Source organism: Phasianus colchicus, chromosome 11, assembly GCF_987193195.1.
Source record: "Phasianus colchicus chromosome 11, bPhaCol1.hap1.1, whole genome shotgun sequence".
In the NCBI taxonomy this organism is placed as follows: Eukaryota; Metazoa; Chordata; class Aves; order Galliformes; family Phasianidae; genus Phasianus; species Phasianus colchicus.
In genome coordinates, this window is record NC_143446.1 from 18101999 (window position 1) to 18371371 (window position 269373).

At 41.0% G+C, this 269373-nt stretch overlaps 1 protein-coding gene and 3 long non-coding RNA genes across 24 annotated transcripts; 2 read left to right on the plus strand and 2 right to left on the minus strand.

Annotated features, from left to right (window-relative positions):
• Positions 1-25179: 25179 nt before the first annotated feature.
• Positions 25180-134254, plus strand: CHL1 (cell adhesion molecule L1 like). 11 transcript variants are annotated; one of them, XM_090148457.1, is made up of 29 exons: positions 25367-25440; positions 48296-48422; positions 53885-53995; positions 85013-85201; positions 86833-86938; positions 87606-87796; positions 94421-94543; positions 95554-95724; positions 97203-97250; positions 99143-99263; positions 101520-101704; positions 106228-106359; positions 106653-106790; positions 107404-107515; positions 108183-108349; positions 109324-109489; positions 110605-110729; positions 113296-113397; positions 113603-113800; positions 114770-114840; positions 116985-117207; positions 118868-118983; positions 119147-119351; positions 119551-119673; positions 120484-120663; positions 125574-125735; positions 126402-126533; positions 127165-127237; positions 129022-134252. In XM_090148457.1, the coding sequence occupies exons 4-29, from the start codon at positions 85108-85110 to the stop codon at positions 129236-129238; spliced, it is 3681 nt and encodes a 1226-aa protein (XP_090004583.1). In that variant the 5' UTR covers positions 25367-25440; positions 48296-48422; positions 53885-53995; positions 85013-85107; the 3' UTR covers positions 129239-134252. The 11 variants fall into 11 exon arrangements, with proteins under 11 accessions (XP_090004586.1, XP_090004582.1, XP_090004585.1 ...); XM_090148455.1 differs by lacking the exon at positions 25367-25440 and adding an exon at positions 47640-47723; XM_090148458.1 differs by lacking the exon at positions 25367-25440 and adding an exon at positions 47640-47723 and having other exon boundaries at positions 85104-85201.
• A 27206-nt stretch (positions 134255-161460) lies between these two features.
• On the plus strand, positions 161461-183043 carry LOC149916466 (uncharacterized). 3 transcript variants are annotated; one of them, XR_016470159.1, is made up of 7 exons: positions 161461-161842; positions 166792-167502; positions 168344-168464; positions 176084-176151; positions 177437-177505; positions 180147-180284; positions 181297-183043. It is a non-coding gene; the product is annotated as an uncharacterized LOC149916466 (long non-coding RNA). The 3 variants fall into 3 exon arrangements; XR_016470160.1 differs by having other exon boundaries at positions 166792-167425; XR_016470161.1 differs by having other exon boundaries at positions 167346-167502.
• LOC149916467 (uncharacterized) lies at positions 167413-171180 on the minus strand. Its single transcript, XR_016470162.1, has 3 exons — positions 169800-171180; positions 167579-167696; positions 167413-167504 (listed from the first exon to the last, which is right to left on the minus strand). It is a non-coding gene; the product is annotated as an uncharacterized LOC149916467 (long non-coding RNA).
• On the minus strand, positions 177389-266731 carry LOC116236852 (uncharacterized). 9 transcript variants are annotated; one of them, XR_016470152.1, is made up of 7 exons: positions 266663-266729; positions 203971-204124; positions 200835-200958; positions 196796-199225; positions 191026-191285; positions 183037-183161; positions 177389-178593 (listed from the first exon to the last, which is right to left on the minus strand). It is a non-coding gene; the product is annotated as an uncharacterized LOC116236852 (long non-coding RNA). The 9 variants fall into 9 exon arrangements; XR_016470154.1 differs by lacking the exons at positions 177389-178593; positions 183037-183161 and adding an exon at positions 188813-188895; XR_016470153.1 differs by lacking the exons at positions 177389-178593; positions 183037-183161 and adding an exon at positions 188906-189078.
• Positions 266732-269373: the final 2642 nt, after the last annotated feature.

Sequence of the window (269373 nt, forward strand, 5' to 3'; positions counted from 1 at the left end):
ACACTAAAAGCAAAACATTCATAGAATTTGACAAAGATAAGGAATCCTCCTTCCCAAGAGTGAAGGGAAGGCAGGAGGGGAGATGCCAGCCTGGGGAGATGCCAATTTATTTCAGGACTTAGCAACTCAAGGACTCAACAAGCAACTCAACTTTAGCACTGCAGCCCAAGGGAGCTTCTCCAGCCATCTCCCCTTCCTGTTCTTTTCATTCCAATTATCCTGTATAGGGAGAGGGCCACGGTGACCGTGCTCTTTCCACCCTCCTGTATTTCTCCTTTGCTTTACCATTTTAATAACTATGTGAGAATTATTATATCATTTTGGGGAAAGGAAAAACCTAACAGGAAAAAAAAAGCTAATCAAGAGAAACTGATATTATAACATAAAGCAAAGTTTTTTGTTTGTTTGTTTTCAAAAGTCTTGTTCAAGCAAATCTCAAAGTAAAATTCAGATCAGTTTCATGTTCAGAGCAGTACACAACTGGGGTGCATTTCAAGAGAACGATGCACAAAATGGTGCCTACTTGTCAATTCTAGTACAACACAGGATGGACATGTGCTGCTTTTTAGTTTTGCCATAAAATAATAGATTCTCAGCTGTGTGGTCTTGAATATTTTGTTGATGTATTTCATTGCCAGGGGAAAAAAAAAAAAAAAAGGTTAAACAGCCTGTTCAATTAAAATCAATGGAAATTTTCCCAGTGACTTCAATGAAAACTAGCATGGGCACGCGATCTCTGAAGATGACTGGAAATGGTCCGTGGAGAATTTCAAGGAAGGCAGCTTTGAACTGGGAGTGAAATAAATGGGAAAGCGTTGTAAGTGCCTGCCAGTGGGGCCGTGATAAGGAAATGTGCAAACATTCCCTCTGATAGCACTGGAATTAGCTGCAATTAAGTACAATTTCAATGAGGAATACATTGCATTTCCAGTTCATCACAGCGAGAAACATTTGTGTAAAATGACAGCTGCAGCTAACTGTTTATGAGTCTCTGCAGGCGCTTCCCGAAGCTGGTGAGCTGCTTTATTTGTGTGCTCAGAGCCAGTGGAAATTTCAAGCTTCCGACAATGGGAAGAAATAGGGGAAGCACTGGAAGTAAGCCCAGGAGACTGCAGCACTGTTTATGGTCAGACAATGCTTTTCTTCCCAGTGCACACGAAGCAGCCCTGAGGTTATGCGGATGTCTATGCTAAAGATTTACAGGAGTTGAAAGTCTCCAAAACTAGGCAAGCTGGAGCTCCGGTGTTTGTATTTGAGCACTGTCAACATGGGACCCACAGGAAAAGGGGCAAAGGTGAGCGTTGGTGGCTTTGACACAGCTCAACACAGCCCAGTGGCTCACATGTCCCCAGCTGACGCTGACCTAATCTAATTTATATGAACCTCTAACAGCCCTCCGGGGGCCCATCCATTGCTGAGAGGCTGCTGAAGCACAGCAATGCTCCCTCCCTCCTTTGCATGCAGTGTTTGGGGTTTCCTCATGCCAGATCTCCTCCATCCCAGCTCGTTTTAATAAAGTTGTGAAGGCTTTAGGAAGCTGGAGAACACTCCCGATATAGAGGCGTTTGATTTCACCGGTTCTATTTTGGTATTTGTCCTTTTTTCCCCACTTAACTATTAGGAAAGCAGAAAATGTCACGTCAGGAGAGCAGTCCCTTTGCTAGAGGTTCAAACTTTTGCAATTTTTTTTCACCAAAATTTTTAATGAGGATAAAGTGAAGAAGCATCAGAAACTCTGTGAGCAAAAGCAAGAAGAAATGTGGAGTGCTGCAGACTGAAACAGGGCCATCTTTTGTCCTGGGTGGATGCTGTTTGTAGGGCCGTTGCTGCCTTTACTGTTGTCTGATTTACTTTACTGTGTCTGAATATGGCTATTTTCAGAATGCCACCATTTCTTTTTGTGGAAAAACCAAGGATTTGGATCAGGTAGGCAGTTGCTGGAGCATTTCTATACACAGCAGTAAAGATGGTACTAAAAGGATATGATTTTCATATTTCCTCTTCTCGTGGCTTTGTTTCTTTTCCTCTTTCATCTTGATTATTACTATTCTTGATTATTATTAATTTGGTGAAGGTAGAATAACATTCTGCCTCACAAATTTTAAACCTTCTCAGTCTTCCAATGTGGTGTTTAACTTGGGGGGTTAGTATGGATCCCTTAAGGAATTCCCTATTAGGCAACCTTAATTAATGCTACCAGCTGTATGGAAATGTACCTGCCCCTGGCAATGTAGGGGAATGATGCTGAATGGTGACAACGCTGTCCTTGTCCTCCTGAGCATAATAACTCTTGATCTTTCCTATTTCAGCACACGGAGGTGCTGAGCCTGTCTCATGATGTGGCCACATCGCAATGCATTTGCTTGCCCACATGAGTTATATCTGTTCCAATCATTTTCTCAGTAATTGTCTCATAGGAAAAGGCAGAAAAAAAAAGTCCATTTGCTGATCAGCACCTCGATGGCTGTCAGAGGTGCCCTGATTTTTAGAAAGCTGCGCAGAAAGTAACCGAGCCGTTACTTTTGTGGTTGGAATTACATAGAAATGAAGGCAGCTGAACTCTGCTGCAGGAGCAGCCCTGCACACCATCAGCAAACACCATCAGCTGGTCACACGTGGCCCTGACAGGATTCGTTTTCCCAAATTGTGTGCCTACATGCAGGCACTGTGCATGTGGTCCAGGATGGGGTAGCCTCACTTCTCTGAGATGCACAATTCCTTCTCACTCAGTGCTTATTTTTCTGTGAGGAAAGGCAATGACTGCCCTACATGGCTTGGAGATGCTTAGCAGAGATTACACCAGCACTGCTGGGATGGGCTCCTGTGCTGCTGTGGCAGGAGGGTTGCACACCCAGCTGGAGGTGGTGCGAGCACAGGGGTTTGGTTGTGTTAGAGCTGGGTCCAGAGAAGACACCTTTTCTGGTCTTTTATTCTGGCCATTCAATGGCTAGATTCCTTCTGCCACCAAAGACACAGCTGGCTCTCTGGTGCCTGCCCTGTCCCTGGAGGTGTTCAAGGCCAGGTTGGATGGGGCCCTGGGCAGCCTGGTCTAGTATTAAATGTGGAGGTTGGTGGCCCTGCATGTGGCAGGAGGGTTGGAGATCCATGACCCTTGAGGTCCCTTCCAACCCTGGCCATTCTGTGATTCTGGGAGTGCCTGCTGTGTGAAATTGCAGCATGATACAAAGTCAGGTTTTACCATTGCAATACTTTTTGATTTTTTTAGCATGAGATTAATATGAAAATCCTTCTGTGGGGGAAGATCAGCTGGTTCACCAAGTCTGAGCAGTTGGCAGTACTGCGATTTTTATTGGTAGCTTCAGGCTATCTATATTTTTTCCTGACAACTTATATGCTCAAGCCAAACGTATGTGATCTAATCTGTTGGTAGACTGAAGGACAGAATAAAAAGTTGGATTCAAACTGCATCTCAGGGCTTTACAGGAGGACACTGGCTCTGGTCTGATGCAATGCTTTTCCTTTATGAGCTGTAAAATACTTACGTGGGACATTTCTTACATTCAATTTTTAGTGTGTTTTATTGTCATTACCAGTGCTATTATTTTATGTGCAAAATTATTCTTTCTTGAGACAGTCGGCAGTCCTAAATACCACTGTCACATCTGAGCATCAGAATGTTAGCATGCAAATTGCTTATCTCTGGCACTGAATATTGTGTGTTTAAAGCAAAATTCTTTGATACTTGAGATAATCAGCACTCTTAGCTCTAAAATCTCCAACTGTTTAAAAGACAGAGTTCATTAAGTTAATTACAATTTCTTGATGGCAAATCGTCTTGTTGGCAAAGTCAATCTCTATAGGAAACCCAAACAGCTGAAATGTAATCAGATGCTGTTATGGAAAGCAACAGAAAGTGGTTGATGATGGCAAAGAGTTTGGGATTAGCTCATTCTAAACTCCCAGCAAAGACAGTGTGTGCCAGTCCTGGATTCTCTGTGTCTTTCCTTTTGTCAAAAAATTGATTTTTCTGTATTGTTTTTAAGTCAGCCAGTACAATAGGTAATTCATCATCACTGTGAGATATAAACTCAAGCAGTCTCCAAAAATAATTGAATTTTGCAGAAATTCTCTAAGGGGGTGAAAAATCCATAACAGCCATTAAATTCTGCTCTTTGTAGAAGGAATTTGAAATATTACAATTATGATCAAGTAGCGAAAAAGTCTTTAATTTTAGTTGCTGAATCTGGCAGGCATAATATGGTGTTTTGTTACTGCTCCAACAGTATTCGTGTGAGAGAGTGTGATAACGTCTCAAAAGACGTCATTTAAAGCAGGAGGGGAAATCTGCTTAAGAATTTTGGCATGAGGAATAGAAGAGAATTTAGTTGTAGTCTGCAAGTATGCCTGTATCTGCACCTGGGTTGGGGAACAGCCTGTTGCTGCATAAATTAGGAGCTTTTCTGGTGCTTTCCCCATTATAGGGTTTCTGGGGATCTGCTGTTTCCAAAGCATCTCCAGGTCTCCTTCACATTTTGGCAGCTGTGATTACTGGATCCTTCACCACACAGTGCTGGGCCACGTGAAGGAGCAACTCTAAGGAAAATCCAACTGCTCTCTGCATCATCCTGCTGTAGGAATGGCACAAGGAACACATGTAGGCTTTAGGCTTAACCTCTTCATCGAGTAGTTATGACAACAGTTGAGAAAGCACAGCAGAAACTTTCCAAAACAAGAGAGGGAATTAGAAAGGTGTCTCCCAGTGATTTTGTTCTCTTCTTGATAGCTGTGGAATCATCAACTTCAAAATGAACCAAGATTCCTTTTAATGCAGAGGTCTACCAGCAAGACTTCAGGTCTGGCATTATATGCTCAACTCTGCTGTGCAGGGGAGATATCACAACCTCCTGTGGTCCATCCTGGTAAGGAGCTCACAAAGATTAAGGAAGGGAAAAGCTTTTTTTGTAGATGGACTTGTGCTGGCATGGGCTAAATCAGTTAGTAGATGCTATGATAATTTATTACAAGCTGTTTGTTTCGTTCCCATATGCATAATAGTGTGTTGTAAAGCAATAGGTCATATCAGATGAAGTCATAACATGACAAGATGGATCATTTAATATATCAAATGATGCTGCTGTGTGTACTGTTGTACCCAAGATATATATTAAAGAAAGTATCTGACAGCATATTTATATTTTATATGCCTACATCTGGCTTAATAAATCTGCTGCATCATTAGCTTCTGCCTGAATTGGGCTTTCAGAATGGTTCATAGTTCTGTAGCCATTTTGCTGGAAATTGTCATTTTATTGGTGTTTTTAGTAAAACAATCATTTGGGAACAAAGGAAAGAATTGGCTATGCTGCTTAACAGGGATCTCTACTCAGATCTAGCAGGAAAGTGGTGTCATTTCAGTTTACAGACAAATACATAATTTTTGCCTTGGTTATTGAGAAGCCTCCCTTGGCTTCGATGGTTGTTTGCTCTGCTGCTTGTAGAAGCATGGAGAAAATTCAAATTATATGGGGCTGGGGATGGTCCCTGACTGCACTCCACACCTGCTGCTCAGTGAGGAAGCATTTCAACAACTGATGAGAGCAGGAGTGCAGCAAGCTGTTTGTATTCAGTTGTTTGGGATAACCTGACGCTGTCCTGTCCGTAACCTCACTTCTCAGGGCAGCATGTGTGGATGGTCCCAGGCTCATGAGAATAAACAGCGTTATCTGAGTGATCCTCTCCTGTCCCTTATTGCAGTTCTCCGGAGATTAATGTGCCCTTCTCTGCAATATGTTCTCCTCCCACGTAGTCCCATGGCAGTAAATGGCAACGTTGAGTCTTTGTAACATATGAAAGTATTTGTCCGTACTTTTTCTTCCCTGGGATGAAAAAGGTAGAGCAAGCAGGTTGCTGTGCAGACAAGGAGCCCTACATTTTCCTCCAGTATCAGAGACAACTGGAGTGTCTGGATTAAAGTTCAAGGACACCTGAGATTTAGCATCTTTACAGAAGTGAAGTAGAAAGCAGCCTGTGATCTGACGTGGAAAGGGAATATCGCTGCATCACTCGAGAGGATTTCTGGATGCTTACAGGGCTCTTGAGAGGCCAGGAAAGGTTTTGTGGGTTTATTTACAGCTGGGCCTGCATATCCCTGGGTCCCTCCTGACCTGCATCTGTGTGTACTGCGCATCAGTGATTCCCACTGTGCCCTGTGCCTTTTGATCCCCAGATATATGCAATGATGTACTCTTCCTCCTGGGGGAGGGATGTAATGGAGTCAGGAGGGAGGCCTGGGGGTGAGGCTGAGCTGACATCAGCTCCTGCTCATCTCAGTGTTGGCCCCTGGTGATGTGCAGCTGAATGCTGCTGCCAGTCCTTGCTCGTATGCTGCAGGTAGCTGAGGGCTGGGCTCCTGTTGCCACCAGGGCTGCAAGCCTGTCTCCCAGCAGGTGGTTGTAGCTGCCATAACGGTTTGCTTTAAACAGCATTTTCTATTGTGAAAACAAGACTGCAGTGTTTTTATTTTTTTATTTTTTTATTTTTTTATTTTTTTATTTTTTTTCTTGGAACCCACTGGCAACTGCGAGTATTAGCTGTCAGAACATGGCATAACATTTAATACAATGTAACTTAAATCCAGATTTATTTAAATGGTGGTACAGACAATATTTCTCTGGGTTCAATATGGGCTTCCTGGTCTGATGATGGCTAGCAGGGCCATTTCAGAGGGACTGTCACACAGCAAAGTTCACCCAGTGGCTCTTGCTGCTGCCCTGCTAGGTGATGGGAAGAGGGAATGCTAATAATGCCATTGGTTTTATGAACTGGAAACATCTTTATTCACAAAGGCTTCTGTGATCATAAATTCTGGGCAGTGTTGTTGATGGGGGTTGAGCTGAGATAGTGTGGGTAGAAAGCACTGCAGGCTTCTGGCTGTCCTATACCCAAGTGAGCTTGTTCTGAAGACAATGCCTCTTTCCTCTTTGTTGAAGTTATGGCATTTTATGAATTTTTTTCCCCTATTTTTTCTCATCCACTGTCTTGTCCTTTATTTTCCTGCTTCTTATGTCTTACAGCATTTCGTATTTCTGAGATGTGTTATGAAGGGCGGGACTGCCTTCCACTAAGAATTATCTACTAGCCAGTGTTGAAAGAAGGATATAGGATTTCATGGGCCAGTGAACTAATACGATGTGAAATCCTATTTTCCTATCTTCCAAGTGTCTACAGAATTCCAAGTTAATGTACTTTATATTATATGGTTGCCACCTGTTTATATTATCAGTAGTTTGAATATTTAAGCATTACACACTCCATTTCCTACCAATTTGTCTGTGTTTCAGGAATGGTTTCTCCTAGTGTTTCCATTCTTCATTATTTTTTTCTCTCCAAAATGAGTACTGGGGCCTAGAATTATTAGATTTAAATTTTCATTAAAAAATTATATAGTTCACAGCACAGATTTAATTGATCACACTCTTACCTGGCATAAATCAACACGGCAACATTAATTCTAACAAGATTTTTTGCCAGCTGAGGATCTTCTTCTATGTATTGTTGCATTTCCCTCAAACCCCAGAAGAGCACATTTTCAAACCCTAGCTTTGAAGCAGGTTCACTTTTAACAGTTGAAAATCCCATTTCGTTTTCCTGTGCACACTGGAGAAACATCATAAATCTCACGTAAACACTCCATAGTTTCAGTGCATATATTTAAATACGTGATGATCCAAGGGCCCACTGCGTGCTGGCGTGCAGACGTGTGGGTGGTGTACACACGTCGGCTCATAAGGGGTCGTTGGATCATTTCTGCATCTGGACTAATAAATGGCAACTGCAGTTAATGGAGAACAATGAATTCTGGAACAAAGGGGAAAAATAGCGCATCTGCTAAAAGGAAAGATGTGTCGAATACTGATTAGGAAAGAGATCTGGGAGTTGTTGCAGAAAATCTCTAAAGCATTCAGCTTAATGTGCGACTGCAGTGAAAAGGGCAAGCAGAATGCTGGCTTGTATTGCTGGAGGAAGGCAATATAAATCAAAGCAGCTGGCTTTGTTACCATCAGACATTGTTTTGACATCACCCAAAGAACTGAACTTTATTTGCTATTGGTCACTACAGCTTCAGAAGAATGTATTTTTTACTGGAGGGGATTTTCTGTAGAGCAAACTAAATTACCATCTTCTGCAGTTTAAGATAACGCAGAGAAAGAAATAGGAAAAAAAATGTGCTCATTAAGAAGTAAAATGTGTGATCTGACTGATGTGATTGTTTGTCGCCAGCAAAGAGCAGTCTACAACTTGACCCAAGTTTCAGTTTCCAAAAAAAAAAAAAAAGACATGAAGAAATATTACTTAAAATACAGTGAATTCAGATTGGAAAATAAATGTTTTGTTAGAAATCATAACAGCTCTAAAATGACCTGTGTTATCAATGCACAGACAGCAAATGATAGAGCAAATGTAACTGCAAGTGAATGAAGGGCGCAGACATAATGAGCTCAATGCACTTTTATCTGCTTATGAGCGTTTGAATTTTGTTGTGTTAATTTTACAAGATTCTCACAAAGAGCTCAGGAAGCGTTGTGCTGAAAAAGGAAGAGATACAAAACTCGTAGCAGAACCCACTGAAGCTTTTGTGGGCTGTAGGCTGTCATCATTTCCATTGTGGTTCCCTGCATACAGAAGGTGACAATTCAGCCATAAATCACTGCTGTTTGAAATCTGGTGTGCAAAACTCCAGCTCGAATCAAGGTACGGTGTCTGGAAAGAGATCCATGAAGGAGGTATTTTGAACAACAAACACTTCTGTCATTCCTGTTATGCTCACAGAGGATGGTTGAACCCAGCAAAATATTTCTATTGGGTTTGAAAAAGGGATTGTTTATCTACTTCTCCTTCTCATATATTCATAACTTGAAATCCCACAGGAATGTTAAAAATGACTCTTCTTCCTCCAAAGCTCTCATCTGAATTCAGAGGAGGAGGACTTCAGGCACGCGAGGTGCAGCCTCACAGCGCACCAGGGCATGTGCTGTGATTGCTTTGGTATCTCAGTGTTCCTTTCCAGGCAGGTCTTGGTGGCCCAGTGGACAGTAGGATAGATTAGATGTAATTGGGTTTTAGCTCCCAGCTCTGCCTTGCTGCATTGCCACTACTGCTTCTCTCATCCATATGCTAACCGTTGCAACTTGGAGCAAAATGTACCCCAGTAAATGTTTGCAAAAGATGGATAATACTTATTTTGCAGCATGCACTAGTGCCTTCAGACAAGGAACACTGTGCAAAAGCCAGGGCTTTGTAGGTTCTGGGCATGCAGCTAGGAACCAGCTTTTCTGGTAAAAGCTGGAGGTAATATTCATTGCAGAACATAGAAGCACACTGTTATGGAAGGTTTCCTGTGCTGCAGAAGTGCACAGCCTGAGCTATGCAGTTCCACTGGGACAGAACACCCATTGCTCTGGTCCTCAGGGCCACGAGCAGGAGCTTATCCATTTCGCAAACCTGATTCCATTCTGTTTTGAAAAAGCATTCAGAAATAGCAGTTTCAAGCTACCTGTCATATCAAGTAATGCGAGGACAGCTGAGAAGGATTCTTTCTTATCTCTTCCCCTAGCTCTGCTCAGTGCAGGATGGGAAATGTTCACCTCTCCTGTTATGTCTGTGAGAAGGTGATAGGAGCTAATAGTCAAGATCCAATCTTGGGAAACAGTTTCAGTCGCTGGAGCCTGGTACAGTGCAGTGGATGCTCATGTTGCCCAACACCAGCTAAAGCCCAGAGCCTCCTGTGCCTCCATTTGAAGATCAGATCTATTATTTTGCAGTTATATTCCTCTTGAAGTCAAACAACAAGAAAAAAACAGAGAGAAGTGTGGTGCAAGAGGAACGGTTTTCCCTTTAATGGTATTTTAATAATCAGGAAAATCAGCCATGTATAGTAATGATGAATTGCTTTGCTACAGGGTAATATAAACTTTAACAACTATAATAAATATTTCTGCTTGACCAAGAGAACTGAAATGGTGGAAACTGTTTAAATATGTTCATCAGAATGAACAAAAACGGAAAAAAATGGGGAATATTTAGAAATATTTTTTGGGTACACAATCTCCAACTATATTGAATCAAGAATTGGGGCACTGCTCTGTTTTTTAAAAGCCACAGGAAAAGGAATATCTCAACAGGAGCAAAAGGCATCGCTGTGAGTAGATGTCACCAGCATTTCTACTTTCTCTGCAAGGGGACAAATGTCATGGAAACAGGTGCAGGGTAATCTTCTGACAACACCATAATCCCCATTGTTGTGGATCATTACAAGCTCAAATTATAACAAAGAATATTCAAAATTTCCAAATCCAGCCCTGGAGAAAGCAGCTTAATTCAGCACATCGTTACTGCAGACAAGCTGGAAACTTGAAGTTGACCTTTTGATCTTCACGCTGTAAGTTTAAAATGAAATTGCTGATTGTCTCCTTCGATCTCGCTTTATATTTCTTTCTGTATTCTCTGATAAATGGTTGTAACCTCTGGAAGTGTGATTCAAACTAGGAAAAGCAGAATTCTGTCTTCTCATCAAATGAAGGGAGGATGCTGTGCTACCGGAGGGTTCCGGATATTGCTCTGCTTTGCTTCACTACACTTGTCCTGAGCTTTCAGTTGTGCTGAAGAATTTCATTCATTTCCGTTTTCTGTAAACACTTGTAAACAAAAATTATTTTTTGAGAGAGAGGAGCTTCCCAATTCCTTTGTTTTTGCTGTGTAGCTTTATAGCAGGCATTTAAAATACAGGCACTCGAGTCTCAGTGGATAAAAATCAAAGCAGGTTTATATGCTGAGGTGAGCAACCTGAGCGAGCTGGCACTGCAGCCCTGAGCTCTGGCTCCCATTAGAATTGTTTTGGGTAGACAGCACACAATATCCTTTGTAATTCACATAGATTTATTCATGTGCGTGAAGGAGCACATGCAGGAGTCTAATTTAAAAGAAAGATTAAATGAAACTGCAACCCACTCTCTCCTTCATTTTGTACTGGTACACGTAGACATGGAGACAGACTGTCTGAGATGATCGAGTTGTACCTCGAGCATCTGCAAAGCTGCCTGTGCCTGCGTGGCCATGGATGGTTTTCCTGCAGTAGCTGGGATCCAACCAGCTCCCAGCCCTCCCCAGGGCTGCATGGAGACAGCTGTAGTTTGGTGCCTGCTCCTGTCCCTGCCTCTCCTCCAAGCACAGAGGCCACCAGCTCTCCCCTGCTGCATGGGATGTGCTTTGTCTGTGCTGAAGGCTAAACCTGGTATCGATCCATAGGAGAAACCACCCATGGTTTAAGAGATTTGTGAGTCTATGGCAGAATAAAGTAGGTTTACCAAGATTGGAGTATTTAGCCGTTTTGTTAGGAAAAGAAAATAATTTTGCAGAACGTGTCAATCTCTTTGTTTTCTCTGGGTGAAGATACTGAATTCATTACTGAGAACGTCGTGGGGGAAGGCAGGCAGGGTGCCACACAGCTCTCCTTAGAAAGATCGGACAGTGCCAGCTTCCCCCAGGAGGTTTGTGGTGGCCACCACCCATGGGAACGATGTTGGGACACCTCAGGTCCCTCCTTCTCTGTTTGCACAGAAGAATTGTGCAGGCAGTGGGGAATAATTAGGATTGATCTCTGCTGTCTGGGTTGCACACATGGATTCTTCTATAATTGAGAGAGATTTCGCTGATGGAATTGAGCTGATTAGCCTGAACAAAGTAATGTTGCATCCACATGCATCCTGCCTTCATGTAATTATAATTGTTGGTCTTCCAAGAGCAGTGGAGATCAGATCGCTGTTCACTGCAGCACTCTGTGGATGTGCAGGAGGAGATAGTTCTTCCTCCAAAGTACCTGCAGTTGAAGTGGAAAATGAGAAGGCAAGAACAGCAAGAGAGAGAGAAGGGGGAGAAGGAGCCTGCTGAGATTGTATGTCAGAACAGTGACTGAACAGGGTGGAACACAAATGTCCAGGATCTCTGATGCTCCACTTTAGCCATTGGATCCCATCCATGGTCTTTTCAAGCCAAGTAGTACAGGCACCTTTTAACATACATATTTTTTTAATATGCACTGTCTTGAAAAGAAACTTGTAAAAGGGATCTGGGAGGATGTAAAATATTAATGTGGATTTAAAATAAGTGCCTTTGTTTTAAAATTAGCAATTTCTCATTGAATATAGAATGGAAATATTCTCACACAAACCCATGTACACAAAAAGTGATATTTATTTTCAATTTTCTGCTTAGGAAAGTACCAGCAAAGCTCCTTGTTTCCCTGAACAGTATTGTCCCCATTAGTCCAGGTGAAATCCCATTGCAACCCTCCTTAAAAAGAATGATTTTTTTGCTCTTCATGATTTATGGAGGTATTTGAAAGGTTTACTGTAAAAGGAGCTCTGCCATCACACATTTACATAAGCTCCTTATGTCAGACAATACCTTTGTTTGTTCCTGCATACACCACATATTTTTCCTGCACCTTTAAATGTGGATTCACATTTGAGGATGATAAAAGGGTTTGAAATTAATCTGCTACTAAGTTAGCTGCAGCACCTTGTTTCAATTAGGCATTCAGGCATTATAATAATCTCTGTTTGGAAGACTATTCCACTATGTTAATGAAAGATTATAAGCAACAATGCCTCAGAACAACACCTCTCCACTCCCCAGTTAACAATTAATTCTCAGGATATTCCATGCAGCACCTTCCCACCTGCCCAGCTCTGGTCCTGCCTTCACGTCACCAACTCTCCCAAATGTTTCCCATTGGCAAAATCAGCTTTTGGACGTTGCCAAAGCAGTTGTTTCTTGGTGAAATGCAAAATACAGTTTTTAACTCCATCAGCACCTGAGACAGAATTCCATACTGCACAGTGTTAGAGCAAGCTATGTAACGAGCTGTTCAAGAAATGCTACATGGTTCCCTGAGGACATCTTTATTTTATCGGTATTTTCTGGAAAGCACTCAAGCTGAGTCTGCTTGAAAAACAAAAGGGTTTTACATGCAGCATCAGTTTGTTTATCTGTTTTGGTTTCAGTCTAATTAATAAAGGCAAATATATATATTTTTTCAGTTGAACATACTCATAATGTAGCCTTGTACAGCCCTGTGGAAGGGAACAATGCCTCGAAGCACCCTGTTTTCCTCTATTGCCAATGCTTTTCTGCATTCAAGCAGCTTTTGCTGGTACTGCTGTAAGCTGGAGCCTGTGTCTGTTGCTTCCACCTGCCCAAATGAGCTCTGCTTTCCCAGACTTTGATACTTTTTCTCAATAACTATTTAGTGTCATCTTTGTTGGCTTTAATTCATTCCACTTCTCCAAAACAGCAGCAGCTGAAGCACCAATTTCTCCAATTAGTGCAGCCTTGCTCCTGCATGATAATCTCTTCTCTGAGCTGCTCTCTGCTCCAAGAAGTGTGTTTTCAAGATAACCTATTCTTCAGTTAGTTCAGGTAACTTTCACTCTGATGGGAAAATACTGGATCTGATCTCTTTGTCAGATCCAACATTCTCTGCACTGAAGTTCAAGGTCTGATGTTAGGTAGTAAGCTATCTATTCATCGTGGGATTTTATTCTGTCATTTGTGCCATACTAAATGCTTTTCGTATGAATTTAGTAGTTATGGTAATGTTCGTAGCTGAGCACACTGAATCTTTGTATCTTCTCAGCAATGAGAACATTATCTGAGGAAAGAAGGTATGTAACTTGGAGGTAAGGAGAGAAGAAGCTGGCAGCATCTATCTGCACTGAAGGTGCAATGCATGTTCATGTATACGTGGAAAATCCCCACAGTGACAACAGCCCAGAGTCTCCTGTCTGTGAGACTCTTTACAGAAGAAGTCTGTTCCACAAGCCTTACAAATGGGAAAGGATTTGGGTTCTACCAGTGCTGGGTAATGCAGAGCATGATGTCAGCCTACCACCAGCGTTGTGCTGCTGGCTCCTTGTTGGATGAGCTCGTGATGCTGTGGCACTGGGGGAACTGACATACAGAGCAACTTTTCTCCTCTGCAGATACTCCTTTGTCCCCAGGTTCAGAGATGCCTCGTGGTCTAACCTGGACAGACTGGGTTTTACCCACAAGAGCTTGCAGTGCCCTGTGTAGGTTAATTATTTTATACATACAGGACTGAGAGGGCAAATATTCATGCACAGCGTGACACTCAGAGCCGGTACGTTGATTAGCAGTTTTAGCAAAGGGCTGAAGATATAATTGGGAGGAAGAGTGAACTGCATGCAATCTCACTTGTATTGCAAAGGTGTGAGGTTCATTAGCGAAACAGCGTTGAAGAATTTATTCCTCTTTCATCCAGTGGAGACTGTGTGAACTGGCTTGTGATGTGCTTCAGTATGGCAAGGCACAGTGTGCCGGCTGTCAGCAGGCTGAGCCTGCCTGGGGAGAGGCAGAGAGGAGATTTCCTTTGCTGATGGCCTGTGGAGAGGGTGGGAGAAAGTGTGAGGAGGCACCACTCATCCCTCTGACCTTATCTGCAATCACTTTTTCCTGGTGCGTTCACCTGAATGCATGCAGCCAACACTTGCCTTCTGCAAGCTGATACTTGATAGTACTCGAGGCTCTTGGCTCACAGGCTGAGTGTCTGACAACACAAAGGACAGCAGGTCCAAAAACCAGTCTGGTTTGCCAAAAAGGGATTGCAGGCAGTGGCTTGGATGATGCACGTTATCCCAGATGAAATAACACACTTGCAATGATTATTTCCAGTCTTAGAGCATTGAGAGCTGTCAAACTGTTTCAGGTGTCAGATCTCCAAATCACCACTGTTATGCTGACATGGTTTGGTCTCTTCAGGACTTTCTTCCTGCAGCTTTGGGTTGGATACAACATAGAAATTAACTGGGGAGACCTAAGGCATCTGGTTGTGGCATTTGCACCACATACAGTTGTCACCAGGTGTAATCAGGTGTGCCTTAGACAAAACCATGGAATTCAGCACTGTGATGTCATACATGCCAATCAGAAATGTGTTGCTCTTTTACTCTCTCTTCTTTTTATTACACATTCCAGCTTGTCTTTGGCCTTTTTGGGTTCCATGATTCCTTTAGGCACAAGTGAGAGCACTTGTATGGTGCAGGCAAGAGGGAGCTGCTAATTAAATCCACATTATTCACTGTCATTCCTACATGAGATAGAGACAACACCGTTAGAACAATTCATCTTATTCACTCTTTGGGTCACAGTCCAAGCAGCAAAACACCCATAAACATTCCTTATCCTCTTCATTGGGGTTTGAGCCATATTTTACTTCCTCTTAGAAGTAAAATTCTCCATTGCCATGCACAATTTGCCACAGTGCTTGCATGCTGTCCAATAGTGATGTCAACCTACAGTGCTAGGGGAGGTCTGTGGCTTCTTGCATTTCCACCCAATAACCTAATCTTTGTTGGTGGACCAAAGCAGCACTTTCAGAAAAACATGTGAGCAGTTTGCCTCAGTACGCAGGGTAAATTCATGCTTGGGATAAAGACTAACAGCTTATCTTGAAGGCTGAATATTTTCCATAAACTGATATCATGGGGAAAATACGTTCCTGCATCTTTACTATTGTCTGCTATTGGTATTTATATTCCTGCCACTTGTAATGAGCTAATGCACATCACAGCATCCTTTAAAGAGACAGCATGTCTATTGAATGTTTTAAACTATATTTGTCAATTAATGTGTCAGTAACCATAATGGGTGCCCATAGGGGCTATCTGGGATACTTCCTCTGTTACAGAGGTATTTAAAGTCAGCCTTGGCAGTGCGGTCATGACTACATCCAGATCAGCTGTGGTTCAAAAGAGCTTTTGTCAACTCAGGGCTCCTCATAGCATTCAGAATGCTGGCTGGAGATCCATAAATACGCTGCAGTGTGCTTAGTAATGTAAGTTCAAATAGCATCTTTTCATGAGAAAGCTCGAGTCCAAACACACAGGAATTCAAGTATTTCTCACTTGCTTTTATTCCAGAGAGGCACAAAGCTGTGCAAGCCATCCACACCTCAGCCATTACTTTGAAGATTTCAGTGAATTTTTTATCTGAAAACATGATATATTTTTTCAAAATATGAAATTCTCTCAGCTGTTTTCAACAAACATATCTTGGTAGCCAATTTTGCATTTAACACAACATTAAAAATACTCAGCGGTGTACAGTAAGTCATAACTGTCAGCTCTTTAAATATATAACCCAATCTCAGATGTGCCTAGCTTCTTAAATGCTGGAGATTTTTAACCAGCACTACAGATATTTAAATTAACAGTCAAGTGATGTTAAAGAGTAAATCACTGTCGTGTGTCTGCATGTAACGTGCACCCTCAGCCCATCACGGCTGCACACAGGGTTGTTCTCATTTCAGGCCATCCCAAACTCTCAGCTAGGTATGGCACAGCAATGCATCCCATCCATCCACATGATGAATTTACTTCTGCCATTCAGGGACTAGAGGAAACTGGCACATAGGACCCCAAATCTTGCGTACCTTTTTTGGGGGGGACGGAGATCTGCCAGGATGTGTTGGTTACAGGCTAAATTAAATTCCACAGCATCCTTTCACCCATCTGGAAACTGCTACTCTGGCTGTTTCCCATTGACCTCACAAGATTAATGGGCAGTTGACAACCTTTATATTCTAATTTTCTACCTAAGGGCCCCATTATACTTTGACTCCTGTGCCTGAAGAAATGCATCTTCATGTAGAATTAAAAATTTTATGAGTGCAAGCACTCAGACCAGAGGAATCCATCCCCATGTTTAAGTCTCCCTTTGTGTTTTGATCCCTGCTTCCCCCCCTTGGATAGACAGTTTGTAGGGATTGCCTTTTTAAATGATTTGCTTAAGGGTGGTTTTTTTTGGCTTTACTTTTGCTTCATTTATATTGTTTAACATCCCTCTCTTTATTTTAAGTCAGTCCAGTCTCTTGGCAATAAGGGTTGAAAGCAGGATTATGTACTGACTGTGGCATGTAGAGAAAATATAGCCTACAAATTGGGGGATGAATTCACCAATTAATCCATCAGATGTCAATATAGGTAAGAATGAGGTGTAATCACATATGGTTTGAAACAAAATGGCAGCGTCTCCTCTCTTCCTGCTCCATCTGCCAAGAAAGCTTGTCGAGCTTCCGATGCATTTCTGTGCATCATGGATTGCACCAAGGAAAGATGCATATTCCTGTAACAGTAAGAGAAATACAAATAGTTGGGGTATTCACGATGTGGACACAGGATTAGATATAGCCTTCCAGAATCAATTCCTTTAGAAAAGCTCCTTTTGTACATTGGTGATTTCTGTTATCACAGCAAAATTATGTCTGACTTGCATTCCTGTCCAGAGTTTGGATGTTGGCATGGGGATTTCTTTCTTCAGTGGTTGTATAAGGGACGTATGCAGCTCTTCAAGAGTGGAATCTACACCAGGCTGTGTTTGCAGGCCTGCTAAGAGCTTGGTTTTGTCAGCAGCGAGCACCTCGCAGAGACATTTATACCCAAGATGTATTGCTTTCTCATGACTTTTTAAAATCATTATGCATTTGTGGTCCAGGTGAATTTAACTCACAAATGAAGCAATACATTTTCCAATGTGCTTTTCTCTGCTGTAGTATATTCTGCAAAGTCACTGCCAAGGAAATGCATATGAGCCAGCTAAAAAGCAGATGGCTGGGGGACTGAGAAAGCAGTTTCACAGAGCTGGAATCTGGGAGCTGTTAGAGATGATAGATATATTTAGAAAAGCATATAGGAGAAGTTTTCAGCTGGTGAAGCTGTCACAGCTGTATTAGCATCTTGGAGATGGAAGTCAGCTCAACTTGAACTTCAAGTGGAACTAGGCTGCATTCTGTATCCTTAAATCAGTACGTAATACAGCACACCCAGGTGAATCTAAATGCAGGTGAATTTCACAGCAGTTTTTTTCTCAGCTGGCATTGTTTGGATTTAACATCTAGCCATTATGTACATTTAAATGACAGCTATGGACTATGCAGATGGGAATAGGAGGATGGCAGTGCAGGATGAGCCTGCACAGCTCAGTGCCACTGGAACCACCTCACAGCCAGGCAGGTCTCAAACACACTGTCTTTGTAGCTGATCACAGGACTCAGATTACTGGATTTCTTTTGAGGTCATCTTCACAGCAGCACATCCTTGGTTTGTTGTAGGGTCTTGTTGACCAAGACCTCATGCTCAGTTGTTTTTTTGTTGATGCTGAGTGATAGCAAGAGCTGCAGAACATCCATCGTGACCACTTCACAGGAACTTCCTACACTGTACATGCCTGTTTCACTCTTCTTTTCTTGAAGTAAAAAGTACTTTTTAAGAAGAAAGTCCGTAGTCTTAGTGTTATAGTAACCCATTGTGAATAATTTACTACAACTAGGAAAATCTTGCCATAGGGTTAATTAAATTCACTCTTTAGGGGAAAAAAGAAAAGCAGAAAAATTCTGACAGTAATTAGATCTTGTTATACTTTGTCAGCTAGACAGAGAAGCCCTCCATTACAAAATGCCTATTCCCTCTGGTACCCACAGACTGGGATCCAATCACTCCTTAGCATGCTACTTGATGAATTCTCATTGCTTCCTATGAGATGCAGTTTCCAACCTTGCAGTTGTTTGCCTGGCTCCTTTCTGAATTCTAACAAGTAGTTAGCCATCTATCCTGGACTGCAGATTGCTGAAGTAGACATTTCAGTTCTAAAATATATACTAACAGAAAATAAAAAAGCAATAGAGACTCTCTGGACGTACTTAATATCCTCTGCTTATACAGCTATGGATTTTGTAGCCCTTCAGATAGGTATGGTTCAGCTGATGCTTCTGAAATCCTTCTCAGACTTCTGTCTCACTCAGAGTATAAGTTCTCCATCAGAATCCCAGGATTGTGACATACATCCCTTTCTCCTTGCTCCACCACATTACATTTGCTGCCTGTTTTCACAAAATGTGCTAGTTGCTTACAACTGGCTAAGCAAATGCTTGAGCTTACCTTGCACTATGGACCTCCTTTTACTATTAGTTTTAATTGGTAAGTGCTAGAAGTATTGATTCTTTTAATCTTTATAGTGAAAAAATATTAAATATGGCCCATGCAGCCTACTCAAACATAAATTGGATATGCCATTGCACCTTACAAGCACCATTGTAATGTATAAAACTGTACAATTGTGATCAGTCTGATAATCCCCAGACTTTATAGGGAACAACTGGTCTCATTCTTGTAAAAATGTAATTTTTGACTCCAACTCCTTGGCCTGGCATCAGTACTTCCAGTATAACTGAGTGATGCTTATTTTTAATACATTTTCCAAGGTTTCCATAGCATCAATTTACAGAAACATTTATATATCTGTTAAGGGTGAATGGTAATCCAGTACACTTGTTTAAATGGAGGGTTTTCCCAATTACTGTCCGTGATATTCACAGAACTAATTTTTTTTCTCCTTGGCTGTCTTGTCTGAAGGACACTGAAGAGGGATAAATCATTTATGCACTTTGATCCATGAGAATTGCCAGTATTTTTTAAAGAAATCTTCTAGTGAACAAGCTACTCCCTCCTTATTTGCATTAATAATTTTATATAACTCCTGGTAGCTTGACTGTGCACAGATATTTTTTTAATAAACAGTTAATTGTATGCTGCTGTTTCCTAAGCCTCCTATTCTTCATATAACTTTGTCTCTCTGGTAGAATTTGAAGGCAGTCTGAAATGTAATTGGAAAATGTGTATCATACCATGTAGTATTTAGAAGCAAATTGTCTGGACTGGAATTGCTGATGCAGGTGACCTATCAAACACCCTGCAACCCACCAGTCAGATTAAATTGGTAAAAGAGTGCAGGGATCACCAAATGGCTCAGCAACAACCCATCTAGTGTTTTGTTTTTCATTTGGACTGTAATGTGGCTTGTTTTAATAAAATCGCTTCGTTGTATGGGGATAAAAAGTGGAAAAATACAAATGACTGCTTTAGCCAAGGCCACTGTTTGCCTCTGTCTTAGGAGATCAATCTCATCTCTTCTTCCCCCATAAAAAACAACCAAAGCCCCTTGTAATCACCTTGTTGGTGTGGCTGCAGAAGCTGGGAGGGGGTAAATTAGCCATTTACCCTCACAACTGTGACTTTGCTCAGTTTCAAGGGTACATATAATAATCCTGTAAATGTCAATTGTTACTACAATACAAATCTGTTGGACTCTCAGTGGAAAAACATGGGCATATCATTTATTTAAAAAACAAATTTTCATTTTCATGTAGGGAAGTAAAGATGATCAGGTTGTGTTATATCAGTGCAGGGTTTTGGCAATAGACATTCTGTGCAAATCATATCTGTTAACCTTGACAGAAAGCAAAAGAAAAGAAAAAAAAAGGAATGTCATTCATTAGTTGGTGAGCAGTGGTTGTCATCTACACCATTGAGCAAGGCTAAGACTGCATTTATGGGTGACCCATGCAAGGCTTTGTTCTCCACAGCCCACCTCCACGCCAAGCCAGAATAGGAACAACTGTGGAGAGCTTGTTGTGATGTTTTGTCCCATGTCTAGCAGTTACTGTTCAGGAAATGGCAAATCTTTATCCCTAGGCCTCTTTAATCTCTTACACAAATGAATGAGATCAATGCCATTGTCCTGACATGAGTCATGATTCCATTTCTCTGAATATCGTGGCTTGCTCTTTCTGGGATTAGTGCCAGTTCTGCTCAGAGACCAAAGATACATTTTCAGATAGCATTTCTTTGTGAGTGTGGTCCTTGCTTTTCTTTATAAGTGAACTTGTCCTATTGTGTGGTGTGTGACTGGGCATGCATGGCTCTGCCATTCAGGCACAGCTGTTCTATTGCAGACTTTTGGTTTCGTAATTCCACCCTACAAACTGGTACACGTCAAGCAGATAATTGGGCAGGCCCTGAAGAAGAATGGGTCTGTGGTGGAGTGCCCAAGTAGGCTGAGATGGCAGAGCCATCCAAGAGCTCACCCTAACCAAGCTGAGGCTCTGTTCTGGGAGCAGAACTTCGTGAGTCCTGAAAATACATGTTTGTCTTCAAAAGCATGTTCTTAGAAACTGGACATTAGAGATGTATGGGCCAGTTTGTGTGGTGAATCGATACTTTATGAATTGGTTGGTTTTTGTCCTAATTTTTTTTATCTGAATCTGACTATGGAGGAACCCACCTGCTTGAATCCAAGATTCATCCTAATATTCTTGCTCCTAAGTTGTGGGGTTTTTGTTGTTCTTTTGGTTTGGATCTGGATTTTACTGCTTGCTTTCAAAAGAAATGTTGGAAACTAAGAACCAAACACTTCAATGAATTTGGTCCTAAATCTGTCAGTGCTTGAAAAGCAGATAGGCATGCAAGCAGCTCAGTGTATCTTGGTGTCGTTATTGCAGATTGGATCAATTGTCTAGCTATGGCAGCAAACACTCCCTTGTAATGCACTTAGTCAGTTGTGAAATCATGTACTCAGTAGTGGGAAAAAAGAAAAACCTCCATAGCCCCTCCAAGCAATCAATTTATGCCCTGAAGCATGAGATTTGATTACCATTGTTATTATCTTAGCTTGCATAGTTACAAATGTTATTAGCAGTCATAAAATTATCCAGCCTTTAAAAGATTGCACACACACATACAAAAGCCAGCATCTCACTCGGGGTTCTTCAAAGCCAACATTCTTGGGATTGCTTCTAACTGTGATAAGCAGTATTCCCTTCTATTTGTTCTAAATTTGTTGTATTTGATCACGTGGATTTTTCCCGTATTCTCATTATGAAGATTAGCATCTTCTGCAACAGAAGTCTGTAGCTTCTCTGCTCTGGTCAAGACCCATCTGGCTTTCAGCATTTCAAAGCTGAGTGTTACTGAAGTATACTCAGGTACATGTTAACAAATCACTAATGGCACGTGCATCACTCTCTCTGTTTTTCCTTCTACAGTTGAAGACTTTCCCTATGAGCTCATACTATCTAATGCAGCTTTGTTCTTCTCTGCTTACATCCCAGCTGGTATAATTTAAACATAAAAATTCCAAAGTTAATGGAAATGCTGTGAAATGCTGCAGCAGTACAAAACAAATTTTGATATGGAAAAAATGCTGGTTGGCATGAAGTCAATTACGTCGGCCATTTAATCTGTCCAGGTCTAGACCTGATTCCCACAAACCTATCCCTTAAAAAAAAAAAAAAAATGCAGATTGCAGCTCTTGATATTCAAGTATGTTCACATTTTTGCATATCTACCTGTTCAAAAAAATTACATCATCTTTATTAACGAGCCGTGGCAGTGGGATGTGTTCTGGCAACTGCTAGCAAAATGAATTTTCTCTAAAGAAAATCTTTTGTCCCAAGTGTTTTGTGTAGCTCCAATGGCATTTAGAGTAAAATTGGAAATCTTCTGAGCCTCCCATCAGATTTTGGAACTGATTTTCACACAGTGGGTGTTTCTTGAAGGGAGTGTGTGCAGTGAATCAGGTAATGAGTTAAAGTAGAGGCAGGCACACCCTCAACTGCTTCTCATTTCTTTAGACAACTCCTGAAGTAAATATTCAGGGTATTTTTTCTTACAGTTGATATGAGAAAACATCATGCATTTAATGTGAATGTTAAATATGTGATCAATGCCAGCCTAGAGAGATTAAATGGATTTTTCCAGTGTCTCTAGCAGTGTTTCTCTAAATCTCACAGCAAGCAATGAGTACGATGAAAAGACTCCTTGACTTTCAGCAGGAAATCCCCAAATATAGAGCAATTCTGTAGAACTATGGACACACCTAAACTGTGTTTCCCTCTCTGTATTTTTGGGCTGTGATGACTTAAGTGCTGTAGCATTTGTCCTGTTTCATTAACCTGGGTAATCTGAAGTACAATGGATTATGCATTTTTACACTCAAAGCAAACCGTAGTCTTGGCAATGGATGTAATCAGTGCCACATCTTGTTATGAACATGAACACGTTTCAGTTTCTAAGTGTGGAGCAGCTTTTGGTAAGATTGAGTGCTTTGACTTTTCCATCAGCTGAAAGAGGACTTTCTGCACGGCTATGTGTCAAAAACTGAAAACCATACAATGGTCTGCATGATGCAGACTGGAAAAGTAGGAAGGTCTTGGTGAGAGATCGTACTGCCAGAGAGGACCTAAAAGCTGGGCCAGCCTCTGAGAAATGAAATCTCTGTAGCCACTGCACTGTGCAGCCCAGCCTGTTTCTGTTTGCCTTCGTGCGTACCTGCGGGTGTTAATGGCAACACGGGTATGGGCAGCGTGGGAAGTTGACTTTGGCAGCAGTCCTGCCTCCAGTAGGCACTGTAAGTAATTAAATTGTTGTTTCTTCATTGCAGCAGAGCCCTGCAAAGATCAACCGAGGGACTGCCAAAACCTCAGCAGATCTTTGGTTGCTTCTGGACTGTGACTCCATATCGAATGGCCATGCTTATGTGGGGGTCAAATGGCTTCTGGATGCGTTGGCAGCCCTGACACAGCCAAGGCAGCCCCTTGCATCCATCTCCTTTTCCATTTACGTGCTGAGGTTTCCGCTGGATGGGAGCACAGGCCTGTTGCTTAGCTGTTGGTTGCTTTGGAAAGCAATGTGCTGTAAATATAGCATTTGACTGTCTTTGGACTAAACAGTAAGTCAATTCAGGATTTGGCTATGAGAGCTGGATTCAAAGGGAAAACTCCCATTTCCTTACATGTGCTTTGGGCTCCATCTCAGCTGCACATAAATCCATGTGCCCGGCACCAGAACTTGCCAAGCAGTCACTGCATGGCTTCCTTACCCAGCAGAAGCTTTTCTCCATACGTTCAGTGAGGAAATGGGCTTTCATATGGGTACACATCAGTAGAAGCATAGTTTAATATAAAGATGTTATCTATGAATTGCCTGACTTTGCATAACTAAAATAGCAAACATAACATTGCTTTAACACTTTTGCATTTGCTTTCTCAGCACAGAATGAATATATTCAATTATTCTACACTTTTTCCTACCAGTTCTCACATTTTCTTTTACTACCACATTCAGTTTATAGTATCTTGCCTTAATTTTGATTACTTACTTCCTATCCAATAAGTGAGCTCAGCCACCTACATCTGCTGGAGATGAACATCACTCGTTTGCCAGAACATCAAACAAGGCTGAGTGCTACTGTAGGAAAAAAAACTTGACCCAAAATGGTAACAATCCCCATGAATGTTAGCTGAGATTCAGTGGGGTGGTTTTACAGTTTTATCACAGCATCATCTCATAGAATCATAGAATTGCCTGAGTTGAAAAGGACCACAATGCTCACCCAGTTCCAACCCCCTGCTATGTGCAGGTCACCAACCAGCAGACCAGGCTGCCCAGAGCCATATCCAGCCTGGCCTTGAATGCCTCCAGGGATGGGGCATCCACAGCCTCCTTGGGCAACCTGTTCCAGTGCCTCACCACAGGTTGGTGAATGTTTCATTGTGATTATTGTTCATCACATTAGACAAAGCTCAGAGAAAGGAAAACCAGTAAAAACCCAAAGATCAGCAGTGAGGCAGAGAATGGTCTGAGAAGTCCAAACCCCAACAGAATGGTTGTGCCTGACCTTCATCACCTGCACACAGCTACTTTGGGCAGATGCTGAGCACAGTGACCGCAGGGTTCTGATCTCAGCCTTTGCTGAGTGCTTACAAATTTTGCCTGTGCAACAAAGGGGTGATGGAAATGAAGCATGCAGGCAAAAGGTCTGGCTTCTCCAATGCACTCTGATTTGCTTTTTTGGTTGTGTGTGGTTTGGATACCTAAAAGATGGGGTGTTGTTACAAGGGAGAGGACAGGGAGGATGGGGACCATCCCCAGCAAAGATTTCCTCATTCACATCCCTTCCTCTGAAAAGAAATGACACTTGTGCACTGCGAGAGAAGGGAAAGCGGTGGTGTGGGGCCGCACTTTGCTCCTATAGGAGCCCTCCACCATGTGCGCACCGCGGGGGGGGTCACCCCAAACCCTCCACATCTCACTCCTCCCGCCACGCACCCGCGAGTGCCCCCCCGCGGGCGTGCAGGGGGCGCCCCGGGGCTGCGCTCTGTCCCTCCCTCCGTCCGTCAGTCCGTCCGTCCGTCCGTTCGTCCCTCCCAGCCTCAGGTGCCGCCGGCGGAGCGCGGCGGGGCGGAGGCTTTGCTGGATCCGGCAGGTGGGGGCCGGGATTGTGGAAAAGGAAGGGACCGGGACCGGCACGGCCCCCCTGGGGGAGGCGGGCGGAGGTTTGGGAAGGTGCAGGGGCTCGTTGCCATGGCTCCCTGCAAGCGCTGCCGGAGGAGATAGTGATGCCAGTCACGGAGGGACCTCTCTTCGTTCTCGTGGGTGTGTAGTGGGGCTGGGTTAGGCTTTTTTTTTTTTTTTTTTTTTTTTTTGGAGGGGTGGAGCGATTAATTTGGAGAGCCGGGACGGGGCTGCGGAGCTGCTGCTGCAGGACCGGCTGCTGCCTCCTCTTCCCGAGGTAACGGCGGGGGCTATGCGTGGGGGTCCAGCTCAGAGCTTCGGGGGTGCTCTGGGAGCGGAGTGCCTCTCTTCGCTTTTTCACCGCAACCTCTGAATTTCACGTTAATCTTTCTTCCTCTCCTTGTAACGTAGCCGCTCCCGAGCGCTCCGCCCTGGGAGGCAACGAGGAACCGCGCCGGGCTCGGCGGTGCGGAGGAGCCGGCAGGTGCCCGCGGCTCCCCAGGGCTGCCTTCCCTGCAGGTCTCTGCTGAGCGGCCGCTGCACCGGGAAAGTTTGCGGCGGGTGCGGGGCGCGGTGCGGAGCCCCGGGGGGAGAGAGGGACGGGGGTGGTGATGGTGGTGGTGATGGTGATGCCGCTCCTCGTGCTGGGTTAGGGGGATTCAAGTTTGCGAGCCCGGATGCTGTTCATTTGTGATAAATAGTTGTTGCTTGGTTTATTGTTATTATGATATATTTTATTTTTCCCTGATGATTTTGGGGAGTATCTGATTGTTATTATTATTATTATTATTATTATTTTCTGCGGTACCAAAAGAATTGCTGATGTCTTCAGGTGTGTGTGGCTCTTTTTTATTTTCCCTTCTCTGGGGGAGTGGTGTGACTGCTGTAGAGCTGCACGATGACCTGATCCTCGGTGTGCTGTACCGGCTGCAGTTACGTACAATGAGCCGTTTCTGGGGGCATCGGGTCTCAGCGAGGTTCGGGTTTTCATCGTGCTGAGAGGTGCTGCCTTCTGCGTGTCCTCCAGCAGTCAGGTGCAGTGAGGGGAAATAGCCATCACTCGCACAACTAACGTTACTCTTCTTATTTTGGGGCTGAAAGGAGTTAGGCTGTGATGTTGGATAACATTCAGTGTTCAACTGTAACTCAATAGATAGAAAGCATTTTTATTCTCAGCTCTAGATGGAAACAGTGTTGCTTGAAGCATGTTTTTAAGAATTTCAGTGTGACTTGACAGGTAGTATTTTTGTGTCTGTCAAGGGTTTATTTGGTGTGTCTGTGTTAAACACATGTTGTGCAGCTCTCACAAATACTAATCCGTACGCAACAAACAGAAAATATTATGATGTGGTTAAAAATCTGGGAAAAGGAGATGAGGGGGGGAGGAGAGGGGAGGGAAGCCTGCACCCGACTGTGAATGTGATTTATTCTTTTATTGCCATACGTGAATGGAAGCAGCATTGCTGTGTTGGAGCTGGGCATGTGGGCCTTCACCCACTGCTCCCATGGGGCTCTTATTGGTGTGAGGAATCCGTGTGTGACTGTTGCTGTGTTAATACTTTGCTGTTGCTTCAAAGTAATGGGTTTCCTTTGTCTTTCAAAACAAACAAACCCTCTCCCAATGTCTGCAAGAAAACGGGGTTCTTGCTAGCCATTTTCCATGGTCCTTAGGCCGTGGCACTGCTGGCAACAGAGTTTGGCTTACAGAAGAGCACAAGACCAATCTGTGTTACATAGAAATGAGATGCAAATGATAATGTACCAGGGTTTGTAGGTTCCTTCGGGAGTGTGGAGTATGGCATAGTGTGCACTAAAGTGTCATTAAATGTCTTTAGTCAAACAGGGTGCAGCAATCCTGGAGTTGCAGAAGTTTTGCCCTAAGTTTTGAAAGCAGTTCCTTCTCTAAAATGGGGCTATTTATTATTGTCTTTATCAAAAGAGGGATAAAATGAATTCTGAATGTGTGGCTGAAATAAAGAGGCTGTTCTTCTCTTATATACGTCTTTATACGTCTTCATTACATTTAACTCATTCTCAGAGTAAATGAATGTAATTACTATGGACGTTTAGTGTGTGTTGCTTCATTAATTAAATGCAGTGAATCAAAGCATAATACTCCATTTCTCTACCCCCAAGAAGTACAGTAGATGAGCCTTCCTTTAAATGAAGGACCATATTATTCACGACATTTACGTTTACCGCGGGTGGCTTGGATTGGAGCCATCTTGTTTGCCAATAAAAATGTACTTTATTGGTTGTTTGGAAGGAAAAAAGGAAAGCAGGTAGATGTGCATTGTGTGAAATGATGTGGTGGACAGTGGCAGCTGAGATGAGAGAGGATCCTCCAGTTTCCCCAGTGGGAGAGACCAGGGACTACTTTAAACACTACTAATTAGTACAGTTTATCTTGCATGCTTTACAATACTGCAGTTAGTTAATTATAGCCTTTCCCATTAGCAGTATGCTGAGAATAATGAATTAACATATCACACAGATCAAAAGAACATCTACAAAGTTTATCTTCCAAGAAAGAAAGTGTCATTGTGAGGCAGGAAGTCCCTGTGGCTTTCCCAAGGCGCACATTTGTTGGAATTCCTTCGCTGGCGCTGCGATGCCTGATGAATGACTTGAATTGATCCCAAACAAGTGACACTGGAGCTGCTGGTTGCTTAGCAACTCGCCAAGATGCCACAATTTCTTTTGGTATATTTGTCCAGCAAAGTAGAAATTCTGTTTTGTTAAAGATTCTTTTTTTTTTTTTTTTTCCTGCCAGCACAAAGCTGACCTTATAACAGCCTCAGATTATGTATAATTAAAAATGATGCATCAGTGCCGAGCCTGGCCAGCAGCATGGGTATGAAAAAAAAGAGCAGAAATCTTACTTGTAAACCATATTCTAGTGTTAATGTGCTCAGTGTTTTATAACAAGTTTCAATTGTCCTTTCTCAGTCAGACTTCTGTTTGGGGGGGGGGGAAAATCCACTAGTGGGAGAAGCAAGTCTAACAAAGATGCTCCTCTACCAAATGCCTTTTGAACCGTTCCTGTCATGCTGTCTTGAGATGTAAGATCCTGCGAGGTCTTGTGGAGTCACACCGTGCTGCATTATGAGGAAATGAAATGCAACATGGCACATGGGGTCTGGTCGTTGTCTGCCTGGTGTTGGGGCAGCCTGGCATGTCCTGCAGCCCCTGTGTCTGGAGATGTCTGCCAGGTTGTCATTGCAGAAGAAATTGGTTGCTTATCTTATTTTGTATGAGGAAATAACAGACTTAGCACTCAAAGGGCAAGAGGAAGGTAGAATTATTGCTGTCATATACACCCAAGATACTAATATTGGCTCTGCCTATCTTCTCTCAACCTTCACGCAGTTCATACATGCTGAATCCTGCTTTTATTTCAGTGTTTATTGGCACCTTTATGTCGTCCCTTGCTACTGGTGGCTTAGCTGTGGAGTGCATCTTGTGATGGGAGCTTTTCAGCTGTTCCTTTGGTTGGCATTACAGGGTGACTGCACAAACCAGATTCCTTTTAGGTGAATCAAACTCAGAGTATCAGTTACTTTGTGCAGGCACGCTACTGATGGGCTTTTCATTTGTGGCCTCCTGAGTACAGCTAGAGCAAAGTCTTTGCACTGTGTGCAGGTGGATTTGGGGTTCTCAGTGTGATTTTGCTATATTTGCCTGCTCCATGGAGCCCTGCTCCTTGCTAATATAGATGTGCTTTTCCATCAAAATGGTAACTAAGAAAAAGTATTCCAGGGCTAGGAGAATTGCGGGCTGTCATGGCATTTATTTTCTCATTGGCATTCTGTAAGATTTCTTCCTCCCTCTTGGTGAGAAAAAAGAATCTAGGGATTTTTCTTTTTTCCTAGATAAAGACGTTGGGTCCTGCATGATTTACTGGCTTGCTGGGCTGGGAGGGGTTGTACAGCATTGCAGTTAGTAACTGCTGCTATGTGTGGACCACAGTGAACCAAAACTCAACTCATCGTTTGCCCCCAATGCTAAGGCTAAGATCGTTGCCACTCATAATCTGCGTACTTGTATGCTGCGTCCTGTGTTCATCTTGCTCCCATGTGTCCCTCTGGATTCCTGGGGAATGAGTCAATCTGAATCCTTTAGAACAAGCTTGCTATTTATTACCTTCCGCAGCAAGAAATAAACATTCCAGTGAGAAATAAACATCACAAAGGCTGGAGATCTGTGGATATGTAAGAATGTTCTTACTTCGCAGGGAACAAATCTATGGCTGTGTTGAAGTAGGTGAGAAAAATATTAGGTTTCTTTGCTGAGTAAGCTGGTGTGTATTTCTGTGTTTCTCTTATTTTTGGTTGTGGAGTAGATGCCATACTCCATGGGTGTCCACGCAATATAGAGGAATACATCCAACTCATCACCAAGGGTCAGTGGTTAACAGATTGTCATCTCCAGGAAGAACAGTGAATGCCAAAAGGAAAGCACTTCTGTATGCTTTATTGAGGAATTAGTACTAGTCCCAGTAACTAGAAGTTTATTACCACAATTTTGGGCATGCTTTTAGCCAGAGAAGATATTTCTATGTATCTGAAGATGTGCTGTATGAGTCTTCCTAATATTTCATGTTCTTACTTGTGGTGTTAGATTTTTGGTTCAGATTTAGGTATGTTGTCCTGTTGTGTGTCAGAATCAATGCCCTAAACTCAAGTTGTTTTTTTTCTTGTGTTTTTTTTTTTTTTTTTTTTCCCCCTTTTCTAGGGGATTAATTCCTTCTCAAGGAATTAATGTCCTTGTATCTGTCTTATACATTGATTTCGATAAGTACATTTGCATATCCAAATGTTGATTAGTGTGCTCTATAAACAGATAAGGGCAGGCAGAGATACTTGGGATGCTTGGTGCCTCTGTTTTATACTGCTGTCAGATCCCAGCACCCTTTATGGAATGCACTGTGCTATTTTCTGAGGTTGCAGCATTCCTCTTAGCAGATGTTTCCTTCTTCCTTCATTACACCTGGATGTACGAAACTCCACAAAGTGCAGATGGAAAACAGTTTATCATAAAAATTAGTATTTGTAATATTGTTACAGCTGAACTACTGCTAGTTGCTGGGAGTGTGAGCTCCAGCACCTGGTCTGTTTAAGAAGGACGAGATTTATGTTACATTCTCCATAAGGCTATTTAAGTATTCATATATTCTTTTGACCATTGCTAGCCCTCTCGTTTTTCCACTTATGGAGAAAATTGCCAATTTTTCTTTTCAAGCAGTTTTTCTCCTTTTGCTGAATCAGCAATCAGATGGGATGAAAGTGGAGGTGCGGTGGGGATGGACTTGGGTTAGGGGTGATGAGGACACTGGGAAGAACAGAGCTTGGTGGGAACAGACCTGTCTGCCTCGGAACAGCCCTGTGCTGCATTCCCAACAGGCAGCCTACACACAGCAGATTTAGCTGTGATGAGAAAACAAAACTCCAAGTAGCATGCCCATCCCGTCCTCTGAGCTTATGGTGAGGAAGGAAGTGTGGAATCCTAGAGTAACTTGAGTTGGAAGGGTCCCAGAAGGATCATTGAGTCCAACTCCTAGCTCCACGCAGCACCACTCAGAACTTAAGCCATATTTCTGAAAGTGTGGTCGAAATGCTTTCTGAACTCTAGCCAGCTTGGTGCTGTGAGGGAGCTGTGCACTGCAGTGAGGTTTATAGATGAGATGAACCTGAGTGAAGGGCATCTGTAATGGCGGGACCTGCCCTACTGAGTAGAAGTTTTAACTATTATCAAATAGTACAATGCACGATTGCACTTTCAAAGAAGCATGTCTAAAGACTTGAGTGTGTCCTCTCGCCCTTCAGTGTAGCCTGGTCAGTAAGATGGCTTCACTGCTTTTAAAAATCTCTTTTTGATTGTCTCTGTTTAATGGGATCCCCCAAAGGTGATGTGGAAGGCTGCTGCTCTCCTTTCAGGCCGGCATCCTGGATGAAATCAATTCTTTAGGCAGTAGCCTTCTGAGAGGAAGAAGGAAAATTGGACAAATCCATCTTTCAGTCTGCATCTTCTTTTCCAGCTTTCTGCATGTGCCATGGCCAAGTTGTGTCAGCCTCGGTGCTTGGCTGGTGGCTGTGGGTGCTGTGCAGGAGAAGAGAGGGCTGCCTTCAAGGGGAGCATCCCTGCAGCTTTATGGTTTATATGAAAGATGCATCAGCCTGTTCTGCCCTCTGTATTAAAACCAACAGAAGACTGCAACAGCATTTGGTAAATAATAGCTGGTGCCTTTGCGCAAGCCCCAGTGTTTGAAATAAAATTAGTCTTGATGAAAGATTGCTCTACTTATAGGAAAAACAAAATTGCTTTTCCAGGGCGGAATTATTTTTTCCTTGGAAAATACCTTAAGAGTGCTTTCAACTAACAGCAGTGATTAACTCGATGGCTTTTATTTATATGCAGGTGTTTTTTTTGTTTGTTTTTAAATTTACTGAAATTAGAGAATCAATAATAAAGGATCATCTGTAGACTATGTAGACTATGGAAATATCTGCAAAATCAGTCTCACACCCATCACAGTCTGACTTTGCTGAGCTATTGGTATTTGTACCTATGGAAGATTTTATTTTATTTTTCATACTCACTACACTGGCGTGACTTTAGGGATTAATATTGCACACAGAAACCAGTGGTGAAGTCACGGCGCCGCTGAAATAGATGGTCAAACTCGCTCTGACCTCTGCAGAGTCAGGTTTTTGTCCCAAGAGTGATGAAAATCTAATTTACAACCTAACCAGTTGGAGAAATAGGCGTAATGGCTCAGATCCGTGACTGATACAAACGGCGGTGGTTGGGCTGGCTGATTGAGTTACGCTGGCTCCCACCATCTGGGCTCCTGCAGGACAGGGTCAGGCTGTGTGCATGGGCAAACAAGCATGTGACAAACTTCTCTGCAGTGTCTCCTATCGAGTGGCATGTTCTTGTCTTTTATTTTGACTGGAAACAAAACAGCATGAGACAGCAGTGAATATTCCTGCTTCCCAAGTCGTGCAAACTACAGATGTGGTGCTGTAAGCTACAGAGCAGTTGTGATTGAAGGGCTGTCCCAGGCATACAAAGCAGAGAAATACCTACTGTGTTCCATGTACAGGGCTACCATTGAAATACACGCTCAGAATCGACTACCTGCATGACAAATGCACCACTCCTTTACTGATGGAATGAGGCTGGACGAGGCTCTCACCTAAATCTGGGATTTTTACTCTCTCTGATTCTTGTGTTGGGTTGCAGCATCCCTGATGGTGCTTTTTGGCAAATTCCTGCTCAAATGGTGCCGACCTGCTGGGAAGCACACTGAGGGAATTGATGAGAACTGAGTTCCACAGAGCCCAGTGCTGTAATGAAGGTAAAGTGCAGTAGCTGTGGTGGCACCAAAAGGAACACAGCCCGCCTGGTTGTGCAGCCCCTGAGGAACAGAAGTTTCTCCAATTGACTTCCACGTGTGCAGGTTCCTACCTCCCTAATTACCCACGCATCATCATTGTGAGCCCTTCCTGCTGACAGGCAGCTCTGTGCAGTGAAACCTCACCTAATTCCACAGCAGAATTAGATGGAAATATCATCCTTGGTGCATAAGAAATATGTTTCAGTATTTGCAAAAAACAAAACAAAAAAATAAAAATAAAAACAACAACAACAACCAAAAAAGCAGGCAGCAAACAAATCTTATCGTGTATCACAAAATGGGGGGAAAAAAATCTGGGATAATCTTTGTATTCAGCAGACGAGCAGTGTTCTCTGTACAGACCTCTCCCGCTATCATCCTCCAAAATATATGCTAAGCTTGTCTGTGCACAAAGCTCCTTGTAATGGGTCATGGTTTGACCAAATTTTTTATCCTTACATAGTGCTGCTATAGAAAGGAGCAGTGTATTTTGCAGTGTTATTTATATAATGCACTCCCTGAAAAGAGTAACGTATGCAAAGCTTTGAAGCTCAAGCAATGGCAATCCATTTAACCATTTATAGTTTTATGTTTCTTATAATCCCTGAATCCAAATGTCCCTTGAGAGGGAATTGGCCCTTAAAAAATTTTAGACCTTTAAATGAAATGAATTTAAATTCACTCATTTGCATTCTTTTTTTTTTTTCTTTTTTTTTGCTCCCTGCCTGAATGAGATATTACCTCAGTAATTGAACTGTAACTTTGCTACAGGTAAATAATGTACGACAGCTTATATTCCAAATGCTTCACTGCTTTAGGGTTGTGCAGTGCTAATCCAGCAATTTGCAGCACACCTTGGAGACGGGACGTGTCCACTCCACTTAGGATCACTGACTGCTGGGCTGAGCTCCATTTAATGCATGGTACTCAGTGTGCTGCTGGAGCGGGGACTTGCAGGGATGCTGCGGGGTGATGAAAAGGGCATCCCTGGGAAAATTAGGGAGATTGACTGAGGTGAGCAGATGGAAGCGATGCTAGGAGAGGTGTGGTGGATTAAAGGGATGGCATGTGCATCAGAAAGTCTGTCTTCATGGCCTTTCCTTTCTTGGAAAAGTTAGTGATGTGTCATACAAGGATGCTGAAATATTTTTGTCTCTGTTAGTGAAATGAGAAGGGTTGTGGACAGCTTTTACTGGGGTTCTGTAGGGCCCCAATACTTCCAAGTGAGCAGACAGTAATGCTGGTTATCTTAAGAACTGCATGTGTGAGCTGGGGAGACCTCCTGCTCTGGTGTTGGCTTCTTGTGCATCGTGGTGTGCTGTGGGCACACCAGAGCAGCATGGGTGCAAAGAGAGAAAGCAAAATGAGGAAGGGGATGGTTGTCTGGAGAGTTTGGCATCAATCCCCCCAAAAACAGAGGTAAAGTTGATTGAGGGCTGAATGAATATGGTGTTTCAGGGGACAATTAAGATCAGACTCTGGAGCTTTCAACAAAGGGAGCCCATTCCTGGTGAGGTTATGTGAATGCTGGGTACAGGTAATGAAGCAGCTTTGTGGCAGAGTTCTCTAGGTGTTAGATTTGGTATCTACTGACATTTCAGTTTAAAAGAAAAAAAGTTAGTGTGTAGTACTGTCAGCACTCTGCTTGATGAGTAAAGATTTGTCCAACAAGTTTGAAATGGTATCTGTCCATGAGGATTCTTTTATGAAATGTGTTGCTTCACTACAATGAGAACTGGTCCTGAGTCTGTTTAACGTCTCTATCAATAGTCTGGACATGGAAATTTAATGACCACTGCCAAAACTGTGGGTAAGACAATTCTGGGAGTGTGAAAATAATGAGTTATTTGGAACAGACTGAGCTGGCAAGGCGTTCCTCCTCCCATCCTCCTAGGAGTATGAGCCTTAATGAACATGCTGTGGGGTATATCTGTCAGGGGAGTCATCCTGAAAGGATGGGGAAGGGGCACAGCAGGCAAGGGCAGATTGCTTCCCAATGGGATGCTGAGGATGAAGGACCTTTTGACATAGGATCAGCACTTGTAGGTGCATGAAAAACTGTAGCCAGTTCTGGTGATAGCAGTTTAAAAAAGTTTGCAAAATTGATAAGTCAAGAAAATAACCACAGTATTGATTTGAAAAGTGGAGAAAATTCCCCTTAGTGGGAGGTTTAGAGAACTTAATCTGCTTAGCTCATCAAAAAGAGGATTGAGAAGGGACTTGATTATAGGGACAAGTATTTTCATGGGGGAAGCATACCCAGCTTTTTAATCAAGAAGAGGAAAGAATAATAAAAGCCAATAGCTGGAAGCTGGAGCTAGACAATGTCAAACTGGACATTAAACACATTGTTTTAAATCTGTGATTAACTACTGGAATGCATAATGGTGTGTTCAGATCGAGGCTGGATATCTTGTGTGATAGGGTCAGTCAAATACACATTACTGGATAGGATTTGCAGGCAATGGGGAAAAGTACAGAAGGGTTCAAGTGTCTTAAATTCCCTGAGCCCTGAGAAGTCAGTTGTAGGAAGAAGTTTAAAAAAAAAAAAAAAGAGAGGAAAAAAAGGAAGAACGTGTATGGAAAGCATAAAAAGGAGAAGTAGAATCTAAGGAAGGAATTTTGTTTGGTGGGAGAGTGCTTTTTTTTCTGAATTTGAGAGCATATGTCTCAGCAAAGTGAGTTTTGGCACTGAAACACCTTGAGTGCTGGCAGTGCTGGAGTCATCTGTTACATAGTCAAAACAGCAAATTTGGATTCTCTGCTTTGTTAATGATGATGGAGAAGCCTCCCATTTGCCATTTGGGCGTTTGGCACCGCGGGCTCTTTGCTCTGCCGCTCCACAAGCAGACAGAGCAATCAGCTTCACTTAGACGTGATGGGGCTGAGGGCTATTTCCCCCTCGAGAGCCATGGCACGTTCCCCAGGAGTGAAGGGCATGTCATGGATTGTCTGGGCTCCTCCTTATCAGCAGCGAGCTGTCACTGTGGTCTCGATTGCCCTTCACTTTATTGACTCAAATGTGACACACACAAATTTTAAAAGGGCTCTGCTTTTGTGCCATTAAAACAAACTTAGGGAATCCAACAAGAAAGCCTACTGGTCTCTGCTATTTTGGATGCATAGTATCTTTGTACGTATTCGTCCTCATGAAATAGTTTCATGATATCAGTGATTGCATTGTCTTTTTTCCAGGGAAACATGCTTTGTTTCAAATGCTCACAGTGCTGATAACCAGGCAGTCGTTGAGTTAAATGCCATGTTGTGATTCTTCTATGAGAAAGTGGAATAGTCAACTGGAGATCATGGTCCAGGCATATTTGCTGCTCTCTTGTAGATCTCTCTCTGGATCTACAGTTGTAATGGAAGTGGAACATGTGCTGTAAGGGCTGTACACCTCTTTGCTATTGGAGCTCTTTAGCCAGGACAGAAAATGGCTTTTTCCTGTGAAGCTGAGAAATGCTGTCTTAAGTCCAGTTGAGTTTGTACTTGTTTTGCAGTGAGAAATGATTTGCTTAAGATGGTTTATTTATATGTTGGTTTTGCTTTGTTTTCTACAAGTTTATTGCAAAATTATTACTTTGTTTAGCAACACTTCTTATATTGCTTTTGGATTTGAGAAGAGTATTTATTCCGAGATCTTTTCAATGAAAATTAGCATCATGTTTCCTCCTCACTGTTTAACAGAAACATAAACTCTTTGTGACCAATTAAGGCTCTGAATTACCTGCAGCTCTGCACAGGTCAACAGTTTCTGCCTCCTGTGTCCATCAACATTTCCCATAGCCAGCAATATTGAACAGTATTTTTTTTACTTCTGGGCCAGAACGTGGGCATTTTCTGGACTTTGCTAAAACCTGGTCTTATTATGGTAATGTCCTCCTTGAAACGAGCAGGATGATTAAAATGTAAGAAACTGTTTTCTTTGGAGAAAAATATCATGCAAGAATGTTCTTGCTACCTGTAATAATCGACTAACTGGGCAGTAATTATTCCAAAATACTGTTGGAAATCTATTGACCTTGACAACCGTTTTCTTTCTCAAATGGACATCTGAATAATTGTCTTTGCCTAAGGATTCCCTAGAAGCTGCTCTCAAATCAGAGCAGCACTTCAGTGTTTAACTCATGACTTTGTAACATCCATTAGGAACAGAGAGGTAGGAATTACCCTATTCAATCCGATTAAAGATCCAATTAACTTAGAAACCTATCTTTGTGAGTAACTAATACTAGATGACTCAACATCTTGAAGAAGATAGGGGAGGAAAAAACCCACAGAAACCAACCAACCGAAAAAAGAGCTTTCCTACCCCCCTCCTGTAAACTCTCATTATAACAATTAAGGAACAGCACAACCCTGAAAAAACTGTTTTCTTCTTACCAAGCACTTAGTGTTTGGCTTCCATCCCAAAACATGAGATCAATAACCCTTAAATTCTCATCCTGCCTTGTGAAAGTATTATTAACACTTCTAACGTGTAATCACTTTCCTAACCACGATGCCCTTTCTATCAGTAATATTTTGTCAGAAAGTTCACAGTCAATTACTTATTATGATTTTCTTTCCCACTTTAAATTTGCTGTCTCTTAATTCCAACGTGTTAATTGGAAAGTGACTGTTTGACCTTGTTTCACTTGTTGTCGTGTATACCTGTATATGCCTGTCGTATTTCAAGGAATGAATACTTCCTCTGTATGTGAAATACTGCCAATTCCTTTCATTCCTTCTTAAAGAACCCTTTAATATTTTCTTTATTTTTGACCCGTTTGGTCTTTTCTATGATGTCTTGGTTGTCCTCTGAATACGGTTATACTTAGTGTCAAAGATAAGAATATATTAGCAGTCCTTCCTAATGTATTCTGTACACAACTTCCTATCTCAGTTGTACAATCACCACCTTGGCCTGTTGAGGAGATGCTTTATATTGAAGGTTTTTCTCTTTTTATTTATTTTTTTAATAAAATAATTCAATAGAAATGCAATTCTTTTTCAGGCTCCCATAGGCTGGGGTCTATTTGGTGATTTAAACTTCAGTGAAATAAACTGAAACAAATCTATTATTGTTTTGGGAAAGTCATGTTTAGGTCGCAGGCCATTTCTAAATATAGGAGCAGTAATTATCTCCCTGCATTGTTGATTCTTGCCTTCTGCAAGGTTCCTCACAGTTTCCTTGGAAGTATTCATTCATTCAGATAATGCCCTCTGAGTGGATAGAGGTGATGTAACGTATATAGACACAATGGAGACATATGGACCCAGTGATTTAAATTGATTGCCACTTAGGTGTGGTTTTGCATGGAATTCTTTAACAGGCATGGCAGTTCTTGGAAAAATAAATGAGTTTGGGAGGCAGTAGGTCTTCAACATATGTGTTTTTACAAACTGTTTTGTGTAACAGGCAGTAACTTTAGCCTTGGGCTTTTGAACATGATATTATTCATCTTCCTGGAAAGTAGTTGGAGTACTGGCAGCATCTGATGAGGAAGGAAAACAAACAAAAAAAAAAAGTAGCTCAATATGGAGGGTACCAGGCTATAGTTTCATTCTAGAGACATGAATTATGACATTTGAAATTACCCATCTACAATGTGTTTGCATGAACGTAGGTATGAATATACAGCTACTAGTTTGTATCGTTGTCATGTGCTGGCATATGGGAAATGCCAGAAAGCTCATCTACTAATGATTTCTGATTCTAATATTTCACATCCATGTCTCTCTGCAGTTATGGAGAGGTGATTCAGTTTTCTTCTGTTTTAGGGCATCACTTTTATTTGGGGGCTCCTCCCTGCAGATTGCATTTTCCCTGTATTTGGCTGCAGGAACTTGTAGTGGCAGATGTTATGACTCAGAGCAGATGAGAAGATTCAGACTGCTATCTTTTTTTTGCCTTTTTTTTTTTTTTTGCCTTTTTTCATAAGTGACTTGCCCCCAGGCATGTTTTGACAGGGGAGATATCATTTCAAATTAGAATGTGAACGTGGAGGCTTTCCAAAGCTACAAATTGCAGAGACTTCTCAGCATGGCTCAAAGAGGAAAAAAAAAAGAAGTATAGTGCTTGCTGATGGCTTTCTGTGGTGGGGGGTATCACTGTGGTGTAGCTCTGATGGTTAACACTGTAGTTAATGGTTTTGTTACAGAGTTGGACACAAGCAGCAGTGTCCACGAGTGAGCTGCCTTCATTTCTTTCTATTAACAACTATTTTCTCTGGCACATTTGCTGCTTTGACCACTTTTGTTATTTTTTTTTTTTTTAATTGGTGTTGTAGATAAGGTGGAAATGGAAGGAACACTGAAATATTTGTTTTGATCGAGAAATGTAGGGAAAAAGAGGGTAAAAATAGCGTGAAACAGAAGACAGAGCAACATGGACATTATATGAGACAACAAACTCATGAAAAAAGTATGGAATGAGTCTGGGCTAGAATTGGCAAAGGATTTGCAGCTTATCAGTGCATCCCTGCAGCAGCCCATGGAAGCTATAGAGGAAAGTTGCTGTTTCAAGAAAGCAGATCTGGGGATTGTTCCAATGTTTATTGTATAGGGAGAGAAGGAAGGAGGCAGAGTGTGAAGAAAACACACAGGTGTGTTAGGTGGGTCAAGGTATGTGCACTAATACTTGATGAAAATAAAACACTGCCTCTGTAAACATCATTAAGACCAGCTTATCAGAGGTGTTTTCATCACCCCAAAGACACACAAGGTATCTGCTCTGCTTTTCTTTGTATATGCCCTCTGAGATCCTTGACCATGAGCTGGTTCCCTGGCTTCTCACTATTTTGTGAGATGTACAGTTTGTGCCAAAGCCTGTCTGTTCCTCCCCCTTCTAATAAGAAGTGAAAAACAAAGATTGGAAGATGACAGTGGAAGAGCTGAAGAGAATCTGTCATTGATTAACCAAGGAAAGCAACAGTCACTCTTGTGCATTACAAATCATGTTGTCAGCATGTAGGCGAGCATCTCACTGCCTTTAGCTAGGCTGGGATTGGGATCAGTGATTAAAAATCTCATTTCCCATACTGGTCTTAAGTGGCCAGGTGAATCTGCACCATCAGTGAGTTAATGATACTTTTAAGATGACAAATAATTTGGTCTGAAAGCAGGCAATCCAGAGGATGCTCGCTGCCGAAGACTGCCAGAGGACTTTGCAGCAAGATGATTGCTTTTCTCCTTTAGAAAGGGGAGAGGTGCAATGAAGGGAAGAATTCTTTGTAACTGTGTTTTTTGCCCTATTTCAGGAAAAATAATAGAGGGAGCATCTACGGTTCTGAATAGCATCCTGTGAGCTATTGATGTCTGTGATGTGTCTGTCTTTTGAAGCAAGAGATCTTAATACTCCTTAACACTCCAAGTCTTTCCGGCAGTTTAAAGTTTTTTCCTGGGAACTTTTTTGTTTTTAATTGAAAGAAACCCTCATGCCTTGCCTAGGTCTCCAGATTTAGGAATCACAGTGAAGGTTTGGGGGCAGATGTGCATTGCTTGAAGCTGGTACCCTTTGAGCGGGTACTTGCTCTCTGAGTATATTATCTGTCTTCTCTGAGTTTCTTTCATTCTTCCCACCTTTATTTTCTTTTTCAGCTTTTCTTCCAGCTTTTGACCTGTGTTTCTTCTCTCCTTTTCTCTTTCCAGTTTTTCTCATCCAGTAACTACTTTCTTTGTTTTTAATTTTGACTCTTCTTAATGTCAGTGTTTCCTCTTTTCTTAACATAACCTATGACTACCAAAAATAATGACTAGGTGCCAACCATGAGAGATGCTGGGTAGCACGGAGTGAGCTTTGCTTGTCCAACTGCACTCCTTCCCTGCTCCCTCCAGGGCACCATGCACATTGCCAACATGGGCACCAGCAACTCTATTCATTGGGTTGCAATGTGTGTAAGTCAAGGCTCTGGCTTAAGGTTTGTGTGGCATGGAGGGGCTTTCCAGTGCTAGAGCTCAGGGCAGGTGTTGCTGGGTGTGGAGCATTCATGCAGCTCCTGGGACAATCCTGAAAGCTATTTTGGCATTAACACCACGTCGGTAAAGGATCAAGGACCAACTTTATGAGTGGGATCAGTTAAATCATGCTTTTCTGGATGGCCTCCTGGAAATTGGTGGCAGACCTGAGCTGATCTGTATGCAGTCAAAGTCTGTCCCTGTGTCTTTGCTGCCTTAGCCCCAAGGTCTATAGATCACTGCAGCCCCTTTAGGGATATGCAGACATTTTCTTCCTTTTTATTGCCGTGTTTGCAAGGTTTATCCTTCTTTGCTGAGATACAGCATAGGGAAGAACGAACTCTGATAGGTTTAACCCGTAATAAGTCTGATGTCCTCGGGGAAAACTGAGATTAAAGAGCCAAAATTCTCTGGGAGATTGTCACTTGGCTAATGATGATAGTTGCCTGTGGCAGTTAGGGATGATATGGCTGATACTTAGCAGGGGTTGTGAACCAATTAGTCTGCTCAACAAAATACTTGGTCCACTGGGTGCAAATGTTAAGAATATTTATAGGGCTGGCGATGGAGTCAGCTAATCAAAACTGGAGAAAGCTACTTAAGAGACTGTCCTAGGCTCTCCAGAAGCCTCGAGATTACAAAGCTGACGGATAAACAAATGTTTGCCAATGTAAATATTAGGACTGAAAGATTGTATTTGAGCTCTTTTTCAGTTTCCTAGTTTTATGAAATCAATTAGGGATGTCTGAAACGTGCACAAGTCAGCTGCCATTTGGGGAGCTGACTGCAGCTGTGGCTTTCCATAGGTGAGCTCCTCTAGGTTTGTTTCCTCCATCCAAACCCAGTGCTTGTGGTTTGTCTCAGCCAGGACCTTACTGGCAGATGGTGTCACGTAAGCTGGCCCAGGTTAGATGGCAGCACCACAATAACACAGCAGATATAGCATATTGGTTTGCATTCAGTTATTGCTGGATCTGTATTGCCACTAATTCTTTAACTTGAATTATGAAACTACTGCAAATCAATATTGGTATCGTAATTCTATTACATTAGCAATGTCCAGTCCAAGCTCTACAAAATACATTTACTTAAATAAAAACTGAAATGTTAAGAAAAGTTAGTTTGCAAATGGTGTAATCATGACCTGATTATTTCTTAAAAAATGCATTTTTACACCCTCCTATATAAAAGCTTTCTTTGTGCTGCTGCCATTCTGCCTGCAAGTGGTTGTAAGTGTGGTGGATTTTTATACGCAGATGTTATTTCTGATGAATCTAACATATTGACAATGGTTCCCAGTTGTTGTTTTTTTTTTTTTTTTAATCCTAAGAAGCACGATAGGTACTGATAATTGTGTTAATAGCTTTTTTGTTCAAATGTGTACCAGAGGTGCAACATACTGGCAGCTAAATGGGATAAAAATGGTCTTTCCAGGAGGAAGATCCAACTCCATGGAGATTCTCCAGGGATCTCATTAAAGCACCCTTTCTTAATATAGCATACTGCAAGACCAGCTATCAGGATCCCCGCAGTGTGGTTTCCTGATAGGTTAGTTTACACAGAATTAATTGTCTAATTTTGCAAGCAACCTGTGCAGTGTGCAGTAGATTTTTATTTATTTGTAATCTCGAACCCTGGATTCTGCTTTTGATTCGAAAGTGGTTTTTTACATTCTGTCTTTGCTTATACCATTTTATCATAGCACATATTGCATAGCAAGTATTGTGTATTTCTTAGTGTGTCCTTCCAAATACAAGAAATACTGTTAATTTAACCTTTTTTAAAAATTATTTTTTGGGGGGAGGTGGGTACAAAGCATTGTCCTTGAATACCAGAACTAAAATGGCTATCAGAAAAGCAAACTCAGATGTTTTTTTGAGGTGCTTGTAGTTTAGATGCTCTGGAAACTCAACCAGAGTGAGGGCAGTGGATTTCTTTGGGTGAGCATGCTGTGGCACAGGAGAGCAGAAGGAACAGGAGCCTTCCTGAAACAAACGACTGGCAAGCTGCACCTGCTTGATGCAGAAGCATCCAGAAATGTGGATTAGTGAAGTCTGGCTGAGAATTTGGCTTGAGCAGGATTTAAAATGTATCCAAGCCTTCCTTTTTAAAGTCAGGTTCTTGAAATATGATTTGCATGCAAATGGTAGGCTTCCATCCCACTGCCAACATCATTTAGCTGCATGAGAAAGATGGAGTGATGCAGAACGTTCTCCAGCTTGGTTTGGACAGGATGGCTGCTAAAAACACTGCTGGTCTCAGCCATCTGCTAAATGCTGCCTTCCAGCTCAGCTTGTCCTTGCTGCTGCCCTCAGGAGATGGCTGTCCTTCCTGTACCTGCTTGGGCTGATGCAGGTGGGAAGGAGATAGATGAGAGGTTTCTGTTGTTCCCTCCCCCTGGACCTGGCTGTGTCCCTGCAGCCTGTTGATACGCTTACCTTGAGGATGGGCTTTGCCCTGTGCAGGCTATCACAAAATGCAAACAGCTGTGCTGAATCTGTTGCCCATCTACAGGATAAGGTATGATTCCAGCCTACCAAATGAATGTCTCCATCACAGCATCAAAGCACAGCTGCTCTCAGCACATTGCATGCACTCAGCTTGACCTGACAGGAGGCTGCTCTCTGTCTGTAGGCGCCGGAAATCCGAATGTTGCACTGCCTTGAGATGGGGATTTGATGGTGTGCAGGGCTTGAGTGCTGTGTCCCATCCTGGCACTGCTGGTAATATGCAGGTTGTTCTGGTGTCAGTTCTTATCTCAGAGTGTTGACATCATATTACTAAACAGCGCTTAAACAGCTCTCTCCATTAAAGGATGAATTCCTGACACAATTGAAGTCAATGGGGCTTTTGTCACTGACTTCAATAGGTCTCAGCTTCCACCTCATGACTCCTTGGGAAGAATAATAAATGGCTGCTGAAAATGCAACTGCCACTGACATTCAGTGGGAAAGTATAATTAGCAGTCAGTCATGGAGCTGCCATCCCAGTAGTCTGATGAATAATAGAACTGAGTGCAAGTGAGATGTCGCCTTCCAAGTGGGTAAAATGATTTTTAGCAGATTAGCATGAGTGTAGGAAGCCAAGAAATATGGCATGAGAACCAAGTGTGAGATGAGTTCTAGACAGTAGGCATCAACTTTTCAGTCTGTCTGGTTTCCGACATGTACCGCGCGGTTTTATGTAAACACTGCAGCAGGAAGATGTTGCGTATCAAGAAGACAAAATCTTGTTACAAGACTTTCTTGTTGTTATTGAGTTGGAATTAGTTTTTAAAAGAGCTTGAGAGAGATTTGAACAAACATATCTTGTCCCTGTTTGCATCTTGTCAAAAATCCCTTTTGGAGCAGGCTGGAAGATAGCTCTGTGATGAGGATGGAGGTACAAGGGTGAAGGTTTTATGGAATTCTGAGGAAACACATGCTTGGAAACCCTTATTTCCAGCAGTTATATCAGCTGATACAGCAGGCAAAAATAGGTGCTGAATTCATAGATCTCCCCTTGAGCACAGTGAACAATTAAAGCAAGAAGAAAGCAAACCCAATGCAGTTTTAATCATTGGTTTCAATCTGTAGTTGGTCTTAGCACTGCATGCAGCTTTGTGAGAGCATAAAGACAGCACTGTAACACCACGGCTTTTAACTCTGCTGTTTATGCATTGTGATTGGCAAAGCTATTGACTTCGTATTCTTTCATGTTCTTTATGTTCCTTTCTGTTTTGATGTTATCATGCAGTCATCTTAGCTACGTATTAAACAAGAGACTACTTCAATATAGAATGATCAAAGGGGTGAGGGAACACAGGGTCATAAAGAATATATGGAGAGCTCTGGGAGAGTGATAAGTTGAATTTAAAGGCTTTTTCAAGCTGCTTAATTCCTGCTTAGATTTCTGATGCCACCAATAGGTAACAGTCCTATTCTTTAAATCTTTTGCCAAGTGTTGACTGGTAGAATCTTGGTTTTACATGGGCTTTAGAGAGTAAAAGGCCACCCTGAAGGTCAAGCCTTAGGAGATTTCCTCTAAGAGCTCATTGATTCTACTGGATTTTGACTTGAAAAAAGACCGCTCCTTCCTCGATCTGTGGCTTGGATACAAGTGCCTCAGTGTGTGCCAGCACAGAAGGCAGGAGCAAGAGTGTAAATGCAGGAAAAAAATAGAGGAAGATGCTGTGGGGCAGACAGACAGTGATTTCAGTCTCTTGCTTGTACAATTCAGACTGGAGACATTATTAGCTACTGGCCCATGAAAAAAAGAAAGTATTATTTTATCGCTTTCAGAAATGGTCTGTATTAACAGTGAAATTGGGCAGAATAAAGATTTATGGTCACATCCTCAGCTTGAGTAAACAGGCAGAGGAGCTCTGCTTGTAATGGGGATGGAAGGATTCAATGCAGCTGAGAATTCAGGCTATAAATACTGGGGCTCTGTTTTTTTTACATTTGTAAATGAATGCATGGTTATTGTGAGTAGATGCATATGCAAGTAACTAACATTATTTTGCACAAAAGTTGACTGAGCATATTTTGCCTCTCTAACCTCATTACAGTATTGGCTTTGTAAGTTGCTCAGTGCTGTAGTGATTAGCAAAATGGAAAGCCTACCCCATAAGCAAACTCTGTATTTGCACTATTACCTATTCCTGTGATATTTCAATCTGGTTCATTAGAAAAATTAGCATTTTTATGGACTAATTAGGGAAAAATGTTGCTTGAACTTTTTCTGATGTGCAGTGATTTTTCACAGCTTACTGAAACCAAGTAGAAGTACATCATGAATTCTCCCAGGGAAGAAAAAAAAAAAAGGAAAGAAAAGATTACTCAAATTAACTCAAAAGATTGAAGAGATTTAAATTAAAAAAAAAAAAAAAAAAAAAAAGGAATTAAGGTCAGATCAAATTAGTGTAATATTGGCAACGCATAAAGATTTCAGAATTCAAAGCTCCAGATCTTTCAGCTATTTTCCTTCTTCAGACATCAATATATTTTAAAAGCTGTCAGTCATTCGCCATATTTTTTGTGACAGTAGCAAAATGAACAGTAATGAGCATGAATAATAATGAGTGCATTGTTCAGTATCTATAAATACCAAGTGATTTTTTTTTATTGTAAGTTTATATATTTCAGTCCAAATACACTTCAATTTTTCTCTTCTTTTTTAGAATCAAACTCAGGTTTTACAAAACCGTGGCTGTTCAATCAAACATGCCTTACTTTTTATCACGTTCTGCTAATGAACCACTTGCTTTTGAAGTTTAATTCAAAATATGCATGTGCATCCTTTGCTCCTGCTCACATTCCGCATTTGCCAGGAGGGTTAAAATGGGTATTTGTAACTAAACATCTGAGATTGTCTTTTTGCAAGGGAAGACGTCTTTTCTTCTTCGAGGAGGAATACCATTATTTTAATCAATGCAGGCATCTCCTGTTTTGATCGTTATGTTTTGATAATGATCTTGATTTGCAGAGGCACAGCAGTGAAATCCCCATTTCGGGCTTCTGTGAAGAAAGCAAAACCTCCATCTCGCGCAGAGGGTACGGGTTCAATTAGGCATTTGGGTGTCATGGGAGGCTGATGGAGCTTTAATTGGCTCTGGCTGACTGGCTCTTAGGCCATGATATTCTTTACCAGCAGTAGAATGCTTCTCAAATATATATGGAATGTTTTATTGCATTTGAAAGCATTGCATGGACTCGGAATAATTATTTCCAAGTGCTGCTTTACAAGTTAATGTCCCATAATATATACAAGTGAAAGAGAAACCATGAAAATAGTAGAATAATTAATGTTGGAAGGGACTTTTGGAGGTCATCTGATCTAACCTTGTGCAGAAGGTATGGACCAACTTTAAGTTAGGTCACATTGCTCAGAGCTTTGTCCAGCTGAAAACACTAATTAGCCTTTTTTTTTTTTTTTTGGTGCTAAACAAGCACATTTCTCAGCCTCATGCATCACGTGCTGCAGCTCTTCTTCATTCAGGCCCTCTCTGCTGAATTTTTTTGCAAATTCAGAGACTTATGGATGCCCATCTTAAGTGCTCCTGAACAAAATATTCCTCTATAGTAGATAGCACTTTATTCTTCTGGACAAAGAAGTTATTTAACTAGACATGGATGGCTTAAGAGCAGGACTTCTCAGTGAAAAATGCTGTAAACAGTCACTGAATGCCTTATCCTTTCTGAACCCTTTGTCAGTAGTTCTCTTGCTCTTTTCAGAAGGAACTGATGTTTTCTTTGGCCTTTATTTTGCTGCAGGGGTACCTATGAGTGAACCTGTCTTGTGCATCCCATTCCTTGCCAGTTCCAACCCTGCCTGGGTTTTGGCTTTCCTAATTCCACCCCTGCAGGTCTGGGCAAGATTTCTGTAGTCCTCCTGGGCAGGCTATCCCCACTTCCACCTTCTGTTCACTTTCTTTTTGTGTTTGAGCTCAGTCAGAGATTCACATTCAGCCAAGTCAGCCTTCTGCCACGTCTGCTCCACTTCCTGTACATCAGAGTGAATCGTTCTTGGGCTTTGAGGAGGTTTTCCATGAAGATCAAGGAGCTTCCTAGAGCCCTTTTGCTCCCCAGGGCAGCTGGCCATAGCATTGCACCTGCTAGTTCCCTGAGCAAGCCAAATTCTGCTCCTCTGAAGTCCAGCATCAACATTTTCTTTGATCTGTTTATGAAATCTAGGTTGCTTGTGCACCTCCAGTTGCCTTTTTAGCAGATATCAGTGTGTCTGAAGGCCGCTATGATGACTGCGATGTTTGATTGTAAAGGCTGAACAAGGCTTTATCCACCTCCATCTCCAGTTCTTGATCAGGTTGGCAGACACCCCCCGCAGCATCATCCTCATCAGCTGTTTCTGACCCACAAGCACCAGCTCTCAGCCAATCCACTGCCTGTTACACAGCAGAGCTCAATGCATTGACACCAGTTTCCTCTATTCTAAGGAAAACTTTGTTTTCCAAGCTTATTTCTTAGCTGTTACAGTTTTTAACCCACAAAGTGATGTATGGGAACTGTTAAGTCATGGCCTGAAGCAGTGACTCAGCACCTGGTGAAGGGTAGCCATCACTGGGAGCACAGGTGGAAGCAATTCACCTGTGTGGCCCTATGGGGAGGGCCCTGGCTCTACCCCTCCCTAACCTCATTTAAGGGCTGGTCACTGTAAGGGAAGGGTCTCTACTTGGAGATCACCTCCTTTGGATTATTTAGTGAGCCCTGAGCCTTGGAAAGGGGGTAAGCAATTCCTTCCTTATTAACAGATTGTGACCTCTGTCTTTTGTGGGTGATCCTAAGCTGGTTTAAAGCATCTGTATCTGCTGTTGCTTTTCTCTACAAGTGCTTTTCCCAATAGAAGTGTTTCTTTGTTTTTCCTGGTAGACAAAATCCTCTTGAAAGTGTACTGGGCTCTAAGCATTTGTTGCAGTACAATATCTTAAACACGTGCTTAATAACTTCTCAGGATATAGAGGATCACTGGTGTGCTGTCTTTGTACACATTTGTGGATAGAAGGAGTTAATGGCATGCTTTCAGTCTCGAGAGCCAATGTAAAGAACTAATTGGGCTGACTGATGTAGTTTGCAGTTGCACTTTTCTCTTTGCACTTTCAGCAGTTCAAAAGTAGCAATACTGGAATGGCTCATCTTGACCTCAGTTGTCTTCTGCGTTAATAAAATGCCCTGTGCTGTTACTTATCAGTTAGGCCATTAGCCTGGGACTTGGACGTGTTATTTCTGGCTCCGCAATTATCCTCCTGCTGCAATTTCCTTGTCTGAATCAGGGATAACAAAGCCGTCCTTCTTTGCAGAGTGCTTGCAGATTTGCTGAGGAGAAGAGCTACATAAGGATTCAAGATTGTTGCGTGAACAAATATCACTCTGTTTCCACGGCCTGACCATCTTATGGGCAAGCAGAGAGCTGATGACCAAATCAAGGTCAGACATGAACAAATCAGTAATAGTGAACAACTTCCGTCCTCTGATTTTTAACTTCTTCTGGTTGGAAGTCAGTAATTTTAGAAGTCTGAGGGGAAAAAAAAAATAATTTGTACATCGTTCACTAGCTTGATTTAGGGATCTTTCCAGTCTGCTTATTTCATAGCTTTATTTATTTTAAATGCTAGCTAAGGTACTTATTAGTGTGTATGATTGCTTGCAGTTAGCCTCACAGGTTAAACCTTTCTGATCCTTTCTCACTTTATGTGTCACGGCAGTTGTCCTATGATTGACTTTTGTGTTGTGGAGTGGTGAAAAGCATCCTCAGTTAAATCTGTTTATGGTCTGCTTACAACTTTTAATTAGGGAAATCGTTTGTCAGGTGACATAGCCTTGCTGAAGCATTATTATTTACACAGATCAATCCCAGCTGAAGTCTTGCTTCAGCATTTCTGAGGATGACTGACTGGGTGTTTTGGCATGTGTGAACATCTGAAATCTGCTTTTTTAATCTGGAAAGCACAGAACTCAGTTTTCTGGCTGTGTTTTTTCCTGAAGCCCTAATGTTGCGATAGTAATGCATGGGTTGTATAAAAAAAAATGTATATTTTTGAGCTATTTCTGAGGTTGCATTTCCAGTTCAGGAGAAATCCTTTTTCCAGCTCGGGTGCCATTTAGTTTTGTGTATGCCATGTTAAAGAGCCTGGGGAGAGGTTGCAGCACAGAGATGCGTTGTGCATTAGGTTATTAAAATCAAGTTTAAGTGTGCTCTATGCCTTGGGGATTTTAATTGCAAAATCGTTCTAACTAATGGGCAGACACTAAGCGTGCCAAATTTTACCCCAAGGTATGCACAGGCTGCTGTGATAGCGCCAGTTGTGCTCGCTGACTTTTATTGACTATCAGGATTTAGTGATCAAGGAGGAAAATATTGACAGAGGTGATTCCCTGACAGGCACAGTTTTCCTGAAGGGGCAATAATGCTGGTGTCCACTGTGAATCTGAAATCAATACATACGTGTGTCGTGGTGCTGGGTAGAACCACTGAATGCCTTCTTAGTGAGGTCCTGGGGCCATGCTCTACACGAGAGCACAGTGCCTTTGCACAGACCTTGACACTTCCTTTAAGGAAAATGTCTGTGATATGCCTCGCTAGCAACAAGCCAGTAAAAAGATGTGTGTGTATGCATCGGCCCCTGTATGTGTGTTATAGGCAGGTTGATTTTTCTTCTGGTACCTGTCTTAACAGCTTCTAACACCATACGTCACTATGCTAAGATCAGTGAGTTGTGTACCAGTAATGAGCTGCAGTGTTTTGTATGCCTGAATAATCGTGGGTCAGAATCCGGCCCAATAAGCTTGATTTATGAAAACTTACTCATGCTTGCCTTCTTTTATTGGTATGGTAAATCACATAAATTGTTTGGCTAACACAGTGTGATGGTCTTAGACAGCTGTGATCGGTACTTCAAGGTTCTCTCCCATATTATAGCAACCCTTCCAGTAACAAATAAATAGATATTTGAGAAATTTGCCATACTGTGTTTGCAGTGATAGGGAGCGCCGTGTTCTAAAGCAGAAATTGACCCCAAGCTCACTTTCTCTATTCACGTTTTTTGAGTGGGCAAATTGAAAACTAAATTGGACATCTAAGTTTTATTTCTGCAAAATTTGTTCTGTGCTACTGCTGCTAAAAGTGAAATTATTTAAGGAGTAAGAAAACTGACTGTTGCACGGGCTTTTCTCAGTAACTTTGTTGGATTGTATTCATATTGTGCATGGGTAAGGCTATATCTGAAAATGTTTGCTTCTTTAATGATTAAGAGCTCCTTCCTTCTTGCCTTTTATTTTTTTTCCCTCCTTGGGGAAAAAAATTAATTAAATGTGTGTACTTGGCATTAGTTTGATGCTGTCACTGCAGAACTCCCCTTAGCACATCCGCCCTTCCTGTGTGGCATCCAACCCCCCACTCTAAAGACAGCAATCTTTTCCAGCAGCTACATTTGGTCACTTAATACTCTGCTGTTTTCCAAGCAGGTAAATGCATCTTTGCATTGCTTGGGGAGAAAAGAAATCCTCCACCGAGCACCTTTTGCTATTAATATGCTGAAGTGAAGCATATTCCTCCTTGCCATTTGTATTGATGGGCTGAGCCAGAGAGCCACAGCAGGGCTGTGCTTCAGGACAGCAGCTAAAGCAGCACTGGGGCAGTGTCCTGCCCTGTGCTCCCCCTCATAGGGAGAAGTGGTTGGCTGAGCAGGAAGGTCACATTGCAGCAGACATCCCATGTCCTGGCCCTGGGTGCAGGAGCCCGAGGAGCCGCGGGTGCCATCTGTGGTGTGAAGCCCTCACTGCTCCTGGTTTCGATCTGTCAGCTCCCTCCAGCCTTCTGGGCATCGAGAGACCGAAGTGGCTGTGCTTGTGGAACGATAACAGTAATTGCCATTGGGAAGCGGGAGGCAGGAGCAGCGCTGCGAATGCAGATGGACATGCAGGCGCACGGAGGAAACAATATCCCAATTTTCTATTTCATCTTTAAAAATCACAACAGGTTTACAAGACCGGGGCACCTAACCACTGTGATTCTGACCATGAGGTCTTCAGGACAATTGCCATAAATCCCACTTTATAAGGCTGTATTTTTCCTTTGTACACAAGGCATGAAAAGCCACACAGCAGGTTACATTCTCAGCACAGACTGGGAGACGTTTGTTTTCATTAAGACACGCTTTGTTTCAGCAATGCTTTCTTTTCCACTGTCATGCTAAATGTGGTCTTGTTAAGACTTTTGCAGCTGCAAATTTGCTGCCGAGCTGCCTGTGTCTGTTGTGTATGTGACCCATGGGAGGATGATGGAGCTTTTCTGCTGGGGGCAATGGATCCTTCCTGCCAAGGAAGGCTCTTTCCTTCATGTTACAGAAGATATTTGGGCAAAATGATAGTTCCCCTTCACCCAGTGATGCACTTTGAAAGGATTTGGGATCACCTGCTGCAGTGTTACTGTGTGGGATGTAGGCTGTGATGTGGAGGAGGATTGTGCAGGCGTAGGATCAGCTTTGTCCCTTTGGATGCTTTCTGATGTAGGCAGTCCATGTGCTAAAGCTGCTGGTGGTGCACCTGAGCACTGAAAGCCTGGTTCCTACTCTGCCTTTCCAATGCTAATATTATTTTGTGGTTTTGGGGAATGCTGAATTCTCACTGTTTGTTTATACTATAACTGAAACAAGAACAGCTGAAAGTTACTGGCTCTTATAAACCCAGTGAAAAGCACCCAGTGATACAGGTTAGATTCCCAATACTGTATTTTATTTTTTCATTTATTTTGCCAAGCTTTCCTATGCTTTCCACTGGAACCACTTTCAGTATAAATCCTTCCACTCAGCCTGTGAGCTCTATTTACACATCCTCTGTTCATGCAGCCCACTGATAACTTCAGTCCCACAGACCTTCTCTCCAGGAAATTCTATTAAGATTTTCTCTTAGCACAACCAAGTAGCCCTTCAGAAATCCTTTATCGGATCTGCTCTTTCCTGTTATGGTTCCTTCTGCTTTTTTTTTTTTTCCTGTGGATAGCTGTAATTTAAAGCTTGCTCGATCGATAAGTCCAAGATGCACAGTGTAAGTGGGAGCAGCAGACAAACAGCTGCTGACGACAGGAGATGGCCGATTAAAATGAACTTGGGTAGAAAGCGTTTGAGCTACTACTCTCTGCTGTGATTTTTGGGTTAGATTAAAAATAAGGGAAGGAGAGCAGAAATTGTAATTCCCTCCTCAGAATCTCTGATTAAAATAGCATTGAGTTCCTTCTTTTTCATGTCTCTAAATAAAAAGTGGGTTTTTTATTTGGAGAAGATGTTTTAATCAATTACAGGTAAATTGGCTTAATGCAGCTTAGGAGAATGGCAGGAAGTCTGGGCCTGGTGTAATGACAGCATCTCTGGTCTTGAACTCTCTAAATGTAGATAAGGTGATATCCTGGATATAGCCTTTGTTTTGCTCTGCTTGCATCATTTTCTACTCTGCTTTTTAAGCTCTGGTGAGTGGCATGGGTCTGGGCTTGAGTTTGTTTCTCCTCTAGCTGAGGCATGTCTTGCACTGCTTGGACCAGGCTTGGCTGGGCTGTACCCAGCTGGCACAAGCTGTACATCGGGCAATTTGCATTTGGCATTACAAATTACAGATGCATTACTTTGGAAAGGTAAAGACTCTCTAAAAGGCTGTAGGCTGCCAGCAGGAGAGTAAACATTCCTGAACTAAAGCCTCAGTAGGCGTCTAGGAGGATTAAGGATCAGCTGGAAGTAGAAGTCCAGTTCCTAAATCACTGAAAAGCTTAAGGAATGTTTTCTACTCATGTCAGAAAGCATAGTTTATTGACAGATGGGTTGAACTCTGAAATGTATATGCTAGTGAGTTGTGGTTTGATGAAATCAGTTGTTTTGACAGGGAGGTTCATATAAATGCTCTGTATGTGCCCATAACCACAGAACCTACCTGGAAGATGAGAGATATGTGTGGCATTAAGCATAGGCATGTACATCCCTGTATGCTAATTCTGGCTACTTACACCAAAATAGCAAAGTGTTAAAAAATGAGTTGGGAAGGCTGTGGGGAAGGGAGGTGCGTGTGTGCTTGGGGAAAGGGGTGGGTCCATCTATGGGGGGAGGAAGTCTGTCTGCAGGTGGTGAAATGAGACTTGGGTCTCCTCATTCCCATTGCTGCTACCAGCGTGCTGCAGAGCATCGTCACAATAAGATGCTGAGCAGGACCCTGCAACAGCTCTGCAGGGAGATGCCAGCTGAAAAGCAGAGGGATGTTGTAGCTGTGTCTACCAGGAAAGATACTGAAATGCAACTCTTAATCATCTTGGTTGAAGAAGAGAGGAATGTTATTGGGTTGGAGGGGGAACGCAAAAAACAGTGAATCTTGAATACGCTCTTCTTTCATGAGAATTTGTATTTTAAATGAAAGTAACTTTTGAAAATTACTTTGAAATCTTGTATCTCATTGGTGGACTGTAGGAGAGTAACGATTGATAAGATTTATTGTTTCTGCTTTTGTGTTATCTGGTGGTTCCTGTGAACGCTGAGTCTTATCTGGTTGGTACCATACAAACACTTTGCAGGCTTTAGGAAGCTAGTAATCTAAGGGCGCAAGAAAGGCAAAGAAAGAGGGAAAACGGAGCAACAGAGACATGCCTCGTTCCAAGGTCAAAAAGCAGATTGAGAATCAGAGTCAGATCTTCTGCCTTCAGCCCATTTTCGTGTTCTGTTTGGTATACTGCATTTATCATTCAAATGTGGAAAGCCCCATCCTATTCCAGCTAAGCGGAGGGCAAAGGGAATGAGTTCAAACTCAGTGATGTGGGGGGAGGGGGGATGAAAACCAAGGAGTGGCACTGATAAAGATGCTGTTTTTAGGTGAATGCGGTGTATGACAACTCACACATTTGTCTTTCCCTGTAGATGCTGTAAGGTGGAGAGAGTGAATCAGGTGTGAACTGCAAATTGACCAAGCGCTGATGAAGGAGCAGCCGCCACGACTGCTGAGAATCCATCCTTCTTTATTTCTGAATGGTAACAGTTGAAGTCTTTATAAGTACTATATCCTCATTGGAAACTTTCTCTCTTTAACACGCTTACTGTAGTAGCGTAAATGTGTTTGTGTAATTGTACATGCTGTGGAATAATTCCATGTGATTGTGTATATCTCAATATAAAATATTATATAAGGCCAAGCCCTAAGCTGGGCTTTATCCTGTTGTAGGTTCTCATGGTTAAGGAACTTGTGGTTTTGTATGTGAGAAAGCCCCTCAAATCCATTTGGTTCTTCAGCCTGTTGGGAGAAAGTGGTGTAATTATCTGGATTAATTCCAAGCAAATCTTCCTTCCTACTCTCCAGTGGTGGTGGCCATTGGGGCAGTGAGTGACAGTGCATTGCTCCCTGCACCTTCCAGCTGCCTCATGGTGTGCTGAAGAAGCAGGGAAGGAGCAGAGTCTTGGTGATGTATGGGCAAGAGGTGTTTATTGGGGGAAGGAGGTCTGGGAGCCTCAGAGGTGTTTTGTGAGTTGGACTTCACTAGGGTTGCCTCTTATGGGAATTTCAGTGGCCTTGGACCTGTTCTGTAAAGAGATGTACATAAAGGGAATAAACACACTGGCAACAGGATTCTAACTATTTTCCTAAATCCTATTTGCTACAGATCTATATATTTTTGTTCTGTTTCTTGTTTGTGGCTGATGACAAGAGAGTCTGTGCTACCAATATGTGGAGCTTCACTAAGTATTTCCCATTTGTTTTAATTAATGAGAGCTCTAAGACTTCTGTACAGCAGGAATTATTTACCACTTCTTTGGAAATACTGTTTGTTCTGTTTGTTTTTTGTTGGTATTTTTGTTTCCTTTATTCTGCTCCCTGCCCTTTACTATTGCAGAGGGCAGAGTGGAGAACACTTCATCTACTGCTGAATTTCATTTTGTGTATTGTTGTGGTCTCTGAAATTCATACCAACGAGTTGCTGATAAAATGAGGTCTGTCAGCATGCTGCTCTAACTTTCTTGAGCAGGAAGATTTTTATTCTTGTATTGGTGCCATATTTATTTTTGTTTGCATCCAGTGGTAGTTTCAGATGGAAAATAATGTACTGATTTTTGATAAACCTCAACAAATCAAGCAATGGGATTTGGGTGCTGTGTGCCTCTATAAAATCTGATTGAGTTTTGATTCTCCTCCCTTAGGAGAGGCTCTGAACAGGAGCTCACTGTGTCAGTCCATAAGTTAGCTTAGAAAGTTTCTCTCTTTCAAGACCAACCATCTGGAAAGGTCACCCTGTGAAGGCTGCTTGTTTGGTAGGTCTGCATGAGCAAAAAGAATAAAGGTTTCCTCTGCTCTTTTTTTTTTTTGTGGGGTGATTTGTCTTGATTATTCTTGCATAACCCCCCAAAACATGTGCTTTTTTTTTTCTAAATAAAAAAAAAAATAGCTCCTCCTGTGTTTTCCATGAGGCTGTCACATGAGCTGGGCTTCCCATTTCAAAAGGGAAATACTGGAAGTGTAGGCGTAGCGTTCTGAGCGTAAACTGGCACAGATTGTTGTCTCTGACCTTCTCTCCGAGAAGAAAAGGTTACCCAGTGATGCAGCCTTCCTCGCCAGCTGTGTGCTCGGCCCCCTGCGTCAGAGATGTGCGTGTTTAGGAAGTGTGCTGCTCTCCTCCACTCTGTTCACAGCTTTCCCATTGCTCTGCAGGCTCTGCCCTTTTCCCCAGCTCAGCCAGCGCCTATTTGGGATCAGCCCTGTGACCAGGGGATGAACCCGGAGCCATTCAGTTGGGGCTGAGAGTTAAGTTAATATATGCTCCCCCATCTGCCCCGCAAATATGTGCATTTACACAGGGCCTCTTTATTCAAACACACTCCTCTTTCTCAGCTTGGGGAATTGTCATTAAGATTTCATTGCGTTGTGATACGTTTGCTTATAAGCCTTCCTATATTTAGAATCTGTGAGTTCGTTACATTTTAAGAGATACTCTGCAGTTTGAAAGCTAGTTGTCCCATTGTTTGCATGTAAAATTCAGGGCACAGTGTGTGAAGCTGCCTTTGTAAATTGGACACACCGTTGTGTCATTTTCTACTCTCTAAAAGCCACAGAGCTGCTGAATGAAGCTCCTATCCCGAGGAGAAGAAAGGGCTCATTAAAAGCTTTAGCTGCAATAGAACAAATTGAGCTTCAGTGCCCCCACATAAAGATTATAATAACTGTAATAATAAATGAATTAATAATACATTACAGGAGAATTCCTCCAGTCAGGTTGTCACACGCTTATCTCTGAAAATTGACTTCAGCGAGGTGTGTCACATGAGCTAATGACCTTAACTGATGGATTCAGGAGTTCTCCACACTCTGAAATCCACTTAAATTCACATTTCTGTACTCCTGACAGTCTTCTAGACAAATGTGGGGTAAGTAGATCCATTTGGTGTGGCAGGCTGGGGGGCTCCTCTTTGCAGAAACATGGCAGTCTCCAGCTTTGTCCTTTGCAAAGTGGAGTAGGTTCAGCCCTGACCACTTGCAAGGGAAAATTCAAGTTGGCCATCAGCACTTTGGGCCAGACACCAGTGGGGCACATGTGGTTCGGGTGGTGTGTCCAGGTGTTCATACTGCCATTATTGTACAGAGAGCTTCCATGATGTTGAACCTTTAAAGCTCATGCTTGTATATGGCATGAACAAATTCCCTCTGCTGGAGATGTGGATCAGAAAGAGATACTCTGTAGTGTGATGGAGCTGTTCCTGTGCTCTGTGGGAAGTTCTGGATGTAGGGCACAAAGTGGGATCTTGGGCATTTCCACTACCTGCCCTGCACCAGAGCTGGCTCTGTAACAGCTATTAGGCACCTGTGCTGTGCTAAGGGGAAAACTGCATTAAGGGAATTGATTACCCAGACATTGTAACCCATGCTGGTTGTAAATGGCATCTTTAAGCACCCATTCACCTTTAAAATTAATCCATTAGTCACTTCTGAGAGACAAAGCAGCCCTCCAAAGCCTGGGCACTGCAGATGGAGGTTACTTGAGCTGTGAGGTTGGTAGTTTATACAATTTGGAATAATTTTTACTTGGGGAACTTGTTTATATGCCACAGTTCAGAAAGAAATCAGTGGGTTTCAAATTCAGATCATGGTGAAAATGTATCCTTTTACTGCATGTTGCACTGAGTGCTGCTTCTGGATGTCCCCATTTATACCTGCCAGCAGGCACTTGTAGATGGTCTGGGCAGTTAGTTTGCATATGTAAACACTGACCTTTGCCTCTGGAACTGTGTGTGTGTATATATGTGTGTATATATATATATAAAAAAATATAAAACTTGCTCAGCATAAAAATTCAGACAGAAGAACATCACCAGTGGTTTCAGTGCATGGTTTCAGTGGATCAGTGCATTGCATCATGCTAATACTACAGCCAATAGTAAATTACTTAGGCATTTTACTGGAACAAAGGAAAATCATACCAGGAGTTTTATTCTGGAAGATGTTGAGCTTGCTTGTGAAGCTGCACAATGTGTGGCTTGCTTTGTTTGCTGGCTGATGAGAGGATAGCTCAACAGTTGCTGCAGTTTGCACTGGGATTCTTTTTTTTCTCAGTGCATTGCCTTGCTATGGTACATTGCTGTCGTTGATACAAACCAGAAAAAAAAGTATTAAAGTAGCAAAAAAGGTAATCTATTAGTGTATCAGATTGTTATGACTCCAGCAAATGACCGGAGTGTTGCTCATGTATCACTTGAAGTGGTTGTGTGGGGAGCTGAAAGCCCAGTTCTGTTTTTCAGCCCTCCAAGCAATAAAAGACGCAGTTGGCAGCACTGAGGATTTTGAATTTTGGAACAGAACAAATGGATACCTGCTAGGAAACTGCTAAAATAGCAATAGCCTGGGGCTGGCAGTGTATAAGAGAGGAATACAGCTCCACCAGCCAGATGGGTGCATTGCCTCCATATGATTTCTGTATTGACTGCTGTCAGAGGCAGAGAAAGGGCTGAATGTTATGGCTATTCTTAAATTTTTAGAAACGAGACTAGGCTCATTAACGCTCTCATCAAATGGCTTTCAGTTGCTATCAGTCTGACTTGTATTTGAATTGATGACCTTGAGATAAAAGGCTTTTTATTCTATTACCAATCTCCTGAGCCATCAAGTCTTTAATATGCCGTGTAAAATCAACTTTCAGATGGTATTTCTTTACATAATGTTACTATTTATTATTAACAATGTCTTATTTTGTGCACTGCTGGCTATAATTGTGCAAAATTCTACTTGTGTGTTATTTCTATTGTTTCAAATATATCCGCTGTATTACTATATATGTGGAGAAATAGAGGAAATAGATTGGTGAGAGACTGTGATTCAGTGTCATATAAGTGAGTTAATAAAATCACAGAAATACAATTGAACATCAGCAAAGTTCATGTATCAGTTCAGTAAATTGAAGTATAATATTCAGTTTTGATGCTGAAATAAGCTTTTCCTGAAAAGTACCATACAGGACTACCAAATGCACATTAAGTTAAGAAAAATGAATAAGTATATGCAACGTAAACTAATGCAGTGAAGGAACTGTATACATGCCACCCTCTTCCTCCTGAATGGATTATTCTAGAAGGCAGTCCATGTTAGGAAAGCAGGGAAATAGGGATGCTAAGCAGAGCTGTGATGAAGGAGCTTTTTTATTTTGGTTTTATTTGGATGTGACCTTGGGAAAGCAAGCAGAACTGGGATGGAAGTGCCTTTATGCACAGAATCATTGCAAACTCTGAACTATGACAGCTGATTGTCCATAGATAACTCGACTTCAAGAATGTTATCTATCTTCAAAATGCATATTATATAAGGATGATGATGTGCTGAGCAGCAGTGCTCAGTTGTGCCAAATGATTATTTCTTTATTATTTTGTTCCAGTGGAGATAAAGTATTATTTCCTGGATGTTTTTGACAGCAAAAGTGCTGGAATGCAAATCTGACCCAGGAGCTTAAAGGGTCATCTAGGTGACCTTGCAGCCTTTCAGTGAGGGGACCAACAGCCTCCTTGGAGATAACATATTCTACTGATTGACTTTCTGTGTAACTTATAGTTTTAATTGTACCTTTTTTTTTTTTTTTTTACTGTGCAATAAAGCAGCTACTTCTCGTGCTCATCAAGTACAATCATAATTTTCCTAATTAAAACATGTTTTATGTTGGAAGATGGCCTTTATGTCTACATTTTGGACCTCACTTTTCATGGATTGAGCAAATACCCTTCTTTCTAGGTCATGTTTTCTAAACCTGATATGAATAATTACTTTCCATGTCCCGTGGTTAACATCTGTTAGCATTTCTCAAACCACCACTTGTCTCTCTGGCAGACTCCCACTGCTGACTCACGTTTAGCTTTTATCCTTCCTGACCTCTATGTTCTCTCACTGGTGCTGCCTTCCTTACAAAGCACATCCTCAGGTTGGCATTTATTTCCAAAATAGGCTGAACGTTGTCTACTTTTTTTTGCCTAATTATCTTTACAAGTCTTGATGTTTTAGCTACACGCTGAGATCACTTGGTATGCTGGTGCTATCTTCCCCAGGGCTCGAAGCTCCTCCGTACTTTATCTTTGTGTTACCAAAGTCATTCATGAATAACTGGGTCAAGTGCAGTCTCCTGTGGAGATGGACTGGTGTTTTCCATCTGTTTGGAAGCAGACGGGATAGTTTCTCTATGACTGTGTTTATTCTTATTGTAATAGAATACTTTTTTTTTTTCATCAAAAGGTATTTAGCTGCTCTTATGATAGTGTGATTATCCTTATTTAAAAGAGAGAGAGAAAAGATTGGGTTGATGTGCTTAGTTCTTCACAAACACATTTTGTTTATTTCTTCTCATGTTATATTCCTCTGGGTTCTTAATTCCATTGCTTGCCCATTGTTCCTCTGTCTTCCAACTAAATCCGACCTGCGTAATTTTCCTCTTTCCCATTTCAATAGCGGCAGTGTTTGACCATCCTTTACCTCTGGGACTCAAAACTTTTCAGATGAAATGCTAATAAAAGTACATTAATTAAAAATGTGGGGATGATCAGACCAGGATATGGAATCATAATTTTGTCTGAATATTGTTTGTGGTAACCAGGAAGAAAAATATGAAAAGCAAAGCGATTGCTTAGAGATTGAAGGTCTGTGACCCAAATTATTACTGTTATTGCAAATATCGTGTCCTGAGGGATCAGTAACCCTTTCAGTCTGTAAAAGGGTGAGAAATGGCCTTGTTTCCTGACAGCCTGAAAACTGCTTATGACACCCCGCTCCAGCCTTGATGGCGTTAACCAGAGTGATGTTTCTCTAGAAAAGAACAATCCCCACGTGGGCATTGCCTCAAGCTGACGTGGGCAGTGGTGATGTGCCAGCTCATGTTAGGCTCAGCCCTAGGATTTTCTTCCCAAATCCAATGTGCTTTGCAAAGTGCTTGCATCTCCCACGCACAAAAAGCGCTCAGGGTGATAATGGGGTACCACCCATGGGGTAATGTCTGCTCAAATGAAAGTTTGGATGCATGGACTGCTGCTTGCCCCCCCTCAGCCACCTGTATTGTGTGGTAAGGATGCTCAGTGCGTACCCTTGTAATTCCTAGTCTCTGTGCCACCTGTGCACACCAAGCAGACTTGCAGAATGATACCTTAGCCAACCAAATCAACTGCTTGTTAAAGCTTAACCTTGGAAGTGGTTGCAACTCCATTTCCTCAGATCTGATGTGTAACAGAGTGACGCGTAGTCCTGAATGTGTCTTGACAGAAATGTGACAGATTACTTAGGAATTTTCTTCAGATGCTGCTGTGCTATTGAGATAGCTCCTCAAAACCCATCCTGTCATGCTAACTCGAAAATTGTCGCAGTGGAAATTATTCCTATGGATCTATAAGATAGATTGTTGTTCAATTGTGCTGACAGCTGGTGCCTGGTAATCTGTTTATGTGGCTGTGCTGTCTTCCTTGGCTGTGCAGCGGCGGCGTTGCCACAGAGCAGATATCTCTTCAAGATATCTCACTTTGCATATTTATTCACTGCTGCCTGTTTGGGGTGAAGAAGTCATTTCTTTCTGAGCACCTCCCTGCCAAGGTGAGTGTTTTGTGTTCTGCCAGAAGATCCTTGATTGAATCAGAGTGTGGTGAAAAACAAAAGGGAAAAACAAACGGACAAACTTATTACTATGTGGCCTGATGTACCTTTTTTACTTGACTGTAGTTGCTGTTTTGTCCTTGCATTCAGAGCTTGGGCTTAGAGTATTCCATCTACCTGCTGCTCGAAGTAATTTGGATGAAATTTATTATTATTAGCACACAGAAAGGGCAAAGCCAATTGCCACATGTGTTCATTACAAGGAAATTATTTCCTTATACATTTGCTAGGAATGAGCCCTAAGTGATGCTGGCTCATTAAATCCAAGAATTCAGATACTGTCCTCACTCCTCTGGATTTAATAGGCATGCTTTTTCTGAAGGGTTGCTTTCTGTAATCTGCTGCATGGCACATGCAGACACCTGCCAGATGCTCAGGATCCTCCCTCATCCGATGGGGCTCAGAACCCAAACAAATACCAAAGAAGGGCTGTTGGGGCTGCTGCTGCAGGGACTTTCACGTGTACCCAGAGCTCAGGAGAGAGTGCTGCAGGATAAACACTTGTTGTGGTCTTGCATCAGCTGGAGGTCATGGCAGGTCCTGCTGCCCCATGGGGTGAGAGCACGGGGTGAGGGGTGGCTGCTAATAGGGAACCCCGTGTTGTTCCCAATGTGCTGTGTGTGGAACAAAGGGACACTGTCTGTGCTCATAATCTGTCATTTGGAAATTAACGAACAAATGGCAGGCTGCAGATGGGATGGCTATGAAACCTCTTCAAGTAGGCAGGAGCTGCTTTCCCAGCGGCTGCTTTCTGCTTAATGATTTAGTTTCGAATTTGAGTGAGTCTTTGTTGCTGCATGGCAGTTCTGGACAAACTACTTGCTCGGGGGATAAACCTTTTGAAGGATGTTTCATACCTACAGTAAATACTTACTGCCTTCAAAAGACCTGAGGAGAGTGGAAATCCTATCAGTTAATGATGGAAGAGATCTCGACTGTCTGTTGACATGCTCTGTATCTGCAGCATGGTTGTTTTCAGTAACCAACTTTAGCTGATCTCTTCACAGAACAGATTTGAGTAAAAAAGTTGATAATACCCATGCAGCCTAAAACAGGGCTTTTTTTACAATTACAGGGTGAATAATTCTCTGCAGGTGACTTAAAACTGAGCTTTTTCTAACAAAACAAGGTATCCTGTAACCTCTGAACCTAAAAGCCTGACTTGGTTTCCCACTGACTTTCATCCCCCATTGCTCTGCATGGGGCAGTGTTCAGGCAATTGCTGTCTTCTCCAGCTGACAGGAGATAATGCTGGGTTACTCCCTAGATTACATTCAGGCTGGCTGCCTTGCCAGTGACTATATTGGGATTTGCCATTCAGCTACTCTCAAACAGCATTTCCAATGTACTTTTTCTCAGTAGAGGTGCTAGTTTGAGACTTTTCCTTGGAAAATTCCCCCTATGCCAGTGACTGAGAGGTTTGGATAGATAGGAGAGGCTGCAAAAGTGTAAAAACCTCATTTCCTCGACAAGCTGTTCTAGAAAATGGTACTTTTTTCTCTGCCAAAAATAAAAAGTCTCATCAAACCAATCTATTCCAGTTTTGCAACCTTTATCCTTCAAATGCTGGTTTTTTTTTTTTTTTTTTTTTTTTGGCCCAAACCCTCCACATTACCCAGGATTTTTGTTTCTCTCTGATGGGTTTACACCATAGGCTTTATCCATGGGTGGTGCCCAGGAGGGGGTGCAGTGTGGGCACTGATGGCTCTGGGGGCATGTTGGTGGGGATGTACCCATTGCCAAGGCCATGTATCCCATAATATGCCATGCTGCGGTGTTATCCCACTGTGGGCATTGTGAATGTACTGGGGCAAGCCCAAGAAAGTGCATGCAGAACTTGTTTGCTGCTTGCTTTGCAGCTGAGGATAACTGCGGCCAGCTCCTGATGCCACTCATTATTAAATGCTTTCCTCAGCAAATGGGCTTGAATGCAAACATGGCCTTTCGTCTCCCTCTAAACTGGTAATGCTTTTGACATGTTTTTTGAAGTTCTCCTTTTGAGCTGTAGCCTTTGGGCTCCCTGCGGTTTGCTGGCGATGCTCAGGCCCAAAACTTTATTTTTCCCTCTTGCGTGAAGTATTAAAAAATCAGTGAGAAAAGGTTGCTTTAGTGCAAGGATTAACTTGAGCTGCGGTCTCTCTTCACTCTGTTTTCTGTTCCAAGTCATTCTCACACTTCCAGAAGGAGGGATCTGTCATTTCGGAGCGCTGTGTCTGAAGGGAAGTACAGCACAGGATCCCACAGCTGTGCTCTGAGTGTCACTGGGAGGTGATGCTGCCATGGGGCAGCAAGCCAGCACAGTGCTGTCAGCTGAGGAGAAACCTGAGGGGGAATGGTATTCTAAATGAAAGGTTAAAGGAATTGGATTTCTTTGGGATATTTTCCTGCATAAAGTTGAGTGTTTTACTGTAGGTTGGTAGACCTGCAGAGAATAATGATTTTTCAGTCCTAAGTTACTAATGCAATTGATTTAGCTTCTTCGTGGGAGTTGTCCTTCACAGATCATATTCGTACATCATCTGTATGTGCTAGAAATAATAAATATATTATCTACAAATGGATTGGTTAGATAACATCATTGACTTGTTTTTGATGGGAGATTATAGCTCTGTTTTTCCTATTTCCAATGCCTGGTGTCAAACAGATTGTCAGATATCTGTGACTTGCTTCTTGCTTTTTCCCATCTCAAAGTCCAATGCTTTTCACCCATCTGCAGCTCATCTCAGTTTCCCATTTGAAAAAGGGCCTAGAAATACTGGCAGGTATTATTGAGCCAGCTGCTCAATGCCAGCAATTTGTTGGTGTACCGCAGGCAGGTGCAGCCTGACATCCATTGGAGAACTTAGAATAATCTAAAATAATTTACTGAGTGAAAACTTAATTAAAAGGAGAAGTTGTCGTACTCATAAATTGGTAGCGAGTGTTCTGGTGAATCCTGAGATCTCTCTGAAAGGAACTTGGTTGTCTCTGTAATGCAGATTTACAGCCTGGATGCTCTGTGTAGGTAAATGTGTGCTAGAAAGTCATTTCATGCTGGTCCTGCAGAAGCTGTATTAGCTGCCAGCAAGCCTGGCATGTACCTGTTGGAAGTGATGGCACCGGGGGAGTTTTAGCTAATTAAGCAGGAAGCAGTGGTGAATTATTGGGCCAACTGTCCCAGTCTGAGGCAGACTCTACTACAGGCTCTCCTGCAAAGCGAGTGCAGATGTAGGTGTTTTCTGTGGAAAGCAGAAAGAAGGCCTTGAGATTGCCATGACTTTCAAAGACAGAAATAAGCTGAGTTTTGGAATACATTTTAAAAACTTAAAAATATAATTTACTCAGCTGTGATGCGGGATGGAATTTAAAATATTTCTCCAAGTTCAGTTGACTTCTAGGAGCTCACTGAATAGCAGGCAGGAGGACAAACTCAAATATCCTAAAGATTAGGCTTTGCAAGTACCATATACGAGGAAATATTAGGGCTGAATACTTTCCCCTGACAAATGTGGCTCTGCTGCCACGTGATCCGTATTCCCAACTTCTGGCTGCATCACCCTGAAAATTGCAAAATTAAGTATTAAGAAACACACCTTTAAAATACGCCAGCTAAGTTCCTTAAAAGGATCTGAGGAAGGATGACTCACTACTCAAATGGCCATTCATTGCATCTGTGGAGGACTTCGGGTTAAATTCTCTGAAAAAGCAATGATTTCTTGTAGAAGCTCCTCTGTGTTGCAAAGCTGGTGCTGCTGCAGCAGCTCAGGGCAAGGCAGGAGGAAGGCAGCAGTCATCAGCCTTGTGTGGCTGTCCCAAACAGGAGGAGGAACACGGACACTCATCGCTAGAAGGTTTGAGATTTGAGTTTATTAAAAGCACATCTGAAGAGGTTTTGAGTGCTGACAGCTGGTTGGTTGCTTGGGGTCACCAGAAAGGAGCTTATGTGGAATACAGTTTTCTTGTCCCAAGGTGCCACTGATGGTGCGTGGGGCAGAGCTTAGGAAACATGAAGATTTGTGAGCTCATTTTGCTGAGATGTTTGTGATCCGTTGATGTGTGGACTGTAGTCACTATTTCATATCAAGGCGTGAATTTCCATATGCTGTTTTTCCATATAATCTGTTTGCTGCATTGTGTGACACAGCCTTGTTTACTGCACATCTTGGTTATAAGAGCAGATATTTTCTTCCTGTCCGGTCAGTATTCTCTAATGTTTAGCTGGATTTTTTATTTCTCAATAAACCTGCTATTCAGTCTCTCCCTGCTGTACCTCTGCCAGTGGGGGGGTCCCAGTGCACCCCTGTGCATGGAGCCCTTCATAACTCAAAGCACCAACAGGGCAGAGTGCAAGTGACAGAAGTTCAGCCGATGCATAGCTGATAGACCTGTGTTTGTTCTACAATAACCAGAGCTTTTTGGTTGCTTGGTCTGAGATGCAGGTACAAAACCACCCCAGCATATTCTTTGGGTTGCAGTAATAGCGTGTGAAATGAGTGTGTGTTGGCAAATACTGCATTTTGTTCTGATTGTCAGTATACTATGACACTATGTGGAAAATAGTACAAATTAACTTAATATCTGCTATTAGGTGTGTTTGGATTTTGAAAAAAAGGCTGTGGCATTTTACAATTCGTACAATGCCCTGAGACTGGGGAAAATAAAGGGGAATGTTCTATTTACTGCAACAGGATCAATGCTATCTGTAAGCATTGATTCCTTTGCTTTCTGGCAAGGTGACTTGCATTCTCGTCTGTCTCCCACCCTGAAATCCAGACCTTTCAGTCAGGTATGTCTGTGTGTTCCACAGGTGTGTGTTTTGCAGCGACAGACCAATGTTTTTCTTTTACAGAATACAAGAAGAGTAATTTTGTCTCGGGTAAATTCTTTCCTTTGGAATTTGAGGAATGCTTCAGGGCTTGTATCAGGAGATGAAACAAATCTGTCTCGGTAAGATGTGAGCAAATTTTCATGTCTACGACAGCTGAAGGAAAATTAGCAGGAAAAAAAATTGTACAAAAGGAAAAAAAAATAACAGTACAGTAAAACTCTCAGTTCAAACCATATGTTCTATGGTTTGTGGAAGCTGGAGCTGTGTGCACCTGGCACACATGGCACTGTTGGGCAGAGCTTGTGACCAACGTGTTATTAGTGTGCATTTCTTTACAAATCCTCTTCTAGGTGGGAGAATTGCATAACTTAATTAATGTGAGTAATACTAATTATTTAGGATCTGTCATTGCACAAGTGATGATGAATAATGCAGATACTGCTGTGGTGCTAAATGTGGCTGCTGAGGGTTTTTTGCCTTTTCCCCTCATCATCCATCTTGAAGTATTGTGACATTGGGTGACATGGAAAAACCTGAATTCTGTAATTAAGTCTTGTTTTAATGATCCTGGAAAATATTCCATTTTGCATGTTCTCATACTATAAACGTGGCTTAATGAGTCTTTCAGCTTTCCTATCAGCTTAATACACCGCTGACATTTCTCCATTTGGATAACAAGATGCAGTAGGATAAAATTATCTTTGAAATGCCCCATGCTGGCATATGTAGGTTTTCATATTAGCAGAGATATTTCTGTGCTATTAGATCAGTGGCTTCTCTTCATTTATCTACAGAAGGCTGGGTCAGGCCTATTGGAAGCAAGTGTCCCCCAAAAGACAAGAGAGGAATTCAGCGACTACAAGTTTGATTTTTTTTTTTTTTTCTAAGAGGATTCACCTTATTTCCCACAAGCATTGGTGTGTTTAGGATTTTTTGCACTGCTGCTTGCAGAAAGCAAGTTTTAAGCCTCCTTGATGGAATGACTGGCTTCTGCATTTGTAAAAAATAAATAATAATTAAAAAAATCATATTTGATGGAGACAGTGACTGAATCTATGGGTTTCAGTCCCCTCACCATGAACTGCACACAGAGTCAATTAAATTTGTGCTTACAGAGGGAAATCTGGGATTTTCTTATTCTTTCTCTAGGATGCAAGCATAGTTGCTGGCTGCTATGTAAGGCAAAAGGCAATTCCTTGTGTTGGCTGGGGGCAGAAAGAGCTTGTGTGCATTCAAGCCACATTTGTGGTGTGGAAAGCTCAGCCTCATTTGTACAGTTGCTTCCTGTGAAAGGAGGGTAAACTGATGGCCAATGCTCATCCCAGAGGGAAGGGTTTGAAGAATGCTCCTGGATATCAGAAAGGTGATTTTATTTCATCTTTAATTTAGAAGTGAGATCTGAATATATTTATTTTATCCAGCTCTATCAGAGTCCTCAGAAGCATATGAAAGACTTGTTTCCAGCCACAGTCTTCTTTCTCAATTGCTACTGGAATGGTTGAGGAAAATAAAAACAAATTGCTGTATCTTATGGTTTTTGGTATAGAAGAAGTTTCCGAACTGAAGTTATTGAAGTTACAAAGCTCTAAGGGTGATCTCTGCAGTAAAAAACAAGATGGCATTTCCAGAAAAGGAGTGAACGCAAGGCTTATTTATTTTGCTTGAATTCAAAGGCTTTCTAAGTAGAAAGAAAGAAGTCTTCAATTTTCCTGGTAGGGTCTGTTAGAAAGGAAAAAAACAAAATGGTTTGAAAAAATTGACTTCAATTTCTAGCCAAAGGCCAGACAAAGTGGTCACGTGTAAAAGTATCAGGTGTGTTCTATGTATAGAATAGTAGAAAAATCTGTTCTGAAGCATAAGTTAACGCTATCACACTGATTTTTAGCTATGTAATTACAATCATGCTGCATTTAGTCAGTGTGAATACTTACATTCTGGTGATTTGCTATCAGATTGGTTATAAAGCTTAATTTTGATTAAATACAGAAACTTTGTTTGAGAATTGCTCTGAATTTTGTGCCTCAGAGGCATACAGTGGAAATGAAAAAAGCACGAGAAGATGAAGAAGAAACAAACACCCCATTTGTAGAGAAAATGTCTTATTTTTCTTCCCTAATTTACCATAAAGGCGTATATATGACAATGGAAACAAATCCATTGCAAGCCAGGGGCACATGGCACATGTTGGGGTCCTGTGGAAGCTTTTTTGGAATTGATTATTGTAATACTGAGCTCAAATAATAAGCATGATGTGTTAATTAGGCTACTGATTTAATGCAAGCTATTTCTAAGAAAAAAAAAATGTTTTTAGCAATAAGAGATAAAATTGAACCAGATTTATAAGAAATGCCTGATAATATCCTATACATCTGGCTATAGCAAATGTTGAGTCAGAAGTGTGTTATTGCAAATAATTTAGTTTATTAGGGATTAGTCGCTGATGCAGTCATTAGAAAATCCAGTGTAGAAAGCTTTAACCCTTCCACTGTCCCTCCCTGACTCCTTTATCTTTGGCCCCAGCAGCAGTTGTTTCTCTCTCCTGCACCAAAACAGTCGTGTTCTCCAGGGACATCTTTGGCCAATTTAGTCCATAATCCTCCATAATGGGCTCTCCAGAGGGCCTTGGTACTAAATGCTCTTGGTGAGTAATAGTACATGCAAAATAAATCAGCACACACGTCCTGCCATGTAATAAATGACTGAAGTATGGCAGGGAATTGCTCTGCAGGAGACTATTGGCTGAACCCAGCTTACTAAAATTCTCAGTATCAGAAACTTGGATTTATCTCCAGGCTTCCCTATGCACGTGGCCCTGGACTGTTGCCTTTGCAGGGTCAACTCAGTGCAGACCTGCAAGGGTGAGGAGTCATTTTCCAGGTTTTCCAAGTGGTGTTTTACCTGGGGCTCAGGAGAAACCAATTGAGTTGTTCACTGAGAAATATCAGCACTACAAATGTGATCTTTGTCTATTAGAAAGACTTTGTGGGTAAGCAGGAGAAAAGAATTGCTGTAAGACTTGTTTGTTTTACTGTTGCCACTGAAAGGATGAAAGGAGAAAATGGACACAAGAAGTTTTAGTAGGCTCTTAAGGTCCCATGAGAAGTCTGTCAGAGTTGGGGACCAAATTCCTTCTGGTCCATCTCCTTAATTAAAAGGAGCAGAACGTTCCAGGAAAGCAAAGGACTGCATTGACAAGGACATACTTGAGACTTGTAACCCACACCATGACTCCACATTTGTAAGCATTTCTTTGAGTGCAGGAGGAGCACTGGTTCGTGTGTGCATCTGGTCCAGCACTATGCATTGCGTCCAGCAATCTTGCTTGTGTGCCACGTATATCATTAGGAATCACTACCCTACTTTCTCGTTTCATTAGGGATGGCAAAATAAAACATTAATAAGTTTTTTAATATGAGCTAAATTTAAATATTCATTTCTATGAATTACATGTCAGTAAGCTTTTAATATGCTGTAAGTAAAAAATAATCATCTCCTCATTGCTCATCGCTCTCTGTGTCCCACTTCACTTGAGCACAAAGGTCATCCAAGTGTTGTTTCTGGTCCATTTCATTCCCTCGTGGTTTCTTGTTGTGCAACATGTCACTGTGAGTCTGCATGAATCTCTCAGTCCTTCATCCTTGAAAGCCAATTTTCGTGCAACTTTCCACCCTAAATTCTCTCATTCAGATTTGATGAATAATGTGTATTTTCTATTGTAAGCAGTATGAAATGCTATATGCGTGTTTGCAGCACGTTTCCATGCTGCTCTCCCACTACTGCCCTTAATGCCATGGGAGGCCTCATTGCCCTCCTTGGTCCATCTGCTGTGCTCTGCTGAATGCAGTGATCAGAAGAAAAGTTTCATTTTAATAACATCAATGCAGTTGTTTTCCCTGATGCTACGATATGCGCACTACAATCTTAGGGTTTTATGCTATATTGCATCTGGGTATATTCAAGTATGAAGTTTCTCTCGTATCCAGGTTAAAGAAAATTCTGTATTGATCTCCCTTGAAAAAACTGCACATTTTGCTTTCTGTACATTTAAATACTTCGCTGCCAAGAGGAGCAAATTGTACTGTGAGCTGCAACACAGCAGACGTTGGCCTTTAGAAGATGATTGCTTTTCTCTGCTGGCCTGAAGTTTGTCTGCATGCAGTGGTAGACTGAAGGCACAGAGTATGAAAATTAAGCTGTCACTACTGATAATAGCCTTGGAATGAAAGGTATTTTCTTTTCATACAGATGGACTTCCTCACAAGTCCAGTTTCTGACGCAGATGAGATACAATTGCTAATTTCTCACTACTTGATGAGTTCACTGCCCTTAGTAGGGCTGTGGTGATTTCAGGGTGGTGAAAGAGCCGAGCAGAAATAATTCTAGAGAGAAACTCCAGCACTTGATGAAAAAATAATACAATCAATTAATAGATAATCAAGTATTAATAATTCAAGTGAGCTGGGGGATGAATGTTGTTAATAATTAAGCATTATTCTGATGGATTGAAATTAATCACAGTATCATCACCTCTCTATCTGGAGGCACACTAGTGATAAGTCTGCGTCTACCTCCTGATGTAATGGATGTCTTTAATCCATTCCAACACTGGCTTGTCTTTTTTGACTCAAAAGCATTCCCTGTGTGTTACCTGCATTTTTACAAGCATGCAGGAAGAAATCTTTTCTATCTGCCGTTAATCAGTTCCTTTGTGATGAATTTATTTTTATTTTGGGGCAATTCATGTTTGGAGTGGCTTAATTCCTGTGCTTTGGGAGCTGCTCTGTACAAGAGAGCAAGGAGTGCCCCATCCAGGGGGGCTGTGAGAGGTGTCAGGATGGGTGAGATGCAAGTGAGCTGTTCCCAGTCATCTGAGCATTGCAGGTCAGAATGGTTACTGCTAAAGAGGGAGACACTATGCAGATAAAGGAAAGATCTGAAAGGCTTTGGCCGAACTAACCTGAGTGTTCTGAAGTGGTCTGAGTAGAAAATGACATTGGGTTGGCTGAATGCAGTAACACTTGAACCACTCTGGGAGTAAAGTTGGTACGTGGTCACTGAGGGCACGAAGCTACTCAAAGTAACATTGGAATAATGGATAAATGAGAAGGAAGCATCTTATTTAATAGCCTGGTCTCTTACAAATGCATTAATTTTCCAGGTACTTCTAACCTCCAAGATTCAGGCAATAAAAATACTTTTTTCTTGAAAACAGGATGACACTCATGAGAGGACCCAGAGACTTCCAGGCTTTTGCCTGCATTCATATTCTTCTGCTTCCTGGCAGTTGTTTGATACTGTCCAAGTTTTTCTATAACTAGTGTGTTATTTGCTGTGACTCACGTTCCAAATGTGTGCTGTTTGCAAAACCCACAATAGTACTGTGTAAATGCTCTCACCTCCAGAGCTCCATCATCTGGAGTTGGGACTGCCTTTGTGCAAGGTGTGACTCAGTACCAACAGGCAGTGGGGCTGAAAGGGAGCCCAGGAGGAGAGCAATGAGCTGGCATTGCAGCTGATTGCTCCTGGTACAGTGATGTCAGTGACTGCTCTTCAAGCTGGTTTGTTCTGAAATTACAGAGGCACACGTGGGAACACTGGGGAGAGAGTTCCTAGAAAAGCTTCCTAGTTTTTCCTATCTTGGGTTTGTAATGGGTGTATGTGGTAAAAAATATTAATTGAGTAGCGTGGAATAAAAAAAAAAATAAATCAAGATTTGAATGAATAATATGAACAATTAGATTTAAATGATAATTAGATTAATGGAATCTCTTAATTACTTGTATCATTTACTTAATCTTCTACGTTAAATTCAGAAGCATCTACAGACCGGGAAGCAAGTCCTCCTAGAAGGTCTTGTTGGGATAATTGAAAGAGGCGGCAGATTAATCACAGTCAGTGTGACAGAAAGGAGAGGAACGAGCAGTTTAAAAGCTCTGTGCCAGTGTTGCAGAAGGCACTGCTAACACAGGGAGTCTGGGAGAGATGAGAAGGTTGAAACTCAGCAGCCCTCCCCTGTATATTGATTTCTCTAGGAAGGTTTCCTTTGGAGAAGGATGCTGAAGGAAATGGTGTGATTTCAGTAAGAGCAGTGCTCCCATCTCAGCATGCCATGACCTGTGTATCAGGAGAGATGTTTGTGAGAGCTCTTCCGACTCAACCACTCCAGCTGTCCTTATGTTGAGTGGTGTCACCTGGCCTCAGAAATACAGCTGATTGCAGGGGGGTGGAGATGAGATGAGGTGCACTGGGATGCTCGTGCCTCACTGCTTTTGAAATCGAATCTTTCTGGTGATGACAAGTGAGCTGAAAGGGTTTGCTGCTGTAACCTTGTCCTCTTTTTCATGTTTGTGCATGTGTAGCTACATATATTCGTATCTACCTACACACGTGTGCCTGAGGTGATGGGGAGCTCCAGGAGCTTGCACATACACAGAATGGCTTCAGATAGTCCAGTTATCTGAAATCTTTGTGCCATGTTTGATCATAAAAAATATCTCCTCTGTGCCTCAGCATCTATACAATATAGGAAGAACTCTGCTTGCTCCCTTAAGATTGTTTTGAAGGCAACTATATGAGGAGATCACCAAAGAATTTGGAAATGAGTGATGTGACCAGAGGGGAAAAGGATAGGAATCTCTGGAAAAATGAATGTTTATAAAATATCTTACAGTTTTAGATTGTTGTTCTTAACTTTCTGTCCTGAGTGGTTATTAATCTTGTTTTTGGGGCAGTGTGGGAGTCACAGTGAGCGTTTCATAGAGTATGTGCCGTGTAATGGTGCTGATTAACATTCACACAAGGTAGCTCAGAGGTGTGGGTTGGGGGGGGGGAGGAGGGGAGGAAGACAGCTTGGCAAGTTTAATAAATGCTTTAATAAGCGGATCTGCTTCTTCCTTGCATGGGGAGAGTACACAAACCAAGAAGATAAAACCAAAAACCCTCTCTGGGATTTTCAAATTACTGCTTGAGATTGGGTATGATATTAATGTGAATATCATCCGATGTGAATAGAGCATCCGAATCCCTTGAAATCCTGATCTCAACCTCATCCAACGCCTGAAGGGCTTCCTCCCCTGGAGAGAGCTGTTCTGGAGAGAACTGGGACCTCTGCTCCTGTGCTGGGCTTCAGGGGCTCTCAGGGTTTGGGCTCTTGAGTTGTCTGATTAAAAGCTGAGCTGAGTAAATGCCTTTAAGAGCATGAGTGAAACAGGAATTGGGGGCCGTTTCCTGCCTTCTGCAGAAGGCAAAGCTGTGCTGGTGGGTTGGTGCTGATGTCTGATTTCCCAGGATATCAGCCCCACCATGGACACAGAATTCACCTCCAGTCTGTGTGTTCTGCCGTGCATCACCTGCTGTCTGCTGGGCATCATTCTGCAGGGATTTGTGCTGTGTGCCATGCTAGCATTATGACCAATAGAATATGAAGCAGTAGGGGAAGCAGGTGCATGCTATTTCTCACTCTTTTTTTTTGCAAAAATTAATTCTATTTTTATTTTTCTTTTTTTTTCTTTTTTTTTTTTTTTCAGAGCGGGGTTCCCATTTCCTTTCTTTTTATATTTTCTTGTTACTGTAATGAGTTTTCTTGGCTCCCCATCCATCAGAAATCTTGACTTGATGATGTTGCTGGGAAACAGTTAAAGGTTTAAATTATAAACTCAGAGAAAATCAGCGATGCATGATTAGTTGAAAATTTTAAATATAATAGTCATATTTTTTATGCTGTGTACAGTAATGTCTTCTGTCAGCTGCAGTGTGACTTTTAATACATATTAATAGACTCTGTAACAATACGGATTGTTTTTACATCTTTTGCCAGACAGTGTGGCATTAAGGTCTGCGTGTATAAATTAGTCATTTGCTGAAAGAAACCAATACACAAATGATAAGGTCAGCTCTGTGCAGAGATGCAGTTCTATTGCTTTGTCATGTACCCAATAGAATTTGAGTCAGCTTCAGATTTGTCAGCAGAATGAAATAAAGAAAGAGCTGGGTGCTGCTCCAGGCTGCCCACCTCTGTATGCTGCTTATGTTTCTCAGTGCCAGGCCAACAAGGCAGATTTTGCAGGAAATCCCTTTAGCAAACAGGTGCTCACCTCTGAGCTGAAGGCAGCAGCTGCTGGGGCAGTTCATTGCAGAGCTCAAATACCCCCTTGTATGGATTGCTTGTAATCGCTTTGGTAACCTTTGGCGTTGCTGAGAAGCCTACAAAGTAATATTTAAAAATAATAATTAAAAAAAGGTATTTTTCCTTGAAATCTTTTGAGCTTTTCTCAATCATTAAGTTTTCAATAGTAGAGGCGGTAGCTCTTGGATTGCGCTTAATCACAATAATTATCAGCGTGCATAATGAGCTGTACAGAGCCATGGCTTCCGTAACACATCCGCAGCTGGAGCAGCTCTGCTCACCTTCAACCTCCCTGACACCCATTTTGAGTTAAGACTCCATCCATCACCTTTGCATGGGGCTGGTCCTTTGAAACAGATGCTCTGCAGCAAAAGAAAAGTGGCAGTGATTTCAAGTGCCAGTCACAAGAGGTGAGAAAACTGCCTCTTGTTACTCATTGAGATTGTTTCTGTTCAGCAGAACCTCGTTTTTTCCAATCCAGAGGCTCTGCAAACTGCCTCCTTGGAGAGAAAGTGGAAGCAAATTGCACTTGAATACTTCAGAAAGAAACGTTTTGAGATAAGGTGGGATCTCATATTGGTGTGTGATAACTGCCCTGCTGTGCTGTGTCATTGTCATTGCAGGTGGACTGGGCTTCCTCTCTGGAGATGGAGCCATTGCAGGTGGAGTGATATATCATTAACTGACAGCTTGTTAATTCTGTGATGTTATGAAATCTCCTGGGCGTGTAATTGCTTCAAGAGTTTGCTTGACTTTACTGCAGAGCTTGACTTTATACTGCAGAAGTTTGTACCTCACGAAGTTCTGTCCTAGCTATAAAATGCAACTATTAGGAAGCAAAATATTAGTTCAAGAACTACAGATGAGACTAAATGCATTAAAAAAAAAATAAAAATGCTATGCTTTAGAATTACAAGCATCCATCCCACGTCCCACTGATGACATGCACTTTGGTAGCTGTTGATTCCCCAGCTGGGGAGTAATTTCCCAGAGCTCATCACTGCATTGCAGTGCTCCCAGCATGGCTATGAAGAGAACAGCAGGGAGGGAGCATGGATGACAGATATTTTAAGCTGTCATGTCGTTTGGGAGTAGCTTAAACAAGGAGGATGGAGGGACCTGGGTACTGTAGGGAGCTCCATCACTGGTGGAGGACTACAAAGGCTTTTGGGATGGCATTAGGGTCATGGGTTTGGGGTCAGCCCTGAGTTCTGCAAAGCCTTGGAGCAAAGGTGGTGTGCTGTCCTGGCGATGAAATGCAAAGATGTACTCCTGGCTATTCATTGTGGAAGAGCTGCTGAGAGCAGCAAGCTGCAATGGTCAGCTCTGGAGTGTGGGTGAAGCCATTGTGCAAGCATTGGAGCTGAGTGCTTCATGCATGTGCTTCATCTGCAGCTTTTTTGCAACGCTGAGCTGGCACATCAAGGGCTTGGGATAAACCCAGCTTGCTTTGCACAGGGATATCTTGAAGCACTGGTCCCATCTCTGCATCCCTCAGCTCTAGAAACACAGCAGCCAGGCTCTGTGCCAGTCTGGGTGTTTTCTGTGTGTTTTCTGTTGCCCTGAGAAGTGGAGCTGGAGATAACAGGCTGGGTGTCTGGGTGGGTCCTCCTGGCTGCAGCCCCAGAGCTGATGGAGCAGCCAGAGAGAGCCGCTCCCAAACACCTGTGGTGCCCAAACTTGTCCCGGATTACACAAGCTTTAAGTATTTAGGGAAAATGCTGATTCTTTGATGAAAGCAGTAGTCCTTGTGCCCCACAAGACTGCTTTAAATATAATTTAAGGTTAGCAACTGCAGAAGGCATTTGCTCTGAAGGAGGAAACTCATTTGTCTTCACTTTGGGGCTTCCAGCCCAACAACTGGAGATAAGAGCCTGTCCCTTAGAATTCTTGGTTTGCATTTATTTGCCTGCTGCCAGTAGACTGCGCTTTACTGGAGAATGAATTAGGGAAGAGAGGGATTCCAGGCATTGCCTTTTTCTGTTTCTCTCAGGAAACACTGAATTGCAAATATTTGGAAACATTTTTAAACCCATATATACATATATATATATCACTGTAATACCACACCCCACCCCATCAAGGTTTTCTTGTCTGGTTCTAACCCCAGCCCTGCTTTGCTTTACCAATCTCTTCCGCTAACTGGAAAGGCTGGGAAAGAGATTTGGTGCACACAAGCAGAATTCAATTTTGTTTCCTATAGAGATAGAAGGTCAGGTTTGTTTGTTTGTTGGTTTATGCCTGTGGAGGTGATGTCAGCCAGGAGTATCTCTCCTGACCTCAGAGCACACAGTCTGGTGCAGATCTGAGTCCTCCTGTGCACATGCACTGATGCAAATGAACCACTTGCACCATGCTGTATTTTGCAGTGGTTCTTGTGTGTGTGTATGTATTTTATGTGTATAAATAAATATAGGTGAAGTTTATTTCTGCAATAAATTTGCACTGTGTAGAGACACTGGGAAAGATCAAGCAGTTTTGATCCCCCCTCTCCCCCCTCCTTCCCCCATGGGCTCTGTGCTTTCTATGCTGCTCTCCCATCACTGCAGCTGCTGTCACCACTGCAGCATCTCCCATTCCCCACTTGGTGCTCTGGGATCTGGTGCTGCTTTTATTCCCTCCCCAGTGCATTCTGCTTCATCAGCGTGAGTTCTCCCTGCTCTGTCTGTCTCTGCCCGGCACCAACCTGAGCTCATCTGCATCTCTGCTGCTCTGACAGCATCAGTGCTCTCCCAGGAGCTGTACCCTCTCTCATCTACATCTGACAGCAGCTGCTTCATGGCCCCACATGGCTGTACCATGCTTGTTGGTGTCTGCTCCAATTTCCTCATGTACTCTTCTTGCTGCTTCCTGCTTCCCCAAATCTCTCTCTCTCTCCATCTCCCTTTCATTATCCAAGTCTTGTGTTGATCTGCACAGTTCCGCAGCGCTGCACCCCTTCAGCTCCAACCTGCTCTCATGTCTGCATGCAGGAGGGCTGTGAGCATCCACGCTCAGCAAGCATTTAATTATTATTCCTTTTCCTGTTCCATTTCAGACGTCAAGTAGTGTCAGATGGATGAATGGGGTTTCACACCAAGTTGACTCTGCTGTTTCAAGTCTGAGTCATGCATGGACCATGCAGGGATGAGTCAGGACAGCTCTGCTCTGTGACCCCTCCTGCCACCAGCTGCCTTCCCCCCAGGCACATTCTGCCCTGGTGGTGTGTGTTCAGCCCTGTGCACTGTTCCTGAGATGCTCTGCTGGGAGTGCAGGCAGGAGAGGAAATCCATTGCACTCTGCTCCTGGCTGAAGGCACATAGCATCCAATGGTACTGCTGCAGCTGGCTGTGTCCAGGATCCTGCTCTGCTGGCTAAGGAGGAACTCCAGATGTCTGAGAAAGCTGCTTGAAATTCAGATTTCTCAAAAATTCTTCTGTTCACGTTGTGATACCCATCTCCATTCCCATCCTGTATGCAGACCTCGGTAGCTGTTGAGGTCTGGCATCACTTACCTGGTCAACTTAATGTTTGCAGTTATAAATGAGAGGGAATAGAAGAAAAATCATTTTATTGCTTTGTGAAGCACTCTGCCAATTTTCCATGTCATAGAAGAGAGATGCCATAGTCTGTAGTTATTACTGAAGTCTAATTATGTAAATGACATAATTTAATAATGATTATTAAATCCAAGCAAGCTTTATTTCTTTTCCTTATTATTGATGGCTCTCTTTGATAGCAAATGACAAGGTGCTTATCATAAAATTAATTTTCATGGAGACGTTGCCTCATTTGGGACACTTCAGGCATGGGACTGAGGGTGCTCAGCCGACCTGTTATCTCTGCAGGACCAAACGTTGTCCAGGAGGACAGCAGGAAAGGGAGAGAAAACTTGCACAGCAGCAAATATTTAATTAAAAGAGCTGCTGGGGCTGCCTGGTTGTGGCAGCTGCTTAAACAGAGATCTGGGCTTTAAATAACTGCAGCTAAATAAAAGGAGAAGGAGGAGAGAGGAGGGGAAAGCTCAAAGGGCATGGGCTGTAATTGCAAAAGCAGTTTTCAGTTTCCCATTGCAATGCCTTTACCAGCCATTAGTGCCTGTTTGCAGTGTGGGGTATCCATGGGTTATGGAAGTATTACTGCAGCAGTGCGTCACCTGCAGCTCCTGCTGGATCTAATGAGGAAAGCCCCCACTGACTGTTCTGCAGAGTGGAATAAAACAGAATGCAGTAGTTGGAAGATTTGTTCCTTTCCTGCGTTTGCTGACCAAATAAGAGCAGCAGCTCAGCTCCAGGGTTTCCTGTGCTCCAGGGATGTGTATAGGGTCAGAGGGAGCTGCAGGAGAGCACGAAGGAGGCAGGAGACAGGTCAGAGGCATTGGAAAGTGAAGTGCATGAAAGGCCTCGTGTAATGCTTGGCTTTTTAATAAGTGACTCTTCTCTGTAGCTTTCTGAGCTGTTTTCTGATCAGCATTTCTATGGCGCATAACGGGATGTGAGTTATGGGCGAGGATGGCAGAGTAATGAGGTGGATCTGTCCATGTGTGCCATACAAATGAGATGGAAAAACAACGTGACCAACAGAATTTGTGATTTCTTCATTTTTTTCTAAAGAAAAAGGACAACGTGTGGTGCTATGGAGGCTCTGTGCAAAGTGTATGGCACAGTTTTCACATACACAATGTGGAAAGCGCCTTTTCCCAATGCGCATGTAATTGATTATACGATGTCTGCAGACAGACTGGTGAGCAGAAGTCACACTTGTTCTGAGGAATATTGTGTTATGGGCAGAATGGGTAATGAAGGCCACAGTTTTGCGAGGCTGATGTTGAACATTAAGATTCTCTTTCCAATTTTATGCAACTTAACAGAATTCAAGCAGAATTTTCCCTTCCAAATGGATGCTTATTGATGTTGTACTTTAATTTCCAGCAAGATGGAGGAGGATACAGGAATATAGGATGTGAAAAGAGACTTGTTTCATTTTCCACTTAGTTTACCTTTAGGAGCAGTAGCTGTTTACTGCTGTTTGTAGGGGTAGTTTGCTTGAAGTTATACCCTTTTTCCCATTCATGTTGTCACCATGCTTTGAGCACAGGGAACTCTGAAGCAAACCCAGCCCCATGCTGTGGAAGCCTGCTGAGCTGTGGCCAGCACTGGTTGGAGCTGGGCATCAAGGTGAGGCTCCTCCAGGAGTTATTGCTTCAATGTAAGGTGAATCATGAGAAAGCTCATGATTTTCCTATTGTTTTCTGCAGTGAATGAGCATACAAAAGAACAAAGTGCCGTTGCTGTGCAAGTTCCTTTTGCAATCAGGAGGATTTGCATCACCTCCACTGAAGGAGGCTGTCGCTGGCAGTCTGATCTGCAAACAAACTGCAACCAGCTTTCATTCCCTCGGTGCATGGTTGACATGCTGTCCTTTCCAGTCATTCAGCCCCACTGCTACCGTACTTTATTTTGTGTTTCATGCTTGACCTATGAGCTGAAATGCTAATTGCTGATGAAAATTTCAATTAATGTAAAACTAGTTTCAGCCAGAAATATAGGTAACTCATCTAGGGGGTGCAGTATGTCAAGTGGAAAGAAAAAAAAATGGCAAAAGCCTCTGAGAGTAGTTGGATTTTTAGCTGGCTGTTGTGCTTGTCTCTCCTGTACTGCATCACCTGCTGGGGCTGGGGAAGTCTCTGATTCCAGTGGTTAATGAGAACTGAATGAATGCATGGCTTGCTTTTAAGAAGAGCAATGCAGCATGTGCAGGGGGTTGGATTGTGGTTGCATCTGTAAAGCTGTGCATGTATAAAGCCAAGCACCTTATTTTATGGTGCTTGATACATGTGTTATGTAAATTATGCTGTATAGTACAATGGAGAAATATAATCTGAAATTGCAGTAGGGTATTTTTATTTCTACTTTAACTTTAGATAACATAAAGCCTTGCTAATTAAATCATTGTATATCTCTCAGAAGTTTGCAAAGCACTTAGGAGAGCGGTTTATGTTGCAGGATGGGGTTTGTACAGCTCAAGTATGCCATCATAAATCTAGATATTCTCCTGGAAAAAAAAAAGAAAAAAAGATTGCTGCCACAGTAGAACAAGGAGCAGGCTGGAAGAAATGGAGTGTGAAGGTTCAGATTGGTTCCCACTCAGAGAAGGACCAAGTCTGTGCAGGGAGCTGCGCTGGTCTCCCCATAAGCCGAGTTTGTACCCCTTGCAGGTCTCTGTCCTGCCCTGCCCCTCTGGGTCCCTCAGCTCATAACTGTTAATTTTCTGTATTTTCTTGGTTCTAAGTGCCTAAAATAACGAGGGCCATTCTGCAGCCCACGAGAGGAATGTTTTTATGATGGTCCATAAAAGTCTGTGTTGCATGTCCTGGTTGCCAATATTAGAGGGTGGGAAGATGTGAGATCGAGGCAGTGATTTTGGCAGACAGCCCCAGTGGCAGCTAGAGCTCACATTCTTAGATGCCTTGAAGAAGGAAGGCTTCATGCTGGCAAGCAGCTACCAATGAGCAGGTCACGTGTACTGATTAGAAGCACTGTTTCTGTGCTTTTCAGGCACTCTGTGTATGTATAACACGTGCAAGGCCTTAAGAAAGATGATGCTGGTATCCTGTGATGCAGTAGTATGGTGCTCCAGCAGTTAGATGCACAGAACAAATTAAAGCAGACCTGCCAGGTGGGTCCTTACACAACAGAGTGATGGCCAAGAGACAACATTAACTACTCCCAGAGCTTGTGAATGGTTTGAGAACAACATGGGGTGTGATGTACTGAAGTCTCAGGATTGCATTGTAGGATTTTGCTGGAAGCAGATAGGCAGTGTGTCCAGAACTGGATTGCTGGTCCTGCTGTGTTTCCCCACAGGCAGACAGCAGGACAGGTGATGCACGTGTTGCCCTTCCCAACCTGTGGAGTTTGCAAACAGAAATTGCATAAAATGAGTTTCCACGTAATCAACCCAAGGATGAAGTGTGGGTCACAGCTGGGGGCAGCAGGCCTTGCCTTGGGGATAGGCAGCAGCTATGCTGGTGTCTGCCTGCCTGGTGGTGACATCACATCTGCTGGCCTTCTCCTCCTGCAAACCAGGCAAGGTTTGGGCTCCCTGAACCCTTATTTGTTTCTTAAAGCCTCATCCCAGGGAAATTAGTTATGCTACTTACACTGGTTATTGGATCAGCAGTCTTACTGCTGCTTGCACTGCAGGAGTACATTTCACAGCCTTGCACGCGTATTTCTTTACCCTTTATATGCAATCTATTGCATTTCTAGTGATAGCTTTGCATTTTGTGAAATTGAAAGACCTAAAAACCGATAGATCACAAAACTGTTAAGGCACAGTTGTTAAAATCACATTCAAAGCATGAATTTGCTGAAATAATACTGAAAACTTGCCTAACTGCACTGGAAACTTTGACCAGCGCAATCCAAAGATGTTGACAAAATCCTTGGCAAGGTGCATGGTGCATAGGCTCATCTCACTAAGCCTCCTGGGAGCGAGGCCGCATCACGACTGTGTGCTGCAGCCTCACACACACTTGGGAAATATTTCCCTGCAGAAGGAAGGGCACCTTTCTGATTTGGTTGATTACTTTAATCATCTCCAGCATTTGCATATGGACTGCTTTCCGGAGAAAGCAGCAAGTTCCAAAAATAGGCAATAGGGATGGAGTCAAGTGAAGGTTATCTTCTCACTGCTGTGTGTGCTTTTTAGGGGGAAAAGCTATGCACGACATCAGCACTCAGAGCAAAATGATGGGTCCCTCTGAATGTTCCTTCTCATCTTTTCCAAACGTGAATGACCACAGGTGGTGGTTCTTTGTCATTATTTTTTGGTCCTATTTTTTCTTGTTTTCAGGGGGGGAAAAACGGACAACAGCTGCCTGAATACTGCAGCTGTAGCATTACGTTTAAGGCCTCACTGGCATAAATATCAACCTTTCTTAGCTAATTAGTGAAGCAGTGAGGTGTTCCTGCCCACGGCGTGGAAAATGCAGAATTTTTCTCCTCCAGCTGCTGGGATTTAAGTGGTGCTGCGGGTGAAGGAAGGTGGAATTTCCAAACTGGTGGGAGGTCATAAAGAAATCAGGAGGTAGAGGAGGTGCTGGCACTGAGCTGTGCTCTAGCAGCTCTGGAGCAGCGGTGCAGAGGGAGCTGAGCGTGGAGCAGAGCAGTGTGCTTCCTTGTCTTTGTCCAGGGCTGGGATTTTTTTTCTTCTGTGATTGGATCCAAAAGTGAGACTGCTTAATTTAAACTTCTGTGCTGTACAGTCACTTATCTTGTAATATATGATCTAATTAAATAACCCAACTTTCATTTCTCACACCAGGAAAGACTTTTTTTTTTTTTATTTTCCAGAGTTTTGTTTTGCTGTTCTGTCACTGGGGCCACCCTGAAGGCTGAGACTTCTAATTACTGACAGCTTTTATTCAACAATCCTGAAATATAATGTGTCACTGAGAAATTAAGTCTGATTCTAGCTAATGAAAAGGTCAGCTCAGAAACGCAGCAATATTAAGCTGTGGGAATTCAGTACTTTCTTTAATATTTGTGCCATACAGAATTTATACAGGAGCCAAATCTTCCATAGCTTGAGAGAAGCAAATAGCTGAGATTGATTCCATATTTAATAGTACAATGTAATTTCTCTTGGAAGCAGTAGATCTCTAATCTGGGATTTTTGGCTGTCATCCTGCTACTGTTAATGAGCAATTTTAATGCAGTAATTACATGTAGGGAAAACTGCTCACGAGGTTTATGAGGAAAAAAATGACAACTTAATTTTTTTCCCTGTTTAGCCATCCAATGTTTGTATAGCATGTTTTGGAAGCGGTGCTGTACATAGAAATAATCTGGAACTGCATCGCTCCTTGGAAATGCCGATATTTTGAAAGATTTGCTCACTGTAAATAATAGGCAGCTCATTAAACAAACAAATGGTCTGTCCTTAGAGCAATCAGTATTTACTATTAACCAAACAGCACAGTAAATAATGAATTGCAGGTAGGGAACTGCAGATAAGTATTTGTGGTGAATTCAAATTAGTTGGCTTAAGCCTGAGGCTGAGAGAAGAGAGGAACGGGGGTGGAGGGGGAAAAGGGAAAAGGAGGAGAAGGGATCCTAAGCATAGCATTTACTGTGGCATTCCTGATCATTGTGCCAAGGAAAGGTTTTCTGCTGTCGTCTTTGTCACCCAGGTGCAAGGGATGCTTTGGACAACTCCTAAGGAGAACAGAGGAGAATTCGGGATTCCTGGGGGAAATAAAAACAGGTATCCAAAGCAAGCTGTGGGGCTGCTCCAGCTTCCTGCTGAGCTGTTGTTTTTACCAGGGTTAAGATTCTGCAGGTTTTTATCTGGCACACACTGGGCCCCAGGAGAACGCTGTGCTTTGGCACTGCTGAGACCGAAACCTGCCCTTTGCTGCCAAGTTCTTGTGCAGCCACCTCAATTATTGCTCCAAATTACTTCAGCAGCTAAATTGTTCATTTGCTGGGATCTGGCACGAGATGAGAAATTTTGGTTCAGAGTTGAATGGTTGTAGAAGTGAAGCGTTGCACTGCCTGAAGTTTGGGTACATGGCAGCGTTCGAGGCTGGGATGGATGGGAGAGCCTGGGGGATGCTTGAACCTGAAGTGCAACTGTGTGGCTAGGGAGTGTGCTGCCAGAGCATCCGTGTGGCTGTGGATCCGTTGGAAGGTATGGGCAGAGGCTGTGCAGTCACCATGTATTGTCACCTGGGATGTGGAATAAGGATCTTAGTAGCCTGAGCTGTGGAAGGGCCTCTTGCTCACAGGTCAGGGCCAGAAGGAATGCAGCTGAGCTGATTATCTCCTGCCTCAAACCAGTGTGCTGCTGCTGGTTGCTGATCTGCAGTCAGAGGGTCCCCATCCCCTTGTCCCTCTGTGCTGTCCCTCTCTGCTGAGCATGGCACTGAGCAGGTCAGCCAGCATCTTCCATCAGGGAGAGTTCAGTGCCTAAGATATCTGTATGACATCTGCTTTTTAGCCTCATTTCTACACAAATGAGGCTTATGGGATTATCATGTCTGTCTCTTGTCCCCTCGCTGGCCAATTTCAATCTTAAACCAGGGATTTTAGTCTCGAGGATGTTGATTTCCAGGAGGGTTTCATGAGTTATGTGAGTAAAGGTTCCCAGTAGTGGACACTGCTCCTGCAAAACTATCCTGACAGCTGAAATCTGAATTTCTCGAGGTAGATGTGCTGTAAGTGCTGTGTTAGCAGATAAGCAGTACAAAACATACCTTACACTTGTTAATATTTCGCTGATATTTGCAAGTGGTGCTGATGACTGAAATCCTTCACACACCCACACTTGTGGAGCCCTCTCCTTTACTCCCCTGTGAGTGCACTTAAGCTCTCATTAGCAAAGATTTTTGCTCCTTCTGGTGCCTGACGTTTTTACCTTGTAATGCAGTGCTGAGGATGTGTTTGGAATGTGTGAAACCTACGTGCAGTAGTTCTGGGATAATGGAGTAAAAGGCAATGTTTCGTGCTCTGCTCCTTATTAATGAACTGAATTGGACTAAATGTCCTTTTTATGTTTTTTTAAGGCATAAATAAAAGATAAAAAGATGTATGAGATTTATGAGTAAGGTCATTAATGTACCAAATTACTAAATTTCTCTCATTAGCTCTGTTACATTACTTTCCAACTTACACAGTTCTCATTAGAAAAACTTATGAACTGGAATAATTACAAATATATCATATTTTAAACTATTCCTGCTTTAATTGCAAAGCAAAAAATAATTATGCTTTTGTGCTGTAATTGATTTTTACTTTTTGCATGTATTTTACTTTAGAGGTTTAATATAGGACCTTCTTCTAGCTAGGAGATGGAGAGAGGAGAGGAAATGGTACCTTCATGCAATTTACTGCAAATCCTGAAGCACTGCTTTAATTTAGTAACCTCATTAGAGCCAAGTTAATACACACTAATATGGCTGTTTCTTCTCCTTGCTAGGCTCCCAGTTTCCCATCTTAGATCTGATTTGAATTGATGGTGAGAGGAAGCATAAGGTATATCTCATTCTGTTTGGACTCCTTGTTTACAGAAGAATGATGGAGATGCTATTAAGCACAAAGAGGATCACCATATGCCTGTTTTTCTTTGTACTGAATTTGGCAGCAGCTATTGAAATACCGTTATCAGGTGAGTTGTAGCTATTTACTGAACACTTTGCTGCTTTGTTTTGGCATGCTTGCTTTATTTATTTTTTTTCCCCTTTTTTCCCTTTCCCTGAAGAAAAAAGTATTAAATCCTACTTTCAGTTGTTCCATTTTGAATTTAATTCTGCCAGAACATGGCCTTTGGGAAATTTAGAAGTGATAAAAGCATGAAGCACTTTGTTTAGACTTGTTTGGATGCAGCAGTAAACTTGTCTAATAACATCTACCTGATGTTCAAGATCCAACACACTGCTTAGCTCTGAGGGGTCAGATCTGTCCTTCACATAAATCCATTATTTTGGCTCTGTGTCTCCCTGAAGCTTCTTGGATGTACATGAAACAGTATTTACTTGTCTCCAACCTGCTGTCTTGCCTGGAGAAGGAGCAGGTGTATGTCTCAGGATGCACATGAATCCCCAGAGAAGAATTTCCTATGCCTTGCACCCCACCAGCTCTGTTCGTCTGGCTGGGATGTTCAAGCTGCCTATTCTACATGGTCTGTGTACATTCAATACGTGTGAAATACAAGATGAGGCCCACGTGGGACCACATAAGTGATGGCCAGTGGACTCCACTGCCTGGGTGGCCAGGAGGATTACACACTACAGTTTGCTTTCTGGGGATGAAGCAAAACAAAATTCAACCATATTGGGTTTTGAATGAATTATACTGATGGAAAAAGAACTGTAGGGTCTCAGCAGGCTTTTGAGTGCAGCAGCTTCGGAGCAGGACATTGGCAGCTTGGGTACCTGCTGTGAGCAGCCCTGGTTGCAGAGGATTAAGGCAATTAAGCAGGGTTTTAGCCTGTTTTCATAAAGCTACCTGAACTTGTTTATCAGTGAAGGAGATGGAAGCGACTCCCTGTGCTGAGGTAAAGCAGGAGCAGAGCTTGGACTGCAAAGTGCAGGCCAAACTGTCTGGGCAACCACTGGCTTTAAGTACCTACACAGGGGAGTCATCCAGCCCTTAATGTGCTTTAATGAAGGTCTTTATGTTTTAATAAAAAGGAATTGTGTCTGATCAGTGAAGCTGGTGGGCCTGAAATTGCTCAGCTTTGAGACCATATGGTACGGTATCATTCCACGGTTTGCTTCAGCTCTGAGCTTCCTGGACTTAGAAGAGAAACCAACGATGATGTTAATTTTCTTTCTGGCTGCTTATAAGGATGTGACGATCCCATTATCCCTAGCTACGTGGCAGGGCACATCTTTCCTTCTGTGGCTTTGTTACAGTGATATTTGTGACACTTTTAATTCCCTTAGAAAAAAAAAAGATAGTGAAAAATCACTGTGTGACTGCTCATGGCATTTTTGTCCTGCAGGCTGCATTCTCATCTTTGCAGTCAATGGTTTTCCTTGTAATTTTAGCCAGAATTAAGACAGAAGTTTGTGATTTTGTGTATACCTGTGCCTGTGAGTCTATAGACACATACAGATTTGGGGAGCAAAGTGTTGTTGATGTCAGGAGGGTGATGATAATCATCCCTTATTTAAGGCAAGCCTCACAGTTTGCAGCAGTGAGGTAATCCTGACATTGTCTTGTTGAAAGAAAGGCCCTGAGCTGTGCACAGCTATGCTTGAAAGAGGATTTAATCTGCTGTCTCTTTGTGTTCAGTTGCACAGCTTCCAACAATCAAGGAGCAATCTGAAACCCAGGTTGCCTACCCTTTTGATGAGAACTTTACAATTAAATGTGAAGCCAGCGGAAACCCGCAGCCCACGTAAGTACTGCTTTCACCTGGAGAAGCAAGCAGACATTGAGTTTGCTTTTAGCCTTTGCCAAACATTATTCCTCTTTTGAGGAGGAAAGGAATAGCAGGTGTCTGGGAACCTGCTCAGAATCTCAAGGCAAGGTTAAGCTTTGTTTCCATTTAAACCATTCAGCTTCTGCTGTTTGAAATCCTTCGCTCTCTCTGTGAATAGATAGCAACGTGACTTTTTCTCGTTGGGAGAGGTTTCATTTCTGAGCAGTCTGCTCATGTTCTCCTGGGTTCTGTTGTGGTACCTCTTGTAGAGCTCATATAGATCCCTGTTGAAAGTCCCAACTGTCCTGCAAATAGCTTCTTTTTTGGAGTCCTGTAATTTCTTCCAGTGTGTGGCTCCTGCTTTCACGGGTGGCATCTCTCATTTATTGTCCTTTTGTTAAGCTCTCTGTTCTTATTCTGTGTCCCAGTCAGTTGTCCAAAAAAAAGTGAACTGTCCAATAGCAGACATGCCTAATAGCTAGCACAGATTATAGCAGCACAGTGTTCATTTTACCATCACCTCCTTTGATAGAGTTTTGCTTTTCTTTTGTTTTGATACCGCAGTGTTGGAACTATAATTTCCACGGTTTTTGTATTCTCTATACTGCGGCCATTCCTTTGTAATCGTTGTTTTATTTTTCAGTTTCAACTGGACAAAGGATGGAAAACCATTTGATCTGTTATCTGATCCCAGGATAATCACACGTAACAACTCTGGGACATTTGTGATTCAGAACCATGGAATCATCACCAATTTTCAAGGGAAATATCGTTGCTATGCATCCAATGTGCTGGGAACTGCCATGTCAAAAGAAATTGAACTCATTGTTCCAAGTAAGGGCTTTTGCTTCACTTTCATTATACTTCATGTAAAAAAAACTTTGGAAATAGTGTTGTTCGTAAATCAGTGGATGCCAAAAGAAAACTTTGTGCCCTCTAAACTGTTATTTCATTCCAATTTTTGAGACAAGAAATCTGAACAACAAAATCTGAATGCAGGGATTCAGACCACACCATTTATCTTACGTGTTTCCAAGTGATGCTCCTCACCATCTTAATACAGAAACAGTGGGGTAAATCACACATCTGTTTTCCCAGATAAATTAGTCTGGAAAACATTTATTGTTTACTTCTGCTTTCTGAGCTACACTTTGCCTTGGGAGGTTGGGCTAGTGGATAAATTAATACAGACTTTCAAAGGGGAACCGAATGTTCAGTGACAGAAAATGATTATTTGTTTCCACTTGGCTATTTAAATGTCTTTATAGTTTGCTGTCTTTGCCTGTTTCGTGAAACCAATCAGGATTCTTTTCTGATTTGTATTTGCTTAAAGCCTCTGCTTTCTCTTCACTTCTAATACTTGCTCTTTCTGTGAAGAAGAAAGTAGAGCTATTGATGATAATTGCCGCATGATAAAATTCTCTGCCTAATCTGGACAGAAATAATTGGTTTGAGAGAGGATACCAGCACATCATTAACATATTGAAATGTTTGGAGAGGGAAAACAAATGGCAGAAATGAGAAGAAGAAAAAAATATAAAAAAAGGACATAAGTAGTAGTGCAAGAAATATTTGAAAAATTAAAAATGTAGTGGGCAATGAATAGAAATGCATTGTCAGTGAAAACAAAACTGGTTTGAATTTAAGGCTGGGAAAATGTTTTTTACGAAAAAGGGGGGAAACTTTTCAGTTAGTGTTATTTCTAATACAAGAAAAGTCTGTTTGATGAAGAATTAAGAATCATACTTTCACTTTCCAAATATTTATTGGAAGGTAAATGCTGCTTAGAGTCATAAGCCTATAATATTCCAGCCTGGTTACTGTGGGGCTGAGCACCCAGAAATTGGGAAGACAGTATGGCCTCCATCTCAGAGCATGGAATATGAAGTCGTGGGTTGGGCTGGGGGAAATAGCAGCTTATTGTGAAACAGCAAACAAAGCAAGTGTTTGGAAACTCAAGGGGTGGTGATCCAATCAACCCTAAGTTCGTTAGCCTGGTGTCGGTAGCATTCAGGGTGTAGTATAAATACTTAAGGGAAGAATATTAAAGTTCTGGAGCTGGATGGAAAACGAGCTCTCAAAACTGTAGTTATGAAAATTACTGATCATAGAAATGAGTACTTCCATCATTAGCACAGAGGAAGGCAGGGGGAAAATTAGGTGTCTTTCAGGACTGGGGTTGTGGAGATGAACAAAATTGACTGGTAAAAGCTGGAGGTCATCTAGCTGGTCATTGGTCAGGACAATGTTCCTATGATGCTTCATATCAAGAAATTAGGGAACTTGTTTGAGAGTAACTGAGGAAGAGAAAGGCAGTATTGGTCATAAATTCAGATAGGAAAACGTGAAATTAGAAGAGCAAAATTTAAGAACCCTCTAAATGAGGGCATTTACTTTAATTCCTATACTTCTGCCTCTATTTCTTTAACTATATAACATAGATGCTGCAAATTAAATCAGGATTCAGGGAGCACAGAAGACACCTTTCATTTTCTGAAGCGCTGGATAGTCTACAGCTCTGCTCAAATGAAAGAGATCTGCTGGTGCACAGAACTGCTGCAAATTAGGCAATCAGACACAGAAGACTTTGGGATAAATTACCTCTATTCACCCACAAGTTTTGAAGCAGCGACTGGTACATATGAGATCACTACATGTATTCATGATAATGATGCAGAGGTGGCAGTGCTTTGCCAGCTGTATTCAAGTAAAATGTAAGCTGCTTGGCAAGTCGCTGTGCCAGTGAAGTAGAGAAGAAAACAGCAAGACAGACTAGGGTAGGTTTTTTTTCATAAATTAAATTTCCATTGTACAGAAGTATAATGCCAGGTTTGTAAGGAAAGTAAGGTTGCTGCTGAAAAGGAAAACAAAAGAGTGTTTACTCAGAGTAGTCATTCCAGGAAAGCATTAGCAACGTCAGGAGAAATGATCATTAAATGTCTCCTACATAATGAAAATACCCCACCTCCCCTATATGTAATGACATAAAGGAGAAAGAAGAAGAATTGGCTCTGAGATTAATCTGCATTTTTGTATCATTTACAAAGCCTAGATTGTTACAAGATACATGCAAAATGAAGATGGATGTAGTGGTGAGAACACAGACCTCGGTTCCTCTCCTCCTGTATTCAGGGAATCTATTGGTCAAATTACTTAGTAGGCCCAATGCCAGAAGAAGGAGAAGTAGGGTTTAAACTTCTTTAATTAACTGTAGTGTAAAAGACTCTTCATGGCAAACAGTTAAAATTTATGTTCAGTATTTCTAAAGCCTTTGCTCTAAAAGACCAAAGTTCTGAGGATGGAAACAGAGCCTAGACATAAAATTGTCTGCTTGAGAGACAATTGTTTCTTTGAGAGCAAGGGGCCTTACATCCCCGGACTTCCTTACAGTCAGACTTCCTAACTTTTTCAATGTAATGAAGCAATTAAAAAAATGCATTACTAAAGCAGGTAATATCTCATAAACAGTTCAAAGGTTGCAGTGGAAATTACAGATTTTACTACTGCATTTACAGCATGGATCTGAATAGCAGTTGATGCACTGAGCTGAATACAGGAAGCTGCTCATGTGGTTGGTGATTTTCAGTGATGTTTAAGATTCTTTGATGTGTTGTGCCATACGTGTGTATAACAAATTGTTCAGCTCCTAATGAAAGCGTCTGATGAGGTAGGAATTTCCAGGGTATAGAATTTTATTGATTATTTCTATTCTTCATTACCATTAGATCTTTTAGAGATTTTGTTGTATCCATGATACAACTGTGCATCCAGGACACATCTCCAACAATGACTACAGAGAAAGTTACGAAAGGAGACCTAGTGCATAGTGATGTTTTCCTACAATAGTTTCTCAAAATATATATTAATTGCTGACTTGAAATAATGAATCAGCTCCCATTTTAAACCAGTTACTGATAGGAACCAGGTACAGTGGCACCAAAGACTTCTACAGCTACTTACAGAAACCTTCTGCCTTCAGTTTGACTTCTCAGTGCTTTTCCCAGGAACGTGCAAAACACCAGGCTAAATGCACTCCATTCTCTATCTGGTACAAATTCTCATCCTCAGTACAGTTGTAATTGTACAAAGTCATTACAGCTGTTAGCATTAGGACAGAAACAAAAAGTGTGCTAATAGGTGTCTGAGTAAACCTGCAGCAGTCTTGCTGGCACCAGAGTGCTGAGAGTCGGGTTGCTAAACTTCTGTATACAGCTTAACTCAAATTCAGATTTTATTCTTGCTTCTCATGTCTCTACTGTATATTCTGAACAGATAAGTAGGAGGGACTGACCCAGCCTCTGTTCTGAAATTTCTCTCAGCCAGCCTAATTTGTCACTGGTATTTCAGCCTGATCTCAAGTACAGTTAGGTCATTAAACTTTGAATCACCCCGGGGATTAAAGAGAGACTGGTTCCTTATACAGATGACTCTGGAAACTGATAATCTTTCATTTCCATGGTTTATACACTGCCACAGCACTGTGATTCTGGTTTTTGAATGCTGTACATCATTCAAGATACAGCCTTGGCAGGAAATAATACTTTAGCAATGAAGTCATTCCTGCTACTGTTTTGAGAGCTTTATATATCCATATGGGCTTTTAGAAGATGTTTCCATAACTGAAGTCAGGTGTGCAGTTTGTCATCTTCCCTGTGGCTATTTCACTCCTGCCTGTGTTGTGAGTGTCCTCCCACTGGTACTTCAGCAAGCCTTTCTCAGAGCCATTAAATAACATTCTGCCCTGCGTTACGGATATGTGAGATGTAGCACTTAGAGCTACTCTGGATTCTCTGGCCTCTCTCGTTATGTCTGTATGTGGGGAATTGCACGTAGGACTGACGTGACAGTTTTAGTGGTATCGCTGCAAGGAGATCAATTGGTTGTAAATTTTACAGTGTCCATGTGCTGCTTTGATAACTCCATCCTGTGTCACTTTTGTGACACAGTTAATCTTCTGCAGTACTTTCTAGCTTAATTTGATGGTGATAGTTTCTGAGATCAGCCACAAATCAGTAGTGATTGATTCTGGAATATCCACCAATTAAAACAGAGCAGCACAGCAGAAAAGAAAACCAGCCATTTCTTCCATGTATGTACTGAAAACTGATGTGCAAGAGCCAAAGCCTACAGTGATATTAGCTTCTGAGCCTTAATAAATCTCCTTTCAGAAGCAATCATTTTTCTAGACTTTGAGACCAATGGGGCACCAGCGAATAAATATATTTGTCAGGAGATTTGACTCAGGAATTTGTTATGAAAATTGAATTTTCTTCTCTTGTAAAACTTGAAGGGTTCAAAGCACTCCCAGTTATGCATTGAGGGAACATCAAAGTTTTGAACAAAGTGAAATGAAACAGTGTAGAAAACCCAAGGAGCCTCAAACACCTCATTGTTCAAATACGATTTAAAGTTATACAAGACACTGGGGCTCACAGTGCTGCTTCCCCCAGTAGGGACCAAAGTGGGCATTTGGGCCTGTGCTGAAAGGAATGCCTGCACTGCCAGCTATTGACTCCAAGATGGTGATTTTTCACTGTCTCCTGGTGGGAATTGATATCTTTTTTGTATAATTAGATAATTATTGGCTACAGAAGCTGACTGGAAAGGCCAGTGATTATGGCACCCAACTGGGGTATTGGAGACCCAGATTTTATTGTTGCGCCAAATGAGGCAGAAAATGGGTTTGAACAAAAGTTTCCCATGCCTTAGATGAGCAGTCTCACTATTGGTCTATTTGCTGACCTCCTGATTTTGACTTAGTCAGAAATCCCTTATCCTTCACCTGATCCGGCACTCTTAGCTTTATTGAGTGATGTGCTTTTGGGAAAAGTAAGCAAGCTTTAGGTCAACAAATTGGCTTTTTCCCACTGGAAAATGTTTTCTGTCTCCAGCAGTCAATAGATGCACTTTCCAGGGCTTGAAAAGTATTGATTATTGAATGTATTGGATTTAACATATCGTTCTTTCCCTTACTTGAAATGCCAACTACAGAGTGGGTGATGCTCATTAGATCCATGTTGTTTTTCCTAATAATTTCTATTTGTATTAATAACACTTTTGGACATGAAAAAAAAAAACACAAAACCTATGACCAATTTGCACTTAGGCAATGAGCATTGGTTTGATTGCTTCATTTTGTGTTCACTAATGCTACAATGAATAAAAACTCCCCAGTCCTGGCCCTGTATTTCTTCTCAACCTCCTTTTCAGCTTGACTTCTGCTGTGTGACACTGCAGCTGTCTTGCAGTGCCCTTGGACTGCGGACATATTAAATTGTTTATTTGCTCCCAGAGTGCCCTCTCATGCCTTGAACACCAGGATGGCCGTAGTTGCTGTGCCAGTCTGGCCCTGCACAGCCAGGTTGCTTTCATTCTGTAGCTGTTTAATTGCTGATAATTTTAATGTTTAATGAAGTTGCCTGAACTGAAACTTTCATAAGTTTGAACTTGCCTGAAATCAGAAGAGTGTCCGCCCTGAAACTCTCTTAGTTAAATTCGTTTAAGGAGTGGTTACATTTTGCAGACTAATTTCTTCACAGTAATCTCTTCAGTCTTCCAGTGCTTGCTCTGGGGAGGGTTCCAGCCCAGCTCGACTTCCTCTCTACTTGGATACGCTCCAGTTGCATTTTGGGCTGCTGATACAGTCCAGGTTGATGATCTTTGCCAGGTGTCGTTCAGGCTTTAAACAGTCTGCTGACTCCCTTGGCTATTAATCCAAGTCCTTGATCCATTAATTATTTAACCTATATTTAAGCCCAAATAATGCTTTCCTTTTGCACCTCCGGTGTGTTCCCTTGTGCCAAGCCTGTCTCTGCATCCTGAAGGACAAGCTTGCTGAGAAACCCTGCAGATCTGCACAGCAGAGGTTTTTTTTACATCTGAGGGCATGTGGAGGCAATACTGTCTTTACATAAGGCTTCTGCTTCATCTCAATCTGGAGATGGATAAGAGTCGGGATGGCTCCAAGCACAAGGCAGAATAGCTGTCTGATGTCTGTCCTCACCTGCACTGACTTGCAGTGGCTTCTTGGGAACTGCTGTTTAGCCAAAGACTTCCCAGAAGAGCCTGTACTCCCAGACTGATTTTTGATCTTCACAGATCTGCCAGAACCCTGTCCTCTGTGCTCATTTTAGAATCCCATTTCAGTTATCTGTCTCTTCGTGCCGTCTGGCAGGAACTAGTCAAATAAGTGACAGCATTTGAAAATAAGTACACTAAAATAATTCTTCAGCAGAACTCATGGGCAGCACGGACAAATCACTTAATGAATGAACAAAACTAGCAAAAATGTCTTGCTCTTTTTAAAATGCTTCGTTACCCTGTATCACTTGGTAAACAACAGGAATACCTAAGGGCCAAGAATGCAAATGGTGATGTTAAGGTAAATATTTTATTGGGAACTAAAGGGAAAATCTCCAAGGGTAACAGTAAAAGAGGAACTTCTTTGCTTTTGCACAGGTGTACCGAAATTCCCTAAAGAAAAAATTGAGCCCCTTGACGTGGAGCATGGTGATTCTGTGATCTTGCACTGTAACCCTCCAAAAGGGATCCCACCTTTGCATATCTATTGGATGAATATTGGTAAGTAAACAACTTACACGTGCTTCGTGTAAGGAAACTCAGAACATTTGTCTTCCAAAGCAGTTTCATAACAGTTTTCTAACTGATGGGAGTGGTAATTCCTCAGGTGTCTGGGGAAAAGATCTGGATATCGATAAATAAATAAAAAATTGAAAAATGGGAAATAGAGATGTCTTTACACAGAACAAGCAAATTGTAGAGTACATTGACAGCACATGTTATTAACTGTTACATAGCAGAGCTTAAATATCAGTAAGTACATCTACCAGTAAGGAAGATTGCTGCATTTACAGTAGAGAAAATAAAATGTACCAATATATTATGTCTATCATTACTGTTTTCTACTCATGAATCAACCATTAGTTTATGCTGATATTAAGAAAAACAACTTCAGTGTCAGGTGTGCAAAATTGTTTCTTAGTTTTGACATGATTTTCATTGTTGCATTCTTCAGTGTTTCTTCAGCATTTGTATTCTGTAGGTTTTTCTGGCTACTGAGAAGCAAAATACCACTGTGACACGAAGGGTTTGTTTCTGATGTTGACCAAGTTCTTGCAGAGACAGGGTGCCAGATTAAACCTCTGATCTTGTGAGGCAGCCTCTCCACTCCTGACATACATACTTAGCACTGTTCTGCATATGGCTGGATCAAGGATGAGACAGTATAGTCTCAGCAGTCCATACTAATGCTGCCCTGCTCTAATCTGTAATTACAGAAGAGCAGAGTGGTCAGGAGATTGGCACATCTGCAAATAGTGACCTCCATCTCAGCATTACAGGCCTTTGTATTGGGGAGAGGTGTTGGACATTTTCTGAGAAGGAACCGTGTATGCAGTTCTGTATGCTGAGCATTGGTGAATAACCCATGGGTTGTGCTGGGCCTTCTGCCTCTTTCACATCAAAGTTATGTTCTGTATCTGGAAGCAAACACATGACAGCAGAGCATTGGTAGTCATACTGGTGAAGCAGCTCAGTATCATTACCATATCGTAATTATTTTCTCTTGCTAGATTTGCAGCACATTCCTCAAGATGAAAGGGTCTCCATGAGCCTTAAGGGAGATCTCTACTTTGCAAATGTGGAAGAAAATGACAGCCGAAGTGATTATTGTTGCTTCGCAGCATTTCCAAAACTGAGGACAATTGTACAGAAAATGCCAATGACACTGAAGGTTTCCCGTTGTAAGTTTCTGGATGCGTTGCTTCTTGCTTACTGTTGTTTTTCTCTTTTGACTCCCAAGACATCAGTGTGATCACATCATATCAGCAGATGTGAGCCCCAAATGCAGCTGTTGGCCCCCAGCGTACCCTGCTCTTTCTCCTGCTCTCCCTTCAGTGAAAGGTGATGAAGCAGGAGGAAAACCTGCTTCTCTAGTGGTCCCTGATGGGACTTGCCTGGGTCTCGAGGACATTGAGGCTTCCACATCACTGCACTGTTGGTTGGTCTGGGTGCAGCTGTGGGGCTGGGGAGGACAGGGACTGGGCTGCAGGCTCAGCCCTGCTGGTGGCTTGGCCCTGGAAGCCTCTGTGCCTTTGCTTTCATGAAAAAGGAGACACAACTGTCCCTCCCCCCTTCTCTAAGGAGAAATGGGCTGCTGCTCAGCAGTTTTCAACCTCTGCAACAGTGACTGCTGCAATGGTCCAGAATGACAGCACATGCTGCCCGTGTGTTGCAGGCCAGAAGGAAAATGGTCCCTTTTCAGACTGCCACAGGGACACACAGGGCATTAACATTTTCCTTGTGAAATGTTGTGCAGGGAGCGTCAAAGTGTTTTGCAAAACACTGGAAGCTTTTCAAGGCATGCTGTCAGCTCTGTTAAAAGAGTAAGGCCCTGCAGAAGCTGGTGGAGATGAGGCAGCTTACAGCAGCTGCAGAGCCATCCTGTTTTGCTTGAATCTCTTTTGGCTGTAATGAATTCAGTTAAGGTTTGCAGCAAGAGCTGAAGCTGCCTGTGCCCTCAATATCAGTCTTCTGTTTCGTTAATGCTTCTAACCTTTTGGGCTTATGTAGCCCAGAAAGCCAAGGAGATTTTTCTTTGTGAATGAAAGCCTAATATTAAATATATGATTTTGAGAGTTTCTTGTTAGGATTTAAAAAAAAAAAAAAAAAAGATAAATGATTAATACTGGGTTTGTGTATCTTAATACTTGCTTAATCTGTATCTTGGGATAATAATTGAGAGATAAATAGCAAAATGCCACGTTGCCCTCCATAGCATTTATAATGTGTCCAGCCCCACAGCCGTGCACATGCAGATTAGAGAAAATGGGGCAGTGTTTGATTCTGGGTCTCTGAAAGAAAAGCTTTGGTGTGTGCATGCATGCTGTTGGAGACCTGAGGCTGAGTGCAAGTGTAGATGTGAGGTAGGCGTTCACAAGGTTTTGTACCCTCAGCTGGAGGTTGCCTGCTCTTCTCTATGCCAAGTTGGCTATATCACCATAATTTTGCAGAATATTACATATATGTGAATGATTTTCTTTATTTTCAGAAATTCATTGTTCATCTGTTGATTTATGTCATCTTTTGTTTCTTTTTTATTTCCATATGGCAGAAATTTACTGGGGGGGACATTGTTTGGTTTTGGTTGATTTTGTTGTTTCTTTTCATTTTATATCAACTATGCACGTTTGTATTTGGTTGTCACTTTTATTTATTTCAGTTAAGCATGCTAATGACTCAGGCTCACCTAATGCTGCGGTTACTAAGGGTGAGTTGAATGCATCTGTTATTTAGCCTTTATGCTGAGAATCTACCAGCTGAAATGAAATGTGAGCTGCTGCTTGGGAGGATGAAAAGAAAAAAATCACAAAAGCCTTTTTATTGCAATGGGATGGATTTAAGTAGTCCGTGGAGTACAATTTGCTCATCTTGTACTTTTTGACAGAAATCTGAAGGGTTTTTAACAAAGAGGTAGTTTTCTTATTCAAGAAAGAAATATTCACATCTCAGAACGTAATGTAAGGAGTCAGGCAGTGTTATCAGTTCATAGCAGGAGTCGGAGCATGGCACTGTGTCTTCCTCTGGTGGTGGAGGAGACACTGGCATTAAGCTGCTGTGGTTTGAAACTCTGAATCCATGTCTAACAGGTCACCCTGGGGCTGCATTACTCCAGGGTGAGCTTAAGGTGTGGATTTGCAGAGCTTTAGCTGCTCTGTGTTAATTGTGCACGTCTGTAGCTATACACAGGGTGAACGTGAGATGGTTCACTTTGGCTGTGTGTTGTGCTGTTTGATATTCACCACAGGTAAGCACTCCAACAAAGCACTTCTCATCCTGAAGATTCACCTCTTCCCTTGTTTTGTGCTCACTTCTTTGTGGAGTCATATCCCAAAAATGCTCTGAAATTTACGCAGACAATGTGGATAGTTCAGAAGGCAGCTGGTGGCTATTCCTCTGTTCTCCAACCTGCTAGTTTCTTTAAGAAAACAAACAAACAACAACAACAAAAAACCTAACTAAAAATGAGTGTCTCCATTTTCATGTGTAGCTTTTGAAGCCAATTTGTTTGGTTAAATTGCTTCTGAGAGCCTCTGTTTTTCAAGATGCCAAATCTGAAACTTCTGAAGCACCTCATTTTGCTGAATGAGCACTGGAGCTTTTGAAAAGTGGATCCTCCTTGAGTATTTCAAGGTGGCATAGCTCAAAACACCGGTAAATCCTCAGGACTTGTCCCAAGGAGGCTGTCAGTGTGAATAGAACAGGCAAGGCTTGTGTGCAGTGCTTTGGTGGAGGAGTGCATGCCTGCCTATGGCAGCAGGAGGGCAGATGGAAAACATGTGAGCATGTCCAGAGGCACCAAAGTGTTTTGCTGCAGCTCTGAACACTTGTAACACAGGTTTGAAAAGATAAATAGCAAGGGGATGAAAAAAATAAAAGGTTTTTCAGAAAGATCCATACGGTATTTCACCAAATCATCCATAACTGACTATTTTTTAAGAACTAGGACCATTTGGGGACTTATTCATTACTGTACTAATTGTTATTATAGCAATAACTGGACAGCCATTTGACTCTATGCATGTTTCATCATGAAACCATCATTTAGCAGGCTGGAATAAATGGTCTATTGAAATCAAATGCAGGCCAATCTTGTTTTATTATTTAAACAGACTCCTTTACTAATTCTATCTCCATTACCATAGATTTCGTAATTATAACAAGAGCATTTCTGAGGGATATTCAAGTCAGAAAGATGGGTTTCCATCTGAGTTTTAGAAAATGATGGAGAGTCAGTGCAGAAGAAGGATGCTAAGAAGGATGCTGCACACCAGAAGATCAATAATTGAAAGATCAAGTGTATCAACAATTGGCCAACATATATGATAGGAAGGGGCCAGTGCTAAGAAAGCAAGGACTTGAAGCCATAGGAAATGAAGGTTCCGTAGTACCACTGCCTCCTGTTACCACTGTCACCATTTTCTGGCTGTAAGCAGAACAGGATTCTTCCTGCACTGATCTTAAACCATATGAAGCAATAAGAAAACTTAGAAACTGATGTCCGAAGCCTTCAGACTAGACTAATGTTTGTAACATTACTGGAAGGATAAGCAAAGATACTAAGATTTTGAATCTAACTTATATATATATTTTCTATTTTAGCAAATTTTATTAAAGAAAGAAAACCCAAACTGCTGATCCCTCCTGAATCTGCTGGCAGCAGCTCATCAGTCACTGTTATCAAGGGAGGTGTCCTGCAACTCGAGTGTATTGCTGAAGGGCTGTGAGTAATGTGCAATGATACACAGATTTAATCACCTTATTCTGCTACAAATGTATGTATATATCTGTTTAATTTTAAATTGAGACTTATGCAGTGTTTTCCTAGAGCAAGTGTACTCCTTGTAAAGCAGCACAGAGCTCTGGCTGTACTAAGCATAGCAGAATATCTCAGTGAGGATATGCTCACTGTAATAATACAGGGAGCAGTTCAAGCTGCTGTTATGTGCTGGGAAATGAGATCAGAGCAATTTTATTTTGTGTTGTAATTAACAGGACAAAATAAGGTAAGTAAAGAAATGGAACAGTGCTCATTTAAGTGTGGTCCTCAAGATGAAGCTGTGAGTATCTCTCTGGACCTGGTTTCTGTAGCCGTAGCTCAGGGCAGAAATAAGCTCCACTGTACCCTCAGTCCAGCTTTCTGATTTTACTGCCTGCTTGCAGATGCAGTAGTCTGCCCCAATAGAGTTACCACCAGAGAATAAACTGGTAGAGAGAAGATCTCTGTCATCACAAAACCACAATGAAACAAACCTTCTGGTTTGTTTGTGATAGGGCTTTTTATTAAATGGAGACTTAAACCATTGTGTTCTCATGGTCTTTTGTGGGGCTGTGCATTCTGTGGATGCACGCTATGGTTAGGAGGCTGATAACTCATATTAAAGGCTGTGCAATTATCCCCCCCCCTATAAAATTCTGAAATCAGGATATTTATCTGCCTGAACAAACGTGTTTGGGGCATTTTGTTTTTCCATGTGGACTTGAAAAGGCGTCGCTCTTTGAGCATCATTTGAGTTGGCAAGATTATGCCTCTGCAGTTGGTTGCCATCTTTTGAGAGGTGGTGAATTAGTTGTCTCGGTTGGATTTGCTCCAGCTACCTGCAGTGAGTTTTAGTTCCCTCTTGCAGCACTTTCTTGTCTAATTCATTGCACATCAAACTAATTCGCAGGCCCACAAATCCATAGCTATGAGTTTATACTGTTGTCAAGGTCCTGAACAGGCAACATCTCAGAAATACACAAATATCTATTTTCATGTGCAGGAACTAATAATACCATGTATAAAAGAGAAGAAAAAAAAAAAAAGGCACTATTTGGAAAAATTTGAAAAAAAGAAATGTTTTTGTTTCATTCAATAATTTCTAGGAAGAGCTTTTTTTATTTTTGAAACAAGAAGCCATTTTTAATTTTACTATTCAGTTTCAAAGGATGACAAAGTCTGTGCTCAAGAAGAGCTTTATTTCTTCAGTCATTAGATTTTTTTTCATGGCACCACTTCAAAAACACAGCACTTAAGCAAAAATATTTGTTGAATTTTTCACTTTCAGTAGAAAAATGATTAGCTTTATCTGTATCTCTGCCAGTCCGTCCAACCAAATGCCCACAAATCAGGGAAGTGGATAGATTGAGGCAGATTTCAAGTAACTAAGATCAGGGGCAACCAATTGCAAAATAAGGAAATAAGTACATTTCCAATCTGTCATTTCTGAAATCTTATAATCTGAGTAACATCAATGTCAGGAGGGCATTCCCTCAGTGCAGCACTGAGGCAACATGGTGCCAGACTTTGGTAGACAAGCAAGAAAAGAACCCTTGCAGGAAACAGAACATTTGTACCGTTATGCTCACTGCTCTTGGAAAGCCATAGGTTTTTTTTTGGTACCTGGTCCTTTGAGTAGCTTGTGCCTGGGCATTTTGCCACCATGACAGATGGACACAAGTGTAAGCAGATATGACAAAGTGTATGGTGTCGGGGTCACGAATCCCAGCTGGGACTGTGCATACAGCAGTCTGTCCTGAATTTCTGTGTCATTGCCACTTGCTTTCTGAAAGCATAAGAAACGTTTTCAGCCATCTCCAATGTCTGGACGTCTTCCTAATCCAGCAAGGCTGAATGAAGTCACTCCAGTGAAGTCTTTACCTCCTTGTTTGTCCTAGAATGCCCTTTTGGAGTCAGACAAGATGAGCTCCATTCCTTCTGACACAGTTCATGCCAATGTTTACAAGGAATGCAGCCTTGTGCCATGGCCTGGGCTTGGCTATGAAGCACTTATTCATAGGGGTCCTTCAAATCAAGGGACAGTGTTGACTAGAAGTAGTCTGTCTATAGTACAGCCAGTACTATTGCTTGGGGTTTTGAAAGAGCTCAAACAACTGAAAACTTCTTGCAACTCATATGCATGAACTCCAGCAGCTATGCTAACACGAATCATTACAGCCTTGGTATCCAACTCAACATTTTTTTCTTCTTTACTACTAGCCCAACTCCTCATCTAAGCTGGGTCAAAGTTACTGATAACTTGCCCAAGGACAAACCTGTAACAGATAAATTTGGGAAGGTGCTGAAGATAGAAAACGTGTCTGCAGCTGATGAAGGAACCTACCACTGCACGGCAAGCAACCCTGTGGGCAGAGCAAAACATGAATTCCATGTTCATGTAGAAGGTGCGGAGTACATTTTACTGAGCTTTTCATTTTGAACACTGATAGATGATCAATGGGAAGTAGATTTTGCTAATATCACTTTTTAATAAACCATAAACTTAACTGTGATATCAACTTTTGCTAGCAGGACCTGCTCTCTAGTTCTGGGAAACTTGCAGAAAGGAGCATTTGTTTTTGAATAGAATTAATGTGTGATTTTTTCCTAAACCATGAAGGCTTTACAAAGGAGTAAGCAAAAGCACAAATATATGCATAAATTATAGATCCAATACATTGAGATGCAAGTTAGTCAAGCAGAGGTATTGATAAAATGTCTTGTATTAATCTGAAAGTCGGACTAGAGAACGTAATTATTCTACTTGATCTTAAAAATGTAAAAATGTCTATACTGGGCCAGATCATTTAGCTCAATTTTCTTTTTTTAGTTTACACCAAAGTTAAATGCATATGGTACCACTCCTCTCTTCCTTTACAAAATTGAATTCTCTCCTTACATGATAAATTCTCCCCTTTCACTTGGCACAGCCTTTTGTGTCATAGTCTTCTCTCCCTTCCTGGAAGTGAGGCAGAGGAGGATACCAAAGCATGGCAAGTGTTCAGCTGCGATGGAGGGGAAGTGCTGACTCCTAGAAATCATTACAGATGGTTTGGAGCATCACTGCTCTAGCTGAATATTTTAACAATCTGGCTATGATTTTCTTGCCTGTAAAAATTGAATCCTTCAAAGAAATTGCAGGAGCTGCAAAAACTAAAGTGGAAGGGAAATAACATTTATTAAGCAGTCCAGATTATTGACCCTCCTTCTCCCCATCTCTAGAGGAAGGAAATCTTCTAGGCAAATTGCTGTTCCTACTCATTAGCAAACAAGTATTTTAAGAAAGAAAGAAATACACTCTAACCATTGCAATGTAAAGAATGCTTTTGCAATTCCTGTTGAGTTCATTTTTCATTTGTATAACCAACATCAGCTGGTGTCACTAACAGAAATTCTATCTATTAGGACCTCACATGCAGAGTATCATCAGCACAAATAGCATTTTTTCCTGTAATTTCAAAACAGAAAATGTCATTAACGTTCATCGGAGATGGGCATGTTCATCATTCTTGCTGCAACTCGCGTGTGCACACTCAAGGGCAAATCCCTGGTTTCAGGGAGGTTTTGCTGACGTAGGGCATCCTCATGCCCGACAGGCAGTTCTCAAGGGATGTATGCAAGGAAAAGAAAATTAAATATGGAAGAAAAATTATCTCAGTTATTAACTGCCAACTATGCTCAATCTAATGCTGGTGTAATAATCAAGACTTCACTATCATCCCTGCACTGTGTCACTTCTTCCGCTCTTCTGTCTGATATTTTAGGCTCTCAAGCCAACACATCAGATTTCTAAATAACAGTTTGAAGTGATGATATTTTTGTGTAGCCCACTTACTAATCCTACAGTACTCCAAGGGCAAAGATTCAGGCAACTATTACCACTCATATGAAAATGTTCAGCCAGCGAATTTGTTGACTACTTGAATATTTTAACCTCTCTGCAAGGAAAGATGTAGCCTAGAACATTGGAAGCCTGTTGTTGTTAAAGAACAAACTATTAAAAAAATGGAACCAAGCTCTCAAATTGTTTTAACTGGGAATGTTTGTTTATTCAGTTATTGCTTATATGTTAGGCTTGGGGGACTATATAACCTCAAACTCTTGCCACTATCACAGTGCCTGATCTAATGGTACCTTGATCTTGACTGAGGCTTCAAGGCTGTCTTTAATAGAGATAATCATTACAATGTAATGATTAATTATCATAATGAGAGAATAGCTAAGGGCCTTTGCAGCTATATCTTGTAATTCTTTCATTACTGAGCTAGAGAAAAATACAATAGGTGAACCTTGTGTTAGGCAGATAGATGGCTGGTTGGTTTAACGAGACTCAAGCTGTGGTTCTCCTTGTTTCACGGGGAAGCTGTTTCAGCTGGGATGCAGACCCCAAGGTGATAACTGCATCTGAATCTGAAGGTGATAACCCTAAAGTGGGATGGATTGCCAGAGCTTGGGTAGATGCAAGGAGAATTTGAAGTGATCTTGACAAATTGGGAAAGTGGTCAGGAATAAAAAGGATGGGCTTCACTAAGCACAAGTGCAAAGTAGTTCTCATCAGGCAGCACTAATTGGCTTCATAAACACAGGATGGAAGATGTCTGCTTAGGCTGGTCTGGAAGATATACTGGATCACAATCTGAACTCTGCTCAGAAACACAGCTCTTGCAGAAAAAGAAAGAAAAAAAAAAACCACCCCATGTGTTGTAGGTGCAGAGAATCTTGTTTTATTGCACAAGAATGGGCTTGATTACCATTTTAGATCCTTTCTGTTTTCAGACCTATCATTATATTCATATAAAAAGTATAAATCTGTTGATTAGATAAACCACATTTATAACTCTTACCTGCAAGGATATATTATGCAGTGAAACATTTGCCATACTATTTTACTTGTGCAGATTAACAATTTGATTGTCCAACCACTGGTCGTTGCAGTTGTTAAAGTGTAAGTGTATATTTTGTTGTTATTACCTTTTATCTACTTATAAGTGGTATAACATATCAGCCACAAAGAAGAAAAGTTCTTCAACCTTTCTGTGAAATTGCATTTCATACTTGACAAAATCTCATTGACTGAAACTTCACAGTTGCATCACTTCCTTCGGGCAACCACAGCAATTGTCGTGCTGAGAAAGGAAAGCAGCAGTGGAATATATCTGCAGCTGACTTTCAAAAGTGAATGGACGATGAAATTAGGAAGTGTGCTTTGTGTGTAGGCTGTGTCTGGTGTCTGACTTCCTCCAAAAGCAATGAAGCATCCTGTCTCAAGTATTCTGTCTGTGATGGACAGAGGAAAGGGAAAAAATCATCAGGAGTGTTACCTCCTTTTCACCTCCATGCCTTTGACCTATTTTTTTTCTGATGAAAGTGTTAAGAGTAGGAGAGAGAAAAAGAAAGAGATTGGCAAAACCAAAATGTTCTGCTGCATGCATTTTTTTTTTCCTGGAGTCAAACATAAGGAAGCATAACAAGTATGGTTGCACGTGCTGCGCTGCAGGAGGGCAACCAGCACTACAGAAAGAAGAAATCTGGACTGTGAATGAAACGTAAAGATGTTATAGTTTTATATAAACTTTGGTGTCTTAAATTTTACTTTGTTTTTCAGCTGTTGCTGAACAGCACTTCTTCATGGGTGCTCTGAAGTGGAAATGGCAGGGCTTGTGTCCTGTTTAGCACAGATCAGGGGTATTTTTTTAATATCTCTGTGTGAATATGAGCAATGACACTGTTTTAGTATATCACAGTGATAGCATCTGGAGATGTATTACCAGACAGCAGCACTGTTAATCTTCAAAGCATTTTATGAGAATTAACTAATGAATCCTCATGCTTCCCACACATTAGCTCATCTTTTTCTAATAGGGAAGGAGGGATGGAGGAGTCCAACGATCAGCTCAGGGCCAGCAGAAGAGAGGTAGCGTCAGGTCTGGAATTAAAACTTGGAACTTTGCTTCTCAGGGAGAGGTAATGACAAATGTGAGGCTGTATTTTGGATCAAGGCCATCCTCTGCAGTGCAGGCAGGCTCAACGTGTTTGGTTTGTGGATAGCGGAAAGCTTTCATCAGATTAATGCGTTTATTTTTTTCTCTCAGTTCCCTCCCTTATGGTTGTTCCTTTTTCTAATGAGATCTGGATATCTGATGTTCAGAGGTTGTTCTGCAGAAGACAGAGCTGTCCTGGTTCAACTGGTAGTGCTAGGGAGAGAGGGCATAGGGAACACAGCAACCAACTGCTGCTCCTCTACCACCACCCTGTGGGCAACTTGCTCCTTAGGATGGTGGCACTCCCATTCCATGCCTCAGCATGCTTTAACATGCTGTGTATGAGCATCTGAGCTGAATACACGATGAAAAACTAGGCTGTTGAATGAATAGCACAGTGCATCTCCCCAGCACACAGAAATGAGCAGATGGAGGTGATCAACACTGTTCCTGCATCACCGTGCTCTGACCTCCTGGGCGAGCTGATGCAAGCCACTTGCTCACATCCAGCAAGTCTCTCAGCTGAATGGCTGTTTGCATTGTGTTTTGACTTGCTGAAACAGTCTCATGTCATTTCAGAGGCAGCAGTCTCCTGTCTGAGGGTCTTTGTGAAAATGCTGACACAATTAAGTTTACCTCCCTCCCAGCCTCTCACTTCCCATCTCCTTGGTGTTTGTTTTCCACTTGGGTAGACATTGCCCATTGCTTTCACACTTTCCCCAACGTTTGCATTTTACAGAGCCGAAGGACAGAAGCTGATGTATGTTAATGCTAATTTTTACCTTTTCTAATGTCAATTTGCAAGAAATACACTGCAGCTGCACAATAGGCTGCCAGAAGCTGTGGAAACTGCTGACAGCATTTGCCATCTCCTGGAGAACCACGGTAATAGCAGAGTTACACTGTTCTGGCTGTGACACCTGCTACATGCCATGTCTCTCTTGCAGAGCCTCCTCGGTGGATTAAGGAGCCCAGAGGTGGTGTTTACAGCTTAGGAGAGAATCTTTTGCTGCTTTGTGAGGCCATCGGCAACCCAGAGCCAACCATTCAGTGGAAACTTAATGGGATGCCCATTGATAGTAAGTAAAGGTCCAACATCATCCTGTTAGGAATGGGTGAGATGCACATGTATCATGCCCAGGGAATGCACAAACTCCAGTGCACCAAATGACATCTTGTTTGATGTCTATTTAAACATAACTTCAGGTTTATTATGGTCTCGAATAAAGTAGGTGCACTATCCATGAGTCCCTCAGCCAGTGCTGCCCTCATCTGTTGGGAACGTGGGATAGCACTCATGCTCATTGACTTCTGGTCTTTTTTCATATTTCTTAATTAGCATCATATTCTGATACGGTCTGGGTCTTTGCAGGTAGGACCTTCAGAGGGCGAATCTCTGATGGGGAGCTCAGCCTTACCAACCTTCAGCTTCAGGACACTGCTGTGTACCATTGTGAGGCCAGTAATAAGCATGGTACCCTCCTTGCTAGTGCCAACGTGAATGTCCTCAGTGAGTAGTCTCCCACCTCTTTTGTGTTTATAGGAAAGATGTAACTGACGTGTCCCATTTTGATAATTCTTAGATCTTTGGAATAGCTTTGGGTTTGTAATCACGTCACTGTTCTGCTGCATTCACCCCAGATTTTAAGAAATATGTTGTCCAAACTCATGCAGCAAGCCTTATGATGAGCAATATTTAGATTGAGTGTTGATATTTTTAACAACATGGTGGTGGTTTTGGGCTTAAAACCTTTAGAATTCAGATGTATTAAGATCACTGGGGACTGGATTGTGGCCACAGTTGTGTCTTCGAATCATTAAAGGTATTATGGATTGTCAATCGTTAATTTCAGTTGTGATGCTTAGCCTGTTGTTTGAGGAAACATTTTGATGGGAACTGCTTTGATAAGATAGGTCTCACAAGGAAGCAGAACTGAGCATGTTCTCTATCCTGAGGTCAAGATTTAGTGATCTAAAGCATCCAGCAGTCAACCACTGTTATCACTGAGGCTTATGTGAGCTCAGTTGACCTCTCTATGGTGGGAAAAGGGTATGATACAAGGACCATACTTATAGCCCAGTTCTGAATTGCACTGTTGCTTGTTTTGCATCCTGTTCTGCAGATATTGCTCCCTTAATCCTGACTTCAGATGGTGAAAACTATGCTGCAGTTGTTGGTTACAGTGCCTTCCTGCACTGTGAAATTTTTGCCTCACCTGCAGCAGATGTTAGATGGTAAGCTATTGAGAATGGCTTTTTCACATGAAATAAGTTTATCTAGGCTTCCCAAACGCTGAAAAATGAGTTGGTTTTGAGGAGATAAATTAGCAATTTATAGCAAGATTGTGTTTAATATCTGTGTCCTTTGTTTAAATGCACTCTCTTTCAAGATCCCTGATACATATATATTTTTAATTAATTTTTAAATAAATGAAAGGTTGATGAAAGTCCTTGATACTTCTGTAAGAGGTGCTGGGATATTTATTAAGCAGAACCAAGCTGTATGTAGCCAAATCCTGCTACAGCTTCATCAGCCTTAGTTTAATGTTGGTACCTTTTGAAGTTTGGACACGTTGCTGAGGTGGAAAGGCAATAATTTAAAGAGTACATCTACCTGAAAGTGGTTCCATACGGTTGGAAATCACTGGATTGACATAGCAGTTGACAGTTGCAATAAAATTACATATGACAGTTATGGATTAAAGGCTCAGTTAGAGTAGTTTAAAGGTCTTGCTAGGGACTGTCAGTGCGTTGTACGTTTGCAGGAAGCTTATGTCCCTTTATGATTTGCCAGCGTGTGAGTAGACTGACATGCTGACTCTAAACTCATCTGTCCCCTAACCATGAAACAATGGTTTCTACAATCACTGAAATGAGCCATATCTGTTATTATTCTCTTTAGGACTAAGGATGATAGCATAGAGCCACTCTCAACGTTACGCTATGAATTAAATAAAAATGGCACCCTAGAAATCAAAGAAACAAAGAAGGAAGATTCGGGATCGTACGCCTGCTGGGCTGCAAATTCTGTTGGAAAAAGAGCAATCACAGCAAATCTGGATATAAGAGGTAATACTCATTTATCTTCCAAACTTAATGAATGTCTACAGTCAACACCATGTGCATTACAGCAGGATGAGTGAGGGGGCTTTGTAAGGTTCAGATACATATGTGCTGCTCCAATTCTGTTTTAAAGTATTTCGTTGGTTGGTTGGGCATGTTCCCTAAGGGTGGTGATGAGGGTGCATAGTTTCTGTTGAGGACACAGATTCAGGATGGTGAGTTGTATACAAAGTTATTTAGGAATTCGGCCTTGCCAATAAAAAGAACTTAAACGCTCAGTTAGCAAAGTCCTCAAATGCACTCTGAGATTCAGATTTGCTGTAACTAACTCAAGAAAAAAGAAAGTCTTTTTGTGTTCTACTTCAGGCCAGTCTCTTTGCTTTGTAAGTTTTACAGTTATAATAAACATGAAATTGTACAATGAAATTCTCACAAAGCAATATTTCACTGTAAAGAGAAGTGCTTTCTTCCTACTTACTCATCTGTTTCTGCATTCAGATTAGAGGCAATTAAAAGAACAAACTTGATTGCAGTATTTTTTCTCACTTGACTTTAATAAGCTTGTAATTTTTCTTGGTTCACTGCCAAAGCTATTGCAATTTCAATGGCAATTGGACATAAAAATCATATTCCAGCTTTTTTTTAATCATCCATTTCATGACAATCTTCTAACTAAAATTTTTATCTGTGTTTTTTTGGTTTTGGTTTTTGTTTTTTTTTTTTGAGTGTGTATGTTTGTTTTTTTCTAGAACACAGTGGTTTGGACTGAGCTAAAAAAGAATTTTCCAAGATAGAAAATTATATCCTGTCACATCTCCATTTCAAAACCAGCCTCCTTCACTTGAAGTGTTTGTACATAGATAGATAGATAAAGACATGATCGTTGCTCCTGAAGTTGATTCCTATATATGAAGTGCTTGGTGAAAATTTGATGTAATAATCTCTCTCTCCTAATCGAAGTGTTTTTTGTGATCAACCAGATGCTACAAAAATTGTCATTACTCCGAAGAACCCCCAAGTGTTGAAATCACATTCAATTTTATTGAAATGTCAGTCTGAGTATGATTCACACTTGAAAAACAGCTTCAAATTATCCTGGAGGAAAGATGGATATGAGCTGTCAGTCAGCAGCATTCAAGACAGCAGGTAAGCAGGGAAGAACAAGAGTTTTCTTGAGCTCAGCTGAAATAATGCTGTATGGTGCCGGAGCAATAGTATTAATAAACATGAAACTTAATAGCTTGAAATGCAAATTTCTGTCTGTGAGAATTCTTCACTTGACATATGAATAGATCTGCATTTTTATATACATGTAAATATATATGCATCTGTAGCCGTGACTGGCAAATTATTTTATTTACCCTGTCTCACTATCATGGCACAGTGCCACGTAAATGTTGGTTTAACCCAAAAATAAAACTCTAACCTTTTTGGGGTCAATTGGAGCTCTGTCTCTCCACTTCAGTTGAACTAGTATTTTCCTGTGTTTTACAGCTGGCCAAAACAAGTCTTTGTAATGTTAAAGTAAATAGAAAACATGTTTCTGGGATCGTATACAGTCGAATCAATGAGCTTTTCCTACATGAGTAGGGGAGTGCAAGTGCAGGCTGAATTTGTCTACTTTTTTGTTTCCGTTGACTGTAATGGGATGGAGCTCAGCCTTTAGTCTGTATGAAGGGCCCCACGTTGGGCTCTCAGATATCTTTATTAATTAGACATAGCAGAGGGATGATTTCCCAAACACTGCAGTACAGGAGAGGTGGAGGAGGGTCCTGCCAAGGCCTGGGATGGTGGTAGAGCCATGGAAATGCCTAATCAGTTTTCAACTCAACAGAACCCAGCTGCCCTGGTGCACAGGGCATAACACCAGTGGACTGGGAACATTCAGTTTTACTCAGCCCTACTAAAAGTTTATACATTAAATTCATTGATTTCCCTTGTTAGTGATGTGTCAATACCCTACGTTCCAAATGCTCCTCTGATGCATATCAATGTGTTTCTTTTCAGAACAAGAAAGACATGCCAACTTCAGGCCATGGAGTCTAAATTGTTACAAAATGCAAATAATAGTCTATGCCGCAGTAGATAATACAACTACAATTGCATTAAAATAAATAGACCTAATGTGCAATTAGGTTATTCAAAATGTTCCTTTACTAAGCTTTTCCTGAGCAATTTTTCAGCAAACAGCGTCAGCCTGTTATGTGTTTGTCTTACAGATTTTACTTTCTCTATTTGCATTGCCCTTCTTTTCCCTGTAGGATAATTATGGACATGGACACGCTGTTCATATCAAATGTGATGCTGGAGGATCAAGGCATTTACACGTGTGTGGCTAGCACTTCTCTTGACAGTGTCACCGCCAAAACGCGGTTGATTGTTCTTGGTAAGCAGATATTTTCCTAGTATGCCTACAGCTTGATGCAATACTTCTGTTTATTTGCTTCTCTTAGCCATTTCAATTACCTCAGTGACCCAGATGGAACATGCCTCTCACTTGTTAAGCTCAGTTAAGAATGTGCCATCTTTATATTTTCAGGAGTGGGAATGCTGAAGCAAGCATCTGTTTTCTGTTTAGTTGATCACCTCAAAGATTATGTAGCTGTTGTTCTTAGTTCAGGAGTCACCCAGCGCTGTAGGAGCTTGTCCAGGCTGGAAGTGTGATAGCATATTAAATATGGCACTGCTTCTGCTTTGAAGTCGTTGGTCAGTTCTTCTCAGCACTTTACTGGAGACTTCTGTGCTGATTATCACTTGGACTGTGTTTTGAGGAAGGAACACATAAGGACGATGCTTAGATGTCCAACTCTCTTGAAAAGCAGTTATGCATCTAAAAGGACTAATTATCTCTGTGAGCATAAATAATTGGCCAGTGGGAAACAGCAAATCCATAGCAGAGGAGGATCTCAACCCAGGCAGCCTCCAGTTTGGCCTTGTTGAGCATCCTTACCAGCTGCCTGCTGGCCTGAAGAACCACTCAGAATTAAGGGGATGAACTTGTGTAGATGCACAGTACTTTGCACCATCAGCTTCTAACACTTACCTTGAGGGCATGAGTCAACTGCTAGAATGTTGTTTTGCAGGGAACTTTTGTCATTAGAATTTCAAGAAGTGTTTTTAATTTTACATTCTTATTCATTTTTGGCAGTGCTTGCAACAGAGCTATCGCCATCTGACATTGAAGATTTTTTTCCACACTTTAAATGAATGATATTTTTCAGTAAATAGTAAATTAAGAAGATGCTATGCATGTTATTTATGTTACTGTGTTCTTTAGTACCGTATAATTCAAGATGTTTGTAAACTGTATCTTAAATTACTTATGAAAATTTCATGGCATGCTTTATTCACTTTTAAAAAGGTAATTTGCAGTAGAGGAAGAGCAGTCTTTTGCTCTTTCTTCCTTGTTTATTGTACATAAGAAAGGTCTTGGTGGATTAACAATGTCTATTTTCCAAATGAAAAATTCAGGCTTCTTTTGCAATGAAAGACTAGTGAGATGACTTAAGTACTGAGTGTGGAACAGCTGCATGGGTAAGAATATGAGCAAAAAAAAAAAGCCAGTTAGAATTCTTCTAGGTATTTGTTTTATTATTGATGAACAGACAGCAGGTTGGATATCTCAAAGATAACCATCACTATCTTCAAATTAACATGCAGAATTTTAGCCCCATAAATACTCCAGGTGTAAAACAGCAAAATCTTTGCAGATTAAATTAGGCTTTCCTGATTTTTTTTTTTTTCCCCAAGGAAACATGAGAAAGAAATATAAAAAAAGAAAAAACAAAAAATCATAACCTTTAACACTTTTTGATGTGCCTTGAGATGCACAAGAAATCTCAGGATTGTTATCTGAAAAATTCTGTCCATTCCCTATTCCTTGCTTTCACAATGACAGGGACAGCACTGTGTATTGAGCCAGTTGTTTTTGCTGTAAGAAGTGACACTGTCAGCCAAAAATGTAGTTGGAACACTGGGGCAGAAGGAGGTCAAACACCCATCAAGAACTCTGCAATCTCATTTCCTTGGTCCGCAGAGTTCTTAAATTTGAAAGTAGCCTCATGACCAGGAAGCATTTCCTGCATCAGCTCTGAGACTGGGGTGAATGCAGCTTTGTGTTCAGGACTGCAGTGTGTGTGTGTGATTGTGAAGGAATGAGGGGTTACCATCAGCCTCCTGCTGTGAGAAATTGTTTTTTGCATAAGACCTTATGCAATCCAATTTCCAAACGAATCCAATATAATCAGACTGCAAATTGTCAGCCACGTATATGAAAAGTGAGCTTTGATGTGTGCAGAGCACCATCACAAGGGGCAGCCTTGTGCTCAGGGCTTGGATAGTCCCACTATAGTCCCACTCTCCTCCCCAGGAGGTGCAGTGCAGTTATCACACCAGATACACAGCTGACTCTTAACGTATTCTCAGGACAGCACAAGTTGAACTGGCAGGTAATGAATTTTCTTGTTTCCTTTTAATATAGATCCCCATGGCTGGGATAATGAATGTTATCCTTTCACTCTAGCAGACAAGGTTCAATAGCTGTCACGACCGAGGCCCCTTCTAGCACTCTAGTTTGCAGAGAGTAAATCCAAGTGATGCTGACATAACTTTCTGCTGAGCAGTGTCAATATCTATTAATGATTCAATAGATCTTAGTGATGATTTGAAAAGAAAAATGTTGCTCCTAGCGCAGTAATGATAGCAGGTGGAAATGCACTTAAAGAGGGATGTTGCATTTATAGGAAAGAAAGCAGGGCCAGACAATTCAGTGTGTTTTTCTGTTACTAAGCAGGATCTTTCAAAGCAATTCCTGCTTTTCTAATCATGGCCACTTTGAAATCAGGAGATGTTATACCACTGTCTTCACCAGAACTTTCTGTTCCAGTCCTATCCAAAATACCAAAATAAACAGAAGTAATTGGCTTGCTCCTGACAGTCTTTCTGTGTCTCAGATGTTCCTGACCCACCGGAAGACCTGCAGCTCTCAGAACATCAAAACCGAAGTGTTCGACTGTCTTGGAAAGCTGGGGCCAGCCACAACAGCCCCATTAACGGTATGAAGAATTTCAGTAGCATCACTGTACGTCATTTAACATAATGGCACATCACAGCTGTCAGAATAAACTATGCCCAATATTGTACATAATTGGTTTTACTGTGACAGCTAATTTGCTGTAAGTTCATTTCCATCCTGCTATTCAGAAGCAGTTCATATTGGCGCTGTCCTTTTTCCTCTGTTTTCTTTCCCCTCTTCTCCAGAGTCGATTATAGAGTTTGAAGAGAGCCGGTGGGAGCCAGGGAGGTGGCAGGAGCTGGCCCGAGCCCCAGGGAACACTACCACCACCCTCTTGTCCTTGGTCCCATACACCAATTACCAGTTCCGTGTCATATCTGTGAATGCTGTCGGAAGGAGCCAGCCCAGTAAACCATCGCTGCGCTACGTGACACCTCCTGCTGGTAAACACTGCCATCTAGTTTTCTAAATGTTAACATTTGTATTCCCAGCTTTGCTGGGAATAGCATTACCCTCCTGTGCTTCTGAGAGGTGTAAAGAAGCCAGGACCCCTTGTGCTGCTTTTTTCTGCTCAGTGTGCGTGGTAGGAGATGATGAACTAAAGCACTCTGCACACCACAAATGCTTTCTTGCCAAACCTGCATGCTAAAGCAGTAGTTTGCCCTAAGAGAGGATTCACCCTGCAGCTGCCTCCATCAGCCTGAGGATGCCCAACTGAGGAATTTGTACTGCCGTGGTTATCAGTGTGTTTGCTACCAGGGTACCTACAACAGAAAGCTTTCCTGAGCTCTGCTGATTGTGCACCTTTAAGGCCCCTTGCAGCCATTCACAGACAAACAGATGCTGGAGAGGATCTTCAAGATTTATGGGGAACCTTTCAGCAGCACTAGGCTTGTCAGAAATGTTCATTCACAGTGTATTTTTCATTGTAACAGAAAATGTTGTGTCCCTGAAAGTCATTTTAGAGGCCAATTATTCAGCCCAGCATTTGCATTTCCAGCATTTTTCTTTCTTTTCTTTTCTTTTCCCCTCCTTTCACTTCAATTCCAGGTCCTCCAGCTTTTCAGCTGTGTGCACCCCACTAATGATACACCTTCTGTTTCCTATCCCTGTAGGGAGAAAAATGTCATTCTGATAATCCCCCTACATCTGGTGCTTTGAAATCCAAAAGTCACGATTTCATGTTAGCTGGTGGCTCCAAACAACAAGGGCACTTAGGAATCAAAACTGCATTAAAAACATGTTTCATTCTCAGCAGCTTTGCTGATCCAAGTAATTAATCTCACAAACACTTTGTTTAGGTGTCTTTCACTCTCAGAAATGCTGAAATAAGAAAAGGGTTTTTTTGCATTTAAATAATAACTACAAATAAAAATAGGGATATGCAAACTAACTTTGTTAACTGTTTCCAGCTCCAGACAAGAACCCAGAAAACATCCGAGTTGAAGCTTCTGAACCAAACGAAATGGTGATGAAATGGGAGGTAATGAAATGTGTCTGTCAGTGCTACAGTATCAAGGACAGGTTCTCCTTTCAAGCAACAAGTCAAGCATGGAATTGATCAGGATGTTTTAATATAAATACATTAAAAAAGAGATAATGAATCCCTTGTCTTGATCTCTCCGTCCTTTAGGAAGCATTAACTAATTCCATAGGTGAGATCATTAATGATACTGAAGTGAAAGGTAAAGTTATAGTTGTCTTAAATGTCTTCTGGCTTTCCTCTCCTACTTTCATTTTTATTTCAAAAGGCAAATTTTTACATCTAAACTTTGCAGGCTGTAAGGAAATAGAGATGCCCTGTGTGGGCATGGAAAGTTGCCCAAAGTATGCTCCCCTGCATCTTGCATGCAAGGCAACTTTTGCAGTAAATGAGGCCTCAGCCCTGCTCTGCAGGAGGAGCAGCCAGGGCCAGGGGCTCAGTTGCACAGAGCTTCTGTTCTTTGAGCCTGGAGGTTTGAAAATGACTCTGGTCAGTTGGCCAAGAGAACGTGAGCTTGAATTTCTACACCACCAAGTTAAAGGAGTGCAGATATAGCTCCTAAGCACGTGTCAAACGAATTGTGTCGAAGTGTTGAGGATGGATTCCAGTCTTCAATTTCTCTGGCTTTGAAGCTTACTGCTTCTGTGCCAACCACTTAGAGAGATATATATTTCTCCATTTAACACAACTTTCAACAATTGTGGAAAGAAGCATATTTTTTGCAGCTTGAATTAAACTCAATTTACATGAGATTTACTTCTCAATCTGCTGCTCACAGCAAAGAAACAATAAACATTTCCCCAGTGTGAATCCCCACCAGGCTATAATAATGCTAAAGAGGAGATGGCCCTCTAGATCTATTGACTTGGATCTGGATGTGGATTTTTGCTAGATGACATAGTCCAGGGTCAGGGAAGACGAGTCTGCTTCTTGGAAGCAATGCAGAGAGGTGGTGCTCAGCACTGGGTGGGCAATGCTGAGAACAGCAGCGGGCAGAAGGCTTGGCCATCCTCCCTGCCAGGCAGCCAATAATTCCCAGCTCAGACAGGGCAAAAGTAAAAGTGAAAATTGAGACTAAAGAGAGAGAATGGGATGGACAGGCTTTGTTAAATCTTGTTGAATCATTTGAATGTCCTAAGCAGGATATTCATTTATTTGTGTGTGTCCTGCGTGCTTTTCAGAAGAAATGCTAGGCACTGAATATGCTAAAAAAAAAAACAAAAAAAAACAAAAAAACACAAAAACCACCAAACCAAACCTATTTCTGGCAGACAAAAGCTGCAAAATGATGTTAATCTGCCTACTTTGGATTAGGAGACCAGATGAGCATTAGTGACTAGCTTTTCAGCCAAGGATTTGCGGCATTAAGAGAGATCAAAATAAGAGTCAAGCAGCGCTGAATTTTAAGTCCAAATGAGAAGTTATTTTTGAGTAGAAAATTTCATTTCTCCAGTTTCTCTTGCAAGTCCCGTGCCCTGGGATCTTGGCTGAGGAGGTGCTTTACCCAGCACTGCCTGCTAGAAAGCTTCTCCGACCAACGTGTGCTGATCTGGGCTCTATGTGTGGCTTGGCTAAACAGCAGATGTTATGTATTTGATATGTGTAATGTATAATTTAAATATTACTGAAAGTAGGCTGTGTGGGAGCGTGTAGTATTCCCCAATCCCCATCATTTTAGGGGAGCACACGTGACCAATTAACATTATTAATGAAAGAGATACCTTTTCAGAGAAAGGAGCTCAATTGGAGAATGTCTCATGACAAGCCTTTGCTATGTGTCTTCTAATATTTTACAAATTCATGTTAATTAGACGAGAACCATGCTGTGATGAATTCTTCATTTGATCAGTAAAAACCAGTAGCGCAGCAGTGGCCCATTAAATGTCCAGGCTCAGTTTCAAGCATTTTGTGAATATTTAGAACAAATCTAAATTTTAATGACCCGAATTGCTGTGCTACATAAAATTCCAAGATAAAATGCATTTTAGCTGTACTGAAAGGCACAAACAGCCTTATGCCACAATACGCGTTTTAGTTGTGCGAAAAGACATGCAGCTTTACTTCCCAGCAAAATGAAGCAGTAAATAAATAAATACGTAATCCCAACTTGTGGCTCTCTTTTAATTTCTCCCCTTTTCCCGCAGCCACTGAAGTCCACGGAGCAAAATGGGCCGGGGCTGGAGTACAAAGTCAGCTGGAGGCAGCGGGGTGTTGAGACTGAATGGAATGAGGAGACAGTGAAGAAGCACTCCCTGACCCTGAGGAACACCCCCACCTTCGTGCCCTACGAGATCAAAGTCCAAGCAATAAATAATTTAGGAGCTGGGCCCGAACCAAATATTACCACTGGATATTCGGGAGAGGACAGTGAGTAATGGGAACTTTTATACTCTGAGAACTAAGTACAAGCACTCAGCTCTTGGGCATTGTAAATTAATTTCTAAATGATGCCACATTTCCACATGTAATCCCAATTCTTTCCTTTGTCCCCTGTGTCCCTATGGCCAGCTCCTCTTCTCCAGCCTGGGTTTCTGCCCAGGGGCTTTCCATGGTTCCCTGGTGGCACAGGTAATGCCAATGTCACCAGGCTGTGACAACTGATATGACCTATGGGACAGTGGATAATGGCACTGCTGCAGCCATCCCAACATCTCTGAAAGCAGCCTTTCCCCCCTGGTGTTTACTACATGACAACAGAAGGGATTTGGAGGACTGGAACTGTATCCAGCTGCAGTAATGAAATGCCAGCCTTGCTTAAGAAATCAACGTAGTTAAGCACTACCACCACCACCTAAAAAAGAATATATTTTTTGTAGGATTTAAGGATTTAAATCGTCGAGGGAGTTAGCAGCCTTGTGGCCAGCTAGTGTGTGGCTCCAAGCTTCCCTGATCCCAAACACAAATGCTTATTACGTTTGCAAACGCTTAGCAGCAGGGGCTGGGAACAGTTGGCAAAGGAGGGTCAGTGGTGTTTGCGAGCACTCTGCATTTCAGATCTGCCAATTAATCTTATTAAAGTCAGACAGTTCTCATCCCATGCGCAATCTGAAATCTTGCAGCTGTTTTCCCCAAAAAGAATTAAACTAACAGCTTGACTGGCCTTTGGAAGGTCTACAGTGGCTTAACCAAGTGAGACCAGCATGTGTTGTGCTGCTTACTGAAACATCCAGCCATGACCTGACTGTAACCTGCCAGCACTCCCCACTGCTGTGTCAGGACATGATGCTGCAGCCACCTCTACACTTTCTGCAGCTCCTGCAGCAGCCATTTTGGTGTACCAGAATTCATTGCAGGTGATGTCAAGCAGTCAGCATAGTCAGTTTGACACTTAACACCTGCTGAGTGTTTCACCAACAACAGGCTTCAGAGCCTAAGTCAGAGGTGTGGGCAATGGGAACCTCTGGTGATAGATTCCTCTGCCCTCTGTGCAAGACAGTGAGAATAAGGAGACACCATGGCGTGTTTGTTTGCACTGTGTGTCTAAGGTGGGTCTAATTCTACATCTGCTTCTATCACTGGAAAATCTTCCTTGCTATTCAGTCGTCAGTAGATCAAGACTTTTTAAAAGAAAAAAAAAAAAAATTTCTTGCTCTGTAATAGCTGTCTGTGATGTGCAGTGATTAAAATCCCACTGTTTAATGAGTTTAGCTGTAAAATGAAATTGATTGTAAAAGAAAAGGCACAAAGCAAAACTGTTGTGATTGCCTTCTTGAGTGCTGTGTTAATCATTTATTTTATTCTTCTCACTGCTGTAAGCATTACTCAAAACAGGAAATCATAAATAGAAATTCATATGTCCCAGTGCCCCTGTATTCCAGCCCTCAGCAGAAAGCTCTGATACCACAAAATAATGTTTATTGGCCCGTATCACCCACTGGATGCAGGTGGAATGGCTTTTTTCTTGCCTGCGGGAAGATTGCATGAGCTGGCACAGCTTGAGCTGAAAAACCAAACCCTGTAGCGTATAAACAGTGTGAAATTGAGCTCCTGTAAGTGTCTTTAGTATGCAGCACTCCTATTTTTATAGTTCCAGATGCTGCTCCTTCCGGCGTCTCGGTGGATATTGTCAACAGCACGCTGGTCAAAGTCTTCTGGTTTGGAATACCAAGGGACAGAGTTCGTGGACATTTAAGAGGCTATAAGGTTACGAATTTCTCTTTAATTGCATGCAGTTTAACAAGCTATTAAATAAATCCTCTGTCAATGATAGATCGCAATCTGTCATTTCTGGGACGATGAGAGAAATCAATATGGTGTTCAGCCCCAACAAAGGTAAATTGTTATGGAAATGCTAATCTCAATGCAGGTCAGCTGGTGGAAAACAAAAAGCTTGCTGGATGGAAAAAGGCATCATCCGGAGAAACACTTCCTGACGTTTGTAGGAGACAGAAACTACGGGATGATCCCTGGTTTGGAGCCCTTCAGCGAATTCCGCTTGACTGTGCTGGCATACAACTCCAGGGGTGATGGACCAGAAAGTGCTCCTGTGGTGTTTGAAACTCCGGAAGGAGGTAAGAAAAAGTGGGATGGAGAGGAATAAAGTGAAATTGTTCACTTAACAGGCAATTGGATTTCATAAAGTGGTTGTAAAATCTCCAGTATTCATAGAGCTGCAGGTGGGGAGCTGTAGGTATTGAGCTAATCTTTGTGCTCAGTAAAGAAATACATGCAGAGGCAGTGTTCTGTGTAAGCTAATCCCTGTTTCTTCAGTCCCTGAACAGCCCCGTTTTCTGAAGATCATGAATTTTGACAAGGACTCTGTCACCCTATCGTGGGGACTTCCCAAGAGAGCCAATGGTCACATTACTGGCTACATTTTGCAATACCAGATAAGTATGTGCTTGTTTTTCTTCAATTTTTAAACTCGTGCGCTGTTAGGTGTTTTTTGTTTGCTTGTTTTTTTTAGAGTTTTGTATGGGCAGAGTCCTTTAAGATAGAGACTGATGAGAGAGGCTGTGTTTCTGAGTAACAGCCAAACAGCAGAGCAGTGTGTTTTGAGCTGCAATCTGCATACAGCCAGCTAGAGGGCAGGACAAAGTCATTTTCCAGAGCAAAAAACTTTTCCGTGCAGGTTTCTGGTAGTGTAAGCTCTTATTGCTGCCATGCTCTGTTCCATATCATACAGGCTAATTCAGTTATTTCGTAATTACAAATTATACCTCATGTGACGGTTAAGAAGGTCATTAAATTTTAGGTGCCTTTTACTGAAGTGAAACTCATTCAATGCAAAACATGCCTGTGAAACACTGAGTAATGGGGATGCAGACCTTGAGCAGATAACCTCAGGCAGGGAGTGGCGTTGGCTGCCCAATGTACCATCAGGTTTGAGAGTTCTTTGAGGGTGGAACAGAATTAGACCAAATGCTGCCTTTGCCCAAGGAGGCTGGGGATGCCCCATCCTTGGAGGCATTCAAGGCCAGGCTGGATGTGGCTCTAGGCAGCCTGCTCTGGTGGTTGGTGACCCTGCATGTAGAAGGGGGGTTGAAACGAGAAGATTATTGTAGTCCTTTTCAACCCAGGCCATTCTATGATTCTGCGATTCTAAGATTCTGACTACAAAATAAAAATGATTCGCTTTTCACTGCTCTCTGCTAATAACGAGGCTACCTTTGCAAACTGACTCTGCTTTTCGTTCTCTTTCAGTAAACGAAACGCATGAGATTGGGCCTCTGATGGACATCAGCGTGGCCAACCACACCACGCTGAGCTGGAGGCTTATGGACCTCAGCCCCAGCACCAAGTACAAGTTCTACGTCAAGGCCTGCACAGCCAAGGGCTGTGGGAAGCCGGTGACAGAAGAAGGGCTGACAGTGGCTCAAGGGAGTAAGTTACTGGGCAGTATGTTTTTATGTGGACAAGTTTTAGCAATAATGGAAAAATCTATTGGGAATATTTGAGAATTGACATTTCCTTTGTAATTAGAGGGAAAAAAAAATATTTTCCTTTCGAGGAGAACAGTCAATGAACTTTTTAATGTAGCCATGCAGCTATTCAGAAAAGCAGAGCTTATCTGATCCATTTTGCTGTACAGTGCTGTGCTTGTGTCCCCACCATCAACCCCTTAAGCTGTACGAGAATCAGCGCTTAGCATTTAGTTGTGAACAGAAAGCTGAAGATCTAAATAATCTGTCCTCAGCGGTATTACAGAAACAGACTCTGCTGTCTTGTGAAGATAAATGTCTCATTATTCATTTTAAGACTGAGTAGCTTCTGCTGCTGCAGTGCAACCTGTGCTGGGGTGTTGCAGAATGGCACAGTGCGTTCTGCCAGGAAGGCAGAAGGGTTGAGGTAGAAGCAATGGAGTCATTCACGTTTTATTATTGATATACTGGAAATACTACACTTCTATTGCTTTCATTTATTTACAGATATCCCTGTTGGCAAAGTCTGAAATTTGAGAGACAAGCTTCATCCCAATTAAATAACTCTAGTTCCCTGTGCAGATAAAAGAGTACATCCTGCTCTCCATCTACGACTCCAGCATCTTATTCTGTGAATGAATCATCCTGATTCACTTTTTGTGTCAGGAATTGCATGTTCCCTTGAGTTAGCAGCACTTTACCAAGAAGTCTATCAGTGGTTATGATAGGGAAAGAAAATAATTTCCCATCTCTCTTCCTTTGTTCCCCAGGGAGCAATGCCTGCAGCTTGCATATGTCCGGCAGCAGAGGCAGAAACCTCTGTGCTGCAGAAGATGCTATTTCCCTATAGGTATTTAACCAAGGGGAAGCACACTTTAATATTAGTCTCTGGGATTAAGCCAAGTCCCATTGGAATTAGTGAGACAGAATTAGGCTATAGAAAAGCTTTCATTTATAGCATCCTTGTTGCATGACTGAACAGTACTGCCATTGGCAGCTAATGCGAAGTCCACGAACTGAAAGACCAATTTCCTAAGAAATATATCAAATGTATTCAGAATTATTCAGATTTGAAACGCTGCTGTACACCCAAAGGTCGTTATCTATGTTAGATAAAATACCGAGGGCAATTGTGAAGAACCTGAGCACAGGGATATTTGCATTGTACTGAAAAATAAATAAGTTTAATTTTTGTGGATTTATCTTGGATTCATTTCACAGAAGAAGGTATGCTGTCTTTAGAAAACATTTTATCTCTCATTCTTCATTTTCAGGCAGTATTTCCTAAATGACCTACAAACTAATTAATTTTCCCCTTGAAAATGTCGGTTTGCCAAAAATTGTTAACCCTCAGAAGTTTCAACCAAATGTTTTTACATAAGTGGAAAAAAAAAAAAAAGTAATGTGGCAGTCCATGTTGACAATGATTGCTGTGTGTCCAACGACTCAAAGTTAAATGAAAACTCCATGCAGTGGATGCTGCACAGCTGGAGCATTATTATTTTTTTCAGAGAAGATGAAAGTCAATGGCAGTTGGCACCAAACACCCACAGCCTTTTTGAAAACCTTAGTTGGAGGGTGCTAGCCTTCAAGACGCATCATAAGATGAGGAAAGCAGTCATTTGTAACAAAAATATGGTTTTAGTTCTTTTGCCACAGGCAAAATGGAAGAGGAAAAATAGGACTTTTAGCTACATGTAACTATTACATTGTTACCAGCAGAGTCCCAGATCCTAGGAGAAAGTCTACCCTGTTTGCTCATAATGGAGAGAACTTGATGAACTTGGCACCAAGTTTCCTATTTTGTCATCCTCTGCCTCTTCTGCAGCCAGCAGACTTGTAGCATAGGGAGAAGGATGTGATATAGAATTGTTTCAAAACCCTGTCACTTTGAGCTGGAAAAATAGGCCTATTAAATATAATGTGCTAAACATATCAGCCTTCAGCTACTTTAAGCAAATTTGCAATTAACTGCCTGTCTCGGCTATGTGTTTTGCTTTGCTTTTCCTCCCCTAGCAGCCTTTCCCAGTGCAGCCAACACAAAGGAGAAGCAGCAAGAGATGAAACAAGCCATGGCATCTCCTCTTGTCTGAGCTCAGATTTCTCCTACAAACCACTGATTGCAAACTTAGTAGCCTCATCTATAAACCCTCAATAATAACCCACACAGCAGGTTTGCTAATCTCTATAGCTTTAAATATTCCCAATTTAGCATGAATTACTTCCTGGACTAAAAAAGCACAGAAGATGAAGAATCCATTTGATGCATATTTATACAGTTTTCATAGCCAGGCAGTTGGGGAAAACTAAGTTCAAATTTCCATTTATTGCAGCAGATGTATTTAGAAAGGTACACTAATAAATTAGGATGTTGCCCACAATTAGTATTTAGCTGTTAGACTGCCAGCTCTTTTTATATAAGTATGGTTTATAACAGATGGGCTAACTTTTGGAGAACTAGTTTTCTTGTAACTCTTTGGGGGCAGTTTATATTGTTTTTCCCTTCATGCCATAAACTTCTATATAAAAAAAAAAAAAAAAAAAAGTGTGTTCTGTTGTTCTCATAAATCTCTAAGCCCGGTAGGAATATTGTAAAATTGCAGTTCAGTGTTTAATGTTCATGAGAGTCCCCTGGTATGGCTGATAAATAGCAGGGGAGGAAGAGAAGTGCTGGTGATATGCCTTTATTACTAATGCTTCTTTTCCCGTATTGTAGATTAAAAACCTAACCCAACTGCTTTCAATTTTCTGAAGCTAATTTCTGCAGCTCGCTGACCTGTCTGTACATTGAGCTTTTCCTTATCTGAATATCTTTGCTTTTATTTTTCAGGACGCTACACTGCTTTTTCTATTCCAAGCACCATGCTTGTCCCAGTTAGCAATGCTTTCTCCTCTCTAGGTGCCAATTTGATTGTCAAACACAGACCAGAAAGACATCATGTGGAAAGAAACCTCATAATCACCTATCACTGGACGCCCTACTAAGTTTTACAGATCCCCTACCCCAAAAAAATCTTGTTTAGGGTTGTGGAACAAGGATGTTAAACAGCCTGGGGAGCCAATGGTAAAGCCCTGTCTCTGGGTTCAGTGAATGCTGGATACCGTTTTGGCACATCCCATCACGACACTGGAGGGGCTGTATTCCCTCTTTCTGCTTCTGTAAATAGCTGTGCATTCAAAAAGTGGAAACAAATAGGTAGGGTATGTGGACAAGTGTAACCAAATGCCCCTGAACCACTGCTGTGGTATATCGTTGAGCTCCAGGTTGAGGATTTTACTTCCTAGGAATTCAGTGACCCACGGAGACCTATGTTGTTGGCAGACTGGAACGTGTGATGACCATCTCTGCTTGGCATGCGTATATGTTACGTGGTGTTTAATGCACAATGAGTTTAACTTCATATTTCTTCTTGTTACTTGATGGGTGCTGTTTTGATGAGCTGTATTTTGTAATGTCTTGATTTTAGAACACGTGGTTAAAACATAACCTGTGATATCCTGTTGCTTAACTTGTAGTTTGTTTGATTAAAAATTACAGCTCAGTTTCACATACTCAGCCAAAACTACTTATAGAGGTATTAGTTGATGCTAATGTGCTGTGTTTTGCTATCAGCAGTATTTCAGCTGTATCTGTTCCCTCTGGGGCCCAGTGGTGTACCAGTTTAACTGCTTATTGCAATACCTGTGTATGTGCCTTGGAATGCTTTTCTTGAACTGCTCCTTTGATTGTGCTTACATTGGTCTTAATCTTTATTTTTTCCTTCTACTGTTGACTAAGCCCTAATCTCTCAAAGCTTCTTGCTTTGCTCATTTACTAGTTTAAGTATTAATGAGCGTTGTTTTACTGTCAGTGCTAATTGGTCAAGTAGTTTTCAAATTATACTGCAGGCTCAGTCCTTAATTTAGAAGACTTCAAAAGATAAATCTGGCAAGTTAGGCAATTGAATGCAATTACAGAGCTGTACTTATCATTGCTAGCTTCCAAAACTTGTTTTCTATTATTGAGGGCGTATACCTGAAAATTCTCAATAGGGATTCCCATGTGAACACACAGATCTAAATGGATCTTTTGTGATGTTCTCACCATGGGTGCTGATGCTCTGGGATATCCTTTCTCTGTCATCCAAAAATGCTGTTTTTAAAAAGCGGAGTTAATATCCTGCAATCTTAATGCAGACAAAAGCTGGTCTTGTGCAAGTAAAAAGGCTCGAAAGTGAGGCCTACTGGAATCTCCCTTCTGCCTCTTTTTCAAGTATTAAATCAATCAAGAGCGTTTAAAAGCCTAAATATCAATTTAAAAGAAACCCTCCTCTTTATCTAAAACAGTGCTTTCCACGGGCATTGTGGACTTTAAATAAAAGGACGTGGAAAATCACTGCCAGGGGAGAAATGAGTACAAATCCCAGTGTTAATTTTTTCACGAGACGCATAAGAATCCATTTCCAGCTAACAAGCTATCTGTGCTTCCCCGCTGTTTGGGTTCAATGGGAGAAGCATCAAGGCTCAGATTATCTATACAAAGCAAGCCCATTTTCAAGTTGTAATTTTTTAAGTATGCATTAGTTAAAGCAGATCCATAATCCTCCATCAAGATTGGCTTTCATCTTGGAAAATGTACAAAACCCTTCAAAAACATCAGGATTATTTCAGTCTGCTGTTTATTTTATTTGGTGGAATATTAAAAATCAAACGGGGGAATGTTTTTTAGTTTACTGTCTGCTTTGGAAAATCAGATTATCTGATGACAAAGGTTACAAATTCTCATGTCTCGTATTTGTGTGCTACTGATGTCATTTCTAACTGTGCATTTCACAGGACTTTTGTTCAATGAATTTAATTAATCAGTGTGACTTGAATATGTACATTCCATAGGTAAAGGGATCGGCAAGAATTCAGAAGCAGTAAACCCCACCCAAAAGTTTCACCCCATTGAGGCACTTGAGCCTGGAACTGAATATACAGTTCGTCTAGTGACTAAGAATTGGGTTGATAACAATAGCATTTTTGAAGATGTAATTGAGACGAGGGGGAGAGGTGAGAAATGAAACCCTTCAAGATGATACAGATTTATTTTGAATGTCAGTAAATGTTGACGTTATATATGACACTGTGCAACGAAAGCGCACCAAAGACTTTACTGGATCATTGTGTTCTGTGATTTTTAAGCTGGCTCTTGTAGTCGAGTCCTGTAGGAACATAAATGAGCCTTGTGCTTTAACTGATGCACAAGACCCTGGAACAATTACAAACCCTTACAAAGCATAGCTTTACCAGTGTGATTTTGTGTAGTGCTGTGATATAATCCATTCTAAATGTGCCAGTCCAGTGCTTTGCATGCATCAGGTGCACTTTTAACTCTATTTCTTTCACAAAACTACTTTTGCATGAGAAGCTTAACAATTCTCCGTTCAGCTTTCCCGTTTGGCATTAATCCTTTGAGTCAAATGCTCTCTCAGAATTACCTTTCCAAAATGTCTATATTGTGCCCTGTAGTCAGCACGTTCACCTGAAGTCTAAAAATGTCATGCTCTGGACATATTTCTGCCTTGTATTTCTTTACGCTGAACACGATAAGTAGTGATACTCTGATTCAATCATGATTCAGTGAAGAAAATGTTATATATTTGCTTAATGGCAGGGTGATGCCATTTTCATCTGATTAATGTTCTTTTTCTTTTTTTCAACTCCTGTTTCACAAAGCCTACGCAGGCATTTACGATGGGATTTCCACCCAGGGCTGGTTTATTGGACTGATGTGTGCCATTGCCTTGCTCACTCTGATGCTGCTAACTATTTGCTTTGTCAGAAGAAATAAAGGAGGAAAATACTCAGGTAAATGGATTTATTGTTCTTCTGCTGTGCTCGCATGCTAATAACAGACATTCTTCAGCCTGTTATCTCTGGAGGCTGCAAAGCCGCAAGCGAAAACATCCAATTAGGATTTGCAGCTTTTGATAAATATCCACGGAATGGGTTCTAATGAATATAAGTGAAACCGTGTCTCTGTGAGAGGCAGTGCAGTGTTCAGGTCAGAGCTGCAGCTCAGGCCTGGATTCTGCCTGTTGGATCTCACAGTGCGTAATGCACCCGCAGAGCCATGTCCTTCAGCAAAGGCTCTGAGCCCCGTCTGGCTGGGAGATGTGCCCACTTCCTACCTGATAACTGCTGCTTAACAACTGCCATAACTTGCATGAGTAGCCACGCTGCTGAGCACCTGTTTTGCTAAACGTAATTCTTTATTTTTCAAAACAACGAGTAAAGATTTAAGCGCGAACACCCGGTGGCTTTTTAACAATTCCGTGATGGCACCAAGTTGGTAGAAGCATGCTTGTTGGGTGTGGTCCTTGCTGCTCCTGGGTTTAGGCTGTAGGAGATGACAGGCGAGTCTCCCATCACGCCTGCAAAATGAAAAATCTGCCACGGAACACGGCATACAGATCTGTGCTTTATTTTATTTGTACAGTGAAAGAAAAAGAAGATTTGCATCCAGACCCTGAAGCTCAATCAATAAAAGATGAAATCTTTGGGGAATATAGGTAAATAGGACCTGTGTTAACAAGCATTTCTGTCTGTTGGGCTTTTGTTTGTTTCCAGACGTCATCATTATTTAGGACATTTTTATAGCATGCAAGTAACGCTGTTTTTCATTTTTAAAGCAAACCTGACATGAGTGGATAACAGTAGGGATATACAGGTATATCCAGCACACTGAAATCCATCCAGATTGGGATACAAGTAAATGTTGATGCATCAGTGGTTGTTTTTCACTTTTTTTTTTTTTTAAACATTGTATGAATAATGTAAATATATTGGATAATTTGGGGTTGTGCTCTGATGTGCACTGAAGGCAATAGAAAGATTGCCTTGTCTTCAATGGGCTTGTAAGAGAGATGGCAAGAAAAAATAGAAACAAGCAACTGAAAAATACCATCTCACTGCAGAAATTCCTGTAGGAGAACTGAAATTATCACTTTGGCTGAATCAAAATAACTAAAGCTGTCAATATTTCTATTTAAATGTGATATGAAGAAAATTATATTATTATAAGAGCCATGCTGGAAAACTGGTGCAGCTGGCCTTAAAGACGTAACATTTCTGGTGAAATCCCACTTATATATACTACATTATTTGTACTGGAATATTTTTTTTCTGCATAATTTCATCTTTATTTAATTTTTAATGCTTTCTAATGGGACAAATATTTAGAAAGGTAAGAAAGTCCTGAGGTTAATCACTTTGACCCTTCCCCTTCCCCCCAAAACTCCAAGTTTGCCTTATTTTATAAGAAGAAATGTTGTTGTTGTATAGATTATGTGTGCAATTGATTATATGCTGAAGAGATTGAGTGTAGTTGTGGTTGAGTTGAAGTTCAAATGTGTTTCTCTGTCATTCCTCATATAACATTACCAAAGCTTTCAAACTGGATTGGCACTAGCCAGGACTAGTTCAGAGCCCTGATTTTATGCTTTTAATAATCTTTTAACCTACGTTCCCTCTCCTCTTTGTGTTTGATTATTTTCAAGAATTGAAATTATATTTAGAACATGATAGATTTATTTGGAATCCTGATGTCCCCTTCCCTTCATTCAGCCCCTACAGAGCCAGGCAGGGCTCTGCACTTGGGGGCTGCAGTGAACTGGGGGCACGTTGCCATATGCTATGGGATTTCTCTCCATATCTGTGATAGGCTTTACCGGCATTTGTTACTGAGCAAGCCACCTGCAAAATCTGAGTCTGTAGGATGTTAACAGTGGTCCTTCATGGAACTGTTTTCTCAATTGTTTAGAAATAAGCAAAGGTATGGAGGTTGGCAGCCTGGCCTGCAGCAGGGGGTTGGAGCTTGATGATCCTTGAGGTCCCTTCCAATCCAAGCCATTCTATGATTATATGATGATTCTAAAGGTCAGTGGAAAGTCAGTCAGTCAGTCAACAGACATTAGGCTGCTTTGGTTATTCTTCTGCATTACCAATAGAATGAATAGGTAATAAAATTTTTTTTTTTCTTAATTTTCTGATAGATTTGTCCATTTACCCCTCAAAATACCATTGAACAAATACAGCATTTGAGTAGATTAATATGTTATTCATTCTGTTAATCAGAAAGTCACGCACATGGCATTCAGGCATATCATAGATCAGCGCAGATGAACTGTGTGAGGTGCACTGGACCAAAGAGGACTTGGGTTGCTCTGAATGCACAACCCACAGAGAAATGTTTCCTTTGCTCTTCCCTCCTGCTGCATTCTTCACAGTAAAAGAGTAGTTTCCGTGCATGCAATCAAAAGCTAGATTTTTGGAAAGGCGTTTCTTTGTTTTGTAGTGACAGCGATGAAAAGCCGCTGAAAGGCAGCCTGCGGTCCATTAACGGGGACATTAAAGCCACCGAAAGTGCTGATAGTCTGGTAGATTATGGAGAAGGGGAGCACGGGATGTTCAATGAAGATGGTTCATTTATTGGAGCTTATTCTGGATCTAAGGAAAAAGGATCAGTCGAAGGCAATGGGAGCTCTACAGCAACTTTTCCTCTCCACGCATAAAATTCTAGTGAGAAGATTCATGTTTAATTGTGATATTTATATTGATCAGTACTCCACAGTTACCAGAAGGGATTGGAAGCAGGTTGCCAACTGAGCAAGACTGACATCAGGTAACGGGGAAAAAAAGTCACTGCCACTAAGAGATGATTTTCGAGACTTTTCCATCCTAATTTTTAGGTATTTTCTTCTAATTGAAACAAAACAAAGCATTCTTTATTATACAAAATATGTCAGTCTTACCAAAACAGAGTTTCTCAGTGTCACATACGTATAATTAACTGCTACTCCATGTTTCTTACGTTTGTAATGTGGTTCTCTGTATAGTATTGTTTTTTTTTTCCTTCTGTGGCTGTTGTCACTTTGTACATACATTTATGCGTGGTATTCCCTCGTGTATCATGATCTCAGTATTACAGAGGTCAGAACACAGCAAGGAACGTGAGCAAAAGCGCAGGGTACTCTGCATAGTGGCACAATGCATCCTACTGAGAAAAATGATATTTTAAAACACTGGAGAAAAATATTCTCTATATTGTATAATATTTTCGTACAGGCATAAACTCCTTTGCTTATGATACTCTAAAATTGTTTTAGTGGTTACAGCTGACTGCAATTACCAGTACTTTGAGATGCAACTTTTTCCACAGAAAATTTGCTCTCGGAAGACGAAGCTCTGGCCTTGTGGATGATGTGTCCAGTAGCTGGCACTATTTCCTTAAATAAGTTAAGCTGCAGTAACTTTCCTGTGGCAAGGTGAAACAGGGTTCCCATCCACTGTCATTAGAAAGAATTTTCATTTGTTTTCCTCAGTCTCTGCAAGCTGCATTTCTAAGCAAAGTGCTTTGTCCGTCTCATATCTGTATATCTGTGTGCTAGCATACATTTCATGGAGATGTTGTACAGATGATATTAATAGTGACACAAGTGAAAATCAGCCTTGTTTTCTTTTGAAATGAGACATGTTGCTAGCATGGGTCTGTATAGCTGTGTAGGAATAGAATTGCTTCTCAGTATGACTTTCAACCAGCAAAACAGGATTTCAGCAGAGTTGTGTGTATACCGGTCATATAAGTCTTCTTTTTAGTATCCCATAAAATAGATCTACTGACTTTCAAAAGATTGTTTATTTTCAAATTATTCATTGTTAAATAAACAGAAGCAAAAGCAAAGAGAAAATACTACAGTACAGTTTCTTTATATTGTGTTTACTTAATGCTGGTTTAAATCTGGTTCTGTTCTTTGCCAGTGCTTCCCATGACTAAATCAGCAAAGCTGCCCAGCACGTTTTTTTGGTCTTTTTGTATTGGAATCTCCTGATTTTCTTTTTAAAACATTTGCATTTTGAAACTGTTAATATTGCTTCATTTCTTTTTGAACTTACAAGTCATCATCGCTTCAATTAAAATATTTTTTGAACAGTTATTCAAGGAGGTCCTAAAAGCCATTTTATGTCATGGTATTAATTAGGCAAATATCCCTGACGGCTCCTTTATGGTCTCCATTACTTCAGTGGAAGAAAGAAAGGAAGCAAGAATTACTCAAATGATTACGGGTTTACAGATAACCCCCACAACTAAAGCTCTAATGGTTGTGCATAGGAGTGCACTTTCCTAACAATGGAAGGGCCACGGACTACAGGCAGCTACTTGTGCATGGTTTCTGAACATAGGAAGGGGTTTTGGTGCTTGATGTTCCTGTCTGTCCATTCCTCATTTGTTTTTTTTTTTTGTATTTTGCTTGTAAGGACCTTTCCTGCAGCCTCTGTTTTGAAAAAGCCAGCTGTGTTGCCATATGTGTGAGCAGGATCAGCAAGAATCTGTCAGAAACAGCCCCCAGTACATATCCATTAGCCCTGTGTTGTGAAGGACTTGACCATGTCATTCACTTTTTTATTATTTATCAAGTTTTCTATTTTGTCTTTCACTCAGTCTGAATACTGAGGAAATCCAAAGTCATCAGCATTAAAAAAAAAAAAAAAAGCTTCATTTAAGAAGTAGGTAGCATAAGTGGAGAAATGTGAAAATGGGCATCTTGTCTACAGAGCCAGGATCTTCATCTGCTGTAGCCTGAGAGCTGATGAGGCTTGTGGCAGCTTCTGTTGCATTCGTTTTCTGGTTTTAATGCATTTCCTCTAGGAATCACCTGCACTGGCTCAGGCAGATGCATTGGTTTGTTTTCTGACATTTTCACTGAATGTGTTGTGTTTTACATGGAGATATTTCAGCACATAGTGAAGTTCCAGATGCATCTGAAATGGTTCCTCACTTTCCTTTCCTAGCATCCTCAGCTGCACAGCTTACAGAACCCCCCTGGGTGTTAGACCTGGAGGACGTTGGCAGTGTCCTTAGGCAAAGATGCTCAAGGTATGGATGTCTGTGGAATGCAATCAGGGCAGGCACCCACAGGACTGCACCACTGTCCCTGTGCAGAGCTTGGGAAGGGCTGAAGCAGGCAGTGTTCCCAGCAGTGGGGTTTTCTCACCCAGAGTACCACTGGAGGCCTGCATGTGACAGGGGGGTTGGAGCTTCATGATCCTTGAGTCTCTTCCAACCCAGGCCATTCTGTGATGCCACCTATCAGCAGCCACAGCTCTGTGTATTCTTGTGTTGTGGGTTGATGCAATCTACCAAACTCATTGTCCTGGAAAACACCTATGTTAAACAGACACAAACTTCAAATTGCATTAGCGAGTGTCAGCTTATCGAAGAATGAATAAATCCCCTGTGCTATCACTTGCTCTGCTGCTGCTAAGCTACGTTTATGACATTCCTGTGATGTGCTACTCATCTATGCTTGGAATGAGTGCTTTTTCTATTAAAATTTTAATTCCGATCCTTAAATCTTAATGTTAGTGTTTCATTGTGCCTCAGGGCCTAAAAATCACACAGTGACAAAAAGATGTGCAGTGGAATTTGTACAGTGTGCACTGACTTTTGAGGAATATACCCAATGAATATTAAACAAATGGCTGAATCTCCCAGGGAGTCTCGCTCACGTGAACGTTTTTCTCTTTTCCAATCATTTATTTCCCCCTCCCTTTTGTTTTTTTTTTTTTTTTTTTTTTGGCAGGAGGCCATGCATCATATAGCAGTTTTGCTCTGACCAGGGGTGTTTGTTAAAATGGGATGAGGGAGTCAGGGGTGACCAGTGCATGAGCCTGCAGGCTGTGTCAGGCAATTAGTAACTATGGGTTCCAGGGGTTCTTGGTTGCAGCTGGCTATCCTGTGCCATTGCTTTTTGCTGCAAGAGGAGAAATGACACTTTCAGATTTGATGTCCGTGCCAACGTGGAATGCAGTTTTATCCAGCGAGGAGAGGCATTTCCCTGGCTGCAGGAATCCTGACTTGTGGCCTTAAGCAGCCCCTTATGGAGCAAGAGAGGTATGGATGTTTCTCAAAAAGTTGTCAGGATTTGACTGTATGTAAGATAAGCAAATAAAATCCTTTCCTCCTAAGTAACGGGGAGCACACACCCCTGAGAAATGAACAAATAATTGAAGAAAACAACATTGTGTGCAAGCTCCAGTGCTGGTGAGCTGTTTGGAGTGCATTGTTGATTTGGTATGGGTTACAATTTCAGTCCTAAGACCTTTTTCAATATATGGATTATAAAAAATTGGCTAAAACTGGGGATGTACTCTCAAGAAGTTCTTTTTTCTTTGCCACTCCTCAGCAGAGGGCTGCATACAGGGCTGGATCCTCAGCAGCAGGGTTAGAAACCATGCCAGGAAATGGCATTTCCCTCAGGATTAAAATGTCTGCATGTATAACGAGATTTTATGTTTACTATACAAGTTTTAAATGGATTTAAATAGCGTATATCATTTAATGATTTATGATTTTTATTCTGTTGTGGCCTTATTATCCCAATTTTAATGAGCAGCTCTTTATTCTGATGACTACTTCCATTGACTTAATAGGTCAAATGCAGTGCACGAGAGGTTTTCAGGTCAGTAGTCGAGGTAAAAACAAGTGCTAGCACAATCTTTCTATACTAAGGATTATCTTTTCTTTTTTTTTTTTTTTTACAGTAATTCCACATGTAGTTTTGTAAACTAAAGATAAAGTAGCATTCACCTCTGAAAGGAAATCTCATCATAATTTCTTATAGCCGTTATTTTTCAGGTGTGTGGTAAGTCTTAGATTAGTTTAAGTATCTGAAAGAACAGATATCAAAAATACATATTTACAGTTCTTTATGGCAAGAGAATTTCCTTTCTTTGACAATGGATCGAGCCCTCAGCTGCATCCCTTCAAATGTTCAGCATCCCAATACATGACAAATAGCAATGTTGGAGTACCAATCTGTGTTAACATTGCAGTTCTGTATCTTTCATGTACAAATTCCAACCACACGATGAGATGAGTGAGTTCCATGCTCCGTGCTGGTTTTTCAGCTTCCATGCAGAAAACAGTACATGGGTTTGAGCCAAAGCATCCTTGGTTTCCTTTTTTTATTATTATTACTTTAAACAACACATTGTAATTTCATGAGAAAAGATCAAAGCAAATGTGGTGTCACCATTACGATGTTCCTTTTTGAGCTAAATGTTAGTGTGCATTGATTAAAGTTTAGAGAACTGTGTTGTACCGTAGTGGCTGTTTGTATCATGCATATGTGCACGTATGGTTTTAAAAGATATTTTCATTTTACATGAAATTCAACTTTGCTAATAAAAGTTTGACTTGGTGTAATCTTCAAAAGCCTTAGCTGCAATCAGCAGATTTGGTTTGTTTGGTTTTGGGTAGCACAGCTGTGCTGGGCATTTGCTCCAGGCTCCATCTGTAGTGTTGGTGGTGCAGTGACTCGATGGGGGCTTTGGGCACCACAGATGGACAGACAGACCTGACCACCCAGCAGGGTGAACCTGAACCCAAGGGCCTCATTTCATAGCATGATATTTTCCTCCCAGTCCTCAACACAATGGGATTTCTTGGGTTTTACACTGACTTTGCAGGGGTGTTAACCAGGCAGCACCTGGAGCAGCAACACCACTGCTATTGAGGAGTCACTAAAGTCATCAGACAAATCTGTGGCAACTGATATTGCTACAAAATCAATTTAAAAAGGAGAAAAAAAAAAAAGTCTTTAATAGAAATGTTAAAGATTTAATCTGTGCTGAGGTGTGAGATGTGAGTTACACAGCAATCTCTGGCTTCCAACCCTGGGGTGCTTACTGCGCTCTCATGAGATCAGTTCTCTCAGGAAAAGAAATGCTCTCGTGTTTCCCTGCTTCACCTCAGAAAGATTTCAGGACTTTTCTAATGCTTTCTTCACCTGGCAACCCTCCTGAATGCATTCCGTGTAGACACAGGAGCAAGCAGAGCTGTGTTAACAAGCTTTCACCTTTCAGGAAGGTATCAAGAGCATTCCACATCTTTATTATTATTATTCATATTCTGGAATAATGAGATTTACGCTGTTCCTAATAGCATAATGGAGAAAGAAGTCTCACAATCATGTGGTTCACTGGAGGGAGAACGAAGCAGCGAGGCTGGCACTGCACCCAGCTGCAGATGTTGGAGGAGATAACACGTTGGTATTTTGCTCTTAATACCGAACTGGCACTATTTTGAGGGCAAATCTTTTATTGTTTTTCCTCGATAGTACAACAACATGTCATTATTTTGGGACTTTTGCCACCTGCTGGAAATGGAATTACAGCGATGCACCTCAGTCATCGTGGGGAAATGCCAGTGGTCTCACTCAGCAGCCCTGCTGCCCAATGGGTAAGCACTGCAGGTCTGTAACCTCATTCACCAAGAGCTATGGGTTGTTTCTGACGTGCTCCACCCCAGTGCCTTGGGTCAATGTGGTGATGGTTGGACTTGATGGTCTTAGTGGCCTTTTCCAACCTTAACGATTCTAATGTTTCTGAGCGGTTTGAGACTTTGAAGTAAAGAAAAGGGAGAGGAGAACCAATCTGCAGGTTTGAAGTTTGCACATAAAGAATGCTTGTGGCAAGGGGGGTATGTCTGCCTACGATTGTCTGGAGTTCACAGACTCCAAATCTGTGTATAACTCTTTTGGTTGTTTCAGCAGGGAAAAAATTACAGTCAGCCCCAGTGCTGAAAAATCATCGAGCATGATTCCTGTTTTGCTGAGAATTTTAGATTTCAAAAATCACACAAAAAAGCCAACCTTAAACACCAACCTCATGGAAACCTGAAAGCACAAACCCAATGGTTCCAGCAGCAGAGGTGGATGGAAAAGCAGCACCTGAATTATTCAGATGCAGAGGACTGTGACTGTGCCTCTAGCTTTCAAAATGGAGTTTGTCTGAATGAGCAGACCGTGTTCTGACTAATTTTGGCCAATCTCATAAAAATATGAGTTTCTCAATCCTATTATTTATGAGTGTAAATTTATCTACATTCCCTTCCTGCCAAATGCTCTGAACATTAACGTTTTCTCACGTCTGTGATTTAAGTTTCCACATAAGGAAAAGAAACTTTTAAACTCGACCAGCTCATTTCATCAGCCTATTATCAGTGCCCATTGTATTTTCAAGTTTCTGTCAGTTTGACAAGACAGAGCTGAACCATTTCTTCTTATAATCATGATAATAACTGCTAAAAACCGATGGATTTTTTGCTGCAGTTGAAAATACAGACTAATTCTTGCCATAATTATCAAGTCTTTAAATGGTAATTGCACACTGTTGCCATCTATCTGCTGTCAAATTTATTTCAGTAATTGACCTCCTAGTCCAGGAATTAGAGACAGCCTTTGATTATTGGTTCAATTAGTCTTGAAGCAGCATGTCTCTTTTTATTCTTCTCTTTTCTTCGGGGGTGGGCTGTGTGTGTTATTTTAGTTGTCCAGGCAGCTGAAGAAGATGCTAAGAATGTTCTAATCATCATCACTTTCTGACTCTCTTTGCGTAGTCCCATTTTAACCACTGTATGCAGTTATACTGAGGTTTGGGGTGAGAAAATATTGTCAGGTTTTGTGGTTTTCCCTTAGTTTCACCATGTTGTGATGCTTTTCTTCGGCAAGGGAATGAGTTGTGCTACAGCAGCAAAGCCCATTGGCTATGTTCTGACAAAAGACAGCAGGTTGGCTATTCCTGAATGCTCCCAAATACTCCAAATGGAGCTGTTCCTATTGGGCTGAGTGCTGCTGGACACATATTGTTGCAGACATGCATTTTTACATATGAATTGTGTTGCTCCCCTGCTAAAGAATTGTGGTTGGGAGCCTGAGCTGGGGCCAATAAGGGAGATAAGGGGACTAAAGTCCTTCTTGAGTGGTAAATTCCAGGTGCTCACTATTTGATAACTGTTGTTTAATTATTTTATTTTATAAGAGAAACTAATGCTTCTATGGGCCCAAATGCAGAGTTCCACATTCTGCTGTTATCCCCAATCCCTTCTGTTCTTTGCCACTGGGAGCAGAAAAGCAAGTGTTGCTGTGGTTACACGGGGGAGATAGGCAGATGCTGCAACGTGCATGATGACTCTTCCAGGAAATGCTTCAAGATAATTACAGGCAGCAATTGTGCCAGGGTTATTGCTTGTTCCTGTGTCTCTTTAGATAATAACTTTTGTAACCTCCTTGGCTGTGCCCTCTGGAAGGATTTGAGGACATAGTGATTGTAGGAAATCACCTGAGATTATTATTTCCCTGCCTGTTCTCCCTCCTGGAGTGAAAGAAGCCTTCTCCGTACCTCAATAATGTGTGCTCTCTTTTGCCTCCAGTTCTTGACTCTTAACTGTGTTTCAGCATCTGCTTTTTGTTCTTGAAACTTTTGCTGCATGAGGATTTGAGACTAGACCTTAAAAAACAGCTGAAACATCCCAGTCCAGCTCTGAAATTCTTGTTTAGAAGCAGCAACCTGACCTGTGCAAATGCTTATTATCCATTTCTCTATGGGAGCAGGTGTATTTTGATATTACCTTTCACTGTCTCTCCGGATGTGTGCACCTAAAGCTCACTCCTATCTGTGCAGAGTACCTCCTGCATGAGCAGCAGATTTCCAGACAGATCTGCCCCCTCACAGCTTCTGCAGGTGTGGCCAGGTAGGACATCTGGGGGCAGGAGGTCATTGGGGTGCATCCTCCTCCATAGGACACACTAGTGTTCCCATAGTGGTGGGACTGGGTCCCAGAAGGATGGTCTGGGAATGAGGACCCTGGGACTGAGGTGTGATGCAGAGGCCTCACCTGGCTGAGGTTGGGAAAGTTCCTTCAGTGGATGCTCCAACCAATAATTGGGCAGTAACATTCATTTATAAATATATATTTTTAAATCCCATAGCAAGAAATCTCCTCCACTCTTTTTTTAACACTAGTTACTCTCCTTGCAAAAGCTTTAGGGCATTTCCATCACAAGTCTTAAGGCATTTCCAAGGCACCCCGAGCTGCAGGGTTTCCTCTTTACTAGGATCTAACTCCTGCTGTGGTTGCAAAGGGGTGTGCCCAGGTCTCTCCTAAGATGTTTGTAGGGAGTCTAAGCATTACGCATGAGCTTGAGAAATCAGTGGTGGAAACACCATCCCTTCCAATCTGTGAGAACTGGCCTTCAGTCAGTTCATTCATTATGTTATTAAAAAAGCATAAACAGTCAGGGAATTCAGAATCCCCCCCTCTCTGTAGCTCAGCCATCGCATCAGAGTTGCCAAACATCTTTTCTTTCCCCCCCCTGCACAAAGCAACAAGCTTAGCTGCTTCTCTGAGACTATTCATTTTCACCACATCAGGAACTTATTAATTCTTGATGAGAATTCAAGCATTAATCAATTCTTGATTGAGTTCTCCCCGGAGGGAAAGAGGAGAAACTGGGCCAGATTTGCCTTTTGGCTGCTTTGAGTTCTGTCTCTGACTGAACACACATGGCAACAGTGGTATAATCAGTCTGCTTTGCTTCTGCTCCATATCAAATGCATCTTCACAGCTAACTCTGAAGACAATCTCCTTGCTACAGGAAAAAGCTGTCTGATGAGAAGAAAGTGGCTGAGCCCCTACAGTGCCTTTACCTCTGCAGAACTCCTGCAGCAGCCACAGCAGGAATTGGAGAGAATGGCCTGAGGGCTGCTCTGATGGAGGGCAGGTGTGCGCACAGCTGCCAAGGCAAAAAAAAAAATATATATATATATACATATAAGTGTATGTATATGTGTATATACATGTGTATATATATATACACATACAATGAATATACATAAAAATGAACATATATACGTATGTCTATCTGTCTTCCTTTCACTTTGTGCATAACAGCTGTACTGTGGGACCCATTTAGCAGGTAAGGATGCAGAAAACCAGCTCTGGGAACCCAGCTCAAGCCTGATGAGGGTCAAAGAGCCTCCATCTTCTGCTGCTCTACAGTCATGGTCAGTGTGGATGCAAGGATGTCTGATTTTTGCAGTGGGGTCTGACATCAACCCCTCACTTGCTGTTAAGAAGTCTTCATATTGAAGCTGTTTGCCTTCATTGCAAACCTTTCAAGTATGCTGTCTGCATTTAATATAAATCAAGTCAGGTATTCAATCTGAGATTTCCTCATGGTTTGATTTAGTCATGGTATACTGAGGAATTTACATTTAGATTTATACAGCTGACCCACTTCCTTGTAACTATTTTGCAGAAGAAGGAAGTTTCCCCCTGAGATCTGTAGAGCTGTTTAGATAAATTTTACTTGACAGCTCTATGTCATTTATTTTATGACTCTTGCAATGAATTAGAAATAATTTACCATTGTTCTAAAGATTCGCCCTATTTTCATAGAGACCCAAACATCCTTTATTTTTCTTACACTTCTCATGAAAAATAAAATGTGATGACTTCAATTCAAGGTGAATTAGACACAGCACAAGCTCTGATGTGATGCATACAAGATATTGAATTTGAGCTGTGCTTTCATTCTCGGTTTGTGTATCTCTCAAGTCAGCAGTGTGGATTTCTTTTATTTTTTTTTTTCCCCAATAAGTTTGCTATTGTTTCCTCTTCAGAAGAGGCCTTCTTCCTCCTCTTTCTTTCTCCCTCCTCTTTCTTCTTCCTCTTCTTCCTTCTTTTCCCTCTTTCTGGCAGTGACCTGCTGCTTGAGGTAGTGGCACATATGGAAGTTTGGGTTTTATGAACTGCTCTCCAATCCCTCTGGAAGGAGAGGACCTTTTTTCCAACCCTCTCAGCTATGCAGTGTGAGTAGCTGAGTGCAAAGGGTAGAAAACAGCTTTTAAAAAAAAGGTCAGTAAGAGACTGAGGGAGCACTTCACATGAAGATGTCAGCAATGAAATGGAGATTCATCAATTCTAGTGCCCTGTATAAACAGACAAGAGGAATTGTAGCCGGTCACTTATGACCATGTAAATTTAATTAAATTGGTATTGCTTGCAGAAAATATAGAGTATTGAATATGACAATTAGTGGCTCTTTCTGCTCTTTTGGAAGAAGGAAGCAAGCAGAAGGCATGGAGAAATGGCACTTAGATCAGAGTGCATTACCCTTGTCTGTCACAGACAATTAATACAAATGAGCCATCAGCGTTTGAGTTCAGTTTTTGAACAGCTAAAATAAGAGCTGGGGCACTTGGCCATGCCTGCTGGGAAAACAAACCACGCAGGATGCTGTTAGCTGTGTTTGCAGGGTGGGAGGGTGGTGTGAGTGGAGGACAGAGCTGTGGGTCATTCCTCCACCTGGAGAGCTCCGGAGATGAGAGAACTGTGGGAGTTTCTTAAAAACTGTGCTTGACATTTCCTTGGGTGAAGGTGGACTGCAACCAGAAGAAGGAAGCTCTTATGGCAGATCTCATCTCTACAGCAAGAGAGCAACTGATCTTCACCAAATGAAGAGAGAGTGGTTTGTGTGGTGCATGACTTGATTACATCTGATGTGTGCTAATTGGGAAAGTCGTCTTAGTAATTTACTTTTTGTTCTCTGGAAGATCTGGTTGCACACAGGTGAAAAGAGTAAAACTCCCTAAATTCCTCCCCTCGCCCTTAGCAAAAGAATCTGTATCAAACTGTGATTCAGGTGGTTGGGAATGTAGAGCAGGAAATATATAGATATACACAGGGAGTTGGATAGGGTAAGATAGAGGGTTAAAGGACATAAGAAAATGTATGGCCAGCAAGTCTAAGCCTGGTTTATAATGTTCTTTAGATAGGACAGGATGGACAAGAAGTGCAACAAGTGCAGCAGGGTGTTTGCTTTCAGTGCTCCCATCCTCCTTGGCTCAGTAATATCGCTGCCTCACAGGGGAGGACTGTTTACATCTGGAGTGGTTAAGAGGTGGTTAAGTGACAGCTCGTGAAGTTGGGCTCTGTTAAATGGACAAGTCTGGGTAATGGGCACCTAAAATTTTTAAGAGCTGGCTGAGCTACTCTTTGGATCATTAATGTTTATTTTTAATAAGTCTTGGATCGCTAGGGAAACTTCAGTAGGCTGGATGAAAATTCGTGTTCTGCCATTATTTAAAGAGGGCAAATGGGATGACCTGAGTAATTATAGGCCTGTCAGATGAGTATTCAATCAATATGTGTTTCGTACCGCAAAATGTAAGGTCGTATAACCAAGAATAATGAATGTAGCTGATTCTTGCAGGATAGGAGATCTTATCCTGAGCATCAGTGTACAATAGGAAATGGCTGAATAAGTCTGAGCAGAGCACTGCTCTTTTTCTCTGCTGCTGAGGAAGGCGAGGCAGCAATGCTGCCATCCTGTTCTGCTGCCCACAACTTATGAAGCCAGCTGAAAATTCAGGGGAGTTCAGGGAAAAATCAGCAAAATAATTAAAGGGTTGCAGTCCAGCAATATAGAGCTGGCATTATATTGGAGCTGGAGGGGAAAGGCAAAGGACTTCCCCAGTTGATCTCTAATGATTCATAATGGTGGCAGAAAATGGAGTGGCTGCAGCTTGGACTTGGAGAGCTCAGGATAAAAACAGCCTGCATCAGGCTTATTAATTATTGAGCAGATAAATTAGTATTGCAGCAAATTCCTCCACTGGATTTCTTTGTAATAATCTCTATTTGTTTTATAAAAGTAGCTTCCCTTATCCAACCATCACTGGTGGCCTTTGAACTGGGAATGATCTTGGCTGATCCGTTCTGGGCTGCAGCTGGTGGCCACAAAATTCAGAAGAGCTTTGCTGTTGACTTTGATGGGTCTCGGCATGGGATCAGTGCATCTTGTTTTGGGCAGTCAAGGGAATAAGGAATGTACATCTGCAACAAAATGGGAAATTGGTAGTCAACCCTTCAGGTTGACAGGATCTGCTTGACCACCAGGCTCAGAGGTGATGCCTACATAAGCTCCTCTATTATTTGTAGCTATCTAAATGCAGGCTACAAGGCTATTTTTGGGAGGCACAGTGTAAATCTGCCTTGACTCCTATTTTTAGCATCTTCCCTGGAGGTCAGAATGCACAGGTGTCTACAAACTCTGCAAAATCTAAAAATATTTTCCAGGGGTATGGTGTTTTCTAAATTATTGTGGAAAACTCATGATCTTCTCAGTTTTTAAGCAGCTGCTGAAATCCTGCACAGCCCAGATTCTTTTCTAACTTCCTTTCATTGCTAAACTAATTAATTTCATTAGTAACACTACCTGCCCTGTGTTTTTTGTTGAATCTTCTGTATGAATATACTGTACAATACGACTTGTACATCCATAATGCATTTACGAAGTTAAAAACAATGTTAAAATGATAAAAGTAAATAAAATAAGTTAAAAATAACCACCTAACATCTTTATTTAAAAAAAAAAAAAAAAAAAAGGTCATAAAAGTCATGAGAATCCCACACTCCTGGAGGTACTTTGTTTGGAAGAGCTTCTGAGACTGCAGAATAAGACTACTGTTTGGATACAACTATCCTGATTTTCCACCTGAAGGTAAGGAGAAATGGAAAAAAAAAAAAATCTATCTTAGGAGTAAAGGTGCATTTGACAAATTTCATCATTACTACATATATTTAAGTATTGTTTTATTTTTTTTTCAAGTGAAATTTTCATTTGGAGAGTACGTATGACATTTGGGTTTGGAGTTTAAATCAATATCCTCTATTTTTGAAAGATCAAAACTAAATGAAGTCCTTCAAACCTTTCACTGGGGAAAAATACAGGTCTCACATTTTGTAGAACACTTCCCCTCTCTTTTTTCACCATTCTCCCCCAGGTTTTCTACCATCCATTTAATTCCTGGGCAGATGAAGTTTAATATTGATATTTCTCAAAAAATAGGCCAATATTTGGCTCCTCGATCTAGCTACTCATAAAAAAAACACTTCAGGAGGCTGAGGTCCCTCGGTGCAACAGACAATCATCCCAGTACAGGGCTGTTCTGAAGGTATGAATGCTCAGAACAGCTTTGACAACCCATTCGTCTCCCCCTGCTGTGCTGAGGTTACACCTTGCTGCAGTCTCTAGAATGTATTTGTTTCCAGAACTTCACTTTCACGGACTTTCCTTTGACTTTTCCTATCCTTTTCTTTCCAAATTGCAGTTTTTCTCCTTTCTCTCAGCCAGCAAAACTTTGCAACCTTGCTTATCCATCGTGTTTGTAAGATTATTAAAATTTTTACTGGAGAGCTTCATACTCAGAATGTTTGCATGGAGGTCTTCTAGAATTAACATATATCTGGGAGTCTAATTTGGCTCTTCCTCATGACCAGTAAATCAATTTCTGCTTATGTGAAGTTAATGAGCCTGATTATCAATGCTCCTTTGGCTAGTCGATGGAATTGCATTGATCTGGGTGGAACCATGTCAGATTTATAAGTTAATTTCCAATCAACAGTTTCCCGCTCAATGGAATATAATTGGTAGAACTGAATCATTTTCAACCCAAAACAATTAACTAACTTTTTGATTTTTCTGAGTATGCATAATTTCTCTAGATCTTAAAGCTTTTTAACGTGTTCCATAAAGGAAATGAACATTATTGTGTAGGTTTTTGTTGCTTTTTTTTCCTTATGAAAGCTCTTTTTGCTTTTGCCCCTAAAGTACTGACAAAAGAGAGCATCTTTGCAACTGCAATATTGTTTAATGGCATCAGCAATGTTCAGAATATCATTAATTGATATGATATTGTCAGTTGTAGCCAGTTGGAGTTAAAATGGGAAATAATTTGTTCTTTGGCCAGCTGACACATTGTTCTCTGCTTCCAAGTCCTGAAAAAGATAAAACAGTGTGTGTAACTCTTTTAATGCTTTCAAATGAGCTTTCCATAATGAAGCAAAACCAGAGCCAACGAGCAGCCAGCATTCAATTTTTATGAAACGTATGGAAGTGACTTTTTTAAAGGGGTTCTAATGAAGTCTTCGTTATTGTAATATGCACATATTTTGAGCGTTGTCAGGCTGACTTTCATTGGTGTTAGTGCTAACATATATTAATTGGCAGATGACTTTGTATTACACGGAGCTGTAATTTCATTTAAGGGTTCTGGTTCCTATATGAGTCACTTGGGAGTGAATTATCGGAAACTAAATATGAAATTTTGATCATATAACCTGATTTGTTCTCTTTTTTAGTATCATGTGTACCTGTGAAGAACTATAGTCAAGGGAAACAGATGAAATAGAGATTTCTTAGCAGTGAATATTGACTGCCAGTACGTGATTTTCAAAGGATCATCAGTCACAGAAGAGCACTGGGAGCCACCTGCAGCATCTCTCTGTCATGGCCTTTGAAGCTGTGATGTTTTAGAGCTGTAAGTGGAAGATCAGGGGGATAGGAGTGGAGGAATGTGACTTTGTGTGCTGGTTATCATTAGCGTGTACCAACATGGCGTCCTCTGCTGTGAGCTAGGATGAGCTGGGAGGCTCCTCTGTTGAGTTAATATTGTGAAACTTGTGGTCTTCTTCGTTGAAAACCTAGCAGAGAGAGCAGTCTGGTGCTAGGAGGAGAAAGAGCAAAGAGCAGAATCCCAAGCCTGGGACCCTGACCCAGGCTGAGCTGTGCAGCAGGGCCAGCATCACCTCCATCTCTTGCTGCTGGAGCAGCATCTCCTGGGGATCACTGCACAGGTGATGAAAGCACACACACAGGCATGCAGCTCCAGCTCAAAGGCTACAGCCACATTGTTTTTCAGACATTAATATATTCCTTCCATTTTTATTCTCTCCTGGTTATTATTTTTACCACTGCCATTTTCCCTGGAAAGTGGTAATGACTTTATATTTGTGCTTCAGTCATTATCAATTGATGCAATCATAGCTTTGAATGCTACAGAAGAAATACACTCAGGACAATACCTCTTTGTGGCCAGCATAAATGCAAGGAGAGGAATCCTATGTGGGCACTGTTTAGCTTTCTGACTTGCTGTCTAATGACTTATCTGAGTTGTGTTGTGCTCTCATTTTCAGAATACCTTTTTTTTTTTTTTTTTTTGGTATGTGATATGAATGTGTAATTACATAGCTTAGCAGTCTTCTTAATCAGGATTTAGTACCCATGAATATGGGACAAGGAGGAAATATCAGTTACGTTTTTCCAGTCACTGGTTTCCAATGTTTAGGCTGAAGTATGCTAACAGAAATATTATTGATTAGCTTTCAGGGTAAAAAATTAGGTATGTTTGCACAGATATGTTCAGCATCATTGTCTATTGACTAAACGTAGTAATGATAGATAAGATACAAGTGTGATAAGCATATCTTCTTGTCTGAAGCAATGGCCTTCATTAACTTTAATAATGAAGTATACTAACACTCCAGTCCTAGAGCCCTTCTGCATAAGATTTGAATCTCACAGTCTTACCTAATGCAAGTTTTCCGACGATATATCTTCAGTAAAACATGCCTCATGCTGCTGTGAGAGACAGCTCGCTCAGGGAAACAGAGCAGAGAAGGAATTTGCTGGAACAACTTTGGCAAAGCACGAGAAAAACATGTCTCTTTCACATTAATAATTTATCATGGAGTTTATTTTCACAATTGTTTAGAAAACGTGAATGCCACTTCATTTTCCCAAGTAGCTCTGCTTTCGGAGGTGGTTGTTCTGTCCTTTGGTTGTATGAGACCTTTCTGTGGGGTCATTTAAATCACTGCTTCCCAACGTGGGCATGAGTAGCAAGTGTGTGCCTGGGGTGGGCTGGCTATTGGATGCAGTGCTGGATGCAGCAATAAAAACACTCAGATGGATTTTGGCATGAGGGTCCTGTTTCTGAGTCTTTAAATGATGAGCCTTTGTTGAAGGGCTCTAACTCAATTCTGGAGGTATTTGGGTCATTGCTTTGAGACTGCAGTTCACACCAACTCTTTACACCTTAGAAGTGCATATTTGAGCCCAGGTGATATGTTCACCTTGTGGGGGTATTGGCTGTGTTGCAATGAGGTTAGCTGGCCCAGCTCCATTCCTTTTGGAATTTCCACGCAGAGGAATTTGGCTTGTTGCTGTGATGAATTAATGGACCAAAAAGATGAACTGCTTTAATCATAATTGCGTGTTCATGAACCAAATTTCAATATCTCTAAGTGCAAGAGATAATAATAATTGCAAAAGCCATATTGCGAAGAGCGACTTCAGTCTCTAAAATCATCCTGAAGAGACAACCCCACTCAGCCAAGTAATTTGTGTGGCTACATAAATATTCCCTGTGTTCCTTAAAGCATTTCTTTTTCTCCTGAAGTCTGCAAATTACGCTTTTATGAGATGCTGTACAAACTAACTACTGTATCTATTCAGAGTATGATAATATCTCCTTGCCTTTGAATGAAATATTTGACCCTTGAGAATCTGGCAGTATCTTTCCTCATACAATACCTGAGAATTGAGTAAGATCTTAAGCTTTATTATGTATGTATAATACCAGTACCTGTGGGATTATGTGTAGTAACCTTATTTACAGAACCTTAAGATGTATTTGCTGAATATACTTTAGGCTAGGACCAGTAGTAACATGTGTTTATAATCTCTTTTTCTTGTGAGACCTGATCTGCAGAACATCCCAGAGCTCTTATCTCAAGCAAAGTATGCACATCTCCAGCACAAGCTGAGCACAGCTTCACATCGTAACATTTCACGGTGCCAGGCATAAAACTTGCACCTGGTGTAACCTAATAAGTCACTCTCCTGGGCTGCGTTGTGCCTAAGTCCTTTTTTCTTTTTCTAAATGCAAAGAAATTGTAATAAAGAAATGTAGCTTTTCTTGTAAAACATACGTTGTGGATGCTGCAGCCATAATAACGCTTCTGTTGAAGCTGGAACAGGGCCATGAGTTTTCAGGTATCAGAGAAATCCTTTTGAGACCTAATGCTGATGAAAAGAGTGAACTTTCTTCCAAAAGTGCATTCCCTCTGATCTGGAAGCAGGACTTCCTCCGGTGAAACATTAAAGGAGCTGCTGCCCTCAGATGCACAGCCCAGGGAGGGATTCCTCCTTGGGGTATGGCCACGCATGGGATCATCCCAAAATGGAGACGTGAAGGTTTCCAAATATTTTATTTTTCATCTGATACTCTTGGGAGTTCCTTTCACAGACAAACAGAATCATAGAATCATAGAATTAGAGTTGGAAGGGACATCTGAGAGCCATCTAATCCAGAAAGTCTCCAGGGATGGGGCACCAACCACATCACTAGGCACCCCATTCCAGTACCTCACCACCCTCGCTGTAGAAGATTTTTTCCTTATGTCTAAAAATATTCTAAAATAATTCTACTAAGTTTCAGATAGAAACATGCAAAGATGAATGTTCTGATGGTTTTAGTTATTTTTCTTCATTAAGTGGTTCTTAACAGACCTTTAAAGGAGCTGAAGCTGTGTCCAATCAAACTGATCAGCATTTTGGGGCACGGCTTTTCAATCACAGCAGGATCTGCAGTCATTTAATGTAACTTTAGACAACAGAGCTGTTTGGATTATTCCCTGAAGATTATCTGCAGGATCTTAAAGAGCACTTTGGATAGCTCAGAAATCTCAGTGCTATATATATTTTTCATTACATTCCCACTGCTTTTGTAATGTTTCTAAAGTGTCAGTGTTGGGTACAGTAATAGAAAAGGACTTGTAATTTACTTCAGTGAGGTAGCAGTGCTGTCTAAGCTAAAATTAAAATAGACTTCACTTATTTGTGGAACTAAATATTTAAATGTGCTCAACAATCGCTCATGCTGAGCATCCACATTTGCAATTTTTTTTTTCCTTGTGCAAATGCCCTCAAAGCAGTGTTCTGTGGCAGCAAGTAGCCTTGCATTAACAACAGCGGTTCTTCTTCTATCTGTAGTATTATTTAAAGTGAGGTTGAATTATTAGTTATTCAAGGCAGTGCACTTGTTGGGAAGAAGGTAAGTGGGGAGAAGGAAAGGAGAGGTACATGAGCTGCCTGCGAAACTCACAGCTATCCTTTGGACTGCTTGTATTCCTGATGTCTCATATTGATTCCTTCCACTTGGAACCTTCCATTTCCCCAGGTTCAGCCCATTCCCAATCAGTACCGTGAGCTGACAGTGGCAGAAGCCTTATTTATTTTCGTCAGTATCAAACACTACAAACGTGGGTAAAAATCAAAGACTTCAACTTTTGGACAAACGGTGCAAATTTTATTCTTAGACTCAGTTGTTTCTCCAGGTCTGCTTCTATGTGCATGGGGAAGCTCTCGGTTGGTCCTGTGCTGGGTAATTTAGGAAGAGCTCCACAACATCAGTGGACAGGAACTCCACGAAGATGGCAAGGGAAATCTTACCTGAGTTTCCAGAGAGGAAGCCTCATTAAGGGTCACTGAAGTGAGTTACGTGTTGATGCTTCTCATGAATTGCACTGACATCACTCAGCAGCTTCATTTAAAAGTATGTATCTGCTTGAGAGCACGTTTTAAACCTGAAGAAGTTGGGGTGGATGTGAAGCAGGGCACTTAGAAGGCCTACTTCTGTGAAGAGAACAAATTCGCTTGAATTTGTGTCTTTTTATTATTATTTTTTTATTTTTAACAGAGATGATCTTTGAAATCTTTTCCATCAGTTCTCTCCACATTCCAATTTGAGCTTTATAACACCCCTCACTGTGCAAGTCTTGGCAGGAAACTTGCCCATCTTGCAGAGCTTTGCATGAATAATTCATTTAAGTGTCATGCTGATTCACAAAAGGTTGGAATATTTCTTTGGAGACAGCATTTAATAGGGTTCTCCCAGACAACACAAAAATAATATATCTTTGTGTGAGTTTCATGGGGTAGTATCTATTAGAAGGTTTTGCACAATCAAGGAGTTAATGAACTGAAAACCCAAACATATGGTAGCTCCTTCTACCTATTTCTTGCTCAGGTTGAAGGATGGAGATGGGGCTGCTGAAATGGGATCAGAAACTTGAATCTGTCAGATCTGAAGGCATAGGCAGAAGTTCAAGAAAATTAATGCTGCTCCCGTTTGGCAGCTTATAGTCATGTCTTCATTTGGGTGATACTATATGAGAGACAGAAAGTGAAGCAACACTTTGGCTTATTTTCCAAGCCAACAGAGAAGATACAGCTTCTGCAGAACACTGTTGCTCTGAAGGGCTCCCAGCTGCACTGTGTGCCAGGCATTCTGTTCAACAAGGTGTAGTTTAACCCATCAGATTGAAGCACATCTGTATTCCAACCCCTCTGAAGAAAGAGCCAGTTCTGTGACAAATTATGGATGCTAAGGAGTTAGTGAAGGTTATTCACTTATATATATATAATGGAGGATATATATCTATTTTTCCTTTTGAAGAAAACTTTTAAGCTGGTTTTAGTGATCACCAGCTCCTCCTGTTTCACAAAAGAATCTCCATTTAAGGGAGTGGTTTGAAGTGGGAAGCCCCTTGGAATCTTTCAAAGAACCACTGCCCCTTTTTGTTTTATTTTTAATACTGTTTTTAGCATTATAACATTATTTAATGGGAAATATTTTGCTTTAAAAAAAAAAAAAAAAAAAAAGCTAAACCATAACCAGTCAGTGCAATTAGAATACAACATCCCATCAATCTTGTTAACGTTTGAAGGAACAGATTTCCATGTGTTTTTGGCAGCTTTACAATTGGGATAAAATACTTCGTGTTGCTCAGAGGATGGCAGGCCACTATATTTCCAATAGTTCTATATGCTGTGAAGAAAAATAGCTCTTAAGGGAAACGTTCTTGGCACACAATTGGATTTCATTATTAAATGAACTGATCAGACAATCATTATATTGCTGCCATTTCATCAGAAGAATTTGGCCTGAAATCTAAATTAGGGCATAAGTTCTTGTTGGTGTTGAAGTGGTGGCAAAATTCAGGAGAGCTGAGTGTAGAGGTTATTGGCCTCACCTTGCCAGCAGTGAGTGAAGATAAGGAGACAGCCAGAGCCCTGTGGGACTTCTAACTGTCATGCTGTGACTTTGCCCTCCATGTTCTTTCAAAGCTGGAGCGAGCTACAAGATTTCTTTCAAGCCTGCACTTTGAAAAAAGATGGGGAGTTTCCTCCCAGGTTTTCACCTAGCAGCACTGGATCCAGCTGCTCAGAAAACTGCACGATTTCCATCCTTGAACATCTTCAAGACTGCTAGAAAAAACCATGGCTCTATGAGAGGGAAAATGATGACCCCCCCACGGCCCACTCCAGCCAAGATCTGTATGGATCCATGAAATCTTCAAGGTGAGGATCACACAGGGCTTCACTGAGGCTGTGAGCAACACCCAGCTGTACAGTACAGGATCATGGCAAGTAGATCGGGATCATGAAGTGCAGCTCTTTGACCTTCAGTGCAAAGATGCCAGTAGAGGTAACTGAACAAAAGGGCTGCCTGTGTGCCTAGCTCACCCATCTTGGGGGTCTTATCTATTTCACAGGCAAACTTGCAGCTCAAAAGACTTGAAGGCTTGCACATTGATTACTGCTGCAATGCCTTCCTACACAGCCATCGCTCTCCGTAGTGCCTTCCAGGAGCTCACTTGAAGCTTATACAGGTGACTGATGTTTTTTGGTGTTTGTGAAGTAGTTCTCATAATCGGGATCTAAAATAATGGAATTTCTTAAATTAGCTGATTTTTTAAAATTTCATTTTGATGAAGTTAGTATTGTAATTGCTTTCTCTGCAGACTATAACTTCATGCGCTCTCACTCATACAGAGGACTATGGATAATGGATGACTAATGCTGCTTAGTTAGGCATTTTTTAAAAATAAATACAGAATCTGTCAATCCATTTTCTGTCAGAGAGAGAAGCAGCTCCCGCTTTCACAGGCTCTTCCTTCAGGGGATTCTGTCTCGGGAAGTACTGTAATAGGCAGAAGTATGGGTTTTGACTTCTTTGGCAGTTTTCTCTCTGTCCTTTGGAAATACCCTTCCAGTTTTCAGATAGCATGTATAGGGGCTGAGATGTGCACTGCCTACCAATGAACAAAGCTGAGCAAACTCCTTGCAGTGTCATTGGCCATCATATGTCAAGTCAATATTCTCTAATTTTATAATGAAGGATATAAAAAATTGGACAAACAATGTCTGTAGCCCGAGCAACTCAACTCAGCTGTACTGATTAGGATGGTGCTTCCTGGCTTTAAGTTGGCTGGCAGCCTGTCCCTAATTGTTTAAAAAAGTGGCCAGGTGTGTAAAGCCATCTGTGTACACCCTTAGCAACCAGCTTGCCAACAGGTTTCCCTATCAATAGTTCAGTAATCAATTAATCCAGTTCACATTCCTCTGCAAGATTTGAGAGGATACTTTTTTCATTTTACTTTTATGAATATACGGGATTTTCTTTCCTTCTGAATAGCAGTTTGCTTTCCAAGCCTTAAGAATTGGCCTCCCCCACTTTAAAAACTAGTTGTGGGTTAGAAGGTGCATGGGCAGCACAATCCAACCAGAAACTTCTGTGACCTAAATGACGTATCTCCCTCCAGACATCAGAACAGTGAATAAATGTTTCATAAAGCATTGCTTTCCAGGTCGGGTCAAAGGCATGATTCCTATGTTTGTAGTCTGACCCCTGCTATTTAGTGAAAGTAGCACGGATAGATGGGACTGGAGGCTCTGAGCACATGTTTACAGGTTTAGCAGCTGGGGTAGAGCAGTGGCTGCTGACTCAGCTCTGCTGCCTCTAAGGGAGGGGACGAAAGCACTGAGATTTTTGCAGTGCTGTAGAGGAAAACAGACGGTGCATGGCTGCATTTAGAAGGGAGGGCACAAAGCCAAAATTAAGCTCATGGGGTGAAAACCTTTTCAAAGTATTGACCCTTACAGCCTGTTCAAGTATGGGCTGCATTATCTACAAGTGAGGGGAAAAGCCCATTACTGCCAGCGCAGCCTGAAAACCAGAGATGTTTAATTATATGTGCTCATACTCCACTGCTGAGCAAAGATGCTTGGCACCGATGTTTTGCTGTATGTAAGATTCATCCTTGTTCTCCACACTGGCCCCTGCAATTGCAGTGGTGCAGGAGCTGCAGCCCAGCCCCAGCTTGCCCTGCCCATCAATAGGGAGCTGAGCAGAGCTGCACACCACACTCTTTATGTGGAGCATGCAGATTGTCAGCCAATTCTGCTAACAAGCGGCAGAATTTATGTGCTCATGGACTAGTCACCACGTTAGAGATTTATGGTATTCTCCTTTCACGCTGTGCTGTTGCTACTGCTTTACAATTAGAGGGAAGCTGGCATTAAAAACATCTGCTACTTATGGTGGTCCATAGTTGCCAAACTTTTTGCTCTCATTCTGCCAAATTGTACCTTGCCAGCAGTACCGTTGTGCTTAAATGTTAGCTCTGTGCTTGCAGACATTAGTGGCACTGAATCAGCACTAATACTGACATTTCACTTAGGGAAGGGAAAGGATTTGTGAGGAAGTGGCTCAATTAACATGGAAGAGCAAAAAAAACACCAATGAAATAGTATGTCCTACCTAAGAGCACAGTGGGAAGTAACTTTCTGTGTTTTCCTGAGTTTTCCCAACAAATTGTCTGGGTGTGGTGCTTCAGAACTGAGCTGGTGCTTGTTTGGGCTGTGCCACTAACAAACCATAGCATGTGGAGCCCTGGCATGGGAGGTCCCAATTGCATTCACAAGCACAAAATCTGCTGTTCGCAGCTTCCATCTGTCCACTAAGCTGCACTTTTGTGAGCCCTCCTTGCACTGAGATGCATCAGGTGGGCAGCAGGCTGGGCTGAATGGGGCACAGACACTGAGATGGGAACCTTTCCTGCCCCATCCCAGCATCTCTTTAATGAGTTTTAAAATGGCAGATCTATTTCTATTGTAGATATCTGCTTTATCATTAGATAGTGAAACTAGATGATCTTTAAGATCCCTTCCAATCTAAGCCATTCTATGTTTTCGTATAGGATTCAGCAGCTATTAATTTCCATTTCTCAGTCTAATGGTTAGGGATTGCTCTCACTGCCCCCTAACGTGAACACCCCACTGCCATGTGTGCAGCCACATATTTTCACAGCACAGAGAGAAGAAGGGTGGCAAAGCGCTACAAAATACGTGTGAGCAACACGAGTGCCAACCCTCCATCTCAGAGCTGTGTTTTGAGACAGAGCGCCTCTAGGGACAGCTAAAGAGATTCAGCAGCCCATATGCGAGGGACCTTGCTTTGACCCTTGTAATATGCTATGGACATATGGAGAAGCACGTGTTGCCGCAGGGCTGTGTGATGCTGCAGAGCACAGGGGGTGACACAGGGACACCTGCCAGCATGGAACAGCCAGCCTGCCCCTGCCAGCTGCTACAGGAGGTCATGCATAGGCACATGCAATGAGTACCAAAGCACGCTTCTTTTCTAATTCCTGTACAATATAGGAATGGTGAACAGCAGAGTGGGGTTTATCTCTCAGTAATGCAGCGCACGGTGCTCCTCTGGGCTCCCAGATGGGAAAGGCTTTGGTGCTGTTTTTTCAAAGTTGGCTGAATTCTATTGATTTATATAAGCAGGAAGTTTGGGCTGACACCAAGTAGGAATTAAATGTAAATAGTATCGATAGGCCTCCAAAAACTGCTATGTGCATTTTTTTATTCTGGTGGAACAATCCCTTCCTTCCTGCAGGCAGCACTTAGCTTGGGCTGCTGTCAGATTTTGCAGCTATCGGATTTTTCCTCTTTTCATAACTGTTTTGTTGCAGCTACAGTCCCGTTTTTTTTTTTAAACTGATGGAGCCTAACTACTTACCTGCAGCTGTACACCTTTTTGGCATTCCCTTGGTTGAGGGTACGACCCTACATGTGCCATCATCCCCAGGCATGGCTGCACATCCAGCTGAGGCAAAGCAGCCCTCCCTCCTGCTGCTGGATGCAGTGACACCCAGATACTCTCTCAGGTTCTGTCCCACGTCGGCATTTTGGTTATTATTTAAACAAAGATATCAGCTTGTAACACACGTACCATTACAGTCACGAAGGACAAAATCCAGCATTTCATACGGTACTTTGGTCAGCATAAGAAGATCTGCACGTAAGTTTTTGCTCATGTATTTTTGCATCTATGGGCTCAGCTGCTCACCTGCTGTTTGCTTCCCCTGTGAGTGGCCAAGTGCCATGGTGTGGGCTGTTCGCATGGGGCCGGGTACTTCGTCAGCACGGGGCGGTGCTGCTACGTGGGGCTGAGGGTTCTGTACGTGCGTAGTTTTTCCCTCTAGATGAGAAGCTGCCTATTTTGGCTGTGATGGGAACGTTCATGCAGGCAGCGAGCAGCAGAGGGCACTGATCCGACAGCAGTCGGGGGAAACTGTTGTCATCTTCAGTGCAATCTAACGGGGACTGAGATTAATCTGCTAATATCCTCTCGTTCGTTTTTTTCTCCTGTATCAGTGTTAATTGCCAAACAAGTGACAACTTTTTCCAGTATATTACCCTGGAACATCATGCACTGTTGCTGTAGATACGGTTATTTGCGAATTTGCTACAGACTCCTCTATGAACTCCAGAGGTTTTGTGTTGCTGCTGTATGTATCAATGCAAATAAATAGAGGCTGCAATCTCATCTATATCAAATTTACCCTACACGCTATTTAAAGCAGTCTGAATATAAAAAACTGTTTAGTGGAATATTCCACGGGGGTTATTTTATTTATTACAGTTTACTTTCAGATAAACCTGTCAACTTCCTTTGGTTTTATTTTCCTCCAAAAGATGCATTTTTCTCACGAGTGGAGGTGGCACTTTGTTTAGCTTTTAACTATGCGTTCACAGCCGTGTTTAAGAAATGCTTTACACCCCTTGTCAGCAAGACTGGTAAATAAACCCGATCTGGGGCTTGGAAGAATAAGCAACCACAAGCCTGCATACAGTGCTGGGTTCCTGCCATCCATATTCCTATTGCCTTTTATGTAGTAGTTTTACTAAGAGCATTATAGAAAACATGGCTATCTCCTGCAGCATTTTCTAAGATTTGTTTAATGTGCTGTTTTTAGAAGAGTGTTGAATGAGAGGAACTTATTGCTGAAGGTATGATTTAGATGTTTACTGAACACTGGGCCCCAAATAGAAAAGGGATCTGATTCTTTGCTCACTGAGATTGCTGACCCCAATGAATGCATGAAGGTGAGACCATTGAGGACAGCCCTTCTTTCTCCTTCCTGATTGATGCAATACAATAATTTAAATGTTTTTAATTTCTGGAAAGGGGTCTCCCCTCCTTTCCCCAAGTATATGCTGTAGGCATTGTATTTAGTGTTGGTTCTTCAGAACTCCTGTCTAAATACAGTTTGTACTGTTGGGAGACAGCCAATCATCAATGAAGGACTCTCTAACACCATAGCGAGCTTCAGCAGAACAATCCCAAATTAATGCTATCTCACCTGGATGCAGGTGCTCACTTAAAGTCTTCAGCCTGATCAGTGTGAGAGACATCATTTTCAGTGATGGGTATAGCATTTCCCCATCAATAGGTAATGCATCTTTGTGAGTGCTGAGCACTTTTCCAAATACACTATTCATACTGCACAGTCACTCTTCCACATGTATATTTAATGCAAAGAAGTTAAAACTAAATTTGGTGGCAGGTTTTGCCGGCCTTTTCCTCGCTGCTTTATGAGTGCTGCTTCACCCAATTAATAGGAAGAAGGCTGTATTCTGTTCTTAATTAAATTTTCCCATCTGACAGAGAAATCCCATTCATACCTGTGAATGTGAAGAGGGATCTGGCGTTATTTCAGAGCAGGATGTCACAGGTCAGCATTAATCTGTGTCGGCTTTCTGGTTTGTTTGTTTGATTTAGTCTTATTTAGCAAATGCCTCGGAAGGATTTCTGAAATTGAACTAGGTTGTCTCAAGGGAGGTCAAAGTGAGCTGCCCAGGGAAATCCCTGGTTTTAGGCTGTGTTGCAGCTTATTCATGCCATAGGAATACAGCCTCGATTCTCTGCTGTGTACAGTTCTGCCCAAGTCATGTCCTGCTGCAGGGCCCAGTTCCTGCTGAGCAAGGAATGCAAGTCATCTCCTTATACCTATGTACAGTGTTAATGACAGAGAAGCAATGGCTGCTGAAATGAGTAACCTTACCCATGACCCAAAAAGCTGTGTTTTTCTGGTGTGGACAGAAAATAAAAGGAAATAGAACCACTAATGACACTTAACATTAATGATACCAAGCTAGGAAAACAGGGAGCAATTGTTCAAAGAAGAGTCTTTGCTCTGAGGCTAGACTGCCATGAGTTCCAGGGCTGCAATATGGGATATCATTTCCACTGACAGGTGCAGAAAACACACCAACGTCTTCATTCTTACATCCTTGAGAAATATAAGTTAGCTCTCCTTGCAAGCCTGGCTTCCATTTCGCAAACATAACACTAGGAATAATTGCTTTAGCCCTTAGTTTTGCGCGGAGTTCCTTTCCTTCTTTTTCTCTGTCAAGCAAATAGAAACAGCACTTGTAGTAGTTTAATGTACACTACTATCAAAGAAGAAAAATTCAATAGAGGTGAAGATAACTTTACACCTGTCAGCAAAGAAAAATATATTTTTGGTATAATCTATGCTAAACTTTTCTTTGCAGTCGTTGAGAAACACAAAAAATCTATGCATCACACTCTTGGCTGGTAGTTGATGGCATTAGCCTTCAGTTTTTCCTTCTGTTGTCTTACTAACAACAGCAAAAATGTACAAGGTAAGCTGTTGTATCTGTAAAGGTAGAGCAGCAGAGTTCCCATGCACCTCATTTTACAATCTGCTTTGACATGAAGCAAGAAGTGACTGAGCACAACCTTTACTGCAATAATTGGATTTTTGCCATCAGGAAAAGCCTGTTACAATTGTGTCCTCTGAGAAATAATACACTCTTAGGTTTAGTTTTATAGAAACTATTCTCTGTAATCTCAGAGGGCTTAAAGTCCAACGAGAGAGATGTGAAATGCACGGGCCGGATCCTTATTCATCAAGTCAATACCTGTCAATAGCATTGGTTGGTTTACACCAGCTTCATCTGAAAATCATTTTATGAGACAGGTCCTAAAAGCACAGACTAATTTTAGAGCAGTCTCCTTAGTCTTCCTCTTTTTGTTTTCGTTTTTGTTGTTGTTGCTTCAACTCATGCGGTTTCACTGGTGAATTTGCTGTCAGTGTGGAACTTCTTCACAATGCCATTTCAGCCTGAAGGCAACGGAGGAGAATCAGCAGAGACAACTGCAGAGCAGCCCTTTCTCAAAGGAGAGTGGTCCCAGCAAGTTCTGCTGGATGCTGGGATGCCTCCAGCAGCTGTGGCAAGTGCACCAGTGGGGACAGAGGTGCTGCTGGAAGGCAGTACGTTCAAGATTGGCCTTAGTGCCAGAGGAAAAGACCTGAGACGCATCCCAAATGCCAACAGGAACTTTGCATCTGAGCATCACTGCTGACAAACCTGGTGAGGCCAACCATTCATCCCTCAGTGTGTGCAACACGTTGTCTCTTCAGTGTCACTGGGATTAAATAGGAATAATTGTGTTTGAGAAAACTATAACCATAAAATTATACCTTAAAAGATGCACTCGTGTTTCCCCGAAGTAAGGTTTCTGCAGACTGTCAGCTCTCTGAACTCCTCAGCTATCTATTGGTGTGTATCTAATGATACACATATCACATGCACACCTCTTCCTTTTGGAGCTCACAGTGGTATTAATGGCAACGGGATCAGGCCTTGAATTATTAACAGCACAAGATAATAGGAACTTGTTTTATTTAAATACAACCACTGTGAGTTTGGAAGTGTGAGGTGGTAGTAACGAGCCTTTTTGAGTGGAGGGAGATGCATATTAAGCCAAATTGCCTTGTACTCAAAACCAATTTGAATTTACTTCAGACTTTGCATAACCTTCTTCTCAGCGCTATACAAATGTCTTGATAGACTCATTAAAATCTGGAAAATGGGAAAGAGAATTGTAAGCTCAGAAACTCATGAAAGAGCTGAAATAAAAGCCCATAACCGAAGTGTGAAGTTACAGAGCAGATCACAGAGAGTCTTAAGTTTCAATTTCTCTCACTCTGTGGGCTTAACACATACTAACTGTTACTGTACCATTTTTATGTAGTGAAACATACACGTTACAACCCATTTCCTCACCATTCTTTTCGCAGGGTGCTCTACTTGCATGGCTGATGGTGAAGACCCTCTCAATGCCATTGATAGAACAAAGGACCAAATAGCAGGAAATCTCTGTGAAGTATCGATTCTTGCATGCTCCCCTCAATTTGTTACCTTAAAGACCCAATGCGGAGGAATCCTTTATGAGGTGAACACCCACCTCTTCCTCCTGCACCTCCAAATGGGCAGTACCAATGGCAGCACTTCGCTGACCGCTGCATGACCAAACACAAACTGTTTTCTCACATCTGCTGTACCACTGAGGTTAAAACTGGGCTCTGATCATTAAGGATACCTTGAAATGCGCCTTGTATTCCAATGAAAAATTTTCAGCTGAAACTCCTTTTTACACCCCAATTTGATAGGAAAAAAATGAGGCTTTCCTTATCACGATTGTACAGTATGAAACAAATTGCTTCACATTATGATTCCCTCCACTTTAAATTGTCCCATTGTTTAGACTGGAGATGGCTGACAGTTTCTTCATTTATCTTTCGTAGTCTAACACTGCAGTGGAAATATTCAAGGCATTAGGCTGGTGCTGATTTGTCAGCCTTGACCTTCCGCCACATTAGCTCATTGCAAACCTGACACTCTTCATTTCTCAGCTGTAGATTCTTTTCTGAGTCAAGATTAGCCACCACTGTTTATGTGAAAGATATATGGGCATGTATCAAAAGCTGACATATAGTGTTTTCTTTTTCATACCGGAACCTTTATTCACCAACTTGTGTTCTACAACAGAAATACATCTTACTGTTCACAGCTCATAACAAAATTTAATTGCTATTTGTTTTATCTCTGATTTATGTTATAGACTTTGTCTGCCTTAATAAGAGCTGTTACACAACAGACCAGCCTATGCTTGAAATTAACAGTGAGTTCATGCTATTCAGTGATCAGAACTAGCCTGTGTGGGGTTTGATGGTGGTTTCCTCTAAAAAATGGGGTTGGTCAACTTTATATTCAGACTTGGTTTTAGGAGACAATTGCAATTGTTGGAGCTGAAATATTAGCTGAAACTAAGCGTAAGCACTTCTGTGAGTGCTGGAAATTTATCTGATATTCAATTTAAATTCAATAAATCTGAACGCTGCTGCTGGAAAAGAAAGCTTTAGGCAGTTTGTGCAAAACCAAAGTATTTTGCAATCAGCTGATGTCTAGACTTCTGTAAGCAAATGTCATGAGTTGACCTAGAACTTTTCCACAGTATTTCCCCTTGTTGTTTCTGAAGGTCTTTTCCAATCTAGATGATATTATGATTCTATGATTTCAGCAGCATTAGCCAATACTCAAGTTAAAGTTGTTGGTTTTACTTTCATTGAGTGATAATGACAATATTATTTGATTCATACTGTATGGAGGAAAAGTAAAACTATATGATCATTTATTAAAAGTTACTTTTAGAATTAGTGTGTATAAGTAATTGTGAGCCAGGAATAACTTTTAGAATGGAGCCAGGATTTCCTGCTTGACAGCTGGGCTGAGTGATGAGCGTAAGGGGTCACAGCCTTTTCTAATTGAGGCTCCTACGTACGAACAGGGAGTGAACATGTTTTGGTCTTTTCATGCTATTGCTATTCTTAAACACTGCTGGTTGCCATCTAGAAACCCACCAGCATTGTGATATCTTGTTTAGATAACATCTTTTGTGGAAAATAATAAAAGGAGGGGATGATCGGGAAAGATTTGGGTGAGTCAGGAAATGATTGCAGTATACAGAAGCCTAAAATCCTATTGACTTTCAGATGCCAGAAAGGCCTGCTAATGTCTGCAAGATGAGTTTCTCATGGCTCTGCACTGACTGATGATAACATGTTGATCCTTATCCAGCGTGAGCTATCTACATCATCTTTCTCTACTGCTAAGCTCTCAGAGCAAACACTGCAACTGAGGGACAAAAGTAAGGTTTTCAGGCTTGTTTTGGGAAGAATCTTTCTCATCCACCACTGCAAGCTGTAGAGGAGATCGGGCTCACCAACAACTGTCTTCATCCTGCTCTGGAGCACAAGAAAACCGTGATTATCTGACAGCCATCAGCTGTACTGATTAGGATGGTGCTTCCTGGCTTTAAGTTGGCTGGCAGCCTGTCCCTAATTGTTTAAAAAAGTAGCCAGGTGTGTAAAGCCATCTGTGTACACCCTTAGCAACCAGCTTGCCAACAGGTTTCCCTATCAATAGTTCAGTAATCAATTAATCCAGTTCACATTCCTCTGCAAGATTTGAGAGGATACTTTTTTCATTTTACTTTTATGAATATACGGGATTTTCTTTCCTTCTGAATAGCAGTTTGCTTTCCAAGCCTTAAGAATTGGCCTCCCCCACTTTAAAAACTAGTTGTGGGTTAGAAGGTGCATGGGCAGCACAATCCAACCAGAAACTTCTGTGACCTAAATGAAGTATCTCCCTCCAGACATCAGAACAGTGAATAAATGTTTCATAAAGCATTGCTTTCCAGGTCGGGTCAAAGGCATGATTCCTATGTTTGTAGTCTGACCCCTGCTATTTAGTGAAAGTAGCACGGATAGATGGGACTGGAGGCTCTGAGCACATGTTTACAGGTTTAGCAGCTGGGGTAGAGCAGTGGCTGCTGACTCAGCTCTGCTGCCTCTAAGGGAGGGGATGAAAGCACTGAGATTTTTGCAGTGCTGTAGAGGAAAACAGACAGTGCATGGCTGCATTTAGAAGGGAGGGCACAAAGCCAAAATTAAGCTCATGGGGTGAAAACCTTTTCAAAGTATTGACCCTTACAGCCTGTTCAAGTATGGGCTGCATTATCTACAAGTGAGGGGAAAAGCCCATTACTGCCAGTGCAGCCTGAAAACCAGAGATGTTTAATTATATGTGCTCATACTCCACTGCTGAGCAAAGATGCTTGGCACCGATGTTTTGCTGTATGTAAGATTTATCCTTGTTCTCCACACTGGCCCCTGCAATTGCAGTGGTGCAGGAGCTGCAGCCCAGCCCCAGCTTGCCCTGCCCATCAATAGGGAGCTGAGCAGAGCTGCACACCACACTCTTTAAGTGGAGCATGCAGATTGTCAGCCAATTCTGCTAACAAGCGGCAGAATTTATGTGCTCATGGACTAGTCACCACGTTAGAGATTTATGGTATTCTCCTTTCACGCTGTGCTGTTGCTACTGCTTTACAATTAGAGGGAAGCTGGCATTAAAAACATCTGCTACTTATGGTGGTCCATAGTTGCCAAACTTTTTGCTCTCATTCTGCTTTAGGCAGTTTGTGCAAAACCAAAGTATTTTGCAATCAGCTGATGTCTAGACTTCTGTAAGCAAATGTCATGAGTTGACCTAGAACTTTTCCACAGTATTTCCCCTTGTTGTTTCTGAAGGTCTTTTCCAATCTAGATGATATTATGATTCTATGATTTCAGCAGCATTAGCCAATACTCAAGTTAAAGTTGTTGGTTTTACTTTCACTGAGTGATAATGACAATATTATTTGATTCATACTGTATGGAGGAAAAGTAAAACTATATGATCATTTATTAAAAGTTACTTTTAGAATTAGTGTGTATAAGTAATTGTGAGCCAGGAATAACTTTTAGAATGGAGCCAGGATTTCCTGCTTGACAGCTGGGCTGAGTGATGAGCGTAAGGGGTCACAGCCTTTTCTAATTGAGGCTCCTACGTACGAACAGGGAGTGAACATGTTTTGGTCTTTTCATGCTATTGCTATTCTTAAACACTGCTGGTTGCCATCTAGAAACCCACCAGCATTGTGATATCTTGTTTAGATAACATCTTTTGTGGAAAATAATAAAAGGAGGGGATGATCGGGAAAGATTTGGGTGAGTCAGGAAATGATTGCAGTATACAGAAGCCTAAAATCCTATTGACTTTCAGATGCCAGAAAGGCCTGCTAATGTCTGCAAGATGAGTTTCTCATGGCTCTGCACTGACTGATGATAACATGTTGATCCTTATCCAGCGTGAGCTATCTACATCATCTTTCTCTACTGCTAAGCTCTCAGAGCAAACACTGCAACTGAGGGACAAAAGTAAGGTTTTCAGGCTTGTTTTGGGAAGAATCTTTCTCATCCACCACTGCAAGCTGTAGAGGAGATCGGGCTCACCAACAACTGTCTTCATCCTGCTCTGGAGCACAAGAAAACCGTGATTATCTGACAGCCATTAGTTCACCTGTAGTGGGAGGTAAGGATGGTAATTCCCCTCAAGAATATTTCACATCTTTTCTCTAACTCAACATAACATATTAATCTCTATTACCATTTTAACCATGCAAAACAGAAATGAGGGGATGCAACATTTTGCTCATTTCCCGTTCTCCAGTAACTGTAATTTACATTGAGCAGTAAATTGCCAGACAATTGAAAATAGCACAAAGTAAATGCTTCCTAAAATGCTTTAATATGAGAGCTAGTAGCTGTAATGTATGTTTCCTGTTAACTCGGTTCACTCTAAAGTGATAGTTAATTGGATAAGGAAGGTATGTATTCAAATATGCCTAAACTTAATAAACCTGTCTGGAGAGAAGGGCAGTATTAGTGGAAAGCCACAAACAGACCTTTTAGCTTGTTTGTGCAGTAAGCTTCATAAGCATCTTTGCTAACCATAAAACCTGTATGATTTAGGTGCCATTATTCATTTTGACAACGTGCAGACAAATTCTAGTAGTAGTGGAAAACCTAAAAATATTAAGTTTACTTAATAAAACCTATTAAAATGGGTGGCATGAAACTGAATTATTTCAGCTGGAATATATACACCGGGGAAAAGCAAGATCTTGAATATTCACATTACAGCTCATTGAAAAGGCAATGGGCTATGCAACAAGATTGACAACAAAGGGAAAAATGATGAGGAAAATTGCCTTACTTATCTGCTAGAGTGCTCTTGACTGCCAACTGTAATTTTATGGTTCATTATATAAAAAAATACCATTAATGTTAGTACTTGTGTATCATAATCATACAAAGAAGGGAAAAAGTTCATTGAAATGTGCTCCATTTTTAATCAAGACACTATAATTGTGTGTTTTTCAGGCACCATCAATTTCCATCAATTTTACTGCTGCAAAAATAATGTGCTGCTATAGTTCTTCCAAAGGTCAATTTCTGCATGAGGTATATCGACTGCAGGGATGTAAACTGTAAATAAACAGCTGCATAATTTATCTTCTTTGATATTACTTGATTCATCACGAGCTTTAGGTTGATCAGCAAAGAAAATGGAATCACTGCCTTGAAATTTCATGGTGCATCAGATAACTTAGAAATGATAGGGACTTTGGTTATATAAATGTTGCTATATGGAATGTCAGGCAGCAGCCAACGTTAGCATTGCAGAGCCAGTACTACACAGCAAATGTATCTGTCAACCTATTTGTGTGCTTTTACTAGTTTTGAAAATCCCAGAATGGATTGAGTTGTCTGGAGTACTGGCAGTTTCTCATTGCAATGTATGCTGTGCAGTGAGTGTTATCTGGTATTTACCCCAAAACTGCAACCATCTGAAAATTCAGTTCCTTGCACCTATGGGATAACAGTGGGGCTATTATGCCACGTACTTTGATGCTTTTTGTTTTGGTTGGTTGGTTTTTAAAGGGGACAGTGCTTGATACAGAGAAGTTTGGAGCATGCAGATAGTTTCGTGAGAACAAGTTTTCAGAATTAATAATGCTCGTGTTATTTCAGTACAGTGCCAAGGACCAAGAGTACTCAGAGGAGATTCTGTGCCCCAAGGACTTCCTTCTCAAGAACACGGAGATGATTCCCAAATGATATTTTCCCAGCTAGGGGCTGTTCAAGATGTCTTTATTCCATAGCTCTGTGATAGATAGGCCTTGAGAAACTGCTGCACTTTTCTCTTGGGAGCACGCTCTGAGTTTTCAAGCCTGGGTGTGTCAGTTTCTGCATAGACTTCACAATTGGCCACTGGAGAACGAAGGGTCCATGGCAGGTATCTTAGCGCAGACTCCAAAGTCTGTCTTTTGTCTTTTGGGACAGAGTTCTGAAGAGTGGTCTGTCCCCTTGCTTAAACAAGGAAGGCAGTGTTAAGTTTCTTAACCTCATCACACTGTCTGCTTCAGTCACAGCTTATTTGCATCACCTGGAAAAGGCAGTGGTAGACACTACAGCCACAAAGAAAATGATTTTCTCCCTATTATCTGTCTTTAACAAAAATCCCAGTAAGCTGGACAAGGCTTCTGCTGGGTAACTTATGTTAGTGCAAAGGGGTCATCAAGCCAGCATGGCTGGATCAGTACATTTTTGTAACATGTCATCTGTACTGGTGTAAGACGCTGTTAGAATTGCATTGCTTTGGTGACATATTACTTGATAAAATAAGATCAGCTGTCAAAAACCCATTCCAGTGTCTGAGGCACTCAATGTTTTGTTGGGGTAAAAGGTTCATTTTATTCCTGAAAAAAATGCATTATTCAGTATGGAGAATTGAAGGAAAGTCAGGCTGAAGCTGAGAGGCTTTATGGAGGCAGACAAGTCTTCCTGAGATCCCATTGCTTAGCCAGGGTGATAGGACCCAGAGCAGTTTCTGTCCCTGGAGGTGGTCCAGAACAGATGTGACACTGCGGGACATGGCCAGTGGGCATGGTGGGGATGGGTTGGGGCTGGACTTTGGGATCTCAGTGGTCTTTACCAACCTTAATGATTCCATGATTCTGTGATCTCCTGCAGCTCAATGGTAGGCCTGAATTAGCTGAAATAATGCACACATTTATGCCTATTTGGGCATAAATGTCACCACAGATCTAACACCTTCACAGCGTCCTACCCAGCAGCAGATGCTGAGCAGCAGTGCAGAACAGCATCTTCCTTTTCCTGCCCCAGCAGAAGGGAATGTCTGGGATAATGCCTTGCAAATCTCACCATGAAAACATGTCATTATTCCCAGTGTATGATTAGTTTTTCATGCTTCCCTTGTTATAAATACGTAACACATGCTACAGCAGAGAATGTGATAATGTATTCTAATGCGATCTTTAATGCTGATATTTAAAAACCTGTTCCTGAATAGCACAATTTAAGTTTCGCATGAATGTACAGCTACCATTTTTTCCAGTTTTAAAGCACGAAGTCTTTCAGGCAAAAGGTAGGCATTATGTCAATCCGCTTTTACTCCTTTCTTCCTATCAGTTATGTGCAGTTAAACATTTTCTTCACCTTCTAGGGGTAAAATGAATTATTCTAAAACAATACACACTGCAGTGTGTGTGTGTTGGTGAGTCAAAACGCCAACATTCTCATTTGTTTTCATCCCAGTTTTAAGTGATATTTTAGGAAGCAATCATAATAAAGAGAGCTGAAGGAGCTGAAGGAATTATTTCTCAGTTAGACAGCAGCCTGCTGTTATCTCTAATCTAAGAGGCACTGGATAGAGGTCATCGTTTGATCAATGAGGTGAATTTCATTTTATGATGCTGAAAACAGACAGAGAATGGTACAATCAAGTGCTTTCAAAAAGAAAACAGAAGCAGTAAGAGAGTGATGGAAGAACCATAACAAAAATAAACAGGTTTATTGCTATATTAAGCCTGTTTTACAAGGACTCTGTAGTGCAGAAAGAGGATGTCACCCAACTGGAGCCCCCCAAATAGACACAGGATTTATAAACACGTTAACTGCCCAGGACTGTCTTGTGAACAAATGGGGTTAATGCGGTACACTGCTACATTCAAAGATTATCTCTCATAAAGGATAAGCAATTGAGTTTCCACATTGAAGCAGTAATGCAATGCAACTTTCAGGAGTCCCCAGGCAGCAGTGCTGGCAGCACTGGCACTTCCTTGCTGTCCAAAGTGCAGTGGGTGCTTTTGGCCCTCTCCAGCTTTTGCAGGTGCTCGGGGTGCAACGTAAACTGGCCAGGTTTTACTTGCAGCACTGTCTGAAATGGATTGCAAGGCCTGAGTTAATCGTTTCCTATTGAGGTTTTATAGCTCATTCGGAATATTGAGCACAGGCATGTTGTCATGGTAATTGAGCAATTATTTCTTGTATAAATCTAGACCATATCATAGATGATCTTAAACCAGCATCTGCTCTTCCATTCAAGAGCAGTAAAAGGGACAGTGCATTCCTCATGCTTCTGATGTCCTGGTTACAAGCGGCTGTCCGGTAAGAAGTTAAAAATATTTCCCCACAAAATACTGAATTTCACAATAAACACAATTGATTACATCTATTTGAAATGATCCATTGTGGAGCATCACGGAGAAAGATAACTTTTGGCAGAGGAAGCGAGGCAACCAATATTGATAAAAGCAAGTAGATGAGCAGGAAGAGAAGATTGCTCATATACAGGGAAGGATAAAGGGATTTGATAAACGTATGGAGCAGAAAAAATGGACAACCATGTATCTGTCACGGTATCAGGAAATTGTATGATTCTGAGTGTCTGACTACTACTGGTGTCTCGGTTGTAAAAGAAAGTTGGGCTGGAGGAGTTCCTATGATTAAGATGGTAAGGGAGATTTATTTATTTTTTTTTTTTCCGAGAGGAAAACCTTACATTCTATCTGAGCAATCAGTGGGAAGTTAAAGAGCATCTGCTGTCAGCACAGATTAATCTGAAATTCCTTCACCTCTTCAGATCCTTGTGCATCAAATATTAGTTTGCATCAAAAATTGGAAGAGTGACTCAGAGATCTTGGGAGTTCATAAAACTACAAGAGCAAATCAAGGAAAATGCCTCCCATTTCTCTGGCCTGCAGACTTCAAAACCTGTAATTGTGCTGGAAGTCTTTGATCTCAACATTACTCTTCTGTCGACTTTGAAGTCAAAAGCGTAGGGTTATTGCACTGGGATCCTGATGTGTCAAGTGTTAATTCCCCGTAGCCACATTCAAGGCACACTGTATTAGCTACTGACCACTGAGTGCTAAAGGGTGTAACCACATGTAGAGTTTTCTTCCTGCTCAGGGTTTCACACATCAGTAGTTTCGGTACAAAGTTTGTTACTAACAGAGAGGTCACTGCAGGCCACTGATGCACAGGGCCTCAGGAATGTGTTTTCTGGGACAAATGAGCAGTTATATATATTTTAATAATCAATTGTTACAGCTGAGCAGGAGTTAAAACGATGTCAAAAACTGAATAGTAGCAAATGTTATTTTTGGAACCTAGGAGGGAGCCCAAGAAAGAGGAGGGATGGGCAGAGGCTGGCATATGGAGAGCTGTGCCTGCTGACCCCTGGCATGGGACCTGACTGCTGCAAGTTGGTACCAACATCTCCTTCATGCAGCAGATGCAAAAGAGAAAAATGGAAAGTGATTCATTCATATGGCTTGTAAAATATTTATTTTTGTGCTGTGTTTGAGGAGAATCAATCTCTGGAGAGCGTGAGGTTTCTCCAGCTCAGTCAAATTAGGTTGGAAGTAAGAGCTGATTGGGGTGAAATGGCACTGAGCTCTGATCACTAGAGGGGTGAGACCACAGCAGGACTGAGCCATGAGGTCCTGAGCTAGAACCTGCAGCTTTTGACTCCACTGGATGCAAACTGTTTAGATCTTTCAGTAGATTTGATCTTCAGTGACTTGCCTTAAGTGTTACGTTAAAGTGAGGTTAAATAATATCAGCACCAAAATGGTTTATTCTTTTTATTTCCAGCATTGTTTTCAGCATATGTTGAAGGAGAATACAGCAATGGGCACAGAAATTCTTGCTTTGTTCCTCCACAGATCCTCAGCATTGCTCCTAACTTTTGTCGTGCTGCAATGAAGCATCCCTGGAGTTCTGCAATGGTTCCTACGTGGCTGAGGTGGCTTTCTTAATTCAACCTCTTGAGCATCGATTGTTGAGTAGTTTCTTCATCATTAAAAGCTCGTCAAGGACAAGGTCTGAAATTACAAACACATAATGATAAAGCAGATTCAGCACATGCTGTGGCACTAAGCGACTAAGCAGTATCTACCTGGTCATCATTAATCTTTCATGGTGTAGCAGGAGTGGTGTGTAGGGAACAGGACTCCTCTGGGTTGATACAGCCCCTCACCAGGTCAGCACACAGGACGTCAGCTCCTTGCCCATGGCTGTAGTGACACAGACCCAGATTTACTTTCAAGTTAAAATGCTTTTTTAAGACTCTAAGTGAGCCTTTAGGTAAATTCACGAATGGCTGTTGTGAAGAGGGTCTCTAAAAATGGACTTTTAACATAGTTAAACTGAGAAATGTCTTATGGAATGTTGTCAGCTGTTTCTGACAATAAACAATCTTTACCTAGGGAGCAAAGCATTCGTGACAATGTCAATAAAGAACAGCTCTGACAGCAGCTTTGAGCATCAGCATAGATGCAGAATGCTGACTATTACTTGTGTTATCAATTGGTAACACCTTCCAGAAGCAAGATGTCTCTGTAGAAAGCTGAGGCTTTTATGAGCATCGTCATTTCCTGTCAGGTTTGACATGGTTGAGTCTGAATGAGTTTGAGGTTTTTGCTGTTGTTTAAATTTGTGATAACAGAAGCGAGCATCTTCTGAGGGATGGGTGCTGAAAAATGCGCTCTGTTCAAATAGAAATGTTTTCATGCTGCTGTTTCTTCTGAGTTTTGAGATCTGCAGATGACAAACCTTAAGTAACGGAGTGATTCTGCAAATTTTTTGGTACTAAAACAGTGCACATTCAGCTCATACAGAGACAGAGACTTATTACAAAGCTAAATATCTTTCTCTTTTAAAGCTCTGGAGTTCAGAAGCTCTGTGCAGTCACCACAGCCTTCAGATGCCCCAAGGGCACCAGCAGAAAGGAACGAGGGCAGCGAGAGCACAGGCAGCTGCGAGCACACTGCAATGTCATGCTGGTAGGAAACAATATTTAATTTTCCACACCATGAACAAAAATTCTCTGTATTCTGAATTTAATGTACATCAGTATATATTCCTGCTGTATTATTTCAGATACACGGTCTGTTGATGCATGCACAAAGACTTAATTTTTTTTTTTTTTTACCATTTCAGCTCTCTCGGTGTTTGATGATGAGCAAAATGTTGTAAGAGGACATATCACAGATTGTATGTCACAGATCACCACTGGCTTGTGTATGCCTCTGGTGGCAGAGGACAACAGTCTTGAGCTGCAGGGAATCATCATCACCAAATAATGGTTACTATTTCCTTAATCAAATGCTTGCTGGAGCAAGGAGCTGGTCTCCACATTTATCTGACAAAAAGAGAAGTCTGGCCAGAGTATTCAGTAGGGCCTTTGAGCCCATGGGCTTTATTCAGCCTTCATCCTGCTGGCTCTACCCTTTCCCATCCCAGGTCCAACAGCTGGCAGTGAGTGTTTCCAGAATGATCACCAACTTGAGTGGTGGTTTCTCCCACTTGCCATGCAGGGCTGATCACAGCAGGTGGGCTGTAGGCTGCAGTCCTTGACCACCTCCTGTGGGCACGCTGACCGTCCAGTGGGACCCACTGTTGTGCCTCCCTGTATCAGCACCCCAAGCAAAACGCAGATGGAGAGGAGCCTGGAGCTCCTTTCATCATGGGTCTCTCTGAATATTTACATCTGAGATATAAATCACACTAAACACATCACTCAATGTAATAGGTTCCTGTAATTAAACGAGTGCTTTATTGAATAAATTACCATGGTGGTAATTATGTGTGTAATACTCTTGCTATATCTCCAGCAATTCCATTGACTTTATTGCAGGTAAAGCAATGCCTTTGTCTATTTTCATAATGCTTGAAATGCTAATAGTGAGTTGTCCAAGAGTCCTTAAAAATGTTGCTGCTATTAGTGTTAGTGCAATATTGACATAACATTATTCTTAATGTTTTCTGCTTAAGCACAGTACAGTGGCACCCTCTGTTAGCTTTGGAAACACAAATTTGCCTGTACAAGGAATGGGGCTTGGTATATGCAAGAAACACAGGTAATGTAGTAGGAAAATATTGATTTACTCTATGATGTCCCCAAATTGATTTTTCTTGATAGAATGGAGAAACAGACATTATCTGCTTCCAATCAGAAAGAGCCTCTATGAAAATGGTTGCAGAATTAGCATATAGCTGAGGATAACTTTATAGTGTTGGCCTTACATTTTGTACATTAATCGATACTTAATAAGTTCACAATTTTTCCTTTCCTTCGGCTGAGTTATTTATATAAGCACTCAGGTACAAGTACTCACTTGTTAGATGGTCACATTAAATTCCAGTAGAGTTGTACTTTTATTTACTGCTTTCTCCAACATAGCCACACCTCCCCAAACATTACAGAGCTACATTGATTCCTGCAGTATCATCTCCTAGTTTGTTGAGTGTGCATGGTGACTGATTGTCCCTCGATACCTCAGGAAGCCCTAAAAGATACAAGAATGTAGTCTGAAATCGGCTATGACTTCATTAAGTTACTGCCACATCTGGGAAATAATACAAGATGGTTGGGAATTTCTTGACGATTCTTTTACAACTGAAAAAAAAAAAAAAAAAAAAAAAAAAGCTGATTTGCCAAAATAAAAACTGTTTGCTAAGCAGAATTTGATTCCACATATCCAATTAAGAACTAAAAGAAGCCAGTGCAACAGCAGGTTGACACTGTTAACTGAAGACTGTGCTTTTTCTTGTGATGGCAATTTTTCAAAATTTTAATGAATTTATAGTTTTAAAAAAGAAAGTTGAAACCAATTAATTTGACTGAGCTGACAAAAGCTGGTGGTGGGGAGGAGCTGATTGGAAATGTGAGATTTACACCGTTGCATCCTGAATGCCATTTTTCTTCCATCTGTGCTGGGAACTTTCCCACTGTGCTCCAGGCTCCACAGACCCCTTAACCTCTGCTCAGTTGAGAAACTGGTGAAAAAAAATCCGAATCTCCATCTAGAAGCCATTAACAGTCACTTTTCCTCCTTCCATCTTCTGGTTGATGATCTGTTGAGGTCCCAGGGCATGAGTGAGCCCAAGTAACCCCAAAGGCTCACTCCTCCCTTCTTCACTTCTGGCTGGCACCTTGTGTGATTCCAGTCACACATCTGGATGCCATGATATCATTTAAGAATTCAATTAACACTGTAATGTAATAATAAGTCTGCTCTGTCTCATTTAATTATCGAACTTGCATGTTTCTTGACCTACCAGCCTCCTTGACAGAGGCTCAGGGGCTCTCTGGACCCAGGCACAGCTCACACCAGCCCTTCTGTGGTCCTGCTTTGCTCTGCAGAGCATCTCCTCTTTGTCTCAGTCCTCTGAACTGCACATTTTCGCAATGAACTGACATTAATGCATGTCTAACGATGGCTTTCCTTGAGATTGACATTACTGTAATATCAGGTTCCTGTCAGGTTAGTTTGAAAAACACATAGGAAACACTTGAATTACTTTAAGTAAAATCTGAAACTATCCAATTAATAACATAAAAAAAATCTATTTGCACTTTCACTCAGTAGGGTGCAGGAAGGATAGCAGAGTGTTTTACTGTGCTTTGAGAAGCCGAGCAAATGACTTCTCCAAGTAAAAGATAGCAGCTTTCTACAGAAATTCACAGTATTTCTCTGTTCAATGCTGCATGAAAATACACGAGCTTTGTTTGAATATAGAAATGAAGAAATAATTTATCAAGCAAACTTCAAGAATTTCTATTGCTTTGGGAACATTCTTCTTTTTTGGCATAGCTTTACAGATCTGCTGTCTGATGGAGAGATCTAAGATGGGCGAGGAAATATTTTCCTTCATTTTATGATAAAGGGAAGAAAGAAAATCTAAGCATTAAGATGCCAACGTGTGTTTTATCTACTTCAGTTCTGCCTGAGAGAACCAGATTCAAGAGAACAGCTTCACCTTTGCTGAAGTTATTGTCTCACCTCCTCCACCCCTTCTCACAAGTTTTCCTCTGTTTTTTCTTCGCTCCTTTGTAATTTACCTTTCAGAGGAGAGTGAAGCATCTGCTCTCTGAGGTGACAATGCATTACACAGAAATCAATGCCATCAAGCACCAGAGAGCCCTGGGTCTGACGGACCAAGGGGAATAGTTTTCAGGGTGATGTTCTGTAAGTGCAGAGAGATATTTATGTGCCTTTAAAACTTACACAGTGCCTCGTGGTATCTAAACACATCTTAAAAATCTGCAGCTAGATGGCTATCAATAGAGAACACCAACAGATCTTGGCATGGCAGGCACTGACAGACAGAAGGTGTTCAGAAGCAGAAGCCACTTCTCCAAACTTGTCTCTTCTCCTTCATCCTGGATAAGTACATCTGAATTAGACACACTTAGCTAATGGCAGAGATGCTCCAACAGGAGTACCCTCACTCTGTGTAGCAGAGATTGCTCAGAAGTTACATTTGGTACACGCACCTGCTATGACAATATTATTGTGACATGTATGTCAGCATCTCATTGTGATCCTGTCATTAAATTTCTCAGTAGAGCCACAATGTTAATAATAGATGAAGTAATTGAGCTATTGTTTTTCCTTGTCTGTACTTTCCTCTACAGATTGCTGCTGTACTCTGCAGGAAAACTGCCTGAGACTTTGTGACTATAATTGTTCTGAAGATTATGTTTTTAGCAGGGTGGATGCATTTAGGTTAGGCTGAGCAGCGCACTGTATTTGTTGTAGGAACAAATGGATGGGTAGAAAGAGACTAATATATATATATATTATATCCTTGCAGTTTGAGGAGAAAATGTGATTATGTATTTTCTTTAGCAAAACATAAGAATCAATAATTCTTCAAGGTATGGATCAGCAGCCGAGGGCTACAGCTGCCACCTAGAAGAAATAAAACGTAAAGTGTCAGGAATTATTTGACTTCCAACACCATGGTCAGATTATATCCTTGACCCAATAAATGGAAAGGTCATAGTTAAGAAAAACTGAAAGTAGCTACTGCTTTAAACAGCAAATATAAAGGGTATTTAGCTCAGTAAAAGTTTCAAAAAATGGAAATAGGCATTTGGCATCACTGCCTCCTGGCTTTCTGGGCCTGGACATGGGCACTTGAAGGAAGTCTGCAGCCTCCAGGGCATCTCTTCATCTCTCTTTCTGTTCCTGTTTTTAATCAGAGATTGAATGTAGTGAACCCAGGTGGCACTCCCTGCTCTACATTAACACAGCAGGACTGCACCAGGAGACCCAGGGAGCTCCCAGGTACTACAGAGCTCCTCTCCCTGAATTACTCCAGATTGATAAAACAGAAAATCATTTTCCATTTTAAATATTTAAGTTAAGCAACTTGATAGCACGGGCAATGAGGACTGGTAAGTAAGTCTCATCCAATATCGTGAACAGGAGAGTGACAAACTGTGGTAATACCTCAAAGGAAGGTCAGCACTCCAAACAAATTACTTTGGAGCCTTCAGCTCAGGCGTTCGTTCTCCAAAGCAGGAATATATGGTGGGGACAAAATTTAAGGATATGAAGTCATTCAGCCTCGGAGCCTGACTTCATGATAGAGAGGGGCACTGAATTCCACAGCTTGATTGCAAACCATAAATAGAGCATGTGTGCCGCATTGAATACATGGCCTAATTTCATTTATATTGAGAACGCATCTGGAATAGGAAACATGACAGCAATGGCTACGTAACACATGTAATTAAAAAAAATTGTTTATAACGCTCATTTTGGAGCTGAAAATTAATTTTTCAAAACATTTCCTTCAGAATTGGTGTTTCATTTCAAAAATATTTTCGCTGTTCTGAATCTTCTTTTTGTTTTTGGGGTTTTGTTTTGTTTTGTTTTTTTGGTGTTTTTTTTCTGAAATGAAGTTGTCTTCACATTGCTTTTTCTCTCACTCTGCTTTTCACATTTCCACTTTTCAGGGCTCTCCATTGCACTGGGAATAGAATGGTTTTGCTATTCCTGTTTCCAAATAAAATTTCGTTCTGTGCTGTGGGGACCAATGTGGCAGCTGGACATCCAGATGATGTGATTTGCTCTATTCATCATTTTCCCACAAATATCTTCATCTGTGCCCCAGAAAATTCAATATATAAACCCATGGAAAAGCCTCGTATTTAGTTTTCATTTTTCATGGGGGGAAGACATGGATTAGGACCAAAGCATAATTAACTCCAGGTTTGGCTGCTTGAGTGTAGCTGCAGGGATGTGAGCACTGGTGCCAACTGAAGGGCTGTGGTTTTCTGTTCTTTGTTCATGTCTTTGTCTCCTTGATTGAACTTTAGGTCCCAGCTGTGTCCCTGGGGACACCTGAGGGCAGTGGATTTTCTGTTCCACAATGAAGACTGCTTCTTTTGGGAAAGAGGAAATAACAGCGAAGCAACAAAAAATAAATCTGGAACAAGTCCACTTTCAATAGCTTTAATGTTCTGCTCTTCCAGAAGGAAAAAAAGTCATGAAAAATGAGAAAGATACTTCTCAGATGTATTCACTAAAGAAATTCACTGCAAAGGAGGTGGAATTATAAAGCAGGACTTTCAGATGAAACCTGCTTTTTTTTTTTTCCTGGACTGTTTAGCACCAGGAAATCTGTTCTGATATCTGTGTGCTGAGTCAGTCAGCTCCCCAGCTGCAGCCTGATCCCCCCACTGCACTCACTGCAGACTTCAGTGAAGGATGGGTTTGGTGGAGGAACCTCCTCTGGAGGAACAGCTCCAGCTGGCCAGGATAAGGGAGGCTGAAGATCCAAACAGGAGGTGAGATTGGGCTGAAAACTACCAAAATCCAAGCTCTGCCTCTGTAAGGAAGAACAGAGCCTACAGTTATGTTAGTGAAGTAGTGAACATTGCACTGAAAATGGAAATCACTTCACCTTTTGTGTCGCTCCTTAATATTATTCCATAGGCACTGAGAAAAGAGAGAGTGTATGGGAGAAGGCCCTAAGAGCCCTCTGAGTGCACTGATATTGTGGCAGCCTTCAGAAGTTTGACAATTCCCAATGTGCTGTTTAATAAAACCTGGCATGGATCAGTACAGCAATCCACCTGTCTTTGCTCAGCGCTGTGGATGACATCAACAGGGTTTGAGTTGTTCTTGTCACAGCGAAGACTCTTTTTGATGCCTGCATGGCTCTAAAGGCTCACTGGAAATTCACGCTGACTGGCACGGAGGCACTGAGGTCTATTTTCTATCTATCTGAATACTCAATAGATTTTCATGTTGTTCTTAAATCAGTTACGCATTTACATATATCCATTTCTGGATGGTTACAGCTCTCAGATGCCATGCTGGGAGCATCATATCCTTCTGTATGCTGTGGGGCAGCTGGTGATGGTGGGACCCACACATCCTGACTGCAGCACTGCCCAGACGCAGCCACCTCCTCTCTTCTGCTTATTAAACAGCATTCATCACAGCACAGCTAATGCAGCATGCAGTGAAGTCGGTGTTTGTGCAAGCATACAAAGATATACACCCAAACTATTTTTCCAACACTGCTTTTAGCATTTGCCCATTGCTGAACTTAATACACAGGCAGGCACTGCTATTTTTAGAGCATTTCTTGCCACACATTCTGGACACACTGGGAACAGTATCTTTTTATTGTGTTTCAAACATCTACAAATATTAGAAGAAATACACAACTAAGAGCACGCACTCAGCAACAGCCACAATCTGGCTTTACTTTTGGTATTGTTTTGTTATTATCTTAATGATACAGTTTCCTTGCAGACAAAAGAGAATGAGTTTGGTGTGTGCTCCGTGCATATGAATACTATTGGCAGAATCTATTTCTTTTACCTTTAGTAAGAAAGGGAGCAAAATATGAAGAAATATCATGGCATTTATAGGCTAACAGAACTAGGATTTTGCTTTTTTGGTTGCTTTTTTTTTTTTTTCTTTTTTTCTTTTTTCCTTTCTGTTGCTTGAGTCAGTGGCATTTGGGGCTCAACATATGCTGGTTTAGCTTCGTGAAAGGCTATGGAGTGCCTGTGCTGATCTTGGGAGGGGTACAGGGAGCTTGGCAGGGTAGTTGCAGTGGAAATTACATGACATTTTGTATTCAGGACACGTACAGTGGCACTTGCAACATTATTGTTCATAGGCACACCCTGTGGTTTCCTGCTCTGCTCTCCTGATGCTCTGAGGGCAATGCAGGGCTGGAAGGGGGCATTTTGCACAAGTTCCTTATGCCTCGGAACAACCCTACAGGAATACCTACGTTAGTGAAGCCACGCAAAGACAAACTGACACAGCGAGGCTGTAAGAGTGCAGCAGAGGACGACCACAGTTCAAGGAGAGGCTGGGTTCTAACAGCCATGGTATCCTCAGGTCTAAAGGATCAAGATTTAGCAGCATTTGATGGACTCCAGCCCCTGACGAGGTGCTTATGAGACTACAGAATAGGGCCTAAATTAGTAATCAGGCACAATGAGGAATAAAGTCTCCGGAGAGAAGAGGAAATTTAAGACTAGAAAAGGATGAAGAACAGAAAAGAAAATGAGAACAGGTGATGCAATCTAAGATCAAACAAAATCTACATGTTTGTCTTACTGCTGGTACTTATTTCACAGGCTTTGCTGATGTCATGTACTCCTCCACCATAAAAAGCTGCTCACAGTTACAGTGATGTTTCTAGAAGGTGAGTATATGTATGTCAGGAGAAAAAATAACACTTGCATTGAAGGATGATTTAAGATTATTCTTCCACACTTCTGTATAAGATTGGATCTATTGTAACCTTCCTAAACCTTTGTTACCTTTGTAATTTAAACTGACAGGTTAAATGCTAATGCAATTGATAGGGGTGAACAACTGGTCAAGGAACAACCTGATCTGACTGTATAATGCATTGGAGAATTGCAAAAATATGCAGGTCAGATGTAATTTTGACAGAAAATGGCTCGCTGCAAGGGTTTATGTTTCCCTGGATAGTCTTAAAAAGAGTTGGACTCTAGTAAGTACCACATTGCTTGATAAAAATACAAAGTTAAACTTAATGGAAAAAATCCAAGTTCTGAATATCCTCAGATTTCATTATCAGTTTTTATTGGAGCCAAGGTAATAAGATTATAGAATTAAAAGAAAAGTTATACCCATTTTCTTCAGCCCAGCACTTCTAATGCGCAAAAAGAAAGCGGCACTCATTTCTCACCATAAATATACACTGAAAACTACCTGTAAAAAGAAGTTGTCTCTGACCACGTACAGCCTGATTTGGTCCTTATTGAAGCAGAAATTCTGTTACTTCAACAGGCACTAGGTCACAGCAATTACTGCTAACAGTAGATAAAAAGACATTGTCTCATGCATTAATCCTGAGTTAATGGTTTTCCACTTGGCACAGCATAAATGGTTGTTGAGTGAGAGCAGGGTGTGAATCCAGGTGTTCCTATATTAATTGGGTGCCTCGAGCAGCTGCCTGCAGAAGCAGCCTCTCTTTTCAGGTTTAACACAGGTTCAGGTGAAATGGAAACACCTGGGAGGACAGAGGGCAGTTCTGAGATTCCTCCTGACCTGCAGGTTTCTATCACCATGCTGGGGAAGTAGCTGCTCTTCTTGGAAACTTCCCATCAAGAAGAGTGTGGGTGAATCCACAGTTTGTCATCGCTGACATTATAGTGATGTGTTTTTGGTAGGAGAGTGTTCAAAAGAGCATTCATTTGCTTTGTTTATAAACTCTGAAATGCCAGAAATTGCTCAGCCTGTGCCAGCACCCAGCACTCCCCAGCTGAAGAGGTGGGAAGGAGCTCCTCTGACAACCCACAAGCAGGTAATAAACAGAGCAGCACAGAGAGAGAAAGAATGGACAGATAAGCTCCTTAAAAAAAAAAAAAAAAACAAAAAAAAAAACAAACAACAAAACAAAACCCCAAACCCTTATTTTAAATATTTTACTATTATTTTACTATGTTTTCTTTTTTCAGAGGAAACTTCAGGGTTGAGTTTCTCCTTTAGACGCTGCAAGTGCTCCCTGTATTCTACTGTTCAACCATGTAAGTGCTTATAAAAGAAAACAGAAATGTGAATTGCCTCAGTGCTATTAAATACTTTAAAAATAATAATTCGGGGATTCCTGTATGAGATGGAGCTGTCCCTCACTGCTTTAACCTGTGGAGTAGGTTAGCATAACATGGAATCAATTATTGTACAAGACATATAAAACTGTCAGGTTTAATACTTAACTGCAGTATTTGCCTTCAATGTTTGATTTCCAATCACATGTGTGAAGCTCCAGAAAGACAGAGATATCGGATATCTTTGGTGGAAGAAATGACTTTGAGTACCCCTAGTTCCAAAGGGAAATCTCAATGAGAACAGGAACAGCAGTCCTTTTTTAATCAAATATTTCCCGGTCCCTTAAAGTAAAGTAACACAGAATACAAACTGCAGAACAAATATTAAGTTTCTATTCTGCATTGTCATAGTTGAGACGCTATCTTATTTCTTTCTCAGCTTGTCTGGAAGCAGCTCTGCTTTATCTGGGACATTCTTCCCATTCTTTTCCTTTTTTCTTAATTTTATTTCTGTACACAGAAAAAATCAGAAACACAGAAGAACTGCCTTGACTTTCACGGCTCTTCTAATGCTTACAACTAACCTTTGTTATATTATTTATTATACACAATGGAAATAATTATTACAGTCTTTCCTCTGTCATGTGCTTTATTACGTGACCTTGTTATGGCCAAGGTTGCAATCTGACAATGCTCATTGCATCAGCAGCGGTGACTACTGGCAGGGAGTCCTTGGTTTGGGACTCTAAAACTGATGGATTAAACAGCATTAAGGACAGTGAAGTGCTACGGTAATGGACACTGTAATATTTCAAAATATCTCACAAGTAGAACCAAAACAATCCATTGGGCCTCTCAAATCATGCAGGGTCTGGTTGGAAGCTCTCGGTCACTTGACAGCTGCGGTGTATCGCTGTAAGTCCAGAAGCACTTGCTGCCTGTAGTCCATAATAACTTGGTAACAAAGAGCGATAACAGTATGAAGTGGAAGAGATATTCATCTTGGCATATTTCAATCTAGAAGTCACAGTCCTGGATTGATTCATTCTCTGAAGAATAAACCTCCTCTTAAGAAAAAAAAAATAGAAAAGGAAAAGTTTAAAGAAACCAAGATTTATCCTCAAGATCACTACTCGTTTTCTTTTAGAAATTACATTCTAGACAATAAGTGATCACAGACCTGTGAATTGGATTTTAACTTTCAGGCAACATATTAGGGCTATAACAAAATTTGAGGACTAATATCATAGCAAAATAACTGTAATGCTTCAAGGCTGTAATAACCATCTCGTTTTTATCATCCATACTACCATCAGGCCAAGAAACGGTGAATTCCTTTAACGTTATTCTGCCATAACCTTTAACTATATGCATTATTTCAAACATCCGAAATAATACTTTATACGGCACAACAGAATAATACATTTGCCACTCACTGCACACCACAGTTGGCTGAACCCAGATGAGTACAAATGCTTAAATCTGCTGTGCATATCGTAGATATACATCTATTCCTTCTATTGTGCTGTGGAATGACCTTTATGTGATAAGAAAGTTGAAGGAACATTAGAAAACATAAGGTTTGTACTTAAAGTCAACGAAGGCTCTTTCAGTTATATCATCATTATAAAACTGTACTGCTTATCCAGTTTTGGGAGGGCTGTACTTGGCTGGCTCACACGCACTTTATGTGGAACCTACAGCATAAATACTCTGTGGGTTCAGTATAAGAATATGTTTGTGATATACCTTTCTGGTGTCCTTTGTGTTCTTTCATGAAGTGTTTATTCCTGTTATATCAAGTAGGTGCTAATGCATAACACCAACACCATACATAGAGCATCTTGATAAATAATCATGTGTATGCTCCAGCGGTTTTGCGCATAAATGCTCCTATATATAAGTTACTACAGCCCAGGGCCCTGAATGGATCAAATTTGTAAACACATCACTATATTTCTTACCTCTGTTGAAGTATATTATGATAGCAGTGCTGGCATTTATCTAGACTGTTGATATAAAGGTTTCTAGCCACACGAGCAATGCATATTGCATTCTGAAATTCTGTAATAAACTGCTTGAAATATTACCAGAGACAGAGCATGCTGGAAAACATTGAGTGAGCCCCGAGGTGAAATAGTTCCTACTGAGTACAGAGTGCTTTGGATCAGGCCTTAGAGGATACTACCTATAAAATAACACGTTTGAAGAACTTAATTGTGATTTCCTCAATGTCACCGTGTCACTCTGAAAACCGGATGCTTTAGTTCAATGAAAGGTCTCAGCAGCGCAGTACAGCTTTTTGTTAAAGTTTAACTGCTTCAAAGAATTTGGAAATGTCATTTCTATGAAATCGGGCATCGCCTTGAGTTGTACTAAAGGACTTCATGTCACTGTGAGCATGTGAACACAGTGGCAAGGCTCTGGTTCTTCAATTTGGTGGGACCGGCTTTATGCTTCTGTAGGAAACTTGCCCAAGAGATCTTAGCTTCCAAAATCTGCTTAGAGCATCAGCCTTCACCACAGGGTGCCAAGGAAGAGGCCCTGGTGTTCAGCCTGAATGAAAAATAATAGAGCTCCAAAGCTTTTATAATGTTGTTCCACATCTCCTCTGCTACAGCGCACAGCTGGTGGTGACACGGGAATGAGATCCCAGCAAATCGAGGTTTATTGGAATATTTTTCAACTGCGCTAAGGAAAAGGGATTCAGACAGAAAGGAGACAGACGCAGCACAAGGGGCAGCTACTCTCCTACTGGGTAAGCAAAAAGTTATTGGACTTCAGTCTAATTTTTCTGTGATTTCTTCTGTGACCTTTTACAAGCTACACAGAGTCTGCCCAAGGAAATAGCAAAATGATTTCTATTGGCTTCAATGGGTGAGAGATTAAGGTTCTAATTTCTCTTTGAATCAGTGTTCTCATTAGTAAATTACCAGCCTCAAAGCTTAATGTTTCCAATGCTCTTCAGTATCCTTGAAGGGAAATTGATACTGGAATGTTAACTGTCCTCATTGCCAACAGCCATATAGCATACAAATCTAGATTAATATGAGCATTTCAGTGGTGATGACAGCACTGTAAAATCCATACCTATGTTCCCACTACCCTAGAAGAACTAGACAAGAGTCAAAGAGATTAAACGTAATAGCTAAAGAGAAAGCTGATTTCTCAGCAGGTGCCTTGTATTTCCTGCAGGTTTTGCTACAGTTTAAGACAGATTTTCATTTGCTGTCATCAGAGACTCTACTAAACTACGAATTTCATTCACAGAGTTAATCAGCAAGTTCACTTTGCCTGGATTTTAAATTTCTGGAGCTGAATGTTCACTTTGTTACAGCACTTAAGGGCTTATAATGTCCAAACAGCATTATGAACCTCAAGCTCAAGGAACAGTAAAAGTTGTTCATGCTCATGTTCAGTGGTCATCTTCTGTATAAACGCCCAAAAGGAAAAAGGTGAAAATTTCAGAGTACCCTTCAGTGGAGAAGAAACTAAAAGACTTATGGGGAATTTTCTGGTGAGCTTAGTATTTCAAAGAAGGACAACTCGGAACAGTTTCCAGCACAAGATCTTTAAATCTGAGTGATGCAGTGGGCTTATTTTGTTATCCTGGATATTAATTAACGATTAGCAGATTGTGGAAAACATATGCCTATAGTTTTTAGCCTTACTTAAGATAAGAATGGCATTTAACCTAGTTAGATGTTCTAATAGCAGTTTTTGTTATACTGTTGTTTTGTTTTTTTTTTGTCATTTGATGTTTGCATCAGAACAAAGGTTTTGTATTTGTATGGGAACTGCTGAATCACGGCCTGAACCTCTGATTGACCACCTGAGGCAAGCAATGAGTCAGCTGTAGGAGCACAGCTGAAGGCAATTCACCTGTGTTACCAGAAGGGGTAGAGCCTAGCTCCACCTCTCCTAGATCCCATTTAAGTGCTGACTGCCACTAAGGAAGGATCTCTTCCTGGAGATTGCTGCTTGTGGGGTTTATTGTGAGCCTACAACATTGGTGAGTGTTTTTCATTTATTCTCTTTTTACTGCGATAATCCTATTTAGCCTAACCTCTGTAAACTTACTGATTGTACACCTATTGATTGTACAATATTGTTTAAGTGTTGTGTGCTAGACTCACTAGAGTACTCCAAACTCTGTAGCTGTGATTTTGGATCAGGTGCTAAAAGGAACATCCTCAAAACCTCAACTCAGATGTCTCCAAACCCTGGAGTTATTGGCTGTTTTGTTGGCTGAGCAGGTGAGCCTACATCACAGATGATGACATTTCTCATAAAGTCTCCATAAACTTATTGGAGGAGTGCTTAGAAAGCAGCTGCTTTCCTTTCCCAGTGTGTGACCTTTAACCTGTAGCCACCATAACCACGCTTACGACAGAGCACTAAATCATTCCTTGCACCCTTACTCTTGGAAAACGCAAACTAGATATAGCTATTGTGGAATCCACTGTTGGAATAAATACCTATCTCCCTCATCCCACACTATGCTTCAAAACAACCTCATTTTGCCATCACCAATTAAAAGTCCATCCTTGCTCTATCTCGCATATGGCAATTCATACTCACCCTTTCAAACTATCTACACAATTCCAATACACTCCTCTTAGCCCTCTGTGCATACAATTAACCCACTCTTTGACTCGTGAGTTATCCAGAATCCCCCAGTGGTAGATTCAATTGTGTATTGGGTGAATGGGTGACTGGTGCTATGCATAAATTTTGTAACAAATGACTTCATCCCTTTATTAGTGATAATTAGAATGGTAATTCTTAGACTGTGACAGATGGTGCAGATATTTTGGAAGACATCTAGAATCTAGGCAGCAGATAAACAATATTTAAAAAATATTAGTGATATCTAAATTGAAAATCTAAATTGTGTAGAAGTCAGAACAGGCTTCAAAACCTAAGGGACAAAATTCGAGCATGTGAGGTAGATAAAGATATACAAGCCTTGAAAGATTAACAGCCTGTCTGGTATGGTCATGCTGCTGTCATTGTTGGGATAAGAGGTACCCACCTGTCTATACAGGTGTTTTATTTTCCCTTGGTCAAAACACACCTTGGGGCACAATCTTGAGCTGACAGTGCTGTTCTCAGGAGAAACAAGCAGATGCTTCAGCAGATCTTTCTCTTTTACACTGGCATGACACACGATATAAATCATAACCCTTCTTTCTGCCTACTATTACGTAGTACCATCAGTGATGGAATATTATTATTTGCAACAACCATTCGTGTGCTGTCTGCACCATCTGAATGTCCCAGCTGGAACTGCATAGGTTAAGGCCTCAAATCAATCCTTCCTGCTAACAGCCTGGGGATCAGGAAAGTGAGTTTCCCACAGAAGGAGAATTCTGACTATCTAAAAGTATGAAAAGGGTACAGACCTGACAAGTTTCATTTATTTCATTCCTCACACTTCTGATTTTGTCTGTTCAGCACCTCAGGCAATTATTTTAGCACTAAATGCAACAGCGCACATACACTCATACCTTGTACAAAAAGTTTCTTCATAAATATCTCAGCCACACAAGCCCATCAATAGCTCTCTGTGAGAGGGGGTTGAAGGTGTGCATCCACTAGCATTTCTTGGCAATGAGTCCTTATAGCTTCATCCCTGTGAGAATAGAATGTGCCTTTTCAGTAGATTAAAAAAGAAACCTCCATCTTCGCTGCAGAGTATCACTTGACACGCTTGTTGATTTACTCAACTTATTTTTCATTCCATAATTCTTCCAGGCTGTGTTCAAATGATCTCACCCTGCATTTGTTTGATGAAGGTTACCAATCTGGAAAATCCATCTACTTCCACCTTCATTATTATGACTGATATTTCTGCTGCTCTGTTTACCTGCCTTTAATTTACTCCAAGGCTAACATTTGTTTTTGGCCTCATCCACGAGGGATCCAGCAATACCCTTCCCCCCTGTCCCCACCTAGGCAGTGAGAACTTCTGCAAGACAAATGAATCCTTGGCTTTGCAATAGTGTAATGTTCTCATCAGTGTAACTTCTCATCTAGTAGCATCAAGAACTGTGGAAATACTGAGTGATCAGGACAACTCTAACTGACCTTCAGTGGTCACTGATTTCAGCCACAGCTTGAGAAGTTGAGCAGGAGAACCATTTCAAATTGGTGCAAAGCAAACATGAGCAACTGCTCAGCTTTAGTGCTCGCTACCCCAACAACAGTTCTGGATTAATTTCTAGTCCCAGGGGCCAGCAGGCAACATGGGCAGAGCAAAATCATTCCTTAGTATTTTAAAAGCCATCTATTTAAAAAAAAAAGTGTTTTATGCTGAATTAAAACTCATCCAAACTATTCAACCTGACCATATGTCTTCACCACTAGCATTGTACGTGTCATCTGTTGTTTCACCACCTGTTAATCTGTCTGTGCTCTAGCTGTAGATTTGATTTATAAAGATGCCTATATCTTACTTGTTTGCTACATGTGACCAATACAATTCCAATTGCTGTCTGTCTTCTCATGGAACACCCACCTATTAGTTTAAATTCTGAAAGATGGGAAATAAGAAAAAGAAATAATTCCCACAACTGTCATTCACACGTTTCTACCCCTTTATCATGACACAACAGGACACTGTTCAAGTATGTATTTTGATTTACAATTTTTCACCGCCCCCATTCATTGCTATCAAAAATGAATTTTTAACCATGTGTATATAAACCTGATGATTTGTATTCATAATCAGCTAAGGTTGTAAGGAATCTCCTGCTGTGGTTAGCCAAGGTAAAGCAGACTAAAGCAAAACTGCTTTACTCGCAACCTGTAATAATTTCACAAATGTTATTTCTATTTCTTTCTAAGTTCTTGGAAACATTAGTCAGATAAATGATGCCTTTTGATCACCAGGAATGCTCCTTTCTCCAAACACCAGCTTTGCACTGTAAACATCAATTCCAGTAGGGGTTGGTTGGTTGGTTGTTTTTTTGACTTTCTTATCTTTGTGCTTGGATATATATTTGCTCTTCAGTTCTCTTGCTATGTTCCAATATGCTAGCAATATATTTTCCCTTTGCTGCCTCGTTTAACGTATGTAATAAAGATGCCTGTCATGTCATAAAGTAAGCATTTTCCATAGAAGTTTCTATAAAAGTTCATGTCAGACTGGATATTTCTATTGATTTTTGAATAGATATTAGCAGGTTTTCTTCTGCCTTATTTTTATCAATTGACTCTTAGACCTTCAGATTTCTTGAAAGAAATATTGCTGAAAGTTGCAATGACCCAATGTAATCTTGACCTGCTCTTTTTCTTCTTCTATCCCTCAGTGCTCCAGTATCCTAACAGTTTTGCTTATGCTTTTTAAAATTAGTCCAAAGAAAATTAGAAGAGATAATGACTAATGGATAACTGATACTGTTAGTGAAGTGCCGCAAATGAAAAGGCGCTTTCTGAAGTCAGAGAAATAATATTGCAGTGACAATAAGTCGTGTGGTATTGGAGAAAAAAAATTTCCAGCAGGTCAGTTTCATTATTTACTGACCTCACCAAGCTTAGTTGGAAACACCCTCAAATGTGGTTCAGAATGGTGTATGCCTTCATCCGGGAAAAAATCAATTCTGTTGTGGAAACACAGAATGCAGAGCATGGGGTCACAACAATCAATTCAATCAGGCCTTGGTAAAACTATCCCTTACATGGCATCCATGAACATCAAAGCTAATTAAGATTTTTCTCAGCTTTCATGAATGTGTAAGTGGTGAATATTTGTTGATAAGCTAGTCATAGCTCAATAATCCTATCACATTATTAATAGGGGAAATGTGCCTTTGCGTTGATTGATCATAAAACCTATTAAACCAGATTGTAACATGCCTTCAGTTACCTCTGAGAGAGAGCAGCAATTTCTAAGCTGGTATCAAATTCAAGGATATGAAGGTCTTTTCAGCTTCCAAGTGACTGATTGGAGAATTACTATGAGACATCTTAAACCACATGTGATCTAGAAGATTATGAAGTGTCCAAAACCAAGGAAAATAAGTGCCCTGGATTAGGAGAGACTCAGACTCTTTCAGCTCAAACCAACTTGACAGGGTAAGCAGTAAAACCAAGTGGGGGGGGTTGGTAAAAATTGCCTAAGCATCAACTAATCTGCCCTGCACAAGGGAGAATTTCTGTTAGTCTCTCTACACTGTTCCACACACATAAAAACCTACTGTGCAGTGCAAGCTTATTTATTTCAATGAATCTGTGTGTTGTTTCAGGCGGGACACGAGTAAATAAACCAAGCACTTCTCCAAAGCATGCTGGAGAAGAACAATATTTTGCTATTTCCCCCCTACAAGCATTGTGTTCTACGCAGAGATATAAAAAAGTACTTCATCCTTTCCAGCAACCTTGAAAGCTTTTGCTTATTCATACCTCCTCACAGCAGAGGACAGATAATCATCCAGAAAGGGGAAAGCAACATTCAAATGCTGTGGAGAGAATATACAGTCAGATGAGTTCCATGTGAACAATAATAAAAAAAAAAAATGTATAAGGAAAAGCAGTTTGTTCCTCTGGAGACTCATCTTCTTGATGCACTATTTCCACAAGATCTTCTAATTGCTTCTTGTGGGATTGAAGTGTTTTCTCTTGCAACCTCAATTTCTTACATTGGTTGGTAGGTGGTTGTTCTGTGTTCTTTTTTTATTTTTAGGTTTGAAGAATCGTTTTCTTATGCTTTTTTTCCCCATACCTCACATTTTCTTGTTCACGTTGTTACTATCAATGAAATTTAAGCGAATACGACGCTGTGAAGCTGAATTCTCTTTTATAGCCACGCTTTCTCATACAGCAGGACAGCAGTGAAAGCTGCCAGCTAATCAGTTTTGAAGCCTTGCATGCAGGCAGCAAGATATGCCATTAATTATCCAGTGAGGTGTATGACTAACGTGAATTCATTTTCCATTCTGCACTGCATTTCTTCTCTAGTTGCACTATCTTAACTAGAACTATATATTTGGACAGCTAACTGGGGAAGAAGAATGTTCTCTAAGAAGCCACCCTGTGCAAAACCTGAAGCAGTGAGCACAGACATAATGGCTAAAAAAGGAGAGAGGTCAGCCTGGTCCAAGGACTCTGATCCTATCAGGGCACCTTTGCAGAGCACAGGTTGCATCAGTGCCCAACTGCACTTCAGAGCAGAGATTAAGTTTTACGGTTGTTTCCCTCCTGAACTCAATGGCATATTGCAGTGGTTTCCTCATCTATCCAGTCCAGCTCTTCACTGATAGCTGGCATGTGGCAAACTGTGAAGGCCTAAGAAGTAATTCAGACATTCTTCCGTAATGCCGAGATGATGAGGAACACAATGCGCTTTCACCTCCCTTTGATTGAATGGGTTAAAAATGCTCCTTTGTTGTTCGTGGGGCTGAGCAAATCACCCATCATTAATAATGCATTAATCTAATTTCAGCGCTTTTGCTCTGTGAAACGTTTCTGAGTAGATATAAAAGTATTTCTTTCAAAGACTGTTGGTGCTTGAGAACACAGTAACAGATACTGTATCTGCAGATAATAGGTACAAAAAACAACTCACTGTAAATTAGGAAAGACTCGTATTACCTCTGCATATGCTAATTGAAAAGCATTTAAGAAGTTACTTCAAAGAAAATATTCATAGCTAAAATGTGTTAAGAATAGTTTGTGCAACTGGAGCTCACTTACCAAGTACTCGAGGAAAGTCATTGTGAAGGGCAGAAGCAGAAATAAAAATTAATTATTTCTTAGCGTGCCAGTAAAATTACTGCTATGTCTTGATCTGCTCTAATTAACAGTTTCATAGCTTTTTAGGATAGATGATACCATCTCATGTACACAAAGGCCATATACTTTCATCCTGATATCGAACTGCTCTCAGACAAATTGCCTGTGTTTAACTAAAACATGACTCAGGATTACATCAAATCTTTTATTTCCATCAGTGCAATTCCGTTATTTCCCTCGAAGCATTCTGTGTAGAAGGTTCAAACAAAGGGGAGAAACAACAACTACTGAGGTAATGTGAGAAGACACAAAATGAAAACGTGTCTAGATCTCCACTTGAAAAGAAATTGCCTTTCTGGTAAGTAGCAGAGATCAAATGAGCCACAAAGAGACCCACTGCCCACCAGTCTGTTAAGGGCAACGAGAGTCAATGGAAGATCAATATGTTCTGCATAAGGCCTTGAAATAGACCTCATGTGCATAATTAGCCATTCTTGGAAGTGTCAAAATACTCCATGCTAAAACACTCTCGCATATGTGTTTGAGAAGACAGCTGGTGCTTATGCCCACATAAATCCAGGCTGACCAGTGCAGGAAGAGGATTGTGGAAGAGTGATGACAATGAATCATAGGAGTCATTCATTCTTTCCACTTGGCCAAAGCATGAATTAAAACTTCCACGTGTATGCCTGGAAACCTGCAATGAGCTCATCCTTTCCAGTTCCTGCAGCACAACAGACAAAACCTCGTTGCTTTTAGAAGCAGCGCTAAAAGTCCCTGCATGCCAAGCAAAAAGCAGCCTTAAAAAATGGCAGCTGATTGATTATCCTCTTGGCATCACTTCGTAACTCTCAGGAACTCTGAATTAAGATGTATGCACGGATTGTTTATAAATGTTTGTATCTCTAGCTGCAGAAAGTCCAAACACAACAATATAAAGAGCAGCTATTGTTCATACACAGCAAATAGGCTTTTACTTTGTAGTTAATAATCTGCAAACAGATTTATTCTCTGAATAGTTAGCTATCCTCTGAACAGCAATAGCTTTTTCAACCAGGCTGGGATTCCTGCTTTAATGAATGAAGGAACTAAAACATACAGTTACGTTTCTTTTCTTTTTCTTTCTTTCTTCTTTTTTCACTCTCTTGTGACGTTAGATTGACATTTGAAAATGATCACTGCATGTCTCTTCATCACTCTCAAGGTGAGATAGTGCATATATTCTGCTGTAATGTATATAGCACTTGGTGCTACAGGACTCTCAGCCTATGTATTAATAACCAATTTTTGTGTTATCATTGATCTGCTGCATACTGGGACTGCTGTCCTTGCACAGCAGTAGCAGCAGCTCAGGCTCAATCCTTTCTTCTCTATTTCTCTGTGGATTAAGTCCCCAGCACACACACAATACACTCTCTTTGTGAAGATTATATGCCACTGGTAGCAGACAAAATAAGAACCAAAAAGAACAATAAAACAGCAATATGTTTAAAAAATGATGAGGAATTGTAGACCTAGCATATGCTGCTCTGTGTCCATAAGAATATCTGAATAAGCTGGCAATCCTGTCCATGATGTGGGAGTGGGACTGGATGATCATCAAGATCCCTTCCAACTCAAGCCATTCTGTGGTTCTAAGGAAAACACAAGCAACGACACGTTTGTTCTTAGCTGTAAGAATCAAAATGCAAGAAAACAGTATAATCTCAGACACTTGTTTTAATTTCCAGACATCTCTTCTTATTTCTGAGAACAATGAGGGCACAGGTCTGGCCTTGCACTGTTGATTCTGTGGACTTATCTCCAAATGTAAATATCTGCAGAATAAGAGACAAAGGTTTCTTTAAATTGGATGGTTAGTAGCCAGCAGATATTTGTTATCATTCTTCACAAAGTCCTGCTCTTGTGAGATAAATACACAGAGGCAAGTTTTGTATTTCACTTTGTTGAATTCATTTTCTGAGATATTTGGGTTTAGAGATACTTTGTTGGTTTATTATTGTGTTTTCACCCAATTGTTCTTCTACAGATTTATGGTAAAAAAAAAAAAAACCTAAGGACACTTTGTACCTAACCCTTTCATAAAAAATGATTGAAAAGTTCAGCTGAATATGCTCAGCGCATTTTTTCCCTTGTCATCCTTCACAGATTTATTTCTCCCCATTCCATCTAAAAATATTGTTTTGTTTAAGAAGAAAAAAACCTATCCTTGTGACAATTTGCATAATATGTTAATGCTGATATGCAACGAGACATCTGGATGGCATTTTAATATCTCATTCTCATTCAAACAACTAGAAACCACACAGATGGTAGAGACAATTTTAAGAGCATTGTTGTAAACAAATAAGGCAGCCAGGAAATCAAACACACTCTAAGATAGGCTTTAGAACCTCCACTGCTTTCTGTGTGAGAATATGGAGATGACATGTTTTGACTGCAAGAGAGAGCCGCCTTCTTCAGCTTCAGATAAACTAAGAAGCAAATGCAGAATTTGTAATTGACATTGGGAATCTTTTATGGAGAATTTCTTACCCTCCCCTGCATAGCTGGTACCACAGATTGCACTCAGCATTTGAGAGACTGAGGTATTTGAGGCTGAGGATGCTGCTGGGCAGGCTGCACATCGTTTTCAGTTCATAATAGAAATGTGAAAAATCCCGTTTGCATCAGGAAGGAGATACATCAATTTGGTTGTCATATTTTACATAATAAAGTACTTTCTAATAGTTACATGCCTCTGTTGTTAAAAATCCCTCCGTATGAAGTTGCACAGGACTCAATAATTCCGTGCAGGCCTCTTTAATCCACCACCTCTTTCTGTCCACTTGTAGTTAGGTAATCTTCCTGAGCAAGAGGAACTACTGCAAGTGCCAATGTTTTGGACCTGTTTGATGTGTTTCTGTGAGAGCTATGGGACAGCCTTTGCTGTAGGTGGAGCTGATGTCTCACTGGCTGTTGTAGGTTGGTGCATCTTTCTAGACTGCATTAAAATATCTCACTCTTACCTTTAAGGAATGACATCATAAACGGATTACTTTTCCCCTTACTGCAGCTGTAGAGTTGGAACTCTTAGCAGTTGTGGCTACAGATCCCACAAAATTAATTTCACTGACATATAGAAGTTTTTTTCTTTTGAACGGCTGTACTTACTGGACTACACGAGACAGGACTCGACTCCATTTTGCTTAATTTCCTTTAGTCACAGGCAAATGCTGTGGTGCAAACGCACTTACTTTTCTATGTTCTTGTAAGTACACCAAAATACCATAAATCTGTTGAATTTGTAATACAAAAGATGACCAAGGCCTTTCACAGTAACCCAAAGAACATCTCAGATAGTGAACAGCAATGAGATAGTTGACAAACTACTTAAAAATTGACATTCAATATTGTCTAGTCTACTGAAGACCACAGGATTCTCTTCAAGAGAACAAGATTAGAATCTCACAGAAAGCTGGTGGGTACCCTCCTTGGAAAGTAGTCTACCAAGGGACTCGGAAAATAGTAGTTTTTAAAATATTCCTGCTTTTCCTCTTACCTTAAAAACGCCAATTTCTATATGGTGCATGCTAAGAAGGGAATAGAAGACAACTCACAGAAATGCAAGACTAATCCAATGGAAATTAAAAAAAAAAAAAAAGACCTTAAGTTATCCTTTCAAACACACAAAATACACCAACAGAAACCTTTCACATCTAACATTAACCCATTCCCTGTCAAGACTATGTCCTGCTCCCAGGCTGATGACCATCTCCACTAACCTGTGGGTGACGCCCACCATTGGGTGACTCCTTTCCCACAGAGGTTCTCCCAGTCTCTCTCTCACACACTTTTCCATCCCTTAAGAATTCTTAAGGGACCATGAGCCAGGTTGCCACGGTGGATCTATACCTGTCACCCAGAGTGAGGTTGGGAGCTCTAAGCAGCAGAACTGAACATGGCAGGAGATGGAATCTGGGCCAGGATGTCTTCCACAGTCTAATGCAGCTATGAAAACTTTATGCACCGTATTTAATTTTGCCTTAAAAAAAAAAAAAATCAATAAAATTTTAATCCTTAGCATGCTTACTGTGACAAATTTAGTTAGTGTCTGGCAGAAAAGGGAGGATAAAAATAGTCATTTAATTTTTAGTCTGCAAATTGTAAGATTGCAAACAGCATTTGCTCTCAAAGATGATTCTTTACTTTGTTCACACAGCTGGATTTTTGTGATGTCTTGTGCATGCTTAAAGAAAATCATGATCTAATTGTTCAAACTTCAAACCTCTTGATGATGCAGCTATTGTAGCAACTAGAATGGATGGAAAAAAACATTAATAACAAATGATACAAGTGCTTCCCTCCGATCACAGAGTGCTGGAAAGCAGGAAAATGATTTAATTATGATAGAAACAGTCAAAAAGCAAGAAACAGGCACTTTTAGAACACAGATTTCTCCTTTGTTTTTAGGCTGAGGAGGCTGACACCCTCTCTGACCAGGTTTGGAGGCTTGGGTTCCTGTTTGGACCTAGGGATGGTTCCTCCAACAAGTTTTGCTAATCCAACAGTTGGACTTCAAATGTCTCTAAAACCTGATGCACTCCAAGCCACCCTGATTTTACAACATGGCACAGTAATGAAGCGGGTCAGAAAATCCAAAGTTATTTTTGAAGTCCATCATCCTTCCAAATATCAATCTTCCCGTGTCTCAAAAATCACAACACGCAGGCATTTTTATAGGACTGCAAGAGCTTTTGGTGAAAGGTTTTCATCAAATATGTATGAATCCATTGTATATATGCAATAAGAAAAGAATAGATATATCACAGAAGTTCATATTTTTATGTCATATTTGGTGAGAAAATATAGATCAATCGATTCTAAAGTCTTGTTTTACTGGTACAGAAACAGTACAGAAAGCATTGATTTAACCAATGTAGACATTCCAGAAAGAGTTATTATCTAATGAGTTTTCTCTATTCAGATCTGTAACTTAGACAATACCATATTGAAAGAAATACATTTTGTTGTCTAGTATCCTTTATCAACTTCTGCAGAACATAAAAAGGCATTTCAAGCCACTCATTTAAGTCAAAGAAACATTAAAGTATTTCAGCTGAAAATTTATAAGAACTTTTATGTAAAGAATATGGTATCTTTTTTTTTTCCTTAATCCCATTTCCAAAATGAATAGCTTTCTTTTTCTTCTTTTTTCTTTTTTTCTTTTTTTTCAATTGAAATTTCTCCAAAACAAAGCAGCTGAATCTTCAGGCTGCATGATTAAATTTGAGGATCTGAAAGCAACGGAAAATAGGGTATTAAGTCAGGTAGTATTGATTGATCTGCTTTATGAGTATAATCTCTACTGTTTGAATAGGTGGAGGAGAGAAATTGCATTGCCTGAAGATGACTGAAATCCGTTACCATCAATTTGTGCAGCACTGGTTAGGAAGCAGAACATCAGATGGTAAATTGAGGGATCATGACAGCCAATCTTTTTAAGAATTTTTAAAAGTATAATGAGGAACTGGGATTCTTTAATTTCTGTAAAGAAGCCATCATTGCAAGTATGCACACAATAATATTAGATGGAGATATTCAAATTTCTACGAGGTTATGTCTATGATATCAAAAGCTACATTATTAAATAGACAGGTATAATTAAAAGCTGAGGGGGATAATTCATGTATAAAGTATAGTGGCTCCTTTAGAGCTCTTCCAGGCTTTAGTTATTTACCTTAATCAATTAAAAAAAGAAGGTGGGATTGTCTCCCCCATTTACATGCTTAGAATAGCTCTTTTGGTATCATTCCAACACTGTGTAATTTTAGACTTAGGACAAGCTGCTCATTCTAGTCAAGCTAATAAAATTTCACAAAGGAACACATCACTCAGCACACAGAACTAAGGGGTAAGGAAGTACCAAATATGTGATTTATCTCACGTGACAACAGCCACCCCTGCTCGCAGGAGTACTGGGGTGCTTGGTACCACACAATGAGCACAGTGAAGTACCAAGGGAGAAAACGAAAGGAAAGAGATGCAATTGCCCTGTTGGGATTTAGTGGTCATTGACATCCTCTATGGGATCCCATCTCTCAGCTGTCCTGAAGGAAATGATATACACAATGGTCTATGGGTCACGTGTATATCTATCAATGGAGTCCTAAGGATGGGATGATTTAAGACTGAATCGGGGTTATTTGGGTACTGACTTAACTTTAGTATTGTGTCTGTAATGTCTGTGGAAAAGTCATCTTTATGAACCCACTGGTCTTCTGTTGGTTTTCAGACATGCTTGTATGCATGTCTGCTCTGGAGAAGCCACCTGCAATACATACACAGATCAATTTACTGTCAAGTGGTTTGGAGTGGTTCTTTGCTCAGTTAGAGATGTAGCTGCCATAAGCATAAGCAGCTGAATTTCAATAACTGTTTCCTAGAATTGTGCTTAGAGTAAATTAAGCCATTTCAATTTTTTTTTTTTTTTTTTTTTTTTTTTTAATTTAGATACAGGGAAGTGTTTCTGTACTTAATCAATGTTATTTTGATTAGGATCTACTCTGCAGGACTTCTACGTAGCTCTCAGTCCTCCCTGCAAGCAGATAGGAAAACAAAGGTCTCTGTGGCATATCTTGGTCATATAAAAAGCCAACTGCAGTCATTGCAAGCGAGCCAGGGTGACTCTTAATTCACCCTTCAACTGGGATCAGCCCTGGTGCAACCAGACTCATCTCACACATGCGTCAGTGGGAGCCCATGCTCTACTAGTGCTGATCCTGTTCATCTATCTTAAGATTGTTGTTTTTCCAAATACTTCCCTACCAATGTACTTTGCACTGCTGTATGTGCTTCCCTTTCACAACCCTCATGACTTAGGAGAAGACAGGACAGATGCAGGCAAAGCCCTTGAAGTCCAGCAAAAGGGAATCTCACTCCTCTAACGCTCCTTTCTTCTATACTGCGGATCATGTGGCAAGAGATCTGCCACTTCTTTCTCTTCTAAAACTTCATCTTATCCTGACCATCACACAGACTATGCACCAATGGTCTAACAAAGCAAACTCACCCTGAAAGAGTAGGTAACATTCTGCAGGTGTTTGGGTGAATGAAACCCCATCTGAATGTAATGAACAAACACTGTGTGTGTCTGTAAGCATTATGTATGTACTTATGTACATACATAGTGCTTGTATTGTGACTGTTACTTTTCAATTTTCTTAGCTGTTTTGCATTTAGGAAAATCAATTTTACTCTCTTTCTTCAAAATATCTTAATCATATTTGTAGCGTTTATAAATATCTCTCATATCTTCTTACATTTTGTAAGACCTGAGGTATATAGTAAATTTCTAGTAAGAAGCTTCTCCTTCTTTCCAACCTAACAGGAGTTCAGACTGCAATAGATTATGTGAAATTTAAATGCATTAGTTGTTAGCCAAACTGAATTTTCATATAAATTAATATTGTTATTGTATTTTAATAAAGCAGTAGATTTACAGAATTATGTAGACATCAATCACTTGGGGGGTGTCTTGGAACAATTACTGACTTCATGCATCATCTGCTTCTTCACTTCAAAATTTGTTGCACTTTTCATAAATACCATATATCAGCGAGTGATACAACACATTTCAAATGCCTTCTAGCCCATCACAGACACTTGTTAGAAAAAGCCCTTAAGCTGACGCCATCCTAATATGTGACTATGTAATTAAAATTTTGACATATGCAAAGAATTGTAAAATAGATAAAAGAGTATGTATGGTAAATAGAAGTTTAAAGGCACTGAGCAGATGGTTTGTTTGTGAAAGAGGCATGGAGGGTGCCAAGAAATGACAAACAGATGGCTTAGGTGTGAAGGACAGGAAGGGAAATTTGGAAGAGTTGAGGACATAATGGACAACTCTCAGGATTTCTGCACGCGCTAAGTGAATCACGGGCATTGAATAGAAGGTTAAACACTTCACATTTTTTGTATTTGCATTTATATAAACGTGTCAGGGGAAAATGTCCAGCAATAAAGGCTGATAATAATAATAAAGACAAGTCATGCTTCACAGGCCTTGGAGACGATACAGATTCTGTTCAAACAGCAGATATCATTTGAGTTATAACCCAGGCACTTCTACACCAAGTCATACGTGTTCACTACATGGTCTGAATTCAAACTGATATATTCAGAATTGTAGCAAAACCATATTGCCAATATTTGCAGGTGCCTAAAAAACAGTTTTAGTAATGTCCTAATAAATTAACAAATGTTTGCTGGCTGCCACTTCTTGCTTCTCTACTAACTGGAGTGCTGCTGCATGAATTCTGTTCAAGCTTTTGTCATTATATACCAAAATCATGACCAAAATGCACTCTTTCTGGTTGCAGAAAGATCAAATCAAATAATGCTTATTATTATTTTTTTTTTAAGTAATGACAAGCTTTGAACTAAGACCAGATTAAAATTATGACACTACTAAATCTACCCTTGAATCTAATTTTCTGTTACGCTTTGACTTTCCCATATATCGGACTCCAGACAAGCTTGAAAAATACCTTCCAGCTACAAAAGAAAGAAATTTGTGCACACAAGTGGGCAAAAGATCACTTTGCACAATAAGAATCAAATTTCCTATGAACTGCAAAAATGTGGAGATTTTGAAAGTGCTCTTTGAACAGATCCTGCTTGAAAGCTTGATGGATGTACTAAAGATGAACCTTTTTGCAGGAGCCTGTTAGTTTTGGCAGCAGGTATTCATTCCGAAGATGGTAACTGAAGCTATGAAAACCTTAGGCACAGCAAATAAGTGTTCTCATTTTAGAGTAATGGCTGGTGCCCAACTAGAAAATACACAGCAACTTAAAGCCTCATGTAATGACCTTCTATGCAGCTTTGGGAAAACTTGACCAAAGAGATTTTTAAAGCCAGACAGAATGATTTCAGGGATTATTCAAGACAAACATTAAAAGCAAGATGGAGACCTCCGATCCTTATGGCAATTGTGCTGTGCCCACCTTGCTAGGATCAAACATCTCATACCAAAAAGTTAGCATGGCAGATTGCATTAATGTGCGTGTGTATTTGTTGATGGCCCCCAGAAGTGCTTACAGCTACTGGAAGGCATTACATGTTTCTCAGAATCTTTCTTTTACACATGTGAGGAAAAAGACGGAAGCCTATCCAGTGCAGACTACTGAAAAGCCACCACTTCAGGAGGTAATTAGATGTAAAATTCTCCCAAAGCATCATTTAGTAAAATAATTTTTACTTAATTCTATAATGTAGACATTATTTATTCCTGTCATCCAACACAAGAGTGTATTTACCTTAGAAATGACATTTATGATTAGAAAAACTGAACTTCTACAAAGCAGTTACCCAAGAAATGATGGAGGATTTTACTTTGCACTTATTAACTTGCAAAAAGCCCAACGCAAGTGCTGCATAGTTCCTTATATAGCAATAATACAAGTGGAATTAGTAGCTATGTGAAGTGTAGATACTATGGTAATGGGGGGACTCAGGAGTGCTAATAAGGAAGTAGTCATTGCTACTTACTGCTGCATTATATAAAGTCTTGGGAGTTGATTGCAGCTACTTGAAAGGCAAGCAGTTCCTCTAAGAATCAAACCAGAGTCAGGTTGCAGTATCCTGTAGAAGTGTTACTGAAAACAACGATTACTTATTTCTGTCTTTGAGGAGTTCCCATAAATCAGTTAAAGACAATTCCATTTTTTTTTTCTTCCATACAAACACACTGAAAGCTATGCACACCTGTAAAGTTCTGTTGTGTTTGTCTTTTTTTTTTTTTTTTAAACTTCATCTGCATTTGTTTTGCTTGCTGGACTCTCTCTAATCCCTGACACACTTCATTTCCTCTGCAATCCTGTTCTTTTGTGCACGTCTCCCTGCCTAGCTAATTTTGACTGTGCATTTCTCAGGCAGGCCAATCTGTAGTTGCATCCTCCCAGCTGTCACCCCTTGTCGTGGTGATAATCCCTTCTCCTGCCAGCTTCCCCCTGTTTTTCCCACTCAAAACATCTCTATTGCTCTGCTCTCCATTTCCATGGCACTTGCTATCATGCAGCATAATTCTCATCATCGATCCATTCTTTTTTTCCTCGGATATCGGTAGGTTTATCTTCCATTTGCCTGGAGAGGGGCTGCCTCGTTGAGCTATGTGTTATTCTCAGAAGGATGAACTTGTTTGACCTCCCCCTCTTATTTTTTGGCTGAAAGAGAAACTGTTACTTGTGATGTTTTATGTCTCATTCCTGTATTCCAGGCTATCCTGCATCTTCTCCTTGATTTCTTTTATCTGCTAGGTATCACACTAGAGCAGCTGTCCAAAGAAGATGAATTTTAGTGGGGCTGTTTGTGCTATGACAGTTAAGACTGTGTCAGAACAGCATTAAAAATGACATCCATCCAAAGTTTCTAGCAGCCATAAAGATCTGTTCTACAAATCTGTAGATTTTGCTAAGATACCGTTATTATCTTTTAAAATCTACATGTTATTTACATAAATACTTATCAATGACGTGCATATAAAATATATCAAAATATTATAGATGTCTAATAGAAGCAACAAAATACTACAAAATAAATGCATAATAGCTACAGATTACTATTATTTCTGTGGTAGAATCTCTCTTTTACAAAAACGTACTGGAATGACAGACAATATACCCATTTTGGGATCTGTATTCTTCAATACCTTTGAGGATACAGTCTCTCCTCAAATTTAAAATGGAAGCTCAGTTCTGCCTAATTGTTTTTCTAGAAGGACATTAAAGATAGTGTCTAAAGCTGCTTCTGAACTGCAGCTGTGCTGGGGAAGCAAGGCACATCCAAGGGGAGAATAAAGGAACTTCATTAAGGATGTCTGACAGTCATAATCACCCCCCCCCCCCTTCCGTTAGGGCTGTGACAAAATCACAGTAAATTTTGTTCTGTTCTCCTCTATGAGAATAAAAACCTTAAGTTCATTCTGCTGAAGAAGGCTGTGCCCTCATTTACACAGAAGTCAATGATTTCTTCAGATGACTTCAGATTTACAGTGCCCTGAGTGGAAGAAGAATTTGACCCATAATTTTTTAAAAAATAGCTATGGTTTTTTGCAGTCTTCCTCCTGGAAGACTCACTTTATTCAGCCATCAATATTCACACTTTAAAGGCTTATTTCCATCAAGTTCCATCAATGACCTTTAGAAACTGGTCTCTTCAAATAAGAAAAAAGACCTCAATTACAACAACATCTGCCTCCATCTAACACTTTATTTGCCTTAGAGAAGGGATGGAATGATGATTAAGTTAATGGATAGGTCATTTTCATTTTTCACATTTACCATTTAAGTGGCTCCATGAATCACGATTTATCTGGGGCCCAATCAAGGAAGGCAGTGGCAAAACATCCATTGACTTCCACAGGCTCGTTTCCTGAACACTTTGGAGAGGGGAAGTGGCATTATTCAACCTTTACAACCCATAGAATAATATATTTGTGTTTTCCTAGGGGTGGAAAATGAACACTGCTGTCCTCACATTCCTGTTTCTCTAAAATCTCCATTGGCTGCCTCAGCTTTTTGTCCTGGCACCCTATTCACTTATACATATTCATTTATAAGCTCTAAGCTGACAATTTTGCAAGGATAAAACAGAATGAAATGACAGAATTTGAAAGAAAGAATTTGTCTAGCAAATCCTAGAATTTATTCTTTTTTACTAGGCCAATACAGACATGGCTAATGGTGATCTGAAACACGAATGACTTACACCATGCAATGACTTGCACCTTCCTGGGTCTTCTTCAGCATGAACATACAGAGTGACTGCCTTGCTTGTTGGTCCAGCTTCATCTGTGTCTCCACTGACCTGCAAGGACCTTCCTTGGACGGCTCAGTTCTCTGACCTTGCTCAGCTTTGCTGTGCTCTTCTTGGACAGATGATGAAGTGCAGGATCTCGCTGACACAATGATGCAAAATTCCCTGTGTGTACACACAGATAAATGTGAATACGTGTATATACATGCATATACACCTAAAAAGAGATTGAAAATATAGATTGACTCAAACCCAGTAAATTACAGAAAGAAAACAGAAGTTTTTAGCAAATGAAGGTTAAAGGTGTTTTCAGTGAAAAAGAAAATAGGCCACTACCAGTATGTCAAAAGGAAAACTAAGGGGCTGTATGTACGGTACCATTGTGACTTATTTTCAATAGATCATGTATTAGGAAAAAAAAAAAGGATGAAGCAGAACTATTTGTTATATTGCTGCAACTGACACTGAATAAAGGACTGAGAGTGCACTGTAACAAATTGAACCAAGTGGGAAGCAAACACGCACAAAGCACAGCTCTCTTCAGAGAAATGTATTACAGTGAGAGGCTGTTTGGCCACTCCATTTGTTGACAAAGTTATAAAGATCAAGATCATTAGGCTGAGCAAAAGAACGGTAGCATGAAAAAACAGAGATGGAGTTATTTACTTGAACTGACAAACGACGTTTATTATTCAAACATTACAACCATCGACTGGTTCAACACCAGAAGGAGCCTTGAAAGATGTGACATGAAATGAATGCACAAGGCTGGAGAGAACAACATGATCACCGTGAGGATAATAAAAGCCATCCCAGAAAGTTGTATTCTGTAGAACTTAGGGAGAAGAGATAAATGGGGATGAATGTTGTGAATTCAGTATAAGCAGCAGCTGGACTACAAGGAATGTGGTCCATTTTACCAGTGGAAAGTGCCAAAGGGAAGAAGCTGCAAACAGTACGTGTATAAAATCAGTTCTGTCATAAAGCAAAGAGAGAGACACATAAAATGAAGTGCCTCCCCAATGAGTGTGCTGCCAGCTCCATGGGACTGACAGCAGTAACATCCACAAACAATACAGAGGATGCATAATTTAGCTGCATACAGATGCATAATGTTCTTTCTTCTTGACTTAGAGTTCTGACTGCACACACACACGTACACACATGTGCATATATATGCATTTTTTCTAATGGCAGAAGGTTTCCCTGTGTCCTCTGACAGAACAGAATGCCAAAATAATTAAGCATCATTCTGGAATATATCAGCTGTAAAAAGCAACACATCTGGAGGTGTGATAACACAAACAATCCTAAGCAAAATTTCATTTCTACAGAGAATCTTCCTATTTAAGCTATTTTTCCTTATCCTTCAAGGATATTGCATTGACTGGTCTGAATATCACGTATATTAATTTTAAGCCACATTTATGAACTCCATTCAAAAGCCAGCATTCCTCTGAGCTATTAAGCAATTAAAAGCTCCTGTCACTTTTTATGTCAAGGTTAATCATCAAATGATTAAAACAGTTTAAAGTTGGAGCTCCAGCAGTAAAAACGCAACATTTTCACTCATTTTATTAGATTCAAGAACAATCCTAAATCGTTTTTGATGTGTTGAATTGTTTACAATTAAAAGGTAGCTGCTGGAAAAAGGAACATAAAGTATTTTTCATAATGCTATCAAAAAGAAGTTGTTTGATTCTTCTTTCCAGCTGGGAAATTTATCCCGCATTTCATTTAAATACATTAACAAACTTCCATCGCTTCACTTTACCTGACTTTCTTCAGCTTAGGAGTCTGAACGCGCTTCCGACATCAGAAGTGCCTAATCAGGGACGACGACGCATTCGCACAGCTGCTTTGGTCCTGACAAACTCTGAAGCTGGGTACTACAAAGTCTGGAACAAAACACACCGCTCACATAATTAGTGTTTGACTTAAAGGCGTGTCATCACGCAGGAGAGCGCTGGCTGAATAATTGCAGCAGAGGAGCACGGCTGCAGGCGATACGTATTGCAGCACGGACCCATCCTGCTGTGAAATGCTCAGCGGGTGGGCTGCTTGGCACAGTAGGGAAGGAGCATCCAGGACAGAGCATCACGGCAGCACAGGAAGGTGACAGAAGTGAAATTTGACTTCCATTTGACTTTTCTCAAGATGGAACTTCAGCAAGGAGGTGCTTTTTTTCAGATGCTCGTGGCCTCAAGCACACCTAGCGGTTATGGATAACCAATCTCATTTCTTTGAGCAGCGTGGATCAGTGTCTCTCATTTTAGGCTAAAGTAATATGCATCTGGCATTTTCTGCCTTCACCCATCTCCTCCAGAGGGTAACCAGAGGACCACTACCGCTTCGCCTTGTTGAATTGCGGACTTGGGGATCCCTAATTAGTTTCCTTACTGAAACTAACAGAATTATTCATGTGTTGATACGCATTTCAGCATTTTGCTGTTTAGAAACTTATTTTTAAAATGATAATCAGCAACTGGAGTCAATGTCGCATGACAACTTTTTAATTCAACTCACATTTTCAGAAAATCATAATCACCTGATACTTTCTGCAGTTGGATTTGAATCATTCAGCAACAGCTGCTTTAAGGGTAAGCTATTCTGGGGACACATGAGAAAGAAGAAAAGTGGTTTCTTCTACAATGATATGTAAAAACATACATATATGTATGCTTTTCTTTTTTTTTCTTTTCTTCTTAATAGCAGTGGAAAGTTGAAATTTGCTGTAGAAACATTTTCCTGCAAGAGAAACATGTTGGTATTCCTACAAGAATCCTTGCTGACAACTTCACTGATTCCTATTGCTATTTCTATTTTGGGACCGATTGTGAAGAATTTATCAGGTTTGCAAAAAGCCATGAGATGAAGGTATACCTTGTATGAATGAATTTAGCATTCATGTTATCTTTCAGATATCTGTACTCCAGTCTTTCAGTTTTATGACCTCATGCTGCTTGTGTAACCCCACAGGCAGCACTGCATGTTCCTCACACCATCAGTTGCTTCTAGAAAGCTCTGTACTCCTCCTCTTCCAAGCTGGATATTGGTTTCCACTGTGATACAGAATCCATAGACATAGTAAATGCCAAGACCTAGAACCAAGTGGCTGAGAAATAACAGCGTTTGAGACAGCAGCTTTCTTGCTTAGGTCAAATGGATAAGTCATAAGAAAACCACATATCTAAAACTTCTGCATTGAGTAGAAAGGGGAGCCAAATTATTCATATTATTGAGTATTCAATCATCTGAGCTGTGTTTAGAGAAATCCAAATGAAAAAAATACCTCGATCTAAAATGAAATGTAGGCTTTGGTACAGCGAACTAAAATGGGAACTAATGTGACTGGTTTCTCCAATTCTCCATAGCAAAAGATGCCTATTTGATACTAATAAGCTGCATCCGTTGCAGTGCTCTTCTTTATAAGAAAAAATAATCTCCCTTAATTAAGGTACAGAAAACAGGACAAAAGAAAGATAAAGCCCTTCCTCAAACTGAACTTTTAATTTCAATTTGAAGCGGAAAATGTGCGCGTAGACATGGCAGTGTTCGTGTGAAAATTTGCTACGAACATCCTACTTGAATTAACTTCTCCTTCCACTAGTTTGTTTTTGTTGAAAATAGCAAAATAACGTTGTAAAAGTCACTCCCTTGACGTATACTGTTTCTTTATAGTAAAATGCCATGATTTATTATTTTTATTTCCAGTCGCCCTGCTTTCTCTCTGGAGGAATAGCTGATTAGTCTCACTTCAGGCAGTCTCAACCAGAAAGTAACAGCTAAAACAAGCCAGGAAAAAACACTACAGGAGCTATTTTGCTCTCTCCATATTTGAAAGAGCTCTTCAGCCACTGTGCTGTTAAATTCCACTGGGTTCTGCTGGAAGAAAACAAATGCTGCAGGCGAGGCGATGAGGAATTAACTTTCTTTTTCTGATGCGTCTCTCTACTTTGGGGAAAATATTTTTAGATGAAATCCTTGTTGTATCCTAAAATAAATCCCATACTTCAGATACATAACAGCAAATCTTATTTGCTCTGCGCGGTAGTGAGAAGTCTATTTTTCAGGCTCCGTGAGAAAACAGGAACTCATTTATATGGTAAGATGAGAATTGAAGATGATGCTGTTGGAACAAGTGGACACAGTATCTCTGTCTGTATCTGACACGTGGGTCGCTACCTATGGCAGCAAGCACAGCTCAGGAAGGGATCTCAGGGCAAACTTGTCCTGAGGACCTGCTGACCACATGTATGGGAATGTTGAGTCACGGCCTGAACCACTGACTGAGCACCTGGGGAAAAGACACGGTCAGCTCTGAGAGCGCAGGTGAAGCCAGACTCCACCCCTCTTAGACCTCATTTAAGGGCTGATTGCTACTGGGCAAAGATCTCTTTCAGGAGATCCCTCCTTGGTGAAGCTTTCCCCTGTGAACCTGGAAACTTCTGATACAGATTAGCAATCTTCTTCCCTTCCTGTATAGCTCCTCTCTATTGTGCTAGTCCTTCCATCATCACACCTCTGTTGTAACATCTTTCCCAGCACACTGATCTGTCCAATTGCTACACCACTCTGTTTTCATCACCTGTGCACTCCGTGTGCAGCTGGAAGGAAAAACGTGCTCATCTTCCAGCAGACGCCCAGTGTAGGCACTTCAAGTGCAGTGAGGGGAGATGCACAGAAGGTGTGCTTAAGGAAGGGCACTCCTGGGCTGCACAAAGCCACTAGGACAGGTGCATTCCATTTACAAGAGCAGAGTAACACTGGTTACTCCATACTTCAGTCATTGTTCAGATATGATAGGAATGCGGTAGCAACAGAAGTAGAAAGAGATCTGCTGAATTGGTGTTCATATTCAAATAAAATAGTCTTTTAACTTTTGTATGGTATAAATAAGTGAAACTTACATGGAAAACATTGCAGTCGCTTTACAAGTTCCCAGTGAGGATGGTAGAGAATTGGCTGACTTCATGCAATGGGCCTGAAGCCAGTGGCACACACTGCTGGGCACCTACACCATGCACTGACACTCTGCTGCCATAGCCTTCCTCCTGCGTGAGGCTAAGGAAGAGAAAAAGATTAAAGTTATTTCTTTTTCCTCAGCAAAACATACTCAAGGAAGCAAACAATAGCTAAACAGAACAAAACTCTTCCCCAAAACCTCAAGATAAGTAGGGATAAAATCTCCATGTCATCTATTATAATTCACTATAATTACATTTATTATTGGCTTACTTTAATCATCTCCAGATATACTAGAATAACACTTTTCTTTCGAATTTAACAGGACACAGAGGTTTAGATTACTTCTGTTTATGAAGGGAATTAGGCGATGTGCTAGCAGGAGACAGGATATGCAAACCCAGGAGATCTGTTCCCACTTCTATTTCTCTTTCAGTGTTCCTGTGTTCCTACTTAGCAGGTTGGTATAATACAAGTGGTACACATAATATGTAATGCATTTTTTTCCAGATTACTTTAATAGTACCAAAAAGATAACTGGTGAGTAATCATAATAAAATATATGTAACGGGGATCGCAAATCTCACTGATGCAGAATAGGAAGAATTTATTTTCAAAGCACTGCTAATGACTTTCTGCCTGCCCCTTTGAAAATTGCTTTGAGCTCAGTACTATCCCTTGGAAATCCAATTCATAAATCCGCGAGCAGCGTGAAATTCCAGCAGGAAATAAACACTGTTATTCAAATGTACTACAGCTTGTTGATATTTTTTTCTTAAAACATAAACTGCAGCAAACATTGCTCTGAAGTACAAACAAGGAGTGACCTCACTGTATGGTTTAGGAAAGTTTCCGGGTTAAAAGCCATAGCTCAGCAGACAGACAGCTTGCATGCACATTACTGCAAAGGGATCCGGGTGATATTCTGTGGTCAGCACAATCAAAGGCAAAGCAATGTCCCTGTGAGCAGCACACACCTTCCCCACGCTGAGGAACTGATACCAGGAGCTGTAGGGATGAGCAGCACACTTCCCAGCTCGCCGCCAAAAGCAGCAGTTTGCAGAGAGCAGGTGCTGCAGAGGGGTGCTTTGGCAGTGGTGCTGTGTCATTCAGCAGCTGCTGCTAAGTGATAATTTTTTATGGGAGCCATCTCAGAACCAAGTGGCTGCTTCTCATGGCTGCCTCTGCTCCCATTTTGCTCTGAGTGCTCCTGTTAAGCACGCTCAACAGATCTGCTCTGCCTGGAGGACGACTGAAAGTTGCTGAAACTCTAAATATTGCCTGCAGATTCATACTGGTTTTTGACTGGGCTCTGGAAATAGCCGGTATCTCCTGGTAGACTCCATAGCTCTGCTAAATATTTTTTTCTCAGCGTAGATGAAAAGGTTTCCATCCAGCTGCCACCCAGCACTGGCTGCCTCATACAGAGAGCTGCTCACCACCTTTTCCTCTTCTCTTACTTAAGGGAAATCAACCAATATTCTCAGAGAATATCAAGAGGATGCGATAGAGATATCCAATGCATAAAAATAACAGGGAGATCAGGATTTCCTTAGTACCCAATAGATGTGGTGGGTTTTGAGGTGCCCACAGAGCTTCTGTCCTGCAGCACAGGAGGTGTGTGACCTCTCGGGATCTCTGTTGAGCACATATAATAAACCATTGTCACTGCTATTACTTTTTAACTTTTCCGAATAATTTTACAAGAGCCTAACAAAGAAGAGGCAACTTCATAGACTAAGGAGACTGACATACTTAGGAAGAGAATTGGAAATAGAAAGATCTGGCTGATTTGGGATCGATGCTCAAAATCCTTCATTTATCCATAAATACTTCCTGAAGTCTCCATAACTTTAAGATTCATCTCTTTATTTGTGCGTTGATGTACAATAAAGGTTGTTATAGCCTCCTACGTTTCTAAACAAGCATTTACATAGGTGCAAAAAGGTTGTGCTCAATGACAATCCTTCTCCTAAGATCCTTGTGGGCTAAATGGGTAATTTCCCCTTGTGTCAGGCAGTGCACCCATCTCCTAGGCTGGCATGGAGCCCTCCTGCAGTGCAGCCCTGGGACCCCAGCCCAGACAAAACCTGGCTGCACTTCTCCAGAGACAAAAGAAACAAAACATTCAACATAAAATCATGTGAGCCTGCCAAGAACCAACTCGGTTACTCCCACATCAGTCTGATGGCAATGGATCTGTTTTTGTATTTTTCACTTTTTTTTTTTTTAAATTGAAGTTTCAGGCATTCAACAATAAATAACAAACATTGCTGCCTTTGACTAATGGCACTTCTTAATAACTGTGTTGTACTTCAGTATTCTTATAGTTTGGTGTATTATTAAATATCAATTCCGGTCCTGTCATTTCAGGCTCCTTAATGCAGCTGAAGCTATCTTCACATTCAAAAACAAGGTACAAGCATGTGATCATCTTGCTGCCTAAAATTAGACATCTGAATTCAACTTAAGCATAGAAACAAAAACAAAACAAAACCAAACCAAACCAAGTTCTCAGAAGTGCTGAGAATCTGCATTATGCACACACATCATCAGTCCGGATGATGCCCAGAACACATGCTTATATAGAAACCTGTTTTATACCCAAATGTACAGTTTTACTGCTAAACGTCAGAGATCCACATTTGAATATCTTCTGCAGAGAACTCTATTTTATATTCAGAAATGTTTTCATTTCCTGGAATAGCTGTGTTTATTACTTTAATAAACTGAATTAGGAAATACGGTTATTGGTTTCTTAACTAGGCTAAATTAAGTTTCATTAAAAAATAAAATCTAGCTTATATTTGACATAAACGCACTTACAATGTAAAAATAGCCATATTCCTTTTCCTTTTTTATTGTAAAATATGTAGATAAAGGAAATCCTTCCTGCATTGAAAGTAGAGCTATTCTCAGTGTTTCAAAACGGACGACAACATCGTAAATAAAACTTAATTAAAAATTCAAGTACATAATATTTCTTTACTTATTATGTATATTACTTTGCTGCTTGCTGTACAGCTCAGAACAAAAACTCTTAAAACGCCTCCTCAAAGGCAGCAGGTGATGCTCCAAAGCCCTTCCCTCACCTCTGCCTGCAGAATGGAAGTTCTGTAGAGAGCTGTGGCTGCAGCAGTGCTGCTGTCGGTGGCCATGGGCTCTTCTCTAGAATCAGGGGATGAACACAGACATGGGCAGCAGCCAAGTAAAATGCACCAAGAAACTGCATTTCATTATCTTATCTTGCACACAGTCTACTTAATGGCCATGCTAGAGGTATATCTCAACTATGAATGCAAACACTAGGCAGCAACGTTTTCTGTGCTTACTGCTTTCAGGCCTGGCACTGAGACAGCTATGAAGCTGGCTGTATATCCAGATGCTTTCCTGGCTCCTGCATCTCACTGCCTCAGCCCATGCAGGTCCCTCATGTTGGCCTCCCCAACAGCTGTGCTGCAGCATGATTCCCACATGCTGAGCATACCTAAAGCCATGCAAACAGTGATGACACTAACCATGTGCCCAGTGGGAAGAGGTGCCTTGGCACTGTCCCCAAGAACTGCATACCTCGCTGGGGTGCTCCAGCCTTAGCAGTGGGACATCAGCATAGCAGTAACTATCATTCTCTCACATCCTCACAGACCAATTCCAGCTTCACTTATTAATGAAAAGTTGCTGGAGCGTGAACTGTTTCTTTTATCTGCACTTTGGTCCCAGCAAGGTTTTGTTTCATTGTCTGAATAAAGAAAACGGTAGGTGGACACTGCCACAAAGATAAACCCATTGATTCTCACCACTGCAATGGTTAACAGCCTGTTCATTTTCTCAGAGGAGCCTATTCAGTATACTTCTAAAAGCCACAGCGCTGCTTTGGACTGTGGGCAGGCTATTGTGTGCTAATTTCCACTTACAAGGTTTTCAAATGATAGATTATCTCCAACAAAAATGATTGTTGAGCTGAGCTGGAAAGGTTCAGCTACCTCTGAATTTAAGGACTAATTTGGTTTACGTACATCACGTGCCACAAAGACCACTGCATGTGTGTTAGGTGGAAGTTCTACAGTTTCTCCAGGTTCATAATTAACCACTGCACTTTCCACTTCTTAATTTAGGTGTTGGAGGGCTACTGTGTGATGAGAAAGCATTACATCCAGTTTCTGTGACAGCTGTTGATAAAAGGAGAAACACTAAAGAAAAGCTGTGTGAAAGGTTTAGTAATTTAATGACTAAAAAATGATACTGAGCAGTTACCATTGGGAAGTCAGACTGTACCAAAGCACTATTTGCAAATGCTGAAGGCTTAATGAGACAACTGTTTAATTCCTTGTCTTCTTTCAGACTTTTCTATTCTGAACTCCATTAAAGTGTACAAAAAAACGCAGCTTAAGATAAAGCCACCTTCATGCCAGCCAGGCAAGTCATCCTGCTGCAATCAGTGAGGGGGTTTCAGGCATAATGAAGTTTCAGACATTAGGATGTAAGAATTGCATTTTCTAACAATTCTGATGACCTTCCTGCACACCCCAGTCCAGCCCAAAGCATATTCTTCCCTCTGATAATATATCGGTAGTTTAAAAAGCAATTAATATATCTGAAGCTATTAACCTACCAAGAAAGTGTAGCTTCAGAAAACACGATGTCTTAAAGATCAGGGCCATGAGCTGATCCTCCTGAGCCTTCAAGTCTCTCTCATGGAGAAATAGCACTTCCCTAGGCACCAACTTGATCCACATTCATTGCTCAGGTATGGCACGAACAGAAATACAGTACGGTTAATCCCAAGGAAATAAAACCACACTGAAGAACAGAGAACCTTTTTCAGTTTGCTCCATGTTGGACTATAATTAACCACTGCACTTTCCACTTCTTAATGTAAGTGTTGGAGGGCTATGGTATGTCCATCCTGAACGTGGGTGAGGGTTGCGTTGCCTCCTGCAAGGAGTAGAAGACCAACTCCAGGACCAACCCAGCACTGTCTCTTACCCAGCATTAGAGCAAAGCATTTTTGCCTTTTGGCTGCTATTACCACTGCTGCCGTGCCTCTTCAGTCTTCATTCTTGAAAGGATAATAATTGAAGTGATGAATACTGCTGTGAGGAGCAGCAGTAAATGACTGATAAATTACAATGTCAGGTTTTGGTTTCACATCTGCACTTCACGGAAGTAACACAAGAAGAGAAGAGGATGTTTGACATCACCAGGCAACAAAAGAACAGCAAAACATGAATCAAACTGAAATAAAGTAAAAATGCCTTATTGGTAAGAACCTCAATACATTATTTACCTTGATGAAGAAGAAAATAATTCAATAGAGCACAAGATATGGTCTGCAATTGTTTTCGTTTTAAACCATTAGGAATTATTCAAGTTATGGCCTCCTCATGTTCTCTCTGACCAAATGGTCCAATGTGCACATTCACACATGAAACTGAGCTATAACCTTCCCTCATTTCTTCCCAAATCCTTCTGCAATCAGTGGGAATTTGGTGTTAGAAAATATTACAATGAATCACACCATAATCACCATGTTGCAGCATGGCAGGCTAACACTGCAATAAATGGCTGAGTGGAGGGAAACAGTGGTTTAAGCTGATATCAATATACAATGCTTAGCACCACAGAGCAGCTCTACTAACTCCTACAATGCTAATTGATTAACGGTAACACGTTAAAAAAAAACACGTAAATAGATGCATTAGCTAATTACAAAAGAATCACTTTCTTCTCTGGTTGCATGAAGAGCACAGGAATGATTTCCCAGCTCATTAAACGAGTAAATGAAAGAATAAAACCAACCAAGCTACATGCATTGGGAGACAGTTAGTAGAGACAGACCTGTGCTGCTGAGGTGCGAATTTCCCCATCAGTAGAAAATTTATGGAGAAAGCCCACAAGAAGGGAGGCAAAACTGGAGGGGCTTTTTGCACTCAGAGTATTAGCAGACATGTACATGAATAGGAGAATGTGTCTGACCCCCAAGATGGGCTGCTGCTCTCTGCAGGAGCAGTGGCAAAGCAGTGGAGATGGAGGTGCATGCAGCAGCCTGGATGTGTAATAGATGAGCAATGCCTCCTGGTGTTATTGGGCCATGAAGCCAACATCCCAGTAATGAATTGAGAGAGAATCGAGCGAGGAGAGGTCATGAAAATGAGAACAAGTAGCTTATGTTTGCTGTGGCACAAAGAGGAGCTAATGGGAGAGCACTGGCGGGGGGAGAGGGGTGTAGAAAAGCTGGGATTAGGGAACTGAATATTCATTACTGAAATACTTTGAATGTGCATGAATGGAACAAGATGCCATTTTTCAAGACCAGAAAAGAGTATGGGGTGTCTTTTATCTATTCCAGGCAGAGCTTCTCTGAAAATTTTAAATGTTTCCATTGTTTTGTCCCACTGATACAGAACCACCTGCATTGATCAGGGGCTGATGGGTTCACATAGGTCACATACACAACTACAAACAACTGCTGTTCTACTACATGCTTTGGTTACACTTAATTTGTCAGATCCAGCATACAAACAAAAGGCTAATTAAATGGGCAAAGATGCAGCTCACATAAGCAAAGTCAAAGTACCAGGTGTTAAAAAGCAAACTGAGAAAGAATTGCCAGGTTTTAGATTCTCCACAGAGTCAAGAAGGAAAACTGCTGATGGTTTGATATGTTTCACAAACTTGCTGCGAACAGCATGGCACGGGGTTTCAGGTAAACATGCTGTAATGAGAAGATGCAGGATGTAAAAATAATCAGTCAAGGTTTATGGACCCTACCAGCAAAACACAGGACACTGAAATTATCAAAGGTGCTGCACTGGAGTATAATAACATGAAAGATTCAGAGAGCAGATCTGCAGGCTTCTGGAGCATAATTAATACAACTTTGTTCCCAGTTGCTGCTCAAATTATTCATTGTAAGTATAGCAGAACAAGGAAAAAAACAAGCTTGCTTATACTGTGGCATCCTCTTCCTTATTTGTCTTATACTTTCTCTATTTCTGTTCTTAACATGTTTAGAAGGAAAGACTCCCTGACAGTCACCTACAGGAGTCAGATGCTTCTTTCCCTTTGAAGAAGTGGGCTCAGAGTACTGAAGGCACAGAAGTAGCTTTGAAAATACCCACCTTCATCTTTCCCTTCTCTCATCATTAAAAATGTTCTTTACGAATTGCCAGTAATTTTCATGAGCCAATATAAAAATATTCTACGTGCTGAGGAGGAAACATGGACCTGAACAGCAAACAAACCCCATGAGCTGCTGGGGTGGGTGCTACATTAACACAGAGTGAGTGGGGGGAACCACAGAGTGTAAAAGGTGCATCTGCACAAACCTGATGAACAAACAGCAATCCAGGGAAGGTAAAGACTAATTCAAACTAGTGCTGCAATAAGATGCTGCTGTTCTACCGTCGGTGTGAGGTAGTGAGCAGAAGAGCAATACAGAAAATGTTGGAGGAAGTGAGCAACCTGAAAGAGCCTGGGCAGAAGGACCCAGAGAAGTGTCTGGAGAATCAGAGCAGAAACTACTCGTGGCAAACCAAATTCTCCAAAAATTAAAGGATGGGGGAAACAATGCAATGAGGCTCTGTGCCGTGTGAGGCAAGACATGAGCAGCACTGTCGGGGGCATATACTCCTGTCTGAATAGGAGACACTTCAAAATGAGATCTGATTTGTATGTGATCATTGTCCAGGATGTAACACAATCGTGTACCCACAGCTCTTTCTCTAAGATAGTTGAAGGCTGTACTAGAATAGAAAAGCCTGTTAAATTTCCTGCCTTAATCAAGGCTCTGTCTGCACTTACAAATCACAAATCCCTGTGCTGTCCACACCGTGAGCACCTTTCTTACAGATGTGCCTCAGAAAGTCCTGCTAGCTCCCTTTTATGAGCCTGCCAGGCAGGGCTTGGCTCCTTGCTCCTGCCCCTGCTGGCTGCGAGTTCATCACAGCAGCCTGGAAGGCACAAGTTCTCCAGCAAACACACCTTGGTACCTGCAGGACTGAATTCATTTCTTGTTCACATCCATTATAAGACAGAGCTGTCTCTTTTATGAGAGCCACTTCTAGGTGGCAAAGTCAGCTGGGTTACAGCTAGTGTGCTGCAAACTGAGCCTAATGAGCACCTAACCCTGCCCATAAGAGAACAAAGAATTGGGAGTCTACCTTCCCCGCCTGCCTTCCTCCTCCTGGAAGAAAAAAAACTAATTCCCAAATGCTTGAGCTGGGCAGCCTCCAGTCCTGGGCCTCTGAAAGCACTATGATCAATCTTTTCCCATCTGGTCGGTCTTGGACTAATTAACTGACATGGTTGAAAATGAGCATCAGCTAATTGGAGCACTCTGTTCTCCCTCTCCCTGGCAGGAATTAAATGGATTCCAGATGATCAGTGGTTCAAAACCAATCAACATTTCCCAAGTAATCCCAAATCAATGCCACCAGTCCCAGGCCAGCTTCCCAGCAGCTTGTGCACATCCTCACCTGGGGCTATGATGCCAAACAACATCATCTGAAAGGGAAAGTTGCCAACCATCCCAGAACTGCTGGCAGATGTGTGCAGTCACCCACTTGTGTGATATCTTGGAAAATGTGCCACCTGCAAAAAATAATTGTGCTAGCTGAGCTCCAGGCCTTCTCTGAAGCCAAGGAAATCCTCCAAGCTAACCCACATAACCCGAAGGTACAAAAGTCATCGGCAGGGCTCTTGGCAAGCAGACTGGATGCACTCAGAAACAAACATCCCATTCTATGGATGCCTGCAGCAAGCAATCCCCCAGATACTCTCCGTGTATACACCCAGCATACAGAATTACTGCAATAGGTGAAGCTGCGGCTACTGCCAGTGAGGAGCAGCACTGAGATACCAGTGAGATGTTGTGGCCATTTGTGCATGGCTGGTTTCAGGACCCACAGCTCACACAGCACAAAAAAGGTCAACCAAAATCACTCCCTTAAGCACAGGTAAGCAACACTGTTTGCAAAAACACCAGCAGCAGCAACACAAACACCAAAAGTACTGTGGAGATGGGGCCAGATTCATTCATTCAGCTGTGCTGTGAGCAATAATCCCCAGGATTTCCCTGAATTTAGGGATGAATATTGTCACGATCACACGAAAGCAGTACACACCAAGGAAACACACCAAGGAAACACACCAAGGAAACACACCAAGGAAACACACCACATACAGGGAGGAGTGCAAAATCCAGCTCCTTCCATTCATGCAGCTTTCTCCGCAACACTCAGTGTGGTTTATTTTGTTCTCAATTCCAATGCTCAAAAGCAGGGTTAAGCCCACAGAGGCAGTCTGCAGGGACCAAGGGAGGCAGAGCAGACCCTCACCTGACAGAGGCTTTATCTCTCTGCAATTTGATTTCTTATGATTTTCCTGGCATGTCATATTTTCTGCTTTTTAGAGGATATTAAAAAAAAAAAAAAAGCACATTTTAATTCCAAAACTGAGATTCATTTCAAGGATTTTTTTTTTCCCCCCTCTATTTTCTTAAATAATTAAATTCTTGCAAAATTAGACTAAATTGATTCATGAAGAGGAGATATTACATGTCAGAGTATTTTATTTCTGCTGTTTATCAAGTTTGGAAATAAGAAAGCATATGTAAAATACCTCTATGGGATGGTAATTCACATCTCTTTCTTTCATACAGAAATACACTTATGGAATACAGATCATCTTCTACCTAGAAAGATCATTTAATATTTACTACTATATCATTTGTCTCTTCACATACAAGAAGAATAACCCCCACTTTTTAATCTGTGATTTTTTAGCGTCCTGAGTGTCTCACCACTAAGCAGTGGTGAACTGATATTCATTTTACCCCAGCTAAGTTCATTTTAAATGGTAAGATTCTCAGCAGTTCCCAGTTTCAAACTTCTAGAAACACCAACATGAAGTTCACCTTTCTTCAGTACAATACATAAAACAGCTTCAGGAAGCTAGATCTTCCCCATAGAAATGGCAACCTTGTGATATTGGAGGAAATACAGTGACTGCACAGAGAGCCATGCTCAAATGGTTTCTGTTCCAAACTGCTGCTTTAGTCAGGCTGTGGAAGCCTTCCAGCAGAAAACAAATTTCAGGTTGTGATAAAAAAAAAAAACTGAAGTATACAGGAAAATGTAAATACATTCTGTTATTAACAAGTAGGAATACTTTCTAAGGGTTCTGTGTGTGCTGAGCAATTTGGATGGGTGGGTTATGACCTGTATTCTTCAAGGGGTGCTCACCTGTCCTCACTTAATGGGTTCAGCTCTGCTGTATGCCTGTGCTTAAATGCACACATACATATATAAGTCGTATCACATTAAGATAACTTGATGCAGCGTGATGTACCAGATGGTAAGATTGACAATAGGCAGTGATTTTAAGTCCTGACCACCTCTCTCCTTACCTCACACACTTCAAAAAATGACAGCTTGGAAGAGGTAAAAGCTAATCTGCGACACTGCTCACCCCTGGAGTTACACGTGCCTTGAATCTCTAATGCATTTTGAGTTGTGGCAATAAATTTAATACCATCAAGGGCTTGCTCCATTTCCCAGATGGTTATGACACAAAATCCAAGCATGTGAATGGAAAAAGACCACTGTTGATTTCAACAGCGTGAGCTCTTGTGAACTGAGCGCTTTTGAGGATCCAGCTCCTTTGAACAGAGGCAGAGCTCTCTGAAATACCTGTGCCTTCACGCTTTGGTTGGGTGCAGCACGTCTTCCTTCCAGCATGACAAGCAGGCACTGATAGGAGGATAGCTTTAGAAAAGCCATCACCCCAAAGCTTGACTGCTTCTCTGAGGTTCAACAGCCACTTTGCCTTCTGGTTCAACAGCCACTTTGCCTCCCTATTTAGGAAGCTAAGCAAAACGCACCAAGAATTGCAATGAGATTCCAGGCAAGAGCCAGCATTATCAAATATCTCCTACTTTCCTACCAACACGGGCAGAAACGTGTAATATTCACTCACACCTACATACACATTACTCACTGTGATCCAGTGGCATTCAACACTCAAATTTCTTTTCCTCTGTAGAAGAGATGAGCTACACCACAGTCTGGGGCTGGGCAGGTGAGCCCACGCTAAGATAAATGCCCTCCACAACAACTCAGGATGGCACCAGTCCCATGCCAGTCCCATGCACAGAGGCACATTCTGCACAGACCTCCAAACCCTGCAACTCCAGCACCCTGAGCTCTTTATGAAAGGAAAGCTGAGGACTTTCCTCAAGCCCCCTGCATAGGACTGCCTTAGGTCTTTTCCACACATTAGCACTCAACCTTTGAAATATAAACAATAGGCTGAATCCCACCATAATCAGCAGGAGTGCTGCTGGCACAGCAGAGCTGGGGGCAACAGTTGCTGCAATAGCATCCATCCCACTGTGGGTGACTGCGTGATGTGTAACCCAGATGTCAGTGCCATTATTTCAACTTCTAATTGCACTGCCATTCAACATAACGGCACATGAAGAGTGTGCTTTTTATTACAAAAGACTTGAAATCATCTCATTGTAAATATCTCTGCACCCCAATATGCTTCTTTTCCTAAAATCAAAAGCTAATTCACATGCCTGATTGCTCATTTAGAGACCAAGGAAATTGAAGCTATCCTTTCCCATGTGAAAAAAGTTCAACTTTCTCCTCATTATTAGGTGTTGGCAAGGCAGACACCAGCAAATTATACTACGAACAGTACATCAGCATCCCTCCAGCCCAACGTTGCCAGGTGACAAGGCACAATGAGCTGCCAGCTGTGTGCTGTGGTGCTACAGACAACCAACCATGGGCTATTTCTGTCCCACCCGCAAGAGGAGCATCCACTAACCTACCACATGCCTTTTATTTATCGACTCCCATCCAGTTCCACGTGCTTTTATGGAGGAAGCAAGGATGGCAGCCTGAGATCTGCAGGCAGATGGAGGAACTGTGACCAAAACAACATGTCCTAAAGCTGTTGAAGGAGAGCTTGCTTCAGCTGCTGTCTCCAACAAACATTAACCCTGGGCCAACAAAGGATCCTGTTGACACTCAAGCAGATTTGCTTGCTAAAATAGATTGACTTTCCAGAGCACTAAATATTCTTGAAATACAGTCATTTTCAAGGCAATTCTTATAACTGTAAAACATCACAGGAAGTAAATGTTGAAGGCTAGGACTTACAGCAAACTCTATGAAGAAGCACTAAGGGAAGGCCACAGTCAACACAAGGAGGGATCAGGTATTTTTTTTTATATAACTGTTACTATTTTTGCATTATAACTTCTTTTGCTACATGTTTACGATGATTTTCCGGTCGACATACAGGTTTGTGTATCCGCTGTAGTACCGCACTTCGTCATCCCTGTACAGCTATTAACTCAAACACTTCTCTCCATCCTTTTAAGTTCAAATACAACATAAAAGGAACTCTAGAATAGGACCATGTCCTGAGCACTCCCAAACTCCCATTTCCTTGGGTAATGTTTTTTTCATAGGTGCTGCTTGTTCTCAGATTAGGACCAGTGGAAAACTCTCAACATCCTCTAGAATACCTAACATTTGTACTGTTAATATAATTAACTCCCATTACCACCTGCATTTGCCTAACTCCAGCAAAAAAAAGCAGCTTTCTTGCCAAAGACCTCACTTTTGGAAGGGCACAGAGCACAGTGACTCAGCCCAGAGGTAGGTGAGAGCAGTCACTCCAGCACAAAATTGCCATGCTTTGTGTTGAGGGTATTTATTAGTAATTGGATTGCCACTGAAATTACAAGAGTGGATAATCTACCCCCTAGAAGTAACCTGGATATTGTTGGCTTGCTCTTTGATAGCAAGAGGAAAGAAAGTAATTATTATACGTGCCAAATGCATCAGCCCTAGCACATGCATGTTCAAAGCACCTGGGGTGTTGTTTATTTTCTCCTACAGTGGTTTGGAGAAGGAGCACCCTTTAAAAGAGAGAGAAGATAGGAAACGGGTCCTTCTTATCTCACTTGCCTTAAAAAAATCTCAACTGATTTTAATTAAACTAAGCAGAAGGTGGCAATTTGGACAAGATTTAGAACACAGCATAAAGAAACCTGCTTCAAAAAGGTGCAGGCTGCATGCTGCTATCAGCACAGCCCAAACACAGGCTGAGGACCACGAGCTGCAGCATGGTGGTGAGTGGGATAAGCTGCAGGGACTCCATTTGGCCACGAATGTATGGGAACTAATATTCTCTACCTTTCTGAATGTGCTGAGCAAAACTCTTTGTGTTCCTATCTTTTTCTTTTATGCTTATCTTTTAGCAGAGGTGCTGCAAAACATGTGGCAGAGCTGAGGAGATTTTGGGTAAGGATGTTTTAAGCTCCCAGGTATGAAAGTTGCTCAAAATCTGCTATTATTATTGCCCTTCAGGAAAGACACCTGTGAAAACTCTGATTACATTCACTTTAAGGCTTGCTGTTACATTTATAAACAGAAGTGATGGTTTTTATAAGCCCATTTTGCTGATTAGCTGTAGGAAAAAAACATTCTAGAGAAAGAAGCACATTTCACAGAGATGTCTTAAACAGCACAACTAGAAAAAGTTTCCCATCTGCTACAATTCCATTAAATGATCAAAAGAGGAATTTTCAAGCTTGTGATTTTGGTGCTAAAGGGTCAGGCATTTTGAGTGACATCCACAGTCTGTATCCCTCCAGGCATATATGGATAGCTCATAGGTGACTGAAAAAAGCCTAGATTTATACACACAAAGCAAATTTTGATGAATGAGTCATATTGCCATATTACTCTTTATTTGTAGACATCTGAGTACACAAACTTCTTCTGATAGATAAACGTTCCATTATTGAGCAAAAATTCATTTAGAAAAATATTTATATATGTATTAAAAAACTTATGTCTGCATATCTGCATGGATCAGTACTGGTCTGGAAACTTGTGCAGATGATGCCAATAACAAAGATGTAAGCCTTTTAGTATAAAACTTGCAGATGCATGTCTGGTTAAGTTAGCGTGTGCTTTGCAGATGAACCTATCACTTGGCCAGCCCAAAGATTAGAGCTGGCAGTTATAAGAGATGAACTGGGGTAGGAGTGCACGTGGTACAGACAGACACAACACTGAATTTTAAGCAAAACTTGTGTTCGTCCTTAGAGGATTTTCTCTTTGTCTTGGGTTTCAGACTGCTTTAAAATATTGAAGAGAAGAAAGCATTCTCTATAATGGGGGAACAATCACCAGACTATGACTGTTTTCAGTTGGGACAAGGATCTAAACAACTGTATGAATTTCTAATGGGCAACCAGCAACGTTTCATGTCAGGATATGATCTTTGTGTCACTTGCTAGTAATGACAGAAAAACAAAACTGGCACATCGACGTTATTTATCTTTCTATACTTCATACATTTTGGTAGTTTCTAGTAATTATTTTTGGTAGTTTGACAGTTCTTAAGTACTCTTTTAAACAATATTATGAGATCTTTTAAACAATATTATGAGATTCACTGAGATAATCCATAATACACAGTTTAAAATTAAAGAACAATTGAGCAAGTCTGGATTTTCCGTTTCCACTCAGTCTGCAAGTTACTGGAACAAATATCAAGTGTGCGTAAGATTGCAGAAGCACACTTCTTTCTTCCCTTCACACCTATGAATAGCTGAGACAGCCCCCAAATTGTCAAAATTAAGGCAGGGAGATGCAGCCCTCCGGGGAGCTCTTATGAGAAGGCTGCTATGGCAAAAGCTGTCAGACACGAGGTGAACACACCTGCTGGCAGCGTTTCCCCTGCAGAGATGCTAATCACAAAGCAGTGATAGCGAAAGGAGCGTGTGCTTCAAGATGAAGAAATTATTAAAGAACAATATGATTAGTGGAGTTTTCCATCCTGAAAGGCTACTGACAGTCCACAGGTGTGAGCAGGCTCCTCCTGCAGCCGGTGTGCTGAGCTCTGCTCTCCCTGGGCTGGGAGGCATAGATAAGTGATGGAACTTGGTGCAGCAGTGGCTGAAAGGACAAGATGGTGCTCCTGTATCAGCAAAGAGGGGAGCTGGGTTCAGTGGATACAACTTCACAGATACCAAAACGTTATGCCCTTTGTCTACAGCCATTTCCACGCACTTTGTTAAAGTTAAAACAGAGCAATACTTGAATGCCCATCTTCCTTCTCCTCCTTCTTGTGCTCCTTCACGCATCGTTTGTAGCTTTCTGCTAGAGGCAAAAATGGAAAGTCTGCTGCTTACAGCTTCTTTCCAGCCTTTGGTTTACAACAAAATTTTCTAGCTTTGGTTATTTCTTGTACAACATCTCAAATTTCTCAACCTTTAATTCTGAAGCTCTATTCTTGCCTTGCCCAAAAATATCTGATGAAAAATCTTAATTGCATTAAATGGCCTGATATTTACTCCATGAAATGCTTATTAATGGTGGTATTTGCAACAATGTAGGAAAGCTTGGTGTGATTTTCTTTTGATTTAACTACAGCATAAATTTTCTGAAATCTGTGACAAACACATGGCAATATGGATAATGAGATTCTGATTAGCAGCAGTTAGTTTACTTATTTTTAATATCTCAGGTTTTAAAACAATATATTGAGTGTTGAACTTTGTGACACTACTCCCAGTGGTACAAGGGTTTCAATCACAAAGCCATTCTTCTATTGAGTATCAGTCTTCACTGATATCACTGAAGAAAGTTCCCCCTCCTGTGTCTTTCTGCTTGCCCTAGCAGATAATAATAACCTCTGTCTTCTGCTGTCCATCACGTGTATTGGAACACATGCTGGAAAACAGCAACTACTCAGATTCACAAAGCCTTAAGAGGAAGAAGGTCTTACTGCTATCTGGTCATCTGAAATTGCAATAATCCAATTCTAACAGAAATAAAATGTGAATGGGAGTATCCATAATATCAAAAATAGTCCACTTGGCAACAAATGACTTGGGTGAATAAAAAAAACTATTTAGTCTATCCTGAGGGTAACATCAGAAAGTCATCTCCTTCCATCAACCTGCTAGTAAACAGCTCTGCTTTGGAGAAGTGTAAATCTCCTCCTCCTGGTGGCTGTGCTCCATTTTTCTGTAAGCCACACTTGATACCAAAATACCATCTGCACCAAACTTCATTTATTACTGAAGGTCTGATAGTATGGTGGCAATGGATATTTCATCTTTTACAGCACGCAGTAATGTGCATGCTGGAACACATCCAAACAGCCTTTTAAAATTATAATTGAAGTTTTATACATGCAATAACCTGCCTACTGAAATGCAAATTAAAAATAATGACTATTGCTGCCATATATCTATCTCATATAGGTAAGAGTTGTCCTACAGCATAAAAACTGATATTTATTGGGGACTTCAGGGCCCACTTCAGCTTCTATGCCTTATTCCTCCAGGAGGGGGGAGAAGAGGGAAAAGCAGGCAGGAGGAACATTTACCTCGTATCTCCACGTAGCCATTCATGCTTTAAGTCCTATTCCCAGCCTGGCTGGAGCCAGCTGATGGAGCCCCGAAGGGCATAACTGCAGGTTCTCCCAGGGCTAGGAGTAGCAGTGCTCTTGTTTTGTCCTAAAGTGCAATCAGCTGCGTTTCACTGTTTATGTTCCCCCATCTATTTTATTATTGCTTCGGATACAACGTGCTCAAGGAGGAATTTCCAGATTGTGCTACATCCCTCACCACTGGTGATAGAAAATTACTTCAAAGCATTATGAAAACGCTAATTGAATAGCTAAATTTCTCCTCAGACATGTGTATGCGTCCCATGCACCCAGCCTGGCAATGCAGCATGACAGGAGCAAATTACATCTGGTAACTTGGGAGCATCAGCCATGCAGGCTGAAGATGACAACTTGTTGGACAGCTGTGGCAGAATCCATCTGAAAGAAGAGCACTTTGTCCTTCTGATCAGCATCACTCCCATGCTCCTCCAATTTGCCTGCTGCTCCCGGTCCACGAGCTCATTTCTGACAAGAAGTTTGCAGAGTTGATGCATAACTTTATCTTTCCAAGAAAATGCCATCTGTATTAAACGCTAAAATTAACCAAGGCTAATTGGTTGCCACACACAGAGTATGCTATGCTCTGCTGGATAAAGTAACAAATGCGTTAGTAGATCTAAGCTGCTCCATTATTCTCTATTACAGAAAGTATGCTCACTCTATTAAACTCACAGTGCTCCAGCCAATTTGAGCCATGCTGCTGCTTGATCCTACATGCCAAATACAGCCACCTCAACTGGCCCCAAGAGTGATAGCTCAGAATCAACCAGAAGGAAACAAACCCATTTAAAATACAAATGCATGTTCTGACCTTTCACATATCTTGGAAGTTATTTGCAATTAGAACCTCATTTCTCTAAGTCTCCAAGAAAACAACGGATATTGAATAGTGCAACTTCTGTATTGATTTGTGCTTCCCAGGACAACGCTGTAGTTTTCTTTCAGATCCTTTATGTAGGATGCCCCTGGTCACCAGCAGAACTTCATGGGTGGAGAGTTCGAACACTGACATCAGTTATGCAGGAAAGGGGAGATAAGACAAGTAACAAACCAGACGCACAGCAAAGAGCTGAGAGCAGTGAATGCTTTGTGCCATTGCTCCTTCTGCATCAGCACAGGAAGCTGCTAATGTGAGGAACAGAGCCTCGCTGCATCCTAATCCCTTCAACAGCCCATGAAGAAATCAGAAAATGGCACCGTGCTGGTGCAAGTGGTATAAGACAAGAGCTCAGAAGTGCAACAGAACTTTCTTAATACATTAAATGCTGTACTGGATAAAATTTCATTTCAATTGGAAACTCATTTTAAATTAAAGTTTAAGAAGTCATTATCTAAGATTTAATTGCATATATTATGTTTGTAGCCTTAGGCGTTACAGATATTCCTTTAATTCACCCACCAATATATTGAGATCACGGAGCAATCACAAAATGCTATGAGTTGGAAGGAACCTCTGGGGATCATCAAGTCCAACCTCCTCCTTAATGAATGCTCCAAGATAACAAAGGGAAGGAAACTACAACAATTCAAAAGTTTTGACTGTTGAATGAAAAACACACAAGCAGTATTTTAAAATGACCAGACTCAGGTTGTGGACAAGCAACAAAACCTTCACAAACCATCTGGCAGCAGCAGGTTTGGGCCCATTTACAGGGAGCTTTCAACATTTTCCTTGTACTATGTTTGAAAGCATATAGGCTGTCATTAGCATGTTAGAGTCTGCTCTTGACAGCCATACATCACATAAAAATAGAAGATTTTCAAGATACAGCACAAGTGTTTGGAACAATATCAGCTATTTTCCTTCAAAACACGAAATACTAGATGCATCCAGTAACCAGTGCCCATGATCAAGCCCACACAGGTCCAGCACAGTATTTGTGACTCCCTTTACTCAGTTCCCCTGGATATTCAATAGCACCACGTTCTTCAAGTTTGTTTAACCTAGAATGTTTGCTTAATTAAAAGCAATCATTGCAGTGAAAATATACTGCCTAGTGTCTGCATGTTTTATGGTGAATTGAGCAGAGGGGACACAAGGAAACCAAGCTAAAGTATTACAGAAATGCTCTACAGAGAGCAAACAAAAAGATAGTTTCATTTCTTTCTTCAACCATTGTAAGTGGATGCAAACTTTTTTCCATGTCATTTAATTTTAAATTAGTCTTCTCAGACATCTGCTAGGATCTGGCAGAATTAACAAAAATGAACACAAATCTGAGATAAGCACTCAAGTTCTGCTTTCGTCAAATTGCATTAACTTGCACAGACACTCCATGAAACTAATTGAATGTCCCCAGCACAATATTCTACTCTTTCTGATTTAACTTTATTATAGTTAGAAGAAATAACAGTACAGAAGGAAAAATGCTGCTAAGAACAGAATAGCATCCTTGATGTGGATCAATAAAAGCAGGCTGCTTATCCTAATTCATTATCTTTACTATTGCTACCTTCAGATGGAAAGAGAATTTCCCCTCAAGCCAGAAAAGCAGCATTGAACACAAAGGTCTTTTCTTTCAAAGAGCAAAGGTGTAGTTTACTTCTGGAATTTCCTGGGAATTTTTATCCCAATAGGGAGAATTCCTGATATTGTTGCAGGTTCCTCCTCTTCCTATGAGGCATTATGATTGCATTTTTCACCATTTCCTAAAGGCTCTGAAATTGCTTTACAACACTGAGGAGTATTCTGCTGACTCTGGACACATTCTGAATTAAGCATGTTGTAAAACTCCTGAAATTATAGGGGAACTGCAACAAACATCACAGATGGTCTTTTTGGATCTATGTGGATAGACATCTAGATAACTATATAGATTTAGATACCTATTTACATATCAATGGTCAGAGAGCATACATGGGATTTTCAAACACAGATTAACAAAATTTAAGGGCTTCTATTTACTCTATACCTGTGGGGCTAATATCCATTCCAACATAACAATCATCTGGAAATCCCACTGATTTCAGCAGTCAGAATACTAGTTCAAATCTACATTAAGAAACCCTTAAATACTTATTTTAAAAAAAGACTGTGAAGAAAATGAAGAAAAGTTTCCTTAGTTAACTATAATCTCATAAAGTATCCTGGTTTTTAAGAAGCTAATTCTACAGGTAGAGTAAACTCACAATTCTGTGATACAGGCAACAGAAGCCACTCATCTAAGAGATCATTATCCTTGTTTAACACTGGGTTTCATTCTTTGGGCATTTCCATTCCTTGAGGCTGCTGTCAAAGCTGGATAAGGAACAGCCATGACGTTTTCATGAGTCTCTCAGATATCCATACTCAGCCTCTATCATCTCTTGAAATACACACAAAACCCCACACAAAACAAATATCCTTTTTTCTGCGAGTAATGGGAAATGAGGAAGTATCAATCATTGACAAAGTAAAAGATGTTTAATATTGATTGCTTTTCTGAAGGATGAGGAAGCTCTTCTAGAGGTCTTCAGAGATATGGGGAGGAGATAGCTTATAGATTTGTTTTCCTTCCTATATTCTCAAAAGAGTTAGGCAAAGATGAGGCGATGATAGATTATAATTCTACTAGGAATGACTAATGAGCAACTGAACTACCATTGTAACAGTAGTGGAGGAAGTAATAACCAGAGCAGTTGGGTTTATTGGGTTTCTGCTTAGCACACTTCCAGTCCCCTCTTAACATCCTGTCCCTTCAAATCACTTTTATGCTCGATGTCTTTCCTTTTATTTTTATTATAGCTGACTTGAGTTATTTCATGAGATTTGACCTTGTGTTCTTAATCTCATGTACTTTCTCAGAATAGTTCATCTTCTTTATTCACCTTCAATAACTGTTCTGTCAAACAGTCTACATAAGCATAACATCTTAGTCTGCAGTGCCAGCCCATGTCTGCCTCAGAAAGAGGATGTACATTAATACAGCCCCAAGAGCCAAATTTCTTATTCTCAGAGAAACATTGAAGAAATAATACCTCAGGATAAATTCTGCAGAAGTACACGACCCTCTTGCAGAAGTCACAGTGGTACCAGTTTTGACAGTAATCACAGCTTCAACTGTGTTGGTTTTATTATTTTTTTTACCTAAACAGGTTGAAAACAAGAATTATATACAAGATTTTAAAGAGCTGCTATTGTTTGCTATGAAGTTTCTTTTCCTGAAAGGGTTTTTACCCTCCTGCTGTGAAGCATTTCTCTACTGAAATATGCTTGTGGAGGGAAAAAAACCAAACCCACATTTCCTATTTCCTGCCACTGATGTTCTGCTTCCAATCCCCCAAGAGCAAACTAGTCATTTCAGTCAAGCCTAATGACACAGCAGTTGGTTATTTCCCTAAGCTTGATGGTTTGCATAGCAATTTTATTCCTCTTGCAACATTATGTCATGATGTTTCAATAGGATCTCCCTTTAGGGAAGAACGTTCAGACCAGACTCATGCTTCCAGCATTGCTTGAACTTGTATTTCCCAGTGGTGGTTCATTTCACAGTCAGTGTAAAGGCATGGCTCATAGTTTCTCATTCCCACTACATATGCTCCAGCCTCAGTTGGCATCATTCCCTCTCAAGAGAAAACTGATAATCCAGAAGATGTTTGGTCTAACTATAATTCTGTCCCCTTCTGACAATAATATTGATGTCCCGTGTATCAGATAAATCCACTTAGGGAAAAAGACATGTAAAAAAAATGAAAAATAAGATACTGCTGTAAGAACTAAGCTCAGCACTCTTTTTGATACCAGGGTTTATTCTCCCTGTATCATTCTTTGTACGAAAGAAAAAATAAGTTATGGAACCTCCTAAGACCTGGCAAGCGCCACTTGACCCCCTGGTTACAGACTGTGTGATGCAACTTTAAAAAAGGCAGCATGAAATTCTCTAAAGGAAGAGAAAGGCACAATGAAGATTTCAGAGCACATCACGGTCAGGTTTGCTCCTCATTCTTTACAGTACAGACTCATGGGATGAGCTCCGTTTCCACACAACAAGATCAGCAAGGGAGGCCATCCTATAGTCTTTGCACACAGTGGTTACAGGATTTTTATTTGGCAAGCTAGGTATCATCTCCAGTTCATCTACAAGACTTCCAGTCACGCACAAGACTACATCTTTTCTACATAGAAGTATTTGAAACATTTCATCCTCACTAGCACTATACAACAAATATGCCACCGAGACAGATAACTATGGCAACTCAGAGGTTTCTAAGGGTTAGCACTGCTCTGTGCTTGACATTGTGATCATAACCATACTAGAACCACGTGCCAGATATAATTTATACAATATATATATGGACACACACACACCAATTTGGCTAGGTGTAAATTGTAAGAAATTACAATTAATAATGATGAACAGATAATTAAAAACTTCAGACATTAAGCATTATTAGGTGGCCCTATTCATTCCAGAATGCCAAAGTCAGTAGGTGTGAAGCAGGACTCTGAACAAAGGCTGGCAGAGCTCTGCTTCCGTAGGGAGAGTCTCAGCAGCATCAATTTCCCCTTTAGAGAATCTATGAATTAACACCAGTTCTGGAAGCTTTTAGACATTTTTTCATTCAGTGGATACCTGCACATCATTAGACAGAGGGAAAAGTATTTTTAATGGAGAAAAATTATATGCAGTGAGAGATTAATCAAGTCTCGTGTAATGCAGAGATTGAGTCTTTCTTAGATTCACTGCAGCTATTCAATGAGTGCAGTTTTAGTGGCCTTCCTCTTTTATCTACTAAAAATTGGATTGAATTCCCCTTGCTTTACACACTAGCATTCTCCAGCTGTGTTAAAAGAAAGTTCTTGACACTTTGCTAATCTACAGAATCTGGCTGCAGCAGGAATAATACATACAAGCATGAGTACCTTCATTTACAGAGAATAGGCAGGGAAGGCAGAAAAAGGGACTGATGATAATAAGTATAATAGTAACTGCAGTAGGCCAGCAGGGTCAACGGCTAATCTTGCTACAGTCCAAAAAAGGTTATTTTAATTCCAGTAATTGGCCCCAACTACCAGCAACAATAGATGTGCTGCCACTTTTATCTGCTTGCTGTTCACCATGTTCCCATGCAGCTGCACTACAAGACGAACACAAATTGCCTGCTCAAGTCAATGAAAGTGATTGCTTCTGCTTACACTATTGATCAGTTGTGTTGCCCAGACAAAGCTCCACTGTACCACCTCCAGCTTATCGAAGACGAGTTGTCTTCAGGTACCACAGTACTTAAGCGAGGAACAGACTAATTTTTTATTTTACTGATGATCATTATTATGATTATTTTTCTTAATGACTAACATTTATATCCTGCTGATCATGCAGTTGCCCTACGGCAGACGCAGGCTTCACAAAAGGTTTTTACAAGCAATATCTCTGAGCCTGAAAGCATCATTATTACTATTTCACATACACGTGATGCAGCCTAGGGCCAAAAGAAGCATCACAATTATGTCTTATAGGCATCGTGCATCTCCTTAATCACAGACAACACCACATCTATTTACCATGAAAAACGCAGACCATACAAGAGGAATCACAACTAAAGTATGCATGCAGGGAGTTGCAGGCAGTGAGGGACACACCATAGTTCCAGTTCTGCAACAGTCACAGGCATTTGTCAGTCTGGCCACAGCCAACTGGGGAACCAACCTGGTCGCTGCCTCAGGAGGTTCAATTTTACTTTCAACTTCTCAGGGAGAATAAAGCTCCTGGAGTGGATGTAACACAAGAATTGTGATTGGTGTGAATAGTTGAGCTCCTTGCCACAAATACTGTGGGTATTAATATTTTATCTCAGATTTCAGTCCTTCAGTGGAGAGAAACTGAACCACATTCACAGTGCCCAGGTGACTTCTGTCTGGATGGTGCCTTGCAGATCCATCCCCACCATCACCCCTCTACCTGCACTCTCCTTGGGCATCTCATCCCTAGACCTTGGTCCAGAGGAATGCATGATTTCTTAGCTTCTCTACTGCTTGAAACTAGAAAGAAAACATGTTTAAGCTCTCCTAGATTTGAGGCCTCACCTTATGAAATGCAAAGTAATAAACTTGTAATAAACTTATTCATATAAATAACAGCTACTTTAGATCCGCTATATTTAGATTAACTTAATCTCCAGAAGCATAAGATATCAGGGAGAAAAACATGAGGCATTCCTGCCAAAGTTTTATCTGCTCTATTTTGCTCATATTAAAATACAAAATTTGAAGTATTTTGTCAAGTATCCAGGAAATGCCCTAAAAATAGAACTGAATAAGTATGGGCCTACATATAGGCTGAGAAAAAATCATCCTGAGTGCTTTGAAGGACGTAGTTAACCCCTGTAAAATTAAATAACAGAGTCACTTCCAGGATTACGTGATTAGGTGCTGCCATTTAATCATTCAAAAGTGAGTGTCTGACCGCCCTTTGTCCCACAGTAAGAGCATAGGGAGTTTGCAGCAGCCTGTTTGAGCATCCTGCCTTTTCAGGGCACCTCTAAATGTCTTTTCTTCCCAGTGCTTTAACTCCACGCTGGTGCACTAAGGTGGAAGCAATTAATTACAGAGGTTTGAGCAGAGCTGAGAGCTTTTCACCAGAAAGCACCTTTATACTGGGTATAAATAAAGCAATCCAGGAATTCTGGACCCACTCCAAGAGTACTGCTCATCTCCTTTCTTTATAGATACTCAGAGACCAGTCCCCACTCCCCAGAAAGTATCTGAGGAAATTATTTTTTCCACCTGCTTATTTGGCCAATTCTCCGTAGCAGAGATAAGAACCACAGCATATGCATTTTGCAGATTACTGATTTCTGTTCTCCTTGCATTTAAGCATTTCAGCCTAAAAAAAGTACTTATTTTAACCCCATAAAAGATAAATTAAATTAGAAAACTCTGTTTAGCACAGAGGAGTTCAGCTGTCTATCTCCAAGCCACGCATGAAATGGAACAGCTTTTAATTTTTCTTGTTAAATGCCTCCTTGGTGGATTATTCGGGGGGGAAAAACCATTCTTCCCCCCCCCCACCTAAAAGTGTAGCGACTGCTTAAGAATACTGCTATGAATCACTGTAATTTCGTGGGCTCTGAAAGAAAATATAAGAACTGAGTAAAAAAATGCAAGTTTGTGTTGCTTCTTTGTTATCATTTACTAAGCTATTTTGTCTAAATTGCACTAAGATTACTACCAAACAAAGCACTGATTCCTATATTTAGAACATGAGAAAACCCAACAAATTAACTCACTGATTCTAAATGAGCCCCATGACATACAAAAAACTCCAACATAACAAAGGGAATAGAAGACAGTCCCAAGTTCTGATAGTTACCAACTTCTTAGCATTTTGGGGATTAACAACTAATTGAGTTTGAAGCTGGTAGCACTCATACCCTGCTGCCAGGTTTACATTAAACAAGTACACTGCCCACCTCCTCCCATATATCATTATAGTATTTGCCAACACTCTCCTGACAGACAAGAATGTACAGAAGCTCCGCATGCTTTCCCAACTTTGCAATGGCTTTTAGAACAATTTGGCTACATCTAGAATGAATGAGTATGAAACATTTATTTTTAGGTATTAACATCTACAAGAGAAAGAACAGAACAAAGCATGTTTACTGAGATGCTCTCAGATTTGCTTCTGAACAGTTATCAATACAAAATCCCCACTCCCACGCGTTCTGCAGGGTATTGGAAAGAATAGGAACAGACAGATAACAAAAGAAGTGATAAATTAACTCTGATTTGTTCCCACTAACTGAATGCAGGTCAAAAAGCAAAAATGTTAGCACCATTCACACTAATCACTTGGGTAAACGCAAATAACATTTCATGTATTTCTTTCTAATTACTACCACGATAACGCAGGGGTTTGTCATCACTTCTGTTCTTTAAACAGAGAAAGGGGAACATGTTCCAAACAATGATGCTGTATTTCAGTCACATAAAATGTGCTTTGAACACGATCTGTTGTTTAGGTGAAAAGCTTAATTCATAACCAAAATTAAATGATTAATATGTGAGAGCACACGTTCAGACTTGCTCTTGAATTGTCTGGGGATACAGCAGCTACTACTAATTTTCTACAGGTGTTCTCCAAGTCTTTTTATCTGAGCTACAAGAGAATGGAGAGAAAGAAGGTATAATTAAGACCCAACACCACCACAGAAATGCACCAATCAAAAAACCCAAAGATTTAAAAGCCACGTATGTTTTCACATCCTGTCCTAGATGATTTTTTCCACTGACAGATGCAAAAGGGAGATAAATCCTCCAGCTCCTCCCAAGCCCCCAGTTTTCACTACATACCAAATCCTCAGCTTACATGAAGAGTAGCTCTAATTTTGCAAGTTGAGCTACATTAATTTTTGCTTGCTGAAGCTCTGACTCATTGGCCTGTCCTGGAAAGCAATCCCAGACTCCTCATTACTGCCCATACTTTTTTTTCTGACCATGCTTCTGCTATTGCTTTGCTTGCTTCCAGAGGGACCCCTCTCCATCAGTAAGGCTGCACTGCAGCCAGTGTTCAACTTGCTTCGCCAGCTGCAACATAGCTTTGCATGCAGATTGCTGCAACCATGGCCACTATCACAAGCATCACATCCTTCCCAGCCCTGGAATGAAGTGGGAAGGGCATGGCAAGGACAAGCTTGCCCATCAGCACCACAGGTGACTGACAGCTGGCAAAATATCAAAGAGGTGTGCTGAGGACGAGGCTCACTGAGGATGCTGCCTCAAGTCTCTTTCTGGAATTGAAGTCTTATGAGAAGCCGGAGATAAAACAATCTTTGTCATTCAAAAAGGGTAAGTTGCCTACAGATCACGGACATGATGGACAGTTATCTCGTTGGGAAAATCTGAGGCCTGACAAAATGATAGACATTGTGATTAATGACACGAAGGGATTATGGCAGGCTAATGAGGTAAACCTATCTCACTGCCTGAGCCAAATATCACTGTGACTTTTTAGGCAGATGTATTGCAGTTCTCCTCACATGCTGCACTTACAGTATTTACCTTGCATGTGTATGGAAATACTTCTAAAGAGTGACTACAAGCTTTCTCTGGCCATTCCAGTTATACCTACAAATTATCCACCATTGTTCCCATTGATCTTGAATTGACTTTTTAAAGCCAAATTTAATTGTAGTTACTGGTCAAACAACTGTCACCCTTAGCTCACATGTCTTCAAAAATGTTCCCCAGCCCAAGGAATGCCACCTCCCTGCTCATCTCCCTGACTGATGCAGGTGGTAGACACAGAGAAACCCTCATTCAGGGGAGTTGGGGTCACAGCTTCTGTTTACATCAGCAAATTTGAAAATGAAGTCACTCTTTAAGTGAAGCAGATATAAATTCATTGAAAAATGATCACAGTGGACATCTGTGTTTGTCATTCAGGCAGCTTGTTTAACACTGGCTAAAATCTAGATATATCTAAGACATGCATCTTCTCTAGAAATAATATTAAGATAATGCATATTTTTCATCTGCTTAAAAGCAATGTAAGCTGAAGTTCTGTGCTGCTTTGAGACTCAGCTCCAGTTGGGTTGTGGTGTATATCTCAATACCATAACTGCCAGAATCAAAGCTAAATTAGGATGGAGTGTATCATGACATCAAAGCAAGAATCTCAGCAAGCACTCACAATAAAATGCTTTTATCAGCACCATAAGACAGTCAGCAATTCAAGATTTAACACGTTGATTTGGACTCACAGTACAGCCACTCTGAGTAACTTGCTCCTAAGACTTATAATTCCTTTTGGAAAACATTATAGTCCACTTTGAAGGAATTAAGTCCATTTGGCCTTGATATCATATCAGAGGATTCCTTGAGGCTTATTAAGAGCAAGTGACTTCTTTTTGTCACAAAAGCAGTGGTAGATCTTATGAAAAGGCATTTTTTCTGTAGAAGCATACAATCCAACAAGAGCAGCTATTAATTTAAGGGGAATTAATAAATATCTTTGAGATGTTAGATCAGTGTCCTTCTAAAACAACCACGTTACCAAGGGATAAACAGTAAAAAACCCCTCACTTGACAGTACAGAAACTATTCTGTAAACATGAACACTAATGTACCTTGCTACTCAGAACATCTACTCTTTTCATCTGCAACAATTTAGAACTTTGGAAAATAAACTGGACCATATTTTTAACATAAAGCATATCATGCATACAGATGTGTTTTCACAAATAAGCTGAAATTATATTCTTTCTACATTAGAACAAGCTTATTCTGTCACCTACATGCAAAGCAAGTAATCATCTAACCCTCATCTTCCAAGGCACTGTGGCACTAAAATGCAGAAAGGTGCTCAGTAAGACTTCCAAAAGCAGAACCCTGATTAACTCATTTTAGAATCACTGCTTTCATGAGAGGGACATCAGAAAGAACTAAATAATTAAAGACAGGCAGGCAACCACATATGCAGATCAACAGGTCACTACGGTGCTTTGCGTAGGTGTTCTGCACTTCAACTCATTTGCAGCTTCCATTTCACAAGTCTTTGCATTTAGACGTACAACTGTTTTGAAATTTCAGCTTTTATGCTTCTGTGTTTTCATGGAATTATCTGCAAAATAAAGAATCCCTGACAGCTGTAAAACCATAATATATTAAAAGATTTCTATGCTCAAACACCAGGAAAAAAAAAGAAGTGGTAGCACCTGAAAACAAGCAAGCTACTGCAAATAGATGCAACTATTGTATTCTAATATATCTTTAGGAAATTCAGAACTAATACATCATTGAGTTCCTACCAGTTTCCTGAACTCTGAATATTTCTGCATGGAAAGAGAACACTGACTCTTCCCACTAAGCTTGGCACACTCAAAAGGTAAGCCATCTAAATATATATTTAAAAAATCAGGTCCTTTATTCTTCAAATACAAGTAAAATACTTATTTTCAACAGTTACATCCTTCCTATGCTGTGTTGTGGTATGGCCCTGGCTCAGGGTGCAGCTTTGTCTTGTGTGTCTTTGCCTGAGGACAAACCAGTGCATTACCTTGAATTCCCATAGATCTGTTGTAGGCCTCGTTTTGAGGGAGAAAGTGAGAGATTAGGGATATCAGAAATAATGGTCATGAAGGCATAATCCCTCTGGACATCTGCCTTCCTCAACTCTAAATCCCACCCATCCCCCCCTCAAGCCTCAAGGACTGGTTCAGCATCCATTCCTGTGAATAAATGTTGTAGGGTGGAATGAGCAAATCCTTCATTACCTCGTTACCTTTCATTTGGTGACCTTGAGGCAGTTACACAACCTTGTTTCACAATCTCACTGAGCCAGAAACATGAGTGAAATGAGGACCACACTCGAAGCCAGCCGCTCCAATTCATCTTGTCTTTCAGTGGTAGACAGATTGCAATACACGTTGCAAATAGATTAGTTCGCCTGAGAGCAATCTATTTTTGGTAACCAACTTGTATTCTGAAATCACAAAAACATTATTGTTTAAGGGAAACAGGAAATGATCAGTGTATGCTGTTGAAGTGTGATATTAATGCCCAATCAGTATTATAAAAGGAAACATCTCTCAGGCTTTGGAGAAATTATTAGTAAGAAATAGAGAAGGTCAAACTCCAGTGCTTTGGAAGCTGACTCCATGTTAGCTATAAGGTAGCAGTGGTTGACAAACTTCAACTTTGTGCAACAGATTTGGAAACTGTAGTGTGTGTGAACAGGACCACTGCTAGAATAATGCATTTGAATAGAGGAAATTCAATCCAATCACAGGTAGTGGCTATCACATTGGAAGTTATTCACTCTGGTGCTATCAAACAATAAGAATAGTCAAATCTGAACTCTCATCTCCACTTTTTTGCCATCTCTTTCGGGTATTTTGTGTTGAATTAATATTTGGTATAATATTCCTAAGCATTCTGAAAAACAACACAGCTTCCACGCAGGACATATAGTTGTACAAGGACAAATGGATGGATCAGCTGAGGCATCAGCTGCAAGGAGAACAGCTTGAGACACTTAAATATTTCAAGATATTGGTATCTTGCTAGTCCTGATGGGTTTCAAATTTTTTTCATACTGAGTATTCTCATGAAGGTCCTTCAGGGTAATGATTTCCCAAAGTACCACACTTAACCCAAACCTTAGTGAAGTGATCATCTTGCAAAAACTAAATTTGTAAAGTCTGACGTGAAGACTTGGTGATTTTTCAGGAGTGTACTTGAACACTGGTATGTCAATGGTACCCTCGACTTCCATGGCTCATTATCCATTGACTGCTCTACATGTTTTAATTCAAGGACAGTCATAATGCAAAGAAGTCCCATTCCACTCTCACTGGCACCAAGACAGCGGAGTTCCTCTACCACTATGGCAGAATTACTTAGAAATCAAATAGAATGAGATGTCAAGAATTTGAACCTTTTGCTTTTTTCTGGTTGGCTTGACATGCTGGTAGTTAGCTGCACGTTAAAAGAAAACTCTACACTGTACCAGGCAAAAAGTTGCAATTGATGAGATACACCTCCTGAAGCAGTGGTGGTCCCACGCTTCCACATTTCATGCATTTTTTGCCATCAGTACACCTTACTCTTTATTTGCATGCGTTTGATACCAACTCTTCCCTGAAGTCACAAAACTTTAAATACCATGCATTTTCACTTCAAAGGCCAGGATAAGTCTCAGTTTATTCTTGAATACAGAGCTTTTTGTCTCCAATCTTTGCCCCAAGTAAATCAATTCCTATTTAAATAGCAGTGTCTTTCTCTTGCTGTTCAAAACCACAAGAATAGTTACACTTACTCTATACAGAAAAGAGTTCACCTCATTGAGTACTTTATAGACTTCGGTGCCAACTGGATTGCTAATTTACTCTGTCAAATTAAATTAATCTGTCTCAAAATGCACTCTTACATTCAATGGATCAGAGATGAACTGCAAGTAATTCAATGGAAGGCCATGTTCAGATTAAACAGTGTACTACAGAAAAACAGTTGAAATTAATAGAATTCGTTCAGCTATGGGGAAGATTCACATTCAGAATGTCTTTCTGGAGAAGAGCCTGGAATTTCTCTTTGTTAAAGATCCCATATTTACAAATTTTTGACAAAGTTTATTTTGAAATGTAAAATGAAACTGATGTATCAACAAGTGTCCAAAAGGGGCCCTGCCATAGCTGTACAGAAATAGTCTCCTGAAATTACCAAGTTAGCTAAGTCAAATCTAAATCCCTTCCACAAATCCCCATCTGCAAACACTCATACATGCCACTTTGGATGCAACACTGCTATTTCTATTCCAAACGATTTACTGTTCTTGAGTTTTTTCTTTAGATCACAAAATGTAACAGAATAAATAGAGAAGGTAAAGGAGACCAGCTGAGGTAGATGCTGCTTTGTCCACTGACACAAACAAGTTCTTCACATTTTTTTTTTACATGCAGTTCCTACCAATCTTAACTAAGAACTAATAGGAGACACTGTTTCCTAAGTTCAGGTTCATCAAAGAGCTACTCTAATTAAAAAGTATTTCTTCAATTTTGACGAGACATGAAAAATATGAAAAACCTTATCTCCTGCAGTAAACCTATGCTGACATTATAATGGGGCTTATAGGATGCAGATAAACGTTAAAGCCATGCTGAGCAGCACAGCCCTCAAGTTCCTTTTTATTAGTAACATTTAACAGCCTTTATACTTTTGCAATGGATTAGTTGCACTCATGTCTGACACTTAAGAAATTAACAAGACATAAATCATCTGTAAAAGACTTCTACTGCAGTGACAACTGATTTCAGCTGTTTTCACTTGAAAGGAAGAATATTAGTCTTTTGTGAGCAGCCCTGGAAGCACTGAGCAAGAACCATCCTTTTACGTGAGAGCTGGGAATTTAGCAGGAGTGCTCAACCCTTTGCAGAATCAAACCTTTAATTTTTATTCTGCGAGAAGAACTTGGAAGAATTTGCTTTAGCAGAATTTATTGAGATGTACTTTATATGCACAGTCCATAACACAGATGAATAGTGCTAGATGTTTACGGTATATTTAAGTACACTCATGGGAACCATCCTAACTCAATTCTGTAATATCAATTTTGTTATATATTTGCTGTGGGGAAGATGTTAATAGGCTGTTAAAACAGTCTCCAGAAAAAAAATGGTATCAACTTCATAAATCCTAAAGCATCTGATTTCAGTTTTTATGTTTATTCCTTTCACTAAGATATCCAAAAGAAGAGTTAGACTCCCAGTAAATGTTTTATAGGTTACACTGCTTTATAGTCTTAAAATGATGGTAGTTGTTAGCTAATTTTGTCTCATAGGAAAAAAGGCAGTATTCTGCCTCTACCACATCCTCAGCTTAACTGCACATTCTGTAGCCACTGCTCTTCAAGGAATCATAACTGAAAGTTGGGATTTCCGTTCGCCTCTCTTGACAGAGGTTCCCTGAGCAAAGCACTTCATTATGAACCACACATTTCCACGAGGGAGGTGAGACCAGAGTGAATGACTCCACTCAGGTATTTTCTCACTGCAGTAGGGACCAGAAACAGCCTAGGCTGAAACACAAGCATACGGAAACAAGGCAGTAAGAACCTTCAGTAGTTGCACCCTTAAAGAACCCGTAAGCACATTTCTACCTAAAGAGGGCAAATGCACACTGCAGGTTACATCAGCCTCACAATACACAATATCTACACCAAATGACAGACAGCTTTTGGCCAAACTAGCATGTTTATTTCCTGAATTGCAGATATTCCCATAGGTAATACAGCATCACTTTACATACAGGAAATCAACTAAGTCACAAGTTAAGTTAGTGTAATGAAAGGGTCCCTTGATACCAAACCATCCCCTCCTTATACTCCTGAATCCAATGCTCATCCCTGTGGTGCCTTTCCCCTTTATCTATGGCTTCATTTAGGATACCTGATGAGTTTAACTTCTCAACTGGAGCACATCACACAATGCAAACCCAAGTGAGCTTTGTAAAGCCTTCACAGCTAGCACTTACCAGAAGGCCCAGCACTTCCCTGCTCCCTAATGGAGACACACATAAGGAAAAGAAAAAAGTGATTTCTCAGCCAACTACCAATAGATCTCACTAGATCTGGAAGCAGTAATGAATAAGAAGAGATAAGTGTTGCTACAGGTGAAGGAAATTGGCTGCAAAGCACACTCCTGAAGCCATGTGGTCTTCCCAGGTATCAGTGCTGTCACTTTCAGATGAAACATCTCTTAAACAAAAACCTCTTCAACACCTTTCCTTCCAAAGCTCAAAACACACTGAATGAGTCTATTTACTTTCTGAATTAATAGAACAAATTGGTCTGCAAGGAGGCAAGTCTGGCTAAGGAAGGGAACTGTCTTGCCTTGCCCTTCTGCTACAGCTCTGCTATACTGCACTTCTGTCATCTTTATTGCACAGGCTGCTTCCCCTCTCTTCCTCACAGAATGAGCAGCAGCTCCAGCTCTCTGGATGCTGGGGGCACTGCTGCACTACTACACATTTCATCTCATTCCCCTCTTCACTGAGCTATGCCATAGTTGATGGGGTGGAAAATCTGGTAGTCTCCCAACAAAGCATGAGTCAGCCTCAGTTCAGCCCTTTTTACACCCTTCCCCATCTCCCCCAAACAGCAGAGGCTCAAGTTCAAGCCAGCTTTCACATCTGTGTTTCACCAATTCTATCTGCCTTGCACAAGGGAGAAGTTACTGAGATGTTAGTCTTACCTTCTCTCCTGAACACATAAATGCTTTGCTACCACTCCAGAGAGCGATTTAAATTATTTTGGACAATTTAATTCCTTGAACAGATTTATTCTACTCCTCTCTCTCTTAACTTACATTAAGGGTAATCCTGATTTACTTCTAGTACAAACACAGAAATCTTCTCCAGATTCTGGCTGTGCTTCGCCTGCCTATCCATAGGATGCACCTGATACAGCAGAAATCCATGTTCATCTCTAAAGAAAGCAACAACCCCACAATGATCAAGGACTTCATGTGATATTTGTTATTCAGAAGTATCTAGGTCAGTAGCGACCGAGGAACATGCAGCCTTCTGTGATGCAGTGAACTTCAGTCCCCCAGGCCAATATAAAAATCTCATTTAGCAGTGTTTGGCTGCATGACAAATTGAGAAACTTGTCCAAATATGATTTATGAATTCTATTGTGCTTCTATGAACTACCTTGTGACTCTGCAGTGTCTTATGACCACTTTTATTGTATCCCACCTTACAGCTCTTATGCTAGGAATACAAGAGAATAGTTTTGGTATGTTGGCTCTTAAATAATTGATTGTTAAAGATTACAAACTGATGAACAGACCTAATCTAGAGAGAACAAGTGACCTACAGCACTCTAGATAAGCCAGTTTTCTCCAGTTTCCTTAGAGATGTGGGACTTGGAAGGTTGTGCTTTACCCAGAAGCAAAACAAACAGATATTAGCAGTAGTTTTGTTTTTGTTTTTTAAAAGAAGAGTCTTGGTCATCCTGGGAAGACATGCAGAAATCAACTACAGACTTCAAAGACCATTCCTCGCTTCTAGCCTGCAGTTGCTGATTTCACATCTGCAACCTGTATCATTAGCAAAGTCACAGAACCATAGAATGGCTTGGGTTGGAAGGAACAAACCAAGAAAAGGATTGCCAAGAAAGGCAATACAGATCCAGGAACTGTAACTGATAGAGGGTAATCTCTTTAAAATTGCTCAAGTGTGTTACTGACCAGCTGCACTGTAAGACTTCTGTGGTTAAATAAACAAATAATATTTTATTGCTGACAATTTATACAGGATTTTATGTTCCTACCAAGATCTGAGCCTTACAGTCAGCTTGTGAAAGAGGATGAGCTGGCAGTACAAAAGCAGATCTGCAGCAGAAAACAGAGCATAAATGATGAAACAGAGTTTGAAGCCAAATAGCATTGCATGGCTCTGCCATGACCATCTCTTTAATTTCCTCTTAATTTCAGCAAAATAGAGCCAACTGTAACACCCTTATTACCTTCCCTGTAACGTGAACATTTTGCTTCTTAAAAATAAAGTTCTGTTTACAGTTAAACTGCAGTCCAAAAACAGACAATTTCATTTTGAAAACAGGTGCACTTCCTGTCTTACAAAAGAAAGGGGAAATCCTGAGTTTTAGAAGATGCCCACATCAGTTTCTTTGTACAGAAAAAAGCCCTAAAGATTTACTCCAAAGAGCAATATTCTCAGTAGAAGAACTCCCACCGACTTAAACCCCACACAGAAAAGACAAGTCATAGAGCTCACACACACCCCATCCCTTAACATTTGGTCTGATTTGCTTGGATGGCAGACAAAACAGATTTCTTGGAAAGGATGTTCCACCAGAGAACACAGATTTATCACTGAGTTTGTCACTGCTGTGCAGGAGGATGTTGTCCCACAGGGATTAGGGATCCCTTGCTCCCCCCACCGGGCATAAGATGCAGAAATTACCTTGAGTAACATAAATGTATAACACATTCCTACAATGCTGTTTTGCAGATAGAAGCATCTTTTTGTGCAGCTTTAAGACTCCAGAAGCACTTCAGACCCATCTCTTTCAAGCACTTCAATTTTGCAAAAAGGTTCAGTAGAATACTCCCATGCACAGAAGGGTAGCAAATAACACTAATTTCAGCCAGTTTTACTCCCAACGTGATTTCATAAAAATCAATACAAAACAAAATGCAAGAACTTTCATAATGCCAACAAAACAAAGGCTTATTTTCAAGCAGTAGGAGCAGTAGCAATCATTAGAAAGTTGATATTCTCACCCTAGCAGTGTGGCTGCCTTAGAAGAAGGGAGCAAGGAAAGGGTCTAGAGAACAAGAGATGAACACCTGCATTTTAATGCTGTCACAGTGAGAGCACAATTCCTCCTTTTCACTAGAAGTTGATCTTTTTATACTAATAGATTTCCTGCCCTGTTTTGACTAAATATAGCAAATATTCCAAGAAAAAGCAAGCACAAAGCCAGTAAACAAGGCTGCCACAAGCCCAGCTGATAACCTGAGCTAAATAAAGCATTTAAACTCAATTCTGGGAAGTTTTCTTAGAAGTGTTGCACCACTGCTTCCCCTGGGGAGGGCTGTACTAAAAGATAGCGTTACATTTGTACACGTAAATTAATGTGGTATAATAAGTAAATAATAGAGAACCAAATCAAACTCAAATATTAAAGCCTATTTTCTTAGAACAGTAATTTAATGACTCAGCCGACAGCTCAAGGAGTCTGCGTTTCAATGCCAGAGTTTGCTAATAGCATTTGGAGGCTGCACCCTAGGAAGTGCTGACTTCAACTTACTCAAATAACACACTAAGTAGTACTTTTGAAATTAAAACTGCCAAGATTTTGAAAATAAGTTCTATCAGAACAAAAGTCTAAAGATGGCTGTAAACATTTATGAGTGGAACACATAGCGTTAATTTAAGATGCTTTTTTTTTTAAAGTTCCTTTGCACACAAAATTCAGAACATCAAGGGGTAGAAAACTGAAGTAGTAAATAACAGATTAGAAAAGAACAGAAAGACAGCTGTAGTAGTCAGAAAACATGTTAAAATAGCAAGCTAAGAGAGACATCTGTGTGAAGAAGAGCTCTGCGGGGTGACATCAGATCCCACTACAAAGGGTGAGATACTCTGAAGCTATTTATACTCTGTAAAATGATTGCAATTTTGAGACAATTTTAGGAGACATATCTGACAACGTTGTTTCACAATGACTTTGTTTTGGTTGTGTCAGATAATTACTGCAGATATAACAACATGTCTGCCGTATGCTGGAACATCTCCATTTCTGTGCTGTTACTAAATACCTGAGCTTTGATTTGGAAAGCAAGTGGGATTTGTTAGGAAGAAATGACAAAAAAAGTCCTAAGAGAAACAGGAATATATAGAAGCAATTTAATATTAACTACTTAATCTGATAGTTCTCTTTTAATAAATCAGTATCCATGGGATATGATTGACTAGCATCAGTTACATGGACATGTAATTATTATCCCTTTACTATAATGCTGAGAGCTCTATAAGTCATATTTAGAGTCATAGGTGCATTTAGCACATTATCTATCAATGAGGGATGATTCTAATGCTTCCAACACTATTTAGCATAGAATAAGTTTGCCCTCTTAACTAAGATCTCATATTATAAATTAGTAAGTGACCCGTCCTTTCACAGCAGAACACGAGCAGACACCAACATCACTGACAAACATCTCTTTTCCTTTGCCATGTGAGAAAATTAAAGCAAGCACAAATATTCTGGCCCCTGTAAGGTCAATGATGCTGACTCCAGTAGCACAACAGATGACCCTGCCTTGAGCTCTGTGGTTTGGAGCCCTCTGGCTCTCAGCACCAACAGGAAGCAAGCAGTGAATCTCTCGTGTTCTGCACAGCACAAGTGGAAATCCAGGCTCCCAGCTGGGCTTCTCTTCAGCTTCCAAATTCAGACTATCCTTTAGAAAGCAAGTGTGCCCATGCTTTGCAAATGCACAAAGCATCTCCTATCTATCATGTTCCATCCAGGTTCCTGCTGTGATTTTTGTGGCGGTAATTCATGGCCAGCAATCTGATTCCATTCTGAAACCACTGAGCTGGCAATCAATTTCCCACTGCTATTTGGGTCAAAAGATAAATCTAAACATGAAACTACTAATATATTACTGTTAAGTATTAAATGTGTTAACTAGGGGCTGACAGATGACATTAAAACATGCACCCTTAAGCTCTAGGTAGCATAGCAAGTGACTTGTGATACATGATACCATTATTGACCTTTGAATTGTACAATTTATAAGAGCAAAACCAGGTTTGTTTGCCTTTCATGTAAGCCAGCTCATGAGCAGAAGAGCTTCATGCTGACATATGAAGAGTCGTCTGTAAAACCAGCTAAAAGTTAATGTGCATGAATTCCCTGACACTAATTCAAAAGCAAATCCTATCATTCTTTCATTGCTCTCCATCCTCATTTCTATATATTCCACACAGATGAGTCAATCTGCAGTCAACAAGGTGCTGGTGCTATAATGCATTTCACATGCAAATACACAGCAGGTCTCTGCTAAGACCCCCAAGATCTGCAGGATGGATTCTGATACCTGAAACCTTGCTGCAGGATTGTGCTCAGGGAACACTCACTGCCAGTTTGAAGGTAATCATCCAAACAGAGGTAATATTACCTGTGATATACCAATTTAAAGTAAAAAATATTTACTGCTCAAGTGCAAGAAAAAAAGTCAAGAAGGAACTCTCAGAAAGCACTTGTGCTGCAGATAAATTCAAATCCCTCACAGCTACTTTTGCCATAGGGAATCTTGTACAGAAAAAGCAAATACGATTTTTAACACAATAAGCAATTTCTACAGATCCTCTCATTCTTCCACTTATAACAAATTAAAACAAAGCCCTTATTATATGTCTCTCTGCTAGTTGAGGCAAACCATCTGCTTCCCACATAGCTGAGCCTTTCAGAGAATGCTCTTGGCACTGTCAGGACAGCGATCTGTACAGCATGGTGGGGAACCCAGTGTCCCTGCCACCTTCTCCATAGGCTCAATTGACCATCACCAGGCCTGCTCATTATTTGCTTCTTCCTGGAGAATATCAAAGAGAAGCCAAGCCATACAGGCTGTGCAGATGGCAAATTCCACGTGGCCCAGGTCCAGAAGTCAAATGCACAGTAGTACCAATAGCAGGGGATGCAACACAGAGCAGTTTCGCAGGCATTGCCAGTGGCATCAGTACGACCAGCAGCATTAGTTAACAACTGTCTTTTGGATTAATCATTTTGCAGAATGTAATTGAGATTTTGTTACAGCTCCAAGCGAACAGACAAGCATTTTCTGAGAACTGCTCTATAACAAACAGTACGGTTTTGGCCTATTTTTACCTTGGAACACCAGAGAGCAGGCAATTATCTCTGATCATATTTCAGATCCATGCCCAACAACAGAATCCACATAATCACAGTTTCAGTGGAGCTGACTTGATACTCTTTCAGCACACATCAATGTAAATTGGGGACAAGACCACTGACTTTCACCAATGAAAGGCAAAAAAAAGTATTATCAGAATAAGATGTACAATCTGGGGGTCTATTTTTAAGGCTGCACACACTTATCCTGCTGGGTTCACATTTTCAGCAGCCATAAGCTGGTACATATTCATCAAAATCAGGCAAGGCACACTGGCTTTGACCAGCTGAGCCAACAGCCTGTGTTCTCAGAAAGCATGGACATGAGATCAGAACCAAGAAGTTAACCACACTTCATTCTAGGGGAAAGCTCTGCTTCCATCCGGCTCCGTCTGCTGTGATTTTACGGATCATTTCCTATTTCTTTGCTAGGTTCCGTTTTTCAAAGTGTAGCTTGTGAGCTATTTGCAGAGTTTTTCTGACTATGAAGCCAGCAGAAGAAAAGGATTGCAGAAAGAATTCTCTCAGATCTGTCTTCACTGGATTTAAAAGCCTTCAGGATACATTGGAGGTAATCCAGAAAGATTGAATAGTACAGATGTACCTCCCAGGATGCGAGGACTAATGCATGTAATAACTGTATTTCTTTAAAACGACTTTCTCAGGCAGAGTTAAAGGCATAGATGTAACCAAGGGATTGGACTCAGTCCAAGCTGTAATAGCTCTGCTGTTTATCTTTTTTTTTTTCCTCCAGCAGAAAGAGCAGAACAAGCATTTTACTAAGAGATTTAAGGTTTGCTTTCTCTCTTTCTCTTACTTAGACCTCTCGCCCCAAACATTCTTGGATGACACAAATCAAAACCTAAATTGACTAAACCCACAGCAAAACCAAAAACCCAGCACACAGGCTGGGTTAACTTCCTTTGTCTGCGAGGAAGAAAGGGAAGACAGATTAATACTAAAATATTGAATAATTTGTCTAATATATCAAAGGAAGAAGAGTGAAAAATTGCAGGTTATATGGAGTGCAATTTAGCAGTGGCCACTCTGTCACCAAGGTGACTAAGATTTGTCTTACACAGTACTCATTCTTTTAACATTATTATTGAGAGACCATGGAATGGATCCTGTTAAGAGCATTTTTAGTCTTTTCCTTCTCACAGCTCCTCATATAAACACAGGTTTTCCAGCCTAGACCCAAATCTCGACTGAAAAGAGAGAAGGCTGCTGTACTCTGGATGCTGCCCATGAAGTCTGGTTTTCTGCTGTGCTTAACGACCTCACTGTGAGCACAGATAAAGGTTTCAACCATGCTGTCCCTACCACCTCTCTTCAATTCATACCTATGTCCAGCTGTTAAGCACTTAAGGAACAATCTTTCTCTTTAGATGAAGAATGAGAACTATTAGCTTCTTACATGGAACTTAAAACAAAATTCTGAGACCCTGTTCAGGATGTTTTAATTGTTCAAGCAGCAGCAGAGACTGCTTCTGCCACTCACCCAATAAATGGGGTCTAGAAACTACCCCTGAGCAAAGGGCATCATGCATCCCATAGAAGAGTAAATGAGCTTCAGCCAGTGCCCCTGCTCCTTCTAGCCATACCATTCCAGTGCCTCTCCTTGAGCCAAACTGAGCCTTTTGAAGTTCCTGTTGCCTCTTCACATCCTCTTTTAAAGTCATTCTCAAAGCTAGCCACAAGGAAGGTTGATGACTTTATGGAAACAATTATCTGCAAAAGCTTTTCTTCTGCAAAGAAGTATGAACTGCAGCAGCAAATGAACATGGAACATTATTAACCAGAAAAACTGGTCAAAGAATTCAAATTTATGCAGTGCAATAAGAACTGCCTTCACCACAAGGCTTGCATGGAGAAAATATAATTTGAGAAAACTCAAACTACATCTCTGCCAGAAATCTTCGGAAAACAAAAACAACCCTGTCTGTAGAATGCTTCAGGGTGCCTATGTTCCAAAGCTGGAAGCATAATAAATTAACTTAAGTAGTGAATGCCTGGGACAAAACCCTGCAGGATACCTGAGCCAACCCAACAGGTGGAGAAACTGGAAACAAATTGATAGCCTTGGGACAAAAAAATATTAGAACCAAGCAATCATCATGCCAGACTGCAGAGCACAAGAGGCAAGGAAAGCCAACAGTGATTTGCATCAATATAGCACCATGAGCAACAGACAGCAGATGATGATGTCCCAGAGCTTTTCACAGCAATGGAACATCACAGCACACAACAGCCAAAGAGGAAAAGACTGCCCACCAAAACAACAAAAACAGGTGGATTTCTTAAACTAAGAGATGGTTTGTGTCACATGGGAGGAAAGCATCAAGCAGCTGATTTGTGCGTACCTCATGGTATTTGTGTCCTGAGGAGGTCAGGTGACAAGTTTCATTTCACATGGTTCCCTACAGACCCCTGGAAACCAGAACAGGCATGGTAGTTTTGTTCTCCAGCACCAGCAGATACAGCAAAAGTAAGAGATCCCTTGTTACACATGCTGTTCTTTTCCTTATTTTCCATTTATCTGCCTCTACACTCTTCCAACTTGTGTGCTATCTATATGCTGTCCTTTCCACTCAGCGCAGCAAAAGGTGATGGCAGATCTTTCACTTTAATTTTTGCTCCGTATCATTTGATACAAACAGGCACTTGGGTCATTCTGCCTTTCCCTGAAAGTGACATCTGTGGTATACATCTTGCAGAATCAACTCGTGACAGCATAAAATTGCGACCTTTGGTTGAATACATCTTGCCTAGGAGCTCAAATCTATAGTTAACTGCAGCTCTTGCATCACTGCCAGCTCTCTCTCAATTGTCACTCTGCTTATACGTGCACTATCAGCATTAAGCTACAGAAGTCTGGCATGCTTCATAACTGGCTGCTCCGGCCCTATTTTAGGAGAGAAGAGTGAGGATGTGGTGAGCTCCCTCACTTTGCTGCGTGGACTGAACCAATTGCAGAGCCTATGCTTGCAATAGAATGGATCCCAGCTTATCTCTGCACACCAGGTGCACAGCCCATCCCTCCCTTGAGGGGTAGAGCTGGCCCAACATGGGCCACAGGAGGAAGTGGGATTAGGATGCTCTCCATCCAGCACAACACACATTGCTCTTGCCTGCAGAGCCAGGAGCTTGGCACAGGAATTGTGCAGGTCAAGTTTTCCCAGGAAAATCTTCAGAGGTATTGGGAAGCCTTAATATTTTGAAAGCAACTGTCCAATAGAAATTGCCAGAGAAACACTCCCTATAATTACAATTTCAACACTTGAAAAGCTTGGCTATATCATAGCAGTGGTTCAATTAGGTTGAAATAAATGCTGGACAACTCCTGATGGTGTAACAGTTGTGAATAATACCATAAAACATTTGCTAGTCTCCTGGAAACACACTGATTATGGGCACAAAGTACACTCTATTTTCTTCCTGAGCACTGAGGCTCAACACATTTACTTACATTTGGAATCAGGACAGCTACTGTCTTTTTTAATAGAGCTTTATGTCATTTACACTTCACAACAAAATAGCTCTGTTCCAGGCAGCACACGAGCAGGGGCTTTGAGGAACCTGTTTACTTCCCAGAACAGTCTCAGGTAAAGCTGCCACTACTCTGACTGCTGCAAAATTAAAGGTGTTGTCTTCATGGGACAAAGGAGAAGTGCATTAGAGGGAACCAGAACACTCATGGAGTACTGCTGATTGGATTGCACTAATTAAAAAGGCCTAGGATTCAAATGATCCTACAGTAAGAAACTTGACAGCAACTGATTTAACACATTTCTTTCGCAAGCCTTTCAAGACACATTACCAGGCATCCTCACACAGGATTGCATGCAAAGGCCAGATAAGAATTCCTGGATAGCAATCTAAATGCTAGAGCAATCACCTCACCTGCTGAGGGAATGAATCAAGGCAAGGGAACAATTTAAAAGTCATTCTCCATGATACACAGGATTCACTGTGAGAATTTCTTCACATGACCCATCCCTTTTTTAAAGTGCAGGAGGAACTACTGAAAGATTGGATTCACTCTTCCCTACTCTCAAAGCACACAAAGACAACAAAAAACTAAACATGCAGGTATTGGCTCATCCATGCAGACAGCATGCTATTTTCCTATTTTCTGGGCAACAGACAAAATAGCAGCAGTCAGCACTTCATTCTTTAACATAAATTCCCATCCTCACCCCCAGTCCTAACATTACTGATCTTGTTCCAGGATGGAGTGGCTACACATCCAAGAAGTTAAAGGGCTTCTGGGATCAGAGATGTTTGCATCACAAATAAGGATTATCCCCTCACTATAGAAAGCATGAAAACAAGCAAATGCTGAGCACTTTCAGAGTAGCCTTTAAGAAAACATTAGATCCCACTGTTTTCTTTCAGTACACTCATTTTAACTGCATTATTGGCCGTGCTATGTAGCTGTGATGCTTAGCAATTACCTCAGTTGGGCTGACTGTTATACTCAGGGACACAGCAAAATTATGCTCAACATAAAATAAGAACAGTTACATGAACTGTACATTCAACATTATACTACTCTTCAGATCATACAGTCCGTGGTCACCCCTGTGCCCAAATGTGGACTTTGCACAAGGACACCTGAAGGTCACACATCACACAAAACACACCCTAATCCAAAAAAAGGAATAGAAACTGAAAATAAGGAGTGCAGAGTTCAGTAATTCCTCAAAGCCAATGTTCTGGAGTTTTTGTACCCCAATGCCAGCACAGTGTCACACAATCTTTACACAGAAAAGCCACCCATTCTGACAGCTCACGACAGTCTACAAAAAACAAGTTTCTTTCAGGCAAGGTCCTGCATGAGAACTGCCACTACAGCTTAGTTTGGCATTGCCATTATCCTTCACAGGATATATCAGATAAGAATGTGCAAGCAGCCCATGGGTCTGAAGCTTGCTCAGAGAGAGCACTGCACATGTTCATTCTGGCCATTCAGCTGGACAGTGGACCCTGGGGGAGCATAAGTACACATTAAGCTGTTCTAAGGAGATATAAATCTCCTTTGACTGGATAGCCACTAGCCATTAAGTGGCTACATAATAAATGTTAATCATGCTGGACCTGATTCAGGTTTAAAAGAGTCATGCTCACTTTTGAATTGCAAGTTGTGAGAGGCTGAGGATACCCTGGAATTGATTTGTGCTGTGCAGATATCAAGCAGACACTTTAGGCTGAAGGAGGATGCATGCAGCCCAGAGCAGCAGTTACACCACTGTACAAACTGTTTCAAATGATATCTAGACCTCTCCTAAAACATAACCTCAGTTTTCCTTATTTCTGCATGACAGGTGATACATCAGCTGCCTTTACAGCTTTTGGTTTAAGTTAATTTAATGCTTTAAAGCTATCTGTAATGGAAGTTATGAACTTTTCAGGGGCAACAGTCTAAGAGAAATAAGAAATGGTGACAACATGGACATAATGTGGGGCAGGCTCCTCCACCTCCCTGTTCTGCTCAGGGCACAGCCCTGTGAAGGAGAGGCAGACTTATTGGAACAGGCAAAGCATTGGGATCCCATCCAATCACTTCCTTACTCTCACAGCAGAGGACACTGCCACTAAACATATTTGCAGGTATTGCTGACACTTCTCTTACCTAAGGTTAGCCAGTGCAGGAACAGAACAGATGCACTGCACCGTATGCAGAAGCCAGGCTTTATCCCAGCTGACTTTCAGTTGTTCTCTTCCTAATGGCTCTTTCATGACAGTTGCTATGTGTTGCCAAGTCTTTCAGAGACATCACACTTACAAAAATATAATCTATCAACCACTATTTGGGTAGGACCTCCTTCAGATTTCTACAGTGACAGACAGAAACTTAGTGCCCACACACTACTTCTCTACCTAGGGTCAGTGACCCTACTCCTCTCAGCTGCTTGGTTCCTTCAAGACAATAATTACACAGCCTCTGTGCACTGACTATCCAAAAGGAAGCCTGAAGTTAATGTGAATAATGATTAATAACCACCTCGCTTTAGCTTAGAAGTGACCAATACTCATGATTTCTAGTGTTCCCACACGCATTTTGTTGCATGTGATTTCTTATGTTTTTAAAGACTTAACCTCTTTTCCTTTGTAGTTGAGAATGAATCTCTCTATCACTGAAAGACACAGAAGTGCTAGCCCAAAGTTGGAAGCAAAATAATTTTGTTATCAATAAATGATACTAACTGCATTTGACATTTCAACCAACTTGTATCAAGTGATGTGACAGTTTAGACCATTAAACCTAACAGATGAAATACCCATTATTACAAGTTGTATTGTGTAGCTCAAAATTTATCTGCTGCATAATAAGCTTCGTTTGTGAAAACCATCAACTGGTTCCACCTCTGTGTTTCCATTCTTGTGGTTTCCTTTGCCTCATCCTGTCTTTAAAATCTCATATCACATCACAGACCTGCATGGAAACAGGGTCTTTATTGGAAGCCACCAGCTGCAGGTGCTTATCCCTTGCAGTCAATCCTTTGTTTGCCATCATCCCCATTTTGCCACAACCAATGGGATGACAAACAAGATTACAACTTGACACAGAAAACAAACATCTGGATCCAATGCATCCCTACGGAACAAAGATCCCATTTTCATGCAAATCAGTTGAGTAATAAAAATTAAGGAAAAGCATAAATCCTCCAGAAATACATTGTGATGGATGAGCAGAATTCCCTCCGGATAAAAGGAACTGCACTCTTCTGTTCCTATGACATCTACCAGCATATATCAAAAAGAGAAGTGATCTGTTTTCATGGAAGTGTCAAAACTCAGTAGTTACACACATTAAGAAGGTAACCATTTAAAAACAAATTCAAACCTTTTACTTATTTACCGCTGTCAAAAGCTTTTGTTTTATGACAGCCATTGCCACTGAATTTGAGCAAGTCCCATGTAAAGCCAATTGATTTTCTTAATCATTACCAAGAAAAGGTATGTTCCAATGAAACTCAAAAATATGACTCTGAGAACACTGTTCTACTTTTTATTGTACAAACATCTCTAAAAATATAATATTAAGAAATTACTCCTTGTTACTTGGAAGGGGTCAGTATTATGACAAGCAATGGAAAGAGTTCCAACAAGTTCTCCCCAAACTAGCTATGTTTTTAAATACCAAAAGAAAAAAAGAAAAACCCAAACTTAAATATTGACTATTGCATAAGCATACACACCCTTGATTGAAAGCATATTAAAAAAAAATCACTGGTTGCCACTGGGAAGTTAGAATAAAATGTTGGATGTGGGGCTCTTCTCACATGAGTAATCACTTCCAAAAGTGAGGAATTTCAGCCATACTTGCTCATGGAGGTACCCAAATATTGTCAATGCATCATGCCAGCATTCAAGAACCTTCACTAGCCCAATGGATCACACTAGCATCCAGCCACAATGAAATTTAATGAGTGCACATCTATAGAGGTGATTTGCAGCCAGGGAGCCCTTCTGGCTCCCAGCAGCTCTGAGACAAACTGAATACAAGCAGTGAAAATCGAGGCTGGTCTTTTTTTTTGTGGAATTCTACTTGACTGCAAGTAAAATATGTACTTCCCTAAAATCTCCTCCTCTGGTGAACAGTGTGTTACCAGGATAAGCATGTACAAAGGCAAGCATGGCAGTGGGACAAGATAAATATGTACTTCAGGTAGAAGGATGTCTGAACCATCTGGGGTAAAAAGGCTGGCTGGTATTCACCATTTACCTGCCCACTGTACATATAGAGTAGCAAGTCCTTAAAAATGAGCGTGCCCCAGGAACTTGCTCACAACATTCTCTCACTTCAACAATCCTCAATTAGCAGCTGCCTCCCCTGCACACTGTGCTGCAGGAAGGCTGATGTGACCTGCATGCTGCACATGTGAGGATGGCTCATTTCAGTCTGCAAAATATACATACAGTGCAAGTATTCATGGAAAGAGGAGGGAAGAAAAAGGAGAAAGAAGAGCATGTCTTCTTTGACAAGGAAGTGTTACAGGAGCTAGGCAAAGGGATGTACTACATGAGCCAGCCTGTGCAAGAGCATTAGCAGCTACCTGTTGCAATGGCTTGCCCATGGAAAGTGTGCCACCATCCATATCTACTTTTTTCCCCCCCAAGTCTTAAGCCTTGCCTTTTTCAAAGCAAAATTTTGAAAATGAGAAGGGGTATTTCAAAGTACCATTCATTTTTAATATATCTTTACTAATGCCAGATCTATCAATAGTCTGATGTACCATCACAGCTACTCTCAAACGATTCCATAATCCCCATAGCTGCCAAGCCAGAAAAAACAGGCAAACCTCATAGTGAAGACTGAGAAATTCATCTAAATTAGAAGTTCTCATATAAGCACAGCTTAGATGTGTTTGTTTATCACCTTACACAATAGCAGTGATGAACTGCACCATCAATTAAGGACTGCTTCTCTTAAAGTTCTAACAAACATGGGATTTGCAACTTGGTTCAGACAGGCTTATCTTTAGTTGCAATTATTAAAAGCACTGGAAAACCTTTTCTAAGTAGTTTTCACCAAATAACTTCATTCCAGGATTATTACAAATTATTCTCATACATCACACCCTTCAATTCTGTAAGCTGCCACTCAGAGCCAGGTGCTTGAAAAAGCTCCTCTGAGACCCAGCAACCCACATGCACAGCTGGAAGCACTCAGTGCCTCTCTGCTATGGAACTGCTGGCTCAGCACCACAATTCCCTCAGAAGAACTTGTCTCAGAAGTTTGTCTGCCCAGTGCTCAATGGCTCTTCACTAATGCTTGCTTTCACTCCAAAATGAACCTCTGCTGCTCAGTTAATGCTATTTTACTCATCCTCAAAAGCATATTAATTTGTAACTTCTCCAGGCTCATTATAGACAACTTTTGGCTTTATTTTTCCCCCCCACTTCCTTACTGACCATTATGGCCACCTGCATTCATTGCACAGCAATGCCAAAGCTCATATGTACAACTACTCGTTATTTTAAATATTGATGGTTCTTTGGGTAAAAGCTGATTTTCAGTTCCCAAATGCAGAAATAGAAAATGCTGGATGAGCAGTTCTGCAGATGTGCAGTAAAGTGCCTTATCAGTAGCAATGGGAAATTTTAGCTAGTCACAAGAATAAAATCAGAGGCCAGATCTGTGCCACAGACCACTGAAATATTTTGAGTCAGGAGGCTTATGCTACAATCTCACATCCACAGAGCCCTCTCAACGTACATAGGGCTGAACCTAGAAAACAATTTAAGCAGTCAAGCAAAATAGCACACTGCTACCAAATATACAGTAAGCAGTAAAGCATGAATTTTCATCTGAAAAAGACTGGGCGATAAGCGATCAAATCACACTACAAGGACATGGATTTTTTCTTAGTTCCTGTATTTCATGAAAGTCTGCTTAGACTCCAGGAACATTACTGCAGAAGAACAGAAACTCAAGTACTGCCTCTGAACATGCTGATTTACTCCCAGCACATCATGTTTCCCCAAGACAATCAGCTGGCACTTTTCAAATGTGGTTTTGCTGCATCTGTCACTGTGGACACTCCACAATCAGGTAGAATTCATTAGCCTAAATCTCACTAGAGATTTAGATTTACACTCTCCACTGATTAAACACTTTTTTAACTGAGTAAGCATTACTGTGATCTGCCCCTCCCTGTGGTTTGTTTGCTTTTAAGCAACCAATATATTTTAATGAACAACTTGGTTTTCTTTCAAAGTGACCATGAAATCTACATTTCCCACTTCAATCATGTGGAAGGAAGCCCACAGATCTGACAAGCCTTCATTTGACAAACAAATTTCTGTGATTTCTCCAGGCTAACGCAACCACAAACATAGATTATGTTTGGGGAAAACCCTAATCAAAACTGCGATGAGTAACAACACATCTGTTCTTATTTACAGACCCAGGAAGATGCAAGCAACAACTCAAACCAAAAGAAGTGGCGTTAAGTTTTGTTTAATCTAAAGCCCCCCCATAAGAACAAACTCCCCACATATACACTTTTTCAAGAAACCTTTGTGTTCATAGAGATATTTGTTCCATTCTTGGCAAAAAAACTCACTGCTATCCTTTTGAGCTCACCCCAAAACATGGTTTAAACCTGAAACTGCTCTACTTTATATTTTAGAAGTGTTCTTGCACACACTATTAATTCAGGTGGATTCAGAGCACAGAGTTAAAGCACCTTCAGTTGTGTTACAGTTTCACACAACTTGGAAGTGCAGAAACTGTATTTAGAGCTTATAAAACAACCAAACATTGAATGAAAGTTAAAAGTGATGCTTTTAAATCAGTTTGGGGGTTAAAAAAAAAAATCACACAAGTTGCAAACAATCCAACACTATTGTTGTCATTTTTATCATTGTTTTTAACCAGAATACCATGAAGTACAGTGCTTAATTCTCTGCAGTTACCTATAACACACAGGCTTTGCTTTATACAGCATTGAGCTCTCTTCACAGCTTGGGAAGTCCTCTGCAGTGTGCAGCTGCTGCTGTGATGGATGATTCCAGCTCCCAGCAGGATCTTCAAATGACCAGACTTTATTGTTCAGTGCATCCACAGAGGTTCATTCTAACCTTAACCTGAGTGCCATGAAATCAGCACTGGGTACCAGAGGTATATGAACACTTTTGAAACTGATGAGTGAGATAATTAGGGTATTCCTGGCTCAGAGTTTGGTCAGGACATGGGAGCTAGTACTAAAAAAAAACACTTGATGGGACTTCTTAAATCACCAACAATTAACAGTGGATCTTCAAGGTGCAGCTCCTTCAGTCACACCCAAATAACACCTCGCAGTCCACCATTACCTACAGTAGAGATCTGATCCAACAATCACATGCAGACAGGATCAGTACAGCTAAGTTCAAAACCATTCTGTTGAGTTTCTCATTTCCCACTCAAATCAATATTGTTAACTCAAGGACTCCTTTTAATGGACGTAATGAAGGTAAAGATGCTTGAGATGTATATATTGAAAAAAAAGATCAAAACAAATTGCAGTTACTAACAGTTGTAGAATAGATATGTTGGCATACCTTTCAGTTTGTACAACATACAGCATATACCTCCACTCCATCAAGCAGGCTTGGGGTTAGTTGAGTTATCTGTAGATCATCAGCTTCAACCCACAAAATGCTACATGGCTCTAAATCAAGTGGAAGCAGAGACCTTTATAATCCCAGCAGATAGAGAAACTGGGAGCTTTCACAGTTTGCAGCCCACAGAGAAGCTGAGCAGCTCTGCTCAGACTTGCTGGGCATATGTGGTCTCCCCAGAAACACCTCACACAGTAACACATTGGGTCAGAGCTCTGTATGAGACTGACAAGCAAGTCACTCAATTTCATTTCATGCAAGTATTTGTCAGATTGGCAGTTCCAGGAAACTTATTTCCTATCAGCAGGAGGGGGACAGCAAACTTGAAACGATAACACAGCTGATCAGGAGCAAGACTAGTAAGCACTAAGTCTAGTAGGTAGGAATTCATGACTGCTCTCTAGCATTGTTTTGCTCATCCTTTTAAAACCTTTGAGCCTTACCACCATTGTAGTCCTCTCTCACATGGATGCATCCCTCATCTCAGCCCAAAGTTAGGGCATTCCCTGCAAGTACCTTGCTCTGTTTCTCCAAGTGTGAAACTTAGAGCTAGAAATACTTCACGACTCTTTGATGCCATACAGTTTTCTACCTTCTCCCTGAGGAATATCCTTTCAGAACAAGAGATGTAACATAGCTCACGGTGTCACTGGAACTGCTGTAAAGTGCACCTGGGCATTCTGAAGATTCATGCTTAACACCTTTGAATAATTTGTGGGAAAACGTTCAGATCTCCACTGCATACTAATAATGCATCATGCAGAAGAGTAGGATGTATTCAGCTAAAATCTTTTAGATGACAAAGAAAGAATGAGGAGCAGAAACAAAGATTCCTCCATCAGTCTGTGATTACAAGATATTAGCTCCTGCTGATAGTTTCTGCTGCAGCATGGACTCTACATTACTCTGCAGGGACAGTTCTAGTTTCAAAGGTTAGCTCATCCTTACCAGAAAGTGATGGGGCAGTCATTGTACTCCAGCAAATAAAATAAGGGAACTAAGACTCCAAGGCCAAATTTGCCTGATTTTTGTGACCTCAGACAGTTCACCTACCACTTTTCAGCTAAATCTGTTTAGAAAGAACCTTCACTGTATTAGAAGAGAATTACCATGTTCTGTACTTTTCCTCTGAAACACTACTACTGACCTTTAAAAAATACTAGAAGATTATAACCAACATTCACTTCACTGACAAAGGCATCCTCACTTATTTGGCCCAGCCTATTTTCTGTAATTAGGAGTGACTTCTCTATCACATTCTTATGAAGATGAGCATGGAAAAGATTTGCTCCACTAGGTATCTGAAATGCTATAGGTAATTAACACTAACCTCACAGAAAGAAAATGTAGAAAAACAGCTTGTATTATAGTAATAAATATAATTTGCAGTCAGACAGCACTAAATAGTGCCCACAAGCATATGAAAATTGAGCTACTGCCTGAGAGAGCTTATAACAAAATATAACTTTTATTTACTTTCTAGAAACCTTTTGGTTCTTTTAAACAGCAAAATATGATCTCATAATTATTACCTTATGCTATCCTGACATTTACATTACCATACAGTGCTCAAAGCCAGAAAACACCAACTGTTCTGCAGAGGATTTTGTTCTCTGCAGGGTAAAAATCTATTAAACTGCATTCAGACTCAAAATAAGAGAGGGCACTCCTGGATTGGAAGACTGGGAGTATTGAGCACCGTGTTTTATGTGGATTAGCGTGTTACATACCAATAAATATGATAGCTTAGGAAGGGTTAAGCAAGTTTCACAAAGCCTTCTATTCAAAGGATAGTCTGCATGTTCTTAGGAACTGGATGGAGAAGTGACTGTAAAAAAGTAATGAAGTGTAAGATACAGACACAGAAGAGAGGAATACATGTCAAGATGTGAACGCCTGCTGGAAACACATGCATGTTTTTCTAACAACCATTTCATTGCCCTGTATTTGCATCATTTGCTGATACACATAGCATGTGCCTGTGAAACTGGAAGGTAAAGTGACTAAGACTGGGAAGTGATCCAAACCCCTTCATATCCCAGGCAATGCCCCTGCTTCAAGGGTCACCAAGAGCACTATTTCTACAGAGATTTAATCACATTCTACCTTTCACACCTTTTACAACATCCATTGCTCACAACAGCGACATTCAGCAGGGACACAAAGGGCTCAGAGCAGCACTATTTTTTCAGTTCTCACAGGATTGATGAACAGCTCCTACACAAGGTTAAATCATCGCTTTTCCTGCCCCATCAGAATTACAGTGCCAGGAGCACAAAAAACAAGAGAACAGCGTGAGCAACAACAGCTTTCTCCTGAAGCTCTGCTGCCCTTACCTTACTCTACCTTTAGCATGATGGTCTCTGGTTCTCGCCACAAGACATGAAGGATGAGGAAGGAAAATGGATGGACCAAGTCATCCACCAGCTGTGGTAAGGTGTTCCCTCCCCTTTGCTCTTGCCACTGAAAGTTTGTTACAAGCAATTTGTTAGCTGGTGAAAGACAACCGATACCTGGATGCCTCCAGGGAAGGAGCACTGTGGACTCCATCGCACTTCTCTGTATTGCATCAGGACATAAGACTTTACAGAAGAAAGTTGGTAAGCAGCTACGCTAGAGAGAACTGGGCCAAGTGACCCCTTCACAACTCCTGAAGGCACATTACCATAAGAGGAGTGCTGTTCCTGCTTTTCATACACTGCCAAAAGTATTAAAGATAAGCTGGGCTGGGAAAGCTCATTTCCTACCAACTTAATAGGCCAAAAGGACAGAAGGCCTTAATAACCATCCTCCTGTCAGCCGTGCCAGATTGCATCTGCATATCATCTGACAACACAGCCAGGTAATGTGTGACAGTCCTCTGTACATCAGAGAACCTAAAACTGCATTCTCTACATTCAACCATACTATGTGTAAAAGCACAGGCTAATTACAGACTAATTTGAATTAAGATCTCCTCTTCTTTGACTTAAGAGGGAGCAAGAGTTTCCTTCAAGGATTATTCAGAGCAAGAACAGCTCATGTGCTCTGAATCACTTCCAAAGGGTCCTGTCCCCTTTGCCACAGCTCTCTGCACTGGCAGTAGGAAGAAAGGACCCATGTTATTCCTGGCCTCTACTTGTATTTTCCCCATCATCCATACTGATGCTTGGTATGGTGTCTGATTTGCTTGAGTAGTGAATGGTAATTATTGGGACAGACAGAGCAGTGAGTTTTGATGTTCCATCATTTCCACAGTACCTCAGCCTAGATTAAGGCCCTCAGAGAAATGGCTTTTGTAATTTAAAAGCAATATAGCACTTCGTGAAAACAGGATAAATGATTTTTTGTGAAAATTAAATCCCTAAGTTAACTGTGAGAATATAAGTTAACAAGTAAAGATGATATATATCAATTAAAATACTCATGTACTATTAATAATCCTAATTTGCATTACTATTAGGTCATCTTTATGTAATTAGCTGAAGCAGTTTGTCAATTAAACTAATTGTTTTTCGCAGTAGGTGTAGATTGAATATTGATCTTTTCATTCAGCTCACTTACATAAGCAAATTAGATCTAATTGCATCTTTACCACATCGTTACTCAGTTACTGTAAATTACAGAAAATACATTCTCCTGCAGAATAATGCTTTCTTTGTGATATTGATGTTGAAAAGAGTTTATTTAATTAAGGAGCTTTAAACTATTTTCCCATCTGCCAACATAGATATTTGCATTGTGCAGTATCTCTCTAGTAGAGCATTAATAGCAAGGTCTATATGAACACAGCAGGTGCCCAGAAGAATAGCTCTATCTTCTCAAAAAGGGTTAAGAATTCCCACAATCAATTTGCTCTTTAGCTTAGAAAGGTTCAAAATGACATGGGATTTCACAAGGTTCCACCCCCCCCCCCCCAGTGTTTTTCCTGTTCTTTTAGAGAGGAAAACAGAACATTCACATTGGCTTCTATTATCTCAGCTCCTGGTTGAAGATGCAGAGGTCCCGGTCAGCCCTCATTACTTATTCAACTGCAGTATTAATTTGTGTATTCTATTGTAAGAATAGTGAACTCTTCAAGGTATATTCAAACTTGTTATCCCAGCAAGACTTGAAGTGTTTTGAAGGGTAATCATACCTTTTTTCTTTTCTATTTCAAGCTAGAACAAACGCTTCTGAAGACAAGTCTCTGCAAACATGTCTTAATATAGTACAAATTGCTTTCCTTAAAAATAAGAAATGAATAGTATTCAGGCTTGGCTTGTTTGTCCTTTTCACTTGTTAAAATTTTCTGGTGTTAAAACTGAGCCATATGGAACATAGTAGTTGGTGTGAGAGCCCAGATGCCAGCTGCCTACATTCTAATAGCTATGGCATCTGGATTTCTCACCACTCCAGTTTGAGTTAAAGGAAAAAAGTGCTAATTTCTAAAGACAAAACACTTCCTCCTCAAATTCAAGCAGTGTCTCAGAGTAGTGGGGAAGGCACAAGATTTAACACAGTTCTGTAACTGCTGGTCTTCCTCCACTAATCATACAGCCAATAATCATATTGTCTATTGCCACTGCAAGGTGAAATACATTCACTTAAGCATTGGCATAGATAGTTTAAGTGAATGCATTTTATTATTAAGCAAGACAGAGCTAACAGTACTTGCAAAATCATCAATAGCAGCTCAGCTGACAAGCAGTAACTTGTTAAGCTGCTACAAATCAGCTGCGTTCAATCTTGTACCAGAAGCCTACACAACAAGGTGTTGGGTGGGAAGAGAAATCCTCAAGAACAAACAGTCTACCATCACCTAAATATAACCACCTCAGCATCCTCATAGTTGGGATTGTGAAGTCTTGGGAACAGACTTTACAGATGCAGAATACCTGGTCAAGACATCTTTTTATGTGTTTCATAAGAAATGAAACTGAATATAGGCTCTCTATATTGATTCTTATTAAACATGGAGAGAAAGTGTACAACTCCAACTGAAGTGTCTAAAAACCTCATCCAGATATTTAAACTGATTAAGTTAGTTCTGTTAAAATACCTCTCTTGAAGAATACAGAAGCCATCTCAAAATCAGCTGAGATAATTCTGATAACACTTGCTGTCAATAAGATGCAAACATTGGCATTTTAATAAAGCATCTTAAGTTTCTCTGTACCTATGACATGAGTTATAGTGTTTTTCCTTCTGTTTCATCCAACTTAAAGAAACCTCAAGGTCCATGATAATTTAAATCACTGTATGCAGGATTTTTTCAGAATGGGGAAATGCCTTCTTAAGGCATAAACACAGAGCAAGCACACAGCAGAAGAGGAAGCCACTCACTACTTTAAGGAACACTTACTTATCTGACAGCTTCAGTTCACAGCAAATTTACTCAATTTTGGACAGTAAGGACTACACTGACTGAGTTAGATAGAATTCATCTGCAGCATATACCCTTAATATTCAACAGCAGAATAAAAGCAAGTCCCTTGTTAGCCACAAACAAAAGGAACAACTGGCCCCACAGGCCAAGGTTTGGAAACTACTCCTAAACACTCCACCAACATGATAGACTTCAAGTCATAAACCATCTGAGATCCCTCAAACACCAAACAGAAACTGAGAAACAGAATTATTTAGAATCTTCTAGACTATAAGCAAGACGTACTTCTTGACCTGCCCTTAATCTGTTCAACCTTTAACACATGGTTATTTTTACTCTGCACTGGAGCTTGCTGGCTACTCATCTACTTCCAGAAGTATTTTCCTAAGCTCAATTCCTGATGTCCAATACATAAAGGAAACAGTAACCACTTCCTCATAACCATCTTAGCTGCCAGTAAACATGTTTTGGCTTCCTCATCATTTTCCTTCATAGTGGGATTACTTTGCACGTTTGAGAGCCCGCAGTGAAAATTGTGATACTCAGGAAAAGCTGCACAGAGTAAGACCACTTTATTCATCATCCTGAGCTACAGCTTCAAATCCTTTTCTACAAATCCTCAGATTTGCATTGCAGCTGAGAAGCAAGGAATATTTTTAGTGAAATAGTCAACCCTTCGCCTTCCCTTCACAGAAGGAGCACACTTCTGCTAGCATTTGCTGTCAGCTAGCTTTGCTGCAAGCGTACTGGAACTCTAGATACAGAAAGCAGCATCTCTCAAGTAGGTACAGTGTACATTTGAGACCACCTGAGAAGTGATACTAGTTACGCAGAATTAATGTTCGAGAATACTTCCAGAAAACCCTGTGGGATCTCTTTAACACTATAAAATGTAAAAACACTACCTGTATGCTCATAGGCATTATTCAAATATTTATTTCCCATGACTCTCAAAGCTGAAAAAATTCTGAAAGCTCATACTGCAAGGCAAAGACCCAACCCACACCCCCTCAAGCAGCTTCATATTTACCTCCTCTAGAGCTGACATGCAGTACCAACAGGCACTCATTTGAAATATTCCATGCTAAAGTATTTTCATCAACTGTTGATGCAGGAAATTATTTCAGCAGAGCATATATAGTCAAATAAGCAAAGAATAACTTGATCCCCTCCTGAATCATTTCCTTCATATGCACAAAGCCTTCCCTGCTACTAAGGGGAGTCCCACTGCAGTCAATTAGAACAGAGCTGTGCGTGGACAGCAAAGACAGCCAGTTATAAATCAGCTAGCAATCATCTTTTTGTTCCCTGAACAGAAAAAATAGAACGGAATGGAGACTGTCAGAAGTTGGAAAAGCAATGAGATCATTCTTGTTGATAGAATAGGTTGAAGATTCCTGAAATCTTCCCTGAAAAATCACATTCTGATGATCAGCAGGTAAAAAAATTTCCATCAATTTACTCCCTGTTTCAAGAGAAACAGCAACCTGTTCCTCTGAAATTTATAACACCTGAAAACACCTGGAGTTTTTCAGTAGATGAATACAAGATGGTGAAGTTCCAATGAAGAGACAGCTTAAACAGCAGAACCACAGCCTTCCCTGAGTTTCAGAATTAGATTTACATGTTTGTCTTTTAATGGAAAAAAGCTGTGCTAAGTCATTAGCATCATAGTTAAAAATATAATTCCCCCACTCCAAAGCTGTCACTATTGCTAACTGCTGTTAATAGAGCTAACAAAAATGCATTAATTCTGAAGATATACTTGGACTGAACTGAAGCCTTGATAAATTTTGGAAGGCCATGGGTAGCTGAACTCCTCTCCACAGAGAAGTTGTGCATTTTGCAAATGATTATTTAGAAAAGCAGCAACTCGTGGCTAACATTACAGAGTAATTTCATGTATGATATTCCTACCTAACTGTACTTAAAACTGAGAATATTCCCTGGACATAATTTCACAGCAAAACCTACGTTATGCTCTTCTAACAGTCAGGATGTATTTAACAGGACAACTTGCAATCAGGAACAATCTGCCTGTCACACAGAAAAAACAAGGAGTGTTATCTTTCGTGCCCAAGGTTTTCAAACAAGCACATATCACCAAGCACTGAGCATTAAAATGCACAGTTTCATATATGACCTCTTTAAAGTCAAGAATCTTAGCATCATACCTAATACTATCAGTCTAATCCAAGCTCTATTAGAAGTACACTGTTTACCTTGAATGGTGCTTAGCATTTTTGGAAAAGCTTGCCAAGTACCTTCAGCTATCACTGAAACCCCCAGGAGCTGTAAGCACTCATTTTCCACCTGACAAGCAACAACCACGATCAAACACTTTCTAAAATAATGTTTGTCACTGCTGCTACTCACTCACATCCCATCCCTGGTGGTCTAGCCCTCCTGCACTAAGAGATTCCTCCTAGGCAGCACCTTGACTCCATAAAATAACAGATTGGCCTTTTTTTTTTTTGCAGTTTCTTAAATTACATTAATCTTCTGTTCCTCAAGGAGGGAAAAAACTCTTCCATTCTTTTGTGCATCTGTGCTTTTGCTCTAATGTACATATTACAAAGCCTTCTTAGCATCACTATTACCTCTGACAAGAAATCTGGCATTGTCTTTAATACAATGGCTTAATAGGCTTTTGGTTATAGACAAATTCTTGTTCTAGGCCAGAAAAAAAATACTGAGTACCATTTTGCCTGAAAACATCTTCTATTACTCTCCCATTTTCCCTCCTTGCGACTACAGTTAGACTTGAACATGCATTAAGACTTCAAAACAAAGTAAACCCAGCAAAACATCCAGCTACAGACAGCAAGCTCAGACAAAAAGAAAGCTTTGCTGGCTTTTTTCTTGCTTACTTTTTTTTATATACATGAAATCTCCTGGAAAAGATTTTATGGTTTTCATAAGGCTTCTTTAATGACCCTCCTGCATGAGGAAAGTACAGCTAAAAGCTCTAGTTCTCTCAGTTAATTCATATTCTCTTATTCGGCATAAGCACGAAGAGTTTTAAAATCCAGATGATACTTTTTCTGTGGACCATAATCAGCTGCCTAAAGATTTCCTAAGCTGTTCACATCCATCTTTCATCAAAGTTCATTTGCAAGAGATGTGCCTTGTCTCTTAAAAGGTAGAAATACTGAAGAGACCACTATTTCAGCTATTACATTTGCAGAAGCAGCTTGAATATTCAATAACAAGGCCACTCATGCAGCCATTCTCCTGGCCTGGAGGTACCTGACTCCACAGCCTAACAACTCAGATGGGTTCTACAGACAGACATCATTTCACAGTGGTGCCGTGCACAAACATCTAAGCACTAACAGTCCCAAAGCTGTTTTAGGTCTCTACCTTAAGGAGGAAAATGCATCAAAATCCACCATTACAGCACAGGTCTTCACAGCAGAGGCTAGAAGGAAAGTTTAGACCAATGCTGCCTGCCCTCTACTGCTGAGAGGCTCCCTCTGGTACACGGAGTTGTACACAAGACAGAAGATGAGAACTACCTGAATTTAAATTAATCAGATCAAGAGAACTCCAAGGTGACTTAAATCACTGACCATCTTTCCATAACTAAGCTCTGAAAAGGCCAGGGCACTGGTCACATTTAGACACCGCTTTACTCAGTCTTCCATCACATGACAGAAGATGTTTCTGTTCTTAGTGTTCTTGCTCAAAAAGCATTAGAAATGTTTTTGTGTTTTTACAGAACTGAAATGCTTTGTGTGGGCCCAGGAGAGCTCCACTGACTGCCACAAGGTGCTTCAGGAGTTTCTGAAAATAACAAACACTTATTTCTGCATGTTACACAGACTTTCATCATCTTACAGGGCAGTCACTGTACCTTCATCATCTTTCTCATTAGAGCCCCTTTCTTCTCTTCATTCCTGTCTTCCCTTACACTGTTTGCACTTCTTTATTCTTGTTCTCTGTGTATCAAAACTATTCTGTTGAAGAGCAAACGTCAGAGTGAAGGTTTTTGGGCACTGAATGTGCTTTTTGATGCTCAAAGTGCAGCACAAAGAATTAAAAGAACTGAGTGATACAGTGGAGATTAGAGAGAGCAGAGAATGCTAAAGATACACAAAGTGCAGGAAAGCCAAAAATCACTTCAAACATTAATATCTTTCTTTGTGCCATATTCTACAAAAAGTGTTCTGTATCTTAAGCTTGAATCTTTCATTCTATCTCAAGCAGTTCTCTGATAAGATGAACATCCAAACTTGTTAAAAATTAATGTTGTTATATAGATGTGGATAAAAATATATGTTTCAGGAAGATTATGCTCTGTGAAGACTTCTGTTCAACCAACAGAAAAACACAGCCATGAAAGATTTAGCACATAGGAATATTAAAGAAAAAAAGAGACAGATCTTGGAAGTGTGATGAAACTACACAAAGATCTTTACCTCTTTCCCTCGCACACTTTCAAATATAAGACAGTCTTACATACTACAGCCACTAGTGGATGCTATGACACAGGGAGGGATACACAGTAAGATGCCTCCTTAAGGGAAGCAAGGCTGAAGACAAGTTTTCATTGCGTTTTTTGTTATTGCTTGGACATTACACATGGAAAATCATAGCTGCCTTGAAACTTCTAGTTTTAGAAACTAAGGAAAGAAGTAATCTGTTGTTTGTTTTGGTTTTAAAGACATACGACAAAGAATATGAATGATGGCTAACAAAAAGCACAGGTCTGCTGGAAACGTTTAGGAAAAAAAAGCTGTGTGATGAGAGCAACTGAGTGCATCTATAGTAGATATCAGGAAACAGCGACTTAAAGTCAAACAGACAATAGATCAGGGCCAAAACACAAAATTGAGCTGTACAGCTGGCACTCCAACACAAGGGACATGACTGAAACAAATACAGAAGTACTGTGGCTACATCAGGAAGACCTACATGCATCATTAGGAATCCAAAGCAGCTAAGTAGTAACTTCCGAAGAATCAGACTTAAGAGCAGGGAGAAGGAAAGAATCATCCAGAGGTTAAGCTACCAGATAACTTCTTTCATGGCAGATGGTACTAAATTTGCTCTGGCCAGAGTCACTAAATCAAAACTTGCAACTTCTCCAAGTTCAGTACTTGATACACTGGATCAGAGCAAATGACAAGTTTACAAGAGGGGATCAGAGGTGAAGGAGAGGGGAACATTACAACTGAAATTCTAACATATTTCCAAGCCAACATCACAGGAGCCATAAAATAAATAGGAGAGCACCACATTTTTCTTCAGGCTGGTTTATATAGCATGGTATTATTCTCCCAAATAAGTGTTTTAAAGAGGAATGAAGATATACATTGCAGGCAAACACTGTTCCACATTTCCCATAAGTTTTAAAAAAAGGAGTAATTAGAAATAATGATACAGAGATTACTTGGCTCACCACCAGGCCAACTAGCAAGGCACAGCCCTCCGCTGACTGCAAGCAAGGCTTGTCAGTAACCCCACACGATCTTCATCATATATGCAACCTTGCCACTACAAAGAGTTGCTTCCAGACCTCCTTTGCTTAGATACAAAGAGAGACAGCTGTTCTCACTAGGCAAATATCAAGGTGGCAGTTTCCTTAGCAACAATAGCTGAAGAACTTTTTCCCCTTTTTAATCATGCAAATTCTCAGCAATTCAGGGCAGCTGCAGGAGAACAGATACAGTCTGAGCTGCATCAGTAGAAGAACAATTCCATAGTAAGAGCTCCCATACCTCTGGTCAATGGCTTTCCTAAATGTAGAGGACAGTAAGGGTGTGGGCTAGTTTGAACTCCTAAACACACCTAGAGAGTTGTTTGGCCTTTTGTTTGCCTTATCCCTAAAGCTAAATAATCTGCTTTGACAGTTAAGTTTTCTATTGTTTAAGCAGAGCAAACCCAAAATGCAGGTGTGTTTTATTAGAAAGAAAAACACAGAGGTATAAAATATCTGTCCTATACCCAGAACTTACACAGTTCAAGATAAATACGTAAGCCTTGAAATTGTAAGTTCTAATTAGAACTAGTTAAGACTCTTCCATTACATCAACATAACCTTCATCTCTACTTCTCCAATATCATGTGATTACGTACTTCATTAAGGCAATTACAGCATATTTATGAACAGTCTCCATTCTCTCCAACCATGGCTGCTGAAGGGAGAGTAGGGGTAATATTTCTAAATCTTCCAATCCTCCTCTTTCTGTATTTTAAAATATTTTAATTAAATCCCTGGGCACAAGCAAATATGATTTAGAAGGCAATTTAGGTCTTTAGGCCTACACAGATGTCACTTGAAATCATCTCTGAAGAATGATTTCAGGAACAACGAAAACACCATTAACTAGAATAAATTGGAGGTGCATGAGTAGAATCCACTATTATTTTGACAGCATTCAAGATAAAACGCAGCTACAAGGAATGCCTGCCCATTAACACTGAGTTGATCAGCATTCAGAAAGAGAGTTTATTGGAATATCTGTCAAATCTGTTGAACTTTGGTCAATGAAAAAACTCAATATATTGAAGAATTTTTAAGATGCAGATAAAAACATGAGTTTCCATAAAGCAATGAACATGTATGAAATGAAACCAATTCACAGGGTTAAATACACCTACTGAGACTTTTTCACATGTGGCTGCGCACTGCTGGATTATTTGCAAGATTTGCTGGTACTTTCAAGAATGAATGATGCAGCCATGAGGATTTTGAAGTTATGATAGAATGCAATAGCAATATAGAAATGCTAAAATTAAACCACCATCATACTTCTTTGCTGACTGAAACCCAATTTAGCAACACAACAAGGACAGACATCTGAGCAACATAACAAGGGCACTCTTGAACAAACCCAGACCCACTATGGACTCACAGAGCAGCTTGCTCCATATCAGGGCAGCTTCTGACAACACAAGAAGTGTGTTCTCAGCATCCCATCCCAGTGCACAACCTAGCTGAAGGTTAGAGAATTGCTCCAGGCTCAGCTCTACTGGCAGCCCTTCAGCTCACCAGGGGATTCACATTGAAACCACCTTTTTAGAGTAAGGCTGACCTATCTTCTCCAGACAGTACTCCTACTTCACAACAGCACCCATGCTCAGACATCACAGGCCATCAGAAAATGAGGCTAAAGCTCCCATGGACAAAACTAGCAAAGTACCATAGTTCACTTTCTTAAACCAAGTGGAGCAAGGTACTGAGCAAGTGGTTGCTAGATACAAACAAGTCCTTGTAGCACTTAGAGCTGCAACACCTCCCCTTGCTCCACCAAACAGCGTTACAGTGCTCTTCATATAAGAGCTATAGAAATAAATAAGAGGCATTACTTTCAGAGAGACCTACATAAAGTTTTAATTCTTGCCTACGCTGTTTTTTTTCCCAGTTATTTTCATCAGGATCATTAATCCAAAGAATAACTCAGGATTCTGCTTCCTGCAGCTATGTTTTCCCTCATTACCTTAAGAAGGAAAACATTACAGTTTTTAACCCCTGAGGGAATCAGAAATATTAAGCAAACACCTCCAGAATAGGTGAAGGAAAGCAGGCAAGAATACAAAACAGTACATAGCATCCAGTGTAACAGGCTGAAAGCTTCCAAAATTAGAATTCTTAAAAGCAGGTCCCCTAGAGACTCAAAACACCAAAACCCCCAAAAACACGGCCAGTCACCCACCAGAATGCCTCTCCTCAGCACAGAGGCCAACATCCTTCTTTCCATAACGCAATGGAAAGCACAAGAACAGCAGCAGCAGAGCAGCAAGATCTCAGGCTGCAGCAAGCAAGGATTCACTCAAACACAACAACAGTAGGCATAGAAATAAAGGAAAGAAGCCACTTACCTTTGGAAGGCATCAAATACAACAGGATCACAAAAACCAACAAAACAAACGAACAAAAAAAACCAACAAGCCTCACCTCCACTGCCAACCCTTAAATGGATCCCAGCTCCACCCCTTCCATCACTCAGGTACATTGCGTGCACCTGAGCTCCCCTGGGCTGTGCCTTCCCACCAGGTGCTTCATCACTGGTTCAGGCCATGATTTCGTATTTCCACTGCATTTTCTTTCCTTCTTTTTTCCCTCACTCCCTCTAGAAGCAAAAAATGAGATCAGTCAAGCACTTAAGAAATTAAGCCACAAGTTCCCCAGTTTTTAATAGGGTTGAACTTCTCTGCCATTAACTGGCAGCTGCACTAACATAGTGAGATGGGCTCCTTCCCAGAGCCTTGGCTAATCCTCCCTCATCCTAATCTCAGCCTGCTGTTGCAAATGGGCAATGAACACACCTTTATGCAATGACACTGCTAAGTGCCTTCTTTCATCTTCAGAGGCCAAAGGAAGAAGGAAGGTTCAAGAACCCTGCCTGTCTTGAGTTTCTACATCATTTAAGAAAGTTTTGTCTGCAAGAGAGCAAGCTGTAGAAGAGATTTTTTTTTTTTTTTTGTATTGAAACTATAATAAAGATAGCTCTTTTTATTTTTATTAATGAAGTCAGGAGCTAGTGCTCAGGCATACTGAGCTGCAGGTGAAAGCTGGGAAGGCAGAAAATAGTTCAGAGGATAGAGCTGCAGGGTATTGAATGAAATTATGATGAGAACTACTTCTTATGCAGCACTCCTCAGGCAGAGTGGGATTAGTGGGATGGCTGGTTACAGCAGAAAGGGTTTCTTTTATTTTCCTCTGGTGTACACAACCCTTCTTGTCCCCACATTTACTCTCACCCTGGGAGCTCACTGCAGGACTTTCTGCATTGCTCTGAAGAAGCAGTGAGTGAGGGTGGGCTGAACTTCAGCTCTCCCACCCCTAGGTGAGGGCTTTGTCCTCCATCATCGCAGTAGCACTTGGGGGGTGCACATCTCTTCAGGGATTTCTCTCCAAAACCCCATGGGGTAACTTAAAAGGTGTATAGGTACACACAAGTCAGCAGTCTCTCATTCTTGCAGCTCAGGCAAGCATCAAGGTATCTCTGGCTAGAGGTCTTCCCACAGAAAACAAATGTCAAATTGCATCTCCTTGGAAGAAAGAAAATAGCAAGGGCTGCCCTGGCAGCAAAAAAAAAAAAAAAAAAAAAAAAAAAGCTTTTTAGGTTATTATTCCAATAAGTAAGTTATTAATTAGTATTATGAGGTGTCCACTGAGTCACCAGTCCACTGAGTCACCAGTCCAATGCCCCAGGCTGTGGCTCTGCTGGCAGGCCCCAAAATGGGGGCACGAGGGGTCTTGCTGTAGGCATTTCACACCTCTATACTCACCGCAGGATCAGGATTCCTAACTTTGGGCATTTCTGAGCATGCAAGTAAGAAAGAAACTGGCTTCTTTCATTTAAATAGCAGCCAATGTTTATGTCTCCCATTTACAGAACTCCTCAGTATTTACAAAACTTTATTTCCCTGAGGAGATTTAAACATCTCCTTCCCAGAGCACATCCTAATAAAGAATTTAACAAGTATGCAGAGGTGCTGTTAGTAGTAACCTTGCTGCTCTGCTGTTAAACCACTCTGCTTTGTGGAAAAGAGCAGAAATTCCAGAAGAGCGGGTAAGGAAGATGCCTGGCACCTGCAGTCAGGACATTTAACCTCTCTGGGGATTATTTCTAAACTCCTGTCTAATGGTCTGCTCTGAAAATGAGCATTATTCAGTGCAGTTTCCCAGGTAATAGGAGGAGAAAAGCCTTTCCCGTTCTGTGCTTTTCCTTCTGTGAGAGCAGAGTATGCGTCTGCTTTTATCAGCCACCTCATCCCAAGAAACAGCCCATGGAGACGTGGCAGGGCCAAAGGTGAGGACCCCCGGAAAGCTCATTACCTGCTCCTTCCCTTCCTCTAACAACTTGTATTTCTTTCTCTATTGAGCTCTTCACGTTAGCATTCTCTTCTTCATCAGATCTACCTTCTTAGGCTTTTATATCCTATGAGGATGGTAGGAAAAAAATGCAATAAAATCAGCTTTTCGGGTTCATCTAAGCCTATGTTCAAGTGCGTGCCTGTCTGCTAAGTGCTCCATGCTGTATTACTGAATATCTGAATGGATTTTGGCCTGCAGCTGAGTTGAGCTTCTAGGGAGACAGCTCACACAGGCAAGCAAACTTTCCTGGAAGGTAAAAAAAAAAAAAAAAAAAAGACAAAAATTCCCAGCAGGAATACTGGGGGCTGTGCTGCTGAGGGCTCACAGCTCTGTCTGCAGCAGGGGCCTCCTAGGGACAGACCCCAAAATCAGCCTTGGTAGCTGCAATGTGTCAGGACAGATGTGATATGATTAGCATAGCCCAAAACTCAGACCCCAAAAGGAGACAAAATATATACTTTTTTTTATTTTTATTTTTTCCTGAAATCTCTCCAAAATTTATCAAGAAACTATAAGAACATCACAAGACCCCGAGGAGCTATGTTGGACCTAAAGGAGCTTCCTCATTTTGACCAGTAAGTTTCCTAAATGGTTAAAAACAGAGCACAAAAACAAAATTACCTGCGAGGTGTCTGGCAGTCTGGAGAACATTTGTTTTTCCCAGAGCTCAGACTATTTGCCTGGTGGGCAGTTAATTATCTAATTCTTA

Excerpts from the sequence above, each read along its gene's own strand:
- CHL1 (XM_090148460.1), top strand. The coding sequence starts at position 85,108 with ATGATGGAGATGCTATTAAGCACAAAGAGGATCACCATATGCCTGTTT. Across the intron at positions 95,725-97,202 it reads GACACTGAAGGTTTCCCGTT|TTAAGCATGCTAATGACTCA; the intron begins GTAAGTTTCTGG and ends TATTTATTTCAG. Across the intron at positions 97,251-99,142 it reads TAATGCTGCGGTTACTAAGG|CAAATTTTATTAAAGAAAGA; the intron begins GTGAGTTGAATG and ends TTTCTATTTTAG.